A 226,117-nucleotide genomic window follows, 5' to 3' on the forward strand; every position below is an offset into this window, starting at 1 on the left:
GTGATGGCCACGACCCCATCCTCAGGGAGTGACCTGGACAGCAAACCTCAGGACGTCCTGCAGCGGGTTGGCCATCGGGGCCTGCGGACCTCACCTGACCGCCCCCCAGCGCCCGGCCGCGGCCAACAGGGAGAGAATCCCACCAGCCCCAAACCCAGTCTCGAAAAAGCTCTTTCTAGTCCAGGACGTGCCAAAAATTTAGGAGGAGGATGGAAACTAAACGCGCCTGTGAGTGAGGTCCCCAAGTCAGTGTGGAGCTCGGACCAGCCCTGGGGGTGCTCGAGCATCCGGAGGTTGCCTGGGCGACGTTGGGGTGGGCGGCATCCGTCGGCGTGCGAAGTTTGTGCACTGCCTGGAGCTTGCAAATAGGAGGTGTCGCGGGCTCGAGCCCACAACGTGCCCGTGCCACGATGCGTCAGGCAGACCGACAGTCGGCAGTGGGGGCAGAGCCGGCTGGCTGCAGCCACACGGGCTCTCACGGAAAACCCAACAGCCAGAAAATCGCTTCTCAGAACCCGACGGGGCTCCCGTCCTCTGGGGGCAGTGGTGGGCTCCCTGGCCCTCAAAGCAACCCCAGCCCCTCTCCCGCCTCGCCGCCCGCCCCGCCCAGCACGGGACTCGAGGGTGGGAGGGGCTCACGGGCGGGTCTGGGGGTGGGCGCGAGGTCCAGGTGCCGTCACTCTCTCCGGACCTGAAGCTCTGCGTCCGCCCGCAGCAGCCGACAGGTAACAAAACCTCGAGTCCTGACCTGTGCTCGCGGAGCTTTCGTGGTTTTCCAGTTACTCCCGTCAGACTCCCTGCGGGTAAGTGGGTTCACGCACTCTCGAGACCTGCCCTGCTCCAGGCAAACTGCCAGAGAGGCCCAGGGGGGATTCAGCCCAAAGAGCTCCCCCCAGACACCCGAGAATGGAAGCCGAGTACTGTTTCCCCGAAAATAAGCCCTACCCGTAAAACAAGCCCCAGCAGGATTTCTAAGCATTTGCACAATAGAAGCCCCACCCCCAAAATAAGCCCCAGTGACGGGCGAGGCCACGCAGCGTGTCTGCACGACCCGTGCATTTCGTCTCGGAGCGGGAAAGGTGAGCAGCCCTTCTCATCTGCCCCATCGTGACAGCTACTGTCCCAGAGGTGACCGGAAAGGTGCGGGCGGCCCCACCAACAAGGTCGGCTCCCCCGTCAGGTCCCGGCCGTCCTGTGTGTGCTGCGAGCTGAGGCTTTGAGGGGAAAACAACACGTCCCCTGAAAATAAGCCCTAGGGTGTTGTCTTCAGGAAAGATAAATATAAGACCCTGCCTTATTTTCGGGGAAACATGGTAGTCAGCGCCCCCCCCCCCCCCCCCCGCGCGCTGCTGTGGTGGTTTGCGGCCACACAGCGGCGCTGCTGAAACACCCGGCGCCGTTCTGTGGTCAGCACGGGGCTGTGGCCGGCAGAGGTCACGGCTGGTCTGGACCCTGCGTGACCACAGGCTGCCCCACGCTGCGGCCCAGCCACGCACGGGCTCTCATCCGTGGTGACGTGCTGCCACAGCTTGCTGTTTGTCCCCAAACCTCCTGTTAAAACGTGACCCCAGGCTGGAGGGGCTCTGACGAGAGCCGTGGGCCGACAGGCCTGCACGGCTGGGCGCCCTCCTCGCGGCAGTGGCTGAGCCCTCGCTCTGCGTGTCCCCACGGCCCCTGGCTGTTGAAAAGAGGCTAGCTCACCCCCGACCCCCTTCCACGCCGCGTGACCTGCGCACACAGCTCCCTTCACTCGCGTGGGCGGCAACAGCCCAGCCCAGCCCAAGCGCGAAGCGTCTTGACAGCCCGCCGAGCCACCAGCCAGCAGCCCTCGTCCTCACGTCTACCAGCCTGGGCCTTCCTGCTCAGCCCACTGCGTGGACGAACAGCCACTTCCCCTGCCCCCCCCACTCCTGGGGTCCAGAATAACCCCTAACACCATCCCTGGGCGTGCCGGGACCACCCCGCATCCAGGGCCGGGACTCGGGCAGCCACGGGCTCGGCGCTCAGGAACCAGCTGCTCCTGCCCAAAGTCCCTGATCAGGCACAGCTGGGAGCAAGGCAGGGTCAGGTGGCAAGCACCGAGTTAGCACCTACTGTGTACCAACCTCGGGGAAAGACTGGCTGGTTGTGGCTCCCTGCCCCCGTTCCCGAGGGCAGGGGTCACCTCCCAGCTGCCCCCCGTTACGGCGAGTGTGACGGCGGGTGCTTCCGAGGACAAACTGGGCGGCACTCAGTCGGAGAATCAAGGTTTACTCGCCGGTGGGCTCAGAGGGGTCTCGCCACCAAATTCTGAGCCTCGTCTACCCGCCTTTTCCCACTTTTACTAAGTCGGGGCGGTCCGAGGGGTGGGGTCTCGGGTGGCTGATGCACCAGGTGCTAGAGGGGGGTCTTCCTAATCACCCTGAGGCTGCCGACCCCGCCGTGCCCAGGGCCGGAAGCCGGTCACAGGCCCCCAATGATCCCCCAGCTTCCCCACTCTGCACCAGCCCTGGGGCTGCTGTTTCCTGGCGTCACCTGGGTCCCCCGGGAAACAAGACCCCCTGGGCAGCTTTGCTTCCACGTGGGGGTGCTTTCCCAGGAAAGCCGGGGCCTCCCACCAGCGTCCTGAGCTGGGCAGGGTTTGCTGGGGCCCCCAGAGCCTGGAGGATGTGACACCTGGGCCCCCAGATTCCGCAGTGGGTTGGAAATGGGCTGGGGAAGACGGGGTCCCCGGACCAAGGCGATGCTTTCCTGGAAGCAGCTGCCACCGTGCGGGCCGGCGCGTGTTCTCCAGGCTGCCCGTGCTCTGCCCCCGCACAGGCCTCCGGCTGTGGGAGAGTAAAAGCTGCCGGGCGGAGAGAAGTAACTTCAGCAGGGACTCATGGGAAGGGCGGTGGGGGAACTCCTGTCCCGGGAACACCTGCTCAGGGGCGCGGATCCCCCCCAGGGCTGGTGGGGGGTTCCCAGGCCCCTCCCTCGTCCGCTGCTGCGGGTGGGGCAGTCATGGAGCCTGAGTGTCTGCACGTGCTCGGCCGGGCTCAGGCGGCTTCCTGTGGTTCCTAGCAGGGGCAGCCAACACGGAACCGGCCTACGGCCCGGGGCGCCCCCACCCTCCACCCCGGCAGGCCAGGCGGTGTTGCTGCAGCTGGGCCGTGCGGGTTCAGGAGGCGGCGCATGGGGGAGGGGCGCGTGGGGGAGCCGCAGTGGGAGCGGGAGGCAGAAACCGGCCCTGACCGACGGTTGCAGGAGCCCAGCCTGGGACGTGGGGACGGCGGCCTGTGCCCAGATGCCTCACACTGTGTGTGCACCTAGTGCCCCATGGGACAGGGGCGACGGGCTTGTCCAAGCCACTCCTTGGGGAGTCCCCTGCAGTGAATGTCCTCGGTTACCCTGACTCCACACCTTGCCTGTTGCACTGCCCACCCCTTTGCTGGAGGCCACCCTCTTGTCACCGCGGGGGTCCCACGGGAGCCAGGTGGGTGGGGCAGGCGGGTGGCCTGGGGCTGCGCCCTGGTGGGGCTGGTCCTCTGCACTGGGAGCCAGGCAGTGTCCCCTGTCCTGGCCTAGTCGCCCCAGGGCTCCCCAGACCTAGGTCCCAAGGTCTCCCCTCTGGTCTGTGTGCCTGGACACCCCAAGTTGTTGTCCTGTGGTTGGGGACCGCAGCAGACTGAGCTGTTCACCACCTGGTGTGGCTGCGACGGTGGACACTCGCTCCTCGCCTGTCACCTGCTGCAGTGGGGGAGGGGTTGGTCTCACCCCAGGGACGTCCACGAGTGGGAGGAGGAAGCCCGGTGGCGCTGCGGGACCTGCCCTGCCAGCCACTTCCTCCTGCTCCAGGGTTCCAGGCAGTGCGCAAGCTGCCTGGCCAGCGCGGAGGCCTCCAGCCCGACGGCCATTCCACCTGCTGCCTGGGCCCAGGTCCGTCCTGCGCGGCCCGTAATTGAATCTCCTGTCGCTGCCCAGAAACAGTAATTGCTCCTGGAAATGCCGCTGCTGACGGTAAGCGCGAGTTTTACATCCGCCCTGCCCACCAGGCAGCGCGACCTCCCCGTGCCCGCTCAGCCTCCTGGGAGAGGCTCTGCCACCAGCCGGGCACCCACCCGCCGCCACTGCCCTCGCCGGCCCTGGGCCGAGGGTCTCCTGGGGGCTGCAGCAAGGGCCCGTAGGTCTGCGCCACGTGAGATCCGTGGAGGGCACAAGATGTGAACGCCTGTGGGCGAGGGCGCCTGTGCACCGGCAACTTCACGTCCATACTTTGTGATCCGTAAACGTATTTTTTCTTACTGACAGCTCTTATGACAGCCTGGTCCCTGGCCCTGGCCGGCACGGTGCCCTGCAGTCCCCAAGTCTGAGGCGCAGGCGGGGCTGCAGCGGCCTCTGGTGGCCGAGTGTGCTCTGACACCGGCCCTCCTGGCCCTGCCCTGCCCCTCGGGCTGCCCGGAGCCTCGCGGGGATACTCAGGTGTGGCAGGAAGCTGAGCACACAGGACCACGCAAGAGCCCTGCGCCTGCCTGCAGGTAGCCCGCGTGCTCGTGGGGGCAGATGTGGCACAGCATGACAAGCGCTATGAAGGGGAACCACAGGTATGTGCGTGTGCATGTGCACGACTGAACCGGGCGCCCAGAGCAGGCCTCCCGAGGCCAAGTTCAAACTGGGGCCGTAATGATGGGGCAATGCAGGGAGGAGCTGCAGAGGCAGAGGGTGTGGCGGTGCAAAGGCCCTGGGGCAGGCGCCAGCACAGCGCAGACTGGAGGGAAGAGGAAGCGCCAGCTGGGCAGCAGGGCTGGCTCCCGTCCCCACACCTCACGGGGCAGGGGCACCTCCGTCCCCACACCTCACGGGGCAGGGGCACCTCCGTCCCCACCACCACTTGCTCCCAGAAGCCCCCGCAGAGCACGTGTGGGTCCCACAGCCGACAGAGCAGGTCCCTTGAGACCAAAGTAGCTGCAACGTGGAGCAGGGGCAGCAGTGTCCTGCCGCCCAGAGAGGCACAGTCCACGGGTGCTGCTGCCACTGACTTTTCTGTCCTTGAACAGGCAGGTTTTTAGAAGGAAACCCGGGTCCCTACTGCAGGTGGAGTAGCAGGCTCAGCTGGCACGAATGGGACCCCGTAAAATAAATACGTTAGAAACCAAACAAGGCTGTTACCTCCCAGCTGCCTGGAACTCATGGTGGCTCCGAAGTGGGACTTGTTGGGCAGACGCTTGGCCCTGGGCCTCTGCTCAAGGCCTCCCAGCCCCGGGGGCTCGGTGGTTCCGGGAACAGGGAGGGTCCTGGTGCTCACCCCCCCCCCCCCCCCCCCCCCCGCCACACTCACATCCCAGACACACACTGCTCACACTCAGCCACTGCGCACGCACTCACGTAAACGCACTCACGTAACGCCAATCCCACCACACACCCGCCCCCCCATGGCTCCCGCCATGACTGACGGGGCAGGGTCCCCTTGGGTCCCCCAGGTCTGACTGCGCAGGTGAGGATGCCGGGGTGTGGCCCAGGGGCGCCGGAGGCGGCTGGCCCAGCACCTGCGCCCGTCTGCCTGGAGCCCGGGCCAAGGCCGCAGAGAAGGCAGCAGAGGACCCCGCAGGGCACCGTCGCCAGGCAGGTCTGGTGGGCGTGAGGGGCCGCCCAGGCCGCACCGCCCAGAGCCACTGTCCTACAAAACCATTTATTGGGGGCGCAGGGTGGGGCGGGTCAGCTGAGCGTGAAGAGCTGGGCGCAGAGGCCGTCCCGCCGGCCCAGCAGGCCCTGCGCCGGGACGAACTCCAGCGGCACCGGCTGGGGCCCCGTCTTCCTCAGGTCCTGCTCGAAGAGCTGCGAGGACAGACGGCGACCCTCAGGCTGCGCTCGGCAGACCTGGGGCCCAACCCCTGCGCCCCAACAGCCCTGCGCCCCGCCCCTCACCTCGTACGCCGTGAGCTCCAGGAGCGGCGCGATGCTGACCTCGGGGACGGACAGCGCCTGGTTGATGACGCTGGCGGCTCTGGACACCTCAGGGTGGTAGTGGCGCTGGAGGGCCTGGGAGGGCAGGAGGGAGCCATCGGCGGGGCACGGCGCCACCGCAGCCCTGCCCGGTGCCCAGAGCGTGACCTCCCTGTCTGGGGCCTCTGAGCTGCCGACCACAGACAGATCCGCAGGGCTGAGTGCAGCCAACCGTCCACGCAGCCACGTGAGGGACAGGAGTGGTTCCAGGCAGGTAAGGGCTCCCCCAGGTGACCAGGCAGCAGGGGCCGGGTCCACGCAGGGAGGCGGGCAGGTGGGTGTTCTGGGAGGGGCTGGGCGGTGGCTGGCTGGGCAGGTGGGCGGACACGGGTGGCTGGGGGTGGGGTGGGGTGGGGCAGGGCCAGGCAAGGTGGCCTCACCTGCAGCTCCCACAGGCAGCTCTCCAGGGCCCGGCTCTTGGCGGGGTCGTCCTCTGCGGGGTCGAAGGGGTCAGCGTCCAGCTCTGGGAACGAGACAAGACGTCGTCCCTCATCTGCCGTCCTGGGGCCACAGGACCCGGGCAGGGCCTGCGCCAGGCGCCCCACCCCACTCGGGCCCGGCCCTCCCCGGCGCTCACCAGTGCCCCCAGGGCGGTGCACGAGGACGCGGCAGGCGGGGTGTCTGCGAAGCAGGTTGCAGATGAAGGGCAGGACCATGAGCAGGGCCTCGGGAGGCGCCGTCAGGGCCAGGCGGGCCAGGCGCTTGGCGAAGGCGGCCACCAGGTAGGCAGGGAGATGGCTGGGCGGAGCGGCAGGGTGTGAGTGTGAGATTCCGGGGTGTGCCGACCCCAGCCCTGCCCTGGCCCAGGCTGCAGCCCCAGGCACGGGCAGGCTCAGGCACCCAGCTGTGTCCCTGCACCCCGCTCTGGGCAGCCGGGGACCCCAGCAGCGCTGGGCCGGGGTCAGGGTACTCCCCGGCACTCACGAGGACGACAGGAAGAGGTCGGCCAGGTGGAAGAACCGGGCGCGATACTTGACATGGAAGACGGACGGGTCCAGGAGGCCATAGAGCTTCCGGTAGAAGTCGGGGTACTCCCTGGGGAGAGGGCGGCGGTCACAGTGTGCCAGGACAGAGCAGGGCCCCCCAAAACCTGACCCGCTCGGGAGAGGGGACCCAGCCTGGGGGGGGCTGGGCTGGGCACGTCGGGGAGACCTGCGCGCTCAGGGGACTCACAGGTTGTGCTTGTGGATCAGGACGAATAGGCCATTCAGGGCTAAGAGGCTGACGGCGCCCCCTGCAACGACAAGTGGTTGTGGAGCCGCCTCCCTGCGCCCACCCTGGCCCCCAGCACGAGTCCCCGGGTGTCCCCCCTGCCCACACCGGCTCGGCCACCGCGAGAGGGAGAGGAACGGCTCACCGAGGTCGTAGGCGCTGCTGAGGAAGTCTATCAGGAGGGTGGGCTGCGCCAGGTGCGGCAGGATGGAGTCGTGCACGATCACCAGCACCTTCTTGTAGAGGCTCAGGGGCAGCTGCGGGGCCGCAGGCGGTCAGCACGCAGCCACCGGGAAGTCTGGGACCCCTACCCTGGGACGACCCAAACATCCCCTGCCTTCCGGAAGACCAGGATGCGCCACCCCTCCCAGGAAGACCAGGGTATGTCCCCCAACCCCAGGGAGACCAGGAGGGACGTCCCCCAGTTCCCCTACCTTGTGCTTGAGGAAGCTGAGCCACATGGCCTGGAAAACCTTCCTGTGCTCCTGCAACGGGGCCAGGCTGCATGGCTACCCTCCCTCCCCCGCCCCGCCGCGCTCAGCCCCGGAGCCCCCAGCCCTGACAACCAGCACACGCCACTCCCGCCTCTGCCGGCCCGTCCCTGCCTAAGTCGGAAGCTGCTCGAGTCCCTGGAACCTGAGAACCCCACACGGGGCCCTGAAGCTCTAGGTCTCAGAAACGCCAGGAGAGAAACCCCGCGAGAGGAGGGGAGGGGGTAAACGTTCCCCGCGGGCACAGAAGGGTGGAGCGCGCACCATGTCTAACATGGTCCACGAAAACGGCGTGGCCGAGAGGCCTGTGAGTGGCCTTGACCGCATCTCCTCTACGCTTGCCCGTGAGTGGCCCTGGCGGCCTTGCCGGTTGGCACCTCCCTCCTGGGAGCTTTCTCTGGCAAAGCGGGGGACGGTGGGCAGGCCTGAGGGTCCCACACGTGTGGACGTCCGTGGGCCATGCCCGTCCAGAGGGGAGAGGCCGCGCCCCGGAAGGCTGCCCACCCCCCAGAGTGACTCACCCTCAGGTGGACGACTTTCCACTTGTCTGACGGCCCTGCAAGGACGCAGGGGCCGGGGTCACCCAGCACGAGGAGAGAGGCTGGTGGCCCGGCCCGCTCTCATCCCTCCCGCGGGACACTCACCTGAGCACGGCACGTACAAGTGGGAGAGCTTGCGCTCCTGGCGGGGCAGGCTCACGGAGGACAGCAGCGTGAAGGCGTTGTTCCAGAAGGTGAGGGACACCTGCCAGGAGCCTGGCCTGAGCATCTGGCTGCCGCCCCCCCCCCCCCCCCCGCAGAAAGAAGGTGGGACAGGGCCACTCACCTCAGGGTGCCGATCGGTGACCCGGGCCAAGGCGTCCGCAGCTGCCCGCATCGTGTGGTAGCGGATGTCATCGTAGTCCAGGTATTCCCGGAACTGGCAGAGGAGCAGGCTCTGGTCCTCCTCAGGCGAAAGCAGGCCGCCCAGCACCAACTGGGGGCAGAGACGGGTGAGCACCTCTGCGCCTGCCAGGCGCAGTCCAGCAGCGTCCAGGCGGGCTGCTGTCCCCGCCAAGCCCGCTCCAGAGACCGACTGTCACAGCCAGACTGCTTCCCACGACCGATGGATCGGCAGCCAGTCTCACTCCTACAGGGAGGGGCAGCCAGAAGCGTCCCATCCAGCACCCGCCTGCTCAGCCAGCCCACACCAGGGCCCATCCCTGGCCTCCACCCCATGAGGTTGACAGCCTCCACCGAGGCCCTCACCTTGAAGAGCTTGCGGGGGAACAGGTAGTTGCCTTCCCACTTGGGCTTCTCCAAGGGGTGCATTCCTTCCAGCTTCACAAACTTCATGAGCGTGCTGAGCGCCAGCTCCTGGGAAGCAGAGGGTAGAGTGGCCAAGATACTCCCCACAGACGGTTCCCAGAGCTCACCCCAGCCAGGGAGCCCCACTCAGCCAAGGCTGGGCCACAGGCACAGAGAGAGAGGGGACCCTGCCTTCCCCTGCTTGGGCCGCTCTCTAGGCCTCCACGTCCACTGCCGAGACAGGCAAGACGATAAGGAGGTTTCAAGTTGGTGAGGTGTGGGCTGAGGAGCACATACAGGCCACAACCGTGTCACGAGGCCGCCTGGGTCCGGGCAGGCTGCTGTCCCGTCAAGCCCCACACCAGAGGCCATCCGTCACAGCCAGACTGCTGCTCGAAACCAGGAGATCCATCCGTATCACAAGAATGTCTCTCTGACCCTCGGTGACAGTCGTGAAAACACAAGTGTGAGAAACCCTCAGGGCTCAGCAGTCATGGTCCCATGGTCACAAATGGGTGACACTGTAGACTGAAACAGCAGCCCCAGCCAGGGAGGCCTGTCCACTCCCAGGGAGCCCGTCCTGGGGTCTGGTCAACAAGGCCCTTGGGATTCAGCTGTAGGCTCCAGTCGCCAACTTCTTTAAGGGCTCCATTGGGACATGATTTGTATGTTGTGTAATTTTCCACTTAAAGCAGACAAGCTAGCATCTTTTTACCATGTTTGTGGAGTTGTTCGAACGCCTGTCTAAAAGGCATTCCCAACTCCCAACTTGTGTGGGCTCTGCTGAGTGCCACTGGCTCTGGCTCTCCCTCCGCACCTAGCCAGTGATGGCACTGGACGGGACAGCCACATTCCTGGACGGGCATGAAACCCCACCACATGATGCTCCTGCGAGTCAGGAGATAGCGAGGCTGCCCACCAGGAAACCAGCCAAAGGAAGGAAGCATCCTTACACAGACAGGAGTGTGAAGAGGTATGTGCACCCGCAGCCCCGGGCCTCTGCTGCGTGGACAGCCTGGGAGGGGGGAGGGTGCAGGGGATGGACAAAGATGAAGCCGGCTCCGTGACTCCCACTCACCTTGACCTCAAAGGAGGAGTGGGCCAGGAGCTCCGCCAAGCGGTTGCAGCAGCTGTGGTAGCGGTGTCTCAGCCACACCTTGTACTTGCGCACGGCTCCCTGGGACCCTGCAAACAAAGTCAAGGTGGTCATCAGACCACACTGAGGCCCACATATGCCAGGCCTGGCGCTGCCCAAGGTTCTGACTACCCCCCCCCAATCACCTTCTACTTAGTCTCTATAGCTGGAGACAGGTCACCACAGCCTCCAGGCAGGTGTTGGGACCAGCAAATTCCCTGGGCCCTGACCCAGGTCAGCCCCCAGCCAAGCTTCCAGGGTTAGGACCCTGTGCCCTCTCTTTACTCCAGGATCTGGAAGTCCCAAAGATTGGGACACAAAGCTCAGGTTTTCAGTGATGCTTAGTGTCAGCACCAAGCGACACCAACTTACATACAGGAGAAAGGCAGGCCTCCTTCAGCGTCCACTTAAGCCTGGCTCCAGGGTACCTGTCTCACCTCTTCCCCAAGAGAACCATCCCCATCTCACGGTACCTGGTGTGCCCTCCCGCCACCCCCACGCCTGCAGACAGGGTTCTGGGGTGCCCACCCCATGGTGACAAAGCCTGCCCCCGACCCACTGTGCGATCAGAGAGCCGAGGCCGAGGGAGCAGCCACCGGTCCCTGCAGGGCGCTCACCTGCCATGACCGACTCCTCAGAGGGCAGCGGGCCCACAAACAGCTCTCCGCGCTCCAGCAAGGCCCCAAAAAGACGGCTGCATGTGCGCACCGCTTCCTGGATCTCCTCCTGGTCCTCAGACTGCGAGAACAGGCCGGGGCCAGCGCGCCCCGCCGGGAGCTGTCACCCCTGCACCACCGCACCCCACGACCGCGCGGCCTCACACGCCTGCCCCTCCGGCTCCGTCTCCGAACCTCCCCGGGACCCGGCCGCGCCCCGCGCCGGCACCTGCAGCACGGCCAGGATGTCGAACACGGCGTTGGCCTGGCCGCGGCTCGCCAGCACCGCCTCCAGCCAGCGGCCCAGCGCCCGGCGCGCGCCCTCTGGCCCCGGCTCCAGCTCCATGCCGCCACCGCCGCCGGGAGATACGACCGGCGCGCGGCCCGTGACGTCACCACCGAGCGCCGCTGACGCCATCTCCGCGCGCCCATGACGTCACCGCCGCGCGCCGCCGACATCGTACCCACACGCGAGCCGGTACGGCGTGCGCTGCCGGCCATGGCGCTGTTCCACGTCGCGCGGTACCCGGGCCCCGAGGAGGAGGCGGCGGCGGCGGCGAAAAAAGAGACCGGGGCGAGCGAGCGGGCCCGCGCGCTGCTGGAGCGGCTGCAGACCCGGGCCCGCGAGCGGCAGCAGCGGCAGCCCGCGCCTTCTGAGGCGGACGCGCCCTCTGAGGCGTCGGGCAGGCGGCGGCGGCGGCCCCGGAGGCGGCGGCGCGGGAGCCCGGAGGCGCCGGGGAGCCCCGAGGCGCCGCGGGGGAAGCGGCGGAGGGCGGATGGCGAGCACGCGGACGCAGGTGGGCTGGGGCGGGCGCGGGTGGGCCGGGCTCCCCTCCGGAGCGCCGGCACCGGGGGCTGACGCCTCGACCCGGCCCGGGTTTGCTCCGCGCAGGGAGCGGCGAGGAGGCGCCCGGGGAGCGCGGCGGGCGCGCCGAGGCGGCTCCGGACGGACGGCCGGCGGAGGAGGCGGCCGAGCCCGCGGCCCCCGCCCTGGTGCTGGGGGGCTTCGGGAGGATGAAGAGGTCGAAGGTGAGCGGCTCGCGTGGCGGCGGGGGCGGCGGGCTTGGGCGGGAAGCGGAGCGTGGGTTGAGCGGGCGGATTTCTGTTAGGTTCGGAGCCCAGAGAGACACACGAAGCCTCGTGTGTAGCAGAATGCTGTTTGTTTGGGGCATCTGGGTGCAGATGGGTGGAGGCGAAAAAGCGTCCACTAGAGAAAAAGGTCGAGAGCCTTGCTTTTTTCCTGGGAGTAACTGGGCCAGAACAGCTGCTTGCAATAAATGGTTTTTTAGACAACCAGCTCCCGAGGCCCCTGCCCCAGTCACATCCATCCTGCTCTGGCGTCGTCCTTATCAGGAGAGCTAGGCAGGGACGGCCTTGATCTCCTTCAGGGAGGGAGGGAAGAAATGCTGGCGGCAGCTGTTAGATCTGCAAAGTTCAGGGACTCCCCAGACTCCTGCGGCTGTTGTTTTACAAGCCTGAGTTTTGCTTTTAAGCATGTTTTCTTCTGCACATACTTTGCGGGTTCCCACCTGGAACAAACCTAACAATCTGTGGCTCCTGTACAGACGCTGTTTCCATCTCCCGCTGTCAAACTCGCTCTTCGCGTCCTCTTCTCTCACCAGTATTGGCTTTCTTGTGTGCGTTCAGGGAGCTCCTATAGTCTGAAGGAAGAGGCCGAGAGTCTCGATAACTGCTAGTATGGGAATAAGAAGAATGGGCGCTCTCTGCGGTAGGAAGTGGGCCAGGGATGCTTTTGTCTTACGGGGGAAGCCTGTGGTAACTGCGGCTGCTCAGAGAGGGATTGCCACACCTGCTTATTTTATTTTATTTTTGTGTTTTGTTGTGTTATGCTTTGTGCTATGTTATGTGTTGTGTTATGTTTTTACTGACAGAGTCTCGCTTTGTTGCCCATGCTAGAGAGAGTGTGGTGGCGTCAGCCTAGCTCACAGCAACCTCAAACTCCTGGGCTCAAGCAATCCTGCTGCCTCAGCCTCCCGAGTAGCTGGGGCTACAGGCATGCGCCACCATGGCCGGCTAGTTTTTTCTATATATATTAGTTGGCCAATTAATTTCTTTCTATTTTATAGTAAAGACGGAGTCTCACTCTTGCTCAGGCTGGTTTCAAACTCCTGACCTTGAGCAACCTACATGCCTCAGCCTCCCAGAGTGCTAGGATTACAGGCGTGAACCACCATGCCCGGCCCACACCTGTTTATTGACAGCTGTGTGGTAGGGGTGAATAAGTGAAGAATAAGCCTAGCAAATTGGTTGAGCCAATAAATAGGGTTAGTGAAATAAGTATAAGAGATCAGGTTCGCCCCTTGATGTTGCATATTGCCATTAGTTGTTTTAGTACTGGTTGGATTAATCGTTATAGAGAGGCTAATAGGGTGCCAGTAAGACAGGAGGGGGAAGGGGAAAGAATGCTAGGGACTGTAATAGAGATTACAGTAGGGATTCCTACAATTGTTGGGTTAATGAGAGAGGCAAATAAGTTTTCGATTATTTTGTTTCTGAAGGGTTGATATGTTGGTGCTTATTAGCAGTTTTTAATATTGGATTTAAGGGATAATTGAACTTTGAAACTTTCAGTTGAAAAATAGGGCTAGGACAATAGAAAAGGTTGTAGTAAATAATGTTGATGTGTCTAATTGTGGCATCTCACTGTGGAAAGGCTTAGACTTTCAGTCTTAAAAGGTTAGCGCTAATTAGCTTTGCAGTGGTGTTACAATAAAGATAGCAGTCACTCTTCAAAGTGTTTTAGGGGAACTAGTTCAAGTACAATTGGCATAAAGGTGTGGTTTGCACCACAGATTTCTGAGCACTGACCATAATAAATGCCTGGGTGAGAAGTTATTATGGTTGCTTGATTTAGGCGCCCTGGGATAGCATCTGTTTTTATGCCTAGGGAAGGTACAGTTCATGAATGTAGTCCATCCTCTGAAGAGATAAGCGTTCGAATAGATATTTCTGTGGGTAGTACTACTCGATTGTCAACTTTGAGCAGATGGAGCTCTCCGGGTTTGAGGTCTGATGAAGGAACTATGAGTCAGAGTTTAGGTTTTGGTAATCCATATATCCATAGCTTCAGTATCATTGGTGACCTATGGTTCTGAGAGTTAGGGAGGGGGTAGTAATCTCATCCATCATACATAAAATACGTGATGGAAGGGCAATAAGAATTAGGATAACTGCAGGTAAAATAGTTCATACTGTTTCTACTTCTTGAGCATCTATGCTTGTATGAGTGAGTTCAGTAGTAAGTATTAGGGAAATAATATGAAGAACTAAGGAACTAATGAGAAATACAATTAATAAAGTATGGTCGTGGAAATATATGAGTTCCTCCATAATGGGAGAAGCAGCGTCTGGAAATTTTAATTGGACTGGACACGCCATGAAGATATACAGGAGTTTAACCTGTAAATTAACTTTGACAAAGTTATGTAATTATTTTATTAACACATTGAATAGAGAAAGTCATAGTAGTTATGTGGTTGGCTTGAAGCCAATTATAGGGGGTCAATTACTTCTTAATTATGCTTTCACATTATCAGGTATGGTAAGATGGTGGACAACCATGAAGTCAGTCTAGGTTTGTTGGTGTTAGTTCCACCATTAGAACTTTTCGTTTTGAAGCAGAGGCTTCTCAGATAGTGAAAATTATTAGGATAACTGCTGTTAGAGAAACGGAAGAGCTGATAGATGGGACTGTATGCTCGTGATCTCACGGAACACAGGAGATTGCACCAGCCTCTTTCCCTGGGGGGGTGTGTTTTGGTGAAGAGACCTGGGGGAGGGGAGGGTGGTTCCTGTGAGGAGAACAGGCAGGTTTTGCAGCCACTTCGGCTGCCCTGGGATGGGGGTGTGTGTGGAAGTTTTCTCTGAGCCAGGATGCGAAGAGGAGGAAGCCAGAGGGCTACCACCTGGGGGGTTGTGTGCTGGGCGGGGCAGAGCCTGGCACAGTCCGGGAGGCGGAGCTCAGTGTGCAGGCGTGGCTGGGAAGGTGAGTGCTGGATCACGGAGGGCCTCAGGTGCGGTGCGGTGAGGTGAGGTATGGTCACTGCTGCAGGTGCTGGGGGAGGTCGCCATCTGGCTTTGCCCAGCGAGGGGCACCCGCTGCTGTGTGTGTTTTAGCTTCTCTGACGGCCGAGTGGAGGTGGGTGTCGAGGAGGAGATGGAGACTCTGCAGGAGGCTCTGCGGGTCTCTCTCCAGCCTCTGCGGCTTCAGCGTGTCTCCTCGCTGCCGTGTGCTCTGCGTCCCCGCCTGAGGGCTCTGGCACACGCACTGGGTTCTCTGTCGTGTAGGTCCAGCCTTTTCTGCCAGCGTGGTTGGCTGAGCCGAGCCGTGTCAGAAAGGACATCGCTGAAGGCCTCGTGCCCATCGAGGACATCCCCGAGGTCCACCCTGACCTGCAGAGGCAGCTGCGGGCACAGGGCATCTCCTCCTACTTCCCAGGTGCCCAGCCCTGGGCAGGTGGGGGGCATGACCGTGGTCCGGGAACCCCTGCCGCGTCCGGCATCCTTGGCCCTGGCGCTGTCCTCGAGGGAGGGGCCCCCAGGCTCCAGCGACACAGCCGGAGGCCACAGCCAGGGAAGTCACTGGCCCTGGCACCAGCGGGACTTGTCTCTTGCTCTTCTCGTCCAGTCCAGGCCGCCGTGATCCCTGCCCTCCTGGAGAGCGCGGCCGGCGGGTTTCTGGTGGGCAGAGGCGGCTACCGGCCCAGGGACCTCTGCGTCTCTGCCCCCACGGGCAGCGGGAAGACGCTGGCCTTCGTCATCCCGGTGGTGCAGGTGCGTGTGCCCCCCCCACCCACGGCAGGGGCTCGGTGGGCGGGAGCCGGCTCTGCTGACGCGGCAGCCTCCCTGCAGGCCCTGCTGCGGCGAGTGGTCTGCCGCGTCCGCGCCCTGGTCGTGCTGCCTACCAAGGAGCTGGCCCAGCAGGTAGGTGACCCCGCGCTGGAGGTCAGCGTGGCCTCAGCTGCCACGCTGGGCCTGCGTGTGCTCCGCCCCTGGGACCCAGACTGGGCTGAGGGGGACAACGGATGCCCCCAGGCCAGTGACAGACGCCTTCCTGCAGGTGAGCAAAGTGTTCAACGTCTACACAGACACCACACCTCTGCGTGTTGCCCTGGTTACGGGACAGAAGACTCTGGCCAAGGAGCAGGAGAGCCTCGTGCAGAAGACGTAGGTCTCGTTGGGCAGTGGGCTCTTGGGGAGGGTTCCTGCTGCAGCCCTGGGTGCCCTGAGGCGCAGGCAGCCCGAGTGGAACAGCCACTGTGCTGTGGCGCTGGGCTCCTGTGAGCAGCCTGTGGCAGCGCCGTCTGCCGGGTCCCCAGTGGGGGGGCGGGGGCCGGCCGTGGGAGGCGAGGCAGGCGGTGTCTTGCTGTCAGGAGGCCCCAGGACGACCTTGCTGTGGAACCACACTGTGGCTTACAGGGCAGATGGCTATCGCTGCCTGGCCGACATCGTGGTGGCCACCCCTGGCCGCCTGGTGGACCACATCGACCAGACCCCGGGATTCAGCCTCCAACAGCTCCGCTTCCTGGTAGGTGCCCTTCCTGGAGCCTGGGCTGGACGCGAAGGGCTGGCCTTGGCCGGAGCCTCCCCACCACCCACTGCCGGGCTTCCGCCGCAGGTCGTGGACGAGGCCGACCGCATGGTGGACAGCATGCACCAGTCCTGGCTGCCCCGGGTGGTGGCCGCCGCCTTCCAGAGCACGGGCCCCAGGGAGCCCTGCGCCCTGCTGCAGAGGAGGCAGCTCCAGGCCGAGACGGCCGCCAGGTACCCAGCACTGAGCTCGGGAGCTGCTGGCCCTAGGCAGAGACTGCTCTGCTTTCCTTTCCCGCGGCCCTGGGAGGAGGCGGGGGCGAGTTCTGTCCCGTCAGAGCCCCGCCCTGGCTGGTGCGGGCTGCCCCGTGCACCGGCAGCGTGGGGAAGCCTTCTTGGGAGCGCAGGCGGCTATGGACGGCTCCTTCCAGCGCTCCTCTCGCCCCTCTCCCAGCACCTGCTGTCCGCAGATGCCCCTGCAGAAGCTGCTCTTCTCCGCGACTCTGACCCAGAACCCCGAAAAGCTGCAGCAGCTGGGCCTCCACCAGCCCCGGCTTTTCTCCGTGGGTGCGGCTCACGGGGGCCCCAAAGACGCCGAGGGGGAAGCGGGAGGGAAGTACGCCTTCCCCGAGGGGCTCACGGTGAGTGGGGCGTGTGCGCGCGGGGCAGGGTGGCCCCCGGGTGCCTGGGCTCCCGCCAATCCCCGCGCCTCCTGCAGCACCACTACGTGCCCTGCCGCCTCCGCACCAAGCCGCTGCTCGTGCTGCACCTGGTCCTCAAGATGGGCTTCTCCAGGGTCCTCTGCTTCACCAACTCCCGGGAGAACTCGCACAGGTGAGGGCCGGGGCTCAGCTGCGCCGGGTCTGCCCCGGCGCCACTGGGCTGCAGCCGTGTTTCTGCGCAGGCTCTTCCTGCTGGTGCGAGCGTTCGGAGGCGTGGACGTGGCCGAGTTCTCCTCCCGCCTGGGGCCCGGGCAGAGGAGGGCCATCCTGAAGCAGTTTGAACAGGGGAAGATCCAGCTGTGAGTGCGGGGAGGGGCGCCGGGCTCTAGGGCGGGGCTTGCACGCCAGGCATCCACTGGGTCCCCGGCCCTTTGGGACAGGGGCCTCCTGCGCCCCCAGAGCCACCCCACAGAGCCGGGTGCTGGCGTGGGCACCCCCAGCGTGTGCCCACAGTGCTGTGTGTCCGCAGCCTCATCAGCACGGACGCTACCGCCCGCGGCATTGACGTGCGGGGCGTGGAGCTGGTGGTCAACTACGACGCCCCCCAGTACCTGAGGACCTACGTGCACCGGTGAGGGCTGCCTGTGTGGGACCTTGCATGTGGCCCGGGGGGGGGCGGGGGGCGGCCTGGAGAGGGGCCCCCGTCGGGCCCCCGGAGTCAGAGGCTGCTGTCTGGAGACGGCGTGTTGGTTTCAGGGTCGGGAGGACGGCCCGGGCTGGGCACGCCGGACAAGCCTTCACGCTGCTGCTCAAGGTGCAGGTGAGGCGAGAGGGTCTCAAGAGGTGGGGCTCCTGCCTGGGTGCCGCGGGTGTCCGGGACCCCTTCCCACACATGGCTTCCCTTCAGGAGCGGAGGTTTGGCCAGATGCTGATGGAAGGCGGGGTGCCCGCGCTGGAGCGGCGGGAGCTCCCCAGCAGGCTGCTGCAGCCGCTGGTCCCTCGCTACGAGGAGGCCTTGGCCCAGCTGGAGAGGACGGTCAAGGTGAGGGTGGCCGTCTCAAGCCTCGGGGCTGTGCGGAGGGTGTCATCACGACACGCGGGGAGGAGGAAGGAAAGGGTGGAGACGGGTGCGTGAGGCTGGTGAGGGGAGGTGCTGAGCCCTCGTCCTCCCCCAGGAAGAGTGGAAGCAGAAGGTGGCCTAGGCTGGGGCTTGGAGGACCAGAGGGACCGCCGTGGGGCCAGTGCCTTCGCCTCCTTCCCCAAGCAGTGGATGTCGTGTGTGAGAAAGACGGGAATTCTTCAGGGCTTCTGCGCACGCAGCCGTGGACACAGCCTTGCCCACGCTCCTCCACCGGAGCCTGGAAGTCGGCTCAGGAGCTCGGCCCAGGCCCGAGACTTCACGGCTTGTTGCCTTTAAACCTGAGGCTGCAGAAGCCCACCCTGAGAACAGCGTTGAAGTTGTGCACACTGCCCGGACACACCCGCACCTGCCACGTTTCGGCCATGAGCTGGGCCTGCAGCAACACCGTCTTCTCTGAGGCCCTCCTGGGTGCGGTGGCTGTGCCAGGCACAGGCTGCTCCCTGAGGTGACACAGACACACCCTTTCTGGACCTGTGTCATCACCCCCGGGAGGCGTCACAAACCACAGAAGCCGGCTGTGTAGTCAACGTTTTACTTTGAGTGACCGCTGCCTCACTGTAAACTCACAGAAGTTGCTTCATCACAAATATGATGGAAATTACACATGGGAAGCATTGAGCACCAGGAGAAGACTTTGTTTCTCTGCGTGGACACATTATCCATTGCAGTAAAATAATGTGAAAACACACATTCTTGGCACTGAGATCAGCCGGGACCGCCCAGCCGCAAGCTGAGGAAACGTGAGAACAGGTACAGATCACGAGGGCACCAGGAAAAGTACACTAACTAGAGATTACAAACTTCCTGGGGATAGAAACATTCTCATACAAAAGGCCTTCGGTTTTGTGCAAGCTGCACACAGCACGCCCCGAACATGGGCTGAAGCTGGGGTGGCCGCAGGCCTCCCGCCCAGCTCTGGGGCCTGCACTCCCCCCTCCGCCCGGCACAGCTGGGCTTGCGGGTCTGGGCCTGTCCCGCGTTTGACACCTGGGGCTTGTGTCTGCGGTGGGACAGTCAACCTGCTGCCGCGGGAAGCGCTTGAACTTGCTGTTGGGCAGCCAAAGTCCGACGCGTCGCCTGCGGCTGTGCCTGGACCTGTGTGTGAGGTGACAAGCGGGGGTGGTGTTGACAGGCTGACTCACTGCTTGCGTTTTCCCAGGCGAGGACAGACCTCGGGCTGCAGTCGGCAGAACGGGAGATGCGGCCTCTGCGTAGCTCGTGCTCAGGTTCCCGGTTCGGCCGTTTTCTCTGGTTGACTGGGAAGCAACAAACCGGAATTATCAATATTCTGTTCATGAGACAAACAGCCCCACTGACTTGGGCCTCAACACGGGCTACCTGGGTGACCCTTGAACCCATCAGCCCCAGGGGCCACACCTTTGTGACTCCATTTGTTCGGAGCAGCCGGTCCACGGGGCCAGGGTGGGGTGCCTGGCCCTGAGGATGCAGTTCCTTGTGGAAATGGGGTGAACTCTGTAAACATTTTTACTGAAAACCACTGAATTGTACACTGTAAATGGGTAAATCGCCCAGTATGAGAATCGTCGCAGTGAAGTGCTTTGTTTAACCACTTTGGTACGGCACGCTCACCTTGCCCACAGCCGGCACTCAGTCCACACGGTAGTTTGTGCTGTGCACTGACAACGAATCCGTTTTACTTTACAGGCAGCTTTAATTATAATATAAATCAGATAACATATACATATGTTTTCATTGTTATTTTTAAATGTTCACATTTTGATAAATGAAAAATTAGAAAAGTCATCATTGCTGTCAGCTAAAGTTGACGCTGGGCTGTGCGTGTTCATCTGTGGCTGTCGACGATAGTCGACGCTCGTACCGAAGTGGTTAAGAAAACTAAAGCTAGTATTTCATATATATGTGTGTGTCGCACTATTTTTTTCCATCCTGTCACTGGTGAAATGAACTTGATCATGTTTAAATGCCGAGGGGAAGGAGTCAGTACCAAGAACGATTAAAGACAGTAGAAAGGGAGGTGGGAGGTTCTTGGAAGACAGAAGTGGGCCCGGTACCGAGTGGGCCCAGAGAGCCTCTCCCACCAAGGCCCTGAGCTCAGTGTGTGACTCAACAAGAAAAGGTAAAGTGAGGGAAAGGCAACACACGTAACCTAAACATTTGTACCCCCATAATATGCTGAAATAAAAAAGGTAAAGTAATCGCTTATTTTTAAAATGAGCAACATAGAGCCTGGAGAGGAGCGGCAAAGGGTAGGTGGAGCCGTTAACTTTCCCCTCCCTTGCATCTCGGACTGCTAGTGGGCTCCCCAGCGGGTGGAGAGACCAGCGGACACCAGCCCAGAGACCACCGCCAGTGAGCGGCAAGCCTGTAGCGGACGCGGCACCAGGCTCCCAATTCCCGTAGGCGCCTCCCTATGCACAGACTCCAGCAGCATGGCAGGCGCCATACTGCCTCATTCCCCCTTTTGCGGCCCTACAGCTGACTGAGGGGAACTCAGAGGGTGAGCTCCCTACCCGCCAGCCCTCCCAGGTGCTGCTGGCCCGGTGATCCCAGGAGAACTGGGCAGACCCTGAGGCTGAGAGACATAGACCCAGCTTGGGCTCCCCGAGGGTGATTTGGGACCGACACTCCTCTCCCTGATGGGGATAGAGATTGAACTCTGGGGCCCAGAAGGGATATTCATGAACAGCCTACTGAGGTGTGTGTGCCTTCAGGGGCAGATCAGCATCCTAGAGGGCAGCCCTCATCCCAAAGGGGGGGGGCATGTGCCCAGCCCAGGTGGTGTCCCTGTGCAGGGAACCTCCATGCCGGCATCACAGCAGGGGAGGCCCAGGAGTAGCTGCGTAGTTGGGGAGGGTGGAAAGGAGCCAGGCCTGCTCCAGACGGCGGGTCTCAGACAGCCCCACCCCACACGCAGACTTTCTGACTGAGCGGGGCCATTCCAGCCCCTCCCTGACAGCTTGTCCTGGAAGCAGAGAACAGAACTTTGACCCCTGCTAACTGCATTGGTGGTGCCTGAGGGCAGGCTTACCCAACCCAGCTCCACCTAGACTCTCTCCTAGATCAGCCTTCACCGCGGGGGAGAAAAGGACACACCTGGAAGTCCCAGGGCCCCACCCACCACCTGAGGCACTAGAGTTCTCTCTACAGGAACAAGAGCTGATAACAGGACACAAAAACAGCTTAGCATGTTCCTCCAAGCAAGCGCCACCTACTGACAGGGAGGACACCCTGCACAGCCTTTTCATGGCACCCACTGACTCATACAGGAAGTGGTCGAATCTCACCCCTAGACACCACCTACCAGCTCAGAGACTAAACAAGGTGTGTCAATACCCAAACGAAAACCTAAAGGAAAGAAGCAACAACTGATCCAGATGGGAAGAAATCAGCCAAGTGTGGGACACGAGCTAACTGCCATCTTGGCCCCTGTACCTTGGCTTTTGTATATCGCTTGCTTAGTTGCCACTTAGCCTGACTGAAGCCATGACGGGCTTCTGCAGAGTAAATAAAAGAAACAAACAAACAAAAAACACAAGACCCCAGGGGAGATACTACAAGGCACTAATTGATGAGGTGCTGGAACCTAGCCAACCAATCAGAATACACGGCCAGTATGGTCAGTGTGTGAAGTGTGTGAACAGCTTGTGTGGGGTGTGTAGGTGCCAGGTGGGCTTGGGATATCACTTGTAACCAGTAACCTGAGTTGCACAACAACTAAAAGTATAAAACCCGTGCTGAAACCTTACCAGAGAGGTCCTTGTCCATTGAGAGGCCCCTGTGTTGGTGCTGGTCTGGGGCCTGGACCCTACCTCGAGCCAGTCCCAATAAACTCCCTATTGTAACCCAAATTATTGGGTGACTGGCTCTCTGTTCTGGGGTATCAGGATCCGGACAGAACATTTGGGGGCTCATCCAGGACCTCCCCTTACCTCAGTGCACAGGGTGAGTCAGTAGAGGGAGTGCCAGAAGTCTCCGAATAGTTAGGACCGGCAAGAGACCTAGGCGGACGCGCTGGTGGGTCGTCGGTCGGGGTCCGAAGGAGACGTCCTCTGGCCCCGGGAATTCCCTGCAGCTGACCTAGGAGCCTGGGGCTCAGTCAGAAGGGAGTTGGGGAAGCAGTCCGGACTAGGTTAGTGTATTAATCATTGTTTGTGTCTCAGTGTGTTGTCTTCTGTGTACCATAACTCGTTCTAAGCCCTCTTCCTTGACTGGTCTGAGACCCTCTCCTAGGACACCCAGACGAGGACCAGAGCGGGATTAAGTGTCCCTGTCCATTTTGCAACAAGAAGAAATGGTGGACGACTGGTGAAAAGAAGACAGCTGGTGAAAAGAAGTCCCCTGGGACACCATCCAAGCCTGTATCTTAACATTCTCGCTCCTTTTTGTTTCTAGGTTTTCCCTTGTACAGACATGGGCCAGACTTTCTCAATGCCTCTGTCCATCTTGGTGGGCCATTTCAAGGATGTAAAGGCAAGGGCCCTCTCGCTAGAGGTCAAGAAAGGAAAATTCATCACCCTCTGTGAGGCGGAGTGGCTGACCTTTGGGGTGGGGTGGCCACAGGAGGGGTCATTTGATGCCTCACTCATTGAAAAGGTGAAGGAGTAGTTTTGGGCCATCACGGCCATCCGGACTAAATCCCTTACATTATAGTGTGGCAGGACTTGGTTCAGGAACCACCACCCTGGCTAAAAACGATCCTGCCCGCCCCCAGAGAAAAAGCAAAGATTTTTAGCCGGGCGTGGTGGCTCACTCCTGTAATCCTAGCACTTTGAGAGGCCGAGGCAGGAGGATTGCTCAAGGTCAGGAGTTCGAAACCAGCCTGAGTGAGATCCCATCTCTACCAAAAATAGAAATAAATTAATTGACCAACTAAAAATATATATACAAAAAATTATCTGGGCATGGTGGTGCATGCCTGTAGTCCCAGCTACTCGGGAGGCTGAGGCAGTAGGATCGCTGAGCCCCGGAGTTTGAGGTTGCTGTGAGCTAGGCTGACGCCACGGCACTCTCTAGCCTGGGCAACAAAGTGAGACTCTGTCTCAAAAAAAAAAAAAAAAGAAAAAGATTTTTGTAGCTAGGAATGCTAAGGAGAAGAATGAAGGTGGGCAGAAACCCTCCATGGGCTCACTGCCAGTTCTGCCTGACTCCAATTTGTATCCAGACCTTACAGATTTAGAACGGAATACGCCCTCACCGTATAAGCCTGGGGCAGCCCCTACTGCTCCTGCAGCTCAGGAGAACGCAGGACCACCAGCAGAGGGACCAGCCTACGGGACCGGGCACTGGCTGGACCCCAGATCCAGACCCTGTAAAGGCACTCCTGCAGGCGACAGAACCCCCTGGGGTGGATGGGGGCAGGCATGCCAGTATTGGCCCTTCTCCACGAGTGACCTCTACAACTGGAAGTACCAGAATGCCAATTTTTCCAAAAACCTGAGGGACCTGATTAACCTTTTAGATTCTGTCCTTTTCATGCACCAGCCCACATTGGACGACTGCCAACAGTTGCTTAAGGTCCTCTTCACAACTGAAGAGAAAGAGAATCCAGGGGGAGGCACGAAAGCTGGTTCCGGGAGAGGACATGAGGCCCACCATCAACCCCAGGGTCATCGACCGGACCTTTCCCCTAGAGCAACCTTCCTGGGATTACAATGAGGCTGAAGGCAGGGAGCATCTCTGGGTCTACCACCAGACTCTAACGGCTGGTCTCCGAGCAGCGGCACGAAAGCTGACCAATGTGGCCAAGGTAGGGGATGTCTGGCAGGGAACTGAAGGGAGGCCGGCAGCCTATCTAGAGAGGATTATGGGAGCCTGTCGACAGTACACGCCTATAGATCCCTCTGTAGAGGAAAGCAAGGCAGCCGTTATGATGGCTTTTGTCAACCAGGCAGCCGCAGATATCAGGCATAGGGTGCAAAAGATAGACAGGTTAAGTAAAAAAAACCCTGCGGGACCTGCTAGAAGTGGCATAGAGGGAGAGATGCCTGAGGAGAGGCTAGAAAGGATGAGGTTAGAGGACAGAAAATTTCAGGCAGGAGAGACGCATAAAGCAAACAAAGAGATGGCCAAGATCCTACTGGCAGCTACAGGGGGAGGACAGCTAGGGGCTAGAGGCTGTGAGTGACCCCAAAGAGAGAGGGATTGGCAAAGCAAAAGCGAGAACAAGAGCAGAGCAAAGGATGGTTTAAATCATGGTTTAATAGCTCCCTTTGGCTGATCAGCTTGATCTCCACCTTGCTAGGAGCCTTGTTTGTGCTTATGCTTATTTTGATGTTTGGACCCTGCTTCCTAAATAAATTAGTTGCCTTTGTTAGAGAGCGAGTCAATACTGTGCAGTTAATGGTGTTGCGACAGCAATATCAACAGCTTGGTGGGGACTCTTGCTTAAAAATGAGAAACATGGCAAAATCTGCAGACGAGCAAGAATGCTCAATAGGGGCATAAAGAAGGGGGGAATGTGGGACACAAGCTAACTGCCATCTTGGCCCGTGTACCTTGGCTTTTATATATCGCTTGCTTGCTTGCCACTTAGCCTGACTGAAGCCATGACAGGCTTCTGCAGAGTAAAAAAAAAAAAAAAAACACAAAAAAACCCTCAAAAACAAACAAACAAAAAACCCCAAAAAAACCCAAAAAACCAGATCTCAGGACCCCAGGGGAGATACTGATACTGATAGGTGCTGGAAAGTCCCTGGAACCTAGCCAACCAATCAGAATACACGGCCAGCATGATCAGTGCGTGAACAGCTTGTGTCAGGTATGTGGGTGCCGGGCAGGCACGGGATATCACTTGTAACCAGTAACCTGAGTTGCACAACAACTAAAAGTATAAAACCTGTGCTGAAACCTTGCCCAAAGTCCTTGTCCATTGAGAGGCCCCTGCATTGGTGCAGCTCTGGGGCCTGGACCCTAGCTTGAGCCAGTCCCAATAAACTCCCTATTTTAACCCAAATTATTGAGTGACCGGCTCTCTGTTCTGGGGTATCAGGATCTGGACATAACAGAAGGTACTCCGGAAATATGAAGAACCAAACAGAAACCAAACTCCCAAAGAGGAGCAACAGCCCCTTAGAAACAGACACCAACCAAAATCAGGCAACCAAAATGACAGAAGAGGAATTTCGAATGTTGATAAGAAAATTCAACAACCTGCAAGAACAACTGGATAACCACCACAAAGAAAACACAAAAAGACTCCAGGACCTGGAACAAAAAGTCACTAAAGAAATTGATACGATGAAGAAAAGTTTAACCGAATTCCTGAAAATGAAGAATCAATTCAGGGAACTACAAAACACAGTGGAAAGCCTCAAGAACAGGGTAGATCAAACAGAAGAAAGAATCTCAGAGATTGAAGATATCACCTTCCAATTAAATAAATCAGTCACAGAGACAGAGCAGAGAAACAAGAGAAAAGTACAAAGCCTACAGGAGATGTGGGATTATGTGAAGAAACCTAATGTGAGGGTCGTAGGGTTACCAGAAGGGGAAGAAGAAAACACTCAAGGGTTAGACAAGCTATTTGAAGATATAATAGAGGAAAATTTCCTAGGCCTTGCTAAAAGTCTCGATATACAAGTTCAAGAAGCTCAGAGGACCCCCTGGGAGATTCAATGCAAACAAGAGGACATCACGACATGCAGTCATCAGACTGACCAAAATATCAACTAAAGAGGCCCTTCTAGGCCGGGCGCGGTGGCTCACGCCTGTAATCCTAGCTCTCTGGGAGGCCGAGGCGGGCGGATTGCTCAAGGTCAGGAGTTCGAAACCAGCCTGAGCAAGAGCGATACCCCGGCTCTACTATAAATAGAAAGAAATTAATTGGCCAACTAATATATATACAAAAAATTAGCCGGGCATGGTGGCACATGCCTGTAGTCCCAGCTACTTGGGAGGCTGAGGCAGGAGGATTGTTTGAGCCAGGAGTTTGAGGTTCCTGTGAGCTAGGCTGATGCCATGGCACTCACTCTAGCCTGGGCAACAAAGCAAGACTCTGTCTCAAAAAAAAAAAAAAAAAAAAAAAAAAGGCCCTTCTAAGAGCTGTAAGACAAAAGAAGCAAGTAACATACAAGGGAAAGCAAATTCAAATAACACCAGACTTCTCTACTGAGACTTTACAAGCAAGGAGAGACTGGGGCCCCGTTCTCACCCTTCTGAAACAGAACAATGCCCAGCCTAGAATCTTATTCCCTGCAAAACTAAGTTTTGTATATGAAGGAGAAATCAAGACATTCTCAGATAAGCAAAGACTGAGGGAATTCATCAAGAAAAGACCAGCACTTCAAGAAGTACTCAAAACAGTGTTACCCACGGATTAGCACAATAAACACGAACATAAACCTACTCAAAGCTAAAGATCAAAGCCCAGATACCAAAATGGCTTAAGAGAGAAAACAAAGCAACAAAGTTCAACCCAACATAATGAACAGAAATCTGCCCCACCTATCAGTTATCTCAATAAATGTGAATGGCTTGAACTCGCCACTCAAGAGACATAGGCTGGCCGAATGGATAAAAAAAAAAAAAAAAAAAAAAAAAGCCAAGTATCTGCTGCCTTCAGGAAACACATCTAACCGGCAAGGACGCATATAGACTAAAGGTAAAGGGGTGGAGAACAATATTTCAAGCAAATGGAAGCCAAAAGAAAGCTGGTATGGTGGTGCTGATTACAGATAACTTAGTTTTTAAATCAACAAAAGTAATAAAAGACAAAGAAGGTCACTATATAATGGTGAAGGGTACAGTTCAACAAGAAGACATAACAATTCTAAATATATATACACCCAACCTTGGTGGACCCAGATTCATAAATCAAACTCTACATGATCTAAACAAATAGATAAACACCACCACCATAATAGCTGGAGACTTTATGTCTGTCCCGTGACAGCACAGGAGAGATCCTCCAAACAGAAAATCAACAAAGAAATAATGGACTTAAACAGAACTCTAGAACAAATGTGCCTGACTGACATTTACAAGACATTCTACCCCAAAACCACTGAATATATATTCTTCTCATCAGCTCATGGGTCATTCTCTAAGATTGATCATATCCTAGGACACAAAGCACATCTCAAACAATTTAAAAAAATAGAAATTATACCACGTATCTTTTCAGACCACAATGGAATAAGTGTAGAAATTGATCCTAACAGGAGTTCTCATTTCTACACAAAGTCATGGAAACTAAACAACCTGCTGAATGATCACTTCATAAACGAGGAAATTGAGATGGAAATCAAAAGATTCTTTGAACTAAATGACAAAGGTGACACAGTTACCAAAACCCGTGGGACACAGCTAAAGCAGTCCTGAGAGGAAAGTTTATTTCCATAAATGTCTATATCCAAAAGTTGAAAAGATCACAAATAGACAACCTAATGAATCATCTCAAAGAGTTGGAAAAAGAAGAACAGACCAACCCCAAACCCAGAAGTGGTGAAATCTTTAAGATCAAATCAGAACTAAATGAAATTGACAACAGGGAAACTATATGGAAGATTAACAAAAAGTTGGTTCTTTGAAAAAAATAAACAAAATTGACACACCATTGGCTAGACTAATGAAAAGCAGAAAAGAAAAATCTCTAATAAGCTCCATCAGGAACAATAAAGGAGAAATTACAACTGATGCCATGGAGATACAAGATATAATTTATGAATACTACAAAAACCTCTATGCCCACAAACTGGAAAATGTGGAGGAAATGGACAATTTCTTAGAAACACACAGCCTTGCTAGGCTCAACCAAGAAGAAATACAATTCCTGAACAGACCAATATCAAGTACTGAAATTGAAACAGCAAGAAGAAACCTTCCTAAAAAGAAAAGCCCTGGACCAGATGGTTTCACACCCAAATTTTACCACACCTACAAAGAAGAACTGGTGCCTATCCTGCAGAAATTATTCCACAACATCGAGAAGGATGGAATCCTCCCCAACACATTTTATGAAGCGAACATAACCCTGATACCCAAACCAGGAAAGGATGCAACAAAAAAAGAAAACTACAGACCAATATCCCTTATGAATACAGATGCAAAAATTCTCAACAAAATCCTAGCCAAGGCCAGGCGTGGTGGCTCACGCCTGTAATCCTAACACTCTGAGAGGCCAAGGCAGGTGGATTGCTTGAGGTCAGGAGTTCGAAACCAGCCTGACCAAGAGCGAGACCCTGTCTCTACTATAAAAATAGAAAGAAATTAATTGGCCAACTAATATATATAGAAAAAAATTAGCCAGGCATGGTGGCGCATGCCTGTAGTCCCAGCTACTCAGGAGACTGAGGCAGGAGGATTGCTTGAGCCCAGGAGTTTGAGGTTGCTGTGAGCTAGGCTGATGCCACGGTACTCACTCTAGCCTGGGCAACAAAGTGAGACTCTGTCTAAAAAAAAAAAAAAAAAAAAAAAAAAAATCCTAGCCAATCAAATCCAGGTGCTTGTCAAGAAAATAATTCATCACAACCAAGTGGGCTTCATCCCAGGGATGCAGGGATGGTTCAATATACATAAATCTATAAATATAATTCACCATATAAACAGAAGTAAAAACAAATACCATATGACCCTCTCGATAGACACAGAAAAAGCATTTGACGAAATTCAACACCCTTTTATGATAAGAGCACTCAACAAAATAGGCATAGACAGGGCTTACCTAAAAATGATACAAGCCATATATGACAAACCCACAGCCAATATCATACTGAATGGGGAAAAGTTGTGCCCCCTATCTCCACTTCTGTTCAACATTGTGCTGGAAGTCCTTGCTACAGCAATCAGACAAGAGCGCAGAATTAAAGGCGTCCAAATGGGAGCAGAAGAGATCAAACTCGCACTCTGTGCTGATGACATGATATTATACTTAGAAAACCCCAAGGATTCAACCAAGAGACTCCTTGAATTGATACATGAATTTGGTAAAGTCTCAGGATACAAAATCAAAACACAGAAATCAGAGGCATTCATGTACGCCAACAACAGTTAAAGTGAGAACCAAATCAAACACTCAATTCCCTTCAAAATAGCAATAAAGAAAATAAAATACCTTGGAATATATTAAACTAAGGAGGTAAAAGACCTCTACAGGGAGAACCATGAAACACTGAAGAAAGAAATAGTAGAGGACGTAAACAAATGGAAGAAGATACCATGCTCATGGGTCGGCAGAATCAACATTGTTAAAATGTCTATACCACCCAAAGTGACCTACAGAGTCAATGCAATCCCTATCAAAATACCATTATCATTTTTCACAGATATAGAAAAAAATAATTTTACGCTTCATATGGAACCAGAGAAGACCCCATACAGCAAAATCGATCCTAGGTAATAAAAACAAAATAGGAGTTTCAATTTACCAGACTTCAAACTATACTACAAGGCTATAGTCATTAAAACATCATAGTATTGGCACAAGAACCATTGACCAGTGGAACAGAACAGAGAACACAGATATAAAACCATCCTCATATAGCCAACTAATCTTCGACAAAGACAAAAACATACACTGGGGAAAAGAATCCTTATTCAATAAATGGTGCTGGGAAAACTGGATACCCACATGTAGAAGACTGAAACAAGACCCACATCTTTCACCTCTCACAAAAATCAACTCACGCTGGGTAACAGACTTGAACCTTAGATGTGAAACTATTAGAATTCTAGAGGAAAATGTTGGGAATACCCTTCTAGACATTGGCCTAGGTAAAGAATTTATGAGACGACCCCAAAGGCAATCACAACAGCAACAAAAATAAACAAATGGGACCTGATCAAATTAAAAAGCTTCTGTACAGCCAAAGAAACTGTCAAGAGCAAACAGACAACCCACAGAATGGGAGAAATTTTTTGCAAGCTACACATCTGATAAAGGGCTGATAACTAGAATCTATTTAGAACTCAGGAAAATCAGCAAGAAAAAAATCAAGCAACCCTATTAAAAAATGAACAAAGGACACGAACAGAAACTTCTCAAAAGACGACAGAACAATGGCCAACAAACATATGAAAAAATGTTCAACATCTCTAATCATCAGGGAAATGCAAATCAAAACCACAATGAGATATCACTTAACTCCAGTGAGAATGGCCTTTATCAAAAAGTCCCCCAACAACAAATGCTGGCGTGGATGTGGAGAGAGAGGAACACTCCTACACTGCTGGTGGGACTGCAAACTAGTTCAACCTCTGTGGAAAGCAATATGGAGATACCTCAAAGCAATACAAGTAGATCTACCATTTGATCCAGCAATTCCACTACTGGGCATCTATCCAAAAGATCAAAAGTCACTTTATGAAAAAGACACCTGCACTTGAATGTTTGTAGCAGCACAATTCACAACTGTAAAGCTGTGGAAACAACCCAAGTGCCCATCAATTCATGAGTGGATTAATAAAATGTGGTACATGTATACCATGGAGTACTACTCAGCTATAAGAAACAATGGTGATCTAGCACCTCTTGTATATTCCTGGATAGAGCTGGAACCCATTCTACTAAGTGAAGTATCTCAAGAATGGAAAAATCAGCACCACATGCACTCACCAGCAAATTGATATTAACGATCAACACCTAAGTGGACACATAGGAGTAACATTTATCGGGTGGCTGTGACTCGAGGGGGGAGGGGGCATGGGCAATATATGTAACCTTAACACTTGTACCCCCATAATATACTAAAATTTAAAAATAAAATAAAATGAGCAACATAAATCATACAGACAACTAGAAAGAATAATGAGTACATATACAGAAACCCATTTTTAGTTTCTGTGAGAAAAACCAACAGAAGACATTGACTCATCATCACTCAAGAAAAAAATTAGCCGGGCGTGGTGGCGCACGCCTGCAGTCCCAGCTACCGAGAGGCTGAGGCAGGAGGCTCGCCTGAGCCCAGGAGGGTGCTGCGGTGAGCTATGATGCCACCACTGCACTCTGCCAAGGGCGACAGAGTGAGACTCTGCCTCAAAGAAAAAAAAAGAATTGAACCCAAGCTGCGAGGTGCACCCACAGGCAACGTTACTTTGGAGCACACTGTGCGTTCATAATCAAAGGCGCATCTCACAGGGCGATGCCACCTCATTCTTTCCAACAATGCCGGTTACGCCCAGGGGCTCTTTCTTGTTCTGGATCCTCTTGGGAAAGAGATCCCGAATCTCCCCTGAAACCCACCAAGGTTTATTTCTGAGCAGCATTTCACCAGAAAGAAACTCTCCTCTCGCCAATCCAAACACCTGGTGCCTCAACCCAAACTCCCTCTCGCACCTGTCCTCCCCCCACGGTGCAGCAAGGCAGGAGCGGCGGGAAAGGCGATTACCTGCATGCTCCCCAAACCCACAGCCGCAGCCAGGCGCGGGCGGGTGCCTGTCTCTCCGCCCTGCGCCCTCGTGGGCCGCGAGGTACAGAAGGACCTTCAAGCCGGGCACCAGCGCTTCAGCTCCAGCTCCAGCTCCCACCCCAGGGCGCCCCGGCTTCTGGCCACGATGAGGTGGGGGCCCCAGTTACCTGCACAGAGAGCAGGCAGAGGGGAGAGCTCGTGGGAAACGCCACTAGGAAGCAAAAATTGTCAGCGCTGATGTGGTCAATGATACGGGTCACGCCACTTTTCTGCAGAGGTACTTTATAGACATTTATCGAAAGGAGGACAGAAAAAAGGAAATCGCTTTTCAGGCAATTGGGATTCTATGAAAGTCTCATATTTCCTGCCGAGGGTTGGAACCGGGCACAGCTGAAATCGCTTTTCCTTTGAGACGATGCAGGGCGGAGGGGGTCCTGGAAGAGCAGTCTGGGGAATCGGGAGGGTTCACACCCCAAGCCCACGAGGCGGGGCAGGGCTGGCTCTGCCGGGACACTGCCCCTCACCAGCTGATGCCCGCAGGCCCAGGGCCCAGAAGGAGCCCCGTCCTCCCAGCGAGGGGAGAAGGGTGGACCATGCAGCTCGCAGGCAACGCGCCAGGGAACCCCTCCTCCAGGAAGGTGAGCAGTGTGCACATCCATTTCTTTTATTCAGATTGCCACTTTTCAAGCTAATGCTAAGAATTTTGTATCTTCTATAGAAAAGAACGAGTAATACATAGTTAGCACTTTAAAACTCCTGATTGCCCGGGCACAGTGGCTCATGTCCTATAGTCCTAGCACTCTGTGACGCCGAGGCGGGAGGATCGCTTGAGCCCAGGAGTTTGAGGTTGCAGTAGTGAGCTGCGACGATGCCACCGCCCTCTACCCAGGGTGACCGAGTGAGACTTTGTCTCAAAAACAAACAAACTCTTGGTTAAGGGCTGTGGCATGTTACACACCTGACTGCCCTTTTCTCCTGGGGCCTGAAGCTCCCACTGACATTCCGGGGGTTTGTGAGGATGGGACCTCGTTCCAGCACCTGTGAGCAGCAGGGGCTCCTGACACGCCCGGCGTGGGACACACAAGTCGACACGTCACCCACTCACCTTCCCTGACCAAGGGGGCAGCTCGGCGTGGTGGTTGATGTTTCCTTCTTTCGTTTCTTGTTCAATTGTTTCTTCCTCATCTTCCACTAGAAATCAAAATCATGTCCAAAATATACAATCAATTCTATGCTCAAAAGGGATTTTTCTTAATAATTTTCAAATACAGTGTTCTGAAGGTCAGAGCCCAAGCTCAGCAATGGAAAGTGCTCTTGGGCCAGCGCCCACACGCCCACAACCACCTCCCGCTCTGACTCGGTTCCCAGTTGCTGCTCCTCACTTGGAAAGGAAAGTCCTGTTCCCAGAGCGTATGCCTCTGTCCTAAGGTCGGAAGCCATTGGACTCATTTGGAAAAAAAACGTTTTTAGAAAAGATCGATGCCTGGTACTTATGAAGTACATAGACTAAAGATGGCTCCTATAAATCTAAAATGGAGTCAGTCTTGCTCTAACTATTAGTAAAAGGTCCTGACTGTATAAAAAGTTCCTAGAGAAAGTTCCCAGAGAGAAAAGGGAGTCAAGGAGGCCTGTTCCCAGAAAGAATAGAGAAGTCCTGTTCCAGGAAAAGTCCCTCATCCCTCAATGTCCCTTTCCATTGTTCATTTGATTAACGACTAACCGCAAAGTTCTTTTTTTTTTTTTTTTTTTTTTTTATCAGAGTGTTAAGCTTTGGAAAACCGCAAAGTTCTGCTCCTGTGATCGCTCACTTGCATAGCTGCCAGCCCCTAGGGTATAAAAACCCGCAAAAGCTTTGGTTCCGGGCTGCTTCTCCCTCCTTGCATGGAGTGGTGACAGCCCCTGTGCAGGTATCGATAAACTAATTTGACTGATTGGATTCTGTTGCCTGGGTCCCCTTGATCCGCTGGTTTACAACATTTTGGAGGCCCCAGCGAGATCAACCACTGACCGGACCCAGACGGGAGGAGTTTCGGCTCCTCCCGGGCAAATTCTATTGGGGCAGGCCCTAGTCGCTGCAGGGGAGGCCGCGGAGAGACGTTCCTCCACCCTGCAGTAGACTGGGGACCCCATTGATCAGTGGCACCGGGACAAGGGACGTCTCTTGGTGAGTAGGTCTCTGTACAGAGTTTTCTGGGGGTTGGACCCCTGGACGCAGCACAAGGGCCACCTCCGGTTCCTTGTGAGACATCGCTAAGGATACCCAGGTCAGAGTAAGATAGTGGATATCAAAGGGTGTTGGGGGGGGGAGGAATTGTTTAACCTCGTGTGAGTGAAAGCAACTTGGTGACTGCTTGCGGCCACTGACTCTGTGGCCCCACAGGCCTCGGCTACGGGGTCTGAGTGGGTCCTAACCTGCGGTTCTGTGGCGGCGTCCGGCATAACGGCGATTCACTCCCTGTGATAGGGAGTGACGGGCCGGGCTTTGCACAAGTACGCCTCGAGAGACTAGCCAGGCGGACACCTGAAAGAAAAAACTCCCCCTCTTTTGTCTGTCTTTCTGCTTCGTTCAAATCGGGAAAGGGAGGGACAACAACATAAATGGGAGATCGTCTCCCCCAGGGGCCGGTTCTGTGTTGTTTTTACTGTAAGGAAAAGAAAAAGTGGTTGGGAGCCTCCGGACCGGATCTCCCTAAACATCTGACAAATCCACCACCGTCTTCTTTACAGACCCCGACAGGACTTGGAACTCCCCGCCTGTGGGTCCCCTCGGATCCCTTCCTCCATCTAACTTCTAAATTCTCTCCCGCTTTCAGCTGGCCTTTATCTCTTTCAGGATGGGACAGGGTCCCTCGGCTCAGAAAAACCCCTTGGGCTGTCTCCTGAAAAACTTCTATGACTTTCCAGGCGAGTCAGGGATTAGGGTGCCTGGGTCAACGCCCCCACTCTTAGGATTTTATATAAATTTAGAGTGGCCTTCTTTTGGCACTCACTGGCCACCAGAGGGCTCCTTCAACTTATCCCTCCTACTCAGTATATGGCGGGTGGTCTATAGTGACCCAGGTCACCCAGACCAAGTTCCATATATCGATGTCTGGATTGACGTAGCTACTGAAAGACCCCAATACTTAACCAAGTGTGTTGATGTCAAACCCTCTCAAGTCTTATTCGCAGGCACTTCTAACCAGACCCCAGGGAGCAGGCGTAGAACATCTCCACTCCCTGATAAGTCTCTAAAGATGCACCCCCCACCCCCCCCACCCCCGTCTTCCCATCGCAGGGTAAAGACCTCCTGTGTGATCCATGGCAACCTCTGCCTTATGTCCCCCCTGAGGCCGCCCAAGACAGGGGAGGCGAGCAGGATAGGGGAGAGAGAAGGGCCCTAGAATCAGGTAGGGGACAAGAGGCCCAGGGTAAGAGAAAAGCAACCCCTGAACCACGCTATAGTCCAAGAACCCGTGGAAGGTGACACCGACCCCTTTCACCGGACTCAAGGGGGACCCCAGGGCTATCTTACCACTGTGCCAGATGGCCCTTCTGCCCAGGAGTGACTGCCCTTTTATGGTTTATGTCCCATTCTCTACCAGTGATTTGTATAACTGGAAGGCCCAAACCCCTCAATTTTCCAAGAAACCACAGGGTCTCATTTCCCTCTTGGAAACGGTGTTTCACACCCACCAACCCACATGGGACGACTGCCAGCAGCTCCTCCAGGTTCTCTTCACATCCAAAGAATGCGAGGGCATAAACTGGGAGGTGAGAAAAGCTGTTCTTGGCTCGAATGGGCAGCGGCATCTGATGCAGACTTCATAGAGACTCGCTTCCCCAACCATAGACCAGACCGGGACCCTAACATTGAGCAAGGTAGGGGGTCGCTGACCCAATATCACCAGACTCTGTTGCTGGGCCTCCGTGGAGCAGCTAGGAAGCCCACAAATATGTCTAAGGTTAGTGGATTGGCTCAGGGAAGTGGGGAAAGTCCGGCCGCCTTCTTGGAGCGATTGTTTGAGGCTTACCGGACTTACACCCCCATAGACCCAGAGGCACCTGAGAACCGTACAGCTATTAATGTTGCCTTTGTGTCCCAGTCGGCCCCAGACATCAGGAGGAAGTTGCAGAAATTAGATGGGTTTAAAGGGAAAAATCTCAGTGAGTTAGTAGAAATAGCTCAAAAGGTCTTTAATAACTGGGACTCAGCCGAGGTAGCAGCCACCAAAAAGACGGCAAGAGTTGTCATTGCCACACTGCAGGAAACTAGGCCACCCCGAAGACAGGGAGGCCCCCTCCAGGAAGCCACAGAACTCCCCCAGGAGGACACTCCGTAGAAGAAAAACGTTAGCTCCCGACCAATGTGCAGTCTGGAAGCAATTCGGGCATTGGGAAAACGAGTGCCCCAACAGGGGGAGGCCCAGGAGAGGCCCGCCCAGGTCCTCCTGGAGAGTGCCCAATGAAGGGGTTGGGGCTCCTACCCTCTTGGCCCCCGGGAGCCCATGATAACCTTGAAGGTAGGGGGCCGGCCTGCGGACGTTTTAGTTGATACGGGAGCTACCATCTCCATCCTAAAAGAGGCTGTGGGACCGCTAACCAAAACCAAGACTCCCATAGTGGGGGCAATGGGGCAGCCCAAAATGTATCCATGGACTACTGCCAGCCTCACAGATTTAGGAAAAGGGGTCATCACACACTCCTTTCTAGTTATGCCAGACTGCCTATACCCGCTGCTCGGGGGAGATCTGCTAGAAAAGTTGCATTCCACCATCTCCTTCAGTTTGGCAGGAACTACCACTCTGTCTCTTCCCGAGACCCCGCAGTGCATCCTGTACTCAACCCCCTTGTCCGAGGAATACGTCCTCTAGGAGGAGGAAGCCTCAGAGGCTTCAGGGAGCTCCGCCTTGTTGGCACAATGGAGGACTCAAGTCCTGGGCGTATGCGCTGAAACAAACCCCCCAGGCTTGGCAAAGCACCAACCACCCATAGTAGTGGAACTGCAGCACAGCAAGCCCACTGCAAGTATGCCAGTACTCTATTTCTTTGGACCCCCGACAAGGCATAGCAGTGGACATCAAGCACCTGAGGGACGCGGGAATATCAATCCCCTGTCAGTCAGCCTGGAACTAACGACTATCGGCCAGTACAGGACCTGAGGGAGATAAACTGGAGAGTGGAAACTATCCACCCCCCACGGTACTCAACCCCTACACTCTGCTGAGCCTCATTCCCCCTAACCAGGTGGTCTACACCGTCCTACACCTCAAAGATGCTTTCTTCTCCCTGCCTCTCTCCCCACTGAGTCAGCCGATTTTTGCATTCAAATGGACAGACCCTGAGGGAGGTTATTCAGGGCAGTTAACCTGGACACGCCTTCCCCAAGGGTTCAAAAACTTGCTGACCCTCTTTGATGAGGCCTTAAGTAGGGATCTACAGGGGCAAGAGGAAAGACACCCTGTGGTCTCTTTGCTACAGTATGTCGATGACCTGCTGATAGCTACTAAAACTGAGGAGGAATGCCAGCACACCTCCCTGAGTCTCCTGCAGGAGTTACAAAGGTTGGGCTACAGGGTGTCAGCAAAAAAGGCTCAACTCTGCACCCAGACAGCAACATACCTGGGATATGAGTTGACTGAGGGTCATCGAGCCCTATCTCAGAGCAGAATCCGAGCCATGTTGCAGATACCTACAGCCACCACCAAAAGGCAAGTCAGAGAGTTCTTAGGGGCGCTGGGATATTGCCACCCGTGTATTCCAGCGTTCGCAGATTTAGCTAAGCCCCTATACGCCGGCACTAGGGGCAAAGACCCATCCTTGATGTGGACAGAAAAAGAACAAGCCTTTGAGCCACTAAAAGCAGCTCTCACTGCTGCACCAGCTCTGGCACTACGGGATGTCACAAAGCTATTCCAGCTGTGTCTGAGGCCCGGGGAATAGCCAAACGGGTTCTAACCCAAACACTGGGACCGTGGTGGCGACCCGTAGCCTCTGGGTGGCCGAGATATATGTGAGCTGTTGCGGCTACAGCCCTTTTAGTAAAGAGGCAGAGAAACTAACTCTGGGACAGGACTTACAGGTTGCTGGGGCACACACGGTAGAAACTCTACTGCGGAGCCCTCCTGATCGGTGGATTTCTAACGCTGGTATCACCCAGTATCAAGTCCTCCTGCTGGACCCCCCACGGGTGAGTTTCCTACACACCACGGCCCTTAACCCAGCCACCCTTCTCACTGATGATGGCCCCGCCTTGCCAGTGCATGAATGTAAGCAGGTTCTAGAAGCCTTATCTAGCCTAAGGCCGGACCTCCGAGATGAGCCCTTGCCAAACACTGACCTGCAACTCTTCATGGATGGGAGCAGTTTCATCTGGGATAGAGTACGAGTAGCGAGAGTGGCGGTCACCACCGTGACTGAGGTACTATGGGCACAGCATTAGGGCATGGGACCTCAGCTCAAAAGGTATAGCTACTAGCTGTGACCCAGGCTTTAAGGCTGGCCAAAGGAAAGACTGTCAATGTCTACACAGACAGCCGGTACGCATTCGCAACGACACATGTACACGGGGCTCTATACCAGGAATGGGGACTCCTAACCTTAGGGGGCAAAAAAATAAAGGCAAAAATCCTGGCCCTGCTAGAGGCCATTTGGCTTCCAAAAGCAGTAGCAATTGTTCACTGCCGGGGCCACCAAAAAGATAAATCAGACATAAAACTAAGGGCAATATGTTTGCTGACCAGAGTGCCAAGAAAGTGGCCCAAAGACCAGTGGGGCCTATGGATGTTTTGCCCGTCTTGCCTGCAAGACTCCTGTCCCCAAAACCAACTCACTCCCACAAGGAGCAAAGGGTAGGGGCCGAGATGAATTGTGTCCAAGGAGAAAATGGATGGCTAAAGACTCCAGATGGCAGAATATTCCTCCCCGAGGCAGTAGGGCAGGAGCTCTTGCAACACCTTCATCAGGGAACTCACCAAGGAGCTACAAAACGTCAGCAGCTTGTGTCCAGGCATTTTCTCCTCACAAATTTGGCCGGAATAACAAAAGACATTGCCAGCCGTTGTGTAACCTGTGTAAAAGTAAATAGAACTAAGACCCCCGATTCACTGGACAACGCCAAAGGGGACAAAGCCCTGGAGAACAATGGGAGCTCAACTTCACCGAAATAAAACCAGGAAAGTATGGGTACAGGTACCTCCTTGTATTAGTGGATACTTTTTCAGGCTAGACTGAAGCTTTCCCTACTAAAAAGGAAATAGCACAGGTAGCGGCTAAGTTCCTACTCACTGAGATAATCCTCCGATTCGGCCTCCCTCTAGCACTGGGGACCGACAATGGCCCCGGTGTTTACTGCCCAGATCTCCAAAACAGTAGCCGAGGCATTAAAAATTACTTAGAAGTTGCATTGTGCATATAGGCCTCAGAGTTCTGGGCAGGTTAAAAGAATGAATAAGACCATAAAAAGAACTTTGACCAAATTGCATTTTAGAGACTGGCGAAAATTGGGTTAGCCTACTCCCCTTTGCCTTACTGGGGACCCGCTGCACTCCATACAGGGTGGGAATCACCCCCTTTAAAATCATATAGAGATGTCCCCTGCCAATACTGCCAAAATTAAGGCAAGAGGCACTGGCCTCCATAAGTAACCATAACCTTCTTAGCTCTTTACAGGCTCTCCAGCGTCTCCGATCGGACCTCCGAAATGCTGTCGGGGCCCAGCAGGACACAAGGCCTGTCCCTCCTGGTCTGGATCTGCTTCACCGTTTGCAGCCCGGTGATTGGGTGTGGATTAGTAGACACAACCTAGACTCCCTCAAAGCTCGGTGGGATGGACCATACCCTGTGATCCTCACGACTCCCACGGCTGTCAAGGTTGTGGGGAAAAAAGAACTGGGTCCACTATACGCAAGTAAAAAGGGCCCAAGATAGCCAGATACCAGAAACATAAAACTAAAACACACAGGTGACCTCTTAAAGGTACGTTTGTCCCGACACTCTCCATAGTCCTCCCCTTGCTCCTGGCAGCAATTCCCCTGGGTTGGACCAGTCAGACTTGGGGCAGATCCCACTACATGCCCCCCATACCTGGATTTTGTTGCGCACGGAGGACAGACAGGAGATTGCCCAGACAAAGGCTACCGATCAGCAACCCTTCTTTATAGTTGATCTGCGTTACTTAATGGGCCCAAATCTCCCTAACCAAGTACGATAGTAAAAAGATTTTACGGGAGGCTATGGGGTGAGGCCACTGGTGCAGGCACCACAGTGCAAAGATCACAATCTAAACAATATACAGGTCTACGCGTGCCCGGCCCATGCTATAGGCTATAGAGGAGCCACACGTTACTACTGTAAGCACTAAGGTTATAAAACTATAGCCCCCTGAAAAAATGCTGGCGCCAAAAAACATATTAAAATTTGGCGGGACTTCAGTTTTTGTTCCAACAACCAAAATTGTAGTAAGTTTAAAATCTTCATCAAAGATTGGCATCGGGCTGAGTGGAAGGCTTGGAGAACCTGGGGACTAAGACTGTATATAACAGGCCCAGATCCAGGAGTGTTATTCACTATTCAAAAAATACCTATAATTAAGAGTCCCCAAACCCATCGGGCCAAATGAGGTCTTAAACCCAGACAAGGGCCAGGGCGTCCCCCCCCCAAAAAGACCCCAGGGCCCACAGAACCTGCCCTGGCAGAGCTCCCAACGCCCCCAGGGCAGGAACGAGATAAGCAACACCCAGTGCTGCAAACCCTGGACAGGTGTTTAAGTTTATAAACAATACCAATCCAGATGCCATTCAGGATTTCTGGCTGTGCTTAAACCCAGCGCCTCCCTATTATGTTGGGCTCGCTGCCAGTGCTTCCATGGGAAACGATCCTACTAACATTAAAAACACAAGTAAAAACTCACAGTGTAACTGGAACCAAATGCCTGTGTTAACCCTTGGAGACCTGCAGGGAAATGGAACATGTATAGTCTCCTCCTCCTATCAAATGTCAACATCCCGTTATAAAGAAAACTGTAATATAACCATAACCCTCCCAAGAGGCAAAATAGAGACTGAAGGGGCTACCACTTACACCTTAATAGCCCCAAATGGCACCTGGTTTGCTTGTTCTGGGGGCTAACTCCGTGTATATCCTCCTCTATAATGACTGAACATCCGCAAGTTTGTATCCTAACTCATGTTATTCCCCAAGTATATTATTACTCAGGAGAAGGTGGACTGGAGCATTTTAAAAGACTACACAGATAGACCAGAGCCCCAATCCTGGTGCCCCTCCTGGTTGGAGTTGGACTGGCCAGATCGACCGCCCTCAGCATCACTGCCCTGGACCTCTAGGCCCCAGCTTCCGGGCCTTCACCACCCAGGTCAATGCAGACCTGACAGAGCTAGGAAATTCCATTTCCCACCTAGAAGCTTCCCTAACCTCTTTAGCCAAAGTTGCTCTACAAAACCACTGTGGGTTAGACTTACTTTTTCTAAATCAAGGGAGGCTTTATATGGCTGTTTAAAAAACATGCTGCTTTTATCCTAATAGATCTAGAGTAATCAGAAATAGTCTAGCTTTAGTGAAAAAATAAATCAAGAAAAAACAACAAAAAAAGTCATATTGGTACAAAACTCTCTTCAATTGGTCACCCTGGTTAACAACCCTAGTATCTTCCCTTGCAGGCCCCTTAATTCTTCTCCTCCTAGGGCTTACTTGTGGCCCCCTCATAATTAACCGTATCATGGCATTTGTGCAAAACCAGGTGCAAGCAGTCAAGCTGTTGGTCTTAAGCACCCAATACCAAACTTTACCTGACACAGATCCCCTTGTAGAATCTAAGATTTGATTAGCTAATAAGACCAATGGGGAATGAAGTAGACAGACTAAAGATGGCTCCTGTAAATCTAAAATGGAGTCAGTCTTGCTCTAACTATTAGTAAAAGGTCCCAACTGTGTAAAAACTTCCCAGAGAAAGTTCCCAGAGGAGAGAGGAGGGAGTCGAGGAGGCCTGTTCCCAAAAGGAATAGAGAAGTCCTGTTCCAGGAAAAGTCCCTTGTCCCTCAATGTACCGTTCCATTGTTCACTTGACTAACGACTAACCGCAAAGTTCTGCTCCTGTGATTGCCCGCTTGCATAGCTGCCAGCCCCTAGGGTATAAGAAAACCGCAAAGGCTTTATTCGGGGCTGCTTCTCCCTTCTTGCAAGGAGTGGTGACAGCCTCTGCGCAGGTATCAATAAACTAATTTGACTGATTGGATTCTGGTGTCCAAGTCCCCTTGCTCGATGGTTTACAACACTTAGAAGCAGAGTTTCAAATGCATTTTAAAAAACAAAGGGAAATAAAACATCCTTTCAGAAAACAGAAAAAAAAATTTAATTTTTAAGTTTAAAAAAGAGGTTTTTTTAAATAAACTAGAGATACTTTCTTCTTGCCTACACAGAGAAATAATAAGTTATCAACACAACTTTATAGAAAACATGGGAGCACCTTTTTGTTCCCAGGCATCGATGTGGCCCCGACAGGAGGCCTCTTAGCTCTGCCCTTGGAGGTGAAGCAGCTCTGAGCCGAGTCACCAGCGCAACTCCAGACAGCTGCCCCCCCACAGGTGCTCCCTGCCCCCCAGGCTGCCCGCAGGGCCCCGTCACTGGCAGCTCTTCAAGGAGAACAGCTGGTCGTCACAACTGTGCAACCCGCCTGGTTTGTTTCCTCCTCTGAAGTCTCAAACACAACTGTCAATAGAAATTTTAAAAAGCACTATTTTTCTTCCATACTGCATCAACACACATAATAAAGAGGAACCTCTGATGACTCTACTTTCATTTTATGTAAGTATTCAGCAAACACACCTAAGTGTCTACACAGCTTCTCCATTCCCTGAGCATGTTGAGTGAAGGTGGATGGTTAGAAGCCACTTCTGGACTAGTGGGCTGCTGGCTTCACCCTATGGTCACCGTGGAAGTCTAGACGAGGCAGGGAACTTAGAGAGCAGGAGGGTGGTAGCAGGGGAAGGAGGGAGAACCCCGTCCCACGGCTGCCGTTGGGGAGACGCAGCCCCGCCCGACGCCCGGACACTGCCCAGCACAGCGGCGTGAGGCGCCTGGCCAGGGACAGGTGCCGGCATCCTCACACGTGGAGTTTCCAGAGTGAAACCAAGACAGAGTGGAGCAGGTGGCCCACACAGGTCCTCAGGGACCTGCCAGACACAGACTCAGAATGGGGAAAATTGGGGAGGATGCACTGAAATAAGCAGAGAAACAAATCCAGGAGATTCTCTGAGAAGCGCAGGAACTAACGGTGATTAAAAACTGTGGGGAAAGGAAGAGAAAATAAAAGAAAATACAGAAGATTCATGACTGAATTAAAATTCTAGATATCAACATAATCTAGACATCACTGTAATTCATCTTACTAACAGACTCAAAAGGAAAAACCTGTGATCCTCTTGACAGATGCAGGAAAAGCATCTGAGCAAAATATCTACTCATGATTTAAAATCACTTTCAGCCAATAAAGATTCATAAACGTCAACAGCTGCAAACAGCTTGCGAAGCCAGAACCACAGGGCTCTGCGCCGTGTGGCTCCACTGTGCTACTCTATGGTGAGGCCAAAGCAACAGGGACAAACAGAGGCCGGGGGCTGTCGGCGGTGGGGCGCAGGGAAGGGTGACGGGGCTGACGGTGCCCCACGCCTGGGCAGTGGCGATGGTTGCAGGATGGAGTGTGCATTTGTCAAAACTCACAGCACTGTCCACTAGAAGGCGTGAATTTGTGCGCCTGTAAATTACACCTCAATAAACTTGACTTTATAAAAAATATATATCATTTGCAACAGCATCAAAAAATATAGTCTCCAGGAATAAACCTAATAAAATATATGCAACCCCCCACGGGTAAACCGGAAATGCTGGTGAGAGATGTCAATACCGAGTTTCAAATCCACAGCTGGCTGCACCGTGGCCTCAGACAGAGACCTTCCCAGGGGGCTGTCAGTTCTCCCCAAACCTTGCCAAAAATGCATTGCAACTGCCATCAGAACCCCCAGGAGTTTTCAGGGAAGCTCCCGGATAAACCAATTCTAAGATGTAGCTGACGCTTGGACAACATGGGCTGGAGCTGCGCAAGTCCGCTCACCCACGGATCTTGTTCAGCCAAACACAGATGGAAAATACAGTTTTTTCGGGGTGTGGCCCGAGTACACCAGGCCCAGAAACAGGCGAGCGGACTGGGAGGCAGAAGGCAGGATTCAGCTCAGGAATTAGCGGGGTCCGTGGGGACCGAGCTGGGCCTGAGAGGGGTGCAGGGCTGGGGAATGGGGTGGGCCCAGGAAGGGGCGAGGGGGGTGGGCAGAGGCCTCCACGAGGACGGCTCACCTGGCTGGCTTTCCCACCGGGACCACACTATGGGGACTGCGGTATGGTCAGAAACGAAGGCAGGCTGGGCGGCCGGAAGGAAAGTGGGCCGTAAACGAGGACCCTCACTCACGCAGCACCACGAGCATGAGGTGCAATTATACAAAGAAGAGGAACGTGCGACTGCTAATTACTTTCTGGCCTGAGATGAAAGGTGCTTTGATGAAAAGAATACATCTACTTCTAAACAGTAAAAGTATTATGTTTTTGCTAAAGTTATATTCTACATAATACCACATTTTACATTAAAAAAAGGAATTTTACCCAGTAATTGGCAAGAAAAAGCAAATAGCTTTTTTTTTCTTTTGCTACCTCTTAATACACAACAGTGAACATTCGGGATGGAACCTTTGACATTCCTCCTCCCAGGTGAGGAGGCTTGGGGCAGGATGGAGGGGACCGACAGCCGGTAATCACTAACCTGGTCCAGACGGTGACTAACCTTCTTCGTCAGATAAAGACATGCTCCCTTTCCTTTTCTTTCCGGAAGGAGAGTCCTGCAGTTTAAAATGCAAGACCAAATGTGATCACTAAGAAAGCAAAGCACACACTCGACAGTTAGGAACATACACTTTCAAAATTTGGGCAGTCCGTTACAGCACACAACTTTCCCACAGCAGGTGCAGGGAACATGGAGGTCAAGACCCAGGGTCAGGCGGATTTGCCAGCAGATGCGTGAACTGAGCCTGGAAGGGCAGAGAAGCCAGGGACAGCGACTGCCCGGGGGGCAGGCGGGGCTGCAGAAATGCGTCACCCACTCATAATAAACCGGAAACCACTGCGTGAGAACAACAGTCTTCACCTGCTCCCCAGCTCGGGCACCACCAGTGTTTGTGCATAAATACAAAAGTAGTGAAACACGTGTTTTATATCTGCAGCAGAATTTCAACAAATTTTGTTTTTGAGCAGATAGATAAGACCATATAACCTTTAAAGACAGTATTTAATTATATTTAAGTACACATATTTTTAATGTAGCCATTAAATGTGAAAGCTAAAGGGTAGAAGACGGACATTTGAGATCTTTTTCTCGAGTATGGTACCAACTCACATTTGTGGGGTGCATCACACGTTAGCTGAGCACCTGAGTCTAAGCGCTGACCAGCCCAAGCCGACGTCACCACCAACTGAATAAACTTCTACCATAAATGAATAGATATGACACCTTAAATTAAAAATAATATTTGGCGGGACACAGTGGCTCACACCTGTCATCCTAGCATTCTGGGAGGCCGAGGCGGGAGGATCGCTCAAGGTCAGGAGTTCGAAACTAGCCTGAGCAAGAGTGAGATCCCCGTCTCTACTATAAATAGAAAGAAATTAATTGGCCGACTAAAAACATATAGAAAAAATTAGCCGGGCATGGTGGCCCATGCCTGTAGTCCCAGCTACTCAGGAGGCTGAGGCAGGAGGATCGCTTGAGCCCGGGAGTTTGAGGTTGCTGTGAGCTAGGCTGACACCACCGCACTCCAGCCTGGGCAGCAGAGTGAGACTCTGTCTCACAAATAAATAAATAAATAAATAACATTTCAAATTCAGGGTCAAGTTCATCTGTGTTGGTGAAGAATCCCGTAACTAGGACTTTTTCTTAAAAGACGTGTCATCAGCATAACTAAACCCTGCCCCTGAAGACTGCTTTGCTCAACGCTGTGGGTGCCGGCGCACGTCACAATTCCGCAGAGCATTGGCTCGTGGCCTAATCTTTCTACTGCGCTGCCCGCGGCTAGGCACGTGCTCAGAAACCTGCGCTGGCTCAAAAAAGATAAAAGTGCTTCCTAAAGGGTTCTCCCACGCAGTCTCTCTTCCCATTTGTGTCAACTTGTGAACCTGTTTCTGTATTTCATTACTGAAAGGTTTTTAACGATGATTTTTGTGCGTGACATCAACAGCTTTCACAACAACCATTCATCGTATTGCGGCCGTTCACCGCGACAATGACAGATACAGGTTTAAGTTTCGACGACAGAACTTCGAAATACAAAGCCCCATTCGGAGGTCTCCTCCCCCCATGTCACCTCTAGAGTACATACCCCATCCAAAAGTGAATGTTCAGAAATTCATAAACATAAATGACACACTTTTATTTATATTATAGGTACATAATCTCCTATCCAAAATCCTCAGGGCCACATAGGGATTGGAATTCAGACTATTTCAGGTCAGGAAGGTGATAAAATAAGTAAAACAAGCGTTGTAAAAATATTGACAAGACCCCTCGCAGCGTCTGGGAAACACCGTGGCTGAACCTGCGCAACAAAGCCCCCAGGAGACCCGCGACTGGGACAGACGACACCAGCCTGGCCCCCGCCCCGGTCGTTCTGCCACAAAATGGGTCTGTGCCACACGGAGCACAATGGCTCGGCTTGCTGAGCTCTGGGGATCTTAGACTTGCACCTAAAAGTATGACCCACACGCCGCTGCCCTGCTAACTGGACCCGAGGTCACCGACACCTTCACCCTGTCACTGATCACTACGAGTTCAGGGACGGAATTCAGGACTCGGGAGACAGGCTGCCGGGATTCCAAACAGCAGAGCCAGGGCAGATCGGGCGGACACCAAGGGCAAGACCTCACGTTTCTGCTGCGATTCAAAGTGGCCCCAAGAAAATTAACTCTTGGAATTGACTCTGTCTGGGTGGTCCCAAAGACCGTGCCCAGATCCGTCCTGTCTGGAGGGCTGACCGGAGGACAGAGAGCTGGAGACGGGCTCCTGGAGCCGTCCGACAAGGACGCTGCCCCCGGAACCCGTGGCCCGGAGCGTGTGGGCCCCACAGCACGGCGGAAACACTCACCGCGCTGCTCCCACTGCCACGCAGGGCGCTCGCTCCCGTGCTCTGGGCTCCTGCCCTGCGCAGCGTCACAGTGTCTGTGAGGCGTCGGTCCACCCCGCACCCAAAGCAGGGGTGGTTTGCCGTGCCGGGCGAGACAGTGACTTGTAACAGCTCACGCCGAACCTGGGGTGCCACGGCCATAAAAAAATCACAGGCTACTTTTTTGAATCAGTGCATGACATTTCGATTGACTTGGTTACCTCTTTTTGAAGATTTATTCAGATTTAATGCCTCTCTTTGTTTCTCTTGAAATTCAATCTGCAGTTTAATCTCTACCACCTGAAAGAAGAAAAGCATGAGTTAAAGCCCCACATCGTGGGTTCCCAAGTCAGCACCTGGGGGCGGATTCCGGAGGAAAGCGCGTTCACCGGTGCGATGCTGGACCAGCAGCACCCCACCTCCCTGGCGAGGGCGGCGGTGACACGGCTCCGCCTGCTCTGCTGCTCCGCCCGGCCCTGGCCGTGCCGCGCCTGTCCTCGTGGTGCCGGGCCACCGTCCTCACCATCTGCACGAGGGTCACACGGCCCGTGAGTGCCTCGAGGACTCGCGGTGAGATGAAAACCTCTCAGTGCTTTACTCGACACCCGTGTTCATTTGGGAAGAATTCCAAAGAAAATCTGTTATTTTCAGTTTTAGTTCCCATTTCTTACTTCAATCAACAGTTCTGATGACCCTCAGTATTAAAAAGTGAAATGAATATTCTCCTAGAAAATGCCCCTTATTACCAGCCAAAGACACTTCGGTTAATGGCGAAATAAAACCCCAACAATTGTTATAGGGCCCCTGTTCAAAACAAATTCAAGGCTGTGCCACGGCCACCCGGGAAATGCCGGTGGCACGAAGTGTCCACAGGTGGAAGGAGCTCAACCGACACTGGGGGGGAGGGGCAGACACTCAGGGGAAGGCCGGACGTGCCCACTCTAAAGCTTGCGACAGCCTGGGAGGCCGCCTGCCCTCCTTTGTCCTCACCCACCCCGTCCATCCACTCCTCGGACGCAACTACACGCCGAGCGGAGGGTCCTCGAGTCGCCCTGCAGCCCTGCTAGCTCCAGCCCTGGCCTGTCCACCCTGCCCGTCCACCCTGGGTGTGCCCAGCGGTCTGCCTGGAGCCACAGCGGCCCAGGCGGCCTGTCCTCCCCGGCTGTGCAGCCTGAACTCCTCTTGCCCTGTCTGCCCCCAACAAAGCTCTCGATCCCAAAGGACCATGTTCCACGTGCTGCTGGGCTAACCCCACATGGCCCTCCGTGAGCCGATCACATTCTTGCACGTCCACACGAGAAGGGGCATCTCCAGCCCCGCCCTCGGCCCTCAGCTGTCACTCTCCGGGCAGATGCTCCCTGGGAAAGCCAAGTGAGGCGCACCGGGCCTTCGTGTCCTGGCAGCTGTCCGCCCACCTCACCTGGACAGTCCTGCCAAGCAAACAGCCTGCTGCTCCTCAGGGCCTCCCCGACCCCACGTGCAATGCCCCACCACGTCTCTTCCCAGAAACTCTTTAAACCCCAAGTCAAGCAGGGTCACCGCTGTACCGCCACCAAGCACGAGAAGCCCCCACTCTGGTCTCTGGCTCGGTGCCCCCCACTCCTGTGCTGCGCAGAGCACGCCTCGCTGTCCGTGTGTGCCACAGACACGCATGTCCTCGCAGACACCGCACCGTCCCCGACCAGCGAGCGTCTGGGAGGCAAGGACCACACCCAGTCATGTCTACTGATACCTCACACACCTCTAGGTACAGAGCCTCGCTCCAAGGACACGCCTAATAAACACTGAGGGTTTAAAGGATATAAAAACTTACCATCAGGTAAAGTCTTAGTAATGAAAAACCAAACATTAGATTTGCCATATTAAATTTTTTCCTTTTTTTTGAGACAGAGTCTCACTCTGTTGCCTGGGCTAGAGTGCCGTGGCGTCAGCCTAGCTCACAGCAACCTCAAACTCCTGGGCTCAGGCGATCCTCCTGCCTCAGCCTCCCGAGTAGCTGGGACTCCAGGCATGCGCCACCATGCCCGGCTAATTTTTTCTATATGTTTTTAGTGGCCAATTAATTTCTTTCTGTTTTTAGTAGCGCCTCAGAGATGTGTCTGTACAACAGAGCACAGTGCAACTCGAAATCACCTGACATATCAAGACCCAGAGAAACGGAACCCACAGACGCCGCCGCCGGGACCCCAGAGGCTGGGACGACAGAAAGGCTTTAAAGCAGCTCCGACTGTTAAGCCTGTCTGTGAGCACTTGGATGCACAAGAAGAGACACATTTCCAGCATTTCATTTTCTTTCCAGAAAAAGAAATGATGTAAAGAAAAAGTTCACCAAAAGTTTTTAGAACTGAAAACACAGTATTTGAAGTGAAACTTAACTGGACTGAATGTGGAGCAGACTGGAGACACCACGGCTCTGACCTGGTCTGTGGGCGCTTGGTGGCAACCACGACGCGCGGTTGGCAGGGAAGGGCCATGCGTTCTCAGGCGTCTACACCCCTTGCCATTGTCAAATACCAACTCTGAGCAGACCACGGAAGGCACAGTGGGCGTAACCCCTGAAGCAAGTGGACATGGTCTGGACACCCAGTTGAAAGAGACCGTCAGACTGGATCAACACGTGCTGTCTAAGAGAAACCCACTCTCACCACAAAGACCCACATATGCCAAGAGCAGAGGGATGGAAAAGACGCAAACGCCAGTCAAAAGAAGGCTGGAGGGCCGGGTGCAGTGGTTCACGCCTGTCATCCCAGCACTCTGGGAGGCCGAGGCAGGTGGATTGCTTGAGCTCAGGAGTTCAAGACCAGCCTGAGCAAGAGCGAGACCCCCGTCTCTACTAAAAATAGAAAGAAATTAACCAAACAACTAAAAATAGAAAAAAATTAGCCGGGCATGGTGGCGCATGCCTGTAGTCCCAGCTACTTGGGAGGCTGAGGCAGAAGGACTGCTTAAGCCCAGGAGTTTGAGGTTGCTGTGAGCTAGGCTGACACTCTAGCCTGGGCAACAGAGTGAGACCCTGTCAAAAAAAAAAAAAAAAAAAAAAAGATGGCTGGAGGGAGAGGCGATGGTGTTTCCAGACAAAGACGTCAGGGTGGAGCATCACTTGCAGTGACGAAAGGTCAGTGCCCAGCCTGGGCAACATAGCAAGACTTCATCTCTCAAAAAAATTAAAAAGAAAAAAAACAAGTGATGCAGTATTCCTCCAGAAGAAATATAAAATCTTACCCTTTAGCTTTGCTTAGAACACTATAAAATAGTTTTAAAAAAATATGCAAAAGGTCATATAAATTTTTTTAGATAGTTCAATATGAATTTAAACTATGTTTTACATAGAATTTCTTAAAAAAACCCCAAACAGTTACATAATCTGCACCTTAAGTCTCAAAAGAAATCAAAGCTATAATACACCAGCACAGCACTGGCATGTGGTGACGTCTGGGGTCAGATCCTGGCTTTGCCTCAAACTAGCCACGTGACCCGGGATGAGTCATTTAGACTTTCTGTGCCGATACCTCAATCTGTAAAAATCAAGACAGTCTTAACTTTTCACAGGGTTTCTAAAATTCCATGGTTCTAACCACATAATTCATGTTTTTTTCTCATTCAACCCACGAGTTAATTCTACTCTTGCTTTCACCTTGTAAATCAGCCGCTGGGGCTGTTCCCAGGCAGTGTGCTCTTGGGATTCCTCGCTCACGAGCAGTTGTACCCGAGCTCGCTGACTTGGTGTGCTGCCTCCGTTTGAGGACGATGCCTCCTAATCGGCCGGCGAGCTCCCCATCTCTCGCAGACTGAGCACTCTACGTCTGTGATCAACTGTTTTCTAGGCAACCAGATCTGCATCTACAATTAGCATTCCAACCAGCTCTACGTCTACAATTAGCATTCACACTAAAAGGTAAAAGCTCATTTAAAAACAGAAACCTCAAAGGTAAAAGTGGTGCACCTTTTCTGACTAAGCACCCTAAAAACCATGAGGTGCACCTGAAGCCCAGGCCCCTCCCTGCTCCCAGGCCGACGACAACCACAGGCCGGCACCGCGCAGGGACAGAGCGAGGTGAGGAGCAGAGAAGTGCGCGCTGGAGCAGCCCCGCCCCGCAACACCCGGTGCCCCTCACCCTTGCCGTGAGGGAGCCGCTGCCAGAGAAGCACCAGAAGGGCAGGCGAGGCTGATGTTCAAAAGCTTTCTTCTTTCATGACGGTCTGCCACACGAAGACATCTAAGCAGACATCTCGATTTCCAGCGTATTTAAACAGCTGAGCAGCAAAAGGCTTCCCCGGTGACGGCCGACCCCCTACCTGCTGGATCGGCTCCGGGATCCTGTCCTGGGAGGCGGGGCTGCGCCCTGAGCTCTGGGGGCTGTGGCCCGGCCGCACCTGCAGGTCTGGACGCTCCTGGAGACGGCGCTGCTCTGTGGCTTGCTGGGGGGCTGCCGCTGGCCTGCAGGGCACAGACGGAAAGGGGCGCTGCGCCTGCGGGAGCCCAGGCTGGAGGGGACGGGGAGGGCGTGGCGCTGGCCAAGGCGCGCGCGGACACTGGGGCAGGACCCCCCGAGGGCCGCACCATCAGCAGCGTCTGTCCGGGAGAGAAGTGGTTACTCACAGGGTCGGCAAACCCCACCAGTCAGATACCTCATTAAATTCTTGCCTCTACTAAAACCTTTATCCCAAACGTTGACTTAGGGACCTGACCGTAAAACTTTAAGTGCCTAACAGATGAAAACATTTATCAACTTAGACCTAGTCCCTTAAATTTACTGGAGGCTCACGTACGCACAAATCTCCCGGCACGACAGCCCATGCAGGTCTGGCGAGAACTGTTTCAGGTCACGCCTGTGCCCAGGTTTGAAGAACAGCTCCACTGCGTACCTGGGACGACACAGGGCTGAGGCTGGCAGGCAGGGGGAACAGCCTGTCCCTGGGCTGGGAGGTGGAGAGCTGGCTACACGGCCTGGAGGGAGGGGACCTCTCGAGAGCCGGCCAGGCAGGAGCGGCGGCAGGGGCCCCACTGGCGGCTGGGTCCTTCCTTGGCCCGGGGGCTGTGCTTGCGGGTCTGTCACCAGCTGCTGACGCCGGCCAGGGGCAGCCTTCGGGCAGCTGTGGCAGCGGGGTGTGCAGGCTGGCGGCGTTCTGCACGGGAGGCCCCGTGGAGGGTCATACTGCTGCTGACTCTGTTTCTATCCTGTGAGCTGTGTGGCCGAAGGGTTGGGGGCATCCCTCCTGCAAACCCAGAGGCGATCAAACCGCTCTCCCAGTATTTCGAAGCGTGGCAAAAAGTGAGCTCAGAGATTAAGGGTTCCACTGCTCCCCAGACCAGTCACCTCCCCAAGCGTCCCTCGGCGGTGGGATGGATAAACAAGACACGGGTCACACGTGCCGTGGGACACGGGCCTGCAAAGCCAGGGATGTCCCGACATGCGCTACAATGTTGAGGACACGGAGGACGTTTGCTAAGCCCAACGGGCCAGATGGTGTGTGGTCCCCCTCGCAGGGGGGCCCTGGAGTCTCGGAGGCAGGAGGACAACGGGATGCGGGGCCCTCGTTGTTCCTGGGGGGAGAGTTTCTGTTGGGAAGATGGAAAGTTCTGGAGACGGATGTGGTGACGCTGCACTGAGCCCAATGCCGCTGAACGTGCAGCACAAACCATAAAACAAAAGCAAAAAAAACTTGAAGAAATAAAACGTGAATCATTTTGAGGAGGAAATACACTATCATGGCATATGATCCCAGGGGTTTTAAAAATCATTTTTATAGCAGTTGTACCAGTTCTAAAAGTTCTAAAAGTGGCCTATAAAAAAATTTATTTTACCTTTTATAACTAAAAAATTGGAAATTTCTGGAATCTACGCAGTGGCTAAACTGCCACTCTGGACCCACCTTCACTTTTCAGGCCCCCTATCCTGAACCCACCTCCTTCTCCCCTACTGGAAACAGCAGCTCCGCAGGCGGGAGGGGAAGGCAACGCGAGAACCTGCCACAGCAGGCAGGCGAGCCCCTCCCTGAGCGCTGCCCCCACCCTGCGCCCTCCACTCTCCACCCAGCACGACACTGCTCAACCCTGAGGGGCTGCTTCCACCGCCAGGCCCCACCTGCCAGGCCCTGACCGTGTCTGTCCCCACTCCTGGGTGGTGTCCGAGGGATGATCAGCTTCCTGAGCACCACCCTGTGTGCCCAAGAGCCAGACCCTGCCTCACACGGCCAGGGTGCGGGGCACAGGCCTCCCTGCTGGGGCCGCGGAGCCTGAGCCGAAGCAGGAGCCGGGGAGGCAAAGAGAACCTGCCGCCACCCTGCAGGTTGCGGGTGGACACGCGGATGTCCCCGAGTGACTGTCCCGGATAGCACAGACATCCGCCTTCTGTCAGAGACAGGAGCACCCCAAAGTCTCTGTGCAGAGATCCCTCTGTATTTACACACAGCCAGTATTTTCTGATGTGTGTTTTCCTTAAAACTGTGTGTCTATTCTATTAGCAACGCAAACTTGTAAAAGTTAAAAGTTTGCTGTCAAATGTATCGAATAGGTTAAGTTCCGAGTATAACATTAACGCAGGCTGTCGTTTGCTCACAGCACAGCCCTGTGCTGAGCCTCTGCAGACACCACAGCATCTAAGCTGCACGCTCGCGTGTGGCCGCTGCTCCCATTTCACAGACGTGGCAGCCAGGACCAGCAAAACAACCTGCCCGGGGTCCAGAGCTGCCCAGCGGGGGAGCCATTTCCTCTGCGCCTACTCGTTGTGTGGAACCTTCTGACAGGAGCAGCACGAGAAGGGGTTGTTGCAGAGAAAATAAGAGTGCTTCTACTTGGAAAAAGTTAGGAAAAGTCATTAAAATCCTTTATGGTTTGGTTTAAATCAGCTGGGTAACAAAACAGGCATGAAGGCCCAATCAGCCAGAAAAGAATTCACAGGCGGCAGCATCTGGAGCGGCCCCGAACCCAGCGGGCCCCCATCCTGCGCCTGTGACCTGGGCCAGCGCCCGCCAGGCCTTCCGCATGCAGGTACCTTGTGCTGCCGGCATCGGCTGCTGGAGAGGAACTCCTGCCGCCACCCCGGGGTGCTGGAAGCCCGTCCCAGGACGGCCCACTTCAAGCCGAGGCCTCTTAGGAGAATCTGTGCATCGGATCCAAAGACAAGGCAGGTCAGCGAGGCGGGCTCCCTCTGCAAAGCCCATGCGGCACCGGCCCTGCTTCTACAGGATGTGCAGGTTGCTGCATCTCACAGCATGCACAGTGAGCAGAACACACAGCCACAGTCACCCCTGAGGAAGGAGGTGGCCTCAGGCATGGGCCCTTGAGACCACCTGTCTCACCTGTCCTGCCCCCACACCCACTGCAGGTGGCGTGCCCCCCAGGGGTCCTGCAGCCAAGGATGTAGACCTGCACAGTCCCCTCGAGACCACCCACAGCTGGTCAGTGCAGGGAAGCCCCTGCGAGCAGGGCTGAGGCCCAGGTACTGCCCTCGGCGATGCCAGCCTGCCCGGGGCCAGCCTCCCGAGCCTCTGCGCAGTGCGCTAACTGCCAGAATGACCCGTCCTAAGTAAGAGCTGGGAACGGGCTGCAGAAGCCATTCAATATGCATTTGTTGGCTGACTTTAAAAAGGTTGGGCGCTAGGAGGCTAAAGGGGCCTGCGGAGTTTGGGTTGCCTGAGGAGGGTTTAGTGCTACGTACCTGTTGGCGTCAGTGTCTGCTGTCTCTTCAGTGCTTCAATTTCCATGGAATTCACATTTCCAGCCCCTGGAGGCCCAGTGTGCGTTTGCTATTAGAAGACAAAAGTCACAGAAGTGTGAGTGTTCAGTGACACAGCACACGGACATCAAAACAAGCATCTCTCGCCAGCTTCAGTCTCTAAGAAAGAACAAGATGCCACAGCCCAGCGCTACCAGCCAGTGATCATAGACTCCCCAAAACTCCAGATTAGCCTTCAAATCCGACAGAAAGAAAAAAAAAACTATTATCATTCCTTAGTACTTTTCTACAAAAACATCTGTATACAGAAACCAGCCTGAGCAAGAGCGAGACCCCGTCTCTACTAAAAATAGAAAGAAATTAATTGGCTAACTAAAAATATATAGAAAAAACTAGCCGGGCATGGTGGTGCATGCCTGTAGTCCCAGCTACTCGGGAGGCTGAGGCAGGAGGATCGCTTGAGCCCAGGAGTTTGAGGTTGCTGTGAGCGAGGCTGACGCCACGGCACTCTAGCCGGGGCAACAAAGTGAGACTCTGTCTCAAAAAACAAAACAAAAACCCCCCACATCTATATACATATAAATATATGCAAATAAACTAGCACTGTGTTTCACACTCCTGCAATGTTTTTAGACACATATATTTCATAAGGAGATCGCTGCAGACGTGAATTGTATTCCACACTCCTGGCCAATTTTAAAACCTAATGAGTATGTCACATATTTTGGCACTTTGCTGAAAGCAGTTTAGAGATTTATTATGGAACCTCTTGCACTATTTCTAATGTTTTCTAAGTTATGCTCCAAGGAGACTCAAGGGCAGAAACTCTGGAATGCTATTTCTTCTGTATCTGCTATGAGGTGACGACAAAACAGCTGATCAACAGGACACCAGGGCTGCCTGCATGCCTTGTTAGCATAGATCCGTGATCAGTTTGCAAAAACTAAAGGACATTTACAAAGCCCACAGCCGGTGGTTTTGGAGAATCACATCCAACTCTATTTGAGTTCTCGACCGTGAGAAGTGGCATCAAGCAGCCCTACACGTGCCCAGGTGTCCCCAGGGAGGCGCCAGCCCTGCCAGCCTGGATGGAGCGCGGGTGCCGCCCCCAGACCCCAGCTCTGCCACAGGAGCCCTGCGGGGACACCCTCCCCATGGGAGCCTGCACCTGTCACCAGGGCTGTTTATCACCTTGAATTAAAGAGGGTGGTTCAAGCGCTGCCCCTCTCTCAGTCAATTCCGGTCCCTCAACAGCGCAGGCTGGCTGACTGATTACAACTTTGAATGTCTTTGGCTACAGGTACCCGTGCATTCAGTACATCTTTTCTATTACACTATGGAGGGCACAGCACGCCTATTAGGGTGGCCATCATCTAAAAACCAAAATAACGAGTATGGGCAAGGACGTGGAGAAAGTAAGATGGTGCTGCTCCTGTGGAGACAGTGTGGACACCCCTCAAAAACTGCACCACGTGACCCAGCAATCTCACTTCTGGATATGTCCCCAAAGAACTGAATGCAGGGACTTAAAAGAGATATTTTCACAGCAACATCGCTCACAGCAGCTGAAACTCAGAAGCAGCCCAATTGTCTTAGTGAATGAATAAGCAAAGTGTGGCCTATCCGTGCAATGGAGTATTATTCAGCCTTAAAAAGAAAAGGCATTCTGGCAGGGCGAGGTGGCGCACACCTGTAGCCTCAGCACTTTGAGAGTCTGAAGCAGGAGGAGGACTCAGAGCCCAGGAATTCGAGGTTATAGCGAGCTGTGATGACGCCACTGCACTCCAGCCTGGGTGGCAAAGAGAGACCTTGTCTCTAAAAAAAAAGGTTTTTTTTCATAAAAAATAAAAGAAATAATCTGACACATGCTACAATGTAGATGAAACTTGAGGACATTATGCTAAGTAAAATAAGCCAGTCAAAAAAATGCCATGTGGGGCCGGGCGTGGTGGCTCACGCTTATAATCCTAGCACTCTGGGAGGCCGAGGCCGGTAGATTGCTCAAGGTCAGGAGTTCAAAACCAGCCTGAGCGAGACCCTGTCTCTACTATAAAAATAGAAAGAAATTAATTGGCCAAGTAATATATATATATAAAATTAGCCGGGCATGGTGGCGCGTGCCTATAGTCCCAGCTACTCGGGAGGCTGAGGCAGGAGGATTGCTTGAGCCCAGGAGTTTGAGGTTGCTGTGAGCTAGGCTGATGCCACGGCACTCACTCTAGCCTGGGCAACAAAGCGAGACTCTGTCTCAAAAAAAAAAAAAAGAAAAAAAAATGCCATGTGATTCCACCTGTGTGAGGTCCCTGACAGCGTCAAAACTCGCAGAAAGGGGCATAGACATTGCAGGGGCTGGGGGAGGCTGAGGAGTTGGTGTTTCCTGGGGAGACAGGAATTCACTTGAGGAAGACGAAAAAGTTCCGGAAATGGATGGTGGTGATGGCTGCACAGCAGTGTGGACATACTTGATGTCACTGACCTGTACACTTAGAAATGTTTAAAGTGGTAAATTTTGTTATGTATATTTCACCATAACTTTTCAAACATTTTTTAACTGTACAGGAATGTAACAACAGAGCTGTGGTTTCCAGGCACTTCCTTGTATTTCGAAATCTGAAATCATTGCTTTTTGCTACTCATCCCTTAAAACATGTTTAAGGAATAAAATCAACCCACTCTAGCAAGAAAATAATTCATAAAATTTATTTCTTTTTTAAAAAGGCAGATAAAGACGGGGGAAGAGGGGAGGAAAGCCTAACACAAAGAAGCCACAATCACACAAAAGCATTAAAATAAAAAAGCAAAGACAAATGAAAAACAACCAAGCAAAAAAGTTAACAGAACCAGTGACCAGAGACACACGCTTTTTCATTTCAGCAACAGCAGGAAAAAAAATAACAGAATTCATGCACCGAAACTAAGAGCCCTCGCAACGTCTTCCACAGGCGTACGTTTTAACTACAGAGGACCAGCTCTGGGAAACTTTCTGGATTCCACCAGAGAATGTCAAATCCCCAAATCCACGTAAGGAAACCCTGGGTGGAAGCCACGTTTGAGAACCACGGACAAGTACCTGTAATGGTTGCTGCTGGGAGGAAAAGGCAGCAGAAACCTCTGGCGGAAGCTGGGTTGCTATAGCGACAGGGGTCCCAGTCTGCCCATCCTTTCCTGCCACAACTTTCACCTAAGAGGAGATAGCGAAAGGAAGGGAGGAGAAAGGGAGAATAATTTTAAACTCTTTCAAAGTTGACCAATATCTGCGTCTCACACCCAGCAGGCGGACCTCGCTGTAGAAGGCCGCATCAGCTGCCCCACGTCTCACTCCCCCACACAGGGCGCATGGTCCTCTCTGTGGCCTCTGACGACAGGGGCTGCAAAGGACACTTCTGGGCCCCGGGCCCCGGGAGTCCCTGTGAAAACCTTCATTCTCGGCTGGTGGGCACCAAGGTCTTGAGGCAGCGCTGTCTTCACACAGGTCTGGGGTGCGGCCAGCCCTGGGGCAGGTCTGCAGGGGGCGGGAGGGCACGTGGGGAGAAGCAGAAAATCACTCCCAGGGACGATGTGCGGCGTCTAAAAGACCCACTTTGAATAAAGCAGAATGTCAAGTTAACCTGCACCCCTGTGATAAGACACCTCCTCGAGCAAAGCAAACCAAAGGTCTTCGGAGAGAAATCAACTACGTCAGCCCAGGTGTTCGCAGGGAGCTCGCCCTTAAATGAGCTCACAGTCAAACGGCACTTCACATCTAAAAAGCTCACAGATGGAAATATATATTAAAAAAAAACTGGTCCTGCTGGCTACACATGTCCAGAAGGCTAGTTATAAACAAACACACCTCATAAATAATAAAAACCAAACCTGAACATTTATCAGTATCCCAGAAGAAACTAACACTGTAAAAATAATTGAATAAGTGAGATGGTAAATTTTACCTCCTATGTGTCTTACCACAATTAAATTCTTTAGGAAATCAAATAAGTTAACTTCGTAACCAAGTAACTGTGCCCGAATAAAATGCACAAACATTTCTTACTATTTCAGGAACCGGCAATGCAATTGCTGCTAATCAATGTGCCTAAAGTGGCTGGCTCTGGTTGAAGGCAGCAGCCTCAGGAGGGAACTGGTGCTGACAGGAGGCGCGGAGGCCTTTAACCTTGACCCCAGAGGGGAGAGCTCGGACGTGGAAGCGGGAATTTTGGGCATTTCAGTACGCTGGGGGAGCAACTCAGCCTCTCTGGGCACTTGCCACTCTGACACCCAGACACAAATGCGGTGCGGGAAGAGGGCTCTGCCGTGCCAAGAGGCAACATCAAAAAAACACTGAGACGTGAAAATAAGGCACCAACATGTCAAGGCAGGTTTGCACACTGACTTACAGAATACTTCTGAAAATTTCCTGAAAACTCGATTTAACGATTTTTTTTTTTTTGAGACAGAGTCTCACTCTGTCACCTGGGCTAGAGTGCCATGGCGTCAGCCTAGCTCACAGCAACCTCAAACTCCTGGGCTCAAGCAATCCTCCTGCCTCAGCCCCCCGAGTAGCTGGGACTACAGGCATGCGCCACCATGCCCGGCTAATTTTTTCTCTATATTTTTAGTTGGCCAATTAATTTCTTTCAATTTTTAGTAGAGCGGGGTCTCGCTCAGACTGGTTTTGAACTCCTAACCTTGAGCGATCCTCCTACCTCGGCATCCCAGAGTGCTAGGATCACAGGCGTGAGCCACCACAGCCAGCCTCGATTTGATGATTTTTAAAGTTTCGAAAAACATACATATAAACAATTGTTCAAAGGTTTAAAAAGTGTGGTTTTTTACTTACACCACCAATTCCCCAAGTTAAGTTTCTTCATTTCCAAACATAAAAATGTTTTAAATAACTGGTTTCTAATTTTGCCGCACTGTGGACAGGGGATGGTCCCTGTGAGACTGATTTCTAAAATTTCATTGAGGTTCACCCTGGGGAGAAAACTTACAAAAAATCTCCACGTATACTTTAAAAAATTATTCTCTCTTTGTTGAAAGGTTTTATATATGCACACGTATACATATACACATATGCGTGTGTTATATAGTCAAACAGAATAATCTATGTTAATTTGTGTTATTCACATGTTCTATATTCTTATAATTACTTCATTTCCCTGATTTCCTATTTTCTGGGAGAGACGCTAACATCTCTGCACCCGACTGTGGATTTAAGACCTGCCCTTGACATTCTGCGGATTTTTGCTCTGTGTACCGAGTCTCGCTGGACACGTGTGACCTGCACAAACCCCAACACGGAGATGCAGGTGGGCAGAGTCCCAGCTCCTTGCGGGGCGGGGGGTGCCCACTACAGGCCGTGGGGCTGGGGGTCCCTCTGCCACAGGCAGGAGGCGAGAGAGGTGGCACCCCAAGGGAGGGGGGCTCTGTGCGAGGGCCACGGCTGGGGGCTGGAGCCACTGCGGCTGCGCCACGTGTGTGCACATCCTGAACCACCTGGATGCTCTTTAAAACAGCGGCCAAGGCCACAACTGCAGTGGGTTGTTCCGGGGATTTTTGTTCGTTTGTTTTAGAGACAGGGCCTCGCTCCGTCGCCCAGGCCTCCCGAGTAGCTGAGACTGCAGGTGCACCGCACGCCCGCCCACGGTGTCTCTGATTTGGAGCTAAGATGCCTGGAACGCTAGCTTTAGTCCATAAACTCCGAATCTCACTCTCGTGCCCGTGTGAGCCCGGACAGCCATGGACCCCCCCGCCCCCCACAAAAGGAGTCACATGAGAATCGTTACCTCATCATTAATGACTTCAGACTGCTCCTCCTCCTCCTCTTCCTCAAGGTCCAAATCATTCTGCCGAAGATAGGCGTGGAGCGGTCCGTACAGTTTCTTCCTGAAAGCTAAGAAATCCATCATATTGCCTTGCAGATGCTGCAGGAAGAACAGTTCGATCAAGTATTCCTTGAAGACCTCCTTCAGAGCCTCCATCTCTCTGTGGTGGTAATCCAGGCACTGCTTCCTCATCTGCGCCATCTCCTGAGACGCCGGCGGGATCTCCTCTAACTTCTTGGGGGCCTTCCTCACTCCAGTGCTCCCCGAGGACGCGAGCGGAAGGCTGGAAAGGCCCGGGGGCATGGCGGTCCTGGACGGACTGGTGGGTGGGGGCGGGGACGTCATCCCGAACGCCGACGTGCCCCCGACCCCGGGCAGCAGCACGCCGGGGGGCCTGTCGAAGCCCAGAGGTCTGGCCAGCGGCTGCCCCTGCAGCACCTGCTGCTGCTGGATCAGCTGGCCCTGGATGATGCTGCTGATCTGGGGGGGCAGGCTGGCCGTGGCGATGTGGCCCGAGCTGGCCAGGGGCTGCAGGCCGGCCCCACCGGCGGCCACGGGGCTCTGGGGTCCCAAGTGGTGGATGGTGCCACCCGGCTGTGCATGAGGCTGTGACAGTCTCCGCTCTCGCGCCACCATGGGGGTTCCCGTGTGCTGGAGCTGCACCTGGGCTCCCTGGGCGATCTGGGTGAGTCCCGAGCCTTCCTGAAACACGAAGTGCCCCCCACTGGACGGGCTCAGGCTGATCTGTCTCACGAGCACGCTGGCGTCCACGAACCCCCCTGTGGGACTACTGCTGCAGATGCCCAGCCCGGGGCCGGGGGCGCCCGCATGCACACTCGGCAGGGCCGGTCCTGGCCCGGGGGTGGGCTGCGTGGGGCTCTGCGTCTGGACCTGCTGGGACAGGGGAGAAGTGACTTGAATGTACGACGGAGACCCATGCTCAAACCGCCTCGGCTGTGCGCTGAACTGGAACCCTGGGGAGGTGGGGCTGGGGAGCGGCAGAGGGGCCAGCGTGATCTGCTGGTTTCCTGCGACGACAGGGCCCACGCTCTGCAGGGTGATGTTCACGTTCTGCCCGGCCACCGGACTCCGACTCATCAGCTGCTGGATCCGGTAACCGGGGGACTGGGGTGCAGAGGGGCTGGCCGAGGGGGCGAAGGGTGCCGTGGGGGACAGGGGTGGATCTGGGTGGGCCGGCTGCTCCTCTCCCTCATTGCTGGCAAAGGTCCTGGGCCTCTGGACGTGGCGCTGAGGAGTCTGAGGGCCGCCGCCATGGTGCATTATGGCTTCTTCACGAAATGATTTCTAAACAAAGGCAGAAAAGTTAAAATTCAGTGAGGCAATGTGATTTCTACTAGTCTTTCTGAGCGCTCCAAGGGGCACCTAGAAGGTCCACTACGGGTCAACAGGCAGAACACAGCACCTTGGCGACCTGCCCCAGGAGTGGGCCAGGCATTGCCACGGCAAACAGCAGGGGGACACAAACTCATTACTTAAAGTGGAATAATTCCAGACTAAAATACCACTCCGCAGGAGATGTTCAGTAACTTTCTTACATCAAATTTTGCATGAACTAAAGTATCTGCTTAGATAGCCCTGGATTAACAGTAAACTAGATGCCACAGAAGAAAAGACTAATGAGCCTGAATACAAATGACAGAAGCTACAGAATGAAACAGAGAGAAAACACAACAAACAGAGTATCACGAAGCTGAAGGACAACTTCAAGCGGCCTTATATACATGTAACTGGAGTCCCTGAAGGAGACAAAGTAGGAAAACAAAAAAAAAATTAAAGAAATCACAGTCAAAATTTTTCCAAATTTCATGAAAACTATAAGCCAAGAGATCCAACACTCAACAAAACAAAACCACAAAAAAGCATGAGAAATGACACCAAGATATATCACAAATTGCTTAAAATAAAGAGAAAAATCTTAAAATGATCAGAGAAAAAAAGGACGTACCAAGAACAGAGGAATAAAGACAAGGATTTCTCCCCAAAAATAATGCCAGCAGGCAGCAGCATCTTTAAAGTACTGAAAGAAACAACTGTCAGTCAAGAATTCTATACCCAGCTAAGACATGTTTTAAAGACAAAGACAAAGATTTTTTTCAGATACACAGAGCTGAAAGAATTCACTACCATCAGGCTTGCAGTGCACGGAATGTTAAAGGAAGAACGTCGGGAATAAAGAAACAGATACAAGATGGAAATCTGTTTCTACTCAGAAAACTCAGAAAAGAAAACTCCTTCTGCCTAGTTTATTGTCCAGTTAACTTTAGTGACCTATTATTACAAAACTTGGCATTGTACATAAAACAACTTGCAAAAAGTCTTCTGAAATAGAGTTAACAAAATGTTATCTTAATTTATGAGTCGGGACCTGGAGAAAGGCTACTTGAAGTAAGTGCTCTGAGTGGGGTTATTAGAATGCCTCCCTGGCTCCCCGAGTCAAGGAGAACATTGGTGTTGATTAGCCTGTATGTAGTAGGGTGCCCTTAATTGGATCCGAGGACTTATTTTTTTTCATAATTTTTAGTTGTTTTAGCTTTAAGTATATTGCCTAGAGACTTAGTTACTACCCAGTTTGTGGGGTTTGGGGGAGAAATGTAACTGGACAGTTTGTTAGCTTTTCAATTAAAAAAGACACTTACAATTTAAAAAAAATTTAAAAATATTAGAAAACTTCCTCAACCTGACAAAGGACATCTATGGGCAGCTAACAGCTCACAGGCTACTCCCAGGTCAGAGACTGGATGCTTTCCCTCTAAGACCAGGAACAAGGAAGGGAGAGCCTCTCTCAGTACTTCTACTCAGCAGTGCAGTGGAGAGTCCAGCCAGTGCAATCAGTCACGAAAAATATATTAAAAGCACACAGATTGTAAAGGAAGAATTAAAACCCTTCATTCTCAGACAAAATAATCACCTATAAGAAAATCCTATGGGCTGGGCACGGTGGCTCACGACTGTAATCCTAGCACTCTGGGAGGCCGAGGTGGGCGGATTGCTCGAGGTCAGGAGTTCAAAACCAGCCTGAGCAAGAGCAAGACGCCGTCTCTACTATAAATAGAAAGAAATTAACTGGCTAACTAATATATATAGAAAAAATTAGCCGGGCATGGTGGCGCATGCCTGTAGTCCCAGCTACTTGGGAGGCTGAGGCAGCAGCATTGCTTGATCCCAGGAGTTTGAGGTTGCTGTGAGCTAGGCTGATGCCACGGCACTCACTCTAGCCTGGGCAACAAAGCGAGACTCTGTTTCAAAAAAAAAAAAAAATCCTATGGACTCCACAAATGAGGCTAAAAGAAGTACTAAGTGAGTTTAGCAAGATACAAGCTCAATATACAAAAACCATTATTTCTACATACTAACATACTAACAACAATCGGCAATTAAAATTTGAAAGTTATGACAGATCAAACATATAAAAATACTTAAGGATAAATCTGATAATATATGTGTAAGACCTGCACACCAAAACCACAAAATCTCACAGAAATTTTAAAAGACATAATGTTCATAAATCAGAAGATTCAATATTGTTAATATATCGATTCTCCCAAAATGGATCTAAAAATTGAATACAATGCCAATCAAAACCTCAGGTGGCTTTTCACAGAATTTTTAGGAATTAGATTCTAAAATCCATAAGGAAATTTAAAGGACCTAGAAGAGCCAAAGTTAGCCTTTCTGAGTTTAACACGTATTATAAAGCCACAGCAATTAAGACAGTATGGAAACAGAGCAATGGTACAGAACAGAGAGACCAAAAATAGATTCACACATACATGGTCAATCAATTTGCAACAAAGGTGCAAAGATAATTCAGTGGAGAAAGGATAGTCTTTTCAAAAATGATGCCGAAACAGTTGGATACAAAAAAAATAATAATAACTTTGATCCATTCTTTGCACAACAGACAAAAAAATTTCCAAATGAATCACAGACCTAAATGTAAAACCTAAATCTAAAGGCTTCTTAGAAGTATAGAAGAAAGTCTTTGTGATCTTTGGGACTTTGGCAGAGATTTCTCAGATATAACAATAGCATGATTCATAAAAGAAAAAAACTGATAAACTGGACTTCATCAAAATTAGGACTTCCGCTCATGAAAAGATTCCATTAAAATAATGAAAGTACAAGCCACACACTAGGAGAAAATATTTTCAAATCACATATCTGATGGAGAATTTCTACCCAGAGGAATACTCCAGCTCAGTTTGAAAAAACATTTTCCAATGGGCAAAAGATTTTAACATTTAACAAGAAAAGTAGAGGACAACCTAAAGAAAAGCAAAAATCTTATGAAAGGACATTAAAAAGTCACGAATAAATAAAGTAACAACCATGTTCCTGAATAAGATTTAATACCATAAATGTCATGCCTTCAGAAATGAACATGCGTGTGTAATGCAATTCCAAAGTGAATCACGAGTTTGGCTTTTGTTTTGCTTTAGAAATTCGCAAACATTATCTTAAATCTCAGGTGAAAGAATATGTTTTAAAAAAGGAAATACTGTCTTGAAAAACAAAACATAAGAATACTGAGGTTCTTGATTTACAAAAACAGTCATACTTATTCTAGAGCTTCTGTAATAAAAAAAAAAAGCAGTATGTTCTTGGCACAAAAAGAGGGAGGGAGGGAGGGAGGGAGAGAAGGAAGGAAGGAAGGAAGGAAGGAAGGAAGGAAGGAAGGAAGGAAGGAAGGAAGGAAGGAAGGAAGGAAGGAAGGAAGGAAGGAAGGAAGGTAGGTTACTAAGTCCTGAAAAAGATAAAAAAAAATGTATAGATAGTGGCATTTTACTTTAAATGAAAAAAGCATACTTTATTTAAGAAATAACAGTGGCATTGGAAGAAAGTATTTACAAACTATACATCTATCTAGTAAGGGGCTAACATCCGAAACATACAAGGAAACCACACAGTAGCATGAACATGAAGAACTCAATTAAAAATGGGAGGACATAAATAGATATTTCTCAAAAGAAGATAAACAAATAGCTAACAGGTACCTGAAAAAAATGCTCATTGTCACTAATCACCATGGAAATGAACCTCAAAACCACAGTGGCGTCTGACCTCACTCCTGTGAGGGTGGCTAGTGCCAAAGACGACAAGTGTCGGTGAGGATGTGGAGAAAGGGGAACCCTCGCGCACTGTTGGTGGGAATATAAATTTGTACAGACATTAGGGAAAATTTTTTTGTCCTCAAAAAATTAACAAGAGAACTACTGTATGGCCCAGCAATCCCACTGCTGGGCATATCCCCAAAGGAGCTGAAAGCAGCGTGGCAAAGAGATACCTGCACCCCCACAATCACCGCAGCACTAGCCCCGACAGCCAAGATACACGGGACCACTCTAGGTGTCCCTCCACGGGTGAATGGGTAAAGAACGTGTGGTGCGTGTACACAATGGACTACCACTCAGCAGCACGGAAGAAGGAACTTCTGTCATTTGCAACAACGTGGATGAACCTGGAGGGCGTTATGTCAGATGAGCTGAGCCAGGCACAGAAGGACAAACACCACGTGATCTCACCTGTGTGTGGAGTCTAAAATGGTGGAACTCACAGCGGCAGAGGCAGGACAGAGGTCACGGGGGCTGTGGCGGGATGGGGAGAGGGGAGGTGCTGATCAGAGGGCATTACATTTCAGTTGGAAGGGAGGAGTACGCTTTAGCGATCTATCGCACGGCAGCGCGGCTATAATAAATGCCAATGCGTTGTGTATTTTTAAACCACTAACAGAGTAGACTCTAAATGCTTTCACCACAAAAAATAATGATACGTACGTGAGGTGATGGATTTACTAATGAACATGGTTTCATCATTCCACAAGGTACACGTATATTAAAACATCACATGATATCCCATAAATATATAAAGTATGCAATGATTATTAATCAATTAAAAATAACTTAAAAAAAAAAAGAAATGGTAATGGCATCTAGTTAAAAGCTAGTCTCCCAGCGCATACCATTTCAGACGTAAGAAGAGCTGAATGTTATCCTGGAAGGGAGGGAGGGCGGGAGGAAAAGACTTTATTGGAATAAAATTTAGGAGAATATTTCTACAACCCTGAGATTGTAAAAACCTTCTTAACAAGCAAAGCTGGAAATCCAGATGCTATAAAGGAAAAAAATACATAAAAGATGTTCTCAACAAAGGCAAGAGACAAAAATCAGGAGAAACATGTATGCAACTTTTTATGGCTGCAAAAGGTAAACATCCCAACTATACAAAGAACTTCTATAAATTACCCAAAACAAAACAAAACAAAAACCTCACCAGGAAGTGGGGATTAGACAGGCAGTTTCCTGAGGAGAAAGTTCCAAGGGGCAAGAGTCAGGAGGAAAGTCTCCTGGGTAGTCAACAAAACGCAACACAAGGACAGTAGGTTTTGCCCACTCAGCAGGCAAATTAACACCATTTGGTTCCCATTAAGGGGAATCTATAGAAATAAGAGAAAGTGCCAGGACCCATTTTTAAGAATGCTGATCTCAGGCCGGGCGCGGTGGCTCACGCCTGTAATCCTAGCACTCTGGGAGGGCGAGGCGGGCGGATTGCTTGAGCTCAGGAGTTCGAGACCAGCCTGAACAAGAGCGAGACCCCGTCTCTACCCCAAAATATAAATTAATTGGCCAACTAAAAATATATAGAAAAAATTAGCCAGGCATGGTGGCGCATGCCTGTAGTCCCAGCTACTCAGGAGGCTGAGGCAGGAGGATCGCTTGAGCCCAGGAGTTTGAGGTTGCTGTGAGCTAGGCTGACGCCACGGCACTCTAGCCCGGGCAACGGAGTGAGACTCTGTCTCAAAAAAAAAAAAAAAAAAAAAAATGCTGATCTTTTGGACAGGATGGTGGCTCAGGCCTGTAATCCTAGCACTCAGGGAGGCCAAGGTGGGAGGATCACTGTGCCCAGGAGTTCAAGACCAGCCTGGGCAATATTGCAAGACCCATGAGACCCCATCTCTAAAAAAAAATGTTAAAAATCGCCAGGGAAGGTTTGTGTGTGTCTGTAGTCTCAGCTACTCGAGAAGTTGAGGCAGGAGGATTGCCTGAGCCCAGGAGTTCAAGGCTTCAGTGAGCTATGATGATGCCACTGCACTACAACCTGGGCATCAGAGTGAGGTCCCATTTCTAAACATTTAATTAATTAAATAAAAAGAGAGCCGGGCGCTGTGGCTCACGCCTGTAATCCTAGCTCTTGGGAGGCCGAGGCGGGCGGATTGCTCAAGGTCAGGAGTTCAAAACCAGCCTGAGCAAGAGCGAGACCCCGTCTCTACTATAAATAGAAAGAAATTAATTGGCCAACTGATATATATAAAAAAAATTAGCCGGGCATGGTGGCGCATGCCTGTAGTCCCAGCTACTCGGGAGGCTGAGGCAGGAGGATCGCTTGAGCCCAGGAGTTTGAGGTTGCTGTGAGCTAGGCTGACGCCACGGCACTCACTCTAGCCTGGACAACAAAGTGAGACTCTGTCTCAAAAAAAAAAAAAAAAAAAGAAAACTGGCCGGGCGTGGTGGCTCACGCCTGTAATCCTAGCACTTTGGGAGGCCGAGGCGGGCGGATTGCTCAAGGTCAGGAGTTCGAAACCAGCCTGAGCGAGACCCCGTCTCTACCAAAAATAGAAATAAATTAATTGACCAACTAAAATATATATATACAAAAAAATTAGCCGGGCATGGTGGCGCATGCCTGTAGTCCCAGCTATTGGGAGGCTGAGGCAGTAGGATCGCTGAGCCCCGGAGATTGAGGTTGCTGTGAGCCAGGCTGATGCCACGGCACTCACTCTAGCCTGGGCAACAAAGTGAGACTCTGTCTCAAAAAAAAAAAAAAAAAAAAAATTAAGAAAACTACCTTAAAATAGGCCTTATTCCAAGGTACAAAAAAAATTACTTTGGCTAATCAAAGTTTTCCAAAATATCTTGAGACTCAAAGAAGTCAAAAAATAAAGCAGGAAACAAATATACAATACTTATTTCTGCAACAACTGGAATGAAACAAGCACGGTAAAATCGGAAGTGGGTTTTCTTCCTTACGACAGCCTTGGCTGCCAACTTGAGACAGATCACGTCCCTTCGCCACTTCTCCCCTATGCGGTGGGTGTCATCGACACTTTCGAGGGACCAGGACTCACTCTAAAACATTCTGTTCTATTCAAAATGCGTCACACCCCGTGTTTCTCAGGGCTACCCTGCCAAATCGTGTATTTTAATGCTCTTCAAATACGTAAATAATCACATCAGTGAAAAATAAGTGAGCACCCCACTGCCCCGGAGACCCTTCATTGCATCGTCACCAACGCTGAAATACTAAAACTTAACCATTCTTTAGCAGTTACAATGACAGCTGCTATGATCACCAGGTGACAATGTATTGTATCATAGCCCAGCGAGGATCTGGACCCAGGAGTACACAGAGCCCTCTGTGTCACACGACCAGCCTGCTAACCTGTCTTTTCCCGAGTGTGTCATGCGTTGTTATAAGTAAGAGTTCCATTTGTCTACTGCTGTGATGTGAACATCAAGTCGAGACTTTTATACATTTTTTCAAGTCTGTTTGCTTAGGTGACAGAAACGTTGCACAAAAGTGCAATACTTTTGTGTTACAGCTGCCATTTTGTAGGCCTCAGGCAGCTCCACTCAACAAACATTTAACCTAGCAGATTTTTAAGTCTCAGTCCCGTAGTTGGAAAAGAAACTAGAATAGTCTCCCCTTAACCACAGTTTCAGTTACCTGCAGTCAACAGAGGCTCCAAAGTAGGTGAGTAAAGTACAATAAGATATTTTGAGGGAGCGAGACCACGTTCACATGACTTTTATTACAGTATACTGTAATATTTTAGTATTATTGTTGTTAATCTCTTACTATGCCTAATTTATAAATTAAACTTTATCATAGGTATGGGTGAACCTATAGGGGAAAATACAGTATCTATAGGGTTCTGTACTATCCGAGGTTTCAGGCATCCGCTTGGAGTCTTGGAACATATCCCCGAGGATGAGGGGGACCAGCATACATGTATGGAAGTCCCATGTGACCTCCCCGTGCAGAACTCTGGGAACAGCACTCACTTGGTAGAACTCAGACAGTGCTGCCTTTGGTCTTGAGCCTCCCAACGCCCAAGAAGCAGGTGGTTTCCAATCTGACAGACTGAAGCCGGAGTCAACCAGCTTGCCTGGGGCTATACAAATCACTGTAAGACTCAAACTTGCAGTGCTCTCACCCAAGCTAACTGTGGAGGAACCCATTTTTCCTGAAGGGGGGAATGTTTACTTAGCTCTTGGGCAAGACTAAGCGTCTTATAAAAGCAGCCAATTCACGGGGGTGTTATTATTAGTTTCCTCCTTGCTACCATCGGGAACACCCTGTTCTGGAAGGTCTCTGTCACCAGCACACCCACAGCGTGTCCGCGGTCAGCTCCGCGGGAGCTGCTGGGCAGAAGCGGCCCGCGGAAACACGCTTTACTGCGCGCGTGTCCCCACGCCCGGCGTGGACTCGAGCTCTTAGGGCGCAGCGGGCCCCAGCCTGCGCGGACGGGGCGCCCTGACCGCAGGGCCCCGGGAGAAGCCGGGCAGCACCGCGGACAGCGGCCGTCCCGCGGGGCGGGCTGGCGGGGCGGGCGCGGTGGGCGGCACAGTGGGACTAGACTGCAGGTGGGACGGCGGCCACTGCGCCGGGTGGTGGGGGGGCGCTCACAGGGGATGGCGGGTGGCACGGGGCGGTCGGTCACCAGGAGGGTGGCCGCGGTGGGGGGAAGAGGGGAGCGGGCACTGGGAGGGCGGGTCACCGGAGGGGCAATCGCTGGGGGGACAGTCACCAGGGAGGGGGCGGCCATGGGGGAGGGCCCGGTCCCCAGGGCGGAGTGGTCACCAGGAGGGTTGAACAGCCACAGGTGAACGGTCACCACGCCGGTTGGTCGTCAGGGGCTCGGAAGCTTGAGGGGCAGCAGAGGGGACGGTCGGGGTGCGGCCACCAGCGGGGAAGCAGTCACCGGGTGGGGGGAGCAGTCAGTGGGGACTCGAGGTGCCTGGGGAGGGGTGGTCCTCCCTGGGGGGATGGTAACGAGGGGTTGGTAATGAAGGGGGCGGTCCCCCAGGAGAGGCGGGGACGGGGTGGGGGCGGTTGGTCCTAATGGGGGCGGTCATGGGGGGGCGGTCATGGGGGGAGCGGTCATGGGGTGGCGGTCATGGGGGTGGTTGGTCCTAAGGGGGGGTCGCGGGAGGGGGGGCAGTCATGGGGGCGGTTGGTCCTAATGGGGGCGGTCATGGGGGGCGGTTGGTCATGAGGGGGGTGGTCATGAGGGGGGTGGTCATGAGGGGGGTGGTCATGAGGGGGGTGGTCATGCGGGGGGCGGTCATGGGGGTGGTTGGTCCTAAGGGGGGGTCATGGGGGGGCAGTCATGGGGGTGGTTGGTCCTAAGGGGGGGTCATGGGGGGGCAGCCATGGGGGTGGTTGGTCCTAAGGGGGGGTCCCGGGATGGGGGGGCAGTCATGGGTGTGTTTGGTCCTAAGGGGAGGTCAGGGGAGGGGGGGCAGTTATGGGGGTGGTTGGTCATGAGGGGGGTGATCCTGAGGAGGGGGTGACTATGAAGGTGATTATAGGGGGGGAGCGACGAGGGGGAGGGGTTTGGGGGCGTGGTCACGAGGGGTTTGAGGGGTGGTCATGAGGGGGAGGGGGGTGGCCATGAGGGGGAGGGGGTCGATCATGGGGAGGGGTTTTCAAGGGGGTGGTCATGGGAGGAGGGGTTTTGAGGGGGGCGATCATGAGACAGAGGGGTTTTCAAGGGGGTGGCCGTGAGGGGGAGGGGTTTTGAGGGGGGTGGCGATGAGGGGGAGGGGTTTTGAGGGGGGATCATGAGGGGAGGGGTTTTGAGGGGGGCGATCATGAGGGGGAGGGGTTTTCAAGGGAGCGATCACAAGGGGGAGGGGTTTTGAGGGGGGTGGTCATGAGGGGGAGGGGTTTTGAGGGGGGTGGTCATGAGGGGAGGGGTTTTGAGGGGGGTGGCCATGAGGGGAGGGGTTTGGGGGGTGGCCATGAGGAGGAGGGGTTTGGGGGGGTGGTCATGAGGGGAGGGGTTTGGGGGGGTGGCCATGAGGAGGAGGGGTTTGGGGGGTGGCCATGAGGAGGAGGGGTTTGGGGGGGTGGTCATGAGGGGAGGGGTTTGGGGGGGTGGCCATGAGGAGGAGGGGTTTGGGGGGGTGGTCATGAGGGGGAGGGGTTTGGGGGGTGGTCTTGAGGGAGAGGGGTTTTGAGGGGGCGATCTTGAGCGGGAGGCGTTTGGGGGTGGCCATGAGGAGGAGGGGTTTGGGGGGGTGGTCATGAGGGGAGGGGTTTGGGGGTGGCCATGAGGAGGAGGGGTTTGGGGGTGGCCATGAGGAGGAGGGGTTTGGGGGGGTGGTCATGAGGGGAGGGGTTTGGGGGTGGTCATGAGGGGGAGGGGTTTGGGGGGTGGTCTTGAGGGAGAGGGGTTTTGAGGGGGCGATCTTGAGCGGGAGGGGTTTGGGGGGTGGCCATGAGGAGGAGGGGTTGGGGGTGAGGTCATGAGGGGGAGGGGGTTGGGGGGTGTCCATGAGGGGGAGGGGTTTGGGGGTGGCCATGAGGAGGGGTTGGGGGGAGGTCATGAGGGGGAGGGGTTTGGGGGGTCTCCATGAGGGGGAGGGGTTTGGGGGTGGCCATGAGGAGGGGTTGGGGGGGAGGTCATGAGGGGGAGGGGTTTGGGGGTGGTCATGAGGGGGAGGGGTTTGGGGGGAGGTCATGAGGGGGAGGGGTTTGGGGGGTGTCCATGAGGAGGAGGGGTTTGGGGGGGTGGTCATGAGGGGGAGGGTTTTGGGGGGAGGTCATGAGGGGGAGGGGTTTGGGGGGAGGTCATGAGGGGGAGGGGTTTGGGGGGTGTCCATGAGGAGGAGGGGTTTGGGGGGTGGCCATGAGGGGGAGGGTTTTGGGGGGAGGTCATGAGGAGGAGGGGTTTGGGGGGTGGCCATGAGGGGGAGGGTTTTGGGGGGAGGTCATGAGGAGGAGGGGTTTGGGGGGTGGCCATGAGGGGCGGTCAGTGGGCGGCCCCGCTGACAGCACCAGGGGGCGGGGGGCGCAGCTGGGGAGCCCCGAGGGCAACGGTGTGGGCGACGGAGCCGCGGGGAGGGCTGCCCCTCACGCCCGCCCGGCCTAGCCTCGGAGGCCGGCACGCGGACCGTCACTCACCGCGGCTGCCGGGAGACGCGGCCGTGGGCTCCCGGCCCGGACGAGCGCTGCGGCGGCCGAGGGAACTGCGAGCACCTACCAGACCCGACACAACCCGCCGGCCGGCTTGGGCCCAGTGCGCAGGCGCGGCAGCCAGCCGGGGCACTGCGCAGGCGCAACTCGGGCTAATCGGAGCCGTGCGGGCGGGCGCGGAACCCGGCGGACGGGGCGGGGCCTCGATCCACGCCTGCGCGGTGCGCCGTCCACGCGTGCCCGCCTTCCCTCCCTGGCAGGCGCGGACGGCCACCCGCGTCCACAGGGCGCATCCCGTCCCTCCGCCGGGAACCTGCAGTGTGGGGGCGGCTGTGAGCGATAGATGGGCGGGCTGGCAGGCGGGGTGGGGGCGGCACGGGGGGCGTTTACCCCCCAGCCGTGCAGAATCGGACGCCCGCGCGGGGAGGCGGCTCGGACGGCCAGGCGGGTCGGAACCTGCCCCCGGGATCGGTCCGGGCCCGCAGGGCGCGATGCGGACGCCATCGGTGGGTCCCGCTCTGAATGCACGCGGCGAGCTCCTGAGGCAGGTGCGCGGGCAGCAGCGGCCGCCCCGCAGACTCGGGCCCCGCGGACGGACGCTGGGTCCCCGCGCCTAGGGCAGCGGAGGCCGTGGCGTGCGCACGCACCCGCAAACGTCCTCACCGCTGCGGATCATCTCGATGACTCCTCACTCCTAGTACAGGGTAAATGCCACGTAGGTAGTGTTGCGTGTCGTTTAGGAATGATGACAAGGAAAAAGTCCGTACATTTTCAGAACAGATGCAGTTTTCTCCAAATATTTTCAATCCACAGTTGGCTGAATCCACGGACGTGGAACCCGCAGGTACAGACGGCCGACTGCATTTCCGGACACTCTGTGCACATCCAGGCATACAAGTCGTTGCGTTCTCGTGGCAAACGACACCAGCATATTCCATCCCAGAATATGTGGTCCCACTCTCCTGCTTGGGGTGGCTACCGCTAAATTCCACTGAAAGTATGTGCCATAATTCATCCAGTAAAATGAGACCTCTGGGAAGATTAATTTGGCTTTTAGGCATGGATGTGGTGACAGCCAAGTCAGGCACCCCACAGCCAAGCCATCTCCCCTACCCTAGTCTGGAGTGTGCAGGAAGGTGCTGGCAGCACCCTCACATGATCTGACCTCTCAGTAGGAGGCAACACTCCGGAGGTGAGGTGGGGGAGATGAGCATGACCTACTGGGGCTCAGAGGCACTACCCCAGGTCTGACAGCTGCTTCCTCAGTCACTTGCCCTAGGGCCTGGCCTCCACTGGAAGGCACAGAAATGGAGCAAGGGCAGAGCAGCTCGGATGACAGAAGCAGCAGGCCCTGCCCACGCTGATAAGAGTAATGGTAAAGAAACAATCACCCAGTTTGGCTTCACAGATGTCAGGTGTGATGTCACCTGATGAGATCTGGTTTTACAACCTCCTCAGTGGAGGGGAAACCAAGGGATGACATCCCTGTGGTCCTCCCAGTCCCAGCACCTGGTGGGTACACGGTAAAGTGCCAGCATGTGCTTCACTGCCCAGCACCCTTGGGTCTGCACTGTCACCTGTAGACGCACAAGAGCTGGCAGACTTTACCATCTGCAGGACGGGAGGTGGGAGCCCACGCACCCCAGTTCCTGTGGTGGGGGAGAAGATAACCAAAACTAACCATGGGCTTCTGGTGTGCTTCTTTCCTTTGCACAGTACATGCATTTTTTATTAAAAGTATGCATGATTTTTTGTAATCAGAAACTTTTTTTTTTTAAACAAAAGGTAGTCCAAAAGCAAAAGGAAAATAAATTCCCAGGCTACCTGCTTGGGGGAGTTTCCAGTGGAGAGCAGCTGAGAACAGAGGTGCCCCCACCCATCCGTGGAATGTGGACTGGGCACGGAAGGGTGCCTAGTGCCCTGGTGGCCCTCAAGGACAGAGGTGGGCACTGTGAAGGCGGCAGGTCAGCAAGGATGAGTCGGCACAGGTTCTTTCCTCCATGTGCAACTTTGGACTCTGTCAACAAGATTTTCTTGGGAGACCCCCTGGTACACTCCATTCCCTCCATAGCCACTCAAGGAGGGGTGAAGAGAAAGCCTCTGTGCCAACACTGCTTGTGTTGCTTTTTGTTGTTTCTTTACACAAATGAAAAACACGGCTAGCACCTTATTTTAACTTAATACTTAATAGTTTTCTATGAAAGACAAAACAAAAACATATATAAAAAGGTCATTTTATTATGCCTTTTGTTTGGTAGGGTATCCGTGCCCTTTTAAAATCCTACTATTCAAGTACAAATGCTTATGTTTACAAAGTATTTACAATTTCAGTCTTGTTCCTTTATATTTTAAAACACAACAGCTATCTGGTTCCAATAGCTAACAAAAATAATAATAAAGATTGCAGAAAGAAAAACCCCGCCTCATCAAGTCTGAACAAGGGCTTGGATCCAACCTTCTGCTTCCCACTGGGTGTTTTTAAAACAGTCTGGCCTTCACTAGAATTAACATCTCTTATTTAAAGAATAATCGGATAACTGTTTCCACGGGGGCCAATTAGAATTCTGACAGTGTTTTGACTGCTGCCTTTATACTGTAGGTTCTGAAAATTCTGACTCATTCATTCACAAGAAGGCCTAGACAACAGCGTCCTGAACACGTATTTAATTCTTAAATTAGAAAGTTTAACCTTTAAAAGAAAGGCCAAGAAAATAGAAGGGAGGGAGCATTTTTACTTAAATGACTATACTGAGTACCACTCAGAGCAATGGTAGCATCTGTATGTCACTACATTGAGTGATGAAAGTAAAAATGTCTTCTGTCCATATTTTGTATTGGCAACTGCTAAGGAAAACACTTTGGAGACAAAAGACGTTTTCATTCACATAATAAGACAGGGGCAGGGATTCCACACTGCAAATACTCAGAATCCCAGTTCTGCTCTCTTAAAAACCTTTGGAGAAATGTTTCTAAATTCTCTTCTCATGTTGCAGATCAACAGAGGACTTTTATTTAGGCAATCATGTTTAAGACATTCTAAAATAAATACACTCCACATTTTTTCACCATCTGAAAGGAGATGGCCAATGCTTTGGGAAGGACAACAGAAAAAAGTGGAAAGGGTGCACAAATTAAAATACAAAAAAAGAGGATTCCTATACATTTCATGAGTATAAACTTTCACAGGAACCAGACACGAGGCACACACAGCCTTCCTGAGCGCTGCACTCTCCTCACAGCACAGGCCAAACCAGAATGAACAGGCTGGTTGTAAGAAAACAGACGACAGTACTGTTTTGACATGTTCAATAAACAGAAATGTTAAATCCCCTCTGTTTCTTCAACACTTGATTTTTACTTTTCTCCAAATTCCTTACCAAGAGCTCACAAGTGAACTCTCAGTTGACTTCACTAAACACTGCCACATTACTGTCCACATAGACTTGCAGGACAACACGCTCCTTAATGTCACTTCAAGGGAGAATCAGAGGGAACCAGGTAGATACAATTTAAATTAAGAATCTTTACTGTGCCCAAACTGACAGTAGACAAAAGCCTAATACAACCTAATTTCCTCGACCAAATAATGTAAAATAGGCAAAAATAGCACAAAGGGTGTTACTTGGTATGTACCTTTCTGCTTTGGTGAAAACTTGAAGGTATGGAGACATTATCAGCCAATCAAGCCCACTAAAACTGCATTTATTGTCTTGCCATAGTAAACAAACAAGAATAGTAGGAAATACTGGGCTTCCCTTTTTCCCTCAACAGCATACCTTCCACCAACAGTGCAGGTGGTTTCCCATGTGACCGGCAAAACCACAAGTGAGCTCACCTGTCTGAGCGACTCTAATGTCACATGTCCATGGTGGAGCTGACCAGGCCACTGCTGTGGTTAATACATCTCAGACACAGGTTTCTCGGCTCCCCTGATCAAGCCTGGGCTAGTTGTGGTAGCAAGGAGGTGTCTGTGACATACAGCCCGCCGCACCTAGCACTTGGCTGTGACATCTGCCACAACACGACCCTTGTGTGGTCCTCCCGGCTCAGACCAGGCCTCAGCAGAAGCATCTCAAGGTCCCCTGGAGCTGTTTAGCACACTCAGTCCACAAAAGCTTCGTCCGAAAGCTGGGGACCCGTCCTGCTTACACTGAGATGGTGTGAATGTTTCCTTCCTTTCAAAGCAAGTCGCACAGAGGTGGGGCCTGGGAAGGCCACACTGGCCACTCTTTGGAATGAAAATTCAGTGACAGATTTCGCTTGAACACAGCTGGGTACAGGTCCCATGTATTTAGATGGGTGTTGGGACGTTTCCCTCACAAGTTAGATCGCATTTTATGAGGGAAGGAAAAAAACCACGCTGGCTTGCTTTGGAATGAAAAACGAACTCGGATGATCCACTGTGGACAGGCTTCTCCTCCGTGAGGACCATGGTGTGCTTTCCAGTCAGGCAGAAGGAATGAAACTATGGCACACGCTCTCCACGACCATGTTTTAGCTTTAAAAAGCCTACTGTATGCTTACTGCACATTGCAAATGGCTTCTGTAACGTGCAAAATACTAGACGCTAACAGGGAAATTCTAAATGGCTTTCAAAACCCAGCACTATTGCTCTGGAGGAAAAACTGAAAGGTGTAATGACCTAGACAAAACTTTACTGTACCTTTTTCAATTAGTCACATAATACAGAAAAGGGGCCTTCAATCAGGATCACTTTTCCTGCAGTGTAGGAGCATTTTAATAAAATGATTACACTACTTTGTTTCAACCGTAGCTTTTCAACTGCTGAGTATCTTACAAGACGTTGTCCCAACGTTCAGAAAGAAACGCAGTGCTCTCTAGGAGGAAGGTAGTTTTGCCTTGGCTACGAGGCTGCCCCTGCTGTGCTGACTACTGGCACGGAGGCTTGGTGGGAGTCTTGAGCCTGACAGCAGGGACCCTCATTTGTAGCTTAGGCTGCTGGCTCGGGCTGTCAGAGCTGGCTGGCACCTGGGCTGGGTTTGGAACACCTGGGGTCTGGATCGGGGTAGACGCCGTAGTCACCACTTGCTGCTGTATGAGTTTCTGCTGAACCACCTGGGCTGTCGCGGTCACTGCGGGGATCACCTGCACCTGCTGCCCCGCCGCCGTGGCTTGCGTGAGTGTCACAGTCTGTGGAGAAGCCTGAGCCAAGAGAGTCAGAAAACACACATTGCCCAGAACACTCAGCCCAGGGACAGGACAGCGGACATTCTCTGGGGGGGGGGGGGAAGGGGTCTGGCAACTTTGCTAGCAGGTGTGCTTTCATGACACGTACGAACCCTTAGTCATACCAAAGTATGAACTCTGTGTTCTAACTGAACAAAAGTAGACAATTAAAATATTGTTGCTCTTAGACCAAAACCAGATGTCTTTGGAGAAAAGGGTCAGAGTTGGGTCATGGGACTGATTTTGTTATTGTTTTAAAGCTTTTAATACTATTTGGCTTCTTGAAATTTATATGCCAGCATGACTTTGAACAAAATAAGAAAATCTTAAAGCATGTCCTTAAATTTAAAGCATTGTGCTATACAGTCACATCTTGTAGCCACAAACGAGGACAGTGACGGAGCCTGAGGGGCTACTTTTCTAGGAAGGCGAAGCCAACACCGTCCTCACAGCACTTCTGCTTGGGGACCACAGGTCGCACGCAGAGAGCAGCCTGTGTTCTCGGGTCTGTGCTGCTCTAAAACCGCAGGGAAGTGTCTCTATCTGGTGGGACGCGTCTAAGATTTTCTGTTGAGCGAACGATCCTAGACACGAGTACAAGATGAGACTCCTGCAGCGCAGCTGGCACTAAGTGTGAACACGCTCGTTCACAGCTTTTCTCCTACCACAAAGAGCATCAAGTTTTTCTCCAAAGTTAATGTTTTTATGTGTTATTATGAAGACCAAAAGTGGTTCTCTAATCATTAAAATCATACTTCCTCAGGATGAAAACCACAAATCCTCTTAACACGGGCCGTGTGAAGTGGACCAGGTCTGTGTGTCTCCACGTCCTACCTGTTGGGAGGCAGAGGCAACCTGCTGGATGCCGGCCACGGGCGTCTGCTGCTGGACAACTTGGGGAAGCTTTGCGACCTTGGACAAAACAAAGAGCCAAACGTAGAATCCAAAGCACTGTGTGCATAGAAGGACAATTTTCTACCCTGCCTTCTCAGTTCTTAATGCAAAAAAACAAAAGACCAGATGACACAAAGGAGCAATTCTCAGGCTGTGCCCACCTGAAAAACTGAGAACAAGTTACTCCACCTTAATGGCAAACAACTGCCTCCCTATTTACAATCACTTGTAAGCCTATTTTTGGTCTCACGTTTCAAATAATTTTTTATTTTAATAAAAATTGCTCCAAATTTATATGAGAGAATGAGATCAAGGATGGAATTAAATATGTGAGCATCTCACGAGTTACAGAGACAGACAGACAAGGCGCCGGAATCATCCTCGTCTTCGCACCGCACCCCTCCCACCCGCGTGCTGCATCTCACCACATGACACCTGGGTCCCCCTCGCTCCAACCCGCCGTGCTCACCTGGATTTGGGTCTGTACTTGTTGCGTCCCGGCCAGTTTCTGGGCCTGGGAGATGGGCGTGGTAAGAAACTGGGTCTTAAGGGCTGGCTGGGTGGCGTAGGTGACCTTCTGCTGCGGGCCCTGAGCAGCAATCTGCTGTGCCGTTATCTGAGGAAAAGGGACGCTGAGGGTCAGAGCCAGTAACAACCACGGCCCCCGCTTGACACCTTCGGTGACCACCGCCTGCCCCTTGGGAGCCCTGGACGTAGGACCCAGCACCACAGCCGCCCACACTGGGCCCTGGCGGGGCTGCCCCTGCCCTGCTCCCACTGCCCCTCCTGCAGGCCAGCCTAGTCCACGTGACCACACTGGCCTTCCTCTCTACTGGCTCCTCAGGGAGTGCTCCTCCTCCTCACGCCAGGCAGGGAGCTCTGCGCCAGGCTGTGGGGGTTCACCTGACACCCTCCACAGCACCTGGTGCAGGTCTGCACGGCAGGTGACTGAACTTGGACACAATTTCTCAAATCTGATTTAATTTGGCAGACACCAAGAAAATTTTTAATACAATGAGTAACAAACCAGATGCAAAATTTTTGCTGTGAAGTCTAGTTTCTAGTTTTCTCTGCCAGGCACCACAGTGACTACTGTGTCCTTGTCAGAGCTGGCATGCCAGGGCCAGCCCAGGAAGCAGAACAACGGTAACCCGCAGCAGTAGGGCTGGGTCATGGCCACCTGGAGCCACACGAGTCCAGGGCTGGACATGACAAACCAGGTGTCACGAGGGGAAGCCCCTGGAAGCAGAGACCTCACAGCAGCACCTCCCTCCTGCCCCCGAATGCAGCACTGACTCTGAGGGGCTGTGGGCGCCATCTCAGGGACCACACATCTCAGCAGGAGTGGGGGCTGTCTGCAGGGCCCTCTGCACCAGCCGCCCTTACCAGGCCCTCATCCCCAAAGGCTGCATGCCTTTTCCCCTCCCCTCCATGCACAGGCAAGAGTGGTTCTCTGCCAGGAGACAAATGAGGTGGCATTCCTGGGCCTTGACCAGGATCCTGCAGCCCCCCATGGGCTACACCTGCTTGCCTGGGCCCGTGATCCAGCGCCCACGTTCACCACAGCTCCATGCAGGTCCCACCCCGCACCCACGCGTCCTCACAGCACCCCAGCTCCTCCAGGCCTCGTCCTCAGACGGCAGCAGTGAATCTTGACAGGAAGGAAAAACCCAACAACGACGGCCGCACTAGCACACCCACCCTCAAAGCAGGGCTCAGAAACCTGAGTGCTCCCTGAGGACCAGGCCTGGCTCAGCGCAGACCTCCGTACCTTCTGCTGCACGGCCGAGGGGCCCTGGGCGACCTGCGGCTGGATGGCCTTCTGCGGCGGGACGGCCTGCTGCTTCAGTTTCAGCAGCTGCTGCACGTGCACCGGCTGGGCCACCACCGTCTGCCCTGCAGGCACAAGGCGGCTCAGTCCCAGCTCCATGCCAGGCAGTGAGCCCACGGCTCACCAGTCCGTTCAGACTGACTCGCCTCCGTACAGAAAATTATCAACCGCGAAAGCGTACTGAGACAACGCCAGCCCTCAAATACACTTAAAAAGTTTCTGGGTTAAAAAATTGCACTTAAATAAAGATATGGCAGTTTCAGAATGTTAATGGTTAACTTTAGGACCAAAACATGTACTTGGAAACCTGAGAGGCTTGATACGGAAACACATGACGCTGTGGAAGACGTGGGGCTGAGTCAAGACGCAGCAAGGACGCCCCCAGAGAAGGCACGGGGAGGGGGGAAGGGAGCAGGCACCTGCTGCTTTCTGTGGCTGCCCGATGGCCACGCTGATCCCCGCGACGTTCATGGGCAGGGTCGTGACCCCCGGCGAGGAAACCACAGCCGCCGGCACGGACACGACAGGGGGCTTCGCCAAGGCCACCTGTGCGGGCTGGGGCGCCTGGGTTTGCATCTGCCCTTGCGCCTGCAGCTGAGAAGTGGGAACCCGGGTCTAAACAACAGAAATAACAGGAGAGTCCAGAGAAATTCAGGATATTGTGTGTCTTTCCAAACATTTCCCCACAAGAGTCCGGCCCTCAGAAAGTTCACAAAGATTGACAAAGGCAAAAGAGGCATGGCCCTGAAGAGGACGCCAGTGAGGCGCAGGCGCAGGGCGCACCGAGTAACAGGCTGGCCATTGGGCTCAGATGGGAACATCAGAGACGCCTCTCTGTGGGTGGATCCCGCCCTGCTTCCTGCAGAGCCCTGGGGGGTCCCTCTCAGCCTCCGCTGCAGAGCGGCCTGCTGCCCTCACCCCAAAACTACCACCTGACTCCCACGTGCAGCCCCCAAGGGACGCCGCTGCCTCCTGCTCGTCGAGGGTACCGCTGCCAAACACTTACCTTAAATTACATTTTTAAAGGGGGAAATGGAAATAGGTCTATTTTCATATGTACAGAAACTGAGACACCCTAAGAAAAGGAGCCCGTACACCCAGGGTGACCCACATGTGAACATTAACACTGGTATTTAGCTCCTAGCCATTGTTCGTCTCTGGGGCTTGCTGTGAAAGAATGTAAAAATGGGGTGGATTACAGGTATTTTGTCTTCCCTTTACAATAATCACTTTCCAAAGCTGCTTAAGAGTCCATTGTTTGCTCTGTAACTTATTGAATGGACTTCTTGGTAACGGACACGTAACTTCCTCTAACGCTGCTGAACCAAAGCTTGTTATAGTCTTTCCCCAGGACGTGGTGGGTAGGGCTGCTGACCGTGACAGTGTGCAGGTCTCTACAGCTCGGTTGCCAAGATCCCCTCCCAAGAAAGGCCCTCGGTTCCTGCTCCGCGAGCTGCTGGCTGCACCCAGGCCACTTCTAGCTGTTCCCACTCTCCTCCTCTGAATTCGAGTTTGTGTGAACACAGGTGAAAGCAAGCTTCTTTCTGCGGTTTTTCATCTACTTCTACCCCCGTCTCCTGGGGTCCAGCCGCTCCCAGGGAAGACCCAGTGCTGGAGCTGCCATCTACCCTGCGAGGGGCGGCCCGTCAGCACCAGGCCAGGTGACATGCTGAGCCGGCAGGGCAGTGCCGCGTTTTATTTCATTCGTTTACTTTCTTGAGAGACAGGGTCTTGCTGTGTCGCCCAGGCTGGAGTGCAGTGGCATGATCACAGCTCCCTGCAGCCTCCAACCGCTGGGCTCAAGCGATCCTCCTGCCCATAGCTGGGACTACAGGCGCCACCAAGCCTGGCTAATTTTTTTCTATTTTTTGTAGAGATGGGGTCACACTATGTTGCTGAGGCTGGTCTCTTGAAGTTCTGGCCTCAGGCAATCCTCCCGCCTCAGCCTTCCAAAGTTCTGGGATTAAAGGCATGAGCCACCTTGCCCAGTCATCTTGCTTCACTTGTAAGTCAGCCATGACACCTAACATGCTCCCGAGCACGCAGTAACAGGTCAAGTAAAACGTAAAGAGATGCTGCTTTTGGAAAACAAACACATAAGCTGGAACTTACCAGCCGGGCCACTTGGAGGTTGGCCACGGTGGTGCCTGTGAGCAGGGCGCCGGGCCGCGGGGCCGTGACCGTGGTGAGCTGGGGGCTCTGCTGCTGCGGGGGCTGCGGGGGCTGCACTTGCACCTGTGCTGGCGGCTGCGGGGGCCCCGGCTGGGCCTGTGGCGGGGGGGGCTGCGGGGGCAGCTGCAGTTTCTGCTTCTGCATTTTGATGAGGTGGTCCTAGAGCCCAAATAAAGCATCTTCTCTTCAACATTAACCCTATTCCATGTTTTAAATCACATATCTTGACTTCACGTTACTCCTCTGCTACCTGTTACATGCCTAAGCAAACACCTGCTAACATGCAGCATGCAGACCAGCCCCTGGGGCCTTTCCAACGCTTTTAAATGTTCATTTACTATAAATCAGCATTTCATCAATGAAAACTGGAAATAGTGGTTCTGAAAGGTAAGTTCACAACAAAATTTCTAGGTTCTTATCTCTTACAACAAGGCAATTTAAACCTGTATTAACATCAAACTTAATTAGTAAACAAGCTAAATAAACAACTTATTTAATAATAAGTCCTATGTCTTTAAAAAAATGAAAAGATCAACATATCAAAATACTAGTTCAAAAATATTTTAAAAAATAAATTCCTTTTCTTTTCTAAGAAAATGTATACTGAGTTGCTTATGGCTGCCAGGTCTCCCACATGCTGACTGACTAGGACAGGGAACCATGAACAGAAGGACAGGCAAGTGACAGCCAAGCAGGACTCCGGCGGCTGCACGAGATGAGATTGTGAGTGAAGGCCCTGGCGTCTCAAGATGGCGGACTCGGGAGGGCGAGACGGCACCGGGCGTGGGGGCCGAAGCCTGGCCCATCTGCCTCTGCCGGGCCAGGAACTCCTGAGCACGAGGAATCTCTGGCTTGGCACTGGCCAGTGCAGCTTCCTATGGAGACTGACAGGGACTAGACGGGGACTGCGCATCGTGGTGGCCACTGAGCCCTTGCAAGGTAGCTGGCATGACGGAGGAACTGCGTGTCTGAATGCCACAGGGAGCCCCATCCCGCCGGCGGCCGCTGCGCCAGGCGGCCCGGCTCTCACCCACCGCTCCTCAAGGTGGGGCGGCCACGAGACGCTCGGGAGCACAGCGCTGAGGGAGGCTGGCCGTCCAAGGCCGCAGGTCCCACTCGGTTCCCGTGGCCCTGCCAGCCTTCACTCGGTAAGTGCCCCTCCTCCCTCGCCTGGGAGGAGCAGACCCAGCCCTGACCCCTGGCGGCCCCACAGCCAGCTGGAACGTCCACAGTGTCTGGCTTTCATTGCATATGTTTTTGGGGTTACTTTCTGTAACAAGTATTAATGATTTCTCCATTATGGCAGGGATATAACATTTCCTTTTAGAAAGAACAAACTGACACAAGTAACAGCAATGCTGGAACACGGACTGGCAAAGCTCAAGCTCATCGGAGCTCAGTGGCAGCCTTCGGGAAGCAACACTACAAAGGACTGTTCCTAATGTTCCTAAAGAAACCAAGATTCCACAGCCCGGTCTCCCGAAGCTGCTGAGGAATACTTTCTCCCTAGCATCTTCCCGGGCGAGAACAGTGGCATGTGGGCTTTCTAGTGTTCTCTGGAGACAGAATGGCTCCATACCAAGCACAGAAAGCTAAGCGGGAAGATGCATTTGCAAACAGGAAATTAAATCTCCCAAATGCTGTGAACAAGCTGTTAGAGTCTTCTCAAATGCATGATCAAAGTATTACTGTGTGGAAAGTTTTATATAAATGAAACAAAACATGCTTCCTCCACAAAAGCAATGCTAATTTTTGCAAAATGCTCTTTGAATGGCATCATGCAACAAGGCACCATCTCACAGACTCTCACACAACCGCCTGTGAGACACACGTTTTCGCTCTCCTGGGAAATGCTCACCGGTGTCAGCTTGCCCACGGCTTTGATCTGCGCAGGGGACTGGGCCTGGCCCTGGATCTGTGGGACCGGCACCTGAGAGGGCGGCGGCGGCTGCTGCTGCTGCTGCTGCTGCTGCTGCTGCTGCTGTTGCTGCTGCTGTTGCTGCTGCTGCTGTTGCTGCTGCCTGAGAAGCTGGAAATGTGCGGGGGTGATGGTCTTCCCCGGAAGCTGAACCCCTGTGGCTGTGGAGAGGTCTGCGCGTTAGGGCTGGACACTCGCCCAACCTGCCGATCCTCATTCATCCTTGGGAGAGAAGCTTCAGGCCCACTTTACCTTGGGACACTTGGGGCACCAAAGACCGTGTCGGAGTCTGCACCGGGGTCAGGCTGGTGGTGGCCACAGCCGAGGCTGTCACAGAAGTGACCGCGCGCACACCCTGTGTTGTCGCCATGGACACCAGTTCGGTGGCTGCCGTGGCTGGGGAGCCGACTGCTCGTGGCTGGGGCTGGCTGTGAACCACCTGAGCAGGAGCAGAGGCTCCAGGTGTCTAGAAAAAGAAAACAGAAGAACTCACCAAATTGTCCCCCCATGTGCCCCGGGGCTTCTCACGCTCAGAGCAAGAAAGAAAATCAGACCTAACCCCAAGGTGGAAAATGAGATACAGTCCAGCTTGCAGTCTTTTCACAAAGTACTGAGCGTGTGCTGGCTTCGTGTGTACATTCAAGTATGTGCTGTGAGCTGCACATGGCTCACCTACAGGGGATCAGACTGCCCCCCGGAAGAAACACCAGGCTCAGAAGGCAGTGCTCTGGCCCACGTCTGCAAAGGCCATCCTGCCCCTCGACTCACTCACATTCCTTTGGTCCCAAGGAACATCATGAAGTTCTCAACCACTTCCAGATGCTTTTTGTTGAGACAGGGTCTCACTCTATCACCAAGGCTGGAGCGCAGTGGCACCATCACAGCTCACAGCAACCTCAAACTCCTGGGCTCAAGGGATCTTCCTGCCTCAGCCTCCCGTGTAAGTGGGACTATAGGTGTGAACCGCCATGCCCAGCTAATTTTTTTATTTTTATTTATTTTTTGTAGAGATGGTCTCTGCTACATTGCTCAGGCTGGTCTCAATCTGCTGGCCTTAAGGATCCTGCTGCCTTGGTCTCCCAAAGTGCTGGGATTACAGGTGTGATCTACCATGCCTGGCCTATTTTTGATCCTTTTACATTTAAATCTAGCATGTTATTGTGTGCTTTCTATTCAACTCAGCTATTGTATATTTCTTTTAACCTCCTTTATTATTTTCTTTCAGGTTATTTTTTTCTCATCCAATTTTTCCTTAACAAAGTTCAGAAGTTATATACTCTATTTTTATTCTTTTGGTGGTGCCTCTCAAAATTTTATCATGAATACTTATCAAAATCTAAATAATTCACACTCTTCCTCAATGATAAAGAGATTTTAGGACATGTTGATACCTTTACTCCTCTCCAACTCATGTTATTATTGTGTATGTTATTTTATCTTTAATCCCACAGTGAGTTACTGTTGTTTATGAAATCAATTTTAACCTAGTCCACATAGCTATCATTCCCTTTGCTCTCCCTTCCTCTGGTTTCTCGGACCTTCCAGGTGGGAAGGTCTTTCTAACTGTGGGAAACCTTCTAACTGTTTAAAGCACATCAGTTTAGCCGGCTGTGGAGGCTGAAGTAAGAGGACTGCCTGAGCCCAGGAGTTTGAGGTTGTAGTGAGCTATGGTAACACCAATGCACTCTAGCCTGGGTAACATAGCAAGACCCTGTTTCAAAATAAATAAAAATAGAGTACATCAGATAGTAAAGATCTACTAGTAATTAATTCTCTCAGTTTTGTTTGAAAATAACTTTATTTTGCCCTTGTTCTTTAAAATATTTTCAAAAGATGTAGAACACCAGGGTTGGCAGTTATTTTCTTTCATTATAACAAAGAGAACATCCCATTAACTCCAGGCTTCACTGCTGCCACTGCGAAGCTCCTGTTCCTCTCTGGAGCAATCTGTCTTTTTTTCCTGGCTGCTTTTGAGATTCTCTTTGTCATTTGCATAATGTTGATGTGGACTCCTTTTTGTCATCCTTGATTGGAATTAGTTGGGCTTTTTGCATACATAGATCAGTGTCATTAATTAGTAAGTTCTGGAAAATTCTTACATCTTCAAATACCGTCTCTGCCTGACACTCAGTAACCGTGTACGAGATCTTCTCACTCTATTTTCCATGACTCTTAAATCCTCTTCCACATGTCCATCTTGTCACTCCACACTGCACTCGAAGTGACTTCTGGTTTCTCCTCCAGTTCACCGATTCTCTCTTCAACTGTGTGATACTAAGCTCATTCATAAGGGTACCATACTTTTCATTTGTAAAATTTCTCTATATTCTTTTTAAATATAGTTTCCTGTTTTTTATAAATATCTTCAACCTTCTATTTCTTTAAAACAGAAAATATAATTGTTTCATAATCTATGCCTGACGATCCCAATATCTCAATCTTTAAGGCTCTGTCCATCACCTGTTGCTTCTGCTGGTTCTTACTCATGATGCCTTGTTCTCTCGTGTGCTTGGTTATGTATAAGTCAAAGATGAACGCGCAATCCTCCAGAGAAAATCTGTGTTTGCTTCTGGTCAGCTACCCAAGAACACTACCAATCCAGGTCCACTTCACTTGATTGGAGGAAGTTTCGGCGCCATTTTTAAGGCCGCATCAACTTGGGCTGCAAACCGACAGCAGAGCTGACTTGTAGTTTCAACTTCTCAGGGAAGTGCCCATGCCATCGCTCTGCTCAGCACCAGGGCCTCTCATTCTAACCCCTGAAGGTAGAGGGGAGATGAACTGGACTTCTGGTTCACTCCTGCCCGAGGGTTCAGGCTTTTGGGATCCTCCCTCCATCCATCAATAGCCCTTGAGAGTCTTCCCCTGGGCGAGGCTCGGGCTCACACTTGAGTCCTCTTGCACCACAGGCCGAAGTTTACTCTCAAGGCAGACACAGCTTCCGCGCATCCTGTTCATGTCTCTGCATTTCTTTTTCCCTTACATTTTGGTCTGATGATTATTTATTCTTTTGTCAGCTCCTTGAAACTTTTAAGAAGACTTTTAAAATTTTTACCCAATAATTTTAGTTCCCTTCATTAAAAGAGTGAAATAACTCATCTTAGCAGCAAAACAGAAGTCCTTTTCTGGACCACTGAAGTTTTCTCCCCGGCCTTTTATGCTTGAATCGAACCTAGATACGTCTCACACGGACCTTCCTGGAACACACCTCTCTTCAAGACCTTTCAGGCTCCCCACCGCCTGATGTATACATCCACGTTCTTTAGCCCAACATCCAAACGCCAACACGATCTAGCCTCAGCGTCACACAGTGCCAGTCACACAGCAGCCACGGGATAAAAACCTGTTAGCGGGAGGAGACACCCCTCTGTTCACATGTTCTGTGCTGCACGCAACAGGACGGCCTGCTGTTCTCCACACACCACCACATCCTGCCTGGCCCTCTGCTCACACTGCCTGCCCTGCCTTCAGAAGAGCCATCTTCATGGACAACATACGTCCTACCCTTCTGAAGCCCAGTGCTACCTTCTCTAGAAGCCTCCTCTAACTCGGTCAGTGAAATCCCCATCCGCCCACCGCATGGTGTCTGCACCCCTCTGACGTTCCAGCCACAGAACTGTAAGAGACCCGCGAAAGCTACCACGTCTTTGGGTCACAGTTCTATGCCCACAGCACCGGGAAGAACATCTTGTCCATTAACAGCTGCTCAAAAATTCTGTAGTGAATGAACTACTTTATATTTTAAAATGTCATAAATACATGTCTTTTTCAAAATAGAACATTCAGTGCAGTGACTGTGGCTTCTTGCCCTCAGGGAAACAGTGGTGTTGGTCACACACAGTGCTCCTGACGCCATGAGCCTCACTAACAGCTTCTGTTATCGAAGACTAAGCCTAGAGTGGGTTATTGCAAAGCAGAAAGAAAAATAAATGAAATAATCTTAAGTCACATACTAGAAAAACTTTTTTTACATACGTTTTACTACTTAGAGAGTTTTAATTTTTTTTTTTTGAGACAGAGTCTCGCTTTGTTGACCAGGCTAGAGTGAGTGCCGTGGCGTCAGCCTAGCTCACAGCAACCTCAAACTCCTGGGCTCAAGCGATCCTCCTGCCTCAGCCTCCCGAGTAGCTGGGACTACAGGCATGCGACACCATGCCCGGCTAATTTTCTATATATACTAGTTGGCCAATTAATTTCTTTCTATTTATAGTAGAGACGGGGTCTTGCTCTTGCTCCGGCTGGTTTCGAACTCCTGACCTTGAGTAATCCGCCCGCCTCAGCCTCCCAGAGTGCTAGGATTACAGGCGTGAGCCACCGCGCCCGGCTTGAGAGTTTTAATTTTTTAAGTCCGATTTTTTGAGGAATAATTTACAGAGTAAATTACCTGTTTCAGGTGTGCAGTCCTATGCCTTTTGGCAAACACATGTGTGACTGAAGAATTAATCCCACAATCTGGATGAGGAACAGTCCATCCTCCCGAACGTTCTCAGGCACCTCTTTGTCGTCAACCTTCTCCCTACTTCCAGCACCTGGCAATCATTTACCTGTTTTCTGTCCCCATGGTTTTGCTGTTTTATAATGTTATTTAAATGGCTTATACGGCATACGATGCCTCTTGAAATTTCATTCACTTAGCAGCAAAATGCACCTGAGGTTCCTTCACGCTGTGGTGTGGGTGTTCACTCTTTTGTACTGCCGGGCAGTGCTGGGCTGCGTGGATGTGCCAGTTTATTGGTCCATCACCAGCCAAGGACATTTGGGTTGTTCCTTTTTTTAGCAATTACAAACAAAGCCATTATAAATGCTCGTGTTCAGGTTCCCTGTGTAGACATGTTTCCACTTCTCCTGCTCAAGTACCTAGCAGCAGAATTGCTAAGCTGCATGGTAAGTTTATGTTTAATTTATAGAAGATGACAAACCTGTTTGCCAAAGTGACTAAGATTTTGCATTCCCACCAGCAATGTGCCGAGTTCCAGTGCTCTGCATCTTCTCCAGCATCTGATACTGTTGGGTTTTTGTGTCCATTTTTTTAAAGCTATTCTCTGGTGCGTAGTATTGTTTTGTGTGTGAGTACCAGGAGGGCGGAACCAACCTGAGACCCCGTGACACTGAGAATGAAGAGGAGGGTGCCAGGCAGAGATGAAGGAAAAACAAGCCAGTCTCACACATCACCATGGTTTTAATTTGCATTTCCCTAGTGGCTAATAATATTGAGCACATTCTCATGTATTTGTTATTCATCAATCTTCTGCCCATGTTCTAAAGTTGTTTTCTTATGGAGCTGAACCATCTTTACATGTTCTGAATGCCAGTCCTTTATCAGATATGTTTTGAAAATATTTTCTCCCAGTCTGTGCTTTTCATTTTCTTAATATTTTTCAAGGAGAAGTTCTTAATTTTGATGAAATCCAATTTATTAATTTTTCTTTCATGATTCACAGGCTTTTGGTATCCTAAGAAACGTTTAGCTAAACCAAGGTAGCAACGATTTTCTATACTTTTTTCTAGAAATGTTGTTGTTTGGGTTTAAAGTTTATATTTTTTGTGTTTACATGTAGATCTATGATCTCTTCTGAGAGACTTTTTATGTACGGTGTAAGTCATGGACGGGTCCAGGTTCACTGTTGTGCACAGAGGCACCCAACTGCCACAGTGCCACGTGCTGGAAAGACCATCCTTTCTCTACTGAATTCCCCCGGCATCTGAAACAAAGCCAACTGGAAATACACACATACGTATGCGTGTGTGTATGAGAATCTACTTCCGCACTCTCTAACCAATTCCATCCGCCTGCACGTCTCTCCCGTTGCCAGTTCAACACCGTGACACCACCTAGATCCCTATAGCAACATCATCTTCATAAGAAAGACACTTTCCAAATTCCAAGAGGGGCATCACCCTATCTGGCCAAGCACTAGCGACTCTGAAGTGTAGTCTCTTCTCACTCAGGGTACGTGCTACCTTTGGGACTGCGACTAAATGGAAAACCAGGACGCACTTTTAAACTCCTTATTCTCAGTCTTGTGATGGTGAAACGCCAAAGAGGCGCAGGCGGCCTGACACTGGCACGTTCAGGGTTTCATGGCTCTGCCCAGGGGGCTGTGTCCACTGTGCCCACACTGAGGGTCCGGACCTTCCTGTAGAAATTGGCTGCTCCCTCTCCTGTGCCCACCCAGTCCTGGCACACGCTCCCACAACATGCGTGAAACCAAGTCACGCTGCCCAGAGGACGATCGTCTCCTCTCTGCTTCCCCACGAGGGCACAGGGACATACAGGTGGAGACATCTGTGTCCATGGGATTAAAGATGCGTCCTCACGTCCCACCCCTCTGGGATCATCCTATAGGGGGAGATTTCCAACACACACACACACACACACACACACACACACGAAACTCGTATTCTCATTCCTTCAAAGTACGAAATAGAAACCATCCCCTAAACACCTGAAAGTTTCTGAAACTGCCATAATTATTGGGTATTTATTTTACTAAATTCAAACTCGATTGGCACTCCTTTCACTGACGGGACATTTAAAAGAAATAACAATTTCCCCAGAATACAAACTCATGGTGTGGGGACAACTCACAGTCAAGGACCCAGGAGCCACTGGCGATGCCAGACGCTTGTTGATGGACTGGAAGGTGGCGGCCGGGACGCCTGCGATGGTGTTCACAATCACATTCCCACTCACGGTGCCTACGGGGACAGACCGAGTAAGGCGACAGGACAAAGAGAACTAATTTCTTATTCCAGCATTTCTGTATTCGTCTTACCTGTTGGTATGCTTGTCCCAGTGACTGATGTTTTAATGGTTCCCGCCTATTTAAAAAAGAAAACTCTTGAATTTCATGTCAAGCTCTCCCCTGCGTGACCCTCAGAGGGCTTCCCGTTCAGAATCAAATCCAGCCTCTGAACACACAGGCCGACCTCAGCGCCTCTCACCCCACGTCCTGCCCACCTCGCCCCTCCCCCATGCCTACACCCCAACCCATGTCCCCTCTGCCTCGCCCTACATCCCCACTCATGCTCCCTCTGCCTCGCCCTACAGCCCCCACCCATGCCCCCTCTGCCTCACCCTACACACCCCCACCCACGCCCTCTGCTTTGCGCCCTGCACCCCGACCTTCCGCCCTGCCCTATACCATTCTGCTCCTTACCACCTGGCTGCAGCCACTCTAACCTTTCTGGCCCTCGGCCAAGCTCAGGGCCTCTGCACTTGCTGATTTGTTCTTCTCATGACTGACTCCCTGTGATTCAGGCCTCAGCTCAAATGCCAGCTCCTCAGAAAGGCTCTTTCTAACCATCTAGTCACTCACTGTTCTACCTTGATTCCTTCCTGCTAGCATTTAAAATGATGGCCCATACACCTTGCTCTGCCTGGCTAACTCCCACCAGGACGCAAACTCTAACGAGCTGGGACCTTGGCCACCTTGCTCACTGTGACAGTCTTTGCACAAAGCAGGTGTTTAATAAATGTATCTTTAGAATAAACGAAGAATCAAGTTGCCAAAGTACATACAAAAATGCCACTAAAAAAAAAAAAAAGCCAACAGAGGAATGGCTCTCTGTCAGGAAAGTATGTTCACACCTGGATGCCAGTGCCAGGTGAGTGCCTCCCTGCTTCCTGCAAATGTGAGTCTGAACAAACGATCCAGTGTCCGTGTGCCAGGCACACACAGCCACATGCGGAGCAGGAACACACCACGTGTGACGTCGACAGCGAGGCACTGAGACCTGCGCCTGCACTGAGCACATGTCGGGACAAGGTAGCTTACTTGGCCCGTTTGCCTAATGGCACAAGCAGGACCTGCTCTGTAAGTGCGTAGGGAATAAAGGAAGTGAATGCGTCACAGGTGTGTTGCACAAAATCCAGGTAATTCCAAACTTCCTAATCACCTCCACCAAGACGGGCTGCCCCAGCCTCCCAAACCCAGCGACACCACTCAGCCCACACCAGCCCCAGAGAGAGAAACAGCAGCATCTGGAAGAAGCACTCTTCCTCGAGGGAAGGACTGAGCCCTTTTCCTCCTCCCTCAAAGCGGAAGGTCGTGCTGAGCTGTCAACCAGCACTGTCTCAACAGAAAGCATGTGACTCAAGTGCAAGCGTGGTGGGGACTCTGCGTGGAGTCGGAGCCCGTGTGGGGTGGGGGCCCCTCACCAGCACTGCAGCGCTGCCCACAGTTGTCACCGCAGGCTGCCCCTTTGCCGGGGCCTGCACGGGCTGCGTCTGGGCCTGGGGCTGTGGCTGCGTCTGGGGCTGGGGCTGGACGGCTGGTGGCCCTGCCGGTGGCTGGCTGCCCGAGGCCTGCGGCGGTGGCAGCGGTGGCGGCGGCTGCTGTGGAGGGGGTGGGGGCTGCTGCTGCTGCTGCTGGGGTGGGGGCTGAGCCACGGCAGGCTGCTGCGCCTTCTGCTGGTCGGCCAAGGCCTGCAAGGGTGGAGAACGAGGGAAGCCGTTGGAGGGGCAGGTCTAGCCGGCACGGGTCCCCTGAGCCCACCCAGAGTCAAAGCCGCGTGTCTCCCGCAACCACAAGGGCCCAGGCACACACCTTCTTCTCTTTCGCGATTCGCTCTGCACGGAGAGATGCGACCTGGATGGGAGGCAGCGGCTTGTCATAGTTGATGCCACTGAAAGGTAACAGCAAAGGTTAAAAATAAACAGGCATGGAGAAATGCCTCTACAGTGGAGAAATGCTGCAGAAACCGCAAAGCACCAGGCGCCAGGGACAGCTCCACCCCAGCCCCAAGAGCAACGGCGTGAAGACTGGCGGGTTCTCTGTAGTGAGGAGGCCTCAGAAAGAAGAGAAAAGGCTGCCTCAGATGCCTTCCCCTCGCCCCTGCCCTTCCAAGCAAGCACATTCCTGGAATATGCGGTGCCCAATGTCTGTGGGCAAGAAAGCTCTTCTACTCAGTGCCCCCAAAACTCCTCTGAGCCAGTGCCACCCCCCACCCAGCCGCCTGCCACCCACCACAGCTGACATCAGCCTCCTCCAGGTGGCTTCAGCACCCGTCACGCGGCCCATGCCCAGGCCCCGCTCACTGTCCACCCAGCCCCATCCTCACCCCACCCGCTGGGCCTGTCCCACCAGCATTTAAACAGGATCAAGTCTCTCCTACCTTAACCCAACACACAAAACCCAAACTGAACCTGACACGTGGCCTGAGCTAAGGGCCCCGGGGTCTATATTCCCAGGGCTGCATTTTCCTGCTTTCGGACTTCATTCCAACCCCCCCATAGAGACCCTCAGTCACCTGACATGCCCTGACAAGCCCCCCAGTCCCCCCCATGCCACCTGGAGCAGTGCGTCCCAGGCGCAGGCACTACTGACCTGTCCTCCCTCCTCGGTGAGCCCGTGCACTGCAGGGAGGAGCATCCTCGACACCAGCACCCGGCCTCACAGGGACCTCGCGCGGCCCCCAGGGCCCCAGCCGCACCGCCAGCCACTGCAGGTCTGGCTGCCCCAAACCTCAGCTCCCAGCTGCACTGAGGCCCCCCATCTCGCGCCGAGCGCACCCCGTCCTGGAGAAGCGTCCGTGGACACCCCCAGAGCACTGAGGCCCCCACTAGGGCCGAGCACACCCCTTCCTGGAGAAGCGTCCGTGGACACCCCCAGAGCGCTGAGGTCCCCCCTTAGGCCGAGCGCACCCCTTCCTGGAGAAGCGTCTGTGGACACCCAAAGAGCGCTGAGGCCCCCCCTCGCTGCAACTGGCACGCCAGCACTCGGTTCCTCAGTTTGCACCCCACAACGCCCACGTTGTCACGTCTGCCCACTTCTCTACCCGCACATCCATCCCTCATGCCTCTTCCTTGGTGGGACCAAAGGCAAGCACACACTCCCTAACCCTAACCCTAACCCTTGGTGGGACCAAAGGCAAGCACACGCACCCCTAACACTAACCCTTGGTGAGACCCAAGGCAAGCACACGCTCCCTAACCCTAACCCTTGGTGGGACCCAAGGCAAGCACACGCTCCCTAACCCTAACCCTAACCCTAACCCTTGGTGGGACCCAAGGCAAGCACACACACCCCTAACCCTAACTCTAACCCTTGGTGGGACCCAAGGCAAGCACACGCTCCCTAACCCCAACCCTTGGTGGGACCCAAGGCAAGCACATGCTCCCTAACCCTAACCCTAACCCTTGGTGGAACCCAAGGCAAGCACACGCACCCCTAACCCTAACCCTAACCCTTGGTGGGACCCAAGGCAAGCACACGCTCCCTAACCCTAACCCTTGGTGGGACCCAAGGCAAGCACACGCTCCCTAACCCTAACCCTTGGTGGGACCCAAGGCAAGCACACGCACCCCTAACCCTAACCCTAACCCTTGGTGGGATCCAAGGCAAGCACACGCTCCCTAACCCTGATGTGTTCTTAAGGTGCAGCTAATAAGCCGTGTGCCCAAGGAGAGGGAGGTGTGACGGCGGCCCAGGCACCTTCATCGTGTCCGGAACGGCCTCCTCGCCAGAGCACCAGCAGGGACAGACCCATCACACGGACACGGGTAGGGGCCACCCCACACCCCCACACTGTCTGAGCTGGCGCCTGGAACACGCTGTGTACACAATCCACCCAGCTACTGGATTTCCATGAACACGCAGACGAATAGTTTCAAACAGTAAAAAGTGTGCCACGAAGACGGAACTACCTTTCTGCCAGCACAGAGGCATGCTTGGGGTTTTTCTGGAAGGGATTCATGCCAAGCCTGCAGTACAGAAAATGAGACAGCGGTTATCTCACACAGAAAAATTAACACAAAAGGAAATGTTTTTGTTTGTGTTTTTTTTGAGACAGTCATACTGTTTTGACCAGGCTAGAGTGAGTGCCGTGGTGTCAGCCTGGCTCACAGCAACCTCAAACTCCTGGGCTCAAGTGATCCTCCTGCCTCAGCCTCCCGAGTAGCTGGGACTACAGGCATGCGCCACCATGCCCGGCTAATTTTTTCTATATATGTTTTCAGATGGTCAATTAATTTCTTTCGATTTCTGATAGAGACGGGGTCTCGCTCAGGCTGGTTTTGAACTCCTGACCCTTGAGCAATCCGCCCGCCTCGGCCTCCCAGAGTGCTAGGATTACAGGCGTGAGCCACCGCGCCCGGCCCAGAAGGAAATGTTAAAGACGTACCAACCCCAGCTTCCCACAGCTCACGGCCGTAAATGACGCAAAGCGAGACTTAGGTCACGTACAGGGGCTTGATTGGGGGGCTCCTCTTGCCCGCGGTCATCTTCATCAGGTCGAAGTGGTTCGTGTACAGCTGGGTGTGTGTGGCATTCTCGTCCTGGGCATAGATCTGGCTCGTGCGGAGAGGACGGTTGTTTTTACTCTGAAACAAAAGTGACGAGAGGGCATCAAAGTGAGACAGTCACACTCACAAGCGACCGCCCTGGACACAGGGCTCACCAGGTCGGAAGCCTAAAGCCAGATGCCCCATGGCTAAACACAAACACCCTCTTCCAAGCCCTTCTTTTCAAGATCGGATGCAAGAGCAGCGCCACCCACGGACTGCTGGCGATACTCCCCAGCGTGCACCAACTCTTTCTGAACATCACCTCACAGGAGCCCCAAGGGTACCCAGAGCGGGAGACATCTCCCCCTTTTACTGAGAAGCAGAACAGGTCTGCAATGTGCCGGAAGCCACATGGCGGGTGGCTCGGAGCAGGCCGACAGCCTCCACCGGCGGAGCCAGCTCCCGCCCACGCTGACGCAGGCAGTGCCGAGCTGCTGGCGCTGAGCATGACAGCACAAGCCTGGGGAGAACATCCGTCACTGATCGAGTCATGTGCCAGGAGCAGGACAGACATGTGACCTCGCTGGCCACCCGAGCCCTGCAGGACGCCCTCGCTGCGGACATGAGGAGAGCGAGCCCCGCGCACCGGCCGGCAAGGAGCTGGCGCTGCGGCCACGTCACCCGCGCCTGCGTCCGCCCAGGCAGAGAAATGCGAGTGCGCCCACCTTCCCCTCTTCTCTCGGGATGATGACGTTCTCGTAGCGGTTGCGGCACTGTTTGGAAGAGCGGTAGATCCGGCTACAGGAGTTAACGACATCGCTGACGAGATCCCAGTTAGGTGTGTGAGCGGGGGACACGATCGTGAGGTTCAACGGCAGCTCGAGCAACTGTTTCACAGCCTGGAGAGCGAGGTTTTGGGTCAAACAGGGCAACGTGCCGCAGACTCCCCACAACGCAATTGAGCAACCCGCTGGCGCGAGCTGAGGGAGGCCACAATCACACCCGAAGGTGCAGCACAGGGCCCCCTCCCACCTGCAGCAGGGCCCAGTCCTCGCTGATGAGCCACTCGGGGCTGTCCTGGCCAGACTCGGCTGCCGGCTTGGCGAACGTCGGCAGGGGCTTAGCAAACTGCGTCTGCTGCTTCAGCAGAATGTTCTTCTTCTGCTCCTTCCCTTCCCTGCGAATCTTCAGCATACCAGGAGTTGCGCGATCGAACAAGGACCGCGGGGGCACCACCGCCTCCCCATGGCGCTGTTTCTTCTTCCTGCCTGCAGCTGGACAGAGAAGCCACCTTCAGCGACAGCGGGAGGAGAAGCCGCCTGAGCAGGCAAGAGATCCGGCACGCGGCCGGGCATGGCAGCTCAGGCCTGGAGCCCTAGCACTTTGGGAGGCAGGAGTTGGAGGAGACGAGGGCAAAGGCGCACGGACGAGGGGGCTTAGAAAGCGTCTGCTAAGGACGAAACCATTTCTTGAGTTTACTACTAATTACAACTGAGAACACCAAGGTTTCCCCACGGAAACAGCAGAACATAAGAACATGGAGTCAGAGGTGACCGGTGGGCCCCAAAGCAGACAGCAGGAGGACAGCGTGGGGGCCCCGCACTGCGTGGGGGATGCGCACCTGAGGGGTCCGTCTTGTGCCTCTTGCGCTCCCTCCGCACGTACACAGGGGGCAGCTTCGCCTCAGGGATGGGGCTGGCCTCGTACGTCAGACACATGACCGAGTCGATATAGATGTCGCTGTCGTCCTGGGGGGGCGTGGGCGGGGTCCAGAGCTGCGCGAGGAGGAAAGTCCCGTCAGATGGCGGCTCGAGGGACCCAAACTCGTCCGCCCAGAGCAAGAGGCGGCACTTACCGGCATGACCTCTGTGTGTCCGCTGGCATCTTCACAGACGTACTCCTGCAGGGGACACGGCAGGTGTTAACACCGGACAAAGCCTCAGTTTCATGTTGAAGCCACACGTTATTTATCTTCCCACTTGAGTCTTCCACGCAAGTCGGGTCAACATGACTATTTATGAGACTTGCAAATGTGCTTTAGACCCGGGAATACGACTCAGGGAACAGTCGGTATTGAACAGAAAATCTCTGACAAAGTGTCAATTATTAAGAAAATCATGCTTTTAGAATATGAACTGGGTTCCTCTGATATGAGGAGTAACAACTGCCTGGGCATTCTCTCACAAACGTGCATTGTCTCACAACCAGGCAGACGAAGTGGAACAGCTTAGCCAGGTACCATGCTGTAGGCGTCCTCCCGCGTGTAGGTGAGCAGCTCCGCCTCCTCCTGCCCCAGCCACAGCCGGGCCTCCCGCTCCCGCAGGCTCTCCAGGTTCCGGGACTCCCACTCCCTCACGGCAGCCGTCACTGCGCCCTGGCGGGAGGGGCGGGGGAGCCGTCAGGACGGGAAGAGCAGCCCCTGCCGACCCTCCCGCAAGTGCTGACTGAGGACGAGAGACCACAGACAGCCCCCCACCCCGTGGCAGGTGCCTCCCTCCCACTTCGAGCCCCCACCTCTGACCCGTCCGCAGTCTCTTTCAAATCGAGTAAAAAGATATCACGGTAAGAACCAAGCTTCGTAGCTGCCTACACAGGGTTTTCTAAGACTCTGCCTATTAAGTTAGTTTCTATAGTGGTGGGTTTGAGGTCTGTTTCTTTAACTTAATGAAGTCACATTTGCTTTTTTTTTTTTTTTTGAGACAGAGTCTCGCTTTGTTGACCAGGCTAGAGTGAGTGCCGTGGCGTCAGCCTAGCTCACAACAACCTCAAACTCCTGGCTCAAGCAATCCTCCTGCCTCAGCCTCCCAAGTAGCTGGGACTACAGGCATTCGCCACCATGCCCTGCTAATTTTTTGTATATATTAGTTGGCCAATTAATTTCTTTCTATTTATAGTAGAGACGGGGTCTCGCTCTTGCTCAGGCTGGTTTCGAACTCCTGACCTTGAGCAATCCGCCCGCCTCGGCCTCCCAGAGAGCTAGGATTACAGGCCTGAGCCACCGCGCCCGGCCCACATTTGCTTTTAATCAAATTCAACGCTGAAAATTTTGAAATTCTTCATATTAAACTAACCAAAAGTTTATTCTCTTACCTCACTATTTTTCTCTTTTTCTTGCTCAAGGGAAGTATGAAACAATTCCAGGTAATTTAAAGCATATTTTTCAATTGGCGTAAGCTGTTTCAAAAACACATTTTTGAATAGGGTTAATAGCAAGTTAAGTTCCTTATACCCCACTCACCCACATTTGAATACAGGAGTGATTATTCTTGGTTTAAGTAAACAAGAAGTATTTTACAGCAGAGTCAAACTTTTGCAGGAAACAACCGCCAAACCTGTTCCATGAAGTCGGCGAGCTCCTCCAGCTGTGACGGCTCCTCCTCGCACCTCCAGCCGTCCCGGTCCGGGTCTGATGACAAGACACCAGTGTTGGGTCCGGGCACTGCGTCCTCCACGGACTTCTGGGCATCTTCCTCCAGATACTCGATGCTCTTGAGGGCCTAAGGAAATTCTGCGTTTAGCTCACTGTGGTACGCTTTGTACGCGAAGGAGTTCTGAGGAAGAGCCGCAGTCTACACAGTCACCAGAGCTGCCTCTGCTGTGAGCGTCGCCGAGCCCCGGGGCGTATTTCTGGAGGTCCTCCTGGGTGTGTGGGATGGGGAGGCACTGAGGGGATGTAGAACATGACGTGAGGAGGAAGTTGGAAGTTCTGGGCCTTCCAAAACGTACTACCAACGTGGAAGGAAAGCCCCCGGCACGGCTGAGTGCCAACGCAGCCGAGTGCCCTGTGCCAAACCCAGGGTGGCACCGACAGGACCCCCAGACTCCAAGAAAAGGAAGGGCCTGTTGACTCGTCACACTCACAACCACGAGCCACGGCTCCGGCCCGCAGAGAACAAGATGGAGGCTGCTTTCCGTGGCCTAAGCAGAAGAGAAACAGCCCTACCGCAGCCAGAAACCATCCCGCGGAGAAACCAACACTGATGGCAGCGACAAACACAGATGGGCAGCTACACCGCAGTTCAAGAAACGCAAGTTAAAGTAAGGACAGCCACCGTTCACCTATCAAAACAGCACACACTGCACAGCGACTGGGCGACTCGGGCAAAAGACACTCACATCTGAGACGGGGACACAGCTTTTAGTTAGAAGATATAAATTGAAAACAGGTACAACCTATTTCCAGGGCGATCTGCCAAAATCTGCAAAGTTTAAAATATAACCCCACCTCACGCTATACACAGAAATAATTTCCACATAGATTACACATCTAGATGTCAAAAACAAAACAACGGGACAAGGAGAAGAAAATAAAGGAGGGTGCGCGGCGGCGACCTCAGGGTGGGTGGAGAACATCTTCAGCAGAGCACCGGGGGCTCCGTCGCAGGCTCAGCACGCATGTCTGCTCATCAACAGACAGCGGCACAAACGGCAAGCCACAGCACGCGAAAGATATTTTACATGTGCCCAACGAGACTTTGCATCCAGAATACATAAATAACCCCAACAAGCCACTGAGAAAAAGAAACAGCCCGATTAAATACAACTTGCAAAAGGACTTGGGCAGGCACTTCTTTTAAAAGTATCCAGGCTGGGCGCGGTGGCTCACGTCTGTGATCCTAGCACTCTGGGAGGCCGAAGGGGGTGGATTGCTCGAGGTCAGGAGTTTGAAACCAGCTGGAGCAAGAGTGAGATCCCCGTCTCTACTATCAATAGAAAGAAATTAATTGGCCAACTAATATATATAGAAAAAATTAGCCGGGCATGGTGGCACATGCCTGTAGTCCCAGCTACTCGGGAGGCTGAGGCAGGAGGATGGCTTGAGCCCAGGAGTTTGAGGTTGCTGTGAGCTAGGCTGACACCACGGCACTCACTCTAGCCTGGGCAACAAACCGAGACTGTCTCAAAAAAAAAAAAAAAAAAAAAAAAAAGTGTCCAAACTACCAGCAAACTTACAAAGGTACTCAAATTCATTGGCCAACAGCAAAATGAAAATCAAACCCTCAATGAGAGGCCATTGCATATCCTCCTAGACAGCTGAGGTGAAAAGGACCAACAATTCCAACTCTCAACAAGGACACACGGCAACCCCAACACTCGAGCACTGCTGGCGGGAGAGCACCTGGTCCACCCCCTTTGGGAACCTGGCCAGCAGCAACTATTAAAGTCAAATATATGCGGGAACCCCACCCCAACATGTGTACCCAACAGAAATACACCTGCATGTTTACCAAAAGCGTGCGCAAAAATATTCATAGGCGCACAACTCAAAATAATGGTTCTGCCACGTCCACCAACGGTAGACGGGTCAGTCAGGTCCCACAGCCGCAGTCCCGGGGCAGCCACAGTCCCACACAGCAGGTGCGAGGACAGGGCACTCACTGCGGATCTGTCTACACTGGTGAGCCTCATTTCCAGAGCCCAGCAGCCGCTAGGGCTAGTGGCTGCTCTGTCCAGGGAGGACAAGCTCAGACAGCTGCCTCCTAGGGCGGGGGCAGAGCCACCAAGCGGGCTGCCAGATGTCCATAGGGGGAAGAGGCCCTCAGGCCGGCAGGGCACCGAGCACAGCTCGCTGAGAGCTCAGGACAGCGGTGACAGGCACTGACCCGGGCAGCAGAGGCTCCAGGCCCACTCCTCCCCGCGGCTCCCTTTACTTTCACAGTCGACAGTCCCCGAGACAGGGACGGAGGGGGCCGGCGGGTCAGGGAAGGGTAAAGTCCGGATAGGACGCGCAGAGCCGGGTGGGGGCGCAGCGGTACAGGGGCACAGACGATGGCCCAAGCAGGTTCGGTCCCCCTCAGATGGCTCTTCAGGGTGGATGGGGCTTACTCTTACCTCTATGAAAGGCCTTGCAATTTTGGGGGCGATGGTTTCTGAGGCAGAAGGTTCCTGAGAAAGCACCACAAACTCCTCGGCTTTCACTGGGAAGCCGGCGTCATCCATGGGAGAATAAACCTCAAACAGCTCCTGGATGGTTCTCTGGACACAAAGAAGCACGTTACCATCCAGTAGCAAAGACACAAGTCCACGCCCGCCCTGAACTCGAGACCCAAGTACCTGGATTTAGTCACTCCCCATTGGCCCTGACGAACACCACAATGCCGCTCGGGGGGGGCTTCCTCACCCTCAGAATCCTCAACAACAGACAGTACCTGCGTTAGGAACGCCATGGAGTAGTCGTTCCCCTGAGCAGCGACTTCTCGGATTAAATCTTTAGTTCCGTTTTTCAGCAATTTCTCTTCAATGGAATTGCCACTCACAAGCCTACAAACAAAACACAGAAGACAGACTCAGAAATAAGTCCCTGGACACATGATGACACCACACCCAGGCACAGGCACGCCTGTCCTGCTCCACACCTGCTCCTAGTGCTGTCCCCACCCCGTTCTTCTCCCGCCAGTCTCGACCCGCACATGCCCCACGAGGTCCTTGCAGATGCACCCCAAGCGTCTGACTCCTGCGAGGCTTCCTGAGCGCAGCAGGCAGAGCTGACCGCGCACTGACCACTGCTTGCTAAGATGTTCTCACAACGCGTCTCGTTCTCATGTAATCATGGACAATTTCACCTTTTTGTCCCCCGTACACTGCCGGGCCCACAGGAGTGCCCAAGTGAGACTATGCGTGGCCCTGACCCCAGCGGATGACGACAGGACAGGGGACAGAGGTGCCTGCAGTCCCCAGACTGCTGGCCAGCAGCAAAGCAGACCCCACAGGCAGCCCACATCCCCCAGGCTCAGCCACCTGTGCAACGCTGACTGCCAACTCCCAAGGGACTCACGCTCAATAACTGTGACCGCAACATTCTCAGAGATGAGAACAAACGGAATTTCTCCAGAAAATTCCAAATCAAAAGGAACCTAAATACTAAACAGATATAGACAATCATGGGGAACAGAACAGAAAGTAGAGAGAGCAGCCCAGGTGTGTACAAAAGAACCAAAAACACTGAAGGGGAATGGTGACGTGAAGGACGGACGGACAATTTAACCAACGGCAGCGCAATGCCTTGCACGCTCTCACGGCCCTTAAACGAAAGCCTACTCTCTCTTGATGTCAATGCGTGCTCATCGTGAATGATTTGGTTACATAAAAGCATGAGGAAGAAAACAGATCGAAAAGTCGCCTGGATTCTGAACCCCCTAGACAGCCACTAAACGTGGCGACCGTGCTTGCGCCTGCCTCGGCTTGCACACGCCTAACAGAAGGACGGAACTCGCCCGTGTGGTGGTGGCAACCGTCTAGGGCACCTTTGTCAACAGCCAGATCTCCACGGCTGCTGGGGAGGGGCCGCCTGCCTCTCCCAGCCCCCTTCCCCAAGCAGCGGCGTCAATGTCAGCCCCCTGGGGCACACACTTCCACGGCGTCCCCCTGCGCACACGCACTCTCACGCGGGGCACACTCGCCTCCCCACGCACACCTCTGTGCTCCAGCCTCCCCACTGCACACCGAACCTCAGGACCCCTCCAAACGAGCTCACTCTCCTGCTGGCTGCTCAGCACCCAGCGGTGACCAGCATTCCCTGGTCCCTGCTTTGTGCCATGTGACAACAAGCACCCCTAGTAGAGCCCAGGGCAGACCCCAGGACATGGGCATGTTGGGGACAGAGGACACGTGGCAAACTGCTTTCAGGAAAGGCTGAGGCAACCCCCACACACCTTTAACGTAGGAAAGTCCCCTTTTAGCAGCGCCAGTCCGAGCAGGTGCGTCCCTTTCAGGGCCTCGCCTGCCTGGCGCGTGAAGAAACACTTCCTCCTACGCCAAACCTGCACGTCCTTCTGCCCACCAGTGAGGAGAGCATCTCCTCCTGCCACCTGAAATGGACTGTTCATAGTCACAGGTTCCTGGCCTCCCCTTTTTAAAATAACGGAGTCTTTTATCTTTCTTCTCAATTTATGAGTTATTCAACCCTTTGCCGTGAGAACTGCAAATAATTTTCCCAATCACTTACTTATTTACTTTGCTCACGGTATCTTGCTGCAATACTTAAATTCTTATTTTACCGTAATCAGATATGTCTGTCTTCCCTTACTTCTGAGTCCTCCGTTTGGTCAAAGTGATCCCTCAAGCTCTAGGCTGCAGCTACTGTCTCTTAGAGACTGTTCTAAGAGTGCTGCTTTACTACTCACGTTAAGTCTCTCATCCATCTGGACGGCGCTACGTCACAAGTGGGGAAAAGAGCTCCAGCCCCACCCTTGGCACGGAGAGCACAGTGTGCGGCAATATTCTTTACCTGACCACCTCTGAATGCAGTGGAATTCGACCTTTGCATAGTAACGTGCTAAATTCTCCTCCGTGCCGGGCCCTCCATCCCCTGAACCGGCCATCTATGCCACGGTTCTTGAGAAAGGCCATGAGCTCTGCCCCACATGCACAGGGCCGGACTCCCTCCCACTGCACTGGTTACCGTGACAGTTGTCACTCCAAATACACTCGAACATCATTTTACCCAACTGTGTGTGTATCACACACCCATGATCAAGGGTTTCATTACAGTGATGTTGAATTTCAATAGCACTGTGGAAGAGTGTCATTTTCACTCACCGTCTCCCACCTAAGAGGCAGCAGGTCTTCTACTCGCCCCACTTCATCTTCCATCCTTTTTTTTTGTTGTTGTTGAGACAGAGTCTCGCTTTGTTGCCCAGGCTAGAGTGAGTGCTGTGGCAACAGCCTAGCTCACAGCAACCTCAGACTCCTGGCCTCAGGCGATCCTGCTGCCTCAGCCTCCCGAGTAGCTGGGACTACAGGCATGTGCCACCATGCCCGGCTAATGTTTTCTATATATATTAGTTGGCCAACTAATTTCTTTCTATTTACAGTAGAGACGGGGTCTCGCTCTTGCTCAGGCTGGTTTTGAACTCCTGACCTCAAGCAGTCCGCACGCCTCGGCCTCCCAGAGTGCTGGGATGACAGGCGTGGCCACCACGCCCGGCCCATCTTCCATCCTTCAATACGGTCACACACTCCACCGCAGGGGCACCCTGCTCCTTCGCTGCTAAGGCCAGTCCCAAGTATTTCAGGGGGTTTGTGGCTACTAACTGCTCAAGGGCCAACAGGAAGGAAGGGATTACAGAAGGAAACCTTTCTCCTTCAATATAAACAACATCCCAAATTCACATTCATCGTCACAGTCATTCCTGTACTCTTCACCACAATTGCAATGTATTACTAAAAGAACAAGGAATTACAAAATAAGACTGACAGTGAGAGCTTCTGGAAGAACTAGAGAAACGTGGGAAGATGAACGCCAGCTGTTACCAGCTGCTGTCACTGTGGGGTCCTCCTTTCCTTTACACACGGCCCCTTTCTTTCTCAGTGGGCACAGAGTGCATTGACAGAGAAATGATAATAAAGCTACTTAAATATGCATTTGGATTACCATGACATCACCTGTCCTGCTGGGAAACACAGTTAGGAGCAGAGACTGGTGTCTGGGGCCCGGCTCGGCCAGTGCTGTGAGAGCTCACGGCGGCCACAACTGCCTGAGCCTCGGCCCCAGTCGAGTCACACGTGACGAGTGTGGCCCACACTCCACACAGCCAGGCAGAAACAAGCAAGAAAATCTAAACCCAATGTTATTACACTTAACAATACACACTTTTAGAAATTTATAAATATATAGTAGCCCTTTCTCCATTCTCTCCATGGACGTGTTTGGACAATTATAATTTTTTATGCTTAAAAGTTAACAGTAACAATAGTTGGGGGCGGTGGCTCACGCCTGTAATCCTAGCACTCTGGGAGGCTGAGGCAGGTGGATCACTCGAGGTCAGGAGTTCAAAACCAGCCTCAGGAAGACCCTATCTCTACTAAAAATAGAAAAAAATTAATTGACCAACTAAAAATATACATACAAAAAAGCAGCCGCGGCATGGTGGCGCATGCCTGTAGTCCCAGCTACTCGGGAGGCTGAGGCAATAGGATCGTTTGAGCCCAGGAGATTGAGGTTGCTGTGAGCTAGGCTGACGCCATGGCACTCACTCTAGCCTGGGCAACAAAGTGAGACTCTGTCTCAAAAAAAAAAGTTAACAGTAACAACCTTAATTCTTTCAATAGCTGCTTTTCTAACAGATAATTTATATTTCATAATAGTCGAAACAACTTAAAAGTTAAATTGTCCTTTTAAGGTTTAAATACGCTAGAGGAGGTACAATGTGAAAATACTGGAAAAAAAAAACAGCATGATGCCTCGTCACAATTTCAAGCAAGTGTTAAGCATAAATACAGACAAAACAGCAGGAATATAAATTTGTCTGAAGGAAAAACAAACAAGACATAGCAAAAACTTCTAAAATCGAATTGTAGCACATTATTTTTAGTTCCAGCTTCCATATCTGCACAAGTGTCTTTGGTACCAACACCTCCCACAAAGCCTCCCGTTCACGCGCCCCCGAGCCGCCACCCAGGTGCGGCCGTCACCTGTATATGTGGATGTCCTTGCACCGCCCAATGCGATCGCACCACTCCTGGGCCTTGGCGTCCATCACCGGGTTCAGGTCGTTGTCGTAGAACACGACTGTGTCCGCCTCCACCAGGCTAATGCCTGTGGCGCGGCTGTGAGTGGAGAGGATGGCGCAGAAGATCCGCCTGTCCCTGTTGAAGCTCCTCATCAGTTCCTGGGACGACACCAAACACTCGAGTCAGTGTCCCCCAGAATGCTAGGAAACGTTGGACATGTTCTAGCATTTATCAATAAGAAATTATTCCACAGCGAAACCGTCTGTGTTCCACGTGACGTGAGGCACGTGGTGAAGTTACGCCCAAGTTTCAGCTGTTCACTCTGGCTCTTCCGCAGATCCGCCTCAGCTCTCACCCACCGCCCACCACACCCTGCCCCTGCTCCCTCGCACAGCGCCAGTCACGAAAGGGGGCTCCCACCTTATGTCTACTGTCAGCTCCACCTGCAGGCCCCAAAAGAAAGCGGAGTCTTGCTGGGGAGGGACGTGTGCTTCCTCGTCTATCCTCAGGCAATGCCAGGGCGCTTTACGGCACAAAAGCCCCCGGAGTAAGGCTGAGGAATCAGGACACGGCCCCGGAAAGACCCGCTAACTTCACGGGGACCACAAAGGGAAGGGGCTTGACTTGAATATTTCTTATCTTCTGCAATTGCCTCTGCGCCAAAACGGAACCTAAGAGTTGACCCACCCTCTGCATTCAAAAAATTATCTGCATAATTTGTTACACTGTTACCAAGAAAACGTGCTACTTGGCACTCTGGTGTATGTCTTTCCAGCCTTCTCAGTGTGCGCACGTGTGTGGAAATTCTGCCTGTGCTGGGGAACGTGAACGCGAGCCGCAGTGCGGCACCTTGTTCTCAGCGCCGGGGGGGCACCCGCACGGTCCCGAGACTGGTTCCGTGCTGCTGCAGACAGTGACTTCCCCATGCGTCACCAGGAAGTCCTCTGGCACCAGGAATCGGGTTTTGCTCACAACATGGCCCAGGCATGGGCTCGCAAACAATTCCTAACACACATTCTTCCACCACTGAACGTTTGCTTTGCCCAACTGTGGGTTAGCACAGACGTGTCTACGGTGAACGACCACGTACACAGATCTGTGAGTGTGTGCTGTTGCCATCCCTGCATAAGCAGAGGCCTGAATACAGAACGGCTAGGTTGCTCGTGTGGTTTCCAGGGCTCGCAACCCGCACCCGGGGTGCTCTCTAGAAAGCCATACCAGTTCACACTCCCACTGGCAGCAGCCTATGAGTGTCCCACTCACTGTGCCCAAAGGAATCAAACTACCCTTAGCAAATCCGGTAAGTAACAAACGGGCACACTAACTTGCATTCCCTCAACTACACGTTAGTCTGGACAGCCCTCAAGTCTTCCCAGCTACCTCCCGAGGGTCCCAGTCCTGTCTCGAGGTGACCAGTGCTCACCTAACGGTGTGGCTGAGGGTGGAGTGAGACTCACGAGTCTGAGACTAAGTAAATTCTCCCCTTCCATTTAGAGCAGGGGTCCTCAAACTTTTTAAACAGGGGGCCAGTTCACTGTCCCTCAGACCATTGGAGGGTCGGACTATAGTTTAAAAAAAACTATGAACACAAGTCCTATGCACACTGCACACAGCCTATTTTGAAGTAAAAAAACAAACGGGCAAAAACACCCACATGTGGCCCACGGGCCGTAGTTTGAGGATGCCTGATTTAGAGGGTCATGAGATCATTTAATTTACATAGCAATTAGAAATTAGGTTAAAAACTGGTGATTGAAGTTAATGCAACTGATTCTTAAGTGATAATAAGATAAGCCACTTATTCCTCACCTGCCGCTGTTCACTGTTGGCGTTTTCGTCAATTCTTACATAGGTGAGAAAATGGAAGTTCAAGAACATTTCTAAAATGTCCAGCATCAGAACCATCTGTGACAAAATCAGCACCCGGCGTCCTTCGGATTTCAACTTCTGAAGCAAGATAGCTAAAGCCTCCAGTTTTCCTAGGAATGAACAGTATCGAGAGTGTCTCGCAACCCAAAGCCAGCCAGGCTCACACAACGAACCGAGCCAACGGGACCCGTTCTCATACCTGAATCGAACTGCACAAGCCTCAGCTCAGGGAACCGCAGCGAGCGCAGCGCAGTTGCCTGCCGCAGCTGCTGGACGCAGGGGGCGGCGTGCTCCTCCAGGCACTGCCTGAAGACCCTCATCCTGTGGCTGTACGGCGGGGGTGGCCTCGCCACCCACAGGGACGGGGGCGTTGCCACCACTGGAGGAATCACACAGGCCACCCTGGGGAGCAGAAAGCACCTCAGCCACCACGGGGTACCCAGCACCTCTACAGAAGCTGGAGGCCGCAGAGGGGTAGGGCGGAGCCTCTGACCATCCAGGCCGCAGAGGCAGCAGGTCCGACCCTAGCCACCACGGGGACACGGCTGTTGGCACGCATCATCCTTCACGGCAACCCTAGGGGCGGAGACCCCACAGGGCATCCTAAGCAGTCCTGGCCGATGACAGCCACCCCGTGACCAGTTCAGACGGTCCAGGTCTACGCAGTCGGTGTGAGGCACACTCCTGGCCACAGGACCATTTCTGAAACAGATACTTCCCCAGCTTCCACTTGAACCTCGTGTCTGCGGCTGGAATCTGGGGACAGGGTGTGCTGTCTCCTGGACGTGAGCCCCAGAACTGCCACAGCCACTGTGCCACCAGAGCGGGGCCAGACGCAGGACGAAGGAAGCCTGCAGAGAGCAGGGTGCCGAGGACACGGCACAGGCCACACAGCTGGCCCAGACCCACCGGGCAGTCCCGGAGGCCCCTGCACCAGAAGAGCCCTCACGTGAGCTACACCTTGCTCCCGACTGTCCTCCAGCCAAGAGGGTCACCCAGATGCCCAAGGAAGGAGCGTTCGAAAGGAAAGCACACCCAGGAGCACACGAGGCACGGACCTGACCACACAGTCGGGTGGTTGCAGAAATACTCCCCGTTTCTCTCTCTCCCAGATGGACTCTGTCCCTGATCTAAAAGCCCTGACGCAGGTGGGTCCGGAGAGCTCAGCCCTGAGATGGTACAGGGAACAGCCGGGCCTCCTCCGCAAAGGAGTAGCCGTGAGGAACATGGCCCTCGCGGACGAGGGGAGGGCACCAGCCAGGCCGTGTGAAACCGCCAACAGGCTGGCGCTCTCCACAGGGTGAGCACAGGCTCAGCTGCGCGGAGACATTTCTCCTCTACCAGAGCATATTCTGAGGTCAATGCCTGCACTCGTCTCCCATCACGCAGCATTCAAATCACTCGTGGTTATTTTAACAAAATATTCTTTTGAAAGAGTAAGATGGAGACAACCGCCAGCACGCACCGATGTAATCCGCACGCCGAACTTCAGCCACCGAGAGGCGGCTGGTCCGTCCAGAGGCCGTGCCCAGACAGCAAGACCACCTGAGCCCAAAGCCGAGGACCCTGAACAGCAGACTTCTAAGACGACTTGGGAGCAGCTTACAGGATTGGGATGAACGCCCTCAAGACAACAAGGGAAGCCACTGGGTGCAGCACAGGAAGGGACCAGGGAGGCCGAGCCCTCTGTCTGCACAGGTGGACTCACCTGCGGACGATGTCTTGGAGGGTCTCCCAGCACTGACTCAGCAGCGGCCCCGGCTCGCCCCTCCTCCCAGAGGCCGACACGCAGGAGCTCGCTGGCCCGGCCCCCTGGCCAAGACCGCTGTCAACAGAGCCGGGCCACGGGGTCTCTCCTCTGCTAAGCAGGGAACAAAGCCCTAACAGATCTCTGCCGTAGACGGGCGTGCGGGAGCAACGCCGCTCGTTGACGAGATAAATCTGATCCAGCCGCTCTTTCAGAAGTCGGGTCTTTTCCTCCTGTACAAACAACAGCGGTGGAAAGCGGTTACGCCAGCAGCAGCGTGGCGAGTCAACGTCTCCACCCAACACTCTGGCACTCCCGTGCACGGAGCACACTGCGACAGGCGTCGTCCTTGCCCCGCGGGGAACAGTGGCAGAAACGGAGCCGTGAAAACGAGCGCTCAGCTCCCTGCCGACCTGACAGGTGTTTCTCAAGACACAAGTGAGCATTTCTAATGCACAGGAAGACTTACAGAAGAATAGAAATACAAGAAAAGACTTTTGCAATCATAAAGCCCAGTTTCATTTCTATTATTCAGAAATGTGTGGTTTTTAAAATCTAAATTCTATAATTTGGAGAAAAAATGTATTTCTGAAATCACAAAACTTGAGGAGCATGTGACTTCTATATGAAACAGAAGCCTTTAAATACACAACCAAACACAACGAGTAGCTTCTGGGAAACAGCCTAAGTGTAAACAGGGCTGATCCAGCAACAGGTGTCTCCAGGTTCAGGTACCTTACCTGAGTTGGTCCCCCAATGGGAGAGGCCGGTTTGGAAGCCATTCCAGGTTCCCCTACAGCCAAGGCATTAACTGCCACTCGGCCCGGAACACCAACTATAAATGCAAAAGCAAAGAGATGAAAAGGAAGTCAAAAGTCCACAGGATCTAGCTTGCTACCGGCCCATTCTATGGAACCTCAGCCCAGTGGATCTAGCACGATCTCTGGAAAGTCATCCTCTGTCAGCCAGCTCCTGAGACCTCACCCTGCACCGGCACACTCACGAAATGTGTTACGCTATGTGGATCTGCCAGTGAAGCCTCTGGTTCTCTGGCCGCGCACGACCTGAGCTTGGCCGGGAGCCCTGGGCTCACCATTTCCTCTGCAACATTGCAGTGCACTCGGGAGCCCATGATGCCTCACACCTGTGGTCGTCCTCGCTGCCGTCATGGCCCATGCAGCAGCCACCTAGGCTGGGCGCTCCACCGCCACTGGCAGACTTTCATAACCCACCCAGGTGACACCCTGATGACTGGGCTGCTCCTGCCAGCCATGAGCACCCCTGCCCACTGGCAAGGAGCCTGCACAGTCCCCGAGATCATGAGAGAACCACCCAGCACCCATCTAGGATCTGTTCCTGGGGCGGCTGCTGACACTGTGCCCTCTATCAGCCAGGGCCAGCCACTTGGCGGGACAGACTTTTACAGGAAGAAGGCATCAGAGAGGTACCTGAGGACTGCAGGGGCATGAGGTAGGAGGCTGCTCAGGGGCAAAGAGGAGACGTGAGGCCACGAGAACCTAGCAGCTGGGAGGGCACCAGGCCTTCGGGTTCCAGGCCTCCAGCTGATGCCACTGGAGCTCAGAGAAGGGGCTCCACAAAGCAGGGACTTATCGACCTCTGAGGGGTGCAGAGGTTCTGGAATCACCAAGAAAGCAAGGTGAGCTGTTTTGGTTCTCAGGGTGTGGCAAAGACCTGGCAAGTGGAGCTAGTGGCCGTGCCGGGATGCAGAACAGCTGCTGGGTGACGTCCCCTACCTGCCCTGCGGCTCCTCCGACGTGCCCTTGAAGAGCCCATCGTGGTTCGCACCCAGCACCCCGCAGACAACACAGAGGTGGGGCTGGTGAAACCACTCAGCGACCAGGACACGGTGCCCAGGGGGTGCCCACAGTGCTCAGAGGGTCCCAGAGTGAGGTGCCCCTCACCGCTGCAGGTCTCTGTGTCGCCGAGGATATGCCACATCAGGACAGAGCACGCCAGGTGGCGGGACGGGACATGGGGCTGGGAGGCAGGCGTGCAGGCCAGACAGACAAGGGCCCATATCCTGCACAAGCGGCCACAGGCGCCCTGTTCCCAGGGAACCCAGAGCTCACTAAGTGCATTTGTGACACATTAACATGCAAAATTTGTCATGATTCCAAAAGTCTCCTGTTAGAACAGAATCAAACAGAAACCTAAGGACAGTGGAGGCTGGCTGTATCCAACCAACGCCTCTGAAAGCACAAGGGAAAGAAAGTCAATCCACTGACGCCATGGCACACACTGGAGACCAGAGACAGCCACGAACTAGACTCTGACGTCCTGAGGCACAGCAGTCGACACACGGACGCCTTCCAGGCGCCTCAGAAGGGAAAGAAGGTCAGAGAGAAGCTTGCAAGCCGAGACTCCTGCTGCCGAGAGCACCCTACCTTGTGGGGTCAGGGGTGCAGGGCTGGGGCTGCCGGCGGGGGGCTTGCTTCCCAGGGTGCCGTGCACAGCACCCGCCTGCGGCACGGTCTGCATCACCACGGGGCCGGGGGCTCGCAGGTAGGGCTGCCCGGGGGCGGACACGATCTGGAGGACGCTGCCTGCAAGCACAGGTCCGCAGGCGCGTCAGCCGCAGGCACGCGAGCCGCAGCCACGCACCGCGTCACTTCCACGCGCGCCAAGATCAACAAGGCGGTGAACTGAAAACCCAACATCAAGTCTACGCAAACAAGTCAAGGCAAAGTTCAGTTACTTTGAGAAATATGAAAACATGTCACCCACAGCGAATGAACCAGCTAGGGAACAAAGTCTGTTCTCCTTAATGTCAAGAAAAGGCTCGTCTTCCCCTCACAGTCCCTCCCGGAGGCGCCGAGAGCAGGGCCTTGCTGTTCCAGGCACCGTGCTAGGCACAGGGACGTCACCGTGCCCAGACCCCAGAGCGTGGGCACTTCCAACTATCGCCACGTGGGATGAAGAATACCCCCAAAAACTGGCATGAGCCCCGACGCCTGTGGATTTGCTGCCACCCCGTAAGGAGCCTGCCACTTTGAACCTTCTGTGCGACTCAACCTCTCCGGCTTCTTCCACTCTGAGGAGTGCCTCCCAGGAGTGCTCATGCACCGCCCCGCCTCTGTGGTCCAAGGCAATGGAGAAACACAGAATTACACCAAATTCGACAGTTTCTCCGCTGCAGGCTTTTCGGGGCCCCTCCAGGAGCACTCCCCAGGCTGGGGACAACACAGCCTTCCACCCTGACAAGAGCCACGGCCGCAACTCGTGGGGAAGCTGCGGAGGAAGAGGGCCAACCGAAGCTGCCTTGGACCCTGCAATCTGAATTCTAACCTGAAGGATGGGAAGCAAACGATTATCTACCACTGAGAGGAACTGAAAGGGCTATACATTGTTGCCATGTAGCCATTTAACATTAATTTTAAGATGCCACTCAAGTTCCTCTCTCTCATTTTCTTTTTTTTTTTTTTTTTTTTTTTTTTTTGAGACAGAGTCTCGCTTTCTTGCCTAGGCTAGAGTGAGTGCCGTGGCGTCAGCCTAGCTCACAGCAACCTCAAACCCCTGGGCTTCATTTTCTTTAAAAAGCAGTTACTAGGCCGGGCGCGGTGGCTCACGCCTGTAATCCTAGCTCTCTGGGAGGCCGAGGCGGGCCGGATTGCTCAAGGTCAGGAGTTCAAAACCAGCCTGAGCAAGAGCGAGACCCCGTCTCTACTATAAATAGAAAGAAATTAATTGGCCAACTGATATATATATAAAAAATTAGCCGGGCATGGTGGCACATGCCTGTAGTCCCAGCTACTCGGGAGGCTGAGGCAGAAGGATCGCTCGAGCCCAGGAGTTTGAGGTTGCTGTGAGCTAGGCTGACGCCACGGCACTCACTCTAGCCTGGACAACAAAGCGAGACTCTGTCTCAAAAAAAAAAAAAAAAAAAAAAAAAAAAAAAGCAGTTACTAGATAAACACATCGCTCTTCTCCAAAGGTCTGGAAGGTTTCTGTCTGGGAGTCGAAATTTAAAATTCTACATGTAAAAAGAAATAATTTCTCATACATAAATTGCTAATACTTTGGCATTTTTATGAAAATTCATCTCACATTTGTATTAGACAGCAACATTCACTTATCTATTATGTATTTTTGAGACAGGGTCTCAATCTGTCACTCAGGCTAGAGTGTAGCGATGTGATCACAGCTCACTACAGCCTCAAACTCCTGGGCTCAAGTGATCCTCCTGCCTCAGCCTCCCAAGTAGCTGGGACTACAGGTGTGCACCACCACACCTGGCTGATTTTTCTCTTTTTTGTAGAGACGAGTCTCACTATGTTGCTCAGGCTGGTCTCAAATTCCTGGGCTCAAGTGATCCTCCCACCTTGGGCTCCTAAAGTGACAGGATTACAGGCGTGAGCCACACTAGGCCTGGACAATAAGCAGCAGGTATTTCTATTTTGATGTACAAAATAGGAAATGCTTTTCCAAGGGCAGATACTGTTAAAAAAAAAAAATTGAGTACGGTTTACTAAGTATGTATCCAGTAGCAGGCAGCCCGGTGGTTTACACACGTTACCTCACTGGTCCTCTAAACCCGTGAGCCAAGACTCATCAATGCACTTGGAAGCGAAGAACCTGAAGCTGCAAAGAGGCCAAATAACCTGCTGGCATCACCCGGTGCGGCAGGACAGGGCACAGGGACAGTGCCTGGGCGAAGTGCTTCTCCCGGCACCACCGGCGTCGACGTGAGCCCCGCCCTTACCTTGCAGCTGCAGCGGCTGGCCCGCCGTGAGCTGCCGGAGCTGGCTGTGTGACAGCGTGAACTTGCTCCCCTGGAACTGCAGCGTCACCGGCGTCTCTGGCTGGGCCACACGGCTCTGCGGGCCTGCAATGGACGCCAGCTGAGCTATTTTCACGACCTCTCCACCTGCGGAAAGGTAGGGGAAAGGGTGAACTAACACCATTTTGGGGTAAGTCTGGGATTGTCACAACGATGGTAATTTGTTATATGTGATGACCAACTACAGTAAACTGAGTGCCACAGAACCATTTATGTGGTCGTGCTTCCTACCACTTTAAGGAAATAATTATCTTAATAGAAAAGAGAAAAGAAAATATCAGACTTTAATGGTTAACTTTACTTAACCATAACTGGTAGTGATTTTAGATATCAGACACTAATATTATTAACCAAACTACTAAAGAGCACTTTCGTTTTCTCACCGAACAATAAAAAAGCAATCATCGAAAGTAGCAAAAATCTCTTTGTAATACACTTGGAAAGAACTTTAAAAATTTGAAAAAGTACATGTCCAATTTAGCTCACAGAGTAAAACAGGATTTTGTAGAACTAGCTTCAATTACATATATAACTCTTTCAAAATCTAGGCATGTATTTAATATACATCCATAAATAAATCACATACATGAATAAAGCTTTAAGATATAAAGTTTTATACTAACTTGAATTAGATGGTAGGATTCAATCTATAACATTTACTGTAAAAAAAAATATGAAACTTAACATTGTCTAAAACATTTTTCAAGCATAACTCAGATGTAATCACATGTATCCAACTCCAAAAGTTACTACCTTCAGGATATAATTACACAATGAGTTTAATAGTTTTTTGTTTTGTTTTGTTTTGTTTTTTACCCAGCGGGAGTCTAAATGCTCCTCCCAAGAAAATCCATGCCAGAATTATTAGTGACATCATAAAGAGAATAGTTAGTAAAAGACTAGAAAAATACTGAAGACATCTTGCCACAGAACAACTGTGAACAAGGAGGGGAAAATGAAACGGGAGACACAGAAATGTGTGCGTAGAAACGTCACGCTGCTGCCGGGCCTCCTTGGTCCCCACACGGGTGGAGACCGACCTACAGGAGCAGTGGCCCTGCTCACTCCTTCCCCCAGGCACGGCCCTCCGCATACCCGGCACCACTCTCCTCCCCAGCAAGGCCGTGTCTAGTCCTACAGAAACGCAAAACTCGCAGGGCTTCTCCTTCCGGGCACTAAACTAGGACTGTCCCTCTCCGTCTGTGGGCAGAGGAGGAGAGACTTGTGACGGGGCAGACTTGTCGGAACCCAGTGTCCCCTCACTCCACCACTGCTCCCGTGTCCGTCTTTCCAGAAAGGCCTCAACACGGTTTCGTTAAGTCCACAAGTAAAACAGTTGAGGTGGCATTTGAGAAATGATATAGCCCATATAATTTAAGTTAGGATAATTTCCACAACAGAATGAATACGGTCCATGCAGAATTTGAAAACACACTAATCCTACTGGCCGCAGTAAGAAGTCTACATTAAAAAAAATCAATGTGATTTTTTTTTAGTCACTAAATTATTACAAAATATATGGTTGAATAATTTTTTATTCTAAGTTTGAATATGGTAATAAGTGAGACACTAAAAAGAACTAGTGGTTTCTAGAAACCTACAGCTTGTTCCCACAGCTAGCAAGGAGGTGACCTTTCTGAAGCAGTCCCTGTCACCCTGTCACCCCAGAGTGGGCCCGTGTGGGTGACGGAACAGACCTCGGCTGACACAAGGTCCAGTGCTATGAATAGCACCCCAAGCAGTGCAGTGGACGCAGCAGGAAAGCAGAGTGGGACGAGGGATCAGGAGAGAGAACAGAAAGCAGGGGCCCCGCTGCCGGCCTCTGGAGAGGCCCCTCCCTGCCGGACAGCACGGCAGGACCAGGCAGCACGAGGGCACGGGACGGGGAGAGACAAGGGAGTGGACAGCAAGGCGCTTCACGCAACCCCGTGTTCTCAGCACACCCCTCTGGGGCAGAGATGGCGGAGACCTGGAAAGGCGAGGCCACTTACTGGGCAAGCGGGCCTGGGCCTGCGAGGTGAGCACCAGCCTCTGAGGCAGCGCGCTCTGCCCGGCCGCGTGCGAGGGGCTCTGCCCGGCCGCGCGCGAGGGGGCCGGGGGCGGGGGCAGGGGCGGGCCTGGGGCCGAGGCCTGTGCAGCGGTCTGAGCCCGCAGTTTCGCAGGATGGGCTGGGCTAGCGGCTGTGCCGAAGGTCGCGGCGGGCTGGTGTCTTGGAGCACTGGTGGAAGCCTGAGAGGTCTGAAACGGGGCTGCTGCCACTGCAATCGATAAGGTTGGTTTGTGCAAAGCCGTTAGAGGTTCTTAACAAAATGCAATATTTTAAACCCGAATTTTAAAGAAATAAAATAAACGCTATTTCATACTATCTCTCGAAAAGAAGTCCTCTCTTTGTGGGGGAAAAAAGGAAGGGGCCGATATAGTCTACGGAGTGAGACAAATATAACTTTATACCTACTGCTAATCATTTTCTCTTGGAGCAAATCAGTACACTACATGGTATGTTTCAGAGTAAACAGAAAAGTATTCTAAGTCAGCCCAACTGAGCATTAATATTAATTAGAAACTACTTCCCAAACACACAAAAAAAGCAAAAATAGAGTTTCCATTCTTATCTTTACAAAGAACTCTTGCAACAGTGAAGTTCTGAACTTGATCTCTCTCTCAGAAAACCACACGGACACCATGTGGAGGCCCCTTTGACCAGACGGTGGATGCTATTTTTAACTATCTCATTACATCTTCTGCTGTGTTACCTACCCTTCATTTAAAGGAATCAAGTTCCGTTGAAATGACGGCACAAAATCTAACAAGAACAGACTTTCTCAGAAGTTTCCTAAACAAGCCAGGTACGGTGATGCACACCTGTAGTCCCAGCTACTCGGAGGCAGAGGTGGAGGTGGAGGTGGGTAGATCGCTTGAGGCCAGGAGATCAAGACCAGCCTGGGCAACATAGCGAGACCCCATCTCTTAAAAAAAAAAAAAAAACCTACAACAGCAGCAAGTTTCAAATGACTTTGATATACACATACCTATGTATATAAAAGAAAATATTCTACTAAGGTGTACACGTCATCATCAGAGCAACAATTACTCAACTGAGAATGAAATTTCTTAAATGGGGGGAAAAAATCCATTTTAAGAAAAAAAGTCTAAAACTCATTAAGAGCAACACATGGCATCTTCAGAGAGCCAGGGACGGTTTCAGTTCCCACTCAGAGGCATGATTACAATGTCCAGAGGGGCAAAAGACAAGCATCATGAACTACTTCCACAAAAACCTTTGGTAGCACTGAGAGTAGACAGCGATGTGAAGTCTACCTTTTGCCTCTGGATTTGCAGAGAAGGTGGCGACAGGTGGCCGTCCTCGAAGCTGGCCTGGTGGAGCAGCAGTGGCCGAGGTGGTGGCCGCCGTCCGGGGCGGGTGGGTGCTGGGGAAAGCCACAGTGCGGCCCTCGGGCTTTTGGCCATACTGCACGGGCTGGAACAACCTAGATGCCCGTCGGTCCAGGAGAGAAGACACAAAGGCATCACCAGGCTGCCGAGAGGGAGCCTGGGACACAAGACCACCCCCCGCCAGGCCAGCTAGCAGCTCCCGGCTCCCAGAGTGCAGCTCAACAAAGACGGTGGGGAAAGGGTGCTGCACGCTGCTCTGCGCAGCTCACCTCGAGCCCAGGCCGGGGCTGCCCAGAGCGGCACACGCCAAAGTGGTGCAGCCGCCCTGCCTCTCGGTGACACGTCAATGAACATGACCTCATGCTTAAGTTCATATCCATGTGGATTAGAAATAACACACATAGCACATAAGTCTATGACACACTTGTGCAGAGTAAAAGTGAAGTGGGGAGAAAAGTCAACACACAAAACCATGTGATAACATGGTAGTTCAGGTGATGGACATGCTCGGTGACCTGGACAAATGCAATGGCAATTTTCGAAACACTTGTACAAAGTAACAGGCAGAGATGGTCATGGAAAGCCATTAACACACTGACTGCCAAATTAGAAAAAAATTCTCCCTTGGGGCCATGGTGTGTTATTATGAAAACAGAAAACAAAATGATCATCTCTAATTTAACGGAAAATTGTTGTTTTTTAGTTTTCTGTGTGTGAGTTATATGCAACTTGAAAAATAGTTCACGAGGCTCCCAAGGCTCCTGAGGAAAAGAGATGTGTGAGTTACATACACTTTACAATGCCCCAGGCTCAAAACTAGTGAGAGTTAAATATAACTCACACAGCAGTTAATGTGTTAAATGAAGCTAGACTGGCACCCAGTGGAGTGGAAGCCATCTGTTTATTTAACTGAGGGCTGCAAGCTCCCTGAGGAGCAGCCTACTGGCTCGGTGCTGGTGAGGAGGGGTGAGTGGCTCACAGTCCCCAAGGTGGCCAAGGACAGACACAGCAGTGAGCATAGGCCACCAGCCTACAGGGCTGGCCTCTATCTCTAAAACACCCGTTTTCTCTCTCCTTTCCTTCGTTTTTAACCCAAGCCTAGGATTTCACATATTTCCAATTGCTGGGTTTAGCCTGTCTTGAATAACTTATACTTTGATTTCATCTAACATGTCTGCCCTTCCCTATGGGCCTCATGTCACCTGCAAGTGCATCACTTCAAATGATGTGACTTAGATGTTGGTCGAGGGAAGTGACATCCCTGTCGGCTGGGGTGGAGCCCGCTGGCTACCCTCGCCAACACCCCATGAGCGTGACTCACATTTGCTCTGGCCATGCCAGCTGCCACCACGGCAGGCACCAGATTAGATCCATCCCTGAAGCCCCCGTGAATCCCCAAGCTGGCTTCCAGAGGCACAATAGGGACGTTCTTCTGGGCAGGTGAGTGGCCCCAGCTAGCAACCTCCCGACACCAGGACATCATGGAAATTCCCAGGAGGAGCACATGCCCAGCTCAGATTGACAGCCTTTCTCTTCACCACACAGAATCCGGGATCGGCTGGGGCCCTAACCCCAGGTCGCTAGGAACCGCCCGCTGTTTCTAGCCCCATCACACACCTGCTGGCCTTCAGCTTCACTGCTGCCGGCCGGGCTGACAGGGGTGGTGAGGTGGAGATCTCCTCCAGCAGTTTGCGCGTGACCTTTTTCCTAGACAGCAATTCTGCCTCATGGCGAGTGATTTTATTTTCTAACCCGATCAGATCAAACATGGAAAGATCTGTTTCCTAAGTAGAAAGAGAAGAAAAAAAAATCTTACTACATGAGGTGGTAGAAAAAGCACTTGACTTAGAATGAAAACCCATTTCAATGGGAGGGCCAGGCCCCAAAGCAGGCGTCCTCCCCGAGGGGTGTTCCTGACCACCTCTCGGCTCTGGCCAGGGCAGGCCCCTGCCCCGTGTGCCCGTTTCCCTCTCTCCACAACAGGAACAGTGGCGCCCGGCCCTCGCGGGAGCAGGGAGACAGAGCAGGCAGCACCGAGAGACACACTGGACTTAACAGAAGTTGGAGCGCAGAGTCCGGGAAGTGTCGGGTCTGCACAGCGTGGAGAGGACGGGCTCCTCCGAGAATCAGGGAGAAGCCTGCATGCCGGTCGGTGTGGGCATGACGCCACGCCTCCCATCCGTGAGCCCTGAGAGGCTGGCTGCAGACACGAGGGAGGCAGCTGCCTCAGGTCTCGGTGACAGACACGGGGCGGGAGGGAGCGAGCTGCGGCACAGGCCAGGGCCTGGGCCGGTCACGGACGCCCATGATGGAGAACGGCGGAGGGAGACGTGTGGTCGAGGCCCCAAGCACACACTGTCCTCCCCAGCACCGCCCACCTGTGCTTCTCTCAGGACTTTAAATTCTGAAAGCGCAGCTGCACAACGCCAGGAAGGTGAGGGTGTGGAGGAAGGGGCAACCCGCAGCCCCTGGTGGGGGCGTGAACTGGTGCAGCCTCTGGGGAGCACAGCTGGGCAGGCCCTCAAATGGTCAAACACGGAGGGGCCATGCGGCCCGGCTGTTCCACCCAGGTACATCCCCGAGAGTAACGACAACCTGTGTCCACACAAAGCTGTGTACACAAATGTTCACAGCAACGTTATTTCTAACAGTCAGAAAGTAGAAACCACCCAGGTGACCATCAAGCGAAGAAGGGACAGAGCATGTTCTATCCACACAGCAGAACACACAGCTTTCTAAAGGAACAGAATTCTTGACAGATGCTGCAGCTTAAATGAACCCTGAAAATATTACGCGAAGTGAAAAACCAGACACAAAAGGCCACGTGTCACGGGACTGCATTTATATGAAAGTCCAGAAGCAGCTAATCCACAGAGACAGAAAGTAGATTACTATCTGCCAGGGGCTGGGGACACAGAGAGTGGCTAATGCACATGGGGTTTCTTTTTGGGGTAACAAAATGTTCTCGAATTAGTGGTGAGGGCTACCCGACTCTTCGACTATAATAAAACCAACCGGCTGTACGATGTGGAAAGGTGAGTTTTGTGGCGCGTGAATCACCTCAACAACGCTGTTTGAAAATAAAGGCACACTATAAAACTACCACACACTAGCACACGACATCTCTCCTCTGACACCTTGAGGTATCTGCTTCTAGTTCATCTTTATTTCCACAAGCCTCAGTTTTCCTTCACCTCAGTAAAAATACTCTCTGAAAAATGAAAGAAAACAACAAAAAAACAGCATACACCAAGCTTCCAGGCACCAGTTACTATCCGAGGTTCTTTCTGCGAAGCATCTGCATAACACACAGCCACAGCAGCGCACAGGTACCCCACTTTACAGAGCAGGAAACTCGTCTGCCCAGAGGAGCAACCCTGCCCAGACCTACCCAGCAGGTGCATGGCAGGTGCGGGGAGCCATGCCGTGCACTCGGGGTCCACAGTGCCTGGCCACCGCACGCAATGACTCCACAGAGCACGTGCGGACGCCCCCCACCCCCAATGCCACTTGCGCTCAGCAAGGCGCCTCTCTGTGCCAGCGAACAGGTGTCACTACAGCCCTCAGCAGAGCTCTGCTCCATGCAGGCGCACACCTAGGCTGCTTCCCACGAAGATCCTCCCTCTGCACCCTTCCGCACCGCAAGCCCGTCTCCCTCTGGCAGGTTTCCAGAGGTGGGAAAAGTGACCACGAACATTGCCAGGCAGTGCCAAGTGCCAGGCAAGTTCAAATGCAGGACAACAGTTTGCTGGAAATCCATCTCTAAGAATGGTTTTATCTGTGATGTGCCTGAGAAGCCCTCGGACACTACCCGCTTTCTGAGTGCTCCACTCACCTTCCATGGCTCTCTCTCCAGAGCCTTCAGCGTCAGGGAGGCCGACCGGTACTCCAGAGCCGCCGCCACATAGGACGAGTCCGGGAGCCGGGGCTCCACCAGCCCGGGGTGGTTGCAGATCCGTTGCAGCCGCATCAGGATGCTCAGGACGTTGACAAAGTGCCCGCTCTTCAAGGCTTCCTGAGTCCTGCTCGCGGAAGAAGACCAGAGACGAGGCACTGAGTGGTCGATGCGCACGCACGGCCCCGAATCCTCACAAACCCGAGCGGCCTCCTGCTGCAGATGAGGGGATGGCACGGCGAGGGTAACCCGGGCCTCAAAGTGGGGGCACGAGCCACAGCTCTGCCCACACCCTCTACCCTGCCGCCAGCCACGCTCACACCATCGCGCCGAATCCGTCTCTGTCACGTGCCTCGCTGGAACCCCCGTGTTCTCTTCCCACAAGGAAAGGAACGTGCGAGGCAGGTGACCAGGCCAGGAGTGGCGGCCACCTGACACACAGGAGTGTCTGGAACGCAGGGACCCCGTGCAGGCTGTGCGGTGGCATTGGGTCAGACCCGGGAGGACATCACATGTGATTCTTCTCAGCTCCGTCAGAGCAGACACACAGCGGGGCGTCATTACCAGGTACAAATAAATTTTAAGTCCTACAAAACTTGCTTTCTATGGTTTTTGTTTTTTCTGTAATCTGAACTCAGGAAAATAGAGAGCATGGCAGAAAGAACAAAAGCCGCCAACAAGAAGACCGTGGGACAGTCCATGGGGCCCCACACTGTGTCCTCTGAGTCACGGAGGGACAGCAAGCACATGGTGCTCCCACTGCATCCTAAGACGTGCTCCCTGCACCGCTCACCTGCCCCACGACACCAGCAGGCTGCCCTCCTCCAGGGCCACCGCCGCCCTGAGCCCCAGGTCCCCTGGCCTGGTGAGAAAGACCAGCTGGCCGGGCAGAGCATCCCACTCCTGGGGGACCCAAACTCAGTATCGTGAGATGGAGCCAGTCCATAGAGGGAGCGGCACAGACGTCACGCCACACGTGGGCAGCGACGCAGGAGCAGAACTGGGACCGCCAGTACAGTAGCCAGAGGGGAACGGGCCAGAATGGGTCTGAGAGAACAGGGGACAACAGAGACTGCAGAGCCCTCCTGCCCCCAGGGACACCTTGCCCCCAGCCCCAGAGCCTGGTCCTTCCAGGGGGGGACCTGTGACTGGGCTCACGGGAGGGCTCTGCCCCCGGCCAGGGAAGGTGAAAGGGCACGGACCCCACACGTACCCGGGCTGCAGAATGACATCCTCGTACAAGGCTTTCTGCCGATTAGAAAGGCGGCATTTCAAAACATGCTCATATTTCTTTGTCAGCTGCTTTTCCACATCTCTTTTAGTTCTCCTCAAAATAAACGGCTGTGTTACCTAAAAAGAAACATCTGTTGTTCTCTTTCTGGAAACAATGCCGTAGCACGCTGATAACGAGGCATGCGCGCGTCTCATCAGCTCGCTCGAAGCGCAAAGGCGGACACACCCTGTGCAGCCGGATCACCACTTTGTGGTAGTAGTCCTGGCTCTCGGGGCTCGGGGCTCGAGGCGGGGAGCTCAGGTAGGGTCTGGAGATCCCGGGGATGAGGAAGTGCACCACAGTCCAGAGCTCCAGGAAGGTGTTGTGCAGCGGCGCATCGATCAGAAGCAGACGCTGCTGACTGCGGACAAGACGAGAGATGCCTGTGAAACTCGGGGACGCACACAGCTGGGTGCGGGAGTACGGGACGGCAGGGACCTTACGAGCTAACACAGACACGTGCCTCAAAGGAGCGGACCACACTGAATGACCCTGTGGGTCTCAGTGGCCCTACATGCTACGATAAAGGTGAAAGGTGATGTTTGTGAGTCTGCAATGACCTAAACTTCTTCAAAAGGATCCTTTACATCAACAACAACAGAGACGCTGAGTGGTGAGGGCGGCGCACAGCATGAGGGGCAGGCCAACCTCTGCAGGGTGAAGACGGCTTCCCAGTGCCTCTCGGTCATGCCCTTCACACGCTGCATCTCGTCAATGACAAGGCACTTCCAGCGCATGCGCGCGAGGGCGGCATAGCCCCTGAAGAACTGCGTGTAGGACGTGAGGCAGACGTGGAAGCTGTTGGGCGTGGCCCACTCCTGTGGCACAGAAAGATGAGGTCTCAGCGTGGTCGTGCTCCTTGTCCTACCATCAGTCACCTTGACAAGAGCGACTTCCAGAGCTGTCACCACACGTCAAATAATCATAGTTCCCACCTGTCCTAATTTTACTCGGATTTCTTAATAACTTGCTATTCTTGCACAGAAAATGGCTGAGTTTATATTTTTACCTTTTCCTCTAGGAGTCTGAAGCACTTTTGCTGACAAATCAATAAGTTGCTTTGGAGGTGCCGACAATCATTATTTGGAAAATAAAGAGATTATCATACAGGATCCTGAAGACCCTCTTATTTCTACTAGAAAACAGACAAGCTGTTATAGTGCATAATCTGAATACGGGAAAAACATGGTGATAAGAAATGTGCGGCTGAGGCCAGGCACAGTGGCTCGCACCTGTAATCCCAGCACTCAGGGAGGCCGAGGCAGGCGGATCGCTTGAGCTCAGGAGTTCGAGACCAGCCTGAGCAAGAGTGAGACCCCATCTCTACTAAAAATAGAAAAACAATTAGCTGGGTGTAATGGTGGCACATGCCTGTAGTCCCAGCTACTCAGGAGGCTGAGGCAAAAGGATCCCGAGCCCAGGAGTTTGAGGTTACTGTAAGCTTGGCTGATGCCGCGGCACTCTAGCTGAGGCAACAGAGTGAGACTCTATCTCAAAAAAAAAGTGAATACCTATGTTGCAACAGACTACACTACAAGCTTTTTTTTTTTTTTTTTTTTTTTTGAGACAGAGTCTCGCTTTGTTGCCCAGGCTAGAGTGAGTGCCGTGGCGTCAGCCTAGCTCACAGCAACCTCAAACTCCTGGGCTCAAGTGATCCTTCTGCCTCAGCCTCCCGGGTAGCTGGGACTACAGGCATGCGCCACCATGCCCGGCTAATTTTTTTATATATATATCAGTTGGCCAATTAATTTCTTTCTATTTATAGTAGAGACGGGGTCTCGCTCTTGCTCAGGCTGGTTTTTGAACTCCTGACCTTGAGCAATCCACCCGCCTCGGCCTCCCAAGAGCTAGGATTACAGGCGTGAGCCACAGCGCCCGGCCTACACTACAAGCTTTTAAAAAACAAATTAAAAACTAGAAACAGTGCTATATCTTGAACATGTCCCCTCCAAAACTCATGGCAGTAGCATCAAGAGGTAGGGACTTTTCTGCTCTCATGAATGGATCAGGGCCTTGCACAAGGCTAGAGGGGCCTGGCCCAGGCCCTCCTGCCCTTGTGGACCATCCCCATGTCACATGTCACACAGCGTTTGACCCTTCCACGTACACAGCGACAAGGCCCCCCTCCTGGAAGCGGAAACTGGGCCCTCACCAGACGCTGGCTCTGCTGCTACCTGGACCGCCAGCCTCCAGACTCCAGCCTCCTCACTCAAGCAATCCGCCCGCCTCGGCCTCCCAGAGTGCTGGGATATAGGTGTGAGCCACCGTGCCCGGCCTCAGCCACACATTTCTTATCACCATGTTTTTCCAGTATTCAGATTATGTACTATAAAAGAGACATAAACTCTCTTGTTCTGGATTACCCAGTCTGTGGTGTTTTATTATAGCAGCACAAATAGACTAAGAGAGTAAAAAAATACATCTCGAGGCACTATTTCAGCAAACACTATAACACGGTAACATCTAAGAGTAAGCCAAAATTTTATAGCCAATGAAAAACTGTCATCAATATACATTAATGTATAGTACTAGTACTAAAAACTACCAAGTAGACAGGGGAAAAAAGTCCAAATTTCTTCCAGAAACTTACCTGTACATTACAAATATTCCTCAGAAAACATTTTCATGGAAATTATTTTATGAATTTATAATTCACACCTCAGGATACACCACAATTTCTCATCTATGCCCGTGGACGGTCAGTGGGGCCCACAGGTAGAAAGGACTGTGGCACCTCCAGAGAATACCGTGGCTCTAGAAGGAAAGTCCCTCACTTCCTAGAGAGTGAGCTGAGCCCTACACTCACCTGGGCCTGTCCACACAGGCCCTCCTCGCAGGGAAGGACCAGGCTGATAGGGCACCATCTCTGCTGTCAAGGGTTTCAAGATCTAGGAACAACCTGGACGTTTGGTATCTCACGAATAAATGATTTACAATAATTACATTGATAATATGTCTTCACATTTTTAAATCTGTCTTCTATAAAAATTAAGATGTCTTTCGGTTTAGTTTTATTTTATCTTTTTAAAAAACATACCTGTCTCTTCGCTTTGAGTTCTCTGTGACTGCCAATATATGAGAGGGTTTTGAGCCCGGGACACCAGCGTTTCAATTCAAGCTCCCACTTGAGTATGTTACAACTTCTCACGACAACAAGATGAGGGCCCCAGTTACCTGCAAAGGGGAAAACCACAGAATTTCCCAAGGGAAAAAGAGAAAATTTTCCACTTTAATCTGTCGAGTACAGGCACGCAGCACCGTGTTTGACCAGAGAAGCTTAATACACGTGTGTCAGATGTGCGGCCGCACAGCTGGAGCAGATGTCGAGACACCAGCACAGGCCTCTAGGGCCACCCGGGCACATGGCACCTGTCCTGTGGCTCCCACGGTGACGTTGCAGGAATGCGATGCCTGACCCGGAGGAGGCCCTTCATGCACACATGCTGAATGAGAAATTAGCTGGACAACTAAAAATATATAGAAAAAATTAGCCGGGCATGGTGGGGCATGCCTGTAGTCCCAGCTACTTAGGAGGTTGAGGCAGGAGGATCGCTTGAGCCCAGGAGTTTGAGGTTCTTGTGAGCTAGGCTAGGCTGACACCACAGCACTCTAGCCCGGTGACAGAGTGAGACTCTAAAAAACAAACAAACAAAAAACTAAGGCAGGCCTGGTGGCATGGGCCCAGTAGACCCAGCTGCTCAGGAGGATGAAGCGGGAGGATCACTGAGCCTAGGAGCCTGGGACCAGCCTGGGCAACACAGTGAGATCCTATCTCTTAAAAAAAAAAAAAGTAAAAATAACAACTTAGCACATAACTCCATTCTTTGAAAGGGAAAACAGGCCTGTGTATGCCTATCTAAATGTGTCTGGATAAATTTAGGAGAAGGCTGGGCAGGACACATATCACACTGTCCTGTGGTCACCACCTGCAGACTGAAGTAGGTAAGTGGAGGAGACATTTTCCTTTAAAAACGAAAAAGAAAACTAGACAAATTGGTGAGTTCATAAACCATTTTTACTGTGTGTGAGTAGTCAGCATGTCACACCTAAATTCTCAAGGGGTAAAGGACTCTCGGGGAGCTGGAAAGCTCTGGTCACACAGTGATGAGAGACTCAAGAGCCCAACCTGGGCTGGGGAGCCAAGTGCAACAGGAAACACAAGGTGACACGCCCGTGGTCCACCCCAGTGCAGTGGTGCAGCAGGCAGCACCCAGCACCCTCTGCCAGCTCTTCCCTCGTGGGGTGCACAATCTACTCCCTCTGGGACCCCAGGTACCCCTTCTCTCTCCAGACAACTCACTACGCCGAGTTCCCTCTGGCCCTCCGCAGGTGTTCCCTGCACAACCTGGCGGGACACACTGACAGGGACAGCTGCACAGATGCCAACTTTGCGCCGGACAAAGCCACTTCCTGACAGGCTCCCCTCGTGGCCAGCCCCGGCCTTTCTAACCGCATCTCCACCATCCCCTCGCTTTCCCGCCCTGACTCCAGCCTTGGCGCTGTTCCTGGACACACCACCACACCACCTGCACCCGCAGCCCCCACACGCTCCGTCCCATCTCCCAGCAATCCCTGCTCTGGCCACCAGGCTCTGACCCTCCACTGGGTCCTCCGCCCACTTCAAGGCTCCTCGTTCTAGGCTTATCTGTCCGCGCCGGCATGGGGGTCCTGGGGGCAAGGGTGCACCCTCAGGGCCTAGAAAAGCACCTGATCCTGGGCAGTCACCAGGTAAGGTCCTGAGGAATGAGTGACTGACTGATTCCTTCAATCGTTCAATTCATGAAATAAAATGCCCTGTTTTTTCAAGTATAGGCTACTTTCAATTTTTACTATTTTACTATTTAAAACGTTTACTACTATAAAATTTTACTGTTATAAAAATAATAATAAACACTTCTTTCACCTAAATAACAAAATAGTGGTTTTTCCATCTTGAAGAAACTATATAAATATATATATATAACTATATATAAAAACATCTACTTTAAAGTACTACATTTAAAACATTTTGATACTTAATCAAAAATAGAAACAAATCAATGGAAGAAAATTATGAGGTCAGAAGCTGATACACTTATACTTAGAAAATGATTATGAGATTAAGCTTTTCAGAATAAAGAGTAAGGAAGCAGCCAGGTGGTATGGCTCACACCTGGAGTCCCAGCACTTTGGGAGGCCAAAAAGGGAGGATCTCTTGAGGCCACGGGTTCAAGATCAGCCTGGGCAACACAGTGAGACCCCATCTCGACAAAAATTAGAAAAATGAGCCAGGATGGTGGCATGCTCCTGTTGTCCCAGGTACTTAGGGGCTGAGGCAGGAGGACCATTTCAGCCTGGCAGTTTGAGGCTGCAGTGAGCTGTGATCACACCATTGCACTCCAGTCTGGGTGACAGAGAGTCACAGTCTCAAAAAAGAGCAAGGAAGAATTATTTAATAATAGTGATTAACAGTTTGGAGGAGAAAATGTTTAAAAGAAGCTGCTTCTAAGTTGACGGGATAATCAGCCAAGTGAACACCTTCCTCTTCCTCCCTCGGCCCCATGCACTCACCCTCCACACCCTCCACATTCCACTTGGTTCCATCCGCCGGAGCACCCACTGGGTCACCACCCTCTCCTTAGCTGACCCTAATGAGCCAAAGGTGTCCCTCCTGACTTCTAAAACTCCCATGTGAAGCAGGCAAGGCCATGCCCACACGCAGGTGGAACCATTCATTCTGAGGTGTTCACTAGGCATTTCCTTAGCAAGAGGAAGAGCAGTGAGGCCTGTCCTGTGTCAGAGACAGTCACGCCCACTTCTGCAGCCACGCACAGAACAGGAGGCTAAGCCGGGTGCCTGACCCAAAGGCCGAGAGAGGAAGGGGCACTCCAGGAGGCCAGAGGGCCCGCACAAACCATGTGCCCGCCCAAGGGCTGGAGAGGGCACACAGGGGCAGGGCAGCCCACACTCAGGCTGCTCAGGGCTGCTGGGCCCGCACGGGGCACCACACCCGCTCTGTAAGGGACTCAAGCTGGTCAGCAACACTGACCAGAGAGACAATCCAGCAGGAGAGGAGACAGGGGCATGCGTGTGACAAGGTGAGGAAGACGCAGGGGCCAGCATGACCAGCCACACCACAGGCAATGCTGACTGAGGGCACGGTTGGCACACGGCTGAGAGCCCAGTGGCCCTGACTCACACTGCTCTAGAAGCAGCACGGGCAGCTCTGCCACCTGCTCTGCTGCCCATACGCTGCAGGATGGCACCTGAAGTCACAAAGCTCAGCCACAGCTGGGTGGGTCTCTATGCATATCTGATTTTAAAAACAGTAAGTTACTCCATCTAATGTTAACTGTGAGCAAGTTTTTTATTCGTTCATGCAACAAATATTTCTGAGCCTCATTCTGCTCAGGTCAAAAGACAGGTGCAAAGTAGGTAAGAAGACCACACCCCCCCTCACATCAGGTATACTGGCCTAGTGTCATGCCTTAGCAAATCGGTGTTGTTAAAAAAAAAGAACTCTTACCTTCGTTACAAGCAAGGTGTGCAAAAAAAGCAATGATCTGCACTGTTTTACCAAGCCCGGCTTCATCGGCCAATATGCCATTGAGATTCTTCCGGTAGAGTTTGGCCAGCCAGTCCAAGCCAATCTTCTGATAATCTCTGAGAGCCCCATACAGCAAGGATGGGGCGTTAAACTTCACCTGCAGCGACAGACCAGCCAGAGAATGACTGCTTGTCAACACAGCCACCAGAACATTCTCTTAAAACCAACATCACGGTCAGGCACGGTAGCTCACGCCTGTAATCCTAGCACTCTGGGAGGCCGAGGTGGGAGGATTGCTCGAGGTCAGGAGTTCGAAACCAGCCTGAGCAAGAGCAAGACCCCATCTCTACTATAAATAGAAAGATATTAATTGGTCAACTAATATTATAGAAAAAATTAGCCGGGCATGGTGGCGCATGCCTGTAGTCCCAGCTACTCGGGAGGCTGAGGCAGGAGGATCGCTTGAGCCCAGGAGTTTGAGGTTGCTGTGAGCTAGGCTGACGCCACGGCACTCACTCTTGCCTGGGCAACAAAGCGAGACTCTTGTCTCAAAAAAAAAAAAAAAAAAGAACCAACATCACCACAGTCACAAGACAAGCTGAGTGGGAAGCCATAAAAATGGTCTATAGAAAACAAGAAGAGAAAGATCTAGAACTGCCTTTTCTGACAGCGTCTGCGGTTGGGATAAAGTGCTTCTTTGGAAGCAAGAAGCGCTTTCCTCGTCAGTCACTAAGACACGTGTGCTTGCTCACAAAGACCCGTCCCTCACATGCAAGCCTCACCGAGGTGGAGACCCGCGCACTGCCCTTGGGAAGGATGGCTTCAGCCACGGCAGTGACCTCCGCAACATCCTTGGTGTTTGGTTTCCCAATGTTCATTCTCTCCGCGGCTTTAAACTGATCCATGATGAAAAGTGAGTCGATGAGAACCAAATCCTTCCGACACTCCCTGTCACCGGGACAGTCTTCCACGTCTATAACAACAGTGAAACAAAGGGAATTGGGGGCTGCTGGGATAGTTTTATGAACGTAAACATTAAAAAAAAAAAGAAGAAAGAAAGAAAGAAAAAGTTTATAGAGCCCAAATACTTCAAATACAGAATTAAGTATTAATTTTTTGTTTATAATCTATCTTATCTATCTAAGCAGTGCTATCTGGATAAATGGGCAAGAATTCCCACGAAACTATAAAATTTAGCACCATTCTGGAAAGCTCTCAGATATATGATTTGCCTCAAATAGCCTGGTATCTGGAAAATGTCTCTACAGAGATTAGGAGCTAGTATCATGGATGGATTTTTGGGTATCTCAGGGTTTAGTGATCTCCCCTCCACCACCAAGAAAGAGAAAATCAGAAATGTTTCCTAAACGTGGGAAAGAAGGAAGGGGCTGACTCTCCTGCCTCTGGGCCCCACTGAGAGGCCCTGAAAGCCCTGGGCTTCCCGAGGAGGCCCACGGGACCTTCCATCACGGGAATGGAAAAGGAAGGTAGACTCTGTCTGGTCTCTGGTGTATTCTGTGTACCTGTGTGGAATGTCTAATAACAAGTAAAATAAACTACTCAGAACTGGTACGTTAGACAAACTTAGCACGGCTTGAAAAAACAGGATAATATCTAAGTCCATAACACAATGGCTTTTTTTTTTTTTTTTTTTTTTTTTTTTTTTTTTTTGAGACAGAGTCTCACTTTGTTGTCCAGGCTAGAGTGAGTGCCGTGGCGTCAGCCTAGCTCACAGCAACCTCAAACTCCTGGGCTCGAGCGATCCTGCTGCCTCAGCCTCCCGAGTAGCTGGGACTACAGGCACGCGCCACTATGCCCGGCTAATTTTTTTTTTTAATATATATATCAGTTGGCCAATTAATTTCTTTCTGTTTATAGTAGAGACGGGGTCTCGCTCTTGCTCAGGCTGGTTTTGAACTCCTGACCTTGAGCAATCCGCCCGCCTCGGCCTCCCAAGAGCTAGGATTACAGGCGTGAGCCACAGCGCCCGGCCCAATGGCTTTTATAAACCTAGAGAAAAACACTTCCACATCCTTCACAACTTGATCAAGTGCTCTGATAATTGTACTAAGTTAATAAATAAAAAGCATGGGATAATTTAATAAAACTGTATTCAATATAAAATTACATGTTAAATACATTTCCAATTTTTTCTTTCACCAAACTAAAAGAAATTTTTTAAACCTCATGTTAGGCTTTCACCTGCATTCTAGCTTTTTTCAGTCTGGAGTCTTTAAAAATGCCACAAACGTACCTTCTTCTTCGCTTGTCTCCTCGCTGTCAGGCTTTGGCTGGGGCCATTGGAAACCCGGCAGGAAGGCGCCTTCGTACAGCTTCACCAGCTCCACCAGGGGCAGCTCGGCTGGGGGGGGGTGCAGGCAGAAAGGCTGTTACTCCCTGGCAACAGCGTCCTCTCACTGGGGAGGCATGGCAGCCAGGACAGCCCGCAGCAGGGGTACAAAGGGGATTCTTCCCACATACATTCCTTTTCCTGGCTTTAGATTATTCCTTGGAAAAAGAATTTATTTTCTAAAAGCATATTTATTTTTCTAAAAACTTAAAGATTTTGTCCATTACTGATACTTTGTAAAAAAAAAAAGAAAAAAATTTTAGACTTTGTAAGATGAGAATCTCTGAAATGAAAAAACTTAATTTTACTCATAAAAATATCTGAAATTATCTAATAAGTGAACTGTAACACTACAGGTTAAGTAATAAAAATATAAAAACGAATACCACTGATAGAAAATAACCACTGGATACCAAAAAACACAGAAAAAAATGTTCAAAAAGTATGATAAAAGACTGATAAACTTTTTGTGTAAATCACTGACCCTAACTGCTTTAAAAAAAAATACATTATCAAATGGGAAAAGGGTGTGAAGCTGTTTCACGAAAACCACGGCACCAAGGGCCAAGACAGCTTTACCTAAGCATCTCTAGAAATCAGACATTTTTTACCAAATTAGCAACCATCTTAAAATCATGATTAGAAAAATAGAATGAATCAGATATTCTCCAACACTGCTGATAATAGCGCATAAAGTGGCTTAATTTTTCCAAAAATATATTTTTCTATGGAAAGCTGAAAAGCTCTGGAACTACAGCCTTGACCTCATTGTCTCCCACGTGATGAATCTCCCCAGAGCCATTGCAGAAACCTGGACCCAGATTCGTGTTCAAAGAATGTCCACATGTCAGCTGCAACAGGGAAAACACTTGCACTGGGCCATGTATTTGTCATGCGTGAACTTTCTGCACGTGCAACTGTGGATCAGTAAAGACTGCAGGCTCAAAACAACAAACGTCACCTGTCCTAGCAGAGCCAAGGTAAAGGCACGTCCATTTAAGACAAGCAAGAATCCCTGGGAATCCACTGGCTCGTGATTTAAAATACTCGTCACACTGGACTGATGCATAGATGTGCGAGAAAGGAAAGTCAAATTAGGACGTGAGGGTGACCAGGCTGCGACATCTGGCACACCACTGGTGGCTAGGGTAGATTCGGCCGATCTGGCTAATTCAACATGCAGCCCCTTACTGTAGTGAAGCTTCCTTTTCATTTCAAATTGTTGCTTTGTCCCCTGGTTCCCTGGGTGAGAGGTTGTGTCCTCTCCCAGGCTCTAGCAGCAGCTCGTCTCTCAGCTAAGCCCCCTGGAGTCCTGGCTTTCGTGGTTTCTGAATCACTGCATGCACCTCCATCTCGTCCTCTCATGCTATGGTTCACCTATCTCATTCAACCGCAGTCCTCATCTGCTGGACGGCACGGCACCAGGATGCTCATTTCATCCCACTTCTGGGATGTTTCACTCAGGGACACTCCCCGGGCTATTCGGCCGACGCCACCACAGAAGAGGGCAGAAGTCTGGTCCGCCCAGAGGAGGCCTTGTTCTTCAGGATCCCCTGGATGGGCCAGTGCGAGCCTGTCGAGGTCACCATTGCTAGGTACTCTGGCTGTCAGCTTAGGCACAGGGTTATGGAAGAGAAGGGACAGGAGCTCACAGACACCAGCCAGGCAGCCACAGAGCCCACTTGGGGCTAAAGCAGCCACACCTGCTATCTCAGAAATGGCTACCGGCGTCCTTCTCACAACACAATGACCCTGATGCCACAGCCCAATGCTGCGCAGGTGGTGGCCCTTCGAGGACCCTTGCCGCAGGCGCTTAGCTGCGACTCGTGGAGAGACACCAGCCTAGTTCTCATGACTTTCTTAATAACATTTTGTTTTCTCTAGCTTACTTTACTGTAAGAATATAGCATATAATACATATGTTAAAGCATACAGAATATGTTAATTGACTGTTTATGTTATCAGTAAGGCTTCCAGTCAATAGAGTATTGGTAATCAGTTTTGGAGGAGTCAAAGTTATACATGGGTTTGCAACTGTGGGGGGAGGCGGCACCCCAACCCTGGCGTTGTTCAAGGGTCAACCGTATCACTAAGTTTTTCTCATCAACATTACAATGAAAAGAGGTTGAAGGAAACAATGTTACTAAAGCGCCTGCCGTATGTTTTGTCTGTGACATTGAGGACTTACCATACACTAAAATTAAGAACACTTCTCACAAAAGGCACCACAAAGAGAAAGGAAAGACCCGTCACCAAGTGGGACAAGGTCACTGCAACATGGAACTGACAAACAATCACATCCAGAGCATATAAATGACACCCACAAGTTGATAAGGAAAAGAAAACCTGATATCAAATGGGAAAAAGACAAAGGAGATAACAAAAAGATGCTCCACCTCGTTAATCACCAGAGAAATGCAACTTAAAACCACAACAATATATCACTTGTCACCAGACTGGCAAAAACTTCCAAGGAAACAGTAGCAAGTGTTCCTGAGATGCGGAGCTCAGCACACCCACCCTAAAAACGCTGGCGGTGTTTTGTGAAGCTGGACATGCCCCAGCCCTGCTCTCGTGCTCCTCAGCAAACACAAGTCACTGAGCACCAGGCCTGGGGCGAAGCTCACGACAGCAGGGCCCTAGGGCAAGCACAGGGAACAAGCCAACACCCGCTAACAGCACAAAAATAACTGGTGACATATTCACACTGGGACTACCGTTTGGCAGTGAAAATTAACACAAATACAACGCCACACAACGATGTGACGTGAACTCAGAATGTAATGGCCGAGGGGAAAGGGCGAGCCGTAAGCCTGTGTTTGACTCCGCTCGTACAGAGTTTTGACACAGGGAGACGTGCGCAGGCGACAGGGAGAGGGAGGGGGAGGGCCATGCGCGACAAGGCAGCCATGGCCTCCCGGGCAGAGGACAGCGGCAGCAGGAGGGACGTGGGGACTGTGGTTCTCCAACAGGGCAGTGCTACTGGCCACACCAGTGCCTGACGGGTTACTACTTATGTCTGACACATCATTTTTAAACTTTTATACCTACTTCATGCTTAGCAAAAGCAGTTTACAGTAAGATGCTGGCAGCCTACCTTCTTTGGCTAAATTAGAGAGCTCTGCCTGGTGGTCGACGGCCCCCTCACTGGCTTCCTCCTCCTCGATGGTCTCCTCTTCGTCCTCCACTGAAATGGGTACCACAGGCATCAGCCAGGGAAGCAACCGGCCTCCATTCAGTGACTACGCGCGGCACAGCTGCACAGCTGTGAGCGACCTGAAGACACTAAGGCTGAGTTTTTAAATGTCTCAGGTTAAATCTGGAAATCATAGTTTAATTAAGTGAGCAGGAAACTGAGACCACACTTCCATTTCAGGCTCTGGGCTACAGCACCGGCTTTTCAATACATGACAGACACACACACAGAGTGATGTTACCCTCCACCTGCCCACCAGGCCCCACTGCAGAAAACCCACCAGCGTGCTGCTCAGGACCACCGCGGACTCACCCCCGCCCGGACCACACGCACCCCGGCTCTCCTGCCCTCCACGACCACAGCCGAGACCAGCACCCTCTGCTCAGACCTCCAACCCTGAACCTGAACACCACCCGCAACAGAGGTCTTGGCTCTTGGTGAAGAAAAGAGAATCTAGCAGCAACCCAGCAGCAAAACTCCTGATGATGGACGATCTCTCCACCTGGAGGCCTGGCTGGGTGAACGGCACCTTCTCCCCCTCTCACTGGCTCCTCCCACCAACACTCACCCAGTCCCCACTTCCTGTCCCTGATAAATGACGCAACACTACAGCCATCTAGTCGAGCTCCTCATTCCTTCACTGTGAGACCCCCTCCACCCACTGCCCACCGGGTGGGCCAAGGCACCTGTCCCAACCACACAAGTCCCTGGAGCCCTGAAGGCTTCCACTCCTGACTGTCTCCACGCCCTGGCAGTGAGGGGCAGGACCAGCCTTCCATTCCCCTGGAAAGGCCTTCGCCCCTTCAATCCCATGGCTTCCAGAGAGGAGAGCTTTGGAAAGGAACAGTCAAGAGGGGGCAGGGTGGTTAATGTGTTTTTGAGTTACACTAAGACATCCTTAAACCTTAAATGAAAATCAGTCAAATAAACAAAGTCTGTTTCAACACAGTCACGGGCCACATAACATCATTTAGGTCAACAACGGACCGCACATACAACAGTGGTGCCACAAGATTACAACACTGTATTTTCCCTGCACCTTTCTATGTTCACACCACAAACGCTCACCACTGTCACAGCGGCCTACGGTATTCAGAACAGAAACGTGCTGCGCAGGCCTCCAGCCTTGCAGCAGTAGGCTGCGCCCACAGCTTAGGTATACCGTAGGCAGTGCCATCTAGCTGTGCGTAAGGACAGGCACCTAACGGCGTGTTTCTCAGAACATCGCCCGAGTTACGCGATGCCCGACTGCACACAGACCTGCTCCTGAGAACGCAGGAGAGTGTGAGCAGTGGAGAGGTGCATCCACGCAAACCTAGCAACAGCTCCTGGAGTCCAGGACAGGGAGAAGGTGTTCCCCACGAAAAAATGATCTAATTATTTTCCAGATAACAAGAAATAGACAAATCTCTTGTATCCCACTGTGTTCCTCCTGTCACCTAAAAGGTCGGCGTTATATTCACCCACAAGCGCAGGAGGATGCTGTTGGGGATTCTGGCATCAGCCCTCAGGGCACAGCACGCCGAGGGCACACGAGCACCCGGGTGGGAGAAGCACCTCGGCCATTCGCTCCAGGTGTCAGTCTAAAGTGTTCTGTGTTTGGTGCGTTGGCTGCTACAGTCACCACCAACCATTCACAGGGTGACGTGTGTTGGGGGGAAGACAGAGAATGAGACAGGACTGCTCAGCTTCACAGCTTAAAGTTATAAACTGTACTGTTATTTATAAGACCCAGAAATAAGAGAACATAAATCCAATAGTGTCACGAAAGAAAAGAATGGAATCTCCCTCAAAGCAAGTTAGACTGATACCACCACCCCATGCACATTATACAAAGCAGTTACTACTGTGGTTACTACTGAGCCTCCAACTTCCCCAAGCTAATTCCCCCCTTAGGTGCTCCCTGGCCACTTAAATACCCACAAAGAAAACCATTTCCGATCATGTGTGTGGCCAAGACTGCAAGCTGCCCCGAAGCATCTGCTCTCCACTTTCGCCCAAGCCCACTGCTACCTGCACTGAGCCTCACGCCCAGCCTCCCCGGGGCAGCAGCTGGCCAGGGACGGCAGGGAGCAGCACTGCTGGGCCTCCCGGGCGGGGCTTCGGCACACGGGCTGGTGCTCTGACTCATTCTCACCTCAGAGAGTAGCTGGAGCTGCAGGCACCACTGCCCAGAAGAGTAGCTGGAGCTGCAGGATCCACTCACCCAGACAGGAGAAGGGGCCCTGAGAACCACTAAGATGCCATCGTGCTGACCGTGTACCCCCAGGCTTCTAGCTTATCTGAGCCACTGTTACTGATATTTTATTTTTCCTGTCATATGCAACAGAACTTCATCCTGACAGAGTTTCATGCCAACAATCTAGCCAAACTCCCCCTGAATGCCAAGTAAGAATCAATACACGTGGCCGGGCGCTGTGGCTCACGCCTGTAATCCTAGCTCTTGGGAGGCCGAGGCGGGCGGATTGCTCAAGGTCAGGAGTTCAAAACCAGCCTGAGCAAGAGCGAGACCCCGTCTCTACTATAAATAGAAAGAAATTAATTGGCCAACTGATATATATATATAAAATTAGCCGGGCATGGTGGCGCATGCCTGTAGTCCCAGCTACTCGGGAGGCTGAGGCAGAAGGATCACTCAAGCCCAGGAGTTTGAGGTTGCTGTGAGCTAGGCTGACGCCACGGCACTCACTCTAGCCTGGACAACAAAGCGAGACTCTGTCTCAAAAAAAAAAAAAAAAAAAGAATCAATACACGTTCAAATATCAACCCTTCACAATCAGAACAAGTCACTACACTTTGCCAAATCAAGCCAATAACCCCACCCTGATGCTGGCCCAGAGCTGCCTGGGAAAGCGCAGGCCTCCTGGCACCTAACCAGCACCACCACAGTGTCACACAAGTGTCCTCTGACACGCTGCTCCTGTCCTTCCTGTCCCTGAGCCCAGGACCCACCCGAGACTGCAGCACCACAGTCCCCATGGGTCTGGAAAAAGGTCGTAAGCTGACGGCCACAGACCGTCCCCAGCTCACACACACCCAGTGGTCATGCGCCTGTTCTCATTGGAATAAGGCACCAACACCTAAAATCCACATGGGCCCTGACAAGCCGGGCCCGGCAACCACGGGCCCCACCCGACCACCAGGGCCGCCCTCAAGGCAGGCACAGCCCTGGACCGGCACCACGGAGCACGGCCCCAGTGCTTGCAAAGATGCGCCTCAGTGTCCAAACCTCACAAAAGCAGACACCATATGCTGCTCCAGAAAACACCCCACGTCCTCCACAGACACTGAAAAATACTCTGCACTGAGAGAAGTCTGGATAAACACCAAGGTCAAACCTTCCACTTGGTTTAAAATGGCAAGACTAAAGCCAAAGTCACCACAGCTCTGAGGTTCCGGCAGCGCCAAGAGAGCGAGCAGTCCACGTGCGGCAGTGGGGAGAGCCCTGCAGATAGCAAAGACAGCACCAGGGGGGAGGGGAACAGACCTTCGTCGTCAGTTAAAGATGTGCTAGCTTTTCTTTTTCTTCCAGACATTCCTGAATCCTGAAACAGAAAAATTACAAACATTAGATCTTAACACACAGGACGGGAAACCAGGCCAGAATTGTCTGTTCAAGACGTTTGCCCATAGGACAGCGGGAGCCCCAGGGCGAGCTTGCCCAGCCCTCCCCAGCCTTCACTCAGGGTACTGGCGGGTAAGGACGTGAGTATGCAATCACTGCGTTCAGCAGCTGTGTCTTCCTGACTTGCTACATGAACACCCAATGTGAGACTGAAGCTATAAAGAACCAGTTTACTTTCAAAGTAAATTGATTTTATAACGAAAGGGAATAATATCCATAACCTACACATTTCTCCAGATGAAAACAAGTAGCTCTATTTTACTAGAGCATTTGTATTTTATTCATGTTCCTTCCATTCTTTCTTACACAGTGCAATAATAATCCTGAACTTACCAGAAAATTTTCTGGTAATGCATCAAATCCTTTAGGTCTCAACTCTTTTCCTAAAGAGAAAAAGTACACAATTAGTTTTCTCTAAAGCTGTGGAGATGACATTCTTCACAATCAGCAGGGCATCTCTGCTCATCTAAGTCACGTCCTGCTGCCACCACCTACATGCAAGGAGAGACAGGAAACACAAGTTCTGTCTCCTCCTCTAGTGACCCAAAGCAGTGGTTTGGGGGGTTTTGTTTTGTTTTTCAAAGACAGAGTCTTGCTATGTTGCCCAGGCTGGACTCAAACTCCTGGGCTCAAGCGATCCTCCTGTCTCAGCCTTCCGAGCAGCTGGGACTACAGACACACTACCAGTGTGCCCGGCTGGCAGTGGTTTTTATTATCTCATACTCTGTGACTTTCAGCACTGGCCATCTCACCCTCAGTTTCCTCATCAATAATAGCCTTACGCCTACCCCTCCCATGGACATCCTGAGAATCCAAAGAGACAGTGAATGCTGCCTCCATCGGTGCCTGGCACGAACCACGGTGACCAGTAAGTGGAGACAGCTACCGCACAAATAGCTAAAGGAAGAAACATTCGGATGCCCCGCACAGGAAGATGCCCAGGGGGTCTCCCGCACACCAGATGTCTCAGTGAGTTCACTCCCTGTCCAGGGACTCAATTCGGGGCATAGGCTCAGATACTCAATTCTGTGTATCCCAGAGGAGATCAGCTTGGGCATTCTGACTCACACTAGCACATCTAAAAAGAACTGGGACATAAACTAGAAGGGCTGTACAAAGAGAAAGGTCCTAACCAGGCAGACCAGCTGTTCACAAACGACCTCCAGGGCAGGCTCCATGGTAAGCTGTGATGCCAGGAAGCTGCCTGATAAGCAGAGAAGCTGAACCAAGTACAATTCAGAAAATGTTAAGGCTTTTTTTAAAGTATCATACCTCTCCTGGAAACTTTCTGTAAATTTAAGGCCTTTTTTCTTTTTTCTTCTAATTCTACTTGTAGTTTTATCTCCACAACCTAAATACAAAGAGTTAAATAAATGAGCATGTTATTAAGGATGTAAATTATAGAAGCTCTGCATATAAAAACATTGAAACTCATAGTCTAAAAGCACAGTTGTCCTACCTCATTTCAAATTACTTCAAAAAGAAATTTTCTGTTTGGTGCTTTTTCATTTATCTTGTCTCTAACTACATCCTGCCCAAATTCAATTAGGTGGTGAGATAAGAATTAAAATCTTACAAAAAGAGTGAGTGAGCAGTCATTCTGGAGATGAGCCGCCTCCAGTGACTCACACTAACATGAGAAGAACCTGAAGGCCCGGCCACGGCTCTCACAAGTCTCCCAGCACGTGGGCGACAGGGGACCATGTGTCTCCACACACAAGGTAAGAACGGGCATTTCCCGAACTTTACGATGATCTAGCGGCCCAGGAAGATGCAGATGGGGCCGGAGGCCTCCCATCCACGACCCTCCTAAACGACGGTGCCTGCACGATCTGCCTCGAGCAGCCCCAGCCCGGAGACCATCTGATTCTTATGACCCCATTAAAAGTGCAAAATTTACCTGCTCAATATTTGACCAAAAATATTCTATCTCTCGGGCAGTTGAGGCAGCTATACGCCTCAATCTGTTCTGTTCTTCTTTCTTTCCTCTTTCCTCACGAAGCTTCTTTTCTTCATGATGGCGTGCTACGGTTCTAACCAGCTAGTAAACAGAAGTGCAAGAATTTTACGTTGTACTCTATGTTGTGCTAAGAAAAAAGTATAAAGTTTTCAAAAATCTTCTCAGCCTAAAATTACACGTAATTCACTGTCAGATACATCCTCATAAGCTCTTAGAGTGTGCCGGGAGAAACAAAATAAGCAAAAATCACCATCGACATTTTGCTTGATTTTTCCACACAGTGTTATGTTACTAATACATATATTATTCTCAAAAAATGAAATAGCATACTACGCTACAATCTTCCTTTCCCATTTAATATATGATTAACATTTTTCCATTCAAGAAACATTCATCACCACCAGTTTTAGTGGACCAAACAGTATTTCACTTCATGAATGCTGCCAAATTTATTTAATTTCTAGGTATAAAAATTGTTGGATTAAGATAATTCACATTTCTAAGACTTTTGCTTTAAATTGCAAAACTATTTTCCAGAAGTTTATACTCTTTACACACCCACGAGCAGAGCCTCAAAGACATAGTGAGAAGTAAATTAAAAATGAGAACGTTGGCAGAGCCCTACGCATGCCATCTCAGCTGCCCCAGCCCAATTCCAGGAGCAGAAATGCGCTCAACTTTGGGGGCACTGCATGCCGCACTCACACGCACCCCGATGGGCCTCACCGTGCTCAACACAAGCCCTCGCCTGGGAGGAGGCCACCGCGTGTCCCTGCCGAGCCCAGCGAGTGAGGCGGACATGGTGAAGGGCAGGCCCTGCCGCAGGCGGCCACTCGGCGCCTAGCGCAGGCCCCAGCCTGCATCCCGCAGGTGCCTAGCTGCTCCTCTGTCCCAGCACCCCCAGTGCCCACCCCACCCCCCGCAACCAGCCTACTACCCACATGCCTGGCCTCTCGCCCTATCCAGCCCAGTGTCCACATGTTCAGGACCAGCTCCTGTGTGGAAAAGGAAAGACTTAAGGAACAATCTGAGCTTTCTCTGAAATGCCCGTGAATCTGACTCGAGAGCCTGTACTCCGAACCCCACTGCTCCCCTACGTGGCGTCGGCTTTTCTCTACCACCTCAATAGGGACAATGAGGGGAGAATTCAGGGGAGCGAAGCAGACAGGGCAGGGGACGATGGGTCAACCTCCAATCTTCAGAGTACAGGAAACATGAAGAGCGAGCCTAGGGCCCTCCACACAGAGGCAGTGATGTGGTGACAAAGGGGGAACAAGCAGGGCTCCTGGCTATTCCCACATGGAAAGGACAGCTGCTCCCACTGAGGCCTCAGCGTCCTAGAACCTGTCACAGGCTCTCCCTTGCTAGTGCTAGCAGTGGGACCTTGGAGTCCCCCCAAGGAATGTGCCTATGTAGGGAACAGAAAGGAGCAAACAAATGTTTGAGCAGAACTGGGAAGAGCCAGACCAGAACCCAGCAAGGAACAGGCAGCAGGCGGGCAGGAAGGCTGGGGAATGGCCCCTGCTGCCCTGCACCGACTCCCGCTGCCTTCTCACACTCAGCCTCCTCAGCTCTGGCCAGCCCTGGGCACCAGCCTGGGCCTTGGGCAGAGGCACCGTGATGCTACCTGCCAAGCAGGCCTGGAAGAAAAGGAACCCGAATCCCTCACCAGAGCTGCAGGGGGGACGTGCTTGCTCCCGTCTCAGAGGTCAGCTACCTGGCACCGTTGCTCCCCAGGCAGCAGGAGTCAAGGCCTCTGAGAGCTGCTGTGCAGGCCCACCCACCTGCAGCATTCGAACTCCAGCTGCCAGCAGCAGATGCAGAACAGTGGCTGCTTGCACTGCAAACCCACCTTCTTGGCAGCGGCCACCTTCCACCTGCGCTCCTGGGCAAAGTCCGTGGCCATCCACTGTGCCTCCTCCAGCAGGTAGTCCCAGTGGGATTTGGGGCGCGGGGCCTCCTGCAGCTTCGGCAGCCGCCTCAGGGACCACAGACCTTCTTTCCTTAAGTCCGCTATGCGCTGGTGGACCTGGTTCTCCTGCGAGCAGCGAATGGGAGAGCAGGGTCAGCTAGTACGACCACGTCTGCCCACGAGTCAGACCCCAATGCGTGAAACAATGCCGTGAGCAACACCTGGCTAGAAGCTGAGGGGAGCGCGTTCACGAGGGTCACAGCTCAGTAACAATATTCTGACGGGAGGTCACATGCTCGGAGAGCACAGAGGAAGGAGTGTGCAACTCTCCCAGAAGCCTGAGAAGCCGGAGCGACAATCCTGTCCCATCTCTAACGATGACATGTAAAGACAGCATTTATGCTACAGTCTACACAAGGGGAACATATAGTGCCTGGAATTTGCTTTAAAACAACACGGGAGGAGAGCAGATGAAACGAGCAGCTGCACATGGATATTACGTTAAGGCTGCACAAGGAGGCGCATGGGGTCATGACACTCTGTACTGACATATGTTTCTTTTCGGTCCCCTGATGAAGCTGAACAAATAAATGCTGAGTGCCGGGCAGTGGCTCTGGCAGACAAGGGACAGGCCTGGGGATGCAGAGCCTCACAGCCCGAACTCCCAGCCCGGCCACCACACATACTCACCTGCCCCGCCCCTGGGCCACCCAGACTGCTGATTGTACCTCAAGAAAACAGACTTTCTCCACGAGTCTGCTTCCACCCCAAGAGGCTAAACCACATGGTTTTAATGTTGTTTCTACTGATCACGAACCACATTCACTCGTCCTTACTCTCAGGTGTTCAGCTTTAAACCATCACATTCTTACAAATTACAGTCAAACGTGCTTCACCAACTGGAGCACGTCTATGACTCTTGGCACGCTTACCAGCGCTATCTGCTCCGCCAGCTTGTCCGGGGGGCCGTCCTGGGAGGAGGTGGCACTCTGCGCAGGGCTCTGTGGTTTCGGGGGGGCTGATGCCGCCACCCCTGGCGCCCGGGAGGAGACTGGAGAGAGGGCCTTGCTGGCTGCCGAGGAGGGTCTGCTCACGGGAGAGGAGCGGGCAGGCAAGGCTCCCGGGCCTGAGCCGCTCGCAGGCGCCAGGGCTGAGGTAGAAGAGGCGGGCAGAGACCGCGGGCAGGGCGGGGCAGGGTCCGCAGGTGGCCTTGTCGACGCTGCCGTCTAGCAGGCAGAGGACAAGCGGGGCAGGGTCAGGACAGGGCTCCAGGACAGGACTCGGCACCAGAGTGCTCACTCCACCAGGGACACATGCAGCCAGGGCCACCTCTGCAGCACCAGCCAGCACCACACCCACACGCCATAAGGAAAGCCACACACCAGACTCAGTCTACACAAAACAATATCCGTTTTCTTTCCACAAAACCAAATAATATCTCTGTATAAACATTCTTCACACCTGTAATCCTAGCACTCTGGGAGGCCGAGGCAGGCAGATTGCTCAAGGTCAGAAGTTCGAAACCAGCCTGAGCAAAAGCAAGACCCCGTCTCTACTATAAATAGAAAGAAATTAATTGGCCAACTAACATATATAGAAAAAAATTAGCCGGCCACAGTGGTGCATGCCTGTAGTCCCAGCTACTCAGGAGGCTGAGGCAGGAGGATCGCCTGAGCCCAGGAGTTTGAGGTTGCTGTGAGCTAGGCTGACACCACGGTACTCACTCTAACCTGGGCAACAAAGCAAGACTCTGTCTCAAAAAAAAACAAAAAAAGTCTTCACGTGTTGTCTTAGAGCTCACATAAGCGTTTTCTTTTTTTGCTTTTTCTCTATTTTTAAAATTTTTAACTTTTAATTGTGTAAGATTTTTCCTCATTGAAAAATACCAATGCTCATCCAGCACCTTTACTCTGAAGAGCAAACACATTCCGTGTGCCTCTCACAGCAGGCAGGCTGTAAGGGCAGAAATCCTCCACAAGGCCGGGACCACAGACGGACTCAAACCCATGGGAAATGAGGGGCGGAGAGCAGGGGTGCAGCTGGTACAGGAGGACTGAGTGCCGACCAGCATGCACAGCTGTCGTCACCAGATGCAGAGAAGGGCCAGCTAGAACTCCCTCTCTCCAAGTCACGCCATCTTCCTCTTCCCCTACCCCAGGGGTCGGGAAACAGCGCCCAGCCACACAGGTTTGGAAATAAGTTTTCCCTGGAGCCCAGCTGCATCCATTCACTCACGAGCTCTCTGCAGCTGCGTCTCCACTCCCTAAGCAACACTGCGTGCGGCAGAGCTGTCACACTGACTACCTAGCCCTTGACCAGGAAGTCTACCAACCTTTGCCCAACTCACGGGTAACAAACACGTTCCTAAAAACTTTGTAAAGAGCTTCTCTAGGCCAGGCGTTGTGGCTCATGCCTATAATCCTAGCACTCTGGGGGGCTGAGGCGGGAGGATTGCTTGAGCTCAGGAGTTCGAGAGCAGCCTGAGCAAGAGCGAGACCCTGTCTCTACTAAAAAAATATAGAAAGAAATTAATTGGCCAACTAATATATATAGAAAACACTAGCCGGGCATGGTGGTGCATGTCTGTAGTCCCAGCTACTCGGGAGGCTGAGGCAGGAGGATCACTCCAGCACAGGAGTCTGAGGTTGCTGTGAGCGAGGCTGACGCCACGGCACTCTAGCCCGGGCAACAGAGTGAGACTCTGTCTGAAGAAAAAAAAAGGGTTTCTCTAAAATCGTTTTCCACAGCTGATCTTTTCAACAACACAGGCAGGTAAATTAAGAAAACCCACAGAGCTGCTTTAAGTCAATGAGAGAAGGTGCTGAAAAAAGAATCACTTCCATGAAAATCTACAGCAAGCAACAGCCTGAGGAGCTCAGCTGCCCTGGGTGTGCACAGAGCTGCCATGCGGGCCTGCACACAAGGCTCCAGCCCCAACCCGGGGTCCTCCAGCTACTGGCTATTCTCGCCTCAGTTTTTTCCCATCCATAAAGTAGGGATAATAAAGATTCCACTTCACGGGTTTGCTAGGTAAAAAAAATAAAATGTCAAAAAAAAATAAAATGTCAATAAATTCCTCATCGCAGTGCCCGACATCTCAGCTCACAGAGGTGACCAATAAGTGATAGCTAATACTGAATGTTATTATTCATTCATCATTGTATACTCCAGACTTTGAACCAGAACTTGAACTCAAAGCCCACTGAGGAACTCCCTTGTCAATGAGGGAGGGCGGAGGCCAGGGAGGGTGCTGAAGCGGCTCTGCCACACGCTGACGTGAGGCGGACGATGGACAGAGATGATTCTCTGAACTCCCCACTCCCCTGCAGTGCTCAACAGATAGTTCAACCAGCCTGCAGTATTCCACTACTCTTTAGGAGCCAAAAGGAGCTTTCTGTGTATGTTCCAAAAACACACATGGGTAAAATTACTCAGTGGAGAGGAGGACCACTTTAAATCCCATAAATGTGTATCAAGCTGGAGAGCAATGACTCACACACGTTTGTAGAGAGCACAGCAAAGGAACAGAATAGAAGGCACCCAGGGAGGACTCGCAGCGGGTGGCTAGCACAGTTTTGCACTCAGACAGAGCTAGTGTCAGGCTGTCCTCACTTCACTGCCACGCAGCCCGGGGCCGGGCCCCTGATCTCCGAGCCTTCGTCTCCACACTGGTGAAATGGGCCACACCACCTACCTGGGAGCTACTGGGCCGATCGGAGGGATAACTGACAATGCCCTTCCACAGTATGGGTCAGCAGGTGCGGGCTCCCTATACTACAAGCAACAGCAGCTTCCCATTATTTTAATAATGATAACATCAAAAAAAAAAAAAAATCAACATAAGGCCGGGCGCGGTGGCTCACGCCTGTAATCCTAGCTCTCTGGGAGGCCGAGGCGGGCAGATTGCTCGAGGTCAGGAGTTCGAAACCAGCCTGAGCAAGAGCGAGACCCCGTCTCTACTATAAATAGAAAGAAACTAATTGGCCAACTAATATATATAGAAAAAATTAGCCGGGCATGGTGGCACATGCCTGTAGTCCCAGCTACTTGGGAGGCTGAGACAGAAGGATCGCTTGAGCCCAGGAGTTTGAGGTTGCTGTGAGCTAGGCTGACGCCACGGCACTCACTCTAGCCTGGGCAACAAAGTGAGACTCTGTCTCAAAAAAAAAAAAAAAAAAAAAAAATGATAACATTATTATAGAGCCAAATAAAATTATGTTGCAACTACTGAATTAACCAATTGTTCTAAAGTGGGGGAGTAAACTGCTAAGAAAAAAATGTACAAGTTACAACGTTGTGCACCACCCCATCAAATACACAGATGGCAAGCCAACTCTGCAAACCGTTTTTCTTCCTGTCCCACATCTAACAAAATAACCAATGTCCGGAGTACCTGCGGCAGGGACGGAAGCTGAGCGGCCTGCACCTGCGCCTTCCCAGGCGTGGGGACATGCAGGGTCAGCTGTGCGGGCTGCGGAGGAGCAGGGGGCTGGCTGGGTGGGGGCGCTGGCACGGGGGCGTTCGGCTGCTGAGTCTTCACCGGGATGTGGAGCTGTGTCTGAGCCTCCACCGCCTGCGGCTGCTGAGCCAACTGCAGCGCGGAGGGAAGGGCCGAGGCAGGGACGCCGGCCGGGGGCAGCCTTCCGGGCAGCTGTGGCGGTGGGGTGTGCAGGCTGGCAGCGTTCTGCACAGGGGGCCCCGTAGAGGGGTCGTACTGCTGCTGACTCTGTTTCTGTCCAGTGAGCTGCGCAGCCTGAGGGGTGGGGGGCATTCCTCCTGCAAAATAAGAAAAACCCCAAGAGAGATGATTTCCAAGCAAGTCACAAGGAAATGCACAACATCCCAGTGACTGTCAAAGACTCATTGTACACTCACACGGGAAACTAGCGTTCTGTTAGATCTAGTGTCACACATGAGCACACAAAAAGGAAGGAAAGGCACTTGACCTTTGCAAGTTAGCATCAAGCAAAACAAGTACCGAATAACCACAGGGCACCCCTACGACAGCAGCAATTAAGAAAAACACAACAGGGTCGGGTGCGGTGGCTCACGCCTGTAATCCTAGCACTTTGGGAGGCCGAGGCGGGCGGATCGCTCAAGGTCAGGAGTTCGAAACCAGCCTGAGCGAGACCCCGTCTCTACCAAAAATAGAAAGAAATTAATTGGCCAACTAAAAATATATATACAAAAAATTGGCTGGGCATGGTGGCGCATGCCTGTAGTCCCAGCTACTTGGGAGGCTGAGGCAGGAGGATCGCTTGAGCCCAGGAGATTGAGGTTGCTGTGAGCGAGGCTGACGCCATGGCACTCACTCTAGCCTGGGCAACAAAGTGAGACTCTGTCTCAAAAAAAAAAAAAAAACACAACAGGAATAAAAACTGTTGAAAAGCACAACGGCAATGCGATGTGTGGCTCCCATTAGAGTGACATGCACATGTCTCTGGGGCTTTTCATAGGGTATTAACTGGGACTCAGAGAAATATCCCAATTTTAGAGACTTCACTTCAGTATACTACCTCCACTACACGAGTTTCGCTACTGGTTTTTAAGATCTGTATGCACTCCCTCTTCAGGTGCTGAAAGAGCAGGTTCTGAAGCTGGGTCTTACCTTGTGCTGTCGGCATTAACTGCTGGAGAGGGACTCCTGTGTTCACCCCCGGGTGCTGGAAAGCTACCCCTTGAGGACCCACTTCAAGTCGAGGTCTCTTAGACTGCTCTAGAATGATTTTCAAAAAAGGTACAGTTTGATGTGAAAATAAAATCACAAAAGGAGTAGAAAAAAACATGTGTAAGTGTTTTTATAATCTTTGAACAGGGAGGCCTTTCTATGCATGAACTAAAATCCAGAAGCCATAAAGGATAAGGCTGATAAATATAACTTCTTTTCATTAAAAATTTGCCAATATAGGAAAAAACACCCCAAAAAGGCAAAGGATGAGCAGCAACCGGAGAGACGACGCTGCACTGCAAGTGGCGGAGGCTGACGCACGCGACACCCAGAGCACTTAGCAGTGAGCACGCGTGGGGTGGGTGGGGCCACGGGCACACAGACAGCAAGGGCAGAGAGGATGGACAGCCGGCAGAGGAGCAGATTCACGGATGGTCAGCAAACACGAACAATGCTGTGCAACCTTACTCAGAACTAAAGAAATCCACATCAGAACGAAGATGAAACTTTTCACCCATTAGATCAACAAAAATTAAAAAATTTATCATACTTAATAAAATGATCAAAATGTGAGAGCAGGAATTGCTGATGGTAGTGAAATGCCCTTTTGGAGGGCAATTTAGCACCATCAATACCCAATCACACGTGCACTTTGACCTGGCAATTTCATTTCTGGTTTTTCCTTTAGATATAATGAAAAACATGCCAAAAAAATACATGAGACTAGAGTTCAGTCCTTTGCCGACTGTAACAGAAAATGACGGCAGTAACAAATGGATGTTGACGAGGATCTCACTGAGGAAGAACGAGCGCTTGCACGATGGAACACCACGCAGCCCTCACAAAGGATGGGGTGTACGGCTTGCAAGGATGCACACAACAGTAACAGTGGTTACGCGGAGGCCAGGGCGTGGGCAGGCACCAAACCAGAGGCAGACTTAAGTTATACCCTTCCGAACTGTCTGAATCGTTTACATAAAAAGGCATTAAGTTTATAATTTGAAGAAAAAAATTCAGTTTAAAACATGACAACTTTAAAAAGCAGATTTTATAATCATCATGATGACTAAAGAGCCTATATACAGAAAAACAAAACAGAGTACACCTGTTCCACTGAAAAACTTCTAACTTCTGTACACATAAACATTTACATATTTTGTTCAGCTGATAATCACCAAAAGAAAAATAAACGTCCAAAGTAGCACTCGCTCTTTAGGAACATGCGGCAACTGCCACGACAGCTGTGTGAGGAAGCGGACTCCGGGGCCAGGGCAGCCCGCCGCTGACGTACCTGTGGGGGGCACTGCCTGCTGCCTCTTGAACGGGTCCGTCTCCACTGTGCCGCCGGCCCCTGCCACCAGGCTCCCTGCCAGGGCTTGCTGCTGGAAAAAAACAAAAAACTTGAGATTATGATCATTTAAGGGCATTACAAGAATGAATATAAACTAAAGCTATAATAATTACCCCAAACATTGACCTCATTCGTTTTTAATAAATGTTATCTACCCAAGGTCTTTAAATATACACATATAATGTGTATCTATGTATAATAAATACCTTGAAATTCTAACTTACCTCTGAAAGGGAGGGAAAAAGACTTGCAAAAGATATATTATTCTGGTTTTATTTTTATTTCTTTTTTTTTCAGACAGAGTCTCACTCTGTTGCCCGGGCTAGAGTGCCGTGACATCAGACTAGCTCATAGCAACCTCAAACTCCTGGGCTCAAGTGATCCTCCTGCCTCAGCTTTCCGAGTAGCTGGGACTACAGGCATACGCCACCATGCCTGGCTAATTTTTTCTATATGTTTTTAGTTGTCCAGCTAATTTCTTTTCTGTTTCGAGGTCTCACTTTTGCTCAGGCTGGTTTCAAACTCCTGACCTTGAGTGATCCTCCCACCTCAGCCTCACAGAGTGCTTGCTAGGATTACAGGCGTGAACCACCACACCCAGCCAACTATTATTCTGGTTTTAAATGGAATTTCAAATAAATGCAAATCTATAGTACTTCAGAAACTAACTGGCTTTGCATGTCGAATGACAACACAAGGCTGATTTGCGGAAACATCAGTCTCAGTTCTAAGACAACAGCTTAGCTGACCTAATCAATCACTGCCTACCATAACTTCACATAAATAGAAAGGTTAAATTGTATTCCTACTGGAAAATGACACTAAACCCCAATTAATAACAATCTAACTTGGATCCTTAAAATGATATTTCTGTAATTAGCACCCTACTTGACATATGGATATGTGAAATTATATATGTGTTACTTAAAATGCTTAAAGTGAAAGAAGCTGATCTGAAAAGGCTGCATGCTACATGACTCCAACACCATGACATTCTGGAAAAGGCAAAGCTACAGACACAGTAAAAGGTCAGGGGTTGCCAGTGGCAAGGTGGGAGGAGGGAGGATGAGCAGGCAGAGCACAGGTGGTTCTTAGACACCACTCTGCATGATGCTGTAATGGTGGGTACACGTCATGACACATTTGTCCAAACCCACAGAACGCACCACACCAGAATTGAACCCCACCGTGAACTACAGTCTCTGGGCGATCATGATGTGTTGATGTGGGTTCATCGGGTGCCACAAACGCACGCTCTGGTAGTGGACGCAGATAAGGGAGAAGGCCATGCATGGGTACAGGTGGGGGTGTGGGGAATTGTCAGTACCTTCCCCTCAATTCTGCTGTGAACCTAAAACTGCTCTAAAAAAATAAAATCTTTTAAAAAAAAGGTTTACATGAGAAGCTGGGGGCATGTTATTTTAGAAAGACAGAAACTGGCCAAGTCTTGGTCAGCACAGATTTAACCCTTTGCACTCGCTTGCTTTATTCTCGATTCCTTTATTCTACTCAGGATTTAATTTTTTAAATACCCCAGATTATACAAAGCACGGCAGTAGAATAAAAAACTGGAGCTTCTTTTCATACAAACTTATTTATTTGGATTTTTTTATATTTCAAATTATGGATACATTCAAAGAGTAGTTTTAATCTCTATAATTTTTGCTAAATGTGTGAGTCACACTCGACATCCGAGTGAAAAGGGCTAAAACTCTTTTCTCTGACGCTTTTCCATCTGGCCACCGTTCTTGCAATTACAGCAAATGCTGAGAATGGTGCATCACAATCGCTAGTTGCTAAATTATTCTTTAATTAATTCCAATTATATCTACTCTACTTAGGCATGTTAAATGCAAAAGACTGCAGAAACCTACACAAAGTAACTGTGGGATGAGACTGCCCTGCAGCCACACACAGCCATTACAAACCAGGCTGTGGGTTTAGCCACTCACATGAGGAAAGGCTTAATAAGAGTTATTAAAAGGCAAAATAAGTGACAAAACAGCGTATGTAGCATGGTGACACACCATTTACATTTTACAGAGATGGGGAGGAAAGAGAAGAGAAGGGGAGATGGACAAAGAGAGGGAGGAAGGAGAGGGGAACGGTTTGAACACAGGCAACATATTGTTAACAGTGGCATCTTGGGGCAGGGTCACAAGTGTGGTGATTCATGCGTGTACACGTCTCTAGATTTTCCAAATGTTCTACAATGAACATGTACTACTTATATAATCAAAAGAAGAGTTATTTTTTTAATAAAAGAAACTGACAAAGGGCTCTAGTAACAGCCAAGTCCTTCCTAGCAGACCAAACGTACTGCAGATAAAACATAAAAAATATGAAAAGGTAGGCAGATGACACAGGAAGGGAAATGACAGTTCCAGGAAGAGACACACATTCTCCCTGGTTTGAAGAACAAGGACAGACAGCAGGAGACCCCACGCTCTCTCCCTAGTCTCTGCCACATCTCTGCTGACTCTCTGCTGACCACATACACGCTAACAGGGTCCCAGCCAAGGCCAGAATACTAAACTGAGACCTCAGGTGCCACCTACCACAGAGGAGTGTTTGCAGCTTCAATTCGATAAAGCTGTTAGTTAAAGCAAAGCAATCTATACTCTTCAGAAGAACATAACAGAATCCAGAGTTTCTACATGTCATTCACAATTGTCCAAAATCCAATTCAAAATTACTCCAAAATACAAATAAGAGAGCATGAGCCATCCTAAAAGACAATCAGTGGACAGTACCCACAAGAGGATCCAGAGACTGGAATTACCTGGCAAGGATTTCAAAGAGCCTTTCATAAGTATGCCCAAGGTCATAAAGAAAAATACATTATATTTTTCTACGAATAAAGGACAAGAGGAAATCTTGACAGAAATATAGAAACTATTTTTAAAGAGAGCCAAATGGAGATTCTAGAATGGGAAAATAAAACATGTGAAATACAAAACTTGTTGGAGACCGGGCGTGGTGCCTCACGCCTGTAATCCTAGCACTCTGGGAGGCCGAGGCGGGCGGATTGCTCGAGGTCAGGAGTTTGAAACCAGCCTGAGCAAAAGCAAGACCCTGTCTCTACTATAAATAGAAAGAAATTAATTGGCCAACTAAAATATATAGAAGAAATTAGCCGGGCATGGTGGTGCATGCCTGTAGTCCCAGCTACTCGGGAGGCTGAGGCAGGAAGATGGCTTGAGGCCAGGAGTTTGAGGTTGCTGTGAGCTAGGCTGACGCCACGGCACTCACTCTAGCCTGGGCAACAAAGCAAGACTCTGTCTCAAAAAAAAAACAAAAAAGAAAACTCGTTAGAGAGGCTTAACAGCAGTGCAGAGATGGAGAAAGTGAACTTGAAAACAGAAAGAGAAGCACCAAGTGAAGGACCTGACTTAGAGGCACACCCCAAGGCTCCCCAAAACAGGACGGCGTGGCGCTGGCGTAAGGACCAGCAGTCAGATGGAAAGAACGGAGCAGAGTGCCAAGAAACAGACCCATCCTCACACAACCACGTGATTTTCAAAAGGCTCCAAAGCAATTCAATTCCATGGGGAATGGAAAGTCTTTTCAACAAAGGGTGCTGGGAAACTAGATATCCATATGGAAAACTGATAAACTGGACTTCATCAAAAGGCAAAGGAGGAAGGTCCATGCTCTCCTCTTCCCCGCCACCGTGGCTGGTGCTGTGGCCTCTCCCAGGGGACTTGGGAGGTGCAGGTCCCACTTGCCACCATGCCCCGCAGAAGACACGGGAACTGCTCCAGGTGCAGTGAACACTCATCTCCGGTTTTCAAAATGACAGTTAATTTTATCTTATTCAGTCTTCATGAATATTTTATTGGTAAGGATACTGTTTTTAAGATATAAACTTGATTTTAACTAAAATCCATTATTATAATTTTTTTTTGAGAGAAAAAGAACCTCATTCTGTTGCCTGGGCTATAGTGCCGTGGCGTCACCCTAGCTCACAGCAACCTCAAACTCCTGGGCTCAAGCCATCCTCCTGCCTCAGCCTCCCGAGTAGCTGGGACTATAGGCACGTGCCACCATGCCCAGCTAATTTTTTCCATATATTTTTAGTTGGCCAATTAATTTCTTTCTATTTATAGTAGAGACGGGGATCTTGCTCTTGCTCAGGCTGGTTTCGAACTCCTGACCTTGAGCAATCTGCCCACCTCGGTCTCCCAGAGTGCTAGGATTACAGGCATGAGCCACCTCGCCCGGCTGATAAGTGATTCTTTAGTCTGTAAAAATGGTGAATTATATTAAATCAAGATATATTCTAAAGACAGGGAATACAGAGATCTTCAGTGTTGCAGTCTGCTGTGTCAGCAGTAGTTTGTGATTACTAGAAGGCAAATTTCTGACCAACTAATAGAAACAAATAATTAAATAAACGAACTTTAACCTAACTGGAACCACGCCCTGTACGACTAGGCACTCAGTCACTGAAAGGACAGGATGGAGTCCAGGTACTCCCTGAATACATTGAAAGGACACACCTGTAAGTGTGGGGGACTAGGTGACCTCGGGTCGCTCTTAACTCAATATCCTAAAAGAAGTCCCCTCTACATTTAACCTTGGAAGAGGGCAACCGAGGAAAGCAAAAAAACCTGTGTGTTCTCTCTTAAAAAGTATGTATATTAAAACAAGTTAAGATGCCACTTTATACCTATAAACTTTTAACTGTACACATAAAAATATGAACACGTATACAACATACTATAAAAAACAATAGTTGGTATAAATGTTTATTAGGTCTAGTTGGTTTATGGTGTTGTTCAAGTCTATTTTCTTGTTGATCTTCTGCCTAGTTGTTCTATACATAATTGAATATAAAATATTAGGCCAGGCGTGGTGGCTCACGCCTGTAATCCTAGCACTCTGGGAGGCCGAGGCGGGCGGATTGCTTAAGGTCAGGAGTTCGAAACCAGCCTGAGCAAGAGCGAGACCCCGTCTCTACTATAAATAGAAAGAAATTAATTGGCCAACTAATATATATAGAAAAAATTAGCCGGGCATGGTGGCACATGCCTGTAGTCTCAGCTACTCAGGAGGCTGAGGCAGCAGGATTGCTTGAGCCCAGGAGTTTGAGGTTGCTGTGAGCTAAGCTGATGCCACAGCACTCACTCTAGCCTGAGCAACAAAGCGAAACTCTGTCTCAAAAAAAAAAAAAAAAAATACAGAAATTATCTGGACAACTAAAAAAAAAAAAAATATATATATATATAAAATTAGCCGGGCATGGTGGTGCATATCTATAGTCCCAGCTACTTGGGAGGCTTAGGTAGAAGGATTGCGTGAGCCCAGGAGTTCGAGGTTGCTGTGAGCTAGGCTGATGCCACAGCACTCTAACCTGGTCAACAGAGCCAGACAGGAAAGGACAGGGGAAAGGAAAGGACAGGGGAAAGGAAAGGACAGGGGAAAGGAAAGGACGGGACGGAGGGAAAGGGAAAGGGAAAAAGGGAAAGGGGAGGGGGAGGGGGAAGGGAAGGGAAGGGAAGGGAAAGGGAAGGGAAAGGAAAAGGGAAAGGGAAAGGAAAAGGGAAAGGGAAAGGGAAAGGAAAAGGAAAAGGAAATATTAAAGACTTCAAAAAAAAAAAAAACCAATAATTGGGTTAAGATCACAGAACCATAAATAACTCTTCATCTTCTCTAATATTATAGTCACTGAAGAAAACTCTCCAAATCAGGATAGTTTTATAAAATATAAATAACTATAATATCAGTATTATTATGTATACAATAACTGTACTCAATAATACCACCCCAGGACCTTTTGGAAACAGAAAATATTAATAATACCTACAATACTGTGCACTCTAGATTTATATCTAGAGTTTAATTTGCATTAAACTCTAGTTCATCATAAAAATCCTACAACTGTTTGCAAATAACAAAACTCATCCTGAAACTATGTGTTAAACTCTTCTCAGGGCTGGCAAAACCACAACGACAAAACTGAGACCACATGCCTACATCTAGCAGCAGTTTTAGCTGAACGCAAAGTGACGCACGGTGAGCACTGTGAAGGCACCCATGCCCCTAAGAATTATTTCTAAACAGGAAAGACACAGCCAGAATCAGAGAAATGGCTAAGTGAATCACAGTCCTCCGGTTCTTGGCGTACTCGCAGGTGTTACACTAACAACTATTAAAAGTGAATGAAACATAAAAGACTATTTGTTAAACAAAATAGCAAAACAAAAAAGTATAAATACACTTGTTTCAACTGGTATATACAGTAACATAATATAAAATGTCATCGTATTAGGATGATGGCATTATGGATAATTATTTTCTCTAACAGGAAAATGACTGGAAAAAACTCAATTTAGAATGGTTCTTTTATAAATAAATGTGCACATGTCTGTCTGTATTTTGTGTACAATAGCTCTGCTCTCAATACTACCACCTGAAAATATTTTGGAAACAGAAATTAATACACATATAATAGAGAGAATTCTGAATTTATTTCTGGAATTTCACTAGTCAACATAAATTAGTCAATTAAAAAATTCTACAATTGGCTGTAAATAATAAAACTCATACTGAGTTTTTTTTTCCCCCTCAAAGAAAGGATGTTTTTCATTTCAACTCTTACTTGCTTAGACATTCACTAGTATTTGCCTTGAAAATTTGTAACTCAAAATGGAGGCTCCTTGGTTTTCCTCTTTCAGTCTTATAATTTATTATAAAATATACATACAAAATAAATTATAAAAGATATGTATGTGACTTTAAAGTCATAATAAAATTAATCATAGAATTGAAATAGTAGGATATCATTCCCCAAAAAAATCATTCAATTTTTTGTTTGAAAAGTTTCATAATACAATGTTGAGAAGGAAAATGGAAAAACACATACATATAATTTAAAATAGTAACAATAAAGCGATCACTATGTACTGATCACATAAAATATAAAAATAAAACATAAAAATATTACTCATGCCTTAAAAACTCCATGCACCCCTCGCCCACTAAGGTACTCACTACCAGACTATGTTAAACATGTCTCTACAGAACCCTTGCATGCCACTGGGGGAGTGTAAATTAACACAGCTGTCATGGAAAACAGCATGAAGGTTCCTCAAAAAATTAAAAATGAAACTACCATATAACCCAGCAATCCTATTTCTCAGATGCCCCAGTATACACCCAAAGGAAAGGAAACAGTGTCTGGAAGAAGTACCTGCACCCCCACCTTCACTGCAGCACTATCCCAACAGCCAGGATACGGAATCCACATGGACGAGTGGATAAAGAAAATGTACACATTGCACATATGCAATGGGATATTCTTCAGTCAATTAAGAAAAGGCAGGCCGGCTGGTCCGAAGGTAGTGAGTTATCTCACGTGATTGTTCACAGTCAGTTACAGATTGAACTCCTTGTTCTACTACTTTCCCCCCTCCTCACTACTGCACTTGACTAGTCTTAAAAAAAAAAAAAAAAGAAAAAGAAAAAAAAAAAAAAAAGAAAAGGCAGACCGAGAGCACGGCGGCTCACACCTGTAATCCTAGCACTTTGGGAGGCCAAGGCGGGAGGATTGCTTGAGCTCAGGAGATCGAGACCAGCCTGAGCAAGAGTGAGACCCCGCCTTTACTATAAATAGAAAGAAATTAGCCAAACAACTAAAAATAGAAAAAATTAGCCGGGCATGGTGGTGCATGCCTGTAGTCCCTGCTACTTGGGAGGCTGAGACAGAGGATTGCTTGAGCCCGAGAATGTGAGGTTGCTGTGAGCTAGGCTGACGCCACGGCACTCTAGCCCAGGCAACAGAGTGAGACTCTGTCCCAAAAAAGAAAAGAAAAGGGAAATCCCACCATTTACAACAGCACAGATGAACCTGGAGGGCATTATGCTCAGTGAGCAAGTGAGAGAAATACAAATGCTGCATGGTGTCGCTCACATGTGCAATCTTAAAAAAACAGTCGAACTACTAGAAACAAGAGTGGTTGCCAGAGCTGGAGAGTGGGGAACAGGGAGATGTCAGTCAAAGGGTACAACTTTCAACCATAAGTTCTGGAGATCTAATGTACAGTATGGTAACTATAGTTAATAATACTGTATTGTACATTTGGAATTTGCTAAAAGAGTCCTTAACCATTCTCACCAAAAAAAAAAAAAAAAAGTGGAGGCACTGGATATGTTAATTAACTTAATTATGGTAATCATTTCACTATATCAAATCACTCTGTACAATTTACTTATATACAGCTTTGTCAATTATACCTCAACAGAGCTGGAAAAAAACATCTCCTTATAATGCTATCACCTATGGATTTACCGTTACCCAACCTCTGGTTCTGCTCACTAGTGACTGTGACATGAAAGGAACCCGACATTTGTGCTCCTCTGTCACCTCTGCCCCTCGTCACATTGCTGGGTTACCTGCACAGATGCACGTGCAGCCAGGATCCACTCTGATCAGTCCTCCTCTGTGTGGATGTGCACAAGCCACCGATCCATCCCACTGCCAAGGGACACTGTGGCTCTTTCCAGTTTGGGGCTCTCGCAGTGCCACTAGAAGCGTTACTGCATGTGTGCTCTGGCGCACACATACAATCGCACAAACACCCTAGCACACACTGCTGGGCCAAAGGCTCACTGCTCACCTTTGCCAGAGGATGCAAAATGCTTCCAAATGACTAAACAAGCTACAGTCTCATCAAAAGTAGATGAGAGGCCGGGCGCGGTGGCTCACGCCTGTAATCCTAGCTCTCTGGGAGGCGGAGGCGGGCGGATTGCTCGAGGTCAGGAGTTCGAAACCAGCCTGAGCAAGAGCGAGACCCCGTCTCTACTATAAATAGAAAGAAACTAATTGGCCAACTAATATATATAGAAAAATATTAGCCGGGCATGGTGGCACATGCCTGTAGTCCCAGCTACTTGGGAGGCTGAGGCAGCAGGATTGCTTGAGCCCAGGAGTTTGAGGTTGCTGTGAGCTAGGCTGACACCACGGCACTCACTCTAGCCTAGGCAACAAAGCGAGACTCTGTCTCAAAAAAAAAAAAAAAAAAAAAAAAAGTAGATGAGAACCACAAGGATCTGTAGCAATAGATTCCACCCAAATTAATTCCCATGGATCAGGATAGTGTCATAGTAAGTCTGAGTGGTTTCATTTGCACTGTGGAGACTGTGCCTCTTTTTCACGTGTTTATAAGCACTCCTGGCCTTCTACCGTCCCCTGCTCTTATGCAGATATTTATCAGTGTGGCCTATAAATGCATTAACATATTGCATTACTCTACGCAGTAACAGTAAAGATGCCCCCCCAACAAATTTTCTAACAATCTCTAATTTAAGAGTTATCATCAATTGTAACAAACTCATCACAACAAGTGCCTAAACAGTAGAATCAAATTAATATTCCCCACTAAAAGAAACCAGGCTCCTTGAAGAAAAGGCTGATTCCTGGGCTGGATCGAGGCATACAGAAGATGAACCTTAAACATCTTATGTCAGAAAGTAAGGAAGTGCTCAGAAAATGACAGGGACATGTCAAAAGTACACTAGAGTCAGCTTGAAGTGGCTCCAATTGATCAATCACAGATAACATGAGCATCAGAATAAATAACAGAACAGTTGGGGGTTGGGGCTGAGCAGCAGATGCCTGGCAAGAAGCACCAGGAAACCCAACGGCGTGGTGGAGACGGACATCCCAACCACCGCGCAGGTCACATGGTGTACCCATTTGTCAAAACTGCTGACAACCCATTTGTCAAAACTCAGCAGATCGCAACACTAAAGATCTCTGTATTCCCTGTTTTTAGAATATATCTCAATATAATTCACCATTTTTACAGACTAAAGAATCACTTATCATGTCAATAGATGCAGAAATAGTATTTGACAAAATTCAATACCCATTCACGATAAATACCAGGAATCAAAGGTAATCTCCTTGACCTGAGAAAGGACAGCTGCAAAATCTGCAGCTAACATGACACTCAAGGGTGACAAACTAAATGCTTTCCCCAAGATAGGAAGAAGGTGAGGATGTCTGTCCTCACCACTTCTATTCAGCATCACACTGGAGGCCCTTCCCTTTTTCTTGCAATAAAGCAAGAAAAAGAAATAAAGAGCATATAGATGAGAGAAGAAAAAATAAACTTTATCTATTTGCAAACATGATTCTCTAGGTAGAATATCGATGGAATTTACAAAAAGCTCCTAAAACAAATAAATGAATTCAGCAAGGTTGCAACTGTATTTCTGTATACTTGCAATGAACAGCTGGAAAAAAAATTTTAAGTATTATTTATAATACTGCAGAAAAATAGGAATACATAGGTATAAATCTACTAAAATATATAGAGAACTGGTATGCTGAAAAATTACAAAATGCTGGAGAAAGAAATCAAAGAAGACCTAAATAAATGGAGAGACATACCACACTCAGGGACTGGAAGACTCGATATTGTCAAGATATCACTTCTCCCCACACTGGTTAACAGACTCAATGCAATCCCAATCAAAATCCCAGCAGGAGACCTTACAGGTGTCAACAAGCTGATTCTAAAATTTATACGAAAAGGGAAAGGAATCAAAATGACCAAAATAATTTTGAAAAAGAAGAGCAAAGTTGGAGAACTCACACTACCTGACTTGAAAACATACTACCAAGCTCTAGTCATGGGGACAGGTGGCCCTGGCAGAAGACAGACACACAGCTCAGTGGAAGAGAAGCGGATCCTGAAACAGGAACAAACAGATAGGATCCCTGGTTTTGACGGAGCTGCAAAGTCAAGCCAACATATACAGGACAGTCCTTTCCAAAACTGGTAATGGAACAGCTGGGTATTCACGTGCACGTGCAAATGAGTATTCCTGTGTTTGCCACGTTATACAACACTTTGCTCAAAATGGATCACAGATCTAAATGTAAAACTACAAAACTTCCAGAAGAAAACATAGGGGAACATTTTGTGACCTGGGAATGAGCAAAGAGTTTTAGATACAATATCAAAAACACCATCCATAAAAGAAAACAATGATAAACTGCACTTCATCAAAATTTAAAACTTTTGCTCTGGAAAAAATAGTGTTGACAGAAAAAAAGACAAGGCAAACACTGGGACAAAATATTTGCAGATCATACAGCTAACAAAAAACAAATCTATATCATGCAAAGAACTTTCAAATGCAACAATAATAAAATAACTCAATGAAAAAATGGGTGCGACATACAAACAGCACATGAGAAGATGCTCAACTTCATTAATCTTTATGGATATACAAACCAAAACCACTACATACCTATTAGAATGACTAAAAAAGAAAACTGACAGTAACAAGTACTAAGGAGGAAGCAAAACAACAGGCACTGCTACACCTTGCTGCTGGGAACACAAAACAATATAGGCACTCTGGGAAAGTTTGGCAGTTTCTTAACAAAGTTGAACACATAGCTAAAATACAACCCAGCAATCTGACTCCTAGGTATTCACCCAACTGAAATGAATGCCTATGTTCGCACAAAAAACTGTATGTGAACATTTATAGCAGCTTTATTCATAAGTTCCAAAAACTGAAAACAACCCAAACATCGCTAAAAGGTTGGATGGATAAACAAGCTGGGTACGTTTACACAACAGGATACCACTCGGCAACAAAAAGAACTATCGGTACATTCAACAAAGTGGGCAAATCTCCAGCGCATTCTGCTAAGTCAAAGAAGCCAGACTGAGGTAACACACACTTGATTCCACTTGCTCATTCCAGAAACAGCCAAGTCACAGAGATGAGAACAGGGGAGGAGGAAGGAGGGGTGGGGAGGGTGAGTAAAGAGAGGCAGCAAGAGGGAACTTTTGGGGGGTTGGTAGAACTGTTTCCTGTGGTGGTGGCTACACAACCCTATGGATTTGTCAAAACTTATAGAAGTATAGGCCAACAAAGAGCGAATTTTACTGAAAGTAAACTAAATAAGTTTAAATAAATATAAGCAAATACTGATAGTGACATATTATTGAAATAAGAATCCATATATGAATGAATATAAAAATGGAAGAAAAAAGGTTAAGATCATTACAGTAGATACCAATTAAAAAACATAGAAGGGCCGGGCGCTGTGGCTCACGCCTGTAATCCTAGCTCTTGGGAGGCCGAGGCGGGCGGATTGCTCAAGGTCAGGAGTTCAAAACCAGCCTGAGCAAGAGCGAGACCCCGTCTCTACTATAAATAGAAAGAAATTAATTGGCCAACTGATATATATATAAAAAAAAAAAAATTAGCCGGGCATGGTGGCGCATGCCTGTAGTCCCAGCTACTCGGGAGGCTGAGGCAGAAGGATCACTCAAGCCCAGGAGTTTGAGGTTGCTGTGAGCTAGGCTGACGCCACGGCACTCACTCTAGCCTGGACAACAAAGTGAGACTCTGTCTCAAAAAAAAAAAAAAAAAAAAAAACATAGAAGGGCCGGGCGTGGTGGCTCACGCCTGTAATCCTAGCACTTTGGGAGGCCGAGGCGGGCGGATCGCTCAAGGTCAGGAGTTCGAAACCAGCCTGAGCGAGACCCTGTCTCTACCAAAAATAGAAATAAATTAATTGACCAACTAAAAATATATATACAAAAAATTAGCCGGGCATGGTGGCGCATGCCTGTAGTCCCAGCTACTCGGGAGGCTGAGGCAGGAGGATCGCTGAGCCCAGGAGATTGAGGTTGCTGTGAGCCAGGCTGACGCCACGGCACTCACCCTAGCCTGGGCAACAGAGTGAGACTCTGTCTCAAAAAAAAATAAAAAAAAAAATAAAAAAAAAAAAACATAGAAGGAATGATAGAGTTTAAAATTCGTTTTGGAATCTTCACAATAATAATTGATTGAGGCACGATTCATCAATTGATGCTAAATTTAGTGGGTAAAAGTTTAAAGGTACAGGATATTTACACAGTCTCAAAGCATCTTCCCCAAACTGGTCATCATTTACAAAAGGAAAAATAACTAAATCTCCACTGCACAAGCCTGGTAGAAACCACCCTGAGCAAGTGGTCAAAGTTACCATTATCAGTTACGGGACGAAATGACACTACAGCCTCCTGACACAATGCTCTGAGATGGACACATTGTCACTTCGGTGTCACTCTTCTCAAAAGTACCCGATCCCAACATGGCACAAAAAAACATCAGACCATCCCATATCAAAGGCAATTCTACAAAACTACTGGTGTATACCCTTCAAAAAATGTCAAGGTCATGACAGACTAAGAAATTGGCCCAGATTAAAGAAGACCAGAGGGAGGCCAGGGCGTGGTAGCTCACGTCTGTAATCCTAGAACTTTGGGAGGCCAAGGCAGGTGGATCGCTCAAGGTCAGGAGTTCGAAACAGCCTGAGCAAGAGTGAGACCCTGTCTCTACTAAAAAATAGAAAGAAATTAATTAGCCAACTAAAAAAAAAAAACATAAAAAAAAGGAAAGAAGAACAGAGAAGCATGAAAACTAAACACAGTGGGTGACCCTGGACTGGGTCTTGGACTGGGGGAAAAACACTAAAAAGGTCATCAGGTCAAAGATGAAATTTGAATATAAACTGTGGATTAGAATACGTTACCGTATTACAGTTAAACTTCCTAATTTTGATCACTGTACTGTGGTTAAGTGAGACACTGCCCCCACCTACTGTATGTTGATGTATTTAGGAATAAAGGGGTATGGTATGATGTGATGTGATGTGATGTGATGTGATGTGATGTGATGTGATGTGATGTGATGTGATGTATTTATAGCAGCGAGAATGAAAATAATGCAAATGGGGCACAAAGCTAAGAGTTGGTAAATTTGGGTAAAGGATATAAGGGAAGTTTTTAATATAATTATTGCAACTTTTATGTACATTTGAAATTATATCAAAATTTAAAATAACGACAAAAAAATAAGGATGAAACTTTCAGAACCTAGCACAATTTATTTCAAAGTAGTAGAATTTGGCCTATATTTTTAAATTCTTGGCATTACTTATGTACACTGACTGATTTTCAAAAAAAATTAAGAATACTCGGTTTGCATTCACTTATCCATTTAGAAACCAATGGTCCCAACGATTTCAGAGGCGTATTCCACCTTAGCATTTCCTCTAGCTATGGAAAATACCAAGTTATCCCCGGCTTAAATCGTTTTTTGTTCTGTTTTGCACTGTTCTCAAGATACAGATAAAAGACACAAGAAAGAACCAACATGTACATACAACACAGCACACAAGGAACCCTGAGCACACACCCAACAGGACTGTAAGCATTAGATGACATGCATGCTAAAAGCTACTAGTGCATTGCAAGTACATGGAAAAATAATGCACTAAGATCTGCGTTGTCATTTACTCATGCAATTTAACTTTGTAATTTTATATGCAGGAAGACTTTTTTACTATTTAAAAATAAGGAATGGGCTCTGGAAAAAAAATGCTGAAGAGCAAGTAGTAAATTGAAGGTTAAAATATCTGGATGAAGGAAAAGTCTGGGATGAAACTACATTTGAGAACCACGGACAAGTACCTGGAACGGTTGCTGCTGGGATGAAAAAGCAGCAGAAACCTTTGGCGGAAGCTGGGTTGCTATAGCAACGGGGGTCCCAGTCTGCCCATCCTTTCCTGTCACAACCTTTACCTGAGAGGAGATATTTTGAGAAAAAAAGGCAACATAATTTTTAAGACTGCTCAAAATTTTGTTAGAATCTTATTGCTGATAGCTCACTCATGTTTGGTGTTTAAAAATGGAATGTTTCTGCATCAAATCCTGTTAAAGGACACTGAACTGACAGATTTATAACACAACAACCTAACTCAACTGCCAATCTTGCAGGAACTCCAATTTACATCAAAGTGCAATGTCCTTGGACTCAGCTACTTCAAATTGTGAAAATGGGAATGGCAGACAGGCCTCAAGCACACTTCACAGGCAGCGTGCATGACCGCCCTCCATCGAGTGCAGGGTCAGATAAAGGTCTGTCCCAGCAGGAGGTCATGAGGAACTTACTCTTCTTGGTGAGCATAGATGGGGAGGCTGAGCTTACAGACAACATGGGTGTAACAAATAGAATAGAATTTTTATATTTCAGGACAATAGGAATGAAATCCTCAAAATAATCATATGCACGTTCTGAAAAACAAAAATGGTACATCCTGGAAAGGATGTTAAGAAAACACAAATGGCAAAGCCAAACAGATATATTCATAACTGTCACTGAGGACTGCTTGAGCAAAGAGACTAGCTTCTGTTCACCAAAAGCTGATTTCTTTGCAGAAGAGCTGGCAAAAATTCATTTTAGCTACATTGTTAAACAAAGTAAGCTCCACCGACATAGTATACACTACACAAGACAGAGGCACAGAATACAGTGCATCACAGTACAACTCCCTACCGCCCTGCTTTTCAGGAAGGACAAATAAAAGGATCTCGGGTATCGAGAAATCTCAGGGGACTGATTATGCACCCATTCCAGGCACCCAAAAAGTACACTGTCTAAAAATTAGCTCGTATCTGAAATATCACTCAATAGTTATTTGCAAGTTTAAAATATGACCTCAAATCTGAGACATCTAAAAACTGAAAACATTCTCACAGCTTTTTGCCATAACTGTATTTTAATCATGAAGATTCCATACAAATATATCTAGTGGTTTATACTTATGGCTGGCATACTATAAAACCCTGGAGATTTAAAAAAATACATCTCTCTGAAACCCATGCTGATGTCATATTTACGGAGAGACCTACAGAAGTAAAATGTGAAACTGGGGAACCAGCCGAAAGGTGCGAAGCGTCACACGTGTGGCCTCGGCCCAGGCAGGGCTCGGAACCTCTGCCTGCTGCGGCGTCAGCCAGTGCCCGCCGGCGCACACGCAAGAGAACTCGGCCAGGCTTGCTGCAGCCGAGAGGAGCCCTTGGTTCCAAGGAAAACACGGGGTGCTGGACGCATACCGATCGCAGCGCCAGTCTGCTCCTCTGACACACACTGTGCTCGACAGCTCTTCCTCCCCACGAAGGAAGAAAGCAAAAGACGCCTTCAGTTTTACTAAGGAATCAAATCCTCACAAAATCAAAATCTTAAAAATACCCCAGGTTCACAAGTTACTTTTTAATTTACTGTTACACAGACTCTAATTTGCTTCATGCAGGTCATCAAACTACTGTTTCTTACCTCATCATTGATGACCTCAGACTTTTCCTCCTCCTCTTCCTCCTCCTCCTCCTCCTCTTCGATGTCTAAATCATTCTGCCTAAGATAGGCTTGTAACGGGGCGTAATGTTTCTTCTTGAAAGCTAAGAAATCCATCATATTCCCTTGAAAATGTTGCAGGAAGAACAGTTCGATCAAGTATTCCTTGAAGACCTCCTTCAGAGCCTCCATCTCTCTGTGGTGGTAATCCAGGCACTGCTTCCTCATCTGCGCCATCTCCTGAGACGCCGGCGGGATCTCCTCTAACTTCTTGGGGGCCTTCCTCACTCCGGTGCTCCCCGAGGACGCGAGCGGAAGGCTGGAAAGGCCCGGGGGCATGGCGGTCCTGGACGGACTGGTGGGTGGGGGCGGGGACGTCATCCCGAACGCCGACGTGCCCCCGACCCCGGGCAGCAGCACGCCGGGGGGCCTGTCGAAGCCCAGAGGTCTGGCCAGCGGCTGCCCCTGCAGCACCTGCTGCTGCTGGATCAGCTGGCCCTGGATGATGCTGCTGATCTGGGGGGGCAGGCTGGCCGTGGCGATGTGGCCCGAGCTGGCCAGGGGCTGCAGGCCGGCCCCACCGGCGGCCACGGGGCTCTGGGGTCCCAAGTGGTGGATGGTGCCACCCGGCTGTGCATGAGGCTGTGACAGTCTCCGCTCTCGCGCCACCATGGGGGTTCCCGTGTGCTGGAGCTGCACCTGGGCTCCCTGGGCGATCTGGGTGAGTCCCGAGCCTTCCTGAAACACGAAGTGCCCCCCACTGGACGGGCTCAGGCTGATCTGTCTCACGAGCACGCTGGCGTCCACGAACCCCCCTGTGGGACTGCTGCTGCAGATGCCCAGCCCGGGGCCGGGGGCGCCCGCACGCACACTCGGCAGGGCCGGTCCTGGCCCGGGGGTGGGCTGCGTGGGGCTCTGCGTCTGGACCTGCTGGGACAGGGGAGAAGTGACTTGAATGTACGACGGAGACCCATGCTCAAACCGCCTCGGCTGTGCGCTGAACTGGAACCCTGGGGAGGTGGGGCTGGGGAGCGGCAGAGGGGCCAGCGTGATCTGCTGGTTTCCTGCGACGACCGGGCCCACGCTCTGCAGGGTGATGTTCACGTTCTGCCCGGCCACCGGACTCCGACTCATCAGCTGCTGGATCTGGTAACCGGGGGACTGGGGTGCAGAGGGGCTGGCCGAGGGGGCGAAGGGTGCAGCAGGGGAGGGGGGTAGATTTGGGTGAGCCGGCTGCTCCTCTCCCTCATTGCCGGTGAAGGACCTCGTCCTCTGCAACTGGTGCTGGACATTCTGAGGGCCGCTGCCATGGTGCATTATTGCCTCCCTTTTTTATCCAATGCAATGTTCTCCTAAAAATCAAAATTAAAGTCAAGTCACTTAAAGGCATATACGATCGTTGGATTACCACTTAGTATGATTACCATTTAATGGCGCTATAAAGGCACCATAAAGGGAGTTCCCACCGGCATCTGAGTTAAACGCCAGAGCGTCTTACCAACTCACACCAAAGCCGGGAAAGGTCACTGGAGACACCTCCGTCGATACAGACAGAAAACCTGCCTCCTCCGTCACTGCTGTGCGGCGGGCCTGGAACTTGGCCTGGCTGGGTGGCAGGTGAGCCAAGCCGGCCAATGCAGAGCGTCCCAGGCATCACTGGTGACGGCTAACCTGAGCAGGCTGAGCCTCGTCCCTGGAGTCCCCACACCGCCGGTGAGGTAGGCACTGCTCCTGCCCCACTTGAGGGGTCAGGAGACTGAGCCACAGAGCAGGATCTGAACCCAGACCCAGACTCTGGACCAGGAGGCCCTTTCCTGGCTGCTCTGCCTCTCCCGTGTAGGGAGGGCCTCCTGCTCACTGCCACCCGGCGCCCAGCAGGCATTCAGCGACCACTGCCGCAGGGATGTGAGCAGGACTGCCCCCCCAGGAGCAGACACTCAAGCCTCCCTCTCCGGCAGTTCTCACTGACGTCCAGGCTGCCAGGCTGTGGACACACGCGCCCAGCCTCGGCTGAGCCTCTGCTACCGCAGGAGAGTGGAGACAGGAGGGCTGACACAGTCATTGCCCCGGGAGGCCACCAGCCTGTGCCCAGAGCTGGGATAAAACACGAAATGCAGTCCTGGAGCAGAAGGCAGCGAATGGCCTCAGACCTCAATGTTCTCAGCAAGAGCACAGGAAGAGGAGAAACTTCCAGAAGGAGGTCTCAAAGGGATAAAGAAGAGAAATGACCCAGGCCTGGCTCTCACTGGGAGAGCCCCCTTCGGGGGTCTGCAAACTCCCAAGGAGGTCGCAGCACAGTTTCAGAGAAGCTGCTGCTTGGTGCACGTGGGCGAGAGGCAGAGGTGGGCGCGCGGAAGGGACCCTGGAGGAAAGTCAGCGCCCAGGACAGCGTGGCCTGAGGCCACATCAGCCCTGGGCGAGCAGCACAGTGTCTGCAGACAGGGGAGCGGCTGAAGCTGAGGACAACCACCACCACCACGGCAGCCCTCCGTCTGCTGTCCCCACTGTGGCCGGGTTGCTGTAGGAGGTCGTGCAACCGCAACAGTACCAACACCGGCTCAGGGCCAGGGCTCCAAGAAATGGGGGACGACGTCCTATGTAAAAAGAGTGCAGCTGCTGCTCAGATCCAGCTGATTTCTGTCATGAAGGAGCATTTCTGTCATGAAGGAGTTTGTGTCATGAACCCCATTCAGATTTTCTAGAGAAGCAGATGGAGAAAACAGCACAACTGAGCAAGTGGCCAGCAAGCTGGACACCGCACCACCCCAACGTCCCCATCCACACTGAGTCCCACTGCAGACGCCAGCCCATCACTGAGACTGCTGAAGTCCGACCTGACACCCAGCTGCCTGTCTCCTCGGGTGCCTTCCACCCCGAGTCTGGCTGGACAGGGACCGAGCCCCTTCCGGTTCCCTCCAAGACTAGGGGGAGCCCCTTTCATCTCAAGGGCATCACCACCGGTTGTCTCTATGAGAAATGGACGACGAACCTAAAGAAGTTACAAAACTTCCAAGGCTCTTACGGTCCCTGGCTGAAATACAGGTACACATGAAACCAAAAACTACAGAATTTATCAATGCACAACTATATTCCTAACATTAACGAATATGTGCCTATTTAAACTAGCAGGACAAAGGCGTGTTCTGCTCAGATGGTCAGTGTCTGAAGACGGAGTCAGAAGACAAGGGCCAAAGCCACAGCAAAAGATCCTTTTTTTTGAGACAGAGTCTCACTCTGATACCTGGGCTAGAGTGCCGTGGCATCAGCCTAGCTCACAGCAACCTCAATCTCCTGGGCTCAAGCGATCCTCCTGCCTCAGCCTCCCCAGTAGCTGGGACTACAGGCTCGGGCCACCCGGCTAATTGTTTTCTATTTTTAGTTGTTTGGCTAATTTCTTTCTATTTATAGCAGAGACAGGATCTCACTCTTGCTCAGGCTGGTCTCGAATTCCTGAGCTCAAGCAAGCCTCCTGCCTCGGCCTCCCAGAGTGCTAGGATTACAGACCTAAGCCGCTCCCGGTTCAGCAAAAAGATCTTAAGGGGGAAAAGAGGACCACAGAAAGGAGCAGCTTTAATTACAAACCCATGTGCACACCCCACCCCCCACAGAGAGCCTGGGAGGCGGGGTGCTGTGAGGCACATGTATTGGGTATGGGGGCTCTTAGTTACAATTACTTTCAAAATAAGCTTTTGGTTCCTTATCTTTTTAAACAAGCATTATGACAAGAGATCAAGGTGGAACTGGCAACAAAGATAGAATTAACACAGGCAGGCTACCAGGGTTGTTTCCTTAGAATACATTCCTAGAGGCCCTGCAAGGTGGCTTAGCCTATAATCCTAACACTCTGGGAGGCACAGGTGGGAGGATTGCTCAAGGTCTGGAGTTTGAAACCAGCCTCAGCAAGAGCGAGACCCGGCCTCTACTAAAAATAGAAAGAAATTAATTGGCCAACTAAAAAAATATATAGAAAAAATTAGCCTAGGAGATTGAGGTTGCTGTGGGCTAGGCTGACGCCTAGCTCTTTAGGCACTCTACCCAGGGCAAGAGAGTGAGACTCTGTCTCAAAAAAAAAAAAAAAAAAAAAAAAGGAGTTCGAGACCAGCCTGAGCAAGAGCAAAACCCTGTTTCTATAAATAAATAAATAAATAAATAAATGAGAGGAAGAAAAAAAAGAAATGAAATATTTTAAAACCTTCGAAATCTAAATCATCAAAATTTAAAACCAAATATCTTGGAAGATAATTGAAGTAATTACAACAAAGGGCTATTCCCAGTACTATAAAAAGCAAAGCACTCATACAAACTGATAAAAGAAAACACTAAAATGCCAGCATAAAAATGAATTAAAGGCCGGGCGTGGTGGCTCACGTCTGTAATCCTAGCACTCTGGGAGGCCGAGGCAGGAGGATCGCTCGAGGTCAGGAGTTCGAAACCAGCCTGAGCAAGAGCAAGACCCCGTCTCTACTATAAATATAAAGAAATTAATTGGACAACTAAAAATATATAGAAAAAATTATCCAGGCATGGTGGCAAATGCCTGTAGTCCCAGCTACTCGGGAGACTGAGGCAGCAGGATTGCTTGAGCCCAGGAGTTTGAGGTTGCTGTGAGCTAGGCTGATGCCACGGCACTCACTCTAGCCTGGGCAACAGAGTGAGACTCTGTCTCCAAAAAAAAAAAAAGAATTAGACACAAGAAGAAAGAGTTCACAAAAGAAAAACATCTACTTAACTAACTTAGAGGAAGACGACCAGCCTTGCTACTAAACACTGCAATACAGACTAAAACAAACATTTCCCTAGATTCACGCAGCCAAGACACTAAGTCAGACAACTGGTAATCTTAACACTGCTGCAGGGAATCAGGGAGCAATTTGGGGAGACATAGGAAGATTTCAAAGGGGTTCATATCCCAAAAACTGCCTAGTGGGCGTGGACAACTACAGACAGCAGTGGGAGAGTGAAAGGAACCCATCTGACCCCATAACCTTTGACCGAGTCATCTTACTTCTGGAAATCTATCCTAAGGAAATTAACTTACCAACTTAAAAAAATGGGTGTAAAAAATATTCATTGCAGAATAATACAATAAAAATGGAAATCATAACCAGAAATACCCAGTGTTCAAGTTCTAAATGGAAAATATGCAGTAAAAACAGAAAAGTATTCGATATATTATTAAGTAAAGCAGGATAGCAATTGTACAACATAATCACTGTTAAAAATATAAATAAAAAGAGATCCACATGCCAATACTAATACCAACCTCCACCTGATGGGCAGACAAGACACTGCGGTACAGCAGGCAACACAGCAGGACTCAGCACCTCCAAGGAACCAACCACTGGACCCGACGGCACAGGTGAGTGTCAGGTGCAAGGTGCCAAGTAACAGAGGGCAGACTAAGACCACAGCCTGTGTGGGTCACTGGCATGACCTTCTGAACGAGGCAAAACCACGATGACAGAGATCAGAACAGACTTGACTGACTAATGGGAGAAGAAGGAGCGGACTAGAAAGAAGCCTGAGGAAATCTGGGAGGTGAGAACTATTTCTGTAGCTTGATTTGTGATAATGGTTACCAGACAGAACGTATGTGTCAAAAATTCACAGAAGCATATACTAAAAAATAGGAACTTTTACCATATGTAAATTATAGCTCAATTTAAAAAAAAACAAGGTTCCTGACCTCTGTAAACTTATAGTCAAGGTAGAGAAACAAACATATCAACTACAATGTAAAGGAATTGTTTAACTACAGCATTGCTTCCCAAAAACATGGTACAGGTACTGCAATGGATAGCAAAGCTGTCAACAATGGCTAAACTTTTAAAATGTGTAATGGCTATGTTTCTAACCTGATTCTCTTTTCTTTTTAAAAAAAACATTTCTTTTTAATTTCTTTTCTTATTTATTGTTTTACTTACATTGAGCAGGTATCTAACTCAATTTTAACTCTAATTTTAATACAACCCTCTACAAAAAGAGATACTGTGTTACACACTTACTTTGAAATGCATCAAAAAATGTTTAAGAGAGGAAGCAGGGGCCAGGCGCAGTGGCTCACGCCTGTAATCCTAGCACTCTGGGAGGCCGAGGCTGGCGGATTGCTTGAGGTCAGGAGTTCAAAACCAGCCTGACCAATAGGGAGACCCCGTCTCTACTATAAATACAAAGAAATTAATTGGCCAGCTAATATGTGTAGAAAAAATTAGGCGGGCATGGTGGCGCATGCCTGTAGTCCCAGCTACTCGGGAGGCTGCAGCGAGCTATGACACCACGGCACTCTAACCTGGGTGACAGAAAGAGACTATGTTGCAAAAAAAGAGAGAGAGATCAGGACTAGAGGAAACGGTGACAGATGAAAAATCCTTTCCAATCCTGGTATAAAATATAAAAGGAAGCTTGGACCTCAAAAAGGTAGCTGGAAGGGTGCCTAGCGTCAAGGGCAGGTTTGCACATGGACGAGAATGCTTTGCAGAGAGACTAAACCCCGGGCGAGACGGCAGGGCACCACACTGTACAGGAGAGCACCTCACCCAGGTGAAACCACCGACGCTTCACAGGTGCAGCAGCACCCACAAGGTGTCACCGGGGAGGTCGCAACGCATGTGATCTCGCTAACTTAGGTTTCCAAAGCGCACAAAATTACGTCATAGGGTCCCAGTTACTCCTCAAAAATAACGCGGACAGCCGGGGCGCAGTGGCTCACGCCTGTAATCCTAGCACTCTGGCGGATTGCTCGAGGTCGGGAGTTCGAGACCAGCCTGAGCAAGAGCGAGACCCTGTCTCTACTATAAATAGAAAGAAATTAATTGGCCAACTAATATATAGAGAAAAAAAAAAAATTAGCCGGGCATGGTGGCGCATGCCTGTAGTCCCAGCTACTCGGGAGGCTGAGGCAGGAGGATCCCTTGAGCCCAGGAGTGTGAGGTTGCTGTGAGCTAGGCCGACGCCACGGCACTCACTCTAGCCTGGGCAACAAAGCGAGACTGTCTCAAAAAAAAAAAAAAAAAAAAAATCACAGGGACAGAAGAACAAGGGGCCACGAGGAAACTGGTGACAGAACGACTCGGACTTCTTAACAGGCGCGTTTGATTTTCCGCCCATGCCAGGTGTGTGCCCACCACACAGAAACTGCAGACGCCCCTGCGCCGCGCGTACTCTGCAAAAACACCGGAAAACGCAGACAGAAAAGGACGGGACTCGTCACAACGCCAGAGGGGAGCCCCGGACGTTCCGCCGCGACTTTCCTGTCAGGACGCCGAGCGTCCTGAGGGAGAGTGTCGCGGCGGCCGCCGCAGCCCGGGTCTGTCCCCGCCGAGCGGCCGCGACGCCCACTCCGCCCGGGCCCCGGGCCCGGCGCGGGACGGAGACAGGCCCGGGCGCCCCCGGGACGCCGAGGCAGGCGCCGGCCCGCGAGGGCGCCCAGGCCCGGTGCGCGCCCCAGGCCCGCGCGCGGGACCCGCCCAGCAACGGCCGCGGACGCGACTCCCGCCGCCCCCGGCAGCCCGACCGGCCGCGGCGACTCGGGACAGAACGGCGGGGCGAGCGCCGCCACCGGCCACCCGCCACTGGCCACCGGCCCCGGCGCGGGGCGCTCGGCAGCCGCCCCCCGGCCCGCCCGCCCGGCCGCGCACAAAGCCGCCGCGGCCTGGGCCCCACGCGGCGCGCCGGGCCTGCGGGCGGGCGTCCCGGCTGCGGCCTGGGGCCCCGGCGCGCCCGCCCCGCGCCCCGCCGGCCCGCGGCGCCCCCGACTCACCCTGGGCCTCGGGCCGCGCTCGGCCGCGTCGGGAGGGCGGGAGGCTCCAGCGGCGCCGCGGCCGCTCGGCGCATCCGGGGCCGCGCGGAGGAAGCGGCGGCGCTACGGCGAGCCGGAGGGGACGCGCGCCGCCGTCCGCAGCTGCGCCTTCGCGCCCGAGCTGCCGCGCCGCCGCTCGCCGCGCGAGGCCGCCGGAGGACCGCAGAGGCGCGACGCCGCGTACCGTGGGGAGGACACGCCGCGCGCGGAGACCGGGACGCGCAGCCCGCGGCGGGCGGGGGACAGGGGGTCCGCGCGGGTGTGTCACGCGGGAAAGGGGGCGCGCGTGGGGTAGTGGGGGCAGGGGGCGGGCGTGGGAAAGGGAACGCGCCCGGGGATAGTGAGGTGTAGGGTTAGGGTCGCCCATGGGTCGCGCGTGCGATGGGGACCGCGTGGGGCGGGAATCGGGGGTGGGAAAGGGAACACGCCGGGGGATAGTGAGTTGTAGGGTTAGGGTCGTCCGTGGGGATAGGGCGTGGGAAAGGGAACGGGGACGGGGATAGTGAGGTGTGGGGTTAGGGTGGTCCGTGAGGGTGGCCCGTGGGACGGGGACCGCGTGGGCCAGGGATTGCGTGGGGCAGCGACTGAGCAGCCCACGGTGTCAGAAGCAGCGAGTGCGGGTGGCGCAGCCCCAGCACAGGTGGGCGTCCCCGCCCAAGGGGTGCTAAGGCTCCAGGTGCGTTCCTGCTCCACCCCACACAGAACACGAGTGTTCGTCAGTGAAACGACCCGTTCGGAGAACTCCCTGGACTGGCTGTTTTGATGAGAAGCTTCCAGTTTTGTTGAAAAGCAATTTATCATTTTTCCCAGCGCTGGTTCCCCCCAGTGGACTGCCGGGGTGTGGACCAGCCTTTTCCCTCGTGTGGGTGAAGCTGGGACGGATGTCAAAAACAACATCCTCTGGGCGTGGTGCGTTTGCCAGAGGGGACAGCGTGGTGGCAGCGTCTCCTCGGTCTAGCTGCAGCTGCTGCTGGCGATGGGGTCGGGAGACTGAGTCCCCCTGCCAGGGAGGGCAGGCCCAGTGCTGAGGGCCGGGTGCTCAGACCAGGACTGGGTGGCTGATGGAGCTGACCTCCCACCCCGGCCACAGCTGTGGGGTCCTTGCTATCTGCTCCAGGCAGGGCCCAGGTGGTGGCTGCAGAGGCAGAGTGGAAGCAGCAGGTGCCTGGGGCAGTCAGCTCTGTTTTGCTGTGCGGGTCATTCCGGAACAGGCCCCTCCCTCACACCAGTCTCCCCAGTGGTCTCCTGACTGGCTTGTCACCCAAACAGCCCGCCCACAGGCACGTGTGGGCACACCACACTTGCGTGCACGCACACGTGCACACCACTTCCCCACCTGGGACCCTCCCTGGGCTCCCACGGCAGCCTTGCTAGTTGCCCGCCCACCTCCCACTCCCCTCATCCTCACTAACAGAACGTGCACTTTGCACCCCGTGTCACCCTATGCCACTTCTAAATGGCCCCTGAGGCGAAGTTGCTGGTGGGTCTCCTGGGAACACACACCAAGGAGCACATTCAGCCACGTGCCCCTTCACTGCCGTCTCCCCCACCTGGACCGTGGACGCAGATGGTAGGGGGGTCAGAGCCACTGTCTGTCACCAGGCCAAAGGCCACGTACTCAAGACAGCCAGGCGGGAAAAGAGAAGGCGCCAGGTCCAACACCACCAGGGACCACGGCTCCAGCCCAGACGGCCATCCTCTTCTTGTTTGTGTGCCTGCTGGGCTCACTGCTCACAGCCAGATGCCTTCTGACAGCCGGACACTTCCAGCTTCCTACCCGGCTCCTGGGAGCCTCCGCCACCCTGCTCTGGCTTCCCCGCCACTCTCCAGGGCCATCTGGGTGACTGGTTCTGTCCCTCACCCCAGGGAGGACAGGGCTGTGTCTGTTTTATTCGGCAGTGCCTGTTCCTAACACAGCAGAGCTCATCCCTCTGGCAAAAGAAAAATGTACAAGAAGAGGGCCAAAATAGGATTCACTAAGCAAAATTTATATTTATTTAATAAGAAAATCACCTATTTAAAAAAATATTGGCTTTACATGCTGAGGTGCACGTATGTAACCCACGAGCTGAAAATAGATTCGAAGCAGGTTATTCCTGTGATGAAAATTGAGAAGGTTCTGGGTGTCGAGACCCTGAGGTTACGAGGCCAGGCACAGCTGACAGGCCCAGGCATCCCGGCTCTGGGCCGAGAGTGACACTCCTGCTGCAGTGACCCCGGCGGCTCCCGCGGAGTGCGCGCGGTAGGCCGGTTCCGAGAGGCTGTGGCGGGCGGCTCCCACGGCCTCAGTCTGTGTCCCCGTCCTCTCCGCTGCCGTCCTCCCCACTGCCCTCCTGGGGGCTGGAGACCTGCAGAAGAGGACCAGACAGGAAACGACTGAAGCGACCCCGCCCCACTTGCAGGTGCTTCCTTCCCGCAAAGGGGGACCCCTCCCACCCGGCATCTGCTTCTCCCCTGCCTGGAGCCGGGCTGGGCACCAGAGCCCGCGGTGCCCCACTCTGTAAAGGTAAGCACTTTTCTCCTTGGTTCTCTGACCTGGCTCAAGAACCACACAGGGAAAGCCTGGGGCTGGGGACAGGAGGGAGGCTTTTGCTGGGCTGCTTCAAGTCCCCACAGGGGAAATAGACTTGGGCTGTTCCAAAGCTGGACAAGTGCAGACACTTCAGCCATATCTAAAGACAGCAGCTGGTCAGAAGCCCCCTTAGCAGGAATCCACAAGTCCCATCCGGCCCCGGTCAGAGCGGCACCTGTGCTTCATTCAGCCTGCACAGTGCTTGAGAAAATTAATAACCGTCAACACTTTACTTTCTCTTAGAAAAAAAATCAAGCTCAGCTGGGCGCGGTGGCTCACACCTGTCATCCTAGCACTCTGAGAGGCCGAGGCGGGAGGATCGCTCAAGGTCAGTTCAAAACCAGCCTGAGCAAGAGCAAGACCTTGCCTCTACTAAAAATAGAAAGAAATTAATTGGCCAACTAAAAGTATATAGGAAAAATTAGACGGGCATGCTGGCGCATGCCTGTAGTCCCAGTTACTCGGGAGGCTGAGGCCGGAGGATGGCTTGAGCCCAGGAGATTGAGGTTGCTGTGAGCCAGCACTCTAGCCTGGGCAACAGAGTGAGACTCTGTCTCAAAAAATAAAAATAAATAAATAAATAAAAAAGAGTCACGAGGGCCCCAGGCAGCCAGCGAGGCACATCTCAGGGCCACTGACCACCCGGCCCACCCCCCTGGCCCTGCTCCTCCAAGGCTGTGCGGCTCTGGGGGAAGTGATGCACCTCTCTGTGCCTTAGTCTGCTCTTCCCCACAATGGGAACGATGACAAGCCCTCGGCCCGGCCTCGGCGAGGGCACGGGCTCCAGCCCAGCACCGCGGTGACCCAGGCCCTACCTTGGCGCCCGAGCCGGCCGCCGCCAGGGCGGTGGCGCTGAAGTCGTGGACGGGCAGCGTGCTGAGCCACTGGGCCATGGAGCGCTCGTGCCGCTCGGTGCTGACGATGGTGGGGTAGATGTGCTCCTCCTTGAAGGCCGCCACCTTGCCCTCCTCCTGCGCCCAGTCCAGCGGCTCGTGCAGCCCGTCGCCGCCGAAGCGCTGGTTGTACTTCTCGAAGTGCACCCGCTCCAGCACCAGCCCCAGCCCCGGCGCCTTGGGCACGTCCACCTTCTCCTCGCCCCAGCTGCGCTCCAGCACGCTCTCCGGCGCGTAGCCCTTCACGATGGCCACCACCAGCCCCACCATCTTCCGGATCTGGTGCGTCATGAAGCTCTGGCCCTTCACCTTGATGATGGCGAACTCCAGGCCCTCGCGCTCGAAGGGCTCCTCGCAGAGCATCTCCAGGATGTAGCGCCGCGCGCTGGGCTCCCGTGGCCCCTTCTGCGAGGTGAAGTTGTGGAAGTTGTGCGTGCCCTTGTAGCAGGCCAGCAGCCGGTTGACCTGCCGCAGCGTCTCGGGGCTCAGGCGGTAGGTCTCGTCCTGCGCGTCCCGGTCCTTGTGGGCGAAGGCGAAGGTGGGCAGCATGTAGCAGTACGTCCTGGCGTCACACTTGTTCTTGGAGTTGAACCCCCCCGTGACCCGCTTCAGTCCTGGGCAGGGCCGGGAAACGAGAAGAAAGGTCAGGTGAGCAGAGACGCCAGTGAGCACGGCCCCTCCTCGCCCAGACAGGTACGCAGCCCTCGCCAGGGCGCACTGCTGGGGACAGGAGGGCTCCCGGGCCGGTCAGCAGGCACACAAACCCGGCGCGGCGTCGGGGAGGGGCGCCAGGGCTCTGCGGCGCTATGGGCAGCTGTAAATAACGAATTCTTGTGTCGGGGCGAGGCTGGTCACGCCTGTAATCCCAGCACTCTGGGAGGCCGAGGCGGGAGGATCGCTCGAGGTCAGGAGTTCGAAACCAGCCTGAGCAAGAGCGAGACCCCGTCTCTACTATAAATAGAAAAAAATTAATTGGCCAACTAAAATTATATAGAAAAAATGAGCCGAGCATGGTGGCGCATGCCTGTAGTCCCAGCTTACTTGGGAGGCTGAGGCAGGAGGATTGCTTGAGCCCAGGAGTTTGAGGTTGCTGTGAGCTAGGCTAACGCCACGGTACTCTAGCCCGGGCAACAGAGCAAGACTCTGTCTCAAAAAAAAACCCAAAAAACAATTTATTGTGTATTTTCAAATAGCCAACATAGAGGATTTTTTTTTCTTGCTGCTACAGCACATAGAGGATTTTAAATGCACCCAACAGAAAGAAATGATAAATGTCTGCGTGACGGGTACGCTGATGACCCTGACTTGATCACTACACGTTATGTGCATGTGTAGAAATACCTCATTGTGCCCCACAAATACGTACAGTTCTCATGTGTCAATTAAAAATAATAATTAAAGCAAAACAAAAAGAAACATTGTTAAACGAAAAAGAATTGGACTTTTGTGCATTAAACCCTAAATCCACACAATACTTAATCTCAGGATTAAACACAAATCCAAACAGCACAAACATAAGGGTCTGTGGAAACCCAGCGTTGGCGACAGTCTGGGGAATAAATCCCACGCTTCGCTGATCTCCGCGTGTGAGCCGGGGCCGCCCCAGAATAAAATGCCAGACGTCTGAGGAGGGTGAATCCAGAAACCCGCTCGTTAGGGTTTATTCTGCAGATGAGGCCATGTCGGCAGCGCTGTTTCAAAAGTGACAGAACGAAACTGGAAACCGCCTTAGAAGCCCAGCAATGGAAGACCGAGCGCATAAATCCCAATATCCGTGGGAGGGACAGGGACAAAGCTCCAGGAACTGAGGCCGGTCTCCTCTCCGAGACGCCCGGGCACGAGAAGCTCCCGGCAGGCGCCCAGTCAACACCTGGGAGCACTGGTCAAGCACAGACACTGAACAGGCACCTGCTGGGCACACCCGTGTGTGCACAATTTCTGGAAGAAAAAGCAAGAACTAGTGGCAGCCTCGGGAGCTGGGGTGAGGAAGTCCCCTTGTCTCGGGATCTGCCCCGAGGGGCTCGGGTGAGACTGAGACGAGCAAGACCCTCCGGGTCCCAGGATCCATCCGCCTCAGAAGGAGCTGGCCCAGCGCCTGACTCGGGGTCACATCTGCGAAGCTCGACGTGCGGGGCGGGAAGGCGGATCCCAGGAGCGCCGGCACCAGGCGCCTTGTTCGCTCTTTTTTTTTTTTTTTCTTTTTTTTGAGACACAGTCTGGCTTTGTTGGCCAGGCTAGAGTGAGTGCCGTGGCGTTAGCCTAGCTCACAGCAACCTCACACTCCTGGGCTCAAGCAATCCTGCTGCCTCAGCCTCCCGAGTAGCTAGGACTACAGGCGTGCACCACCACGCCTGGCTAATTTTTTTTTCTATGTATATTAGTTGGCCAATTAATTTCTTTCTATTTATAGTAGAGACGGGGTCTCACTCTTGCTCAAGCTGGTTTCGAACTCCTGACCTCGAGCAATCCGCCCACCTCGGCCTCCCAGAGTGCTAGGATTACAGGCGTGAGCCACCATGCCCGGACTATTCGTTCTTTTGTCTCCACTGTCCTGTTTGTTTTTTCAGTGACTTTATACTTGTTTTTTTTTTGTCCTAAAAGATTCAATTTCGTAAACACCGAACGTGGCAAGGATCGTTTCAAACACAGTTTTAGCTGTGGAGGACACAGCTGCTGGGAAAAGACTGGAAAGCGCTGGCAGGCAGCAGCCGCCCTGCGGGCCGAGGACACAGCCTGTTCTGTGCTCCGCAGGGGACGTGACCACAGAGCAGCTGTGCGGGGGACACGGTGGCGCTTTAGCATCACTGGGGCTAATCTATGCAACACATCAAAACAGCTTCTGTGGAAATGCACCTCTCAGAGGATCTACTCTAGGAGGAGTTTGTTTTTTTTTTTTTTTTCTGAGACAGAGTCTCGCTTTGTTGCCCAGGCTAGAGTGAGTGCCGTGGCGTCAGCCTAGCTCACAGCAACCTCAAACTCCTGGGCTCAAGCGATCCTCCTGCCTCAGCCTCCCGAGTAGCTGGGACTACAGGCATGCACCACCATGTCCGGCTCATTATTTGTATATATATTAGTTGGCCAATTAATTTCTTTGTATTTATAGTAGAGGCGGGGTCTCACTCTTGCTCAGGCTGGTCTCGAACTCCTGACCTCAACTGATCCGCCCGCCTCAGCCTCCCAGATCTAGGAGGACTTTTACAGGAGGAAATAATCCTCTCAAGTCAGAGAAAAGACCACAGTATGAAAACGAACCTGTATCACAGTAAAAGTAAATTTAATAATAGAGGGTGAAATAATCAACAAGGATTACTGAATGCCATTTGTGACTCACACACAAACGTGCATCGCAGCTTTACTTGTAACAGCTCAAAACTGGAAGCCGCACAACTGCCCACCTGCAGGGATGAGTATGAAAACCTGTGGCAGGGCGTGTATGACGGGACACCCCGCAGCAGTAAACAGAACCATTGACGTACACCACGCGGATGAATCTTAAGATAACCAGGCTGAGTGAAGACATTGGACAAAAACAGAGAGTAGGCATGGCATGATTCCATTCACACACGTCTACACACGCAGACTAACCTCTCGAGACAGAAAGCAGGTCGACAGCTGCCTGGGGAGAAAGGGTTGATGGGGCACAGGAGAAGTGGTTGTTCACTGCTCACCTGTGAGGATGGGCTCACAGGTGCACACACACGTCAAAACCTAATTGTAGGCCGGGCGCGGTGGCTCACGCCTGTAATCCCAGCACTCTGGGAAGCCGAGGAGGGAGGATCGCTCAAGGTTAGGAGTTGGAGACCAGCCTGAGCAAGGGTGAGGCCCGGTCTCTACTATAAATACAAAGAAATTAATTGGCCAACTAAAAATATATAGAAAAAATGAGCCTGGCATGGTGGCGCATGCCTGTAGTCCCAGCTACTCTGGAGGCTGAGGCAGGAGGATCGCTTGAGCCCAGGAGATTGAGGTTGCTGTGAGCTAGGCTGACGCCACGGCACTCTAGCCAGGGCGACGGAGTGAGATTCTGTCTCAAAAAAAAAAAAAAAACTTAATTGTATACTTAAACACACAAGGTTTATAGTATGATAATTTTGCTTCAATAAAAAAAAGCATTTAACATGTTTTAACATATTGGCTGTTTAAGAAAAAACAATAACCATGGGATTTATAACATATATAGAAGTAAAATGCACATCGCCGGCAGCAGAGGCCAAGAGGGCAGAAGTGCAAGTGCTACCCTGCTGTGAAGTCCTCAGGTTCCACGTGAAGTCTAATTTCCACGGAGGGGCACCGTGGTGAATTGAAGAATAAGCTTTGAACCAGAACTGGCAAACCACGGCCAAAACCACAGCCTGTTTCTGTACAGTCTGTGAAATAAGACTGAAGGGTGGTTAAAAAACAACAAAAAAAAGACATAGACATTATAATCTATATGGCCACAAAATCTAAAATATTGACTACTTGGTCCTTCACACAAAAAAGTTTCTCAACCTTTGGCTTAAACTCCAAACCAATCACTAAAAAAACAAAGAGTTAGGCTGGGTGTGGTGGCTCACACCTGTAATCCCAGCACTCTAAGAGGCTGAGGTAGGAGGATCAGGATCGCTTGAGGTCAGGAGTTCAAGACCAGCCTCAGTAAGAGTGAGATCCTGTCTCTACTAAAAATAGAAAAAATTAGGCTGGGCACGGTGGCTCACGCCTGTAATCCTAGTACTCTGGGAGGCTGAGGCAAGAGGATCACTTGAGCCCAAGAGTTTGAGGTTGCTGTGAGCTAGGCTGACGCCACGGTAATCTAGTCGGTGCAACAGAGTTGAGACTCTGTCTCAAAAAAATAAAACAAAAGAAAAAATTAGCCAGATGCGGTGGTGCATGCCAGTAGTCCCAGCTACTCGGGAGGCTGAGACAGGAGGATCACTTGAGCCCAGGACTTTGAGGTTACAGTGAGCTATGATGATGCCACCGCATTCTAGCCTGGGCGACAGAGTGAAACTCTGTCTCAAAAAAAAAAAAGAGAAGAGAAGAGAAGAGAAAGGGGAGGAGAGGAGAGGGGAGGAGACGGGGAGGAGAGGAGGAGGGGAGGGGAGGGGAGGGGAGGGGAGGGGAGGGGAGGGGAGGGGAGGGGAGGGGAAGGAAGGAAGGAAGGAAGGAAGGAAGGAAGGAAGGAAGGAAGGAAGGAAGGAAGGAAGGAAGGTTGGTTAATCCAAAAGAAGGAAGAAAAGGGGAACAAAGGACAAACAGGACTAAGAGGAAATAGCAAGATGGTAGGTTTGTACCCCGCCATGTCTACAATTACATTAAATATAAGTGACCTCTAAATGCCACTCAAAAGGCAAGGATAGGCTATTTTTTTAAAGAGGCCTAAAAATCCCCTTTCTTAGTCCTGGCATAGAAGGGAACAGTTGCCCCTGTTTTAACTGTCAATTCTGATTTCCACATCCAGTGTTTGCTTACAGTAAGGCACTGGGGAGCAGCAAGGTGCCACAAACGAGGGACTCCACTGTCCACCTAGGCTGTCCCCCGGTCTGAAGGAGACGGGAATACTGAACTGCCAGCAAGATCTGCGGCCACACCTCCACCCGCAAAGCGCCGCACGGCTCTCTGGCCCCACTTCCACGCCAGAGACGCCTGGCAGGGGGCGGCAGGGGCGTGCGCAGCTCCAGCCTCTGAGAGACCCTCCGATACCACCAGGTGTGCGGCCGCTCGCGCCGCCAGGCTTACCCAGAATCCGAATGTGCGACGGAAGGTGGCTGTTGATCTTTTCTAGAATGTCGTCGATCAGCCACACCTTCAGGGACACAACCTGGCCGGCTGCAGACACGCCCTGCAAAGAAAGCAGAACAGGCGGAGGAAAGGTGGGCCTCGCCAACGCCACCTTGTCACGCACTATTCTGCCTTTAGAAATGCATCTGCAGGGAACAACCCAATAGGGAAACAAAGGTCTGTGTACAAACAAGTGGGACAATCACAGCAAAACTTATGAACTGTCACGAATGACTTCAAAGATCGAGAGAAACACTAGAGAGAAACAGTCTTGCGAGTCTGAATGGACAGCACAGGGTCACCAGCCACACCTGGCTAGGAATCCACGTGACAGGCGGGGGACCAGGCAGGCGGGGGTTGGGGGAATACAAAGTGGATTCCAGGCCAGGCATGGTGGCTCACGCCTGTAATCCCAGCACTCTGGGAGGCGGAGGCGGGCGATTGCTCGAGGTCAGGAGTTCAAAACCAGCCTGAGCAAGAGTGAGACCCTGTGTCTACTATAAATAGAAAGGAATTAATTGACCAACTAAAAATATATATACAAAAAAGCAGTTAGGGCATGGTGGCGCATGCCTGTAGTCCCAACTACTTGGGAGGCTGAGGCAGGAGGATTGCTTGAGCCCAGGAGTGTGAGGTTGCTGTGAGCTAGGCTGACGCCACGGCACTGTAGCCCAGGCAACAGAGCAAGACTCTGTCTCAAAAAAAAAAAAGCAAAGTGGATTCCAAAGACTTAGCACACAAACAAGAGATGTAAAACAAACCCCATTAACAGACTTTTTATATTGACTACACGCTGAAATAAGGATAGTATTTTGGCTATACTGAGTTTATAAATAAAGTTTTAGTAATTATTAAAGCTAAACTCACCGATTTCCTTTTCCCTCACACATGCGGCTACTAGAAAGCGTAACACTACAAGTGTGGCTTGCCTTTGTGGCCACACGATCGCATCTGCACTGGGCAGGCCTAAGGCAGATGTTGTGGCCACCATGCGACCTGCAGGGGTGAGTGTGCCTGAGGACAGAGTTGACAGAGGAGAAGGCAACGACCGGAGGGGACCAAAGCCCTGCTGGCAGTGAGCACCTGGATCCAGCCATACCTGAGCTGGTGATGCCCCTGGGCTTGTTAGGGCAAAATGTTCCTTTCTGTTCAGGCCAGTTTGATTTGAGCCTGTGTCACCTGTACCCAGAAGAGCCCGACAGACAAAGACACTAAGGGGGAAAGTGGGCCGGGTGCCGGTCGTACCTGCCGGGCGAGGGGCAGAGACGGCTGCCACCCACCTTGTCTGTCCGGGCGCACCGCTGGAAGGACATCTTCCTCATGTCTTCGCCGTGGTTTTCAGGGATACAGCCTGAGCGGACAAGGGCGGACACCAAGTCGTCTTCAATTGTCTTGAACTGCGAGGACCCAACATTCCTCTGGAAAAAAGAGAGGAAAAGAGATTGTTTTCATCCGGTCACCACCCCTGGGCCTGGCTGCCGTGTCCAGGGCTTGTGCAGTGCGCACACACACCAGCACCTGTGTCCCCGAGATACCTCCCCCACCCAGGCAGATCCGAAACCAGCCCCAGAATGGGAGGCGCTGCCTCCCGCGCAGGCCCACTTCTGTCTGCCACGCCCGGCCTCGGAGGGGCGGCCCCTCCCTCATCACCATCCTCTGCCAGGTGACACTGGCCAGTCAGGGCCGGTTGGACGTCCCTGGTTTTTCCTAATCCCTTCAGTTCACAGTGGTCCCTGCGCCATTTGTCTTGGGATGAACGCACACCGGGGAGGAAAACCGCTGCTGTCAGAACCTCGGCCAACCCTGCGCCCCTCCACCTGCTCCAGTGATTCCATGTTTCCCCGAGAATAAGATAGGGTCTTATATTTATTTTTTCCTCAAGAAGACACCTTAGGGCTTATTCTCAGGGGATGTGTTATTTTTTTTAAGTACGGTACAACCATCTACATTTATTCAAATATAGTTAAGTCGTCTTCTTCTGGAACATCATCATCACTCTCCAAACCCCGAATTCCATCCTGAATTTCTTGCAACTCTGTTTCCTTTAGAACCATCGGCCCCAATCTCTCATGTCGAGCCACAGAGCTCTCATGGGGCAGATGAGAAAGGCTGCTCGTGTTCTTTACCGCTCCCCTACGAAATCCATGGGTTGTACAGAGGCGCTGCGTAGCAATGCCCGTCACTGGGTCTTATTTTTGGGGTAGGGCTTCTATTGCCAAATGCTTAGAAATCCTGCTAGGGCTTATTTTATGGTAGGTCTTATTTTTAGGGAATCAGGGTACTACGGGGCCCGTGAGATCCCAGGACATTGGGAGACCCTGCCCACCATCTCACAGAACACCTTTCCCACGTAGACCGCAAGGGCCTGCGAGCACTTTGCCAAGACTCACATGAGTGGAGAAGTTCTTCCCAAAGTCTACCTGACAGTTTCCCACTGCAATGTAATTCCAACCTCCTTACTCAGCATAAAATCGTGAGTGCTTCTCAAATAATGCAAATGAATATTCACCAACAGGAATGACAACCCTTCACTCAGCCTTGTGAGTTACCGTCACTCTCCACTCCCCATTTCCCTAATGGGGAAACTGAGGCAATCGTATGATAAAGATGGGTAAAATTCTCAAGACAGTGCCTCAAGCAAGAACCTTCCATAAGCAAAATCTCTCAAAAAACCATTTGAATCCCCCACAAAGAGCAACAGACATGGTTTGTCTCATCCTACTAATGCCTGAGGGTAAGTCAGGCTAAAGCTACATTTGCCAACCTCTAGTCACAATTCCTGACCACCAACTGTCAGGAAATTAGTTTCATGGGTGTAGCTTATGGTTTTTAAAAATAAAATCGGATATAAAGCAACTCATTAATGACACATGGCAAGGTTTAGCATCGTTTTCTTAAGCCCTATTTCAGTTGGATACTCCGCACACAGCAGTGAATTTCTTACTGTGGGTTGGACTTAAAGAAATTTAAAGAACACAGGGCAGGTTCAGTGGCGCATGCCTGTAGTCCTAGCCACTCGGGAGGCTGAGGAGGATCGCTTGGAGCCAGGAGTTAGAGAAGTTTAAAGAACTCGGTACCAAAACGAGAACCAGGGAGTTGCTACGAGCAGGAACAAAACCATCTACCTGCATTGGCTGTGGAGCCCTCACCCCCCACCTTCCAGAAAAGGATCCTGTTGGTGCTCTGCGTAGAGACCCCTGAGGGGTGACTACCCTGAGCTGACACCCAGCTGTGCCCAGGTGCCACACACGACCAGCAGCAACAGCCCCTCTTCTGAGCTTCCAGGTGCTGTCCACTTAGCATCATGCACCTTCACACCCTCCTAGGCAGGTAGACAGGTGAGCGTCCCCATCCTAAAGATGAGGAAACTGAGGCACAGAGAGTCACCTGCTTGCAGCAGATCACTGAGCTTCAGAGCAGGGCTAGGCCCTGACTGCCTGCCCGTGGTCAGCACAGAATCTCGTGGGGCGGACTGAATCCAAACCTTGCAGAACCGCACGCAGCGGGGGCAGGCGCGCTGGGAAGGGGGCCAGCCGCACCTGCATGCCGTGGTAGCCCTTGCCCGCGTAGGCCAGGAGCAGCACGATCTTGCGCTTAGGCAGCCGGCGCCGCTCCTCCTCCTCGCTGCCCCTGGGCCTCTTGGCCTGGTGCTCCGAGTCCTCCCAGGCCCGCACGCCGCCTGGCCAGTTGCCCCTCGCCCGCCTGTCAGGCGGGTGCCGGGGCCCCACGGGCGCCTCCACGTTCCCGGGCATGCGGGGCGAGCTGCAAAGACCGGGCTGTGAGCGTGCGAGGCCACGGGTCGGGGCCGGGCAGGGCCGGGGTTTGGGGGTCGGGGGTCAGGCATTACCAGAGCGGGCGCACGGTCCACGGTCCGCAGGCTGTCCGCCGCAGCAGCGCCCCGGCCACGACCCGCAGGCCGGGCAGGCCCATGCACCCCGCTGCCCTGACTGCGACCCCGGACCCCAACTCCAACCCCTGACCCACGGGCCCTGCTGCCCTGACCCCGACCCCTAACCCACAGGCCTCGCTACCCTGACCCCGACCCCAACCCGCCAACCCCTGACCTATGGGCCCTGCTGCCCTGACCCCGACCCCTGACCTCCTGGGTCCCGCTATTCTGACCCCGCCCCGCCCACCCCAGACCCACGGCCCCTCTGCCCTGACCGCGCCCCGCTGACCCCTGACATACGGGCCCGGCTGCCCTGACCCCTGACCCCGCTGACGCCTGACCTATGGGCCCTCTCCTGCTGGGACCCTGCCGCCAGGCCCCGCTGACCCTTGACCGCCCGGGACGTGGAGTCCCCGGCCCCGACCTCCCAGAACTCCCGATGTCCCAACCTCGCTCCTACTGACCCCTGACCTCCCGGGATCCCTGATGTCCTAGCCCCTCTGTTGACCCCTGACCTTCAAGGACCCTCCCCCAATGTCCCCGCCCCGCTCCTGATGACCCCTGACCTCCCCGGGATCCTGACAGTGCTGAACTCTGACCTTCCGGAATCCCGACGCCCCAGCCCCGCCTATTGAACTCTAACCCCTCCAGGACCCCGACGCCCTTGCCCCACGGCTAACCTCCAACATCTCCTGACCCCCAGGCTGACCTCTGACCTCCCGACTCCCACCCCTCCCGCCCCGCCCGTGGGCTTTCCTCGGGAGTCGGGGAGAACCAGGCCACCCGCGTCGGGACCAGAGGGGCGCGCCCCCCGCCTGGCCCCACTCACGGCGCCGCGGACCCAGTCGGAACAGGACCACGTGGGAGAAGGCGGAAGTGGAGCGAGCGACGGACGGCGGCCGAGCGCAGACAAACGTCCTCGGAGGCGAAGGGGCGGGACCGGCGCGGCCCGGGCAGGGGCGGGGCCTGGGCGGGGGCGGGGCCTGGTCAGGGGCGGGGCCTCCCTCCTCCCGCGCCGCCACGTCTGGCAAAGCGAAGCCGCGCCGGGCATGCGCTCGAGCGCGAATGCCTAGAGTAAACAGTGACGGCCACACGCGCGTTCGCTCGCCCAGGGCTTGCCCCCACGCTGCGCGGCAAGCTCCAGTATCATCCCCGTTTCTGAAGAAGAAACTGAGGAGCAGAGAGATGAAGCCTGAAGTCACACAGCACCAGCTGGTCCCGGGCCTGCTCAGCCCAGCGCCGGGCCGGGCCTGCCCTCGGGGTTGCTGCAGCCAAGCACTGCTGCGCGCCGCCCCACCGCGGGACACGGTAGCGCTCGGCCCTCGCGCGGCGCTGGTGCGGTCCTCGTGTCCCCACTGTACAGATGACAACGCGCGGCGCCTGCAGGGGCGCAGTGCCTGGTGACAAACGCCCAATAGAGCCTGCCGAACCCCACCTCCAGAAATGCGTTGTCATGCGGCCTGGGGAGCAGGCACCTGGGCCCGAGCTCGAGGCCCACCCTCTTCCCACGCTGGAAGGCGCCCAGGGACAGGCGGGCACCCCTCGCCCACCCCAGCTCTGCCCCGACCCTCCCTCCGGCGGCACCTCCCCTGCCTCGGTCAATCCTGGCGAAGGGTCCCAAGTACCCGAGGATGGAAGGACCAGAAAGGGGACTGCAGATCTCAGGCGGGCACGCCCCCTGGCCCCTGCAGGCACCCACTCACTGGAAGGAGCACAGACAGCCCCGCGAGGCTGGAGTTGGACCCTGCAGGCCCCTTGTGCCCAGGTCTGTGGGGCTATGGTCACCAAGGGCCTGGCTGAGAAGCTGAGATTTGAGCGACGGCTTTCCACTCATTTCCTGGGGCTGCCGTAACAAGTGTCCACAAGCTTGGGGGCTTAGAACAACACACACGTGCTCTCAGCTTCCGGAGTCCCAGATCAGCTTCGCTGGGCTAAAGTAAAAGTGTCTGCAGAGCTGGCTCCTTCTGGCAGCTCCGGGGAGAGTCTGTTTGCTTCCTTGCCTTCCCGGCTTCTAGAGGTATCCGAGTTCCTTGGCCCCCAACAGCACCACCTCACTCTCTGCTTCCACCTGTCCACCCCCTCTTGCATTGACCCTCTTGTCCCTTGCAAAGGCTCATGTGGTGACAGTGCCCCCCCCCCCGGGCAATACTGTGTCATCCCCCATCCCAAGATCCTTAATCCCAGCCACATGGCGTGCCTGTAATCCCAGCTCTCTGGGAGGCTGAGGCAGGAGGATCACTTGAGCCCAGGAGTTTGAGGTTGCTGTGAGCGAGGCTGACGCCATACCACTCTCTAGCCTGGGTGACAGAGCGAGACTCTGTCTCAAAAAAAAAAAAAAAAAAAAGACCCCTAATTCCATTCTGGGGGCCACAATTCACAATTCGGCAACCATAAGCTTGCTCTTGGGGAGCAAGTGAACTATGCTTGTATCTAGCGGGAGAGTGTTCCAGGCACAGGCCCCCAAGCAGGAACTTGTCAGGCTGCGGCAGGTCCCACCCGGCGCCCCTCCTGCTGCACCCCTTCCTGCAGGTGGTTGGGGGAGGCGGCAGGCTGGGGGACATGCCCACCTGGAGTCTGCACGCAGGTAGGGAAGCCTCTGGATGCTGGTGACAGGACACAGCGGTGGGAAACAAGGCCAGAGGAGCCAGGGCCAGGGTGTGGGGGCCACAGTGGGGGTGGGGTGGGGACTTGGCCGTGGCTGAGTGACACGGGCGTCCCCGAGGGACCCAATCAGATGCCTCTTTCCAAGGAGCATTTGGCGGGCTGTGGGCCTTGCGAGGGGCCGGTGGCCAAGCAGGACGGGGAGACAGGAAGGTGATACAGTGGCCCAGGTGGGGAGGGCGGCTCACTGTGCAATCCACCCCTGGGGACAGCCCCCCCCCCCAGGCTCCAAGAGCAAGGTGGGTGGCACTGAGGTCCGGAAGCAACGGCCACCCACGGAGCCCCTCCCTGTTGGCTGGAGACCTGTCCCCTGGCCCTCCTTCCCGTGGAGCTTTGCCTTGTGGGAGGAAAACATCCCCTCCCCGACCTCAGGGTTCACAGCTCTGGAGGTGTGGGGCCTGGCTGAGCCTGCCTGTGCGCACACCGCCTCAGCAACCAGAACATTCCGCTGTGGCCAGGTGACCTAAACCAGCCAGTCAGAGCCAGTGAGGCACCACGAGCTCTGGGTTGTGCTATGGGTAAAGGGGTCAGCCTACCCCTGCCCACCCCCATGGGCCAGGAGGGTCATGCAGCTGGCCAGGTGGAGGCTGCTCTGCAGGGCAGCCCCCCCCCCCAACTGCCACTGTGCTGCATCCCCACTCCAGGCTCCACCTGACTGGCCCACACGCAGGCGTCAGGTGGGACAGGGCTCGCACCAACTCGGGGGCCCAGTCGGCCGACCACACCCATTCCTGTGTATGGGGGTAAACTGAGACCTGGGGTGGGCTAGGCGCCTGGGGGCTGCAAGGCTGTGGTGGTGCAGGCTGGGTGCCCTGCCCCCACCTGCCCGGAGTGCGCAAGGCAAGGTCCCTCCTGTGTGGTCACGGCCCCTCCGGGCCCACCCGCACCATTAGGCTCCTGCACACGCAGGACCACACAGTCGTGTCCACAGGAAGCAGCCACACCGTCCTCCACAGGTGGGTGCCCGAACACTGCGGCCCACCAGACGCGTGCTGGTCAGTGCTGGGAGGAAGGGAGCTATTGAGCCGTGAGAAGACACTGAGGAAACTTAAATACACGTCGAGAGGTGCGGGAGCCATCTGAAAAGGCCACTCGGGCATGGCCCAGCTCCAACACTCCGAAGTGAAGCCTGGCAGGACCGGGGCTGGGGCTCCGGCTCTCCCCATCTGTCAAAGCCCTGCCGTGAGCCTTGGCATCTGGCTGGTGGCAGCACCGGCCCTGCTTCCAGAGCGTGCCCTGCAGACCACAGGCAGCGGCGCTGGGGCCGGAGGTGTGTGTGGGACTCCGTGCTCAGCTCAGTGATCCCATAACCTGGAACTGCTCCAAAGAGTGAGGCCCACCAAGTCAACGCCAACCAAATGCCATGGTCACCGTGAGCCTGTCCGGGCCTTCCCTGTGCCCAGAAGGCCGCATACAGGTGTGGCCCTTCCTGCCTGAGGAAGCCTCGTCGGAAGCCATCCCTCCTGGGACGCTGACTTTCGAGGTCTCCACCTTCCACTTCCTCTGCAAGGCCAAACTCTCAATGAACTTTCATTTCTAGTATTTGGGTTAGTGGTTTTTTAACGAGTTATTTTTATCTGATAAAAACAACATGTAGATTTGAAAATGCATGCCCTGGGCAAACAACCCAATTTAGAAGTGGGCAGTGTCCGGGAGGCGGCCCGGGCCCGTGGTCCCAGCTGCTCCCCATTGGGCCTCGGGCTGGGGAAGGAGGCAGTGACAGGCCCACCCTGCCGTCCACGAGTGCCCCCAGCTGCTGCCCGGGCTCTGCTCTCAAAGCTTTGCTCCCCTGTGCTGGGCCCCGGGGCTCCTGGGCCGCAGGACATGGGCCCTCCCTGCCAGCGTCTGGGGAGGGAAGCGAAGGGACGCTGAGGACAGTGACAAGCGACTGTGACGCAGCTCCGTAATTCCAAAGGTTTATTTCCTTAAGTTGATATTACACAATAACGCAAAAGGGGGAGATCACACAGAATTCGTTTTAAAATAGACAAAGGGTCTCTCATGGAGAACATACAACCAGGAGGCTCCGGACTCACGCACACGTGGGGCACACGCGGGGCGCACATGGCCGCGACAGACGCAACAAGGGCGCGGGAAGTGGTGCGGCCCTCATGCAGCACCAGCCTCCCCGGCGGCTCCAGATTCCAGTCGCCATAAAGTAATAAATACCAACACGTCACGTGCAGCCAGGTAGAAATGAAGTCATCAAGTGATAAGAAAAGAAACAAGTTGGGGTAATTTTCTTAAGTCCAAGCACAGTGGCAATATTTCAAGTATTGCAAAGAAAAACACGTGTGTGTCCCGCCTGTGTATGTGGCATGTGACCTATGAGCCCCTCGCCCTGGGCACGGGACCCAGCTCGGCCTCCCGCAGTCCCTGGGGATACATTCAAGTGGGCGTGGGCAGGCCGGGAGGCCTCTCCCGACCTGTGGTGGCTGCTGGGACGCAGCTGGGAGGGACGGGACCACAGCAGCCCCACCTGCAGGAAAGAGGAGCCCCCACGCCCCCTGCCTGGGATGCTGGCTGGGGCTACACGTGTGACTTTCCTCCCGCGTGTGCCTGTCCTTGCCGGCCTGTGCCCAGGCGGGACGGCTGCTGGGCACACGCCCACCTGGCTGCCAAAACGGGGCGGGACAGCGGGGGACAGAGCCAGGCGCACGTAGCAGCAGCCTGGAGAGCGGCCTCACGGCCCACCCCAGCACCACCTGCCTCCAAACCACTTCTGAAATTCCTACGAGTTTCCTCCTTGAAAGAAAAAATGAGCTGCATGAAAATAAGACACGTTTCAGGAGTAAAATGTGAAAGATGACGGCGTCTGCTCCAGGTTTAGAAGCGCCGTGCTCCCGCCGTCTGCCCCTAAAAGAACATCTGAGCCGGGGACCAAGTCTCCCCTGCGGGCAGTGGCCCCACACACGCGGAGCCCGCTCTCCTCCCAGGGTCCACACAAGCGCTGGACACGCCCAGCGCACCACTCGCACATGCCACACACGCTCGGGGCTATCTACAGCTGTGTACATGTATGTGGATATGCACAGTCACCTCGGGACAGCCACGAGGAGCCGCCTCCCAGCGGCCGCAGAGGAAGCCGAGGCTCGAGTCTGAGTGCGTAAAGTGCTCGTGATTTGCAAAGCTGGGTGGGTGGTCTCGGAGAGGTTCCTGGGGCCGGGAGGCTGGCCTCTTCCTGGCGGCGACCGCCAGGAGGAAAGCTTGCTTTGGCTTCGAGTCGGCGACGCTGTCTCGGGGCCTTGCCTGTCCTTGGGGGCGGCCCTGGGGTCTCCCGAGGTGGTGGGCGCCCAGGCACACCTGCCACCTCTTGGCACCGGTGCCGGCGTGAGGCAGCGGGAGCGGAGAAGTTCTGAGACCCCCGCGTGTGGGGGCAGCCGACCCCGCCCGCCCAGGGGGCAGGAGCCACACAAGCTGTGGCTCCACACAGCGTCCTGCAGGGAGGCTCAGCGCCGGCCATCATGCCGACCCGCCTGCAGGGCTTGGCAGAGCACGTCCAGAGCACATCCAGCCCCTGGGCGCAGCAGGCCACCCCAGGTCAGGCACAGATGCCGGTCAGCAGGGCGGAGAGTCTGCGCTCGATGCACAGTTTGCCTGTGGGGGGAGGGGGAGAGTGTGACGCAGGTGCCCGGCCCTGCCCCCACCCGCAGCCCCGCGCACTCACACTTGGCCACGTTCTCGATGTCCGCCTGGTCCGAGAGCATGTGCTGCAGCCCCTCCAGGAGCAGCAGGGCCTTGTGGTAGCGCGGCACACAGCCCTCACGGTGCTGGAACATCTCGTCCAGCGCGGCCGACTGCACCTGCGGCGAGGACGGGGCGGGGCTGGGCCCGAGCCGCCTGCACCCCCCAAGTGCCGGCCCTCGACCAGCAGCTCCGAGGGCGGCGCGAGCCCTTGCAGCCTGTCACCCCCCCTGGAGGGGCCGACGCCACCCTGTCAGAGGGGACGCTCTTCCCGCACGTTCGCTTAGACTGGATTTCCACCCTGTGCGTGAATTTTCCTAAAGCAGAGGCGCTGCCTGCACCCTGCCACAGTCGTTCTTCGGGAGGCTGAATTGCCCAAGAGGCCTTAAGACCAGGTCTGTTTCACAGGTGGGGAAACTGAGTCTCAGGGAGGGACGCGGCCAGGACCCACCTGAGCCGTGCGGTGTGCACAGAGAACACGCCCGGCCCAGCAAAGGGGGTCAGGAGCTGAGCGGAGCGCCAGTCCCCTGCGGGGGGCCAGTCCACATTCCCGAGTTCTCCCACTGCCGGCAGGGAGCCAGCAGGGACACCCCGCAGTCCACGCTGTGGGCACCCAGCCCCCTCCCAGGGCAGACAGCGCCAGCCTGGAGTTCTGGCCGCGCCCCCGCCCCGTACCATTTGCACGGCGTGGCTGAAGATGAGCTTCTCGGCGGTGATGCTGTGGACGCGGTCCAGCAGCCGCTGCTTGTCCAGGAAGAAGCGCTGCAGCCGCAGGCTCAGGCCCTGGCAGGACACCACGCTGGCCTTGTACAGCTCGTTCAGCCTGCGCACCACTGCGGGGGACGGCCCGTCAGCACCCCGCCCTCTGCAGGGACGCGGCCGGCGACAGAGGGGGGGCCCCTGCGGACTCGGGCTGGGGCGGGGACACGCGGGGAGGCAGGCTCTGCCCGAGCACCCAGCGTGGGGGGAGTGAGCGGGAGGGAGCAGGGGGCGGTGGCAGAGGAGCAGGCAGCCGACGAGTCCCTTCCCTGTCACACCCCCGGCCTGCCCCAGCCCTCGGAGAGAGGCTGCGCTCCACACCTGGCCCAGGCGTCTGAGCCCGCTGTGCTGTAGGCTGGGCCGTGCGCCAGGCCCAGAGGGGCCTCCCGTCGCCCCCATCTCCCCCACGGCCACAGGCCCCTGCCCTGCACTTCTCCCTCGGCGGGGCCGGGCCCACACCCGGGACGCCCGGGACCCCGCACTGGGGCCCAGCGGCCTCGGTCCTCACCCTGCTTCACGGTGGACGACAGGCAGAGCTTGCCGGCCCGGATCTGGTCGATGGCTGTCTGCAGGCCCGAGGACAGCAGCTCGGCCACCTTCAGGTACAGCACCAGCTGCTCCGCGAAGCTGGAGGGCGGCAGGTGCGTCAGCAGGTGCAGGACCGGCCCCCGGCTGACGCCACCCCCGCCCCGGCCCGCACGCACCCCCACTCGCGGCTCAGCAGGCTGATCTGGTCGGCCACCACGCTCTCCTGGAGCTGGAACTCGGGGCCGCCGCCCGCCTCGCCGGCGCTGCCCTTCAGGGCCGCGATCTCCAGGACGTGCTGCGCGAACAGGAGCGTGCAGCGCAGGCTGTGCAGGGTCTCCGTGTGCTCTTGCTGGGGACATGTGAGGTCAGGGCTTGGCCGCGGGCTGGGCAGGGGCCACAGCCTTGCACCCACCCCAGCAGGAGTGCAAGCCCTTAGGGTCCCGCCTCCCCCAGCCCAGCCTCACCTCCATGAGGGTCTCCTCCGGGAGGTCGGGGGCCTCGAAGGTCACGGCCCCCTCCAGGTTGGCAGCAATGGGGTCGGCGAAGGTGCAGCAGTGGCCGGGGAGCTCGGGAACGGCCTCGCCGCAGGCGCCGGGCACCAGGTGGCGGGCGGAGGAGGAGCCCGAGGAGCCCACTGTGGGGAGCGGCCCGTGAGCAGCCCAGGACCCGCTGAGGGCCCTGCCCCACACCTCACACCGCCACACCCTGAGGCCTCGGCAGGAGGCACGGGAGCTGGGACCCATGGGACCCCCCCCCCACCGCCCTCCCACCAGGCCAAGGTCCCCGTTGCAGGGACACCCTGTGCTCACAACACCCGGCCCGGTCTGCCTGGGGCAAGTGAGGGCAGCGGGGGCCGTCTGGACTCAGGAGGGGTGGGGCCCACGGGTCCTCAGACAGGGCAGCGCAGCCCCCAGCCCCTCCAGAGACCCCGTGACAGCCGCTGGCCAGGAATCGATCCTCCCACCCCTGCCAGGCCCCGGGCCCAGCGCTCCCCACGAGCCGCAGACGGGAACCCAGGGGCATGCTGGCCCCGTCGCTGTGCTCGGCCTGGCCCCAGCACACACGGGGCAGCCTCCATGGCAGCATGGCAATGGCCCCTGTCCTGGCAAGGCGATGCCTCAGGCTTAGCGACTGGCACAGGCGCCCTAGGTTCCAGTCCCAGGGCTGCGCCCACGTTACAGAGGGGAGACAGAGCGTGGATTTCTCCGGGGCCTGCGCAGCTCCTCAGCCAGCCCCGGCCCTGGGTGCGCCAGCCCAGAGACGCCGGAACTGGAGGAGCCGCCATGCCCAGCTGCTGCTGACACCGCCCCAAAGCGACACAGCCCTAGCCCCAGCCCCACCGGCCCTCACCTGAGAACATCCTGGCGCGGGGGCCCTGGGGCGGAGTGGTCCCGCTGGGGGGAGAGCCCACGGTGAAGACCACCGGGGAGGGGCTGCTGGCGCCCCCCGCACGGGCTCCCGGGTGCAGGCTCCCTCCGAAGCCAGCAGAGGGCGCTGCGAGGGCAAGGCGGGGCTCAGGCTGTGTCCCCCAGTCTTGTCCCCTACCCCACTGAGCACCCGTCTCCACAGCTGTCTGGGCAGGCTGTTCCGGCTGCCCGATTCCGGCCATCGCCTCCCCATCCCACGCCAGCCCCACCACGCACCGATCTCCATGGGCTTCTCCTGCAGGCTGTCTGTGCTGCCCGAGTCCGGCGCCTGCGTCCCAAACGCGGCCTTCAGGAGCAGGTCCGTGAGGCGGCTGGTGCTGAAGGACCTGGGGCGCGGTGACCACAGGGCTCTGGGACAAGCGCCACAGGGGCTGGGCCCAGCCTGCCCCACCGGCTCCACTGAGCTCACCCAGGCCGGGCACATGCAGCGCCCCTCCCCCTTATGAAGAAGGCGCCACCGCCGCAGCCCATCTCGCCAGGGCGCGGAGGCCGGGGAAGGTGTGAGCCTGCGGCCGCAGGGCCACCAGAGCAGGGCCCGGCTCTCCATGCCCCTTCCCAGCCCCCCGCAGCTCACAGCAGCCACTCTGGGGCCCCGCCGAGCCCAGTGTCCGCGGCCCCCACGCGCACGCACCGGCCAAAGGGGCCCTTGGCGTCCTCGCCGGGGCGCAGGCCGGGGCCCAGCTGCTGGCCCTGGAAGGGCCCCACGTCCGAGAGGTCGGGCAGCGTCCGGTTCCGGGGGGGCGTCACCACCACGCCCTGCCGGGCCAGGAGGGTCAGCAGACTCTGGGAGCTGGGGTTCTTGGGGAAGTCGACCACGGGCACAGCCTAGGAGGGCATGGTTCTGAGTCGCCCTGCCCGGCCTGCACCCCGTCTGCACCCGCGAGGGCGGGCGAGCGGCGCGTCCCAAGGGCCCGGCAGAGGTGCGACCTGAGCACGAGCCCACCTGGGCACCGGACGGGACCGCAGCGCAGCGCGGACCCAGGACACCCGGGAGGCCCCCCACCCGTCCCTCTGAGCCTCTGGGGAACAGGCCTCGGCGCCACTACCTTGGTCGGGGAGCCCAAGATGGGCGGCAGCGGGCTGCGTTGCAAGAAGTCAGGCAGCTTGGGTGAGCCGCGCAGGGGCCGGCAGGACGGCAGCCCGTGGGTCGGCTGGGGAGGGCTGGCCTGCGGGGGGCTGAGCACAGCGCCCAGCGGGTCCGTGGGGGGCTTGGGCAGCCTGGGGCGCACGACGTGCAGGTCGGACAGGTTGGGGGCGCTGTGCAGGCGGCAGCCCAGGCCGGAGGATCGTGGAGAGTGCTCGGGCGCCGAGGAGCCTATGGACAGGGCGCCCGTCACTGCCCACCACTGCCCGCCCGAGACGGCACCGCTGCTGCCGTGGCCGCCGCACAGAGGCCGCTCGGGGCAGCACAGCCCAAACCTCGGTCCCCTCCGACCCCCGCCACCCCGGAGGGGACGCCGGCCCCCCACCACCTACAGCAACAGGCGGAGGGACTACGAAACCCACCCAGGCCCTGGCACAAGGTGGGGACCTCAGGGCTCCCGTCTGTCATCCTCCTTGTGCGAGACAAGGGCGATGGGACAGCGGGCCGGCGAGGCGGGGATGGGCGGCACCCACCTGCACGGGGGGACCTGCCGGGCCGCACCTCGGCTCCGTGCGGGGAGGGCGCCCTGCTCCAGCCCGGCCGCTCGGGGATGGTCCCGACTGGGGGAGAGAAGCCAGGGTCAGGCCAGGTCAGGGCAAAGTCACCTGGCGCCCCACCCCAGCCCCCACCCCGGCTCACCTTGCGGGGACGGCGTGTATGGCCGGCCCCCGCCCAGGGACGGCTTCCTGGCCAGGACGGCTCCGTGCTCCATGGCGGCTGGGGGCGATGGGCTGGCCCGGGTGAAGCCCAGGGGGCTGGCACTGCCCGACCTGCGGATGGCCGAGGACCTGCGGGCAGGGCGAGTGAGGCCCCGGCACCCCGAGTGGCCAGCACGGCCAGGCGCTGCCCCACCCCCACTGTGCGCTGCCCAGGCAGCTTCGCCTAGGGCCACGTGGGAGGGGCCGAACCCTTCGCTGTCCTGGCCGGGGCGTCCCGCGTTTTCCAAGGTACCCTCACACTGAGGCCACAGCCCCTGTGAGGATAACCGTCGCCCACACCCTCTCAAAAGGGCTGCTCTTCCCTCCGGTTACTTCTGTCTCTTGAAACTCGCCAAAATACAGACTTTATAAGCTCAAGACGCTTTGCTGGCACCGATCAGGTGTCAGAATAAGCAGAGCCCCTGTGCTGACGAAGCGAACGGCGTTGCTGAGCTATGCAGTGCACGGGCTGCACGAGGGCCCTGCTCTTCTCAAGGGGCGGCAGCAGGGACGCGCCCTCCCTGGGCCTGCACTCACCGGGGTGTCTGGTGCTGGGCGGGCGACTGCAGGTTATGCTCTATGCGCTGGTAGTTCTGCACCTGCGTGGGCACCGGGATGGGCACGGAGGCGCCGCACCTGCTGCTGGAGAACGGGCCGGCCCGGCTGTTGGGGGAGGTTGAGGTCACGGAGACCGAGCCCGGGAAAAGCCTGTGCCCAGCCCCCTGGGACAGGGCCTCCCTGCGCTGCCCGCCAGCTCTGGAAGAGGCAGCCTGGACACTTGTGCATGTGCTGCCCGTGGCCGTGTGGGCCAGCTTGTGCCCAGCCCCCTGGGACAGGGCCTCCCACCACTCCGGCCCCTTACCCTGAGGGGCTGGGGGAGCTGCTGCAGGGTGGGGACGGGGACGGGGTCCGGCCGCGGCTCTCCAGGCCAGCAGAGGCCACCAGGGAGCTCCTGGAGAGGAAGAGGCCAGGCAGGGCAGTCAAGCCACGGGCGGCACACGCCCGGCCCTCCCTGTCACCTCTGCTCTCCCACTGCCGACTGCCGCAGGCGTGAGCCGGGCGGGTAACACGGCCACTTCCCGGGCCACCGCTTCTCGCCCCCAAAACAGAGGGCTTGAGGGGGGGCTCACCCGCTGCACATGAGGCTGTCCGGCGGGGGCTTGGCACCAGCCACCTCGGCCACCAGGTCACCTACGAGAGGAAGACAACAGTGCTGGACCCCAAGTTCTCTCTGCCCACTAAGGCCCACCCACCACGCCAGGGCTCCCCGACTTTCTTCACAGAGTGGGGGCTGCAGGCAGGGCCAGCCCTGCGCAGAGAGCAGCCTACGCCGGGGTTGTGGTAGCCCCTCCAAGTCCCCGGGAGGGCGGGACAAGGCAGTCCCTGCTCCTCCCCACCCGCACTGCCCTCCTCCTCCTGAGCCTTGCCCCTGAGACGCTGGGTCCCTGGCGCCCAGCCTTGGCCAGGAGTCCACAGCCCCCAGCCTGGGCCCAAACCCCAGAATGCCAGGCTCCTGCCCCTACCTCCCCGCCGTCCTGAGTGGTGGGGAACCCTGGAGCCAGGCTGAGAGCAGGTGCCCAGGGCTCAGCGGACACCACTCACCAGGGCCGGCACCAAGGGGTCCCTAGTCCCTGCTGTCTCAGAGCTGCCAGCATGCAGGGCCCCAAGAGGTGCTGTGAACCCCCAGGCCTGGTCTGCTAAGGCTGGGCACCTGCATCCACCGAACGCCAAGGGGAAAGCACCATGGCGCAGGTGCGCAGACGAGAGCGATGGGGGCCCTTGCAGGGCAGCCACACCCTACGAGGAGTGGCCCGGCAGGACCAGGGCCTGGGCCACTGACTGCCTGACAGCAACAGGGAGGTCGCGGCTTTGCCCAGGAGTGGCGCGAGCAGACGGCCTTCCCCACCAAGCTCAGCTGCTGCCGGAAGCTCCCGGAAGCCCGTCCTGACTGCCCATGGGTGGAGACAGGTCTGGGCCACACACGTCCAGCGTGTCCCCACCACAGACACTACGCAGGCCCCTCCCTGCCCGGTGGGCCCTGACCTGGAAACTGGGCCGGGACCATGACGAAGTCGTCCGTGTCGCAGGAGGAGTCCTTGCTGCCGCCTGAGTCCCGGGAGCCGTGCAGGAAGCCAGCGGCGTCGGCAGGGGAGGTCAGCGTCTTCTGCAGCTGCTGCATCTCCCCCAGGGACTGGGGTCAGAGGAAGGGCTGGTGAGCCAGGTCCCGGGGACCCCCGACACCCAGGGGAGGAAATCCCACTCCTCCAGGATGGCCCTCGTCCTCAGCCAGGACCAGGGACCACTACAGGCTGAAAAAAGGGGCTTGGTGTGTGTTCTTCCCACGAGCTACTCTTTCCTTTTCTCTTTACATTTCTAAAGTCGACACCAAGGCCAGCCTTGACCTTGACCCCACTGGTACAGCCACCAGCACGGAGCCCCCCACCATCCCAGCCAGCGTGACAGGAAGGCCCACAGCTCAAGGGGAGGCCTTGTGTCTGGGGGTGTCCCCACCCGTCCACCTCTCCATTTCTACAGCCACGTGACGGGGTGCCGTGGGGGGTGGCCAGTGCAGAAGCTGCCCCAGGGGTGTGCTCTGCGGCCAGCACCGTGCTAAGGCCCAGCGCACGCCAGCCTGGCTGGGCCCCCAGAACCCGCCCCACTCGGGAGGGCTCCAGGGCAGCTCTGGGGCGTCATAGCACAGTCCTGCCCCTGGTTTCTGGGCACAGGGTGGGCCAGGACTCAGACACTGACTCAGTGTCACCCAGATGCCCCTGAGGGAAGAGCTGGGCACTTGGGTGGATGGACGTATGGACTGACGGGGCTCGAGCCCTGGTCAGTCACAGCATATAACTTAGGGTCGTCACCCCTGGATCTCGAGTCTGAGCAGACAGGAGGGAGCCGGGCGACCCACGCACTCCACCCACCGCGCGGCCGCGCCAGCCCCTGGGGCGCAGGCGAAGACCAGCGCTGGAGGGGCCTTCACCGACTTCTACCGTGTCCACGTTCTACAAGGGGACGTGGTCACCAGTGTCTCTCAGGGCTCACGCAGACAGACACCAAGGCAGGCGCCCGCCGGGCGGGGCTGGGTGGAGACTCACCGGCGGGGAGGCCAGGTGGGACGTGGAGCTGCTGCTGGAGCTGCTGCCCGAGCCCGAGCCGGGGCGGGAGGGCACGGGCACTGGCGGGGCTGCGGGGGTGGGGGGAGGGTCAGTGTGCGGTGCCCTGCCACCCCAGTGGGCACGGGCACCGGCGGGGCTGCGGGGGGGGGGGTCAGTGTGCGGTGCCCTGCCACCCCGGTGGGCACGCTGCTCCCACAGAGCCAACCCCGACGCAAGACAAGCCAAACCACACCCCCACCCAGCCAGAGCCTGCTGGTGGCACCAGCTCCCAGGCCACTGCCCGCTGTGACCCACCAGACCCTAGGCAGCACCACTCTCCCAAACTGCCCAGCGGGAGAGGAGCGGGGGCGAGACCCACACCGGCCTGCAGGAGGGGCTGGGCCAGACCAGAGGGTGGGACCCACAGACACTCACACTTCTTGACGGAGGGGCTGGCCTCCAGGAACGGGTGGTGGAAAAACTCATCTGCAGGGAGGGGTGAGGTCTTAGCAGGCCCTGCCCGCAGGGCCTGGAGAACCCGGGGCGGCACTGCAGCTGGCTGTGGCACCTGTCCCAGCCAGACAGCACTGTGCTGGGCAGACACAGAGCGCCTGGGTGGCTCCTGAGCACATCGGCCACCCTCTCGCCACCAGGCCGACACGGCCCACCCGTCGGAGGCTGGTCCTCTCCACCCACCCCCGCTGCAAACCCAGCACCTGGCGGCCGAGCACACTGGGGTGACTCGCTGCCGCCCCTCGGGCTGAGGTGGCCGCTCTGGGGCCCGCAGGGGTGCCCAGGCTCAGACCAGCCAGGGGAGGGTGGCACAAGCCTGTGCCCACCGCCCACACTAGGCTTACAGGGGCCAGAGTCCCAGCGGGGCTGGGGGTGCAGGGGATGAAGCTGGACGCCCCTCCCAAATAAGCAAACGCCGCATGAGCGGACAGTGTGAGGTGCGCCAGTGGTGCATTCCCCAAGCTGCTGGGAGGCATAGCCCGCGGCTACTCACCGAAGTCCATGCGGTCTTTGTGGTTGCGCTGGAGCAGGGCCAGGAGCAGCTGCCTCAGGGGGGCCGAGGTCTCCCGTGGGATGCTGCGGGGGTCAGGGCGTGAGGCTGGGCAGAGCGGGAGCCTGCTCGGGCCCCTGGGGTGTGTGGGGGCCGAGGTCTCCCGTGGGATGTTGTGGGGTCAGGGCGTGAGGCTGGGCAGAGCGGGAGCCTGCTCGGGCCCCCTGGGGTGTGTGGGGGCCGAGGTCTCCCGTGGGATGTTGCGGGGTCAGGGCATGAGGCTGGGCAGAGCGGGAGCCTGCTCGGGCCCCCTGGGGTGTGTGGGGGCCGAGGTCTCCCGTGGGATGTTGTGGGGTCAGGGCATGAGGCTGGGCAGAGCGGGAGCCTGCTCGGCCCCCTGGGGTGTGTGGGGGCCGAGGTCTCCCGTGGGATGTTGCGGGGTCAGGGCGTGAGGCTGGGCAGACCGCGGAGACTGCTCAGGGCCCTGGGGTGTGCGGGGGCCGAGGTCTCCCGTGGGATGTTGCGGGGGGCAGGGCATGAGGCTGGGCAGAGCGGGAGCCTGCTCGGGCCCCTGGGGTGTGCGGGGGGAGGGGCACTCACGTGGGGATCAGCGTCTTGTTCTTCTCGTAGAACAGGCGGAGGTCCTGGGGGCTGCTGGCCTGGCGGGTGAACACAGCCTGAGTGCCCAGCCCCGGGGGAGGCAGGGCCCAGCCGCACTGGGCACTGCCTGGTCTCAGCCCACATCCTCGGCCAGCCCCAGGCCAGGCCTGCTGGCCCAGACCACATGCCCCCTCCCCAGCCCCACCAGACTGGGGCCCGTACAGCACTCCTGGCCCCCAGGGGGCTGGGAGGGGCCGGCCCATCCGCCTCCCCCGACCCCACAGGCTGGCTGGGCCCTGCGTGCATCCAAGGGCTTTGGTGCCACCAGCTGTTGGCTCCTTGGAATTAGCAGCCACTCCTGGTGGGCCTGGGCCGAGCACATGCTGTGCTCAGTCCACCACCCTTGCGCTCTACGCATCGCCCGGCCAGACACCCTCCAGGCCCCCGGGACGCAGCAGAGGGCCTCACAGGGTGACGTGCCCTGGGTGCTCGCTGTCCCCGGACAGGGCGGGGTGGGGGCTGCGGGGACCTGCAGGCAGCAACGCAGGCTCGGCGCTCAGGCCAGCACAGGACGCACGCACTGCCGCGCTGGCCACACGCAGCCTTGGCCCTCAGGGGTCCCCGCAACGCAGGGCACAGCTTCCGGCGCGCCCCGGCGCTGGGGTCACAGGGGAGGGCGGGAGGCGACCGGGAGACCCGCCCGGCGCACACCGCACACCGCGCGAGCTGGCCGCCGCGGCTGGGGCGCTGGCTACACCTAACTGCCACAGGGGGCGCGGCCTCGGCCGAGCAGGAGGCTGGCGGTGCCAGGGCGGTGCAGGGCCCCAGCGGCTCAGCCTCCCGCCGGCCCCCCGGAGGGACCGCGGGGTCCCCGCGCGACGGCCAGAGCAGCGGCGCAGCCACCCGCGGGGGCGTCCCGGCCAGGCCCGGCCGCAGAGCCGCTCACCTGGAAGGGCGCCTTCCCCGTCAGGCACTGGTAGACGATGGTGCCGATGCTCCACAGGTCGGCCTTCCCGTCGTAGTGCTGGGACATGATCACCTCAGGAGCCTGCGGCGTGACAGAGGCTCGGTCGGCGCCACGGGCGGGACGGCTTTCGCGCCCGCTGACCGAGAACAGGTGCCGGCCAATCAGAGCACACGCCTGCGGGCGCCGGCCAATCAGAGCACGCGCCTGCGGGCGGCGGCCAATCAGAGCACGCGCCTGCCGGGCACCGGCCAATCAGCAGACGCCTGCCAAGCACCAGCCAACCAGAGCAGAGGCAGCGGGAAACAGGCTGCCCTGGGGAAGGGGTGGGCGCACGCACCATGTACATGGGGGAGCCGCAGAGCGTGGCCGCCATCATGTTGCTCTGCAGGTACCGCGCGAACCCGAAGTCGGCTGCGGGAGAGACACGCGTCAGCACGGCCAGCCTGGGCCGCCGCAGCCCGGGGCCACGCCCCGCGGGACCCACCGATCTTGACGCGGATGTTGTTGGGGTTGGCGCGGCGCCCGCCGGGGTTGGACAGCAGGATGTTCTGGGGCTTCAGGTCGCGGTGGATGATGCCCTTGCTGTGCAGCAGCCGCATGGCGCCGGCGATCTGCTGCAGGAAGAGCCTGATGGTGTCCTCGCTCAGCGTGCGCATGGCTGCGGGGAGACGCGGGCTCAGGGGTCACCGACACCCCGCACCCTGGGTAGGCATGGGACGTCGCTGCCTGGCCAGACTGGTCCTGCCCGCTCAGCAGGCGGTGGGGACACCCTCACACTACTCCTGCTGGCCACCCGCTGCAGCTCCCAGCCCGCTAGGGGTGAGGCCGCTCCTCCTGGTCTCCCCGTACGGAGACACACCCCCCAAGAGCTAGCACGTGTTCACCTAATATCAAAATCCAGACCCAGGGGGGGTGGAAAAAAAAAAATCCAGACCCAGACGCCCAGGCCCTCTGTCCCTTGAGCCAGGCTCACCCTGGCCTGACAGCACAAGGCAGGGGACACAGCCTCATTGTCCTGCTGGCCCCAGAGCTAAGCCCCTCCTCAGAGGCTGGGAGGCCCACACTCGCCTGCAGACACGCTCAGACAGTCACACAGACACATACACCTGGGACACGTGAGCGCCTCTTACCACCAGCCCCAGGACAGACCAGCCCTCCAGCTGGGCCCCTGGGGCTCCCAAACCTCCCTCCCTGCCTCCACAGGCAGTGGCACCTGAGGCTAGCCTAGGCCGCACCTGACACCTGTGGAGCCTGAAAACCAGCCAGGAACTGCCCAGCCACCGAAGGTCACCGCCCCAGCAGGCAGCGTGGCGGCCACGAGATCGACAGCAAACACTGGGCGGCAGCGCCCAGCATGCCCCAGCCACGTGCTTGGCCAGGTGCGGCAGACGGCCCAGAGCACCCGGGCCAGCACCTGTCAGCTCTGGACGCTGCCTGGGCCATGTAAGGAGGGGCCCTTCCAGCCCGAGTCTGCCCTGACGGCTCAGCCACAGCCAGCGTGTCCCCAACCAGGGCCCCAGCACAGAAGGCAGAGACGCCAAGGGAGGAGCCCCACTCGGGCTCCAGGAGCACCATGCCCTACCAGCTCCTCCCCTCCCGCCTGGCCCTGGCAGTCCCGGCTCTGCCCCTGGTCCCGTCTCTCACCCGACTCCAGACATGGCCTAACATGAAGCCCCGGGCACCTGGCTAACATGAAGCCCCGGATGCCAGACCTTGGGAACGGTCCTATGTCTGAAAGTGTCCCTCAAAATTCCTAGGTGGAGACCCTTCCCCCAGGGTAACAGTATTAGGTGGGGCCTTTGGGAGCGATTAGGGCAGCGGGCTCAGTGCCTTCATGGACAAGGCCTGAGGGAGCCCTTCTGCCCAGCCCCAGGCCTGCGGAAGCTGCGAGTCTGCCAGCTCCTCAGCCCAGACGCCCGGCCCTCAGAGCTGAGCAGTGAACCTGCTTGTGAACAGCTCGGTCTGGGCATTTTGTAACAGCAGCTCCAGTGGACCCGGACAGATGCCGCCCCGTCGTTCCCCACATGCAGGCCAAAGTCCCAGACTCATGTGTCTCCCCACCACCTCCAGGCCACCAGGACACCCCATTTGAAGGCTATTGAGGCGCACCCCTCACCTCCACACCCTGCGAGCACCTGTAGCTCAGATGCACCCAGCAGGGTGGGTCCATGGCCCCTGCCGCCGAACAGAACCTTCCCCAGGGCCGACCCTCTGCACTGACATCCTGCTCCCGCATGGACCCCGCTCCACTCAGCTCAGGCCGGATGCCACCTTCCCAGCCACATGCAGCCCCCACCGCCCCCCACACCTGCTCGTCCTGTACCCGCCACTCTCCAGACCAGAGACCTGGCCCGTGGGAGGTAGATGGACAGCCGGTCGCTGAAGGGCCCAAAACGGCTCAGGCCCCCCCTCCCACCCACCCCGGGAGGCCCTCTGGGGGAGAAAGGCCAGCACGGTGCAGAGGCTGGGCCGGGGTGGCCTGTCCACTCACTGTGCAGGTAGTCAGCCAGGTCCCCGCCGTTGCAATACTGCGGAGACCAGAGAGCCGTCGTCAGTCACGCCAGGGGTCCCCCTAACCCCCGCCCCGTGTGTCTCCAACCCTCACCTGGATGCTGCTTCCCAGGCCCTCAGGCATCCAACGAACCCCAGGGCTCATGTCCTTGGCAATCCCTGCTGGTGCTCATCACCGCCCACCACTCCAGCCATGTCCCTCCCTCCACGTCTGAGCCCAGTGTGGCCATTAATGCCCAAGGACACAGGCAATGCCACTTCCCCTGCCCAGGCCCCAGGCGATGGGGTTTGCCCCGCTCCACTTGTGTCCCACCCCGTCCTCCCAGCAGGCCCCAGGCACTCACCTCCATGACCAGGTACACGGAATTGGCCATTTCCTACAAGACAAAGAGGCCGTGAGAGGTGGGAGGAGGTGCCATGCTGTGGGGTTCGAGGCGTGGCCCCACAAGACACACAGGTGCCCCCACATACCACTGGGCTCACAGGGCTTTGGGCGGAGTAGGCACGCCAGGCCTCGGCCAGCAGCCAGTGGCCGGGAATCGAGGGTGCCCGTGGGCCACGTGGGCTGTGCAGTGGACGCCTGTCATGGCCACCCTGGCCTCCGTCGAGACTGAGGAAAGGCCCCCTGGCCCCAGTTTCGAGGGGGCCCAGACTGCCATCCTGCAAGCAGCAAGCAGCTCCCGGCCGAAGGCACCACCCAGGGGCAGGGCCGAGCCCAGGGGCGCGGGAGGCCTTGGCCTCAGACCCGGGGACGGCAGCTCCTGACTCCGGATCAGCGACGCCGACAGATTACAGGCTGGGGCTGCCAGGCTGACTCAGAGCTCGAGGCGCCCTGCTCCCTGCCGACCTGGCAGGCTGGGGCTCAGGCTGCCACCCCCGGCCTGTTCCCCTCCACTGCAGGGCCAGCCACTCCTGCTCAGCCCCAGCCCGGACACAGACCCCTGCTGGGAGCCACCAACATGCTCCCCCTCTGTCCCTGTGACATGGAGACCCAGACACACACAGCACCACCCTGCCAGCCAGGGAGCTGCTCACGCACCAGCGGCAGCCGCCCCCACCTCCACCGCAGGGCTGAGCTGAGTAGACCCAGGCGGGCTGGGCCCCAACCCCACCTCCTGTCCCACACAGTGCTGCGCCTACATGCGGGGCAGACCTACAGCCAGAGGAGAGAGGTCCCCACGCCCCAGGCCCCTCCCAGCCCTGCACACAGCCCTGTCCCCAGCGCTTCCCCGTGGCAGCTGCAATTTTATACCCCAAGATGCAAGGGGGTGCGGGCAGTTATGTGCCGGCCCAGAGCACAGAGGGGCTGCTACGCGGGGCAGGAGGGACCCCCCCGATAGCCACAGGCCCGAGACCTGGGCCCCCGCCCCAGCCCAGCTCCCAGGCCTGTGTCTGCCAACCCCACGAGAAGTGCCCTGTCCCTGCCCTGGCAGGACCAAGGAAAAGCAGGCCCAGGCCCGGATGGGGGACGCACTGGGCTGCCGGGTGCTGCCTGGCATGCCAACTTGCCCCTGGAAGCATGTCCCCACGTCCCCAGAGCTGCGCCAGCGGAGGGGCAGGCTGAGGAGGGAGTGCCTTCCGGGTGGCAGAGGCCAATGCCACTAGAACGCGGCCCGGACTGCGCACCCAGGCCCCTCCAACCCCACGTGGCCCAGAGGGTACTCTGAAGCCCAGGCACAGCCCGGGAGAACCTGCCCACAAAGCAGGCCCCGCCTGGCTCGTCACCTACCTCAAGAGGGAGGCCTGGGACCAGGCCCCAGCCACCTCCCAGGCCAGCTGCAGGGAGAGATAACCCGAGGCAGGCCCCACCCACCCTGGGCCGCAGGAAGAAGGATGGGGACCCAGAAATAGCTGCAGAGACACAACACCCACTCCCTGCTCCCAAGTCTGCCCCCAGCCCCTCTAGGGACCACTGCAAGGCGCCCTGAGCCTCCCTTCCCTGTCACCTGCCCTGGGCCACCTGTCAGCAGGAGGCAGTGGGTCCCCCCCCAGGATATGACCCTCCACCAGGGCCCCAAACCCCCTCAGCAAAGCCAAGACCCGCAGAGACGAGGGACAGCGGGGGCCCCATGCAGGCATTGGCAGGGCAGGGGCCAGGGAGGCACAGACTGAGGCCACCTCTCCCTGGAGATCCCAGGGCACTAGAGACAACCCAGTGGCCTCTACCCCAAGCCCACGGGACCTGCCATGAGGCCCCCCACTGCTGCCACTCTGCAGCCCGGCCCCACCCCATCCCCCACTCCGTCCAGCCAGAATGCTCCACGTCCCCGGCCACCCCACACTCTGCCCTTGTGCCCCAGTTCACAGATTTCACCCCCAACACCTGCATTTCCTGGAGACCCCTCCTGGCCCTGCACCACACTTATCTTCCCTGCAGCCCTGATGGGTGCCGCTCCCGGGACTGGGAGACGCTCGGTGGGCTCACGGCAGGCCGAGCCGTGGGGTCCCAACACTGCAGCCTCCTCACTGCCCCCCACCAGCTGGGCACTCTGCCCGGTCAGTCACTCAGCGGGGACAGGGCTGTCCCTTGGCCTGGGTCGTGCTTGGTCTCCCCACAAAAGTCCTTCTGGGCACAGGACACAGGGTCAGCAAGGCTGTGGTGTCTACCTCCCCACACGCCATTGAGCCTCGGGAGACCCAGGCCCAGGACCCCACACTGGCCAACATCTAGTGCACCCCAGCAGGGATCCAGACGCCCGCTGGGCCTCGGGCCTCAGATGCACCCAGGGCTGCACCTGTGCCTGTGGAGCCTTCTCTGGAAGCCACCGGCCAGCGCCAGCCAGGGCCTGCCTCAGAAGCGCACAGGGAGGCCCGTCCAGCACTGGGCAGGGGCAGCACAGGAGGGTGCTCGAGCCCCCACCCTCGACCTCGGCTGTGCCAAGGGAGGCCAAGCCAGCAGCTGGCCGTGACCACATCGCCTGCCCAGGGGAGCCCGGCCGAGCTGCCTCCAGCCCTGGCAGGGACCAGAAAGAGAAGGTGGGGACCTACTCCAGGGAGGTGACAGTCCCAGCCTGTCCCCAAGACCCGTCCCCACGACCCCCTCCCTGCTGTCCACCTGGGGCCATCCCAAACTGCCTTCGGGTCCCCCCAGCTCTCGCCGTGGGAAGGGCTCAGGGCTCTCTCTGGGGCCCCTGGGGGGCAAAGGTCAGAGCACAGCCTCGGTGGTCACAGCCAGGCCACCCTGCCAAGCCCTCGCCCACCCAGAAGCGAGACTGCACCGGGTTCCACTCTGCCGCCTCTGCTCGGCTAGATTTGGCTTTTAGAAGCTCCCCTGGGGAGCAGGGGCCAGGCAGGCTCCAGGCACCAAGCTACCCCCCTCAGACACCTGGAAGGCCAGGATTGCTTCCCGGGTCCTGTGGGGGACTCAGTTCCGCCGGGGCAGGTCTGGGGGACCCCAGTGCACCCCAGCCACACACAGTTACGGGCAGACCCTCGACCTGACAGCAAGCGTGCCAGGCCCCCGCACCGGCATCCCAGCCCGGGAGGCCCCAGCTCGCAGCCTGTCTCAAGGGCAGACGTGGGGGGGGAGGGCGGCACTCGGCAGGCACGCGGCAGGACCACGCCCAGACCCACTGGTGACCGCTCCCGGGGGCTGTCCCCGTCGCAGGGGATGACCAGTTGGACCCCGTGCACGGGAGGCTCCCGACAATGTGAAACTTTAAAAGGGGCAGAACAAAATCGACACGGCCCCTATCTCTGGGCAGCGAGCCCGAGGGCCCTGGGAACAGAGCTGGCTCCAGCACGCCAGCCCGCGGCCCCACGTGCACGCACGGCTGGCATCAGAGCCGGGCGTCCGGGCAGCAGGGCACGGGCGTCTGGGCACGTAGGAGGCAGCCCCACCCCTGGGGCAATAAGGTGCTTTGCTTAATAGGATCCCAGCTCCCCACCCCGGCCAGCCCCTCTCCTGTCTGGTGATCCTGGGCTGGGCCTGGTGGGCAGGCGCTGGCTGACCTAGTTAACTCCTTCAGCACCGTCCTTCTTGGCTCTAGAAGGTGGCAGAAGCCACAGCTGCGGCCAACACAGAACGGCTCTGCACGCCAGGCTGGGCTCTTCTGGGCAACTGCCAGCAGGGAAGGGCGCCCGGGCCCCTGCGAAGGAAGGCCCACCCTCCTGCCCCAGCAGCCGCCCGGCGTGGCTGGCTCCCTTGGGGCTAGCAGCCCCCCCTCACCGGGGTCTGCAACACCTGGGTGCTCAGCGCAGGGGTGCAGGCAGGGCCCTGGTGGCCTGACCCTCTGCAGGCGAGACCCTGCCTGGGAAAAGTGGGAAACATCCAGAGGGGGGGAGTGTGCGCTGGGGGGGGGGGCTGTTGGGAGATGCAAACCACACACTCCTGAGACCCACCCCCGTCCACAAGCGGGGCGGGGGCACTCACACCAGGAACAGTCCTGCCACGGGATGCCACACAGCAGTGGAAGGCAATGCCGCCACGCACAGAAACACAGACCCTCAAACACAAGCCCACATGACACTCCTCTGCCAGGACCTGAGAGGAGCCAGACAGGGCTGTAGGCGTCGAGAGCCGGCTCCGGCGGAAAGGGAGAGAAGCTCAGGAGTGACCACAGCGTGCCGGATGGGGGGACGCGGGAGACCAGGGGACACAGGACACCCTCTGTCCCACACGGGCGCCTGCTCCGCATAGCAAGCATGTCGTCAGCTACACTCCGCACTTTCCAGTATGCTTATCTTGTTCCACGATTTAAAAAGTTTTAAAGCAACAAATAAAACAACAACAACAACACACACAGAATAAACACACAATTTCCAGGACTGCCTGGACTCTGGCACCAGCAGCTTTCGACACAGCTCGCCCGCCCCCCTCGAACAGCAGAGACGGCCCAGCTCTGCCTGGCAGCCGCCCTTCCCAGTCCTGGGCTCACGGCAGCCCCATTACCTGGAGCCAGGGGCTGGCACGGCCCGAGAGGGCCGATGGTCAGTGCAGGTACTCCCTGGCTCGGGTCTCCACCAGCAGGTGCCCACAGGGACCTGGCTCTGCCTGCAGGGCCTGGGTGAGCCACATCTGGGAGGCCCAGCAAGGCCTTCGGCTGCAGGGAACTGGCTGGAGGGCGTGCTGGCCTGGGGAGGGGGCTCCCAGGGCACACTGGGCTGGGATCGGGCCTGGCTTCCAGCAGTGGAAGCCAGGTGCCCCCCTGATGCAAGAGCAAGTCCAGACGCTGCACTCCCCACCCTCAGGAAGGAGGCCAGGTGGCTCCAGCTGCCTTCCACAGCGCTCGTGGGCTCAGAAAAGCACAACCCAAGGGACCCACTTTCCAGGCACTCACACTAGCCTGATACATGTTATCAAAACTCTAACACAAGAAAAATGTAAATAACAATCTCTAAAATACAAACAGAATAAACACACAGCTTCGTAGGCAATTTCCAGAACTATCTGGACCCTGCTCTGGAACCTGGTGCCAGCAGGTTTCAACACAGCCTACCTCTTGACCCCACTCAAGCCACAGGCAGAGCAAACAACCTGGGGGGAAATATCTGCAACTTCAAACAAGGGCTGCTTTCCTCAACATATAAACAGCTCCCACAAATCAATAATATTCACGTAGCATTTATTAAGTGACAGGCGCAGTTCTAAACACATAACGATAACGTACTACAGTTGTCACCATAACAACAAAGTTTTAGGGCTTTTTCCCCCCAGAGTCAGGAGCTCGCTATGCTGTCCAGCTCAATCTCGATCTCCTAGGCTCAAGCAATTCTCCTGCCTCAGCCTCCCTGAGTAGCCAGGAGGACAAGTGCTCGCCACCACACTGAGCCTCCACTACCGTTCTTCACAAGAAAACTAAGGTTCCAGTCTGGGCGACATAGTGAGACCCATCTCTACTAAAAATACTAAGAAATTAATTGGCCAACTAAAAATATACAGAAAAAATTAGCCAGGCATGGTGGTGCATGCCTGTAGTCCCAGCTACTCGGGAGGCTGAGGCAGGAGGATCACCTGAGCCCAGGAGTCTGAGGTTGCTGTGAGCTAGGCTGACGCCACGGCACTCTACCAGGCAACAAAGTGAGACTCTGTCTCAAAAAAAAGAAAAAGAAAAAGAAAAAAGAAACGCAGTCTGGCTTGGGGGCCAAAGTTTAACCATGGGTCCAACCTCAGACTGTCAGAAATGTGTGCAGATAAGAGGCATTTCCAATATTCACACACACATCCAGAGACACTGACGCTCACTCACAATGAAAAACGAACCATAGGCCGGGCGCGGTGGCTCACGCCTGTAATCCTAGCTCTTGGGAGGCCGAGGCTGGCGGATTGCTCAAGGTCAGAAGTTCAAAACCAGCCTGAGCAAGAGCGAGACCCCGTCTCTACTATAAATAGAAAGAAATTAATTGGCCAACTGATATATATATAAAAAAATTAGCCGGGCATGGTGGCGCATGCCTGTAGTCCCAGCTACTCGGGAGGCTGAGGCAGAAGGATCACTCAAGCCCAGGAGTTTGAGGTTGCTGTGAGCTAGGCTGACGCCACGGCACTCACTCTAGCCTGGACAACAAAGTGAGACTCTGTCTCAAAAAACAAAAAAAAACCAAAAAAAAAACGAACCATAAGAGATGCTATTTTCCGCTCCTCACGTGGGCCGGGATGGAACAGTCCAGGAGTTGCCCTCCTGGCCAGGGCGCAGGAAGTCAGGCACTCAGACAAAGCTGAATGACCACTGGTATTGCCTCTCTGGGGGACAATTTGGCAAGAGCTGCCCAACCAAATCGACAGGCATCCCTCTCGCCCAGGGATGCTGCTTCTAGGATCCGGCAGCAGACACTCGGCGGAGCAGAGCTGGCAGCGGTGGCCGGCTGGCGTGCCCGACTCGGACTCCTAGGACAGCCTCAGGCCGCTCAGAACCCTGGGCAGGGGCACCACGGGGCTGCACGGCACCACCACAGCCCTAGCCCGACAGCAGCGTACACCACCACCTGCCTGACGGGCGGTCCCGCCTGACGAAGGGTGTCTGCTCTCGCTCAACCCCCACAACCCTGTGGTCTCCACTCCACAGAGCAAGCAGGGCTGCCCCAGGGCACCACCCGCATACGGCAGGGCAGGACCCGGACCAGTCCCCTGAACCAGGGGCTCCCAGGTAGGGACCCCAGGAGACACTGAGGGGCAGTCGTCAGCAACACAGAACCTTCTCCCAGCTGCGCTCGTAGGCACAGGGGGCGTGGCGGGGAGGACACCCCTGAACACACCAGCTCGTGACGATGGCATCCCCAGCGGCCCAGAACCAACTTGCCACGGTGCCTCTAAGGGGGCGCTGTCCAGACAGGGGTGGGCCAGGCACTTTTTACCACATTGCCCTTTGAAACATTTGGGAATTGTTTTTTCTTAGCCAAATCATTTATTAGTGATTTATATTTTATTTTATTTACTTTTTTTTTTTGAGACAGAGTCTCACTGTGTTGCTTGCCCGTGCTACAGTGCCATGGCGTCAGCCTAGCTCACAGCAACCTCAAACTCCTGGGCTCAAGCGATCCTCCTGCCTCAGCCTCCCGAGTAGCTGGGACTACAGGCACATGCCACCGTGTCCAGCTAATTTTTTCTATTTTTAGTTGTTTGGCTAATTTCTTTCTATCTATAGTAGAGACAGAGTCCTGCTCTTGCTCAAACTGGTCTCGAACTCCTGAGCTCAAGCAATCCTCCCGCCTCAGCCTCCCAGAGTGTTAGGATTACAGGCATGAGCCACCGCACCTGGCCTACCAGTGATTTTTAAAAGCCAACTTTTTTCTAAGTTTGTCTCAAATAAAAGCCTTAAGGATGCAGGGCACAACCCGTACCCCAGGGCTGAGAGCCCCAGCCCCCAGAGCCCAGGGCAGCAGTGCTGGTTTTCCCAAGCACTTTCTGGGTGGAAGCAGCGTGGTGCAGAGTGGCAGGGGCCCACAGCAGGGCCTGTGCAGCCCCATAGGGACACAGAAGGACTGGGCTGGGGGCACGGGCACTAGGTCTGCTGGGGGGCATGTAGATGGTCACCTGGGGCCACCCCACCATCTGCCCAATTCCCAGCAGGCCTCCCTGGAGACACCCAAGCACTGGACTTCCAGAAGCCCTGGAGGGGACCCTGTGGTGTGGGCCAGAAGGGGGTCCCAAGGGTCTGTCCCACGGGGCGCAGCACCAGCTGGGCTGGGCCCTGACGAGAGGCTCCAGAAACCGGGGAGAGGTGGGGGAAGGGGAGGAAGAACATGGGTGGAAGAGGCAGAGAGGAGGGAAGGGGGGTGGGGTGGCGGTGGCCCTCCTGGACCCAGAACACCATGTGCCTAAGCTTCCGGGAATTGCTGTCACACTGGACCTGGGCCCTCCCACACAGCACCTTGTGACAAGCCATGGCCCCCAAGGCCACAGCAGAGCTCTGGCGGCAGAGGAGGGAGGGGACCACCAAAACACAGCCGGCCAGGCCAGGAACTTCCCCCGGCCAGGGCTGGGCCGTGGCCTCAGTAAACAGGTTTCAAAACCATTAGTCAGCAACTTTGGCCGCAGATTTGCTGCCCCGGTTCCTGGTCCCCAAGCCGGGTGTCCAGGCTCCCAGCCCTGCCCGCGCCTGGGCCCCGGGGACTTGGGGACGTCGTGGGAAGGCAGGTAGAATGGCTTGCCTTCTGGGGCCAGCCAGGCCTGGCCCAAGGTGGCCTCATCAGCTGTAGCCGCCTCCCGTGCTGGCCAGCCCAGCCCTCTGCCAGCAAGAAGGAATCTCCTCAGCCCCTCCCCCTCCTCTGACGCAGGGAGAGCGTGGCCAATGCCAGCCCACTGGAGCAATGTCAACAAACAAACAGCCTCAGACAGGTGGGCCAGGCTGGCAGGACTGATGGACCTAGGCCACAGCCACCAGACTCAGTCAGGGCCACTGGGGCAGACACCCAGGGGAGGGAGAGCCTCCACCTGCCACGCTGCAGCCAGTCCCCACGGGGTCAGGGTAGGTCAGGGCAACTGGCCACCGGAGGCAGCCCCCCCAGGCAAACAGCTGGAGGCCTCGGGACTCCAACACCGAAGGACACCCAAGCCCCAGACAGTGCAGGGATGGGGCTCCGGGTCCCCATAAGGCCTCAGACCTGGGCAGGCCAGATGCCCTGTCTCTGCACTCGGACACCAGCCCCTCCCACTGTCCCCTGCCCACCCCATCCCCAGCAGACGCCAGTCCAGGGGCCTTACCTGGAAGTCATACAACGCCACGATGTTTTCGTGTTTCAGCTCCTAGGACAGAAAGCCAGTGGGGTGAGCAGGTGTGGGCTCGCCCACCACCTCCCTGCCTCCCTGCCTGCCTGCCTGCCTGCCCCTCCCGCCCTCCCCCACCCAGCCAGCTCACCTTCAGGATCTTGATCTCCTTCCCCAGCAGCGTCTGGGACTTGGCAAGATTCTTCTTATTAATGCACTTGACCGCGACCTCCAGATCATGCTTCTGAAAACCCAACGGGGACTTTCAGCGCCAGATGCCCCTGGCAAGCCTTCGCCAGACCAAGTGCACAGAGTGGGCCCAGGGGTGCCAGGGTGGGGTCCTGGGGTGCAAGGCCCAGGATGGGGACCAAGGCTGAGGGTTTGGGGATGGGGATCCAGACTTGGATCCCAAGTTTGAGTCAAGCTGGGAATCCGGGCTGGGGACCTCAGTGGGGATCTGGCTGGGGATTGGGTTGGGGGTCCTGGTGGGGATCCAAGCTGGGGAGACCGGGCTGGGGGTCCTGGTTGGGATCAGGCTGGGGATCTGAGCTGGGGGTCCCAGGTGTGAATCCGGACTGAGGGCCCAAGCTGGGAACCCCAGAGGGGATCCCAGGTGGGGCTCCTGGGCGGGGGGCGCAGTTGGGGATACGGACTGTTGGCCCCGGTGGGGATCTGGGCTGGGGGTCCTGGGTTGGGTCCCAGGTGAGGATCCCGACTTGGGGTTCCGGTGGGGATCCGGGCAGGGGGTCCTGGGTGGGATCCGGGCTGGGGGCCCCGGTGGGGATCCGGGCTGGGGGTCCAGGCTGGGGCCTCACCTCGCGGTGGCGCCCCTTGAAGACCACAGCGAAGGCGCCGTGCCCGATCAGGTCCTTGCGTGAGAACTCGAACTTGCCCACGATCTCCGTGCCGCCGCGGCCGGGCTCCATGGCGCGCGCGGGCCGGGGGCGCGGGCCGGGGGGCGGCGGGCCGGGGCGCGCGCGGCTCAGGCGCAGGCGCGGGCCGGGGGCGGCGGGCCGGGGGCGCGGGGCCGGGGGCGCGGGGCCGGGCGCGAGCGCATCGCCGGGGCCGCGCGCCCCATCGGGCAGGCCGGGGCCGGGTCCCAGCCCCGCGGGCCGGGCGGGGTCGCGAAGGCCGCGCTCCTCCGGCGAGTGTGTCGCGGCGGCCCCCGGCGCTGCTGATCCGGATCCCGACCCGACCCTCACGGCGGTTTCAACTCGGTTCGGGTCGGCCCGGCCGGGAAACAAAAGAGCCGCTGCGCTCGGGCCTCTGAGCCCAAGAGGCCGGCGCAGCCGCAGTGCGCGCCGGGCCGGGGGCGGGGCCGAGCCTGCGGGGGCGGGGCCAGCAGGGGGCGGGGCCGGACGGGCGGGCCCGGGAGGGCGGCACAGCCAGCGGGGGAGGAGTCTGGCTTGGCGGAGGCGGGTCCCGCCGAACCCGCAGGGGCGGGGCCTGAGCGTGGGGCGGGGCCTGCTGGCGGGGCGGGGCCAATGGGACCTGCAGGGGCGGGCCTGCGGGCGGGTGGGCGTGGCCGAGGGTCGAGGTCCCGGCCCTGCCCCGAGGCGCCCTCCGCGGCCGTTGCGGGGTGCGCTCAGCTGTGCGCTCTGCTGCTGCGGCCCTTGTGCTCCCTGGGCCAGGGAGTGGAGGTCAAAGGGTGGAGGTCAGAGAGTAGAGGTCATGCTCTCGCGGCCGTGCCCTGCCGCCCTGCGCAGCCAGCTGCGAGGAGGAGCCGTCCGGGTAGGGGGCGGCGCACGCTGTGCCACCCATGGTGCCACCGAGTCTCAGACGGCCGCGCGCGCAGACTCGCGAGCTAGTCTCCGCCGCCCGCACGGACACGAGCTCCTTTACTCCCCACGGGCCCACGCGAAAACCGAGGCCCAGGAAGTTACGCAGTGTCCAGTGTCACACGGCCAGCGGGGACAGGGACAGGCTTGTCACACAACTACACACTGTCGCAGCGCTGGCCTTGGGAGAGTCAGCCCTGCCTGTGCACGTCCTGCGTTAGTGTGCGTGATTTTTGTAGGATGTGCAAGTGTCGCTTTTAGCAACCTCCTAATTCTTTTTTTTTTTTTTTTAAGACAAGGTCTCGCTGTGGCCCAGGCTGGTCTGGACCTCCTGGCCTCGAGGGATCCCCCGGCCTGCACCTCCCAAAGTGATAGGATTAATAGGATTACAGGCCCGGGCCACCTCACCAGGCCAAATGCACAATTCTAGACAAGCCTCTCCACCCCACCCAGGGCCGGGAGCTTCAGGCCAGGGCTCCCTTGCTGCCTCCCAGAGCTGCCCAGCCACTGGGTCTTCTTTTTCTTTTGTAATTTCTATTTTTATTTATTTCTGCACTCTGCGGGGGAACAGCCACTGGAGCTTCACCCTAATTTCAATGAGAAGATTACAAAGAGGCCAGATGGGATTTGCATTTGGAGAAATTTAGTGGACCCACTGAAGGAGGAAGGTGTATTTAAATAGAAACACACCCATCATAATTATATACGATTTTTACTCGCCAATTAAAATAAATAATAAATGCTAAATCACAAAACTAAACACAGAGAGTAAGGGAACCACCAGGTTGCCTGAGGTGGAGTGAACGAGCCCAGGTCAGAAACATGGCAGGTCAAAACTGCCTAGCTGATTAGCAGCGAACCCTGCCTGTGGAGAGCCCTTGCACCCAAGCCTGGACAACACAGCACGACTCTATCTTCTTTTTTTTTTTTTTTTGAGACAGAGTCTCACTTTGTTGCCCAGGCTAGAGTGAGTGCCGTGGCGTCAGCCTAGCTCACAGCAACCTCAATCTCCTGGGCTCAAGCGATCCTACTGCCTCAGCCTCCCGAGTAGCTGGGACTATAGGCACATGCCACCATGCCCGGCTAATTTTTTCTATATATATTAGTTGGCTAATTAATTTCTTTCTATTTATAGTAGAGACGGGGTCTCGCTCTTGCTCAGGCTGGTCTGCAACTCCTGACCGTGAGCTATCCACCCGCCTTGGCCTCCCAGAGTGCTAGGATTACAGGCATGAGCCACCATGCTTGGCCCCTATCTTCTTTTATTAAAAAAAAAAAAAGGTGCCCAGGCGTGGTGGTTCACCCCTGTAATCCTAGCACTCTGGGAGACCGAAGCAGGTGGATTGCTCGGGGTCAGGAGTTCAAAACCAGCCTGAGCAAGAGTGAGACCCCCGTCTCTACTATAAATAGAAAGAAATTAATTGGCCAACTAATATATATACAAAAAATTAGCCGGGCATGGTGACACATGCCTGTAGTCCCAGCTACTCGGGAGGCTGAGGCACGTGGATCCCTTGAGCCCAGGAGTTTGAGGTTGCTGTGAGCTAGGCTGACGCCACGGCACTCACTCTAGCCTGGGCAACAAAGGGAGACTCTGTCTCAAAAAAAAAAAAAAAAAAGGTTATATATATTGATCGACTGATGAGAATGAGACAAGATGGTTGTGTGGTTGTGGAAACCTAACCCCGCATTTCTCCTAGGAGCAATGGTTCAGCATCCGTTAATTCGCCGTTAGTGGCAGCTTTATAGAGAGAGGCTACCACAAAGAATGGGAACCCGCTGTACTTCCTGCGTGCCAGGCAACACTCTTGCAGGAAGTAACTCTCACGCCCACATCAACCCCAGAGGTAGATTCCTGTCCTTACTCTGATTTAACAGAAGACACTGAGGGACAGAGAAGTGATTCACCCAAGATCACACAGCTGGGAAGTGGCAGCTCTAGAATTTAAACCAAGCAGTCTGTAGAATGGAACCTCTCACTCCCTGCCCTCCCAGGTCCCCAAGCCTTCCAAGGCAAGGGCTGAATCTCGTTCATATCTGGGCCTCCAGCTCCCAGCCTCAGGCCCAAAATGCAGCGGAGAAACTTATTGCAAAGGAGTTGAATGAAGACAAGAATACCCCCTCCATTCTCCTCTTCCCGCTCAGCCTCCCTCCCTCAGCACCAGGCCACCCAGACTGGCTCCCTGCTGCGGCCACCTTCCACAATGCCATGGCAGACAGGTGTCATCTCAGAGAGACCCAGGGTGGCTCCCCAGAGCCGCTGAGAACCCTGCAGGCTCTGCAGTGTTGGCCACAGGTGCCTGTGGCATTTCTCTAAATGGTTACTGATACTGAGTATGCTTTCATGTGTTCATTGGCCATCTGTGTATATTCTTTAGAACATATCTGTTCAAGTGCTTTACACATTTTTAAATTTTTTGTTGTTGAGATGTAGTTCCTTTTACATACTCTGGGTATTAACTGCCTGGCTTTGTAAATAAAGTTTTGTTGCAACCCAGCCCCACACACTGGCTTCTTTGTTACATTGTCTGTGCCTTCCCTTGGGCTGTAACTGCAGACCTGAGTGGTTGCAACTGTATGGCCACAAAGCTGGAAATAGGTACTCTCTGGCCCTTTGCAGAGTTTGCCGACCCCGTCTTAGTTCTTTTTTTTCTCTTAAGAGACAGGTTCTCCATCACCCAGGATGGAGTGCAGTGGTGCTCACTCTAACCTCCTGCTCCTGTGCTCAATCTACCCTTCCACCTCAACCTGAGTAGTCAGGACTACAGGTGTGCACCACCACCTTCAGCTAATTTTTTTTTTTTTTTTTTTTTGAGACAGAGTCTCACTCTTGTTCCCCGGGCTAGAGTGCCATTGCGTCAGCCTGGCTCACAGCAACCTCAAACTCCTGGGCTCAAGCAATCCTCCTACCTCAGCCCCCCGAGTAGCTGGGACTACAGGCATGTGCCACCGTGCCCGGCTAACTTTTTATATAGATATTTTTTAGTTGGCCAATTAATTTCTTTCTATTTTTAGTAGAGCCTGGGGGGGCGGGGGGGGGGGAGCGATGTCTCACTCTTGCTTAAGCTGGTTTCGAACTCCTGACCTTGAGCAATCTGCCAGCCTCGGCCTCCCGGAGTGCTGGGATTACAGGCATGAGCCACCACACCGCACCTCCAGCTAATTTTTTTATGTTTTTTTTTTTTAGAGACCAAATCTGGGTATGTTACCCAGGCTGGTGTGAACTAAAATAAAATCTTAAGGGCCCTCCACAAATGACTGGCTGAATAAGCCCCCTCTTGGCCAACGGGATACCCTAAAACTGAGTCACTGGCCAGGAAGGGAGGTCAGACATGCCTCATCATGCCCTCCTTGGAGACATCCTTTGTAACTCATTAAGAGGCCTAAGGCTATGCATGACACACCTGCAGGTCCTCAATTTACATAACAAATAAATGGCGTTAGCTTATCTCTGATTTACAGACTTCCTTATCTTCCCTCAAAACCTTCTGAGCCTTTATTTATTTTTTTTTTTCTCTTTTTTTTTTTTTTTTTTTTTTTAGAGACGGGGTCTCGCTATGTTGCCCAGGCTGGAGTGCAGTGGCTATTCACAGGCGCGATCCCACTACTGATCAGCACGGGATTTTTTTTTTTTTTTTTTTTTCTTTTTCAGGAACATCCTGGAAACTGACCTTCTGAGCCTTTAGACAAAGCTTCCTTTCTTTAACCAATTACAAGTCAAAGAGTCTTTAAACCCACCTATAACCCTTTGAGATGTCCCAAGTTTTTGGGCCAAACCAATGTCCACCTCCCACGTTTTGATTGATGACTTTACCTGTAAACTCTATTGCCCGGAATTGTATACAACCAAACTGTAACCCACCCATGGCGAGTCCACTTGCTCAAGGCCTCTTGGGTGTGGCTCCAGGCCCTGGTCCTCAAATTTGTCTCAGAGTTTGACTTCTTTTCCATTAACACATCTCGGGCACCTGGATTCCAGTAATCCTCCTGCCTCCCCCTCCCAAAGTACTGGGATTACAGGCCTGAGTCACCATGCCCGCCTCTCTAGGGGACTTTAGACCATTAACCTGGATCTCAGGGGCTGCGGCTTCTTTGTTTAAACAAAAGGGGTGGGCCTGTTGGGAGAAGGAAATGCTAGTGGCAGAGGTCAGCCCGCTCAGTGGGGAAGGGTCCCTGCCCTGGAGGGGGGCATTGCTTCTGGTCAGGGCAAACCTACCCCCAGGTTCAGAAGATTGTTTGGTGGGTTTTATGCAGTTAAAGGTAAACTGACTTTATTTTATTTATTTATTTATTTATTTAGAGACAGAGTCTTGAACTCTGTCGCCAGGGTTTAGAGTGCCGTGGCATCAGCCTAGTTCACAGCAACCTCAAACTCCTGGGCTCAAGCGATCCTCCTGCCTCAGCCTCCCGAGTAGCTGGGACTACAGGCATGTGCCACCATGCCCAGCTCATTTTTTCTATATATATTAGTTGGCCAATTAATTTCTTTCTATTTATAGTAGAGACAGGGTCTCGCTCTTGCTCAGGCTGGTCTCAAACTCCTGAGTTTAAAAGGATCTACCCGCCTTGGCCTCCCAGAGTGCCAGGATTACAGGCATGAGCCACCGCGCCCGGCCGTAAACTGACTTTAGTAATCAGTAATAGTGCTGCTAGCTAGGCACTATCCAAGATCTGATTTGGGAGATGTTCTTACCAACTTTATTCGTAATAGCCCAAAGCTAGAAACAGCCCCAGTGTCCATCGGGGCAAAGGGAGTTGCGGCCACTTCCCGTCCTCCGTGGACAGCGGCAGGTCCTGCACGTCAGAACACAGCCCAAACAACAACAACAAAAAAAGAACACAGCCCAGCACCCCAAAAGGTGGGGGACCCTCGAAACCGTAATGCAGATGGAAAGAGGCCAGACACAGGAGCCACCTACTCTGTGATCCTACGTCTGTGAGGTTCTGGAAAACGCAATCGGTGTCTTTGGAAACCAGATCCTGGCTGAGCACGGTGGCGGCTCACACCTGTAATCCCAGCACTCTGGGAGGCCGTGGTGGGAGGATTCCTTGAGGCCAGAAGTTTAAGACCAGCCTGGGCAACATAGTGAGACTCCGTCTCTACAGAAAATTTTAAAATTATCCTGGTGTGGTGATGGCCTGTGCCTGTAGTCCCAGCTACTCAGGAGGCTGAGGGAGGAGGATCGCTTGAGCCCAGGAGTTTGAGGTTGCTGTGAGCTATGATGAAGCCACGGCACTCTAGCTGGGGCAACAGAGTGAGAAGAAGAAGAAAATAAATAAATAAAAGAAGTGCTGACTCAGGCTACGGCCTGGATGAACCTTGAAAATATTATCCTCAGTGAGAGAAGCCAGACACAGGGACACATGTTGCGTGGTGCCATTTACTCGAAATGCCCAGAATGAGCCGGTCCACAGACATGGAGAGTGGGCTGGTGGCTGTCAGGGGCGGGGAGGGGGGGTGACTACTGTGGATGCGGGGTGCGCTTGTGTGGGGGGGAAATGTTTAGAAACTACACAGAGGAGATGGCTGCACAGCATTGGGCAGTGCCACCGATCTGTTCCCTCCACGAGAGTCGATTTTGTAATTTCACGTCATGTGAGTCTCAGTGAGATTCACATTGAGGATATTGGAAAAGGAAGAAGGAGGAGGAGGAGGAGTAGGGAGGAGGAAGAAGGAGGAGGAGGATGGAGGAGGAGGAGGAGGAGGAGGGAGGAGCAGGGAGGAAGATGGAGGAGAAGGGAGGAGGAGGATGGAGGAGAAGAAGGAAGAGGAGGAGGGAGGAGGAGGGAGGAAGAAGGAGGCAGGGAGGAGGAGGGAGGAAGAGGGAGAAAGGAGGAGGGAGGGAGGAGGAGGGAGGAAGGAGGAGGAGGAAGGGAGGAGGAGGAGGGAGGGAGGAGGAAGGGAGGAGGAGGGAGGAAGAGGGAGAAAGGAGGAGGGAGGGAGGAGGAGGAGGGAGGGAGGAGGAGGAGGGAGGAAGGAGGGGGAGGAAGGAGGAGGAGGAAGGGATGAGGAGGAGGGAGGAGAAGGAGGGAGGGAGAAGGAGGGAGGGAGGAGGAGGAGAGAGGAGGAGGCAGGAAGAGGAGGAGGGAGGGAGGAGGGAGGGAGGAGGAGGAGGAAGGAGGAGGAAGGAGGAGGAAGAAGGAGGGAGGGAGGAGGAGGAGGGAGGGAGGAGGAGGGAGGAGGAGGGAGGAAGAGGGAGAAAGGAGGAGGGAGGGAGGAGGAGGAGGGAGGGAGGAGGAGGAGGGAGGGAGGAGGAGGAGGAAGAAGGAGGGAGAAAGAAGGACAAGGACGATGACAAGAGGGAAAGATCACTCAGGAACCTTTAGGAAAAGTCGCTTTCTCTGAGCACCACTGGGGCGGGGGAGGGCAGGGCAGGGCCCTTGAGCCTTGTCCGGCACATTCCCAGCCCCGGAGGGCTCAGGCCTTGAACTTCAGCGGCTCCTGGATGAGGCCAGGCTGGTCCCTGCGGAAGCGCCCGAGGCCTCTGCAGCTTGTGGGGACTCAGCCTGGACCGGCAGGAGCAGCCCCAGCCGAGGGGCGGTCACCAGCCTGGCGGGACTTCCTGAGGCCCCACAGAGCCAGGCCAAGCAGGAAGGAGCCCCTGCAGGCCGAGTCCCCCAGCGAGCAAGCGGCTGGGCAGGCTCCTGGGCTGGGCCTCCTTCTCCACCTCTCCGGCCTGCCACAGCCTGGATGTCCGGCTCTCCTCTCCGGAGCAGGGCAGGCAAACCTGCCGGACTGGCCCCGTCTGTAAGTGCACCGCAGAGGCCCTGGGGACGCCTCCCCTCCTGCCCGTGTGTGGCCCAACCACCCACCCACTCCCCCTGCCTCCCCCAGTTCCTCCCTGCCAGCTCCCGTCCAAGCCACTGTCACCCCTCGCCTGGACGGCCCGACGCCCTTCTGCGTGCGTCGTCATCACCCTCTCCGCCCGGCAGCTCACTGGCCCCTTCGGGCTCGCCGGTCCCTCTCAGAGAGGCTTTCCCTGCGACCCTGCCCTGCAGACCCCTCCCCTCCCAGCCACCCTCTGACAACAACGTGGCCCGAGGACTGAGGACGGCAGTCCGCAGTCGTGGCCTGTGTCCGGGTGGGCGGACAGCGCCTCTCTATGTCTGCCGCCTGCGACAGAAACACAGCCTCTCCTTCCACTGGCTTCCGTGCGGTCCAGGGGTCCCCACGCCTCAGTGGTGCAGCCGCGAGTCCAGCCCCCGCCCCAGGGGCCGACACGGAAACCCGCCTCCTCTCACTGTCCAGCTCCTGCTGCTGTGGCCCGTGTCCAGACAGTGAGAACTCGAATCTGTTTTCTTTGAGACAGAGTCTCACCCTGTTCCCCGGGCTGGAGTGCCGTGGCTTCAGCCTAGCTCACAGCAACCTCAAACTCCTGGGCTCAAGCGATCCTCCTGCCTCAGCCTCCCGAGTAGCTGGGACTACAGGCATGCGCCACCATGCCCGGCTCATTTTTTCTATATATATTAGTTGGCCAATTAATTTCTTTCTATTTATAGTAGAGACGGGTCTCGCTCTTGCTCAGGCTGGTCTCGAACTCCTGACCTTGAGCAATCCTCCCGCCTCGGCCTCCCAGAGTGCTGGGATTACAGGCGTGAGCCACCTCGCCCGGCCGTGATGAGAACTTTCTAGAGTGGAATATTACACAGAAGCAGAAAACGCAGGGATGACGGCTCCCGGCAATCGCAGGTGCTTCTCGGTGACATGCTGCCGAGTGGGCAGAAGGTGACGCAGGACGGACAGCCGCCCGCAGGGGTAAAGGCAATTGGAACCGAACGTGCCACGGGGTGACCCGTCCGTGATGGGCGCGTGGAACGTCCCTGCAGCAGAAACTCCGACACCACAGATCTGAGGACCGCGACACTAGCGAGGGGGGGTGGCAGGCGGGACGGCGGGAAGCCAGTGCTCACACCGATCTCGCAGTGAGTCCCCGGAGTTTCCTGTGTTGCAAAGACAGCAAGTCCGGGCTGAGGAGGCCAACGAGCCAGGAATCAGGGTTTACACCCTCCTGAACAGCACAGCTGAAGCTCGGATGGGAGGTTTTCTTACAGAACAATTTACATAGCCACGTGGATACATTTTTGTTTTTATTTTTTTGAGGCAGAGTCTCAATCTGTTGCCCGGGCTAGAGTGAGTGCCGTGGCGTCAGCCTCGCTCACAGCAACCTCCAACTCCTGGGCTCAAGCGATCCTCCTGCCTCAGCCTCCCGAGTAGCTGGGACTACAGGCATGTGCCACCATGCCCGGCTAATTTTTTCCTATGTATATTAGTTGGCCAATGAATTTCTTTCTGTTTATGGTAGAGACAGGGTCTTGCTCTTGTTGAGGCTGGTTTCGAACTCCTGACCTCCAGCAATCCACCCGCCTCGGCCTCCCAGAATGCTAGGATTATAGGCGTGAGCCACTACGCCCGGCCTACATTTTTGTTTTTAAATATGCTGGCAGGCCTGTCGGCCGGGCGCAGTGGCTCACACCTGTCATCCTGGCACTCTGGGAGGCTGAGGAGGGTGGATTGCTGGAGGTCAGGAGTTCAAAAGCAGCCTGAGTGAGACTCCGTCAATATTAAAAATAGAAAGAAATTAATTGACCAACTAAAAATACATATACAAAAAATTAGCTGGGCGTGGTGGCGCATGCCTGTAGTCCCAGCTACTTGGGAGGCTGAGTCAGGAGGATCTCTTGAGCCCAGGAGATTGAGGTTGCTGTGAGCGAGGCTGACGCAACGGCACTCTAGCCCGGGCAACAGAAAGAGACTCTGTCTCACTTAAATAAATAAAATAAATAAATATGCTGGCAGCCTCCAAACGGGAAGGTCAAAGGTCATATATTGTGCAGTCCATTTATGTGGAATATCTAGAATGGGTGAATCCATAGAGACGGAAAGAGGAGTGGTTGCCAGCCACCGGGAAGGGGACAGACGGGGAGAGGCTGGTACCAGGTCCGGGCTTTGGAACGAGCTGGAGCTGGGGTTTGCACCGCCCTGTGAACATGCTAAGTGCCACCGAGCTGGACACTGTGTTATTATTTCTCCCCCTGCCAGACTCCTGAACTGGACATTTTAAAATGGGCAAGCTGGGCGTGGCCGCTCACATCTGTAGTCCCGGCTACTCAGGAGGCAGAGTTGGGAGGATGCCTTGAGCCCAGGAGTTCAAGACCAGCATGGACAACATAGCAAGATCCCGTCTCTATATTTTTTCTTTTCTTTTTTGTTGTACATAAAGTGGTTTTTTTTTTCACCCAAAATGTTAGGATTTTATTTACAAAGCTTTTTTGTTGTCCATAAAGTCTTTTCTTTTTTGAGACAAGGTCTTGCTCTGTTGCCCTGGCTAGAGCGCAGTGACATCATCATAGCTCAATGCAGCCTCCCACTCTCCAACTCCTGGGCACAAGCAATTGCCTGGCTAAATTTTTAATTTTCTGTAGCAACAGGGTCTCACTCTTATTGCCCAGGCCGGTCTCGAACTCCTGGCCTCAAGCAGTCTTCCTGC

The 226,117-nt window shown here is 53.9% G+C and overlaps 6 protein-coding genes, 2 long non-coding RNA genes and 1 other non-coding gene across 21 annotated transcripts; 2 read left to right on the plus strand and 7 right to left on the minus strand.

The window, feature by feature from the left end:
- Positions 1 to 5,631: 5,631 nt before the first annotated feature.
- NOC4L (nucleolar complex associated 4 homolog) lies at positions 5,632 to 11,124 on the minus strand. Its single transcript, XM_012779732.3, has 15 exons — positions 10,971 to 11,124; positions 10,703 to 10,823; positions 10,029 to 10,135; positions 8,912 to 9,019; positions 8,490 to 8,639; positions 8,309 to 8,408; positions 8,186 to 8,220; positions 7,608 to 7,658; positions 7,319 to 7,430; positions 7,135 to 7,195; positions 6,886 to 6,996; positions 6,539 to 6,699; positions 6,342 to 6,424; positions 5,884 to 5,997; positions 5,632 to 5,793 (listed from the first exon to the last, which is right to left on the minus strand). Exons 1-15 carry the CDS (start codon positions 11,085 to 11,087, stop codon positions 5,674 to 5,676), a joined length of 1,551 nt encoding a protein of 516 aa, XP_012635186.2. The 5' UTR covers positions 11,088 to 11,124; the 3' UTR covers positions 5,632 to 5,673.
- Positions 11,125 to 11,200: 76 nt separating this feature from the next.
- On the plus strand, positions 11,201 to 20,276 carry DDX51 (DEAD-box helicase 51). Its single transcript, XM_020283085.2, is given in 15 exon segments — positions 11,201 to 11,540; positions 11,543 to 11,770; positions 15,050 to 15,200; positions 15,390 to 15,535; positions 15,614 to 15,685; positions 15,822 to 15,928; positions 16,181 to 16,289; positions 16,380 to 16,525; positions 16,746 to 16,932; positions 17,010 to 17,125; positions 17,196 to 17,312; positions 17,483 to 17,584; positions 17,710 to 17,773; positions 17,861 to 17,995; positions 18,129 to 20,276. Coding segments are annotated over 15 exon segments (2,007 nt in total). The 5' UTR covers positions 11,201 to 11,240; the 3' UTR covers positions 18,156 to 20,276.
- On the minus strand, positions 19,226 to 48,632 carry LOC109729226 (uncharacterized). 5 transcript variants are annotated; one of them, XR_012914222.1, is made up of 7 exons: positions 47,003 to 48,603; positions 46,835 to 46,913; positions 44,225 to 44,300; positions 40,310 to 40,350; positions 38,373 to 38,467; positions 32,525 to 32,610; positions 19,226 to 19,350 (listed from the first exon to the last, which is right to left on the minus strand). It is a non-coding gene; the product is annotated as an uncharacterized LOC109729226 (long non-coding RNA). The 5 variants fall into 5 exon arrangements; XR_012914219.1 differs by having other exon boundaries at positions 40,310 to 44,300; positions 47,003 to 48,632; XR_012914220.1 differs by having other exon boundaries at positions 38,373 to 40,350; positions 47,003 to 48,625.
- A 4,786-nt stretch (positions 48,633 to 53,418) lies between these two features.
- Positions 53,419 to 72,419, minus strand: LOC105879462 (putative EP400-like protein). Of its 2 annotated transcripts, XM_075996408.1 has the most exons (5): positions 72,304 to 72,419; positions 60,058 to 61,401; positions 57,363 to 57,473; positions 54,275 to 54,362; positions 53,419 to 53,716 (listed from the first exon to the last, which is right to left on the minus strand). In XM_075996408.1, exons 2-5 carry the CDS (start codon positions 61,375 to 61,377, stop codon positions 53,493 to 53,495), a joined length of 1,743 nt encoding a protein of 580 aa, XP_075852523.1. In that variant the 5' UTR covers positions 61,378 to 61,401; positions 72,304 to 72,419; the 3' UTR covers positions 53,419 to 53,492. The 2 variants fall into 2 exon arrangements, with proteins under 2 accessions (XP_075852523.1, XP_075852524.1); XM_075996409.1 differs by lacking the exon at positions 57,363 to 57,473.
- Positions 69,724 to 74,476, plus strand: LOC142863455 (uncharacterized). Its single transcript, XR_012914223.1, has 3 exons — positions 69,724 to 69,758; positions 73,129 to 73,312; positions 74,101 to 74,476. It is a non-coding gene; the product is annotated as an uncharacterized LOC142863455 (long non-coding RNA).
- A 57-nt stretch (positions 74,477 to 74,533) lies between these two features.
- LOC105879464 (E1A-binding protein p400) lies at positions 74,534 to 173,550 on the minus strand. Of its 6 annotated transcripts, none has more exons than XM_075996403.1 (53): positions 173,474 to 173,550; positions 165,697 to 167,066; positions 149,500 to 149,587; positions 148,149 to 148,256; positions 146,934 to 147,316; positions 143,473 to 143,766; positions 142,481 to 142,666; positions 140,569 to 140,709; positions 139,941 to 140,019; positions 139,002 to 139,051; positions 138,531 to 138,588; positions 134,945 to 135,034; positions 131,752 to 131,859; positions 130,280 to 130,470; positions 129,477 to 129,654; positions 126,009 to 126,145; positions 123,620 to 123,789; positions 123,158 to 123,332; positions 122,912 to 123,048; positions 121,639 to 121,825; positions 119,421 to 119,587; positions 117,729 to 117,898; positions 116,402 to 116,668; positions 114,333 to 114,497; positions 112,018 to 112,176; positions 110,353 to 110,447; positions 109,574 to 109,845; positions 108,065 to 108,267; positions 107,806 to 107,975; positions 105,958 to 106,154; positions 101,694 to 101,805; positions 101,377 to 101,520; positions 98,877 to 99,041; positions 98,635 to 98,718; positions 97,784 to 97,918; positions 97,400 to 97,444; positions 97,166 to 97,319; positions 96,577 to 96,818; positions 96,270 to 96,443; positions 95,504 to 95,640; positions 94,966 to 95,022; positions 92,867 to 92,945; positions 92,479 to 92,745; positions 91,094 to 91,139; positions 90,907 to 91,016; positions 84,570 to 84,783; positions 84,258 to 84,478; positions 82,340 to 82,558; positions 80,647 to 80,842; positions 80,168 to 80,292; positions 78,866 to 79,012; positions 78,337 to 78,414; positions 74,534 to 77,478 (listed from the first exon to the last, which is right to left on the minus strand). In XM_075996403.1, the coding sequence occupies exons 2-53, from the start codon at positions 167,029 to 167,031 to the stop codon at positions 77,206 to 77,208; spliced, it is 9,384 nt and encodes a 3,127-aa protein (XP_075852518.1). In that variant the 5' UTR covers positions 167,032 to 167,066; positions 173,474 to 173,550; the 3' UTR covers positions 74,534 to 77,205. The 6 variants fall into 6 exon arrangements, with proteins under 6 accessions (XP_075852518.1, XP_075852517.1, XP_075852520.1 ...); XM_075996402.1 differs by having other exon boundaries at positions 149,500 to 149,590; XM_075996405.1 differs by lacking the exon at positions 148,149 to 148,256.
- LOC142863805 (small nucleolar RNA SNORA49) lies at positions 106,426 to 106,558 on the minus strand. The gene has a single exon (XR_012914443.1). It is a non-coding gene; the product is annotated as a small nucleolar RNA SNORA49 (small nucleolar RNA).
- A 1,929-nt stretch (positions 173,551 to 175,479) lies between the features above and the next one.
- PUS1 (pseudouridine synthase 1) lies at positions 175,480 to 187,555 on the minus strand. 2 transcript variants are annotated; one of them, XM_012779735.3, is made up of 6 exons: positions 187,456 to 187,555; positions 186,277 to 186,499; positions 184,018 to 184,155; positions 182,696 to 182,798; positions 176,900 to 177,591; positions 175,480 to 175,860 (listed from the first exon to the last, which is right to left on the minus strand). In XM_012779735.3, the coding sequence occupies exons 2-6, from the start codon at positions 186,487 to 186,489 to the stop codon at positions 175,798 to 175,800; spliced, it is 1,209 nt and encodes a 402-aa protein (XP_012635189.1). In that variant the 5' UTR covers positions 186,490 to 186,499; positions 187,456 to 187,555; the 3' UTR covers positions 175,480 to 175,797. The 2 variants fall into 2 exon arrangements, with proteins under 2 accessions (XP_012635189.1, XP_012635188.2); XM_012779734.2 differs by lacking the exon at positions 187,456 to 187,555 and adding an exon at positions 186,585 to 186,765.
- A 3,632-nt stretch (positions 187,556 to 191,187) lies between these two features.
- Positions 191,188 to 215,802, minus strand: ULK1 (unc-51 like autophagy activating kinase 1). 2 transcript variants are annotated; one of them, XM_075996410.1, is made up of 28 exons: positions 215,667 to 215,802; positions 215,003 to 215,095; positions 214,849 to 214,890; positions 206,051 to 206,083; positions 205,687 to 205,723; positions 203,680 to 203,853; positions 203,533 to 203,606; positions 203,175 to 203,276; positions 202,229 to 202,287; positions 201,632 to 201,714; positions 201,061 to 201,111; positions 200,626 to 200,714; positions 199,571 to 199,718; positions 198,658 to 198,718; positions 198,390 to 198,479; positions 198,065 to 198,169; positions 197,469 to 197,617; positions 197,303 to 197,389; positions 196,732 to 197,000; positions 196,317 to 196,510; positions 195,902 to 196,011; positions 195,609 to 195,752; positions 194,723 to 194,892; positions 194,435 to 194,607; positions 194,239 to 194,357; positions 193,647 to 193,804; positions 192,955 to 193,090; positions 191,188 to 192,884 (listed from the first exon to the last, which is right to left on the minus strand). In XM_075996410.1, the coding sequence occupies exons 1-28, from the start codon at positions 215,775 to 215,777 to the stop codon at positions 192,829 to 192,831; spliced, it is 3,117 nt and encodes a 1,038-aa protein (XP_075852525.1). In that variant the 5' UTR covers positions 215,778 to 215,802; the 3' UTR covers positions 191,188 to 192,828. The 2 variants fall into 2 exon arrangements, with proteins under 2 accessions (XP_075852525.1, XP_020138617.1); XM_020283028.2 differs by having other exon boundaries at positions 198,065 to 198,190.
- Positions 215,803 to 226,117: the final 10,315 nt, after the last annotated feature.

Source organism: Microcebus murinus, chromosome 22, assembly GCF_040939455.1.
Source record: "Microcebus murinus isolate Inina chromosome 22, M.murinus_Inina_mat1.0, whole genome shotgun sequence".
Classification (NCBI taxonomy): domain Eukaryota; kingdom Metazoa; phylum Chordata; class Mammalia; order Primates; family Cheirogaleidae; genus Microcebus; species Microcebus murinus.

What these genes read in the sequence shown, in the direction of transcription:
- NOC4L (XM_012779732.3), bottom strand. Translation starts at nt 11,087, where the DNA reads ATGGAGCTGGAGCCGGGGCCAGAGGGCGCGCGCCGGGCGCTGGGCCGC. An exon ending in ACTCCTCCTTTGAGGTCAAG is followed by an intron (nt 9,020 to 10,028) that starts GTGAGTGGGAGT and finishes TCTGCTTCCCAG; the next exon opens with GAGCTGGCGCTCAGCACGCT. An exon ending in TCCCCCGCAAGCTCTTCAAG is followed by an intron (nt 8,640 to 8,911) that starts GTGAGGGCCTCG and finishes CTCTGCCCCCAG; the next exon opens with TTGGTGCTGGGCGGCCTGCT.
- LOC105879462 (XM_075996408.1), bottom strand. Translation starts at nt 61,377, where the DNA reads ATGCACCATGGCGGCGGCCCTCAGACTCCTCAGCGCCACGTCCAGAGG. An exon ending in CCCAGCAGCAACCATTACAG is followed by an intron (nt 54,363 to 57,362) that starts GTACTTGTCCGT and finishes GTCTTCTAATAG; the next exon opens with CAAACGCACACTGGGCCTCC. An exon ending in GCAGACACTGACGCCAACAG is followed by an intron (nt 53,717 to 54,274) that starts GTACGTAGCACT and finishes TCCGATGCACAG; the next exon opens with ATTCTCCTAAGAGGCCTCGG.
- LOC105879464 (XM_075996402.1), bottom strand. Translation starts at nt 167,031, where the DNA reads ATGCACCATGGCAGCGGCCCTCAGAATGTCCAGCACCAGTTGCAGAGG. An exon ending in GTTAATGCCGACAGCACAAG is followed by an intron (nt 147,317 to 148,148) that starts GTAAGACCCAGC and finishes CTTATTTTGCAG; the next exon opens with GAGGAATGCCCCCCACCCCT. An exon ending in AGCTTCCGTCCCTGCCGCAG is followed by an intron (nt 143,767 to 146,933) that starts GTACTCCGGACA and finishes TCTGCCTGCTAG; the next exon opens with ACGGCAGCGTCGACAAGGCC.
- PUS1 (XM_012779734.2), bottom strand. Translation starts at nt 186,667, where the DNA reads ATGGGCCTGCCCGGCCTGCGGGTCGTGGCCGGGGCGCTGCTGCGGCGG. An exon ending in TGGACCGTGCGCCCGCTCTG is followed by an intron (nt 186,500 to 186,584) that starts GTAATGCCTGAC and finishes CGGTCTTTGCAG; the next exon opens with CTCGCCCCGCATGCCCGGGA. An exon ending in GGTGCGCCCGGACAGACAAG is followed by an intron (nt 182,799 to 184,017) that starts GTGGGTGGCAGC and finishes CTTTCTTTGCAG; the next exon opens with GGCGTGTCTGCAGCCGGCCA.
- ULK1 (XM_020283028.2), bottom strand. Translation starts at nt 215,777, where the DNA reads ATGGAGCCCGGCCGCGGCGGCACGGAGATCGTGGGCAAGTTCGAGTTC. An exon ending in CAACATCCGCGTCAAGATCG is followed by an intron (nt 203,607 to 203,679) that starts GTGGGTCCCGCG and finishes TCTCTCCCGCAG; the next exon opens with CCGACTTCGGGTTCGCGCGG. An exon ending in CGGGGAAGGCGCCCTTCCAG is followed by an intron (nt 202,288 to 203,174) that starts GTGAGCGGCTCT and finishes TTCACCCGCCAG; the next exon opens with GCCAGCAGCCCCCAGGACCT.